The sequence below is a fragment of the Phyllostomus hastatus genome, unplaced genomic scaffold (assembly GCF_019186645.2).
Source record: "Phyllostomus hastatus isolate PE091 unplaced genomic scaffold, TTU_PhHast_1.1 phas_contig_38, whole genome shotgun sequence".
NCBI classification, from domain to species: Eukaryota; Metazoa; Chordata; class Mammalia; order Chiroptera; family Phyllostomidae; genus Phyllostomus; species Phyllostomus hastatus.
The window spans coordinates 24,662,586-24,947,703 of NW_025333869.1; the positions used below are offsets into that span (position 1 = coordinate 24,662,586).

General features: G+C 46.7%; 5 protein-coding genes and 5 pseudogenes across 21 annotated transcripts; 5 read left to right on the plus strand and 5 right to left on the minus strand.

The window, feature by feature from the left end:
* Positions 1–2,637: 2,637 nt before the first annotated feature.
* On the minus strand, positions 2,638–3,518 carry LOC123821165 (annotated as a pseudogene).
* A 1,084-nt stretch (positions 3,519–4,602) lies between these two features.
* LOC123821166 lies at positions 4,603–4,964 on the plus strand (annotated as a pseudogene).
* Positions 4,965–7,896: 2,932 nt separating this feature from the next.
* On the minus strand, positions 7,897–10,018 carry DDIT4 (DNA damage inducible transcript 4). The gene is made up of 3 exons (XM_045842086.1): positions 9,864–10,018; positions 9,478–9,739; positions 7,897–9,239 (listed from the first exon to the last, which is right to left on the minus strand). The coding sequence occupies exons 2-3, from the start codon at positions 9,677–9,679 to the stop codon at positions 8,746–8,748; spliced, it is 696 nt and encodes a 231-aa protein (XP_045698042.1). The 5' UTR covers positions 9,680–9,739; positions 9,864–10,018; the 3' UTR covers positions 7,897–8,745.
* A 24,011-nt stretch (positions 10,019–34,029) lies between these two features.
* On the minus strand, positions 34,030–48,956 carry ANAPC16 (anaphase promoting complex subunit 16). 3 transcript variants are annotated; one of them, XM_045842021.1, is made up of 5 exons: positions 48,822–48,956; positions 43,587–43,740; positions 35,926–36,000; positions 34,885–34,995; positions 34,030–34,456 (listed from the first exon to the last, which is right to left on the minus strand). In XM_045842021.1, exons 2-5 carry the CDS (start codon positions 43,711–43,713, stop codon positions 34,425–34,427), a joined length of 345 nt encoding a protein of 114 aa, XP_045697977.1. In that variant the 5' UTR covers positions 43,714–43,740; positions 48,822–48,956; the 3' UTR covers positions 34,030–34,424. The 3 variants fall into 3 exon arrangements, with proteins under 3 accessions (XP_045697977.1, XP_045697976.1, XP_045697978.1); XM_045842020.1 differs by having other exon boundaries at positions 43,572–43,740; positions 48,822–48,953; XM_045842022.1 differs by having other exon boundaries at positions 34,030–34,995; positions 43,572–43,740; positions 48,822–48,952.
* On the plus strand, positions 48,675–177,378 carry ASCC1 (activating signal cointegrator 1 complex subunit 1). 6 transcript variants are annotated; one of them, XR_006786039.1, is made up of 12 exons: positions 48,989–49,134; positions 50,503–50,646; positions 52,017–52,116; positions 66,935–67,032; positions 73,144–73,322; positions 101,780–101,916; positions 108,622–108,741; positions 132,089–132,213; positions 139,820–139,905; positions 168,392–168,550; positions 169,018–169,051; positions 170,384–170,788. XR_006786039.1 is itself a non-coding variant. In XM_045842017.1 (11 exons), the coding sequence occupies exons 2-10, from the start codon at positions 50,535–50,537 to the stop codon at positions 168,506–168,508; spliced, it is 1,074 nt and encodes a 357-aa protein (XP_045697973.1). In that variant the 5' UTR covers positions 48,675–48,753; positions 50,503–50,534; the 3' UTR covers positions 168,509–168,550; positions 170,384–170,788. The 6 variants fall into 6 exon arrangements, 4 of the variants coding, with proteins under 4 accessions (XP_045697973.1, XP_045697974.1, XP_045697972.1 ...); XR_006786040.1 differs by having other exon boundaries at positions 170,389–170,788; XM_045842017.1 differs by lacking the exons at positions 48,989–49,134; positions 169,018–169,051 and adding an exon at positions 48,675–48,753.
* On the plus strand, positions 121,612–121,924 carry LOC123820905 (annotated as a pseudogene).
* On the minus strand, positions 134,294–135,277 carry LOC123821104 (annotated as a pseudogene).
* SPOCK2 (SPARC (osteonectin), cwcv and kazal like domains proteoglycan 2) lies at positions 177,311–223,691 on the plus strand. 3 transcript variants are annotated; one of them, XM_045842013.1, is made up of 13 exons: positions 177,311–177,744; positions 191,092–191,100; positions 191,449–191,494; positions 191,731–191,845; positions 193,404–193,518; positions 195,179–195,293; positions 195,645–195,764; positions 196,196–196,414; positions 197,865–197,927; positions 199,386–199,523; positions 199,666–199,779; positions 212,971–213,066; positions 223,408–223,691. In XM_045842013.1, exons 1-13 carry the CDS (start codon positions 177,553–177,555, stop codon positions 223,560–223,562), a joined length of 1,497 nt encoding a protein of 498 aa, XP_045697969.1. In that variant the 5' UTR covers positions 177,311–177,552; the 3' UTR covers positions 223,563–223,691. The 3 variants fall into 3 exon arrangements, with proteins under 3 accessions (XP_045697969.1, XP_045697970.1, XP_045697971.1); XM_045842014.1 differs by having other exon boundaries at positions 177,314–177,744; positions 223,362–223,534; XM_045842015.1 differs by lacking the exon at positions 212,971–213,066 and having other exon boundaries at positions 177,317–177,744; positions 223,362–223,532.
* On the plus strand, positions 223,564–224,060 carry LOC123820906 (annotated as a pseudogene).
* A 21,877-nt stretch (positions 224,061–245,937) lies between these two features.
* On the minus strand, positions 245,938–282,214 carry CHST3 (carbohydrate sulfotransferase 3). 8 transcript variants are annotated; one of them, XR_006786047.1, is made up of 4 exons: positions 281,621–282,214; positions 252,721–252,945; positions 249,431–251,837; positions 245,938–248,750 (listed from the first exon to the last, which is right to left on the minus strand). XR_006786047.1 is itself a non-coding variant. In XM_045842215.1 (3 exons), the coding sequence occupies exons 2-3, from the start codon at positions 252,858–252,860 to the stop codon at positions 250,553–250,555; spliced, it is 1,425 nt and encodes a 474-aa protein (XP_045698171.1). In that variant the 5' UTR covers positions 252,861–252,945; positions 281,621–282,214; the 3' UTR covers positions 245,938–250,552. The 8 variants fall into 8 exon arrangements, 3 of the variants coding, with proteins under 3 accessions (XP_045698171.1, XP_045698173.1, XP_045698172.1); XR_006786045.1 differs by having other exon boundaries at positions 245,938–248,773; XR_006786048.1 differs by having other exon boundaries at positions 245,938–248,101; positions 248,672–251,837.
* Positions 282,215–285,118: the final 2,904 nt, after the last annotated feature.

Consider the following 285,118-nt stretch of genomic DNA (forward strand, 5'->3'; position numbering starts at 1 on the left):
AAAGCTTCCCCGAGGAGCAGGGGACATTTGAACTAAACCTGACCAGTGAGGAACAAACCCGGTGAGGCTCTGAGGGAGGGGTGTTCCCAGCAGAGGGAATAACTAATGCAGAGGCCAGAGCACAAGCCCCTGCCTCGGGTGCCTGTATTGCACAATCTGCTTCACCAAACTTTCCACTTCTTGCATGCAACTGTCTCCCGGCCTTTACACTGTCCCTGTGTCCCTGTGTGCTTTGCAAAGCTGGTCCACACTGTCCCCCTTCTCATCTGTCCTGCGTGCTCCTCTCGGCCTTCACAGACCTCCTCCTCCCTTGGCTCTCTGGCCAGGGTCTCCTGTTCTAGCAGGTTTCCCCTGATGGTTCTTGTCCCTGCTGGTTTCCCTCTGGCTTTCTTCTAGGCAGAGTACTTTGTCTATACCATCCTGCTTCCCTCCTACCCCCTTCATTTTTCTGGGGGCAGTGTGCCTTCCCAACATACTTGCCCCCTATCCTAGGGCAGGAACCAGGAACAGAACCAGAACCAGGTCTCACACTCTTCCCAGCACAGAGCGGAGTGCCGGAGTGCCGTTCAATAGCTCCTATGGATTGCCACATCCCTTCTCGGAGAGGCATGTCTGCCCCAGGCAGAGTGGAAAATCCCTGGCTGAAGGAAGGGCCATGGAAATTTCTTGTTAACGTTCCTTTTCCAAACTTGGACTTGCCCCAGAAATCAGTCAAGCATTTTGCCCAGTGACCTGTGAGTAGCTCTGTTCTTCCTCCTCCACTCCCACCCCGGCTGGAACCAGGGAGCAGAGATGGGTGGGCAGGGCTGGGGAAAGCCACAGTGGGCAGCAGATGACCTCTGAGATCTGCCTCAAAGAATCTCTCTTGATGTCCTCTAGCCCCACCCCCTCAGTTCAAAAATGAAGAAACACAGGTCAGTGGCAAAATCATACCAGGCTGCACGTCTCCCCACTCCCAGTCCAACCTCCTTCCGTTGCTCCTCGGGCCTGTTTCCTCACCTGTAAAATGGGAATAATAATAATAGCGCCTACTTCATAGGATTAGTGATTTGCTGAGTTAAAGATGTAAAGAATTCTATAAATGTGAGCTCTGTATCCTCTCCAGTCCTGAGATTGCCCTTCCTCGTGGCCCCACGGTGGAGTGTGCTGTTAGCATTCTGCAAGTGGCTGGCTGACTTCTGGGGGTGTGGGTGGGGGGTATGGTGGGGGGCGTAAGTGAGGGCTTGAAGTCATCACCAGAGACAAGCTGCCCCTGCCTTGCCTATGGACTGGCCCGTATTTGTCCTGCTGCTTTTTAAAAATGTACGCAGATGCAATTACAGTGAATAAAATACAAATTCACTTAATACTGTTACTGGAGTCCCAGGTTGTCATATGTTAGCTCAACCAAGATATCTAATGGAGGTTCAGAATGGGTCGGGGCCCTCTGGCACAAGTCCCCCAATTTTCAGCCCTTTTCCTCCGGGGGGCCTGGGCCCCTCTCCTGACCTCTGAGATGTGCCAGCCCAGATCAACTCTACCACTCTCCACAGCCCTCAGGCTACCCACCCCCAGACAGTCTCCAGCCTCCTCCTTCCACAGGACAGGGAATCCGAATGCCTTGGAGGAGGCCCCGGTGAGAAAACAAGGAAAGCTGTCCTCACATCTTCGGGACTGCGGTTTCACCCTTCCTCCTCTGGGAACCTGGCCTCATCCTGTCTGGCTGGTGTCCTTTTCTCCTCCAACTTCCTAGAAGATGCAGAAGACTGTAGATCCTGCCCTTCACCCCTTACCACCTGATAGTGCTGGGTGCGGTGGGATTTGACTGGGAGACACGTAATCTGGATCTAGATGGGCTGTGGCATGGCATAAAAGTGCTTGGAATCTGTGCACTGCTGGCAGGAATGTAAAATGGTGCAGCTGCTGTGGTTCAGTTATGGTGATTCCTCAAAAAGTTAAAAAGAGAATTATTATATGATCCAGCAATTCCACTTCTGGGAATATACGCAAAAGAGGCTAAAGCAAGTCTCAAAGAGTTGCTTGTACACCCGTGTTTATAGCAGTATTGTTCACAGTAGGTGAAAGGTAGAAGCAACTCAAGTATTTGTTGATGGGTGAATGGATAAACAAGATGTCGTATATACATGCAATGGACTATTATTCAGCCTTAAAAAGGAAGGAAATTCTGACATTTGCTACAACATGGATGAACTTTGAAGACATTGTACTAAGTAAAGTAAGGCAGGCACAATAAGGCAAATATTGTCTTATTATGATTCCACACCTATCTGGTACCTAGAGTAGTGAAATTCATAGAGTCACAAAGTAAAACGGTGGTTGCTGAGTGGGGGAGGGGGGAATGGGGAGGTGTTGTTTAATGAGCATAAAGTTTCAGTTTTGCAAGATGAAAAGTTCTAGAGAAAGGCTGCACAAAAATTAGAATATGCTTAACACCTACAATGATTAGGGTGATACAGTGTATGTTGTACACTTTACCACAATTTAAAAAATTAAAAAAAAATGCTTGGAAGTGGCCCTAATGGGCCTCCCCAGGAGATGGAGGATTTCAGATGTCATGGTTCTTTCCATTCTTCCTTCTCCCATACATGCTCATTAGCACTTAAAAAAAAAGATAATTAACAGTCAATTTTATTGCGCTCAGACCAGGAGTCCATGAGTCTTCAGGACCTCTGTATATCTGCTGGTTTTTTTCTCCACGTTCTTTTCCGCCTGTTCCAGCCGCCTCATGAGCTGCTTTTCCCTCCGGCAATGAATCTTGGCCTTCTCCTTCCTCTTTTCCTCACGAGTGACCGCGACTGCCCAGCACTTCCCGCCAACCTCACGAGCCAGGTGCCCTGGGGAGGCAAACTTCCATGTAGGCTTCAGACACACAACCTTCAAGGCCCCAGGAACAACCATTTGCTTTTTCTTGTCATAATGCGGGAGGATCCCCTCAAACACCTTGGGGTGGCCCAAGGCGTCCTGACCTTGCTTGGACTTGCGGGGCAGGGTGTCTCCTTGCACCCTCGGCCAAAAGATGCTGCTGGGGGCTCGGAGGTGGTAAGGACCCTGGAGGACCCCAGAGGACCCTGGAGGACCTTGGAGGACCACGGATTGAGTTGGTGTTCATCCGCTTTAGGAGGAAGGCCAGGTACTTCAACTTACTTCTGTAGAAAGTGCCACAAATGGCCCTGACTGGTGTGGCTCAGTGGCTTGAGTGTCATCCAGGAAATGGAAAGGTCAGCAAGGTCACCAGTTCGATTCCTGGTCAGGGCACATGCCTGGGTTGTGGGCCAGGTCCTGGGGCAAGAGGAAGCCAATCAAGGTCTCTCTTCCTCTACTTCTCCCTCCATCTCCTACTCTCTAAACAATCTTTTAAAAATATTGCCAGAAATATTGATGCCCACTCAGCACACAACCACCACCTTCCTGCCAAACGGTGCTTACTTGACCATGAGGACCACTAGGTGGCCCAGGAGATGACCTCCGCCATCCAGCACCAGACCTTGACCTGCCCTGCCCCTCTGCCCTCTCCCCATGAGCCATGTCAGTCAGGGCAATACAACTGTTTTTAAATTTTATAAAGTCCAACCTGCTGAGCTTCTCTTTCATTGCTTGTTCTTTGGTTGTCGTATCTAAGAAACCATTGCCTAATCCAAGATTGTGAAGATTTGCTCCCATACTTCCTTCTAAGAGTTTTATAGTTTAGCCCTTCCCTTGAAGTCTCTGATCCACTTTCAGTTCATTGTTGTGTATACATACCTTTTTCAAAACTTCATGTGTTGAGGTCTAATTTACATTCAATAAAATTTACCAATTTTAAGTATACAGTTTAGTTTTATTTTACATACTTTTAGTCATTCTATATTGTTGGTATTTTTTGCTGGGAAGTTAGGGACAGGGAAAGTTGAATATGTGCCCATTTTCTCTCCTTGTGCTCCACAATTTTGCTTATAAATGTGGGAGGGGGAAAGAGAGAAAGAGGAAGAGAAAGAGAGAGAGAATCTACTTCTTAAGGGTTCCCACTTACTTTGCCTTTCTTTTGCAGCTCCATGAACCCGCTTAATTATATACAAGTTGAGTGAATGAACGAATGAATGAATGCAGTCATCAAGTGACAGTCCATCAGTGTCTGCTTTCAGAGTCATCAGTACTGCATGGCCACACAGGTTGCCATGCAGCTGCCCATGGGTGGGACAGGGATGGACACTTCTCAGCCGAGCCCCTGCATGGACATGTCTGGGTTTAATGGCTTGTTTTCTAATTTGTGATTCCTTCATAAAGAGCCCCCCTTTCAGGATAATTACAGAGCCCTGTAATAATCTATTAATTGAGCTGGTTTCTGTGCCTCGTGTTTCCTCAGCCTTCTGCTGGGCTGCCCCAGCAGCACGTGGCCACCTTGGCCGGCAGAGGCAGGATGAGGCTGACTGGGACACCCTGAGTGGGGGAGCCAGGAGGGCTCAGGAGGTTGACTGGGAGGCCCAGGAGGTAGGAGGCCTCACTTCCCATCTTAGCCCTGCAGCCCCATTCACGTAGCCACTCCGGGCCTTTGCATTTCCTTCTGAACCATGAGGTAAAATTAAAGGAAACGTTTAGAAGGTGCTTAATGTATGCTAGACTTAGATGACTGCAGGTTATGGCGACTGTGGAGGGCGAGGCGACCCCGGCACCAACGACACCACGGGCTGTGAGTTCGGGAAACTGTCAAGGGTGCGATCGGCTGCAGCTTGTGGCCCTTCGAGCAGCAGGCCTTCCCGCACTGCTCCAGCAGGGGCATCCCTCTCCCTACCGCCCCCCCACCCCACCCCTACCCCTTCCTTGCACTGCTCCAGCAGAGGCATCTCCCGTGCTGCACCGCACTCCAGCGACCAGCCTTCGCGCCGCGCCGCCATTTGTCGCGTTTTATCTTGTCTACACGTGGGGGGACCCAGGAGTTCAAGAGATCCAAGAGGAAGAATCCAGCTGCCTATGAAAATGACGAATGAGCAGCTCGTCTGGAGGATGGTTCCCTGTCTCTGAAACACCCTTCTCTGGGAGAGGGGTCCACACTGTAGTGTCTTGAAGACACAATAAACTTCTAACGAGCTGCAAGAAAAAAAAAAAAAAAGAAGACAACTACAGCTTAGAAGTGAAGCTGTCTGAGCACATTACTACAATAATGATTTCCACAAGAAATCACTACAATTATATGTTGACAAGACTGTTATTATGAGGGTGGCCTCCGAAAAGATGTTACAGGAAAGCAGAACTAGAGGGGAAGGAAGTCAAAGATGGTCCCTGTTGCACAGGGTGCTTGCTCTGCAGCCAGCTCTGCCACAGTTCAGGCCCCCCCCTCTTACCCCCTGGTTTCCTCACTGTTAGCCCCATTTTACAGATGAGGAAATCGCAAATGACTTGCTCAAGGTCATTGGCTTAGAAATGTCTGAGCCTGGATTCAGACCCAGATTTCACTCTCTCTGCTGTATCGTGGCCTTAGCCACATGGACACTACCTGTCTTCCAGGACCTCAGCATTCACTACACCCTTATGCCAGGCGGCAGGCATAGTAAAACAACACAGTGTTCCTACCCTGCCCTGCTTTCTCCTTAGCCTGAGAGTCTGAGCTGGCAGGGGAATCTTGTGTCATATGAACCAAGGGAAAGGGGGTGTCCCACAGAACTGGACGGATACTAAAGAAGTGCACAAGATGAGTTCAGAAAACTGCCCAGTTATCAACACTGCAATCGTGAAGGGTGAGGCTGGGTGAGGCAGAGGGAGCCATAAAAGGGGACGGCAAGACAGGCAAGAAGGCTTTGCAGGCAAGACAGGACCCACAGAGCTGGAGGAAGGCAGTGGAATGAGCGGAGTCTGGGGCTAGAGCAGGGGGCAGGCCGCACTGCCCTGTACCAGAAGAAGCAGAGTGGTAGGGAGTATCCTGGATAGAGCAAATAAGGCCCAGTCCCAAAGGTCTTGAGAGGCAGACGGTAGAATATGATAATAGGGAACTGTTGCAGGTTTTAGAGTAGTATCCTGCCTGATAAGGTGGGAAATAGAAATACAAAGGGTGGTAATCCTATACAAAGGGTGGTAATCAGTACAAGTTTTGTAGGCCTAATAGAATGATTTCTGAGACCATTTTCTGAAGTTGGACTTCAGTCTTAGCAAAAAGGAGCCTGCCCCATCTTCCTTCCAAGAGTCTGGGGCAAAGCTTTCTGCTGCATCTTAGGGGGTGTATGAGCTCCCACCTAGGAGTCCTTCTGTCCTGCTTGTGGAGATTTTCAAGCCCTGTGAGGATGGAAAAAAGCCCATCTAGCTTCAGGAAGGAATGTCTCAGCTGAGCTTTCTTAGAAACCCAAGTTTTCCTCCGGCCTCAGCCTAACTGTCTAAGAAAAGCCAAGTGTGCTCTCCGCCTCGTAGTCCTGGAGCCAGGTTAGCACCTACCGTGCCACCCAGCTTCCATGTACCAAGACTCTGTTCTGGGGTGATACACAGTTGTTTTCCTTGCTTCTCTTTTGGGGCCAGAGAAGCCCAGCCATGAGCATTGGCATCGGTCTCCTCAATTCACGGGAAAGGAACCCTCGGACACCGCCCAAATGTTGAGACTGCTTCACTCCCAGCTCCCACTATGAGGGGCTGAGTGGACAGGTCAGCCATGGCCACAAGCAGATGACCATTCAAGGGCATGGTCTCTGCTTACTAACCTGTGAGTGTAAAACATGAAAAACCCCTGCAGGACCTGCATTTCACATGGCAGCTGTCAGGAGAACAGGCTCAGGAAATGAGCTCGAGGTGAGGGTTCTCCCAAAATTGCTCTAGGCACCTTCTCATTTCCTGTCACCATTTCCAAATCTAGTTCTAACCTGAGTTCATTCATTTTGGGGAACAAGCCGCCCAGTTCTACCAGAGATGCGGCTCTTCTAAACCATCCCAAAGTTTGGAGCCCTGTGTCAGAATCCCTGATGAAAATGCAGGTTCCTGGGCCTCTTCTCCAGACGCACTTTTGCCAGAATCTCCACCAGTGCCTGGGGAGCTTTCTTTTAACTGGGGGCCCAAGAGATTGACTACACACTCAAGTGGTAGAACTACTGTTTTACAGTTGGGCAGACAGGCCTATCTGGGACCAGAAAGAGAAACAGAGGTAACAACCCTCCGAAGGCCGGTATGGGAGGACTGCCTGACAAGCATGGAAAAGCCCTTGGCCTTTGTCTGGCCCAGCCCCAAATTCACTGATAAGGAAATTGGGGCCCAGAGAGTATAGTGAGTCCAGGCCACCCAGCCTATTCCTGAAGATGGGTCTGTAATCCCCTTGTTCTTGAAGCTCTCACCGCATCTCCCTTCTTCACCTCCAGGTATACGCTTTGTGTGTTCTGCACCTGCCTGGGCCACACCTCCCAGCCATCGATCACGTCCCTCTCTGAGCCTTAGCCCTACTTTCCTTGTCCAGTAAGAGGCGTGAAGGAAATAGTCTTTTCAAAATCCATTTATTGATGTTCCTGCCCTCTAGCCTTTTTATATCTAAAAATAAAGTTAGTAATTTTCATGACTGCAGCACAAATAGAATGGTCTTTTTTTCCACAGAAAGAAAAAAAGCCTCTTGCATGCAGTCCTTTCGGTACCTGTGAGGACCTTGGGCTTGGCTGCCCTTGTACCTGGGCCTCCTAACCCAGGGTACAGCCAGGTGAGCTCTGCCTACGGAGACTCTGGCTCTGTGGGAGGTCTGACTCACTTCTCATCTGCTAGCGCTTTCTCCTGGTAGCCTCAGCTAGCAAAGCCAGGGGATCCAGGGTTCTTGGCACAGATGGCACACAATCCACATACCTCTGTTACCAGGCTGGCAGGCAGCCCCGGAAAAGGACAGAGAAGCACACGGGTGTACCTGAATCTGATGAAACCCATCCCACTCCCTTTTATTTGTTAGCATGAATAAGAGCCTCAACCAACTTTTAACAAACACTTTTTTATTAGAAAAGTAAAAAATATTGCATAGGTCTTAATACTTGAACATCAAGTGTATTAATGAACAGCGAGTATCTTCATGTAAACAGTTCTAGATGGAAGACCCAGATGGCACTCCTCTGGGGAGGGGTTCCAGCCCCTACCCCAATCAGCCCCACCCCTCACAGATAAACTCTCCAGTACACAGTGGGGGATGGGCCACACACAGCTCTCAGGTGTACTTTTTCTTCAAGTGTCAAAGATCCCCCAAGCGATCCCAACACCCACCCCTTCCTACTCTTACATTCATGCGTCTGTAAGATAGCTGCCTAGAACAAGTCAGTAGTGAAGCTCCAATCAAAAAAGAAAAAACAAGATGCAAAAACAATGAACAAACACATTTGGCCCCTTCAGACCATGGATACAGAAAACACCTCCATGACCTCCCCCCCACCAGGGCCAGCTACCATGAGCATACATCGCCTATAGATGCCAGCGCAGCCCAGCTGCTCTCCTGGCTGTCACACCACTGTTGTCTTAACTGTCAGTAACAATAAAAATAAGGTACATGCTACATACACATCCAGCCAGAAGCCTGGTTGGCCCCTAAACCTTTGTTTCATGCTACAGTACTGAGGGGCAAGTATGTGCCCCCAATAAGAAGCCACCTACAAATACCTCAGTGACCTTCCCAGGAAACACTTTCTACCCCCCTCAACCTTTCTCCCCTCAAGTGGCTGTTGTCAGTTCTCTAAGGACAGGCATCAGTCCCTCAGCTCCCGCCTGCCAATGTCCATCCCAAAAGTTCAGTTGTCTGCTGTGGGGACAGTGTCAGCCCCCCAAGGCCCAAGTTCAACACTCCTCAATGAGCAGCTGTTCCGAGCTGTACAGCTTCTTCTTGATGACTCGGAAGCCGGTGCTCAGCGTCAGGGACTGGCTGAAGCCAGGGACAAAGGGAGAGTTGGCGGAGCTAAACAGCCCCTGGATCTTGGGCCAGAGGCGTGAGTCCAGACGCAGAACGAGAGTCAGCTGGAAGGTGGGCACCAGGCTGGGGTCGAGGGCCAGCTGGCCTACACTGTGGCAGCTCTTGCCCTGTTCTACACAGACATCCAGCAGCGCCCCCCGCAGGCCGCACGGCTCGCTGTAGGCCAGGCGCAGTAGTTCTTTGCCCACCTGGCTCACTAGCTGGCTGGGCATCAGTAGGCGCGCGGGGCGCCGAGAGCCCAGTCGTGCCTGGGCCAAGCTCTCCTGCAGCAGCTGCATCAGGTTGGCACACAGGTGCTCGTCCTCAGGGTCGCTGAGCAGCTCGAAGTCGGGCAGGGACACCCCATCCAGATATGCCGAGTCTGGAAGGAGACCACACAGGGAAGGGTGTTAAAAGCAAATCGTAAAGGGGGAGATGCTATTTCACTAATTAACCAGCACTCCTTGTGCTTCACACTCCAATCACCTTCCTCCACTCTTCCATCCCTCTGCAATCTGCGTTATGATGGGATAGGAAGTCAAGGTGGGTTTGACTCGTTCCTGCGCGGCTCTCCTCTCACCTCCCGGGCCCATGTCCCGTCGGCCCCCGCCCTGACTTACCATCCTCCGGCCCAAAGCCACTGTTGCTGCTGTCCAGAGACTCGCAGTCCGAGCTCTCCAGGCTCGCGCAGCGGCCGAGCCCCTCTTCTCGGGCCGCCGACCCCCAGGCTGAACGCGGCGGCTGATCTGGGGTGGGAGTTCGGGACAGCGACGATGACGAAGAGGGGGCGGACGACGAGAAGCGATCCCAAAGGCTAGGCATGATGAGGACCGGCACCAGGACGTCTGCAGATGAGCTCAGGGTGAGGGAGCGCAGAAGACGCTGTAAGACAAGAGGGGCACAAACCTGGCGTCAGTCTGAAGGCTGGACTAGACTGAAAACGCTAGGACCCTTACGGCTGAGGCCTCCCCCCGCAGAGATCAGTACATTGAGAAGGAACACTCACCAGGTAGCGCGGTCAGCGAGAACTGTTTGGACTAGTGCCGCTTGAATGGGTGCGCGAACTGCTGCCAAGCCCCGAGCTCAGCCCAGACTTGTCCCTTCCAACCACCCTCACCTCCCCCTTGGCCTGCCGCGGTCCCTAGCACCAGCACCGAGAGGCCTATAAGGACTAGCGCGGTGGGCCACGCCCCGTTAGCGCTGCAGCCCAATCCAGACTTGGGAGTGTGGCCCGCCTGAGCCAATGGGCTCCAGGCGCACGTTCGCAACGTTCTCTCCTGCCCAGTGACAGCGGTCTGGCCCCGCCCCCGCTGAGCACCAGCTCTCCCCTCCCCGAACCCAGAGCTGTGGCCACGCCCCCTCTCTAGAAGGGCTCCGCCGCGGCTGCAGCTGCCAAGGTCCCCGAGGGCGCTCGCGGCAGGGGAGGATCAAGGAAAGACTTGTTATAGGGTCGTGTTGCTGGGGGAGGGGGTAACACCCCGCGCGGAGAGAGGCAGGGGACCTTGAAGGGGCGGCGACAAGGAAAACAGTTGCTCTGAGAGTCTGGGAACCTGCGAGCTAAGGGTACAACTGGGGGTATGGGTGGCTGCCGGCGGGACAGGGAGCTGACTTTAACCTGGCCTGCCGTCGCGCACGTACCCCACGCTAATCCTGCCTTGGGAAGGATCCGGGAATGGGGATTGGGTTCAAAGACTGGGCAGCTCCGGACACGAAGCTTCCCGTTCCTCGCAACCCACTTGCCCACCTGACCACCCGCCTGTTACTCTACAGCCCCACGGTAATGGGTTAATGAGGGGTCCGTGTCCCCCATATGCGCCTGGCCCCCAAACTGTCCGTTCCCACTTAACAACTGCTCCCAAGGAGAGGGTTTGGTGAGGGTGGCTAAAAGAGTGTCGACGGGCTGAGGTTCATGGCGCATGATTCTGGAGCTGAGAACTGGGACCCATATCACAAGGACAAACCGACCCACCCGATGCACCTACAAAAGTCCGCGGTGCAAAAATGACTCCCTGGCCCGCGGCGGCCGAGAGCGCCCCGGGCGTCCGTCGGGTCCTAGCGCCCTTTCTTTCAAAGAGCTTTGTGTAAAAGACCTGAAGAGTTGCACCACGACCAAGGTTCTAGATCTCCGCAATAGCCCGAGAGTGCAATGGCCAGGCCACGTTTCATCATTCAGGCGGGGCCACAGGAAATTTGGCCTGACAGCGGTGTTCAAAAACAGATAGTGATTGCTGAGGGTGGGAATAGCTTTGGACGATCTAGACCTTTATTTGTTTAAAGATTTATCAATCTGAGATAAGGGGATCCTGATTAAAGAGGAAACCAAACTTACATCAGATGCTCCCTCCCTGGGGCGGCCGTGAGCCTAACCAGATCCGACAGGTGAGCCTTGCCTCCAGGCAGGATTGCATGTGACTGCTGACTCTAGCTGAAGAGGTAGCGCCAGTGCTGCCTTCACACTCACCCTCATTTAAAAAAAAAAAAAGGCTGACCGGTGGTCCATCTGTGCACATCAAGACTTAGAACTGGAAAGGACCGGAATTCAAACCCTGTACCACACCCCTATTTTCCAAATGGGAAACCACCTCTGGGAACAAATTTATAGATTAAAAAATAAGTTAGGGGACTCATATTAGGAGATATCTTAAATACTACAGCAGAATAGAATAATCTCTTAGCCTCTGGAACTTGCAAGCCCTGAACTGTGGTTCTTTCTCTCCTACCCTGCAAACTGCTCTCACTTACTGGGAACCTTAAAGACACCAGGTCAGGGTAGTTATGTGAAGTGCTTGGAGGGCTGGGGGTAGATGACATCCTCTTGAGATCACCCTGTACCAAAGTGTGAAGAAGACACTTGGAGGTTACCTGTATGGTTGAGTCTTTCTGTTGCCTGGGAGAGAAGATCAGGGAATTAATCCTCTCACCAGACTGACTGGGCTGGGGACATCTGAGACAGCAGAAGACAGACTTAGGGTATTTTTTTCTGTCTCTGGCAGAAAAAAAAAATCCCACAGAACTGTGGAACGCTAAGAAAAATTGAGATTTTTTTAAAAAGTGGATCTTTATAAGCAAAAGAATCCAGAGCTAGTTTGGTAAGGTAAGTTTACTAGGAATCATTTGTTCATTTAACACACTTTTGGAAGCAGTGTGCCAAGCTTTTTTATTTACTGTCTCCTGTTGTTAATAAAAAAGCTTTTCCCAGACAGGAAGGATTGTGTTAATGGGCACCAAGTAATTTTGTTTCTTTTCAAAAGAAATCCAGTAATGTTGTTGTCTCATTGTTTTTAAAAAGTGATGAAAAAACGGTGAGGCAGTCTTCACCCTGGAGCATTTTCCCAGAGCATCAGGGAGTGAGGTACAGGGTAAAAAACCACCTGCATGGAAGCCTGGCTGAGGCCCCGTGGGCGAAGGGAAGAGAGCTCTACATGGCTTCCCCACTGACACTCTTCACCCGTGTGTAGGAGAGGGCAAAGCTGTATACCATTGTCTGCCAGGAGAACCATTGGACCTGGAAGGAGAATTTCCTAATTGTAAGCCCCTCGGAGGAGTCATTGTGAAGGGTCTTGATTTGAAGGGTAGGATCCCTTCCACCTGAATGGAGATAAGACTTTGTTACTACCTCACACACATTTCCCTGCACTGAAGCAGATGGGATAAGAGGGAAACCCCAAAATGTGGCACTCCTGGAAGGAGACATCTCTATCCTCTGGCCTCTGAGCTAGGCCTCTTCAGAGCCTTCAAAATCCTAGAAACCCTGCATTTGGTGTGCTTCTCTCCCCCTCCTACTCCCTTTGGGCTGGCTGCAGTCAGGCTTGCCTTGGAGACCCAGATCAGGCAGCCTTTCCTCCAGGAAGCCTTACTCGGTGTCCCTACTCCAAACCTCCATCCCGTAGGTGCCCCTCCTCAGGTCATCCTTACACCGTGTGCATTTAATCTTCCCACTGGACTATGAGCTTGCCGAGGATGGCGGTCTACTCTTTTTATCTTCCAGTGGTTAATTAGCACATAGTAGAGACTCAGTGAATATTCCTTGGATAAATAAATGAGTGAATGGATGAATGGATGGCTAGAGTAAGATGGTGGATATTCCCAGAATTGCAGACCTACACCCAGTTTCCCAGCATCTAGGTGGGCCTTTGGGGTTGGCCCTTCAGAAGACCTCGATGCTACTACGTTTCTATCTCCTTTCTGACAAGTGTGGCCAAGAGACTTGGATGTATCTGAACATTTATTTCCCTTTCTCCTCAGCTCAGGTCTGGGAGTGGGGCTTCTAAGGTAACTTAGTTCTTCCAGTTGGAATACTGTCAGCAAATGCAGGAAGCTGGGGAGGGAAGTGACATTGTACATATGGCTGGCTTGTTGTGGAGAATCTTTTAAAGTAATTAGTACTATACCTTCAAGTGCCTCAAAATACTTAAAAGTTTTTTAATTGAGATGATATTTACCTATAAAGCTAACCATTTAATAGTGGACAATTCAGTGGCATTTAGTGTATTCACAATGTTGTGCAACCACCACTTCTAATTACAAAACATCATTATCATTCCAAAAGATACCCCGAAACCCATCAAGCAGTCACTTTCCTCAAAATACTTTTGGAGTTTATATTCCCTTGTAGAGCATAAGACTGCCCCTTTGCATAACTCCAGAGGGCACCATTCCCATCAGAGTCTGTGCATTTACATATGTCTTCTGGGAAGCTGTGCTCCAGGGAGCACTGTCACAGACACAATGCGCAACAAAAATCTGCACCAAGACGACCTTGCTGGGGAGACTGGGCTAGTGTCACATCCAGACTGACTCAGCCCGTGGAGTTGGTAACCAGGCTTCATGTCCCAGTCCCTGTGGCCAGAGCCCTGACCATGCAGATATTGTCTCTTCCTGGGCTCTGCTCCATTCCCGTGGGACCCGCTGCAGCCTGCAATTTAAAGTCAATGAGCACTCAAGCCTGGCCACCTGCCCCTCCCTGTTCAGGCAGTTTCTGTCCTGCGCTCGGGTTCCCAGGGCCTCACTCAGTCAGGCTTGTTGCCTCAGTCGGGTTTGGGGAGTTAAACCAGATCTTGGGGTGGGGGTGTGATTCTGAGAACCCCAGAATTCAGGATAGGAACCCCTGAAGGCCAGCCGGCTTGCCTGCACTCTTCTGGACCACAGCCCTTTGTAAACTTCTCAGCAAGGGAGTGGAGATGGCAGAAGGAGCCACTGGGTCAGGGACCTGGGTTGGGGGCAGGGAGGCCCAGTGGTGGTAGGAGGTGGGACAGTGAATTCAGCAAAAGTGTTCCTAGGACTTCTGTGGGCTTTTCACTTGAAAAACAACAAACAACTTAGTCAAAATAGCAAGATTATAAGTGCACCTGGTTCACTTGGAGGGCTGTGAAAGCCATTGACAGCACAGGCTTCACACAGGATTTTCACAGTGCTATTGGAGGGAGAATTAAAAACTCGGTGGGGAGTCTTTCAGCAAATGAATCGAAATACTAACAATGCATTGTATTATGCAGCCTTTCAAAGAAGCTTTTTTAAAAAATTATTTATTTATTTACTTATTTATTTATTTTTAGAAAGGGGAAGGGAGGGAGAGAGGGAAACATCAATGTGTGGTTGCCTCTCCTGCACCTCCTACTGGCGACCTGGCCTACAACCCAGGCATGTGCCCTGGACTGGGAATCGGAAAAGTGACACTTTGGTTTGCAAGCTGGCACTCAGTCCACTGAGTCACAGCAGCCAGGGCTCAAAGAAGCTTTTAAAATGTATTATCTACATATACCCTGAGGAATGAATACAGTGCCATTCTACAGATGAGGACATTGAGGCCCAGAGTGATCCTTCATTAACCAATGATTTCAAGCCTGATTGGTAATTAGAAACACCGAGGAACTTGTAAACCATAGATTTCTATGTCCCTAACCCTCATTCTGATTTGGTAGGTCTGGATGGGACTCTTTTGTACAAAAGCTCTCTAACGGGTCCTAATGCTCTTCTTTAGTTGGGATATCTGCTGACCCCCAGAAAGATAGGTCCTGGAAGGAACACTGGGTTGGCTCCCCACCCTATCAAAGAGCCTCCCTGTGGGTGGGGGATGGGTTAGGGGCTGGTGAGATGGCATGCAGCTGTGGTGGTGACTTCGCCTACATGTGATAATGATGAGCTCACAGCCAGTCTCCTGCTGGGCTTCTAGGTTTCACAATGAGGCAGGGTAGAATGAAATTAGGAGAATTTCCTGACAAGTGGAATGAGGGAAACTGAGACAAGATAATTAAACAAGGCTGAGCAATTAACGGTCTGCTAACAAATCGCAAGATCTTATCTTCTATAACCAAGGACTTGTAGAAGCAGGTGGTTTATACCTCCCCCACCAGAGAGTGAGTAGCTTAAATCACCTTGGTCAGGGAGAGAGACCCAGTTAGCGCCATTAGTGCCGCGCAAACCCAAGAACAGATGAAGTCAGGGGAATAAATAACAACAAAAACAAAACAAAACAAAACAAAACAAAACAAAAAAGCCTGCCCAATTCAGGCTTGTGTGGTTCAGTGGATAAAAGCAGTGAAGCTGACAGAGAATGATCCCAAACTCCATGTGCTCATTTTGATACATCAGCATCAAAGGATATTCATCAGCATATTAAAGGATACACCTGGAGAGCTATTGAATATTCTGTTGGGACCCTCCCCTGAGACCTCCACTAAAATTCCTGCCTTTAGAAAACAGATAAAACCCCTCAGGACAGTGGTCCCTGACGGTGGGCTGCCGCACACATTGGACTGGGGTTGGGTGCAGAGAGACCCTCGTGCCTGGGAAATGGGGCATGGTCAGAAAGGGGCCACCGCCTCACCTGCCATGCAATGCACACCTGCAGGGAACCTGGCACTAACCACTCATAGATGGCCTGCTTCTGGGTCGGGCTCCCTCACTGCAATCTATTGAAACTCAGCCCTTGATACAAGCATTTGTAAATAAATTTTAAAAAATCTTAAAAAACCTTCAAGGTAAAAGACCTGGTATGTGTTGTCTCTCAAGCATGCCCGGCCCCCACTTTCCTCAGTCGTGTCCTTTTGCTTTCTTTCTCCTAACCTCTAATGGTGCCCACAAGACTTGCAAACAGGGGAGCAGTGGGCAGCGGCAGCTCAGCTCAGGCTATATCCCAGACCCTGTCTCTAAGGACTCTCTTTTTGCTTCTGTAACTTTTTCCCTGAGTCTGCATAGTCCAGCATGGCTCAGAGCTCCCTTCTGTTATGTGACTTCCACTCCTGAGTCTAGGTGGCCCAGTCTAGGCTCGCTCTTCTATCTTAAGCCCTTCCTTTGTTTCACTGTCTCCAGCCAGCTTCCCATGATCCCTCTTTCATCCTGGCTTCTGAACTCTTTGGGGGAAAGAAAACAGAAGTGGAGGGAAGGTGAGGCAACATCCCTCTTCAGTTAGCACCTGAAGCCTAAGCAAAATGGCTCTGAAACAGGCCCAGGCCCCATTAGGGCCACGAGTCAGCCGATTTGAGTTCAGGCTATTTGGCCACCAAGGATGAATGGGGTTCTGGGCTCTGGCCTGAAACAGCCTGTAGGAAACTTAACATACCTTTGAAGTTCAGTCTTTTTATTACAGATACTGCAACTTTGCATTGTACTTTTACATTTTGTCTATGTCAATTTTAGTGGCAAACTTTAAAATTACTTACTAGTTAAATTACTTGGTTGAACTTGAGTAAAAGTTATTTGAAGTTAAATTTTTATTTTAAAAATTTAAATTTTTTAATAATAATTTTTTTAAAAAGATACACTGCAATCATCCTGTGGCTTCATGTAGTGTTGGAATTTTCAGACCCCAGTTTAACAAACCCAAAACTAGAGGATCTCAGAGGCCTCTTCAACCTCCATAAGGCTCATAACGAAGGAAAGAAAATTCACAAGTTTCATGGAGCTACTTTCCTAAAAATCCCAGGCCGGGCTTGTAAGGGGGCGGACCATCTGGAGGAGGCCTGCCAGAGAAGGCAGAAACAGACATTCCGGTTCCAGCAGCCCTTTCAGTGTTCTTGCCTTTTGAGGGTTTCCAAATTGCCATATATCAAAGGCAAAGGCAGGGTCAGGGTGAGCTCTGCTCCTCAAGCTGGAGGGAGGGAGAGGAGGGGGATGACAAGGATGGTCAGGAGCTGCTACAGTGAGGGCAGTCTAAATCCAGGGTCCTTGCCTGCCAAGACAGGAAAATGAGATCTTTTTTTTTGCAGAGCAGATAGTCCAGGAGGGCTGTCCAGCCTGTGGAGACCCCAGGGAACTGAGGTAGAATCCTCAGCAGAGACAGGAGTCAGTCCTCTCACTTGACAGGATTCTTCAGTCAATGGAATTAACCTAAAACTCTTTGAATGTTGGTGCCTGTGGGTCCTGGGAGAGCAACATGCCCATCCCCACCCCCTCTACTTTATGGACAGGAAACCGGCTGGAGGGTGGGAGCTTTAGGAGGCTCCTGTGATCTCTCACTCTCCTGGTAGTTAGGCCTCACTCTGCCCCCAGAAACTTTATTTCCCCAGGTGTATACCCATTTCTTGACCCTCTGCCAAGTCTCTGGCCTCTCTCAGAAGTTTGTATGTGTGTGTGTTTTAATCTTCAGTGCCCTTAGTAGCCAAAGGCTTGGGAAACTCAGGCTTATGCAAAAGGCAGCCACCCAGGGTCTAGGTCCTGTTCCTTTTTCTGGAATTCCTCGGCTGGTGGGTGACAGAAGCTGCCAGTTCCACCTGGCAACTCTGCCACCTCTCACAGAGATCTTTGACCTTTCTAGAGCTCTCTATGGTTTTAAAAACACTTCCATATCTTTTAATATTTTCATAACTCTGTCAATAAGAATAACAAGTAACATTTGTGTAGCGTAGGCAGGCCAGGCCTCATCGGTGTCATTTCACAGGTAAAAATACTGAGGCTCAGAAAGGCACAATGACTTGTCTAAGTTTCTACCACCAACCAGCAGGCTGGAGGAGCCATGCTCTGGATCTAGGCTAATTTCCTCAATTGCAAGCCAGGGACCCTCTTGGCTGTGAGCCTGTGTGGGGACCGAATGGCTGGGAAGGGGGCAGTATGTGTTGGGGAGTGAACATCTGGAGTTTTTGTCAAAACAACCACCACCACCACCACCACTACCAACAAGCCTTTCTCTCCTGGGTTGACTCTTGTTTTTCCTGATTAGTTTCTTCCTCCCCCTGCCCATCAAAGAGGGCCCAGTAGTGTTACTCAATGGCCAGACAGACAGACTGCCACCCAAGAGGTTTCCCTTTAGCTAGACATCCACCGGCCCAAAAGTGACAGTGACTCTGTCACCACATCCCTCCTCCAGGTATCTTTGGTGAGCTCTGGTCTCCTCTAGAAAGGCTCATTTGAAAAGCCCTGCGCCCAAAGAAAGACCTCCCGGCGTCCCCAAACGTCCAGTTTGAAACCCACAAAGGGCAGACTTTGGCATAGGAATCTAGGAGCCACCGCTCAATCATTCTGTGCTTAAAAAACAAATGCAGAGAGAAACACATTAAAGATTTCTAGATTCTGCTATGGAAAGAGGGGCACACAAAAAGAGCTGAACCGACTTCCTCGAGGTCTGTAGTAGGGCCCGCCTGGATGGGGGAAGGAAAGAACCCCGGGCTCCCCCCGCCTTTCCCAACCCCCGCCCCCTGCTGCGGTGCGCCCGTGGGGTAGCCTGGCCTCTGAGGTGACAGATGCTGAGCAGCTGACTTGGGGGGGTCTTTCTCTGAGGACCCCTACGGGGCTTGAGGGGAAGGAAAGAAGAGACGTGACTTTTACAACGTACATCTGGGGTTTGGGAAGAGGATGGAGGGAGAGCGGGACCGGGAGAAGGGCGGGCCTTCCCCGGCCCCGCCCACTCCTGAGAGCACGTAGACTCCTCCCAGTGCCCGCGAAGGAGGCTCTCTGCGCAGAGATGCTGAGCTCAGCGTTTTGGCCGCGGGGCTGCTGAGTGGGGGCAGGGCGAAGGGACCAGCGCCTTTCTGGTGAGGGTAGAAGAAGGAGGGAGAGGTGGAGGGAGGGAGAGGCTGAGGAAACCCTCACAACCCTGAGGCTGTAACTCTGCTGAGACCGGGTCTGCCAACAAAGCGGCCTCTGTTGGGGTTGGGCGGGCCTCTGGGTACACGAAGAAAAACGTTATGGGGGTGGGCGTAAGAGTGTCTGTGAGTCACCACCCTAAACCCCGACTTAGCCCCAAGAACCCACGTCAGAGGGGCCAAGACTCTGTGCTCTCTAACCCCAGGATTTGTTTGGTGGAGGGAGTGCTGGGAGTAGTGCCTGTCCGGTAGGGCTGGGTAGGGCTGCGTGCCAGAACTGCCCGGGCCACGTCCAGCTAGTTCAGGAAGGGACTTTTATTTAAGGCAACCTTGAAATAAACAGGGAAGATCAGCTGGGGAGGAGATGGAAAAAAACTCTTTGTACCCACCTGGCACAAATGGTTACCCAGTCCAAATCGGTGGGTGGCTATTTTTGAGTTGACCTACATACCTATTTGCCTCTTTATCTTTTTATTATCACACATGCTTATTATGGGAGCTTTTCTTTAGCACTTGGTGCAGCTGCTGCATTTGCTGAGGGCTGCACAACGAGGCGTGTTGCCTCACTCTCCCAGGAAGTTTTAAGAGTCTCTGGCCCTGGAAGGAAGGACATCAATAGGCCAGCAGAAGCTTCACCAAGCTCTTTCCCCAAAGAACAGGATCCTAACCCTGAGGCGCCAATTCCAGAGCTGGTGAGCCCTGGAGGCAAGGGAGGCAAGGAATGACATTCAGATTAGACAACAATGTCCTTGGTTTTTGCTGACACTGACCTGAAGCCCCCTCAGCCTCTGGGCCTCCCTACTTGACCAAGCTGACGTTGTGTTCTTGCTGCCCCATGCTGTGGCGGCTTTCCTTTACAGATGGAGAAAGTGAGGCAGCGGTGAGTTATGGACAGAACTGGTTTAGGATGTTCTGCTCTGGTGGTGGAGACAACTGTTTTCTTTCTTTCTTTTTTTTTAAAGACTTTATTTACCTTTTTAGAGAGAGGGGGAGAGAGGGAGGAAGAAAGGGAGAGAAACATCAGTGTGGGAAACATATGGTTGCCTCTCACTTGGCCCACAGCCCAGGCCTGCGCCCTGACTGGGAACTGAACCGATGACTTTTCGGTTCACAGACCAGTGTCAATCCACTGACCCACACCAGCCGGGCTGAAAACTGTGTCCTTAAGTAGAAATGAGGAGAGTCTGGAAATTTCTCTTTATTATACCTGGTGCAGCCTCACTAGGACTTCTTTCTACAAACCTTTTAATAGCCCCCCATTGTTTTAAGCACAGATCTGGCTCCTTACTTTGGCCCACCAAGCCTCTAGGGCAGACCCTTGCCAATCTCTAGAGTCATCTCCCTTCCCCAGCCTAGCAGGGGAAAATCACATATGGTTCTAATTACCTTTGAAACGCTCTTAAATTTTCCATAATGTACAGTATGCATAGTTTCGTGTATACAACCTTGCACAGTAATACGTATGTACATGTGCAAAATACACACAGCCATGTACAGTGGATCATAAAGAGGATGTCAACAAAGTATAAGCATATAATTTACCGTATTTTTAATCATGTTAAAGAGAAACACAGACCTGGAAATGAGACCGGCAGAGGTAACAGCAGATTTCTGTGTTCTCCCATCTGGAGTCCTCTCTGGGACACAAAATCCTTGGTCCAGGGGAAGAGAATGGTGGACACCTGTACTTCTTAAACTGCTCTTTTTGGCTTGGATGTTTTTTCAACAGTGGAGTAACTGCCTTTGTCCAGGTCCCCTGTGTCCTGTGGGATGCCTTTCCTCTGTGGGGTCAAGAGTCTTCTCTTCCCACTTGCCCCCATCTTCACAGTGATTACCTTTCCCAGATGCCCCTGTAGCTCTGACCCACATTCCAAGTTTGTCTGAAGCTTAGAGCCTTCCAGGACCCCTCTTTCAACACACCTTGGGAAGCTCCATGTTCCCTGGCCAGGTAGTGCAGGGCAGAGAGTCCAGCCCAGACCTGCTTGGCTTTGAAGCCCTTGCTCAGTTCAGGTAACCACAGATGAGGTGCTCTCTTCTCACTTGACATTGTATACTGAAGTGATCCTGTTCTGGGTCTGATGCCCCATCAGACTGTAAACTCCTTCTGAAATTACACATTTAAATCTTCAAGCACCCACCACTACCACCACCATAACTGCCCCCAACACCCACACATACTCACACACACACACCCTCTATATGTTGATACATATGGTATTGCTCAACAGATATTTGGCCCAGAATTGAATGGAACTAAAGCCCGCGTGTGAATCAAGGTCAGTGTGAAATCAGCAAGAAGTCTTTCCTGACCCGTCCCAGGCTGTGGGGAACTCTGCTTCCCCTGAACTCTCATAGCATTTATTATTGTCGAAGAAAGTTAAAGCTGAAAGGGGATTTCCCTCTTATCAGATGAGAAGACTAAAGGGGAAGTATCCAGAGCAGCCTGGAATGGGAACCAGCTCCCAGGGTCTGCTGGCGTGTACTGGCCTTCTCCGTTGCCCCTCATCGCCTCTTCAGGGAGGCCTTCCCGGCCGGCCACAGACCACCTTCTCTGTTTCCTTTCAAAGCGCTCACTCCACATGTGTTTACCTGTGTGGGGGTCCAATGCCCACTTTTCCCACTGACTGTAAGCTCTGTTTCATCCTGGAAGTCCAGTACCTTGCCCAAAGGCAGGCCCACAGAGTTCCCAATAAATACACGTGAAGACAAAGAACAAGTCTCTGTGTGGCCTGACAACCTCCTTACATTCCCCTAGAACAACACTGGGGTTGGCTCGAAAACTGCAGAGCTGACTGGCCTAGAGCGCCCCTTGCCAGGAGTCCTAGGCTCACACCCTGTCTTGAGGAGCTTAAGATCTGGGAGGGGAGATAAAACACCTAGTAAATAACCCTAACACAAGGTGGCTGGCTGAGCTGAGGTTAGCGCTGAGCGTGATGTGGAGGGCAGATTGGAGATTCGAGACCAGGGGCTGGAACCAAGTAGATTGGGATTGCATAAGCTGAAAACCACCTCGGTGTCTGTGCCAGGAGAACAGTGAAGTAAATGACAGTAGATCCAAATCCTGGAATATTATGTGGGTGTTAAAAAGAGTGAGGTAGATGTTTAAAAGATGCCCAAGATATATTGTCAGGTCAAAAGAACAAGTAGTAGAATAATTGATATACTATCATCTCATTCTTGGAGAAAAAACAGAGGATCCTTCCCTGCAGACACACCCTTCCATGTGCAGAGAAAACATCGAGGAGGATAGAGGAAAAACTGTTCACGGAGGTTATCTCTGGGGGATAGACGGGAGGGGAGCTTTTACTTTTTCATTTTACACTTTCTGCACTGTTGGGTTTTCACCCTGACCTCAGATTACTTTCACAAGAGTTTGAGTTTGTGTTTTTGTTACTGCAGGATTGGGGGATGGGTAAGGAGATGAGCTGGGGTGGGGAAGTAGAGACCCAGGGAGAAGTACTGTGGAGTGAGGGGCACTTCGGGGACCTGGAAAGGAGGAGGAAGGGTCTGAGGGGGCTCTGTGGTTCGGGATGTGGAAAAGTAGGGGATACCATGGAGACAGCGGCGTCAGGTGGAGAGAGAATAAGGGGAGTGTGGCGCAGTGTGGGGAGGCCCATTCAAGGTGACTGACCACAGTGCCAGTGACCATGGATGAGCAGGGACAAGAAACCCAAGACCAGGGACCCTGACTTTTGGGAACAAGGACTAAGAAAGGAGTGGGGTGGACCTTTAGGACCCTACGGATTCCTTGGCCATTTCACCATCCTTTGGGTACAAGCCGTTCTGGCTGCAGTTGGAAACAAACAGAGCAAGGAGGGGCTGAAGCCAAAGCCCGCAGAGGAGGTTCGCCTTCTTCTGGCTGAGGTGGTGCACCCGCCTGGGGCTCTGCACCCCTCCTGCTTGCTCTTCTGGGCTCTCATCCAGTCCTGGGTTGAAAGGTCAGGGTTTCTGCCTTCTTCCGGAGGCAAAGCCCCTTCTCAGGACCAGGAGCAAAGGAAGCCTGAACAATGCTGTTCAAGGAGAGATTGGGGGAGAGGGAGCTAAGCGGGGACAGAAGTTTCTTGGCTCAGATAAACCAGTGAAAGACTGGAGAAGGTCAAAGATGAGGAATGTTCTGTGATTTCTGAAACAGCAGCTCATTTATCTCATAAACACTTGTTCTGAGCCTAAGTTCAGCAGTACTACTGCCCCCATGCAAGCAGGATAAGGACCCTCTTTGAAGGGACTGTGCTTGGAGTCTTGTCTCCAGGTCTTTTCACAAAAGCCCGGATGAAAGGAAGGAGGGAAGCATGTGCCACAGGCACTTTCACAGGCATCTGTTTGGTCTGCACTATGACCTTCTAAAAAGAGGTATTCTTTTACAAAGCAGGAAACTGAGGCTGAGGAGGATGGGCAGGGGACCTGCCTGTGACCACATGGTTAGGAAGTGTTAGGAAAACTGGGCTTCGAACCTGGGTGTGCCTGTGTCCCACTTATGATTTAGTTGCTTGGAGCTCAGAACACATTTTCCCATCAAAATAATGCTGTAAGTGGTAGTTTGGTTGCCATAATGGCCTAGCTCACCCAGGGTATAGCCAGAATTAATTCTATGTTTCAGTGCGGTTGTGGATGAATCAGGCTTCTGCGGGCTAGTCTGGAAACCCACAGGAGAGGGAAAATGCATTTGAGGGTGTGCCCAAGCTGGGAACTCTTGCCCTTACTATAGTGCCTGATTCAGGGCAAGCAGGGAGTATGGCGGCCCACGGAGCACTTGTCCATTTCCAGCTCTGCTGAGTTCTGGATGTTCACAGGAGTGAGGCAGGGCATCGGCAGGGCATCGGCAGGGTTGGGGCTGATCAGGTGGGGAGTGCTGTGTGAGGATGCGCACTGATTTTCAGACTCTGCCGTCTTAGTCCTTTCTCATTCTTCCTTACTGGGTGATAATGACTGCACAGGGTAGGGGTGATGGAGGTCAGAACGTTTGTTTGTTCACTCACTTATTCCACAAACATTTGTTGTGGGCGTGCTGGGTACCCTGTTCCTTCCTTTATATTGCCTGCAGAATCCTGGGCAGGGCTGACTGTGGGTCTTCGACCCAGAATCTGAACGTCAGAAGGAACAGGTGGAGACTGCAGTCATTTGTTAGTTCAGGAAGGTCCGAGTGTCAGGCTAAATACTGAGAATATATGAAGCATGAAACTTGAAGTCCAGAGAGAGGAGGACAGTGATTTGCCCAGGATGTCAGTCCAGGGTCCCAGTGACTGGACCAGTACCTGCTCCTTCTGGCCACACCCATGGCCTTCCTCCTTCCTGCCTCAAGAAGGGTCCCAGTCAACTTTTAGGATTCCTCTGGTTTCCCCAGGAATGGAGCCTGGGCCTGGGGCCTGGGGGAAGGCCCCAGAGAAGCAGTAGGATTCTTTCTTACTGATAATAACAATGCCTAGGCTCTCCCCTGGAGAGAGAACTGGATTTCCTGTTGGTGGAGTTCAGGAAGACTTAAAAGACTTTTCTTAGTTCTGTCAATGAGCCTCCTGCCTGCTAAATTTCTGGTTGTCACAAGCACCATTACCTTTTCCTTTTCCCAAGCTCCTCCATCTGGCTAATTCCTACTGGGTCACAGTTGAAAGGTCTCTTCCTTAAGAACTTTGCTGGGCCTACATTAGGTCTCTGCCCTGCGCTCACCCATAGCACCCTGGACTTCCCCTAGGATGACCGTGGACCTTGGGATTGTTCTTGCTTACTGAATGCCTTTGTTTCTACTGGACCATGATCTCTAGAAGGGGCAGTCACCATGGGTGCTTTTGCTTTGTGTATTCGTTTTTAGCAATTGTGTGCCCATTATCCCAGGGAATGCTTAGTAGGTGCTCAGTATGCATTTGTTGAGTGGCCTGTGAACTACAGCTAAGGGCAAGGTCTTCCAGTGAGTGACTTTCATTCAGGTCACCCAGCAACTGTTTGTGAAGGACCAGCACACACACAGGGTATAAAGAGAACTTGGAAAGAGAGGCTCACAGTCTAGTAGAGGGATTTATAGTCCAGAATCCACTTCAAAAAACCACAAAAATCTCTTCTAATCAGAGAGCCTCCATATTCTCCTAAGTCCTCTCTCCCTCACGGCTGGCTCATTGACTCTTGGCTGCTTGAGCTGGGACCTCACATATATCTCTGAGTTGAGGGACCCTCATGGGCACAGGACAATCTGGGGCCTGGTGGGGTCCTGCAAGAAGGCTCCTGGTGACAGTTCCAGGGAGCTCATGCACAGGAGACATGGTCACGGGGCTTGCCATGGTCTGGACAGGCCAGTGATCAGGGCCATGGCTCCTCTGGACAGCTCAGCACCACAGGCCTGAGCTTTTAGCCATTTTGAGAATTCATTAAGAAAGCACCTTATTCTCAAATTCATCTGGAGAGAAACTTGGAAGGCAAGGGCTTACATTCATTTCAAGGATGTGAAGTGATATCTCAAATCAGTTATCCCTAAAGTGTCAGGACACCTGGCTCAAAAACCTGGATACTGACCTTGGTTGTTCCTCCCACTTTCCCAGAGCATGTTTTTTGTCATCTGAGGGTGTTTTGTCATGGGGACATGAGTTGCTACTGTGTGACAGTGCCAAGCGCACTGAGGATGCTTCAGAAATGCAGGATGAATCAGAAGGTAAGGGCTCACAGTCTGGTCACTGGGGGTCTCACTCAGTAGGGAGGACAAAATGGAAGTGGCCTCCTGGGGTCCTACAGTAGGCTTCATGCAGGTGCAGGCGAGCAAGGGGGAGGGTGGGTGAGACAGCACTAGGACCCAGGGGCGGCATCCGGAGGTGGCTCAGCCGGGTAAGTTCCCAGCCAGAACACAATGTTCTGAGTACCCACAGGAAACCCTACAGAGGAACACTGCACGTGGCCCTCTGCTGGGTGTGTTCTGGTCCCAGCCTTTTATTCTTTTTCCTAACCTCAGTCCCCACTTTCACATCCTGAACCTGCTGGGCTGGTCCCAGGCCCTGGGAGAGCAATCAATGCAGGAAGCCTGAGGCCTCCCTGGCCTACACCATTTTCAAATAAGACCATTTGCTTCTAACCTCGGCTTCCTGAATTGACCCTCTGTAATGGAAACTTTTCACATTCAGAAGGCAGACTCAGAGGACAAAGCTGAGTTGCTGGCTGAGGCCAGGGTCTTGGCTCAGACAAAGGGAAACAGCTGATGCCTCTGAAGCACCTCCTCCCTTCCTCCCTGAACGCCCGACCCCACCTGGGACAGGGCGAGGGCCGCCAGGGCTGCAGCGCAAACCAGACGGAGCAGGGAGCTGCCTGTGGACCCAGGGCCAAGCTTGGAGCAGAACATCCTATGATGTGGTTCTGAGTTTTTATTTCCATGAATGCTAGAATACATTGTCCCACCAAGCTATTTTTATTGAATGAATTTTTTTTTTTGAAAGCAAACCTCTGCAAAACCAACAGCCCTCTATTACAGGGAAGGACAAGGTGAACTTTTCACTTCCTTCCCCACAGCCTATCAACTCATCTGTGGTTTGGAGTCACCCACACTTCAGTGCTATATTCAATCTCAATTTTTGCCTCCTTGTTTCTTAAGCTGCTCTTAAACCCCTGTTGCTCTTACAAGTTGCATGAGGCTTTCAAAAGAAACTTCTTAGCGAGTTCTCAAAACAGATTGCAAAAGGGAGACCTACCAGCCTTCTGGCCAGGTATGGAGGCCAGATGCCAGCTTTTAGGCAGAGGCAGGTTGAGAGAGAGTGAACAGTCAGAGAGAGTATGTGAGAAGCCAACACCACCCAGCCATGTTCTGGCTGACTCATGGCTGGAGGGCTGCGAGTAAGGAGCAAAGTTCTGGGTGACACACACGACATATCTGCCTAATGAGAGGCCTGACCCTGAAACATAAAACTCAGTGCTTATATTAAGCTCCATTAGTAGGGCTCCCTCCACTCTGAAATTTTAGAGTATTTTGCTAAATATTGGTTTATAAGAGAGTTTTAAGGTGTCCTCACTCAGGTCGGTAAAGAGACTTGTCCAGGCTCAGGGATTCCCTTCTTGGAGAAGGGGCTTGCAAAAGCAGGCCATGGTACTGCTCCGGGGAAGTCTGCTCAGGGCTTGGGGCCCCAAAAGACCTGGGTTCTAGTCTTAGTTTTTTTTCATTTTGCTGTGTGACCCTGTGCACATCACCTTCTCACCCGAGGCTTTAATACCCTCACTTAATCAAAGGAGAAAGTCTGGTTAGACATCACTGTTACAGCTGGAGTTGTGTCCTTTCCCGAAGTTCACACGTTGAAGTACTAACTAACCCCAGTGCCTTAGAATGTGACCTTATTCAGAGATAGATATTGACAGAGGTAATCACATTAGAATGAGCTCAGTAGAGTGAGTCCTGATCCAATATGATGGCATCCTTATAAAAAGGGGAAATTTAGACACAGAGACACAGAGAAGAAATGATGTAAAAAGGCATCGGGAGAAGATGGTCATCTATAAGCCAAGGAAAAAGGCCTGGAGAAGGTCACTTTCCTTAGCATTCAGCAGGAACCAACACGTCAACATCTTGATCTTGGACCGCCAGCCTCCAGAACTGAGAGACAACGAAGTTTCTGTGGTTTAAGCCACTCAGGCTGTGGTGCGTTGTTAGGGCAGCTGCAGCAGGCTGTTAACGGCAGTCCTAGCCCACACCAATACGGCTGCTAAGGCCCCTTCAGCTCTTGGGCTATAGGATTCCTTCCTGCCGTCTCTTGGGGGCTTCCTCTGCCCTACATGGCCTTTCTCCTATCTTCTGTCATTGAGGAAAAGACATCATGTGTGAAAAGTGCCCCAGATATTGTAACTCCTCACTATATATTAACCATGATGAGTATTATTAGGGTTCTCAGTACCTGGATAGAACTTGTACCTATGCTGAGGCCCTCTATGCCAAAATGAGAGGTGTGGGTTCTGAGCCCAGACCCTCACGATCACTCAGGCCTACATTATAGAAGCCTTTCCCACCCCCTTTGCAGCTTTTAGATCTAAGAGTATTAAATTGTCATCTTCCAGGAGCCTCTTTTTGATGGAAAGCTTATTTGCCACAGAGCCAGTAGGACTCAAAAGAGGCTGCAAAGGTTCAGAATGGGGGATTCTGTCCTTGGACTTGATGATTCCCAGGGTCATGAGGACCTGCAGAACTCTCAGGTAGGCCTCCATTTTCCCATTTGTCTGGTGAGGACACTCCGCTTGGCTGGCAGCATCCTAGGTAAGGCTTAACTGCAGGTGGGGTCAGGGCTTGTGCTTGCAGACGGCAAGGCTCTGCCTTCCTCCTAGATCCTCCATCCCCCCTTCTGCTTCTAGCTCTGGGAATGGATACTCCTCTGTGCTGAGAGATGGCATGGGGACCAGGTCCTGCTTTCTTCCTGACTCCTGAGTCCACAGGTCTCAGCCATAGCACCTGGTACTCCAGCTCGACCTCAGGTTGGCCAGGAGAGTCTGATTTTCTTTTTCACGACCAGGAGTGCTAGTGACACAGCGAGGGCACACCTAAGAATGAGGCCAACAAGTCTTGGGCTTGTTGAAATGGGATCACAGAATGAGCCTCGAGTCTTCTGTGGGTGATGACACTGGTCCGGGACAGCAAAGTCCTAGGGTGTCCCCCAGGCAGTGTGTGTGTGTTTGAGAGTTCAGCCACCCTGGCTGCACAGGATATTCCAGATTGACTGTGTTTTGGACACTCTGCTGAAAGTTAAGTGGGTAGAGTCTGACTTTGACAGCCTCAAAACATGACCTTTGGGTTTGCTAAACAAATGAATGCCCGTGCTTGTGTGGTTTATCTTGTAACATACGCCTGAAGATTTCTGAGAATAAGGAGGGGCGAAAGGGCGTGGGAGTCTGCTTCAGGCTCTCAGGGCCAGGGAAGGGAGGGGAGGAACCATGTAGTGGGGAAAACTTCTCCCCACAATGTCCACACACTTTACATTTGATTACTTTAGGCTGCCTCTTATTCTGGCTTTTGACTCAGAGCCCAGAAGGGAGGTTCCTTCAGTAATTCTGAGCTCAGGACATCTGCCTTTCCCTCCAGTTAAGTAAAAAAATATGAATCTGTAAATACTTAGTTTCTAGTCAGAGCGAAAACACCGTTCACCACCTAGTGGCCTGCAGAGATGGAGTCTGCTGCCTGACGGCAGCCGATGGACCTCGCCTTTCCAGGCCCTGAGGAGCCTGCTTTCTAAGCTATTTGCTGTGAAAGTCAGGATTCTTGGCCTCTTTCTTAGGTGTACCCTTGGCTGTGTCAGAGAAAAGCTCCCTGGAAGGAAAGCGGAGCACAGTCAGCGAGGCTCAACACAATCTGGCTCCTGCTTCCTTCTCCTGAGAGGGCTCACCACTCCCCTGTTTACACCCTGTGCTCAGCTGTACCAAACCACTTGGAGTTCCACAAATGCAGCCCTGCCTTTGCACATGCTGTTCCCTGCACTTGGAAGGCTTATTTGGCGTCTTCCCATCTTTGCTTGGCTGATTCCCCGGGCCTACTCAGGCACAGGCTCACCTTCTCTAGGAAAATTTTTGTCTGTCGTCCTCTCTACATCCCCTCCTCCAAGCCCCCTTGGCTTCCACAGCAGCCTGTACGGACCAGAGTCATGGGGTTATGGCACTGTGTGTATTCCATATCTGTTTACTGGTCTTTTTCTATTGGACCAAGTGGTTTCCAAACCCGGCTACAGAAGAGTCATATGAGCCCTCCCACCGGAGACCTATCGAACCCCAGGAATGAGGCCAGGGAGTGTGCATTTTTAGTAAGCTTGATTCTGAGGCACAGCCAGTTTTGGAAACTATTGCCCTGTCTTCGTATTTCTGTTTCCCTGCATATTACTAGAGATTTAATAGGCCCTCAGTAAATGTTTGACTCCTGGTTTCTCTCATGACCTCTTGTTTTCACTTCCTTCCCTTGCTTGCTCTAGACTAGCGATTTGCTTACCCTCTTGCCTTTACCATGCAAAACTATAACCACCAACTGTTCATTTTTTCCATTCCTACTGCCAGGCTGCTAGGAGCTGCTGGTATATTTCCCCAAAGATGGTGCCATTGCAAATTCAGGGACTCTCACTGCAGCTGCCCCATAAATGTGCTTGGCCGGCTCTCTCCCATCCTTCACACTGTTCCCAGTGTCCACTGTTCCACCTCCCCGGCCCCTTACACAGGCAGTAGACCGACTTGCTTTCTCCTACACAGAGAAAACAGAGCCATCTGATGGGAACTCCTTCAACTTCCTGCCACCTCACCCACACACTCCCCCACATCAGCACTCCCCTTTTCGCCCTCCCTCCCCCTAGAGCAATCACTGCAGCTGAGCTCTGGGTCCCACCCCCTCCCACTTCCTTAGGTCCTTACACCCTCAATTATCCCCTTTGTCTTCGACCTCTGCCATCATAAAACACAAATGTCTTGACTGGTGTCCTCCTTTAACTGTCACCCTGTCTGTCTCTCATTTTTACCTCCCCTTCCTGTTGAAAGTGCTGCCTAGACTTGGCCCCAAGTTTTCACTTTCTACTCAGCCTCCACCCACACAGTCTGGCTTTGCCTCCACCACACCACTAAGGCTGCTTTTGAGACAAGGTTTCCCCACAATCTCCCCGGTAATCCAAAGACCTTCTCTCTCTCTTATCTCACAGAATTGCTTGGCTACACCAGATACTGCTCTTTGTAGCCTCCTTCTCAAAATGTCCTTTCCCCCTGGTTTCCCTGACGCCATACTCCTGGGTTTTCAGCTTTCTTCCCTGGGCTCCTCCTCCTCTGCCTGTCCCTTGCATGTTAGGGTCTCTCAGGGATCTGGTCCTTCCTTGGTCCAATTGTCTTCTCAGTCCATGGGCCCTCTTCCTGGGTAATTCTACCCCGGCCTATCTTTGATTTAATAAACATCTCTAGGCTGGTGAGTCCCAAACCTGTCACCTGCTTGTTGGACATCTCCTTGAGGCCATTCCTTTTTCTGTACCTCTGTCTCAGTCAATAGTTCCACCAGTCCCTCAGCTCTGACCCATGAAACCAGGGTTTCCTCCCTGAGGTCTCCAAATCTGACCCGTCATCCAGTCCTTTTCTTGAACAACTTTCAAATCAAACCCATCCTGTCTCCACATGTGTAACTAAAGTCGCAGTGATCTCTCACCTGGCTGCCCACAACAGCTTCCTAAAGGATCTGAATCGTACTGTCACTCATTTGTCACCACTCCCTCCAACTAAAATTTCTGAAGTGGAATCAGATGTTTCATTCCCTTACTTGAAAACCACTTAATGGTTCTCCACAGTTCTCTCATTGATGAGGTCCAATCCGGTCTTGCTCTTACATTCTAAGGCCCTGCCATGACAAAGTACCTGCAGCCCCACAAAAGCATGATGTTCTTTCTCACCCTTGGGTCTCTGCATATTTTATTCCTTCCACCTGAAAAGTCCTTCCTTCCCACCTTAGTTACTTGTTCAAGTCTCAGCCTAAACATCATCCTTTTACAGAAGCTTCTCTGGCTCAGCTGGATTAGCTGTCTCTGATTTTACAGCATTTCATGCTTTGTCCTTTCAGACAGTTTTTACACTTAAAATTACCCTTTTGTCTTTCTTAATATATTTATAAACTCAAGGTTGGTGGTTGTGTCTTGTTTGACAGCATATCCTCAACTAGCAGATGCTAGACGCTAGTAAGTGCTCAATAATTGTCTGTTGAATGAATAACAGACATTTGGAAAGGGTCATTCCCTATATTGTTGCTGGTAGTAAACTGTATGTTGTTTCATTACATGACCTAAAGAGCTTATATTATAAAAATGAAACAAGCTGATTCTGGAAAACAGCTCCTTTAGGGAAACTTGCCAGACTGGAGAAATTAATGTGTCTTGAGGTGAAGAGTCGTGGATGCAGACACATGGCATTGCCACTGGGTGTCTGTGCAGCAGCCCATGGGAAGGGCAAGGAGCCACCTGCGTCATCGGCCTTGGCTCCTCACATGGGTGGCACTGTGTGAGACATGACTGCTTTGGCACAGTTTCCAATTACTCCACAGCTTCCACCTGTCAGCGTAGCACTATGGAGAGCTCCGGGCTCAGACCTGGGTATTCTGGGCTCTGCTCACTACCCATCTCAGTTACCCAAGGCGTCACTCTACTGTGGGTGTTGCACTGGAGAGAGCTGGCACAGCTTCTAAAACAGAGTGAGCACACAACAAATTCATACATCCACTCAGCAAATACCTATCCCACACCTACCATGTGCCAGGCGGTATTCTAGGTGCTGAGTGTATGGCAGAGAATGAGACAGACAAGGTCTTGACGTCCTATCTATAAACTGGGGGATGAACTATGTGATCTCCAAGGTCTCTCCCAGATCCAAAATTCTGAGACTCTCTGACCAGTTGCAAACTGTGAAGTCAAAAAAGTAAAATTTTTGTTTGTGTAAAGGGTCTAACTTGTCCCACTACCATGTGACAAGTTATATATAATTACATATCAGATTGAGATGACTAATTCTTTATTAACAGCAAATATTACCTTCAAATTTTCTAGTATGTGATAAACTGGAAGGCACAGAGAAAAAGATCTGAAGGACCCAGCCCCCTTGCTTACCTCTCTACCTTACGTTCTCTGTGTTTGTTTCCTTAACTGCAAAATTATTACCTCATTTATCTTATAGGGTTGATGTGAGAGTCAACACACTGTGTGTGAAATGCTTTGGAAACCATGGAGGGCCTTGTGCACAGCGGTACTGTGGCCATCAGCTCTCGAGGATGGCTAGCTGCCACCTGCCTTCTCGCCTCCCTCCTCACTCACTCAGGTGTCCCTCAAGGCCCTAACTATTTTCACCATGCTGGATCTTAAAAGGTTATGTAGGCCCAAACACACAGCTAATTCCTATCCATATTTAAAGGAAGAGGCTGTTCCTTCATTGTGCTTGAGACCTCTTATCACCAAGTACTGGAACAAGACTTAGTTTCTGCAGGTAGTTGATTCATTCACAACAAAAGTTTTAGGCTTTTGTCTTCGTATAAGGCATTGGGATGGGCTCAGTGGGGTGCAGCTTCATGCATCTAAAATAATCTCATCTTTGGAGTCTGGCAGACTTTGAGTTCAAATCCAAATGGCCATTTACTTAGCTGTGCAGCCTTGGTAAGGAATGCTCACTCTGAGCTTCAAGTTTTAGTGTTACTGAAAGGAGTATAATTAATGCCTGTGAGTGACTGGCACATAATGAGTGCAGAGATGACAGATGAGCAACAAGGTCCATCTCTAGGCCCAAAACATGGTAATAGGAGTTGCAGATGATGAAACATAACCAGCCGAAACGTGCGGAGATGGAGGGGCAGTCTTAAAAAAAGGTGAGGGTCTTTTTCCTGGCAGCACTCAAGCAGCAGCTGAATGATCACTATGGAAGGCACTTCAGATAGCATTTCTGTTCAACCTTAGCGTCTCTTCAATTTATAAGGCTGCAAAAAGACATGTCCAATTGAAAGAGAAAAAAAAATCCTGTTAAGTTCAACTACCAAAAGGTAAAGATGAGCTGAAACAGTGTTGTACAGTTAAAGGAGCCAATGAGGGAAAATTAGTGATTGCTTCTAAGATGTCACTGAAATTGATTTGAAGGTTCATTGCAGTCTACATATTTCTATTTTTTTCCTTTGGTAATAATTCACATGGTTGATGCTAAAAAGTATGTTAGGAACCTCACTAGTTTTCAAACATGGAGCTTGTGTGGGTTAAGAAGTATTAATATAGAAACAGATGAGTTTGTGGGCCAGTCATTTTTGTGATCCGATGTGCTTTAGAGGCAAGAGCAGTGGGCTGGATTATCAACCAGCTGACCTATTCCAGGTTCCAAGATCCTCTTCTGCCTGGGCTACGTGACCCTGAGCAGGTCTGCACTGTCTCTATCCTCACTGATTCAGTGAGGTCGCCACCTCCCTGTCAGGTAGTGTGTATTAAACACTTTGAACCCATGAGATTAAGGCCAATTGCCGCTGGGATTATATTTATTCATAAAGAAGCAACTCTAAAAGCAGGTCAAGTAAAAGTTATTAATGAGGAGAAAGGCAAATGTTTCTAAGGTGAAATTTGCATAAAATCTAATCAATACAATTCTCTGTGCAGTGTGGACCCTGGGCCCCATGAGGGAGAACGAAGGGTATGTTAGCTTTTCGAGTTTTTCTCCATCACACAAAAACCTACTCAGATATTGATAAGATAAATTCATATGCTTTTATAAAGACAAATATCCCCGAGATAAAGCAAATCTACCATTTGTTTAGGAGAGTTTTCAGATTTTATTCTTATTAAAAATAATCTGACCTCTTCCCTCTATCCCAAAGCCCTGAGACTTTGCAAGGATAAAGAAACCAATCTGGGGCTTTCAGAGGATTTATTTGCTACAGAATTGCTTGAGCCCACCAACAAGAGGATTTCTGTGTTTAAAGAACTTTGCTCACTGCTTGATTCCTACATGCACTCTAACATTTAAGAAACAGTTCTTTTTGCCTGAACTGGCATATCTAGAAGGTTAGAAAAAGTTAGAATCTATAGAATTAGATGTCTAAAAATAGAAAAAAAACCCCCAATCATTTACAAATTCCGTATTTAGACAGGTCCTGAGTTGAAATCACGTTCACCTGCAAAAAGAATGTTTCAGGTCACAAATGCTGGATTTTACAATTCCAGATCCTGACCTAGACTTGACTGGTGAGGATCCCATGCACTGCATGAATGCCAGAAGCCGAGTTTAGCTGGCCAGTTCCAGCATGTAATCTACCCAGCTTGTGAAGTTTTATAAATCTCTTAAACCCGAGCCTCCTGGTTCTCCGATGCAGATTGTCTTAATGTAATTCTCAATGCTTTTTATAAACAAATAAACACAAATTTTCCCTGTGTGATCACACATTTAAATGTTTGTTGCTTGTGGACAGCTACAGAGAAACCAAGTATTGATGTGAATGAGCAGTCAGCGACGGGACTGTGAGTCTCTGGACAGCTACGCAAGCTGTGCAGAAAGCCCCTCACTGGCCCTGCACTTGCTGTGCACACCGGAGTCATGGTCAACCTGAAGAGGGTGTGAACCCCAGCAACTGCTCGATGGGTTTAAACCGCCACTCATCTGCCTCCAGCTCTTCTACCAAACCAGCCAGTTTTTCCATCCGAGCAACTTGCTGATCTGTAAAGAGTCAAGGTGGTACCACAGTGAATGTATTTCTTATGAGACAGCCACCAACCACCAACATAGTGACTGGTTTGAAAGAAATTTCTACAAGGAGTTTTTCCCCTCAATATTCTAGTAATGGGATCTTGTTCTATGTTGGTCAAAGACTTAATTTTTTTAAAAGATTTTATTTATTTTTAGAGAGGGGAAGGGAGGGAAAAAGAGAGGGAGAGATACATCAATGTGTGGTTGCCTCTTGAGTGCCTCCCTACTGGGGACCCAGCCTGCAACCCAGGCATATGCCCTGAGTGGGAATTGAATCAGTGACCCTTTGGTTCGCAAGTCCAGTACTCAATCTTCTGAGCCATACCAGCCAGGGCAGAATACTTAACTTTTTTAAAAGTAGTACTCATCCTCCATGCCACAGTGATGCATACTAAAATCCTAGGGTTACAGGCAATTGTAGCTCTTCTGACATTATGACTTCAATGGTGAAATGGTCTGGTGGGAGAACATAACTCCCTGATGAATAAACGGAGGCCTGGTAAGGCATGATGGAACAGAAAAGGTGCTCCCAGGATCTTAGAGTACAGGTAAATCATGAGGTATTACATACTTAAAGATGAAGTGATGGTGATAACCAGTGGAGGACAATGGTAAAAGAAGGTTTCAGAAAGGAAAGGAAAAAAACACAAGAGTAGGAAGCATTTCCCCTGGAAAACTAACCCTTTTGACTTCAACTTTAAGCCTTAATGAGGACATTATGCCTGGATTAAGGATTTGGAATGTTCTCGTCTGCAGGTAATCTAGCAAGTACACTTAAACAGCCTCACTGAATTTCAGAAGTCTGTCACAAAGCACACTGACCTTTCTGAATCTTCCTCTAGCTGCATGCCCCCCAAACATTTATTCTCACAGTTAAGTCCACAACACTCATGTACTTACCGTGTTTCACCTGTTTCAGTGTAGACGCCACTTGATAGCTGAAAACAGATTCACAGAGGAATCTCTCAGAGCCATCTGCACACAAAAGAGAACAAGTTTTCACCTGCTTGAAGAGTCCTGTGACGGCTATAAACTGAGAGAACATGCCCATTCTTTTCCCTGCTTTTACATTCAGGGTCTACTTTTCAGTGTTTACAAAGAGGGCTTATGTTTCATTTAGAACTAACTCTGGTCTGTAATAAAAGCTACTTCTTCTATACCTAGAATATTAAAATAGTTCCTCTACTTGTTTAAGAATTTAAAAATAGTGTTTTAAAAAAAACAAACAAAAAACCTCAGTCTCATGTCCTGGTCAACATTCACCCCTCCCCTCAAACCTGATAGTTCTTTAAAAATTTTTATTTATTGATTTCAGAGGAAGGGAGAGGGAGAGGGAGGGAGGGCGGCAGGGGGGAGAGAAATATTAATTTGTTGTTCCACTTACTTCACGCATTCATTGGTTGTTTCTTGTATGTACCTGACTAGGGATTGAACCCACAACCCTGGTGGTATTGGAATGATGCTCTAACCAACTGAGCTACCTGATCAGGGCTTTGATAACTTCTTAATATTCTTCTATTCTGCATGTCAGGCAAACACTGACAGCTGACACATTTGGCCATGTGACCGCTGTGCTATCAAAATACAAATGTATGCCAAAACTCTAAATCATTTTCATTCTAAAGAGTAAGCTGAGGGAAAAATAGCTGTTGTTGACTTTTTAGTATATCAAATTACATCACTATGACCATGACAAACACTGCTGGGAAATCTCATTCTGTCAACGCAAATTGTAACCTTGATTTTCCAACTGAACCAAAACACTGCAATTTGGATGCCGATAAGAGTATAGTGCAACTTCAGAACCTAGCATTGTACTGGTGCCAAGAACTGGCAACAAGGAGGTAGCTAACTCAGTCACCACGGCATTTGGAAGAAGATTGTGAAATATAAGCGAGTTCATGTTATTCCCCGTCAGCAAGGGCCAATGCAGCAAAACACACCCCAAAAGACAAAGAGTTCATGTAGGAAAATGTGACTTTTAGAAGGGTAGTCCAAACCATTTGGAGAAGGTATTTTACTGCAAAAATCTTAAAACAAATGGAGGGAGAGGACGCAGCTCTCTGATGGCAGTTCGTGCCAGCACTGCTAGGTGCCAAGCACTCACCCATCAGTCATGGGCTGGTGTGTCAGCCAGGTATTGAGTGACAAGGAGTTAGGGCTGACACATTCTGGCTCCAGGCCGAATTTCACACAAGGCAGACCTTATTTCAGAAGTCACGGTAAACAATAAGAAAAAACACAGATACCGTGTCCAGATGGCTTAAATATACAACCAGCAAAAGAGGGCTTCTTTTGTCCAGTATTATCATCAAAATTGATTCAAAAAGGCAAAATATAGTTATTTTCAAACATATTATGTATGACTTCAAAATATAATTTACTTCATAAAGTGATATGTATTTGAGGGGAAGTATTAAATTTATTAAATTCAACCTCTTTTTGGTCTCTCATCACCTCTGGAATGGGTCCTGTTCTCACCTCTGGGTGTGTGATTTAAAGTAAAAGAAGAACCAAGACCCAGACAATTCCATTCTTGTTTCCTCAACAAGTGGCATGCCTCTCACAAATGTGCAAACAGCACTGAAAACAAAGGAGACAGCAAGAAGTGAGAGAGAAATCTTCCCTTCTTGTGGGTAAATGACATTATCCACACAAACGAGTACCAAAGAGGAGGAAGAATTTCCAGATTTCAGGTCAAGATGGAGGCGTAGGTAGACATGTTACACCTCCTTGCACAACTATAGAAAGAATTACAACCAGCCCTGGCTGGTGTGGCTCAGTGGACTGAGGGCTGGAGAGAGAAGCAAAGGGTCACCAGTTCAATTCCCAGTCAGGGCACATGCATGGGTTGCGGCCCAGATCCCCAGTAGGTGGAGTGTGAGAAGCAACCACACATTGATGTTTCTCTTCATCTTTCTCTCTCTCCCTGTTCCTCTCTCTAAAAATAAATAAATAAAAATTTTAAAAAATTACAACCAGATCTCAAAAACAAATACACCTAGAACTGTCAGAAAATCGAGCTGTATGGAAGTCTGACAACCAAGGATTTAAAGAAGCCACATTCATCCAGACAGGTAGGAGGGGTGGAATTGCAGAGCTGGGGTGGAGATGATGCTGTAGAGTGTGGAGAGGAGGCAGTGGCAGTGAAAAGGGCAGTCCATGTGTGGTGCATAAATCAGGAAGGATACCCTAGGAGTGAGTGAGCCAGTCCCAGGCCACACTGCACAGCCCAGCATTCCAGCATCAGAAAGATAAACGCCTATTACTTTTGACTGTAAACACCAGTGGTGGCCGGGGTAGTGAAAGAAACTGCAGATTTTGGCCACTTAAAGGGCCTGCACAGGCTTAGATTGTATCTAAACCCCATGGCAGCTGGAATGGCTCCAACTGCATACAGGAGGTGGGCGAGGTGACTGAAGTGGGATGAGTGCCTGGCAGGCCTCCAGGAGCCAGGCAGCGGCAATGACCCCTCTCTGAGTTCCTCTCCCCCACAGAACCACAAAGCAGTGAAGTGGCTGCCCTGCCCTGGCAACTACCTAAGGCTCCACCCCACACAATTTACAGGTGCCTTTTCTACACAGGCTATGCTACTAAGACAGAGAGTAAAGCAGCTCTACCTAGTACAGAAACAAACACAGGGAGGCCACCCAATTGAGGAGGCAAAGACAATGGCCCAAATGAAAGAACAGAACAAAACCCTAGGAAAAGAACTAAACAAAAAAGAGATAAGCCAACCTATCAGATGCAGAGTTCAAAACACTGGTGATCAGGATGCTCACAGAATTCATTGAGTATGGCCACAACATAAAGGAAGAAATGAAGGATACACAAGTGAAGTGAAGAAAAATATACAGGGAATCAACAGTGAAAAAAAGGAAGTTGGGATTCAAATCAACGATTTGAAACAAAAGGAAGAAATAAACATTTAACCAGAACAGATAGAAGATATAAGAATTACAAACTGCCCCCCAAAAAACGAGGAGAGGCTTAGGAACATATGTGACAACTTTAAACATGCCAACATCTGTGTGCTAAAAGGAGAAGAGGAAGAGCAAGAAATTGAAAACTTATTTGGGAAAAAAAGAAAGAAAGAAAACTTCCCTAATTTGGTGAAGGAAACAGACATACAAGTCCAGGAAGCACAGAGAGTCCCAAATAAATTGGACCCAAAGAGGAACACACCAAGACACATCATAATTAAAATGCCAAAGGTTAAAGGTAAAGAGAGAAAAGCAGTTACTAAAAAGGAGTGCCCATAAGACTGTCAGCTGATTTCTCAAAAGAAACCTTGCAGGCAAGAAGGGACTGGCAAGAAGTATTCAAAATCATGAAAAGTAAGGACCTACATCCAAGATTACTCTATTCAGCAAAGTTTTCATTTAGAATGGAAGGGCAAATAAAATGCTTCCCAGACAAGGCAGAGCTAAAGTAGTTCATCATCACCAAGCCATTATTACATGAAATGTTAAAGGGACTTATTTAAGAAAAGGATCAAAACTATGAACATTAAAATGACAACAAATTCACACCTATTAACAACTGAATCTAAAAAACAAAAACAAAATAAGCAAACAACCAGAACAGAAACAAAATTACAGAGATGGAGATCATTTGGAGGGTTTTCAGCTATGAGGGGAAGGGGGAAAATGGGGTTGGGGAAAGATGCAGGGATTAAGAAGCATAATTGGTAGGTACAAAACAGACAGGGAGATGTTAAGAATAGTATCGACCCTTGTGTGCCTTAGTGGATTGAGTGTGGGCTTGCAAACCAAAGGGTCGCCAGTTTGATTCCCAGTCAGGGCACATGCTTTTCTCCCTCTCTTTCTTTAAAAAAATATTTTATTTATTTTTTAGAGAAAGAGAGGAAGAGAAACATCAATATGTGGTTGCCTCTCACGCGCCCTGATCTGGGGACCTGGCCTGCAACCCAGGCATGTACCCTGACTGGGAAATGAACCGGCAACCCTTTGGTTTGCAGGCCCGCGCTCAATCCACTGACCTACGCCAGCCAGAACTCTCCCTCTCTTTCTTCTTCCCTTCCCCTTTCTCTACAAGAATAAATAAATAAAATCTTTAAAAATATAAGAAAAGAATTCTTAAAAAAAAATAGTATGGGAAATGGAGAAGCCAAAGAACTTACTTGCACAACCCATGGACATGAAGGTGGGGGGATTGTTGGAGGGAAGGGGAGTACTGGTGGAGGGGGGAAAAGCGGGAAAAACTGGGACATCTGTAATACCATAATCAATAAAATATACTAAAAAATATTCAACCTCTTTTCTACATATTGTGCTATATGGGATATGATCCTATCTTCTCCTCTTACTCCTCTGGCTGAATGTTAAGTCATCTGTGAGTAGATCACCTATACTGAGCAAAAGATTATTTTCAACTAACTGAATATACTGACTGTCCAGTTTAAAGATCTAGGTAAGATGATGATATCACTGAGAGTTTTAGATAATTGGGCTGCAAGTAACAGTGAAGTCCAGTACAGGAAGAGGAACTATGTGAATATCTGACACCAATGATTCTGACTCTTCTATGTAGATATACCAGTGCTCATGAATCTATTCATATCCTTGCTTAAAGAGTCAAATTATAACAAGTTTTATTTTAAAAAGAGTAAAGCATACAGCTCACTTCTCAGCTGGTTTGATCCTGAAGTATGCTGAACTTTAGGATTTCAAACAAGGCAGTGGGGATTATGGGCCCTAAGAATCAGGCTGAGATGTATTTGGAAGCTCTTGGAAGTGGTACCTTCTAGTTATATTTAATCATTGGCACTATTAGGATAAAATACTTAAATTATAACACTTGCATATTTCTCTTGGAAATAAACTTCGAAGCAAAAGGATGTAAGCTAATCTTTCAAAACGGCACTTCATATGCCTTTCTATAAGCCTTTGCCACTATCACTTTGCCACTATATATACTTATGAAATACACTTTTGCTGATTTGCAGCTCTGCATTAACCACAAAGCCCACTGCTTCTTAGCCACATCCTATTAAATGTGATATCTGTACTCATCTAAAGCCTGGAATTTCTCCAGAGAGGAGTCAGCCTGGGGCAATCTGTCTTCCATTTAGAAATTGTAATCAAACCCTTTATAACACACCAAGTAGCAATACATCAGCTTTCCTCTTCAGGGACAAGCAAAGGTTATAAATAGTGAGAAGTCCAGTAAATTGTCCAAATCTAATGCCATTGCAACTCCAATAAATAAGATGCTAGTAAATTCATTTAAAAGAATAATTACTTCATAATAGGAAATTAGACAATGTCAGATAATTTATACTTCAGTGGCCTACAATGTCACTAAAATTCAGCCACCTCTGTCTTGGAAGGCAGTGTCTAATTTGCTTACTAATAATTGGGTGAGGACAATCTTAGCCAAGGGCAAGAGAATGCTGAAAATTGTTGTATACAGTGTATGCGAGGTGTCTGTTATCAGAGAGCAGGTAATGCACAAAAAAGTTAATTCACAAGGTTAACTGCAGGTTATTTGGGTTTATTATCCTAGATTTAGGAGGATACAAGATCAAGTTGAACCTGTTAAAATTATATACAACAGCCAACCTAGATTCCTGATTGTTTTTGTTCCTTTGAACGGGCAAGTCTTTCTACTTTACTTCCATATTCAATTAAACTATTGGCCCTGGCTGCTGTGGCTCAGTGGATTGAGCACTCAGTGGACTGAGCACACATTTAGGAGTACTCTTTTCAATTTAATGATCTTGATTTGACCAGGACAGTTTAGGGACTGCCCTAATTTTTCATTTCTGTCAAGTGTAAGCAACTTTAAAATATGGGCGAAACTTTAAACTTAAGAAAGAGAATCAAGACTGTATACTGTGATTTTAAATAATATAAATTCATCCTACACTTGAAAGTCAATGCATTCCTCCATAAAACATTGAGATGGCATAAAAATGGATAGAACTTCACTAGTTAGAACATCAACATTCAGACTAATCTCAGAAGTCTTTCCTCTCTTAATGTTTCTAAGTAATCTGATGTATATTGACAAGGAATGCTAATAGCTCTGAGACTATGGAGGTATCTCCAGTATTAAATTTCCTGCTGCAGCTAGAATTTAAATGACTTCAATCTTAAAGCCCACTGTTAAACACTGATTCCTTTTCTGCTGCTATAAAACTCATTAAGCAATGTATTTTTGTTGTTGTTGTTCATTAAACAATTTAAATGCCTCCAATTTTTTATTTGTTTTGTGGGAAACTTCCTTACTACCAGGTCTCTGCTATATATAATTGAAGTGATAATATACTTTTAGTGCCAAATATGGTCAGCAAGGCCCCAGTTATTACCTCTAGACACAGTGACACTAACTTGAATGTAACACAACTAAAGAAAACAGCAAAGACAGAAATACAGACACTTCAGATGTATTACCATGTTGCCCTGTCATCTACTTCACTAATCATGGTTTGAACTAATTCTAGAAAGCATTATGGTCTCAGTCTTTCCATATTTTCCTATCAAAATGATTCCTCTATTTGCCCTGGCTTAACCCCAAGCTCTGCTTTTCATTATACCTGATATAAATGAATAAAGATGACCTAGCTATCGCTTTGTACCTTTCTCAGAGAGAAAGATCAATGTATAAAAGATCAATGTATAATTAAGCACAAAAGTGCTATAATCAAACAGATTTTGAATTCTTAATAGGTTATTTGCTGACCTTTTTCAAAGTATGATAAGTAGTTTAATAGTTAAGGACCATTTTCATGAGACTCCCTGGGTATTAGTCAAAATGAAGATTTCTGTGTGGCATCCTAGATTAATCAGAATCTCTAAGATGGGCCAGAAATGTGGATTTTAATAAGCTCTTCAGGTGATTTTTATGCTCCCATTAAGAATTTATGGATGTAGCTCCTAAAGTGACATGAACCTGATGAATTCCAGGTACCAATGCTAGTCCACGGTTACAGCCTGTGCCCTGATCTTGCCCAGCCAGTGTGCAAACGTATGCTGAATAAGATGGTGGGCAGTACGATGCAAATTCCAGCTCTAGTGCTGGAACCACCACACAGCACTGTCCTGCAGTGGGCCAGCATTGCCATCTTCACCTGTAAAAGTAGGACATTAGTTTTTATTTCCTCTCACCACCTCTTTTATGGGGTTAATGTACCTGAAGACTAACTACATCAGACAAAATACATTAAACCTACTAATCACAGGGAGACAGGCTGGTGCCAGGATAAAGCGAACTGAAGCAGGAGGTCAAGAAAATTCCTGGTTCCAGTGCTGCATGTTTTTAACGAGGTCAAATCACTTTACCTTTTCTGGGTCTAAATAAACTCTAGATGGCCTTCTTAATTTCCAAAGATTTTTTCAGCTCCAAAGTTCTGATTCTGGAGATCTGTGTTTTAAAGATATTATTTTGAAATGGGGACAAAAGATGAAATGTGGAGCTGAAATCAGGGCAAATTCTTCTCTAATCCACTTAATAGCGTCTTTACAATTAACATTCATTGCAGGTTTCAATCCAATTATCAGCAAAAAGCAGCATGAGATCACCTTCTAACATCTCACCAGCTCCTTTGGGGTAGGTGAAAAGGGCTTTCCGAGGTGGGGCAAGGTCAGAGACGCTGAAACCAGATCCAGTGACAGAACTTCCACTGACCCCGCCAGCTGAGGAGGATGATGAAGAGGCAGCCATTTCCTTTCTAGTAGAATTCTCACTTCACTGCAGACAGAAAAACAGCAATTTGGCAAGTTTAGGGGAGTGAGATTGACTACACTTCACGCTAGCTGCCACAAAAGCTAGTGTACGTTTAGTGAAGAATTAGCTCCCCCTTCTTTTTGTAAAGATATTTTATTTATTTTTAGAGACAGGGGAAGACAGGGAGAAAGAGAGAGAGAGACATCAATGTGAGAGAGAAACATTGACCGTTTGCCTCCTGTATGTGCCCCAACTGGGGACGGAACTGGTAACCCAAGTATGTGCCCTGAACGGGAATCAAACCAGCAACTTTTTGCTTTGTGGAACAACGCCCAACCAACTTAGCCACACTGGTCAGGGCCCCTTTCTTCTACTCTCTCTACTCCTACAATCTTTTATTGATGTCCCAGGCCAAAATGTCACTTAGGATTTTAAATGAAGATATGTTTATGCTTAGTTTTTCTACTTAAAACACTACTTCCTACCATTAGTAAACTGTTTATGTCGCTTGGCACTGACTGTGGGTGATCTATGGGTTATGAAGGGGTGACAGGGCTGTGCCAAGGTGGCAATTTGACTGAGGAAATAAATTATATGAGGATAAGACAACCATGCCTCATAGGACAGTTTGTCTTGGATACATCCTAACCAAGCCACAGCAAAAATTCACTATAAAATTTTCCAAATAAAATCCCAGAATAACACTGTGTTCTGTTCCCAAGGAAAGGGAAGTGGTTAGGAAATATATTGGCCCTTTTATTTAAATTAAAAAGAAAAAAAACCTTTCTATCCAAATGTAATACACAAATTGATCACTTGGTGGTGTCCCAAGATTGTAACAAAGTAGTTCAGGGAATTATTTCAGAATTCATAACCGGTCAGGATTGGAGCAGCTGTAGAGCGTTTCATTTCTTGTCCTATCAAAAAGTCAAAAAGTCCAAATGTTGAAGAAAAAATTTATACTGAATACATGACTCCTTGGAAAAGTTCAAAACAAAAATACTACCTCTGCCACAGAAGCTTACGCTATACATTTACAAAAGGTTCTATAAAGTTTGTTCTTTAAAAAATGGTCCAGTACTGTGCTAACAGAACTTTCTGCGATTATAAATGTTCTAATGTTCTATTTCTGCCTGGCCACTAGCCCCATGTGGCTTATTAAACTAGTGTGACTGAAGAACTGTATTTTAAATTTTATTAAATTTTAATTGAAATTTAAGTACCCATGTGTGGCTATTGGTTACTATACTAAAAGTGCAGCTCTAGTATTCAGACTAAAAAATGACTTTAAACTGAATTATACTCTTGATTTTTATTTTATTTTTAGACAGAGGGGAAGGAAGGGAGAGAGAGAAACATCAATGTGCAGTTGCCTCTCGTGCACCCTCTACTGGAGCTGTGGCCTGCAACCAAGGCCTGTCCCTGACTGGAAATCCAACTGGGGACTCTTTGGTTCCCAGGCTGGTGCTCAATCCACTGAGCCACACCAGCCAGGGCTGAACTGTACACTTTAAAATGGCTAATGGTTAATTTATGTTGTGTAAATTTTAGTTTAATTTAAAAAAAGATAAAAATAACTTTAAATGGATTTTTTAAACGAATTCTCCCTTTTAATGGCCAGAGAGAATTTCAGCTGAACTTTTAATTTTGCTAGTTGCAAAATAAGTAAGTTTGTTATAAAATGTTTCAACTTATCTATTTATTTTTATTGAATTTTGTTGGGTGACACTGGTTAATAAAACCATACAGGTTTCTGGTATACACCTCCACAGCACATCATCTGCGTCTGAATCACACGCTCACCACCTGAAGTCAAGTCTCTTTCTGCCACCATTTATCCTGTTTGCCCACTTCCACCTCCCTGAAACTTATTTTTGAAAAAAATAGAAAAAATAAGGAAAAGCTATGCAGACATAAATCCTATGTGAGGTATATGCATGATCCAGTTTCCTAGCAAGGAAAATAACGTACTGTGCATTTCTGAAAATCTGGCCATTGTGTTTCCTTAATTTTGTGATGATGATTTAAGGCTGTGAGGGAAGCAGACCCTAGTTTCTGATTTCATTATACACCTTTAAGTAACTGATTAATACTGCAGTAGGGTATGGGAAGAGTCAGGCCACTGCTATAATTAGAATGTCAGCCTATTTTAAAATGCAAACTGATTAATAACATTTTCAATCTTTTAAAAAATTTTTAATCCTCACTGGGGGACATGCCCATTGATTTTAGAGAGAGGGGAAGGAAGGGAGAGAGAGGCAGAGAAACACAGATGTGAGAGAAACACAGCCAATCTAATTGGCTGCCTCTATTAAGTGCCCGGAGGGACCAAACCAGCAACCTAGGTATGTGCCCTGACTCAGGAAGAACCCTCGACCTTTCAGTTTATGGGATGATGCTCCAACCAAGCCACACCAGCCAGGGTGACATTTTCAATGTTGTATTAGATCACCTTTCTTTTTTTCCTCCGAGTTCTGTAACTTTCCAAATTGTATTCATATTCATAGAGGCAACACCTTTTGAAGTTAGATTCACATCCAATCCTTTGGACCATATTGGCTCAAAATATAGCTTGACAAGTTTTAAAATTTCTTTAAAAAGAACTTAAGAAGCTCTGGCTGGTGTGGCTCAGTGGACTGAGCGCTGGCCTGTGAACCAAAGGGTCACTGGTTCAATTCCCAGTCAGGGCACATGCCTGGGTTGCGAGCCAGGTTCCCAGTTGGGTTCTCTCTTTTTCTCTCCCTTCTCCTTTCTCTAAAAATAAATAAGTAAAATCTTTAAAAAAAAAAAAGAACTTAAGCAATAATAGACCAGGTCCAAATTTCTAAGTGGATTCCTGCTAGGATCTAAATAAAGTATATAGACAACATAGCTATCTTTTGGAACGCAACTCAGTCTTATTTCCCATCAGTTCAAAATAGAACCTACTGTGAACTGTTTATATACCTCACCTAAGACTTTAACTCTAATCTTTTTCCTACACCTTGATATATGCTTTATTCAGTTGCAAATGTTAAGTGATACTTTACATTTTGAGATCAAGTTTCTCTGCAGAGCACTCAAGCTGACTGCCAGAGAAAGGACAGCTTCAAAGGCTAGACACAATGTGACTTCTAAACTAAATATATTCAAAGAAATTCCCTATTAATTCTTTTTTTTTTCCAAATGCAGAACTACTATCATTCAATACACAAAAGAGCCAGGGTTGAAAACTGGCTCTTTGAGCAGAATGAGCACAAAGTTACTTTTAACATAAATAAGCAGGGTTTTTCTGAGGTGGAAGATATACCTACGTAATTTCAAACTTTATAGATTTAGGTTGAATTTTGAATGCTATTAGCAGGTGGTAACAGGAGCTAGGTAGGATAAAGCCTAGTTTGTAACTGCTCTATGAAGGCAGGCATTCTGTCATCAGAACCAAACAATCCCTGGCCTATTCTAAGGGGCTGTTGATTTAAATAAATGTTTACTACATGAACTAAACATTTCACAGGAATCATAAGATTCCCGAAAAGTCACCTAATCCAACTCCTTCATTTTATAGATGACAGCACGAAACTGAGACATAGAGACTTTAGCTTATTTGCTGTGACATTTTTCAAGCAATGGCTTTGTTGGATGTCATGTGCCATGTGAAAGATGAAATAGCAGTTGTTAAGAGCTCAGACTCTGAAACCTCTAGGCCTGTGTGCATGTCCCAGTTTTGCTGTATGACTCTCTGGACAAATCACTTAACCTCTCTGTTCCTCTGCTGCCTCATCTGTAACATGGGGACAATAATAATAGCACCTATCTCAAAGGTGTTATGAAAGTTAGTATAACTAAAGCATTTGGAACAGCTACAGGCACAGTAAATACTTAATAATATCAGGCATCCCAAATACTAATGGGTATTTACTCTTGAATCTTTTTTTCCTATTCAGATCTATTTTTCATACGTATTATGTTCTAATAACACTCCTGGGAAAAGTTCTAATTCTCTAATCCTCAATTTGACATTGGGTCAGCAAACTCCTAGTGGGGAAAGGGTCTGCTCAGGAAGAGGAAAAATGCCCTCCATCAATGCACTTCACACTTCCATTCTAAAGTTCATAATCTTAGGAAAAATCCTGTAATCTAGGAAAGCGGGAGGGAGTTGTCTTTCCACCTTCAAGCCATAGCAGAGTTCTGGTCAACATGGCCAAGCAGGAAATAACGCCTAGCACAGCACCTGGACCACAATGTTTCCTGCATGAATGATGAATAAACGACAGAACAAAGGGCTAGCAGCCCAGCAAAGGTTATGAAGGTGGTAGAGAAACTTGGTGCCATGAGGATTGGTCCGTTACTGTTCCCTTTTCTGTCTCATTCTGTGGATCTATTTACACAACCTTCTTCCACTAGCCTGCCACGCCCAAATAGGTGGCTCAGTAAGATTTTGTTGAATGAATATTGATGAAATAATCTGGATTTTGGTTTTATTAGGGAAGCTGGGACTATTGGCAAAAGAGATTCTCATAGGAGAGCAATGCTATTTTTGGGGAGACACAGAATGGCTGTGTTCACACTAAGATGATTAAACATTTACTTTATATACTACAGGGAGCACCTCGTATTCATAAACCACTTTCCTTCCCAGCAGATATATGCCTATTTTGTTTAAAAAGACTCCTTCCTTTTGAAAGTCTCAGTCTAAAGAGGTTGAAAGAGGTACCGTGGTACAACGCCAAATTATAACCGATCACTAAATCTCATCAACAAATCGTTTCACTGTGTCCCACATAAATAGCTGAACTACCATTAAAACAGATGCTGCAGCTAAAACCAGGTGGGATGGAATGGGAAGAGGTCAGAATTCCAGAGGTTCCCAAGCAAATTCCAAACGACACTCCCCCACCTCCAAACGGTTTCCCAAGGAGTCACTGCACATGCGCCTTACCAGGCGCGCATGCGCACCCAACCCCCCAAGCCATCGCGGCCTGAGGAAATTTCCTCTCACACGCCCTCTGTGGCAAGCTCCAGTTTCTCCTAGCCTCTCCATTTTTCTAGTGTCTGCAGGTAGGATCCCAAGAATGAACTCCCTTTCCACCAAGCTCCTGACAGTCCCTAAGCCTTCAGAAACTTACCTCAACGGTTTTAGCACTTTCCCCTACAGCCCCGCCCCCAGGGCCAGCCAGAGCGGCCGCGCAAACACCGACGTGGACCTTGGCGTGCTCGCGCCCGTGCAATGGTGGGCGTGGCCGGGGTGGAAAGGCACGGAGAACGCGCTTCCGGAGTGGACTTCCGGGTGTTTTACCTCCCTCCCTACCACCGTTTTCCTGCCGTAGCGGAGTCCTCTTCGGTTACATTGGAGTGCTTGTCTTTGTTGCTCGCTTTTGTGATTCAGGGCTTCTGCTTCCTTTTCCCTCCACTCGCCAACTCGTAGCAGCGTTAAATTGGGTATTCCCCTTTCCTTCTGAGCAGTTTCGTACCCAGGGTGGGCCGGATAGGGAGGGCAAGTGAAGAGTGTGCTGTTTCTGAGGCAACTCTTCCAGAACTCCTGGTCTGAGGGCCTATGACATTAAAATCTGTGCAGAACCTTTTTCTTTTTTAGAGGTCTTGGGGGAAAAAGTAGGATGGAGTATCATTAAACTATGCTAATTATGCGCGCTCTTCTCCATTCAGGTCGCTTTTCCTTGTATGTTATTTCTCATGACACATATCGGTCCTTGGCTCTGTAAGCAAACTACCAATTACAGTGACTTAGTTGCTGAGGGTTGGACTATTAGTGTATTTGTTAAGGATTGATCTGTTTTCTTTGGAACTCTGTATTTTGGGCTTAAAGACTATCCAACCTATGTGGTAGGAACATTGGCTGAACTTAAACATAGCCAGCCCATAAACAACCCTTGTTTCCTGGATTATTGATTCCTTGAGTTGTGACTAGAAGCTTGGCTTCTCAGCAGGTGGTGCAGTTTGCTGGGCAGTGGTCTCTGGAAATTGGATTCCTCCCCTCAGCAATGTATTGGTTTGAAGAACCATGTTGGTTTTGGTTAGGTTATATTTTAACTGTTTCCATAGGCAACAGGATCTAATTGTTGGGTGTATATTTCATGTACTTCTGAAAGTACTAGGGGCTTCCCCGCCCCCCAAGGATAAATAAGTGTATTAATATCCTTAATTCTCAATTTTCATGCCGCACAGACAGGATGAAACACTTTGCACGTGGTTAAACACAGAAGGTTGCACTTTATTCCTTTTAGGTTAAAGTAATAAACAGACGTCTACTCTTTGTTTCAAAACCATGGACAGGCTGTATATAAAGGGTTCAGAATCTTTTAATCTTTTTTTTTTTTTGGAGAGCTGAATAGATTACAAATTACTGTTTAGTGTGTGCCAGGAATGAAATACATAATGGAAAATGCACTGATCGACTTAAAACAGGTTATGAGGAAAGGAGGTTTAATGGAAATAGTGTTGCTTTTGCTTAGGATGTATTGTGAATGGATGCCCAATTATGTCCTTTTAGGCCTACATAATGATCCATATAATAGAGAGAAGGTTTTTCTTTCTTTAAAAAAAAAAGACTTTATTTATTTTTTAGAGATTGGGGAAGGTAGGGGGAAAGAGAAGGAGAGAAACATCAATTGGTTGCCTCTCACATGTCCCCAGCTGGAGACCTGGCCTGCCAACCAGGCATGTGCCCTGAGTGGGAGTCGAACTGGCGACCTTTCAGTTCTCAGGCCGATGCTAATTCTACTGAGTGACACCAGCCAGGGTGGGTTTTTCTCTCTGATCAAAAGGTGAAGTGATTACTTATTTTTTTAGGATTTCACTGGAATATTATTTGGGAACGTATCATGGAAGTTCTGCGCCCACAGCTTATAAGAATTGGGGGACGGATTTATAGGAAAAATCCCATTCAAGAACAGACTTACCAACATGAAGAAGAGGATGAGGACTTCTATCAAGGTAATCCTAGTTGCTCTTTGGTCTGATTAGAAGTAAAAGTTTTCTCTACTGTATTAGCAGTCCTTTGTTTTGTTTCAGTGTGTTTCTTTGTGCGTAGGGAAATTTGAAAGGATTGTTTTCATAGATTTGTGTTGGTATCAAGGGGACAGATGTGTTTGAGTTTGTTGAAGTGGTTTCAGTTGCAGTTCATAAGTCGCGTTACGTTTCACTTTGTACAAAGGCCTAAATGTAATAAGGAGTTATTTTAGTTAACCATTAATTTGACCATTAATATTCTGTGGCAAAAGTAACTTCCTTTATCTGTAAAGTTGTGAAGTAATATATATAAATTATTGAAATAAATGAACATAAGTATTTTATCCAGTGCCCAATAATATTAGCTATTCTTATTGTTATTTTTCTCTTCTTTGTAGTCATATACAGGCAGTTCCAAATTCACAACTTTATTATTATGTAGTGATAATTTTAAGAAATAAACTAAACAGGCCCTGGTTGGTGTGGCTCAGTGGACTGAGTGCCAGCCTTCGGATCAAAGGGTTGCTGGTTCCATTCCCAGTCAGGGCATATGCCTGGGTTGAGGGCCAGGTCCCCATCAGGGGGTGCATGACAGGCAACCACACATTGATGTTTTTCTTCCTCTCTTTCTCCTTTCCTTTCCCTCTCTCTGAAAATAAATAAATCTTCAAAATCACAACAATAACAACTAAACAGTCAAGATGGATTATAAATATTTTCAAGCTAATTAATTTGGGCTTTGGCTTAATACATAAATTGTCAGGGCCTTTCATGTTCTTTGCTTTCTTTTCCTTTTGCTTTATAAGCTTTTTCATTGGGCCGTAAGCCTTGTAGTTTAGTCATCTCCCTCATGTTCCCCATTGTTTCCCTATACCCTGGGGGCCTTTGCTCTCCTTTATTTCACTTTGTCTCTGCTATTATTAAGTTCTCCCAGTATTACTCATACTTTAGTCACTGGAGGAATTTTGTGTCTTAAAAACAGCAGAGTTGTACATTTTAAAAGGATAAATTTTATGTTATGTGAATTATATCTCCGTAAAAAAACAGTGAAACTTTTAAAATTATGTCTTAGCTTTCTGGGAGAAAACAGTTGGGAGAAACAGTGGTATGTACCAACTACTTTTCCAAGGTTCCAGGACAGGAAGATTTGAAATAGTCATGTGTTTTTTATTCTTTATTTTCCTTCTAAGAGCACGTCACAAGAAATGTTAGATCAGTGCTTTGCAATGTAAAATGTCTGGCTTTTCTTTGTATAAGTGTATTATTTTTTTTAAACCTTGAGAGTGGTGGACAGCTGAGGAGAAGGCTGTTGTTCACAGAGCAGCAGCTCTGAACATGTTGTGGTTTCTGTGCAGGCTTCGTGGAGTGTGCAGAAGAGCCCTGTGATGGCTACGAGGTGGTGCAGACTGAACAAGGTTTCCAGTGTACGGTGAAGGCCCCCAGCCTGCTCTACAAGTGAGTGAAGCCCTGGGCAGCTTCGTGAGGAGGCATTTCCAGGAAACTCAGCAGGAAGCTGACTCTCCTCTCTTCCACACTTAACTGAAATACTTGATTACTGATGAGAAAGTAGTTGTGTTTTATATCCTAGAATTTATTTTTAACCATTTTTAAAAGATTTTATTTATTTATTTTTAGAGAGAGGGGAAGGGAAGGAGAAGAGAGGGAGAGAAACATGATGTGTGGTTGCCTCTCATACACCTCTTATTGGGGACCTGGCCTGCAACCCAGGCATGTGTCCTGACTGGGAATCGAACTGGCAACCCTTTCGTTTGCAGGCTAGTGCTCAGTCCACTGAGTGACACCAGCCAGGGCTCATTTTTTAATTTTTTAATTATAGTTTACATATAATATTATGTTAGTTTTAGGTATATATACCAGTGATTCGATATTATACAACTTACTAAGTGACCATCCTCATAAACCTTGTACCCACATGACACAATACATAGTTATTAGAACATAATTGACTATATTCCCCATGCTGTACTTTATATCCATCTCCATGACTATTCTGTAAGTACCAATTTGTACTTCTTAATCCCTTCACATTTTTCACCCATCTCCCCAATCCCCCTCCCATTGGTAACCATCAAAATGTTCTCTGCATCTGTGAGTGTGTTTCTGCTTTGTTTATTTTGTTTTTTAGATTCATTTCTTGATAGGTATATATTTATTATTCATATTTTTTTCTATTGATGGTGATGATTTATTTTTTTAATTCAAACATTATTTTTACTTGTTTTCCATTACCACTTAGTCCCCTTAGGCCCTCCTTCTCCCCCATAATCACCACACTGTTGTCCATGTGCATGAGTCCTTTTTCCTTTTTGCTTAATCCCCCCACCCTCTAACCTCCCTAGCCTTAGCTGTCATCCTGCTCTCTATGGATGAGTCTGTCTTTACTTTGCTTATTAGTTCAGTTTGTTCATTGGATTCCACATATGTGTGGAGTCATATGGTATTTGTTTTTCTGTGACTGGCTTATATCACTTAGCATAATGTTCTCCAGGTCCATCCATACTGTTGCAACGGGTAAAACTTTCTTCTTTTTTATAGCCAAATAGTATTCCATTGTGTTAATGTCCCATAGTTGTTTTATCTACTCATCTACTGATGGACACTTGGACTGCTTCCATATCTTGGCTATTGTAAATAATGCTGCACTGAACATAGGGGTGCTTGTATTCTTTTGAATTAGTGTTCTGAGTTCTTTTGGATATATTCCCAGAAGTGGGATCACTGGGTCAAAAGGTAGATACATTTTTAATTTATTGAGGTATCTCCATACTGCTTTCCATAGTGGAAAAGCAGTTTGCATTCCCACCATCAGTGCAAAAGGGTTCCCTTTTCTCCACAGCACTTGCTGTTTGTTGATTTATTGATGATGTCATTCTGACTGGTATGAGGTGATATCTCATTGTGGTTTTAATTTGCATTTCTCTGATGATGAGTGATGTTCAGCATCTTTTCATATGTCTGTGGGCCATTTGTATATACTCTTTGGGAAAATGTCTATTCAGGTCCTTTGCCCATTTTTTAAAATATATTTTATTGATTATGCTATTACAGTTGTCTCATTTTCCCTCCTTCACTCCCCTCTACCCTGCACACTCTCTCCCACCCACATTCTTCTCCTTTACTTCATGTCCATGGTTCTTTGGCTTCTACTTTTCCCATATTATTCTTACCCTCCCCCTGTCTATTTTCTACCTACCATCTAAGCTACTTATTCTCTACCTTTTCCCCCTCTCCCCTTCTCCCACTCCCCTGTTGCTAACCCTCCATGTGATCTCTGTTTCTGTGGTTCTGTTCCTGTTCTAGTTGTTTGCTTTTGTTTTTGTTTTAGGTATGGTTGCTAATAATTGTGAGTTTGCTGTCATTTTACTGTACATATTTGTTATCTTTTTCTTAGATAAGTTCCTTTAACGTTTCATATAATAAGGGCTTGGTGATGATAAACTCCTTTAACTTGACCTTATCTGAGAAGCACTTGATCTGCCCTTCCATGCTAAATGAAAGCTTTGCTGGATAGAGCAATCTTGGATGTAGGTCCTTGCCTTTCATGACTTGGAATACTTCCTTCCAGCCCCTTGTAGCCTGTAAGGTCTCTTTTGAGAAATCAGCTGACAGTCTGATGGGAACTCCTTTGTAGGAAACTGCCTCCTTATCTCTTGCTGCTTCTAGGATTTTCTCTTGGCTTAATTTTAATCTTGGCTAATGTAATTATGATGTGTCTTGGTGTGTTCCTCCTTGGGTCCAACTTCTTTGGGACTCTCTGAGCTTCCTGGACTGCCTGGAAGTCTATTTCCTTTGCCAGATTGGGGAAGTTCTCCTTTATTATTTGTCCAGCTAACTTTTCCACTTGTTGCTCTTCCTCTTCCTTCTGGTACCCCTATAATTCAGACATTGGAACGTTTGCAGATGTCCTGGAGGTTCCTAAGCCTCTCCTCATTTTTCTGAATTCTTATTTCTTCATTCTTTTGTGATTGGATGTTTCTTTCTTCTTTCTGGTCTGCACCGTTGATTTGAACCCCAGTTTCTTTCGCATCACTATTGATTCCCTGTACATTTTCCTTTATTTCACTTATCATTGTCTTCATTTTTTCATCTAATTTGTGACCAAATTCAACCAGTTCTGTGAGCATCCTGATTACTGATTGTTTTGAACTGTGCATCTGAATGGTTGGCTACCTCTTTGTCACTTAGTTGTATTTTTTCTGGAACTTTGATCTGTTCTTTCGTTTGGACCATTTTTTTTGTCTTGACACTCCTGTTATGTGGTGAGGGGTGGAGACTTAGTTGGTCACCAGGGTGGGGCAACCCACATTGCTGCTTTATGGGCTGTATGAGGGGGAGGGGTCCAAGAGGGAACAATGGTGCCTGCTCAGCTCTCAGCCAGATTTCAGTCACTTCCCCCATACCCACAAGCAAATTGGGCCCTTCTGGTGCTGACTCCTGTGTGTGTGGGTTTGCATTTGTTCTAGGACCGTGTGCCTTTGCCCATTTTTTAATGGGTTGTGTTTTTGGTGTTGGGTTTTGAATGTTCTTTATAAATTGGGGATATTAACCCCTTTTCAGATGAATTGGTGAATATGTTCTTCAATTCGGTGGGTTGTCTTTTTGTTTTGTTGGTGATTTCCTTTGCTGTGCAAAAACTTTTTAGTTTGTTGTAGTCCCATTTGTTTATTTTTTCTTTTGTTTCCCTTGCCTAGGGAGATATATCCGATAAAATATTGCTATGAGCAATGTCTGAGACTTTTCCGCCCATCTTCTTCAATTATTTTGTCTTTTAGAATCAATTGTTGATAGATATATATTTATTGCCATTTTATTATTCATATTTTTAATCTTTTTTTCTTAGAAATGACCCTTTGACATTTCATGTAATACTGGTTGGTGGTGATGAACTCCTTTTACTTTTTTTTGTCTAGGAAGCTCTTTTATGTCTTTTGATTCAAATGATAGGTTTGCTGGGTAGAGTAATCTTGGTTGTAGGTCCTTGCTCTTCATTACTTTGAATATTTCTTGGTAATCTTTTTTGGCCTGCAGAGTTTCTGTTGAGAAATCAGTGGACAGTTCTTCTTTTTAAACTTTTATTTGTTTTCAGAGAGAAGAGAAGGGAGGGAGAAAGAGGGAGAGAAACATCAGTTGCTCTTGCATGCTCCCATCTGGGGATCTGGCCTGGAATCCAGCCATGTGCCCTGAAAGCGAATCAAATTGGTGACCTTTCAGCTCGTAGGTTTGTGTTCAACTCACTGAGTCACACCAGCCATGGCTCAGTGGATATTATGGGAGTTCCCTTGCAGGTTAATAACTGCTTTTCTCTTGCTGCTGCTAAAATTCTCTTTGTCTTTAACATTCTGCATTTTAAATATGATATGCCTTGCTGAGGGTGTCTTTGGGTTCATCTTGTTTGGTACCCTGTGCTTTCTAGACTTATATGTCTGTTTTCTCCACCAAGTTACAGAAGTTTTCTGTCATTACTTTTTCAAATAGGTTTTCAATTTCTTACCCTTTCACTTCTCTGGCACCCCCATGACATAGATGTTGCTTTTCTTGAAGTTGTTCTAGACGTTCCTTATACTATCCTTATTTTTTTGGACTCCTTTTTCTTTTCATTTAAAGGTTTCATTTATTTATTTTTAGGGAGGGGGAAGGGAGGGAGAAAGAGAAGAGAAACATCAATGTGGGGTTGCCTCTCGCATGCCCCCTACTGAGGACCTGGCACACCTGCAACCCAGGCATGTGCCCTGACTGGGAATCATATCGGTGACCCTTTGGTTCTCAGACAGTGCTCAATCCACTGAGCTACACCAGCTGGGGTGTGGATTCCTTTTTTTTTTTTTTTCCAGCTGTTCTGATTGGGTGTTTTTTTTGCTTCCTTGTGTTCCAAATCACCGATTTGATTCTTGGCTTCCTCTACTCTACTGTTGATTCCCTGTAAGTTATTCTTCATTTCAGTTAGTTTATCCTTTATTTCCAACTGGATTGTTTTGGTTTTTTATGGTTTCCATGTCCTTTTTTTATGCTGTTGAAGTTCTCTCTGAGTTCCTTCAACATCCTTATATCCAGTGTTTTGAACTCTATACCTAGTAAATCGGTTGTCTCCATTTTGTTTATTTTTTTTTTCTGGAGTTTTGTTCTGTTTTTTTTTTCATTTGGGACATATTTCTTTGTTCCCTCATTTTGGCTGCCACCCTGTGTTTGTTTCTATGAGCTGCTCAGTCTTCTGGTCTTGGTAGAATGTGGTAGGTGTTCTGTAGGGTCCAGTGGTACAGCTTCCCTGATCACCCAAGCTGGGCAGTCCAGGTTCCCTGCCTTGCCCACGGCAGTGTGAGCTGTCTATACCAGCTCCCCATTGAAGGTGAGCCTTGATGGGAGGGATTTACTCCCAGGCTGATGGGCTTTCGACCAGGTGGGTTGGCTTTGGGGCTCCGCAGGAGGTGCAGGCCAAGGTCAGTCACTGCCTATGCTCTGCCTGGGACCTCCTGGCATGAGCTGTTACAAAGCTATCTGCAGATGGCTGCTGCTTGTGTTGGGATTGGAGGTGCCCAGGCGAGGCCAAGCTGTGAACCAAGGCTGGCTGCTGCTAGTTTTTGGGCTGGGGCCACTTAGCAAGAGGTACTGGGCAGGCTGAAGCCAGATGAAGCCAGATGCTGTTTTTTTTTTTTTGTTTTGTTTTTTGTTTTTTGATTTTATTTATTTATTTTTAGAGAGGGGGAAGGGAAGGACAAAGAAAGGGATAGAAACATTGATGTGTAAGAGATAACATCAGTCAGCTGCCTCTTGCATACCCCCAACTGGGGACATGGCTTGCAACCCAGGCATATGCCCTAACTGGGCATCAAACTGGTGACCTTTTGGTTCGCAGGCCAACACTCAATCTACTGAGCCACACCAGTCAAGGAGTAGATGCTGCCTGTGTTATAGGTTTTAGGAAAGTGAAGCATGAGCCAGACAGGCCATTTATATAGAAAATCCACTGGAAACAGCTTGGGTAAGCTCAAAAGTTGGATGGGGCAGGGTCTCAGGGAATCACTAGGTGGGACAAATAGTGTTAGGCCAGGTTGATGGAGACTGATATATGGCACCCACCTGCCAGGTCTGTGTGGGGGGATGAGGGGGCATGTGTCAGCAAAGGAAAAACAGCTTCTGCTGGCACTTTTGTCTGGAAGAACGCTGCCCTTCCAGTTCTTGGCCTGGATGCTAGATAGTTCAGTTCCACTCAGTATGTTCCTGGTGTCTTTTGAGCTGTTACCCCCAGAGCTGGTGCTCAGAGTGAGTGAGTGTAAGTAAGTTCATGTGTGGGCCCTTTAGGAGGCACTGCCTGGGACTCCAGCGGGTCCTTTTTACTCAGTAACATTCTGTGCTGGTTTTTACAACCAGAAGTTATGGGGACTTCTCTTCCTGGCACTGGAGCCCTGGGCTGGGGAGCCTGGTGTGGGGTTGGGACCCCTCACTCCTCAGGGAGTACCTCTGTAACCGAGGTATTCCTCCCGATTTTTATCTGTCACACATGGCTGTGGGATCAGCCTGTTCTGCATCTCTGCCCCTTCTACCAGTTTCGATGTAGGACTTCCATTCAGCTAGATTTCAGGCAGTTCTGAATGACGGTGGTTCTGTAGTGTAGTTGTAATTTTGATGTGGTTATGGGAGGATGGGAGTACTACATTGACCTATGCCACCATCTTGATTGGCTAGGTGTGCCCTAGAATTTCTAAGGACTGATTACATTTCAGTTTCATCATTCCACACATATCACCAAGTCCCATTAATTCAGCTTCTTAAGTGTCTTTTGAATCCACCACTTATCTCTTTCTTGACACCCTGCTGCCTCTTTTCTGGATTACTTCAAATGGCCTACTTACTGATTGATTCTACACATTGATTCTTGCTCTTTCCAATTAGTGCTTCACATTGAGGGTGAAATGGTCTTCTGAAATGGCAAATCTGATTATTTTACTACCTCTGCTTAAAATCCATCAATATCCTTCCATTGAAGATGGGATTATGTTCCATTAGAATAATGGCCAAAACCTTGAACATGACTAATTAGAAGGCCCTGCGTTTTTTAGTCTCAATTCATACTACTTTTCCGGGCTTTGCATTTAAGCCCAATTGGTTTTCTTTCTTTCTTTTTGTTTTTTTTTTAAGTTTATTTTATTTATTTCTTTTTAGAGAGAGGGGAAGCGAGGGCCAGGGTAGGGCAATCCAATTCATTGCTTTTTTTGCTCTTATGTGGGGGAGAGGTCAAAGAGGGGATATTGTAGCTGCCTGGCTGCTAGAAACTTACTCAATACTCAGTTTGTTTCCAGACGGTTCACCCACTTCCTGCATGTGACTGGTGTCCCTCTAGCTGTTGCCCTGGTGGCGGTTCTTTTTATTTTTATTTTTTAATTAAAAGATTTTATTTATTTATTTATTTAAAAATATTTTATTTATTTATTTTTAGAGAGGGAAGGGAGGAAAATAGAGAGAGAAACATCAATGTGTGGTTGCTGGGGGTCATGGCCTGCAACCTAGACATGTACCCTGACTGGGAATCGAACCTATGACACTTTGGTTCGCAGCCCGCGCTCAATCCACTGAGCTACGCCAGCCAGGGCTATTTTTTTATTTTTAGAGAGAGGGGAAGGAGAAAGGGAGAAATATCAATGTGTGGTTGCCTCTCGTCCGCCCCGCACTGGGTCCTGGCCCGTAACCTAAGCATGTGCTCTGACTGGGAATCGAACCCACAACCCTCTGGTTTGCAGCCCACGCTCAATCCACTGAGCTATACCAGCCAGGGCCTGGTGGTGGTTCTTAAAGTGGGTTTGTTTGCATATGTTCTAGGGCCCTTTAAATGGACTCTCCTGATAGACCATGTGGGCCCTTTAAATGAACTTTCTTGGTAGACTGGCAGTTTTTTCTGTTGCCCCAGCTTCCATCCCCCACTGGTTTTTACAGCAAGAAGTTAGGAGGCTTTATTTCCTGGCTCTGGAACCCTGGGTTGTGCGGTTTGGCTTGGTGCTAGCATTGCTTGCTCCTCTGGTATCCTTCCCAATTTCTATCTACCACTTGTGAAAGTATGACCACCTGTTCGGTGGCTGGTGCTGCCACTGCTTTGCCACTGCTATCACACGGCATCCTCTCCTCCTCAGCTCCCTGTCTCCGCCCCTACTACTCATCTGGATGAATATGGCTTCTTTATATACTATGTTGTCAGACTTCCATACAATTAGATTTTCTGGCAGTTCTGGGTGTTTTTTGTTTTGAGGTTAGTTCTGATATTTCTTATGGTTGTGCAAGGAGACAAAGCATGCCTACATATGCCTCCATCTTGGCTAGAAGTCTGTCATCTTTATTTTTCAAATCATTGACTTGATTTTAGACTTCATTCACTCTACTGTTGTTTCCCTGTAAATTGTTCTTTATTTTAATTCATGAATCCTTCATTTCTGATAGATCTTTTTTTATGCTGTGGAGGTCCTCACTAAGTTCCTTGCTCATCCTTGTAACTAGTGTTTTGAACTCTGCATCTGATAGATTGCTTGTCTCCATTTTGTTTAGCTCTCTTTCTGGAGTTTTGACCTGTTCTTTCATTCGGGCCATGTTTCTTTGTCTCCTCGTTTCAGCAGCCTCCCTTTGTTTGTATGTATTAGGTAGAGCTGCTTTGACTCCATGTCTTGGTAGTGTGGCCTAATGTAGTAGGCATCTTCTAGGGTCCAGTGACACAGCCTCTCCTATCACCCCAGCTGGGTACTTGAGGTACACCCTTTGTGTGGGCTGAGTGCACCCTCCTCTTGTAGTTGAGACTCGGTTGCTGTTGGCAGATCAATGGGAGGGATTTACTCAGGCCAGTCAGCTGCAAGGATTGGCTTTGACCACTTACCATCAACCTCTGCCCTTCATGGAGGATCAGCTGTGCAAGGGCAGGGTGCTGGTGCTCCAGCATGGTCTGTGGTTGTCCACTGGGTACACAGGCTCTGGGGGTTCCCGAGTGGTGCAGGCCAGTGTCAGCCCCCACCTGTCTTTTGCCGAGGGCCACCCTGCCTGAGGTATAAAGCAATCTGAGATGGCTGATGCTTGTGTTGGGCTTGGAGATTCCCAGGTGAAGCCTAGCTGTGAATCTAAGCTGGCTGCTGCTATTGCTGGGCCTCTACTCACTGAAGCCAGCTGTTGCTTGCTTGTTAGGATTTAGGAAGTTATGAAGCATGAGCCAAGACCAGCCATACATATGGAAAAGCAACTTGAGTGGGCCTGTAAGTTGGGTGGGACAAAGTCTCTGAGATCTCCAAGGAGGGTCAAACAATGTTAGACAGGTTGATGGAGTCTTAGATAAGGGCACCAACTTGCCTGCTCTGTGGGGCAGAGGGTTCAGAAAAGGGATCAGGGGGACAATGGCCTCTGCTTGCCTTGACGCCAGACACTTCAGTCTCTTCCTGTGTACCACTGGTGCCTTTTAAGCTGCTGCAACTCTGGTGCTGGAGCTCAGAGGCTGTGAGTCTTAGTATGTGAATCCTTGTGTGGGTTCTTTAAGAGGAACTGCTTGGGGTTCCAGCAGTTTCTCCCACTGACTCAATTCCCACTGGTTTTTGTAGCTAGAAGTTGTGGGGACTTATCTTCCTGGTGCTGGAACCCTGGGATGGGCACTGATATGGGGCTAGGACTCTTTGCTCCTGACATACTGCTTTCAAATTTTTATCCACCATGCATGGTGAGGTATCAGCCAGTTCTGCATCTGCACCTCCCCTACTAGTCTGGATGGAAATGGTTTCTTTATTTCTGTAGTTGTCAGAGTTCCGATTTCTGATGGTTCCTATTGATGGTGGTTTTATATTTTAGTTGTAATTTTTATGTGGTTGCATGAAGAGGCAAGGCCTATGCTGCCAGGTCTGCTAGTATATGTTTTCATAACACCCTCTACTTTTTTTCCTTTGTAGCATTTCTTAGTCATGTATTTATATTTACCTCTGTGCTGTGCTTCCTTTTTTTTTTTTAAGATTTTATTTATATTTTTCAAAGATTTTTATTTACTTATTTTAGACAGAGGGGAAGGGAGTGAAATATCAATGTGTGGTTGCCTTTTGCATGCCCCGCCACTGGGGCCCTAACGTGGCCTGCAACCCAGGCATGTGCTCTGACGGGGAATTGACCTGGCAACCTTTTGGTTTACAGGCCCGCATTCAATCCACTGATCCATAACAACAAGGGCTGTTTAGAGAGTACAGAAGGGAGGGAGAGAGGGAGAGAAACATCAATGTGTGGTTGCCTCAGTTGTGCCCGCTAATGGGGACCTGGCCTGTAGCACAGGCATGTGCCTTGACTGGGGAACTCTGGACCCTTTGGTTCACAGGCCTCTACTCTATCCACTGAGTCACACCATCCAGGGCTAGATAGGAAGCTTCTTGAAGGCAGACATGTGTGTTTTGCATTAGTCCATAGCACTTATCAAACACTGATATGCTTTTTCAGGATTATGTTTATACATTGCTTGGAAACTTGGTTATCACTTCAATCTGTGCTTGCTAGATCACTTTCTGTCCCATATTAACCACTAATATGGTTAACTTATGTGCCTAACTGGTTTCTTTTGGGCTTACACCTCTGAAGATAGGCTGGTCTGGAAAGTCCATAAATTCTTTTTCTGTGTTGTATCACATGAATTAGATCTGTCCGGTCTCCTTTATGAGAGGAGATTTACAAATATGGAATCATATACCTTTAAGTTTCAAGAGGCAATAGTTTCATTTTCTACAGCCTTGAGAGTATCCTGAAATACCTATTAAGGATAAAATTCTTCTGGAATGTGGCCACATGGGAAAGCAAATGTTAACTGTGACAGCTCACTTCTCGGGTTTCAGTGACATTTTCTTCTAAGAAACATGATTGGAGAAATTTGTAGCTCTGTTCCTAATAAAATCAATGCAGTATGTCTTATTTAATGTGTATATCTGCTATTGCTCAAGTGTGTAAAAATTCCTCAGATTTATGATTTCAACTTGATCCTTTGAATTCTGTATTTTCTAATTACTACTGTATCAGATGACTTGCATGTTAGAATAGATATTGTTTCTGTTAAATCCAATTAAGAGACAATATTTACTATGAAGATTCCCTTCTTATGAATCATTTCTGTAGGATTATTGAGATCAAAAAAGAAATTACCTGGCTAATGAATTTATAATCATAGCCTAATGGTGGTTAATACCAGTCTGTGGATTAGATCTAATACTGTGGTTTTCACCCTCAGGTGCACATTAGAATCCCTTGAGGAGCTTCAAAAACTCTTGCTATCTGGCTGCACCTCAATGCAATTAAATCAGAATCTCTGGAACTGGACCCAGGTGTCATTAGTTTTTTTAAGAATTCCCGGTGATCTCAGTTTGTAGACAAGATTGAGAACCACTCAATCTGTTAGGAATTTCCATTCATATATTTAATAAAACAGCTCTTCTTCACCATGTATCTGCCTTATTGTAGTGACTGTCTTAGACTTTCCATGTAAACCTCTTTTGAGCCTGCCTATATTCTTTTTTTTTTTTAAGATTTTATTTATTTATTTTTAGAGTGGGAAGGGAGGGAGAAAGAGAGAGAGAAAAACATCAATGTGCGGTTGCTGGGGGCCATGGTCTGCAACCCAGGCATGTGCCCTGACTGGGAATCAAACCTGCGACACTTTGGTTCGCAGCCCACACTCAGTCCACTGAGCTATGCCAGCCAGGGCTTGAGCCTGCCTGTATTCTTAACTGGGCTGATGCCATTACATGCTTTATGAGGATGGCATGGACTGTACTAAGCTGTGTGCCAGTCACTGGGAAGCCCTTTTTATGTATGAATGCATTTATCCTTGCAACAACCTTAGGCTAAATAGGTATTATTCAGTCCATTTTTATAAGTGAGGAAATAGGCTTAGAGTGGGTAAATGACTTACCCAAGGTTTGTTTGAGTCTAAAACTTCTTTAACCCTTAAATACTTCCCTTTCTAAGGTAAGTAGACAATTAACATTTTGAGACAACTGCTTTTTGTGATAAGCTTGTCCACTAGCAACTGTGTCATATAGGGGTCTGGTTGAAGGCACCCCTTACTGATAAGGCCTGGAAAGGCAAAGTCCTGATAGAGTTGGTGCAATAGAGTCTCTAGCCCAACACAGAAAAACCCCATGTATATTGAGAAGTTCTAATCCTGTTTTTAAACATCTAAACATCTTGGGTTTTTTTAGATGTGCCTTACTGTAATAGATTTCAATGAAAATAATTGTGTGTGGTTAGCCCATCTAAAAACAAACTCGCACTCACGCCTGTCAGAATGGTTATCATCAATAAATCAACAAACAAGTGTTGGCGAGGATGTGGAGAAAAGGGAACCCTCCTGCACTGTTGGTGGGAATGCAGACTGGTGTAGCCACTGTGTAAAACAGGATGCAGGTGTCTCAAGAAATTAAAAATGGAACTGCCTTATTACCAAGCAGTTCCACCTCTGGGTATATATCTGAAGAAACTCAAAACACTAATTTGAGAAGATACATGCATCCCTGTGTTCATTGCAGCATTATTTACAATAGCCAAGATGTAGAAGTGTCCCAAGTGCCCATCAGTAGACGAGTGGATGAGATAGCTGTGGTACATATATACAATGGAATATTATTACTCAGCTATAAAAAAGAATGAAATCTTTGTGACAGTATTGTTGGACCTAAAGGATGTTATGCTGCGTGAAAAAAGTCAGAGAGAGGGAGACAAATGTGGTATGATTTCACTTACATGTGGAATATAAAGAACAAAAATGCATAAACAAAGCAGAAACAGACTCATAGATACAGAGAACAAACTGTATGGATGACAGAGAAGAGGTTTGGAGGGCTGGGTGAAAAAGTTGAAGGGATTAAGAAGTACAGATTGTCAGTTACAAAACAGTTATGGGGATGTAAAGTGCAGCATAGGGAATATAGTCAATAATATTGTAATAACTGTATGGTATCAGGTGGGTACCTGAAATATTGGGGGACCACTTTGTAAAGTATATGATTGCCTACCCACTATGCCGTAATCCTGAAACTAATATAAAATAATATTGAAAAAATTAAAGCAAATTCATGGTTGTAAATGTAGTCAGCCATACTATTGGGTTACTGTGTTGAAATCATAGAAGCCAAAACACTGTTGGCAATAGAGGATTTTTTTCTCTTAACTCTGTAGTTCAGTGATGGTCTCTTAGTGCTTTATAGCCTATGAAACTTCTTTCCTGGGATCCAGTAATCTCATTCACTGTAACACATCTAATTACTATGGGTTCCAGAAAATAACCTTGGATTGTTGGAATTATTTATACTAGGAGGGCTAGGCACGTAATGTAAATGTATCAGTTAACAGATGATCGAAGTGGAGTAGATGACTGACAGTAGGGCATGATGAGAACAGTGATGAGCTTCTGTTCCATTTTTAGGGCTGAGAATAGGTTCCAGTCTCTTGTTGCCATGAGTTGTCAGTTCTTCTAATTGATCTAAACCTGGAAATCTGAATTTTTAGTTGAAATTTATTAATTTTTAGGTGAAATCTCCCAAATAAAATATGTCTATGTGAATTCAGCCTCCTGAGGATTCCTGTTTTTTACTGTGCTTTTTAAAATAGTTTTTTAAAAAGATTTTATTTATTTTATTTTTAGAGAAGGGAAGGGAGGGAGAAAGAGGTAGAAAAACATTAATGGGTGGTTGTCTCTCATGTGCCCCCTACTGGGGACCTGGCCTGCAACCCAGGCACGTGCCCTTACTGGGAATTGAACCAGCGAACCTTTGGTTCACAGGCTGGAGCTGAATCCACTGAGCTACACCAGCCAGGGCTGTATTTTTTTTTAAACAAACACTTTTATTCCCTTTATTTTTTTGCATAAAATTATGTGGTGGCCACAGCTGGAGCCTGAGTCCTCTGCACAGAAACTCTGCCACGGGTCCTTATAAGATGGTCAGTGAATTCCTGATAGGGAGACTTGTTAGACACAGTCTCTTTCCAGAGGTCGGGGGTGAGATAGCTGTAGGTCTTAGGTATAACATCACAGGTGCCTTGGTGAAGTTGCCCAGAGTGGCAGTGCAGTCCCTGGCTGAGGTGTAGCAGTTTTGGATACTGGTCATCATCAGCACTTTCTTGGGCACAGTGACTGAGATGCTCCCCGTACCCCCAGGGGCAGGGATGAGGCACCCCAGCACAGAGCCACAGCAGCTGGTCACCTTGTAAGGGGTGGTGTGGGCCTTGCTGATCTTGTTCCCCTAGTAGCTTCACCACACAGGGACAGTAGAGAGCTTGGCTAGCTTGGTGGCTCCATGGAAGGCAGTGTCTTACTTCCTTTGAACACTTAACACCCAGACCTACATGTCCATTGCAGTTCCCAATGGTGACAAAAGCCTTGAACTGGGTCCTCTAGCTAGCACATGTCTGCTCTCGCATGGCCATAATCTTCAAAATGTCATCCTGAGGGATACCCCCATGAAAAAGTCAATGATCTGAGATTCCTTGATGGGATGGAGAAGAGATAGATTTCCTCCAGGAACTTGATCTTGATCACCTTGACCAGGCAGCCCAGCTTGGGGACAGGGATACACTCCTTGCCCTTGCCTCTGTGAGCTCTGTGGCTTCAGCCTCCAACCCTGACCATGACTCTGGCTGTGACCTCAGCCCCGGATGCCACTGCCAAACCCTCCGTGGAAACCACTGCAGCCTCTCATTCCAGGGCTCCTGAGACCTGGAGGCCCTCCTGCGGCACCTGCATCATTCACCATTTGGTGTTTCCTTGGAAAAGAAGCTACTCTCTGTGCTTTTGAATCTATCCTGAATGGTGAACCTTGCTCTTTGCCAAGGCCTTTATCTTTCTTTAATTAATCAAGGGTAACTCCCTTAGGATTATCTCAGAGTATAGTTAATTTGTTCTCCAAAAGGACAAGGTTCTCCCCTTCTCAAACTGTAGTCCTGTTGGTTGCTGAATTGCCTGAGATTATGCCAACTTTTCACTGAACTGCAGACCCAGATTTTGAGAAGTGAACAGGCATTGGGCACAGTTACTACCGGTATATCTTTACATTGAATTGGGCTGTAGGACATCATTTTGTCAGTGAGTGTAATGCTGCATGTTCTGTAAAGCTCTATGACTTGCAGGTGTCTCTCCAGATATTGAGCTTTTACTGAAGCCCTTCTCTGTAAGGGAGTATCTCTGGCTATATAAGATTTAAACATGATGCAATTCTTTATTTTGGTACATTTTTGCTTAATCTCCTCCAATAATTAATTTTTCTTTATATTATAGGCATATAGTTGGAAAGAGAGGGGACACAAGGAAGAAACTAGAAGTGGAGACCAAAACTTCTATTAGTATTCCTAAACTTGGACAAGAAGGAGAAATTGGTGAGACCCAGTATATATGTTATATGTGCAGTCATTTTTCATGTGTATGGAATAATGTAACCTAACTGAGGTGTTTAGTGACTGTATCCTTTATGAGGTTGTGTAGCTATTGGCCTTTTTATGATATATCAGTATTAGTCTCTGAATGAGGAAAGATGTGATTAAACAACCTTATTATGATTGAGTACCTGGGCCTTCATTTTATACTTTACCGTGTACTGAGGGGATAAAGCTTCGATTTTGTTGTGATTAGATTTCTTTTATGCTTTAGTAGCTTGAAATAGCGCTCGCAAATTGTTTCAAGTTAGAATTACAGAAAACCAATGAAACCTACAAATTTGAATGAAGTTCACCCCTTTCTATAAATGTTTCCTTGTTTTTACCTTGCTTTGTAGACTATGAGTAATGATTAAAATACCAAGCTGATTCAGGCCCTGGCCAAGTAGCTTAATTGGTTAGAGCATAGTCCCAATACACCACAGCTGTGGATTTCATCCCTGCTCAGGGCACATACAAGAAATAACCAGTGAATGCATAACTAACTGGAACAATAAATTGATGTCTCTTTCTTTCTCTCTCTCTACCTCCTTCCTCTCTGTCTCTCAAATCAATAAATTTAAAAAATAAAATAAAAACAATACCAAGCTGATTCAGCCCTGGCTGGTGTGGCTCAGTGGATTGATTGCTGGCCTGCACACCAAAGGGTCTGTGGTTCGATTCCCAGTCAGGGCACATGCCTGGGTTGCAGGCAGGGTCCCCAGTAAGAGGTATGCGAGAGGGAGCCACACAATCACGTTTTTCTCCCTCTCTCTCCCTTCCTTCCCCTTTCTAAAAATAAATAAATAAAATCTTTAAAATAAAAAAAATACCTGATTCAAGTAACTGCTGAGACTAGGAAAATAGTTTGGTAATATAAAACAAGTCAGAAAGTGTCAGAACCAAATGTCAGTGCGAACCAAGGACACATGCTTGTGTTTGTAAAACAGATTTGAGTGAGGGACTTTTTTTTTTTTTTTAAGAATGAGGGGAAAGTAGGGAGAAAGAGAAACATTGATGTGTGAGACAAACATTGACTGGTTGTCTCTTGCACGCCCCCAACTGTGGACCAGGCCCACAACCCAGGCATGTTTCCTAACTGAGAAGCAAACCAGTGACCCTTTGCTTTGCGGGATGATGCCCAACCAACTGAGCCACACCGGTCAGGGTGGGACAAATTTTTTAAAAACTTATCCTAAGACTAGGGCTTCTAAAAAATTAATTAAGTTCAATAGTGTCCAGTAATCTTATTTTCCATAAACACCCATAGATTTTATTGTTTTAGGAGAAAAAAATCAGTAGTACTCATCTTATTTTGTGATATATGAGAACAATCACTGTGACAGATAAGTAACAGTTGACTTGAGCACAGTGCTGTCCTAAAGAACTTTCTGTGATGATGGATGGTTATGTTCTATGTCTATGCTGTCTAGCACAGGAGCCATTAGCCACAGTAACCATGAGTACTTGAAATGTGGCTAGTGTGACTGAAGAACTGAATTTTTAATTCTATTTAATTCTAATTCATTTAATTTTAGTTTAACTAGGTGCTTGTGGGTTCCTGTATTGGACAGCACAGTACTAGACGTTTCCCCAGCCTCTTGCTAACTTCAGTAACCTCAAGCATAAGAACTTTAATGACATAAAGGATTTTATTAAAATAAACATTCAGTTCATTAGAATTATGAATTTTAAAAAACTTGGGTTTTTCCTTAAGCTTTAAGTTGAAATTACAAATATTGAAGTATTTTATAATGTCATTTAAGCGTATTTAACTAGTCTTGGCCTAGTGGCGCAGTTGGTTGGAGCGTCATCCTGTATACCAAGAGGTTGCAGGTTTGATTCCTGGTCAGAGTGCATACTTATGTTGTAGGTTTAATCCCTGGTTGCGGTGTGCACAGGAGGCAATGTGTCTCTCTCACATTGATGTTTCTCCCTCTCTCTTTCTCCCTTTGTCTCTCTCTAAAATCAATGAACATGTCATCGAGTGAGGTTTTAAAAAATTAAGCTTATTTAACTGTTTTTCTAATTTTAAAATTATTATATGCTTTAAAAATGGAAGGTTGCAGAGATTATATATAATAGGTATAAAGGGAATTTTTTGTAATAGGAACCCCTATTTTTGCTATCCATATAGTAACATAATAATTTTTGAAAATATATTTTATTGGTTATGCTATTAGAACTATCCCAATTTTTTCCCCTTTGCCCCCCCCAACTGGTACCCCCATTCCTTCCAGCAGTCCCCCCCTTAGTTCATGTCCATGGGTCATGCATATAAGTTCTTCGGCTACTCCATTGCCTATACTATTCTTAACCTCCCTGTCTATTTTGTGCCTACCATTTATGCTTCTTATTCCCTGTACCTTTTCCCCCATTCTCCCTGTCCCCCTCCCCACTGATAACCCTCCATGTGATCTCCGTATCTATGATTCTGTTCCTGTTCTGGTTGTTTGTTTAGTTTGTTATTTGGATTCAATTATTGATAGTTGGGAATTTATTGCCTTTTTAATGTTAATTGTTTTGATTTTCTTCTTTTTCTTATATAATGCCTGTTAGCATTTCATATAATAATGGCTTGGTGATGATGAATTCCTTTAGTTTTACCTTGTCTGGGAAGCACTTTATCTGCCCTTCCATTCTAAATGATAGCTTTGCTGGATAGAGTTCCAGGTTGTAGGTCCTTGCTTTTCATGACTTGGAATACTTCTTGCCAGTCCCTTCTTGCCTGCAAGGTTTCTTTTGAGAAATCAGCTGCTAGTCTTAATGGGAACTCCTTTATAGGTATTCCTTATGGGAACTATCTGCTTTTCTCTAAAAGATAAAGATTATCTGTCTTTATCCTTTGGCATTTTAATTATGATGTGCAATGGTGTGTTCCTCTTTGGGTCCAACTTATTTGAGACTCTCTGTGCTTCCTGGACTTGTATGTCTGTTTTCTTCACCAAATTAGGGAAGTTTTCTTTCATTATTTTTTCAAGTAAGTTTTCAATTACTTGCTCTTCCTTTTCTCTGTCTGGCATCCTCTATTATTCAGATATTGGTATGTTTAAAGTTGTCCCATAGGTTCCTAAGCCTCTCCTTGTTATTTTGAATTCTTTTTTCTTCCTGCTGTTCTGATTGAATGCTTTTTCCTTCCTTGTGTTTCAAATTGTTGATTTGATTCTTGGCTTCATCCCCTTCACTGTTTTCCCTGTAGATTTTTCTTCATTTCACTTAATCCATCCTTCATTTCTGTCTGGGTCTTTTTTATAGCATTGAATTACCCAATGAGTTCCTCGAGTATCTTGATAACCAGTGTTTTGAACTGTGCATCTAACAGTTTGCTTATCTCTATTCCATTTAGTTCTTTTTCTGGAGTTCTGTTCTTTCACTTGGGTCATATTTCTTTGCTTTTCATCTTGGCAGCTTCCCCGGGTTTGTTTCTGTGTATCAGGTAGAGCTGCTTTGACTCCCTGTCTTAGTGCACCTGTTAAGTTGGGTGGGGCAGAGCCTTAGGTAATCCCCAGTGCAGGGCCCCCTGTGTTTCTGCTCTGTTGCTCTGTGTTGGGGGAGGGCTTATAGAAGAGACTATACCTCTGCCTGTCTCTGGAGTATTGCCTGGGAGGAAGCTGTCTCCCCACTCACACTTCACTTTCTCCCTATTCACTTTCTTCACTTTCTGCCACTAGTGCCCTTTCAGCTGTTGCCCTGGTGCTGAGTCCCAGAGAGGGGTGTGTCCTTGTGAGTCCTCAGTCTGTTGTGGACCCTTTAAGAGGATGCAGTTTCTTCTACTGCCCTAACCCCCACTGATTTTTACAGCCATAAGTTATGGGGACTTATCTTCCTGGTGCTGGAACCCAGGGCTGTGTGGTCTGGACTGAGGCTGGGATCCCTTGCTCCCAAGATATCCCTCCTGTTTTTTATCCACTACATGTGGTCGTGGGACTGCCTGTTCCTGTCTCTGCACCTCTCTGTGCCACTCTGCATCTCTGTGCCTCTCTGCATCTACACCCCTCTTACCTGTCTGGATGAATGTGACTTCTTTAAATCCTTCGTTGTTGGACTTCCACACAACTCAGTTTTCTGACAATTCTGGGTAGTATGTGTTTTGTAGCATAGCTTAGTATTTGTTATAGTGGTGCGCAGAGGCAAGGCCTGTTTACCTGCACCTCCATCCTGACTGGAAGTTTCATAACAATTTTTATAACATGTTATAAATGTGGAGACCTTAGCCATTGTAAGATAATGAATCATTCCAAAATTTATCCAGAAAAGGGTAAGTAGTGTAAAGATTAGATTTTGATTTAGAAAGCACAGATATTTCAGTGTGTAAAACAAGCGTGTCTAATCGTTAAAAGTAAGAATTTGGTGGAACTAATTTAATTGAAAAACGAGGATAAACTGGCTTAATGGGCTTTTAGGGAAGTAATGTATATGGAAAAATGAAATTTATGGGTTAGATTAAATTAAGTTGTGGAACCAAGAATGCTGTTGCATTGGTGTGGTATTTGCTGCCATTTACTCATTTTCTTTTGCCTCTCCTTAGAGAACCTAGAGAAGAAGATGATCTAGTAGTAGGTTTTTTTAATTTGTCCTCTAGACATAAAATTTACCATTTTGACTACAATAAGTATTGAATTCAGGAGCATTTAGTACATAATACAATATTGTGCAGCCATCACCACTGTCTGGTTTATAATACTTTTTATCACCCCAAAAGGAAAAGCCATATCCATTAAGCCAGGTGTGTCTAACCTGTGGCCCATGGGCTGCATGCAGCCCAGGATGGCTGTGAATGTGGCTCAACAGAAATTCGTAAATTTACTTAAAACATTACGAGATTTTTTGTGATTATGTGTCACAATGTGTTTAACGTGTGGCCCAAGACAACTGTTCTTCCAGTGTGGCCCAGAGACGCCAAAAGATTGGACACCTCTGTGAGTAGTTATTTCCCATACGTTCCTCCCCTGTCTTTGAGTACCACTAATCTGCTTTTTGTCTCTGAATTTGCCTGTTCTGGGTTTTTCCTATAAATGGAAACATACACACAGTATATGGCTTCTTTGGTCTCTCTTTTACTTAGCATCATGTTTTCAGATTCATCAATATTTTCGAATGCATCAGTTCTACATTCCCTTATTTTTGGCTGAATAATAATAGTATGGAGATAGAACATTTTATTTATCGGTTGATAGACATTTGTATTTTTTTCACCTTTTGGTTCTGTGAATGTTTGTGTGCAAGTTTTTTGAACACCTGTTTTTACTTCTTTGAGTTTCTATGTAGGTGTGAAATTTCTGGGTCATGTGATAATTCCTTTTTAACTTTTTCAGGAACTACCAAACTTTTTCACAGCAGCTGCGGAATTCCTGTCAGCATAGCATGAAGGGTTTACTTTGTATCTTTTGAACTCATTTTTCTAGTTCATTAGCTGGTCTTTAAGGATATTCTGTTTTTAGCTCTGGCCAGGCAGCTCAGTTGGTTGGAGAGTCATCCCGATATGCCAAGGTTGTGGGTTCAATCCTCTATCAGGACACATACTGTAATCAATGAAGATGTGAATAAGTGCCACAATAAATCAATGTTTCTCTCTCTCTCTGTTTCTCACTCTCTCTTCCTCTCTAAAATTAATAAAAAAAAAAAACCCATTAGGTCCTGACCAGTGTGGCTCAGTTGGTTGGGTGTGGGCGTTGTCCTTCCTGCAAAAGCAAAAGGTCACTAGTTTGATCCCTGGTGAGGGCACATGCCTGGGTTGTGGTTTCAGTCCCCGGTCTGGGCACATGCAAGAGGCAACTAATCAATACTCTCATGTCGATGTTTCTTCTCTTTCTTCTTCTCTTCCCCCCTCCCGTCTAACAATAAATAGATAAAATCTTTAAGAAAACCCATTAAGTTAAAAAAAAGGATATTCTGTTTTTAGATCTTATTCTGCTTAGATTGAATTCATTTTGTTCCTTACACTTGGTATTGTCCTCTGTTCAGAATTATATATATATTCAGGACAGCTCCCCACAGATGACAATATCTGGAGGTCACCTGTCTTACTAGCATTTGATGATCCTTGAGTGTGTTAACCCCTTTTTTTGTTTTCAGTAATCACCGGCCAGCATCGAAGTGGTGTAATTTCAGCCCGAACTCGGATTGATGTTCTTTTGCTCACTTTCAGAAGAAAGCAGCCTTTTACACATTTCCTTGCCTTTTTCCTCAATGAAGCTGAGGTTCAGGAAAGATTCCTGAAGTTCCAGGAGGAAGTACTGGAGAGGTGCTCCATGGTAAGCAGCAAAACAAAACAAAGCAAAAAGTTTAAGAGATCGTAAAATGATGGTACAAAACAAAAATGTTTCCTAATTCAAACAGTATATACAAATCTCTTACCAAAAAAGGTAACCATTTCTGATGTTTCCTTTTAATTTGAGCTGAAAGAAAATATATATAGACATAGCAGCACATAAGTGTCTATATATTACTGAAATATTCTTTTTAAAAAGTTTTTATTTATTTTTAGAGAGGGGAATGGAGGGAGAAAGAGAGGGAGAGAAACATCAATGTGTGGTCACCTCTCATGCTCCCCCTACTGGGGACCTGGCCTGCAACCCAAGCAGGTGCCCTGTCTGGGAATCAAACCAGTGACCATTTGGTTCGCAGGCTGGTGCTCAATCCACTGAGCCACACCAGCCAGAGCTTATTGAAATATTCTTTAAAAATTTTAAGAGATGGAAAGATCATCTTAATATACACGGTATCCTGAACCTTGTGGATGGCAATGTTAATGAAATGCCACCTCAGAACAGTCAGGGCTTATTTGGGGTTAGTAACAAAAAACAAAATTGCATATGAAATTTTTATACTTATGTAACAGTGAAATGCTAGTTTATTATCCTATGACCAAAATAATAGCAGATAATTTAGATTAGAATAAGTTTTAAAATTCTTTTGGATCTACTTTTAGGTAATTTAAAGAAATACTTATTTTTTAAAAAATTATGGAAGTAATATATACTTATAGAAAATTTAGAAAATACAGAAAGGATTAATAAAAAGTCACCCATAATCTCACCACTGACAGATAATATTGTAGTATGTTTGTGTGTGTGTACACACATACATTAAAAAAAATGTGTCTTACATATGGTTTTATATCCTATTTTCTTTGAAATTTAACATTATACCATGATTACTTCATCATTGAATAAAAACCTAAATAGTTTACCTTTGCTTTGGAGACTGGGAAGGAAATTACAGTAGAGATTACTAAAATGACATGATCTGATTTCAGTAACTGTTCAGATGACTTGATTTTTAATGGCTACATACTATTCTGATACAGGAATGTATAATAATTTATTTAATCTTTATTCTATTTTTTTATTATTATAAATAATGATGTTAGGAGTATTCTTCTGCACTAGTCTAATTAGCTTACTTAGTAAATTCCTGGAAGTGGGAAAAGTATGTATGTGTTTGAGGTTTTTGATATTATATCCAAATTACCTTCAGGAGGCACTATAGCATTTTATACTTCACACTATAGCTTTCTGTAGGTTTCTTTTCCGACCCTTGCCAGTACTGGGTTTTACTGTTCTTTTATATATACTTTTTGTAATCCAGTGGACAAAAATATTAGCTCATTGTTTTTTTTTCCAATTTTATTTTAATCATTGTTCAAGTACAGTTTTCTTGTCCTTTATTCCCATCCTAGCCCACCCACCCCTCCCTCCCCACCTCCCTCTCATTTCCACCCCGCCCCCCCCCCCCCAGTTTTTGTCCATGTGTCCTTTATATTTGTTCCTGTAAACCCTTCCCATTCTCCCCTGAAACTCCCCTGAACTTCCCTCCCCTCTCCCCTCTGGTCTGTCAGCCTGTTCTCTATTTCAGTGTCTTTGGCTATATTTTGCTTATTTGTTTGTTTTGTTGTTTAGGTTCCTGTTAAAGGTGAGATCATATGGTATTTGTCTTTCACTGCCTGGCTTATTTTGCTTAGCACAATGCTTTCCAGCTCCATCAATGCTGTTGCAAAGGGTAGGAGCTCCTTCTTTCTGCTGCATAGAATTCCATTGTGTAAATGTACCATAGTTCTTTGATCCATTAATTTACTGATGGGTACCTAGATTGCTTCCAGCACTTGGCTATTGTAAATTGTGCTGCTATGAACATTGGGGTGCATAGGTTCTTTTGGATTGGTGCTTCAGGGTTCTTAGGATATAACCCCAGCAGTGGAATTGCTGGGTCAAAAGGCAGGTCCATTTTAAGTTTTCTGAGGAAATTCCATACTGTTTTCCACAGTGGATGTACCAGTCTGCAGTCCCACCAACAGTGCACTAGGGTCCCCTTTTCTCCACAACCTCTCCAACACTTGTTATTTGTTGATTTGTTTATGATGGCCATTCTGACTGGTGTGAAGTGGTATCTCATTGTGGTTTTAATTTGCATCTCTCTGATAGCTAGCGATATTGAGCATCTTTTCATGTGTCTCTGGATCCTCTGTATGTTCTCCTTGGAGAAGTGTCTATTCAAGTCTTTTGCCCACTTTTTAATTGGATTCCTTGTCTTCTTAGAGTGGAGTCGTGTAAGTTCTTTATATATTTTGGAGATTAAACCCTTGTCTGAGGTATCATTGGCAAATATGTTTTCCCATACAGTTGGTTTTCTTTTTATTTTAATACTGTTTTCTTTAGCCATGCAGAAGCTTTTTATTTTGATGAGGTCCCATTTGTTTATTCTTTCCTTTATGTCCCTTGCTCTAGGGGATATGTCAGTAAAAATGTTTCTGCGTGAAATATCTGAGATTTTCCTGCCTGTGTTCTCCTCTAGGACTTTAATGGTGTCATGGTTTATATTTAAATCTTTTATCCACCTTGAATTTATTTTTGTGTATGGTGTAAGTTGGTGCTTGAGTTTCATTTTTTTTTGCACATAGCTGTCCAGTTCTCCCAACACCATTTGTTGAAGAGGCTGTTTTTACTCTATTTTATGTTTGTGCCCCTTTTGTCAGATATTAATTGACCCTAGAGACTTGGATTTATTTCTGGGCTCTCTGTTCTGTTCCATTGGTCTGTGTCCCTGTTTTGATTACAGTGGCCTTGTAATACAGTTTAGTATCAGGTATTGCGATCCCTCCTACTTTACTCTTCTTTCTTAAAATTGGAGAAGCTATTCAGGGTTGTTTATGGTTCCATATAAATTTTTGAAGTATTTGTTCTATGTCTGTGAAATATGCCATTGGTACTTTAATAGGGTTTGCATTGAATGTATAAATTGCTTTGGGTAGTATGGACATTTTAATGATGTTAATTCTTCCGATCCATGAACATGGTATATTTTTCCATTTGTTTGTGTCTTCCTTGATTTCTTTCTTCAGTGTTATGTAGTTTTCTGAATACAGGTCTTTTACCTCTTTGGTTAGGTTTATTCCTAGGTATTTTAATTTTCTTTTTGCAATATTGAATGGGACTTTTTCCTTGATTTCTGCTTCTGCTGTTTCATTGTTGGTGTACAGAAATGCCTTTGATTTCTGGATATTGACTTTGTATCCCGCTGTTTTTCCAAATTCATTTATTAGGTCAAGCAGTTTTTTGGCTCAGTCTATAGGATTTTCTATGTGTACTATCATGTCATCTGCAAACAGTGACAGTTTTGTTTCCTCCTTTCCAATTTGGATGCCTTTTATTTCCTTTTCTTGTCTGATTGCTGTGGCTAAAACTTCCAATACTATATTGAATAGAAGTGGTGAGAGCGGTTAGCCTTGTCTTGTTCCTGATCTTAGTGGAAAAGATTTTAGTTTTTGCCCATTGAGTATGATGTTTTCTATAGGTCTCTCATATATGACCTTTATTATGTTGAGGAATGCTCCCACTTTGCAGAGTGTTTTTAGCATAAATGGGTGCTGTACTTTATCAGATGCTTTTTTCTGCATCTATTGATATGATCATGTGATATTTGTCTTTGATTTTGTTTATGTGATGTATTACATTTACTGATTTGCAAATATTGTACCATCCTTGCATCCCTGGAATGAATCCCACTTGGTCATGGTGTATGATCTTTTTAATGTATTAGTGGATGCAGTTTGCCAATATTTTGTTGAGGATTTTAGCGTCTATGTTCATCAGCAATATTGGCTTGAAGTTTTCTTTCTTTGTTGTGTCTTTGTCTGGTTTTGGGATTAGGATGATCCTGGCTTCATAAAAAAGAGTTTGGGAGTCTTCCATCATCGTGGCTTTTTGGAATAGTCTCTGAAGTATAGGGGTTAGCTCTTTCTTAAATGCTTTGTAGAATTCTCCTGTGAAACCATCTGGTCCAGGCCTTTTGTGTGTTGGGAGTTTTTTGATTACTGCTTCAGTTTCATCTGCTGTTATTGGTCTGTTCAGGCTTTCTGCTTCTTCTTTATTGAGTTTTGGAAGATTATATTTTTCTAGAAATTTGTCCATTTCTCCTAGGTTTTCAAATTTCTTGGCATACAGTTCTTTGTAGTAATTTCTTACAATCCTTTGTATTTCTGTGGTATCTATTGTAATCTCCCCTCTTTCATTTCTGATTGTGTTTATTTGGGTCTTCTCTCTTTTTTTCTTGATGAGTCTGCTTAAAGGCTTGTCGATTTTGTTTATCTTTTCAAAAAACCAGCTCCTGGATTCATTGATCCTTAGAATTGTGCTTTTAGTCTCTATGTCATTTAATTCTGCTCTGATCTTGGTTATTTCCTTTTTTCCACTTGCTCTGGGCTTTGTTGTTGTTCCTTGAGTTCTTGTAGGCATATGGTTAGGTTGTTTGTTTGAAATGTTTCTGTCTTTTTTAGGTAGGCCTGTATGGCTATGAATTTCCCTCTCAGGACTGCCTTCTCTGTGTCCCATAAGTTTTGGGTTGTTGTGGGTTCATTTTCATTTGTTTTCAGAAACTTTTTGATTTCTTCCCTAATTTCATTCTTGACCCATTCATTGTTTAATAGCATGCTATTTAATCTCCATGATTTTGAGTGTTTTGGGTTTTTTCCTTGGGGTTGGTTTTTAGTTTCAGTCCCTTGTGATCCAAGAAAATGCTTGATATGATTTCAATTTTCTTGAATTTGTTGAGGCTTGTTTTGTGTCCTATCATGTGGTCTGTCTTTGTAAATGTTCCATGTACATTTGAAAAGAATGTGTATTTAAGCTTCTTTGGGATGGAGGGCTCTGTATATATCAGTTAAGTCCATTTCATCTAGAGCATTTTTCAATACTACAATATCTTTGTTGATGTTTTGTTTGGAAGATCAGTCCATTTTTGACAGTGGGGTGTTAAATTCCCTTACTATAATTGTGTTGCTGTCCATATCTTTCTTGAAGTCCTCTAAGAGTTTCTTTATGTATTTGGGTGCTCCTATGTTGGGTGCATACATATTTATAATGTTTATGTCTTCTTGGTGGATTCTTCCCTTGAGTCTTATGAAGTGACCTTCTGGGTCTCTCTTTATGGCTTTTTTCTGGAAGTCTATTTTGTCTGATATGAGTATTGCTACCCTGGCTTTTTTTCCTTGTCCATTTGCTTCGAAAATTTGTTTCCAGCCCTTCACTTTCAGCTTGTGAAGGTCTTTCATGCTGAAGTGGGTCTCTTGTAGGCAGCATATGTGTGGGTCATGCTTTCTTATCCATTCAGCTATTGTATGTCTTTTGATTGGAGCATTTAATCCATTTACGTTTAAGGTTATTATTGATAGGTACTTATTCATTGCCATTTATGTACCTGTGTTCCCCCCTCTCTCTTTTCCTTCCTTTCCTTAAAGCAGTCCCTTTAGCATGTCTTGCAGAGCTGGTTTGGTGGAGGTGTATTCTTTTAGACTTCTTTTGTCTGGGAAGCTTCTTATTTGGCCTTCTGTCTTGATTGAAAGCCTTGCTGGGTAAAGTAGTCTTGGTTGCAGACCTCTGGTTCTCATTACTTGGAATATTTCTTGCCATTCTCTTCTGGCTTAGAGTGTTTCCATTGAGAAGTCAGCTGTTAGCCTTATTGGGGCTCCCTTGTATGTTACTTCCTGTTTCTCCCTTGCTGCCTTTAAGATCCTCTCTTTGTCTTGAAATTTTGTCATTTTAATTATGATGTGTCTTCAAGTGGGTCTCTTTGGGTTCCTCTTGATTGGGACTCTCTGTGTTTCCTGGATTTGTGTGACTTTTTCTCTCATCAAATTAGGCAAGTTTTCTATCATTACTTTTTCAAATAGGTTTTCTATCCCTTGCTGCTCTTCTTCTCCTTCTGGTATCCCTATTATACAGATATTATTACGTTTCATATTGTCCTGCATTTCACTTAATCCCTCTTCATTCTTTCTGAGCCTCTTTTCCTTTGCTTGCTCTTTCTGTGTGTTTTTTTCTACTTTGTCCTCCAGTTCGCTGATCTGATCTTCTGCTTCTTCGATCCTGCTTTTGATTCTTTCTACTGTGTTCTTCAGTTCAGAAATTCTATTCTTCATTTCCTCTTGGCCCTTGTTGACAGTTTCTGTTTCCTTTTTCATGTTGATATAGTTTGCAGTGAGTTCGTTGTAGCTTCCCTGTAGTTTCTGGTAGCTCATTGTGAGCTCATTGAGTTTCCTGCTAATCATTGTTTTGAACTCAATATCTGATAGTTGGGTTGCCTCTATTTCATTTAGCATTCTTTCTGAGGCTTCCTCCTTTCTCTTCATATGGGGATTGTTTCTTTTTCTTCTCATTGTTCGTGAGACTCTTCTTGTTAGCCCCTGTTTCTTAAATTGATCTGTTCTTGTTCCCTGGGTTATGTTGTGAACTTCTGTCATAGAATACCTGTGATATTCAGTGGTGCAGTCTCCTTCAGGTATCGTGGTGTTCACAGCTTCCCCCTATTCTTTTTTGTGATCATTTGGAGGGGTAAGGCAAAATGGTTTAAGACAGCAATGGAGTATTCTATGATAATTACAGTAGCAGCCAGTAGAGAAGAGATAGGAGATCCTTTGGCTACATATAGTGTTAATTGTGATCTTCCTCTCCACTAGCCCCTTTTTATAAAGGATGGAAAGAAGATAAGGTTGTTATTGGGGAGGAAAGGATTGTGAGTTGGATCTAGGAAGCAGTGAGGGTGTGGGAGGTCAGATTCTGAGGTAGGGTGATAGTAAAGAATAGTAAATAGGTTGTAGTGTGTGAGAGAGTAGAGTTAACCACTACAGTAATCGAGTTCGGGAAACAGCGAAGTGGGCTAAGATCTGGGAGGGGTGTTGTGTAGTATTTACAATTGTATGGAATAGCTATTATTTACAGTAGTATTAGAGCAACAATCATAACACAATCCATGAGCTCTAGATAACAGTAGTATTAGAGCAACAATCATGACACAATCCATGAGCTCTAGATAACAAGAATAGGGAGTATAGAACCTTGGGTAGTATACTAATGGAACACAAATGAAGGACAGTAAATTAGCAATACACTATGAATGAGATAACAAGGGAAACCTGTCAAACGATACAATATAACCAGCCAAGCAAAGAAGTCTATGCAGAGAGAAGAGGAATATCAAAATACTATTAAAATAAAAAAATGTAAGAATAAGGAAAAATGATAATACAAATATGCAATAACTTGCTGGTTCAAAAAAAGGAAAAAAAGGAAGAAAAGCAGAAGATGGAAGGAAGAAGAGATAAATTTGGAAAGAAAGGAAGAAGGAATAACACTAGAAAGAAAGAGAAGCATAAGGAATTGAGAGGTATAAAAATAATAGGAATTAAAAAATAAAAAGTTACTTAAAAAAAGAAAATAACAAAAAAAACCTCTTGTTGGTTTCCAAATGGCGAAGCCGTTTTTTCTGGTCTTCCTGGCTTCAGCAAGCTGAGGGGCGGTTGATATCTCTTTTCTCCCTTCCCATTCAGCACTCAGTTAGCCTCTCCCGTACTGTCCCCAGGGCTATCTGCATGTTCTCCCCAGAGCCAGTCTGGTGCCTCTCCGCAGGGCCCTGGGTGTGGGATCTGGGTCCTCTTAAGGACGCTCTTCGGAGCTCACAGCCGTTGGCTCCCTGGATCCTGCGGAGTGCGGAATGCGCTGGCCTTCCTCGTGTTCATGGTGTGAGCTCCGGGGATCCTGAGGGGCGCGCTCTTCCCCCGAGGTCACAGCTGGGGGCACCAGGGATCCTGCAGAGCGCCCGCACCTTTTCTTTGTTCACGGTTGTTGGCTCTGGGTCTTCCACAGAACCATACTTTCTCCGGGTTGCGGGTGCTGGCACGGCGCGCAGCCAGGCCGCCCTGTGTCACAGGCTCCGGCGCACACTCTTCCTAGGGCTATGTGTGGGTGCTCACAACCCCTGCGTGATTGCCACTCAGTCCTCACTCCCCTCTCTGTGCCTTCAAGCAACCAGGCCTCCCCCCGCGTGCTGCTCAATCCTTGTTTGGCCGGGAAGGGAGAGGTTGACCCAGTGCCGGAAGCGCTGGGCCTGGGGCTGCAACCTGGTCCTGGTGCTGATCCCTGGGCCCTTATTATGCCGAAGCACTCTCCTTACCGTCTGGTTTTTCAGTGTCTGCTATAATTTTTGATCTCCAATTTTCATGTATGTTGTGATATTGTTGACTGTTTGTTCCTTTGCTGATCGGCTAGGTTTTTCTCCCATGTGTAGGGAAAGTGGAATCTGTTCCCTCCTACCACGCTGCCATCTTAAAACAACCCAGCTCATTGTTTTATTGTTCATTTATTTGATTATTGGTAAATTAAGACTTTTTCATTTGTTTAGCTGTTCTTCATGTTTTGGTCAATTTTTCTCTGAGAGTGTTCATTTTTTATTTGTAAGAACTTCATATGTAATAAGATCAGTATTATTTCATAACTTACATTTAACTATTTAATTCATTTGGAATGTATTTTGGTGTTTAGTAAGAGGTAACACCTGTTTAGGTAAACTGCTTATCCCCAGAAGAATTTAAAATTTTTTTAGTTTACCTTAAAAATTATCATATAGTAAAATGGACTTTTTTGGGTGTACATTTCTATGAATTTGAACACATGTATAGATTTGTACAGTCACCTACCACAATCAGGATACAGAATAGTTGTTGCACATCAACAAACTCCCTCGTGTTATCCCTTCATAGGCACCTCTTCCCTATCCCAAATCCTGGCAGTCCCTGATCTCTTCTCAGTTAATGTGGTTTTGTCTTTCTGATAATGCCATAGAAATGGAATCATACAATGTGTAACCTTTTGAGCCTGTTTTTTTTCACTCAGCATCATGCCTTTGAAATTCATTCAAGTTGTGTATATGTAGGTTTTTTCCTTTTTATTGCTGAGTAGTATTCCACTGTATGGATGCATCTCAGTTTGTTTATCCATCCACCTGTTGAAGGACATTAGGGTTGTTTCCAGTTTTGGGCAGTTATGAATAGAACTGCTATATAAATGTTTATGTATATCCTGGCTGGTGTGGCTCAGGGGATTGAGTGCTGGCCTGTGAACCAAAAGTTTGCCTGTTCAATTCCCAGTCAGGGCTTATGCCCGGGTTGTGGGTCAGGTCCCCAGTTGGGGCCATGTGAGAGGTAACCAATCGATGTGTTTCTCACACATATGTATTTCTCTCCCTCTCTTTACTTTATTTCTTTAAAGTGAATAGCCAGGAGTGAGATTGCTGGGATATATGGTAGGTATATGTTTAACTTTATGAGAAACTGACAGACTTTTTCAGAGTGCTTGTACCATTTTGCATTCCCACCAGCAACATGAGGGAATTCCAGTTGTTTGGTGTCCTTGTTGGCATTTGGTGTTGTTGGCTTTTATTTTAGCCATTGTACTAGTGGTATTGTGACATATTATTGTGGTTTTAATTTGTATTTCTCTAATGGCTAATGATGTTGACCATCTTTTTATGTCTTTTTTTTGCCATTCTATATCATCTTTTGTGAGGTGTACATCTTTTGCCCATTTAAAAATTGTTTTCTTACTGTTAAATTTGAGTGTTCTTTCATACCTACCCTAGATACAAGTCCTTTTAAAGATGGGTGATTTCCAAATAATCTCTCAGGATGTAGCTTGTCTTTCATTCTCTTCTTAGTGTCTTTTGCAGAGAAAAGTTTTAAATTTTGATAAAGTCCAACTTATTAGTTTACTTTTATAGATCATACTTTTGATGTTGTATCCGAGAATTCTGCCTAACCCTAAGCCACAAGTTTCTGAGAATTTTTATAGTTTCCCCTTTTTTTTTGGTTCGTAGGCTGGTGCTCAATTCAGCAAGCCACACCATCCAGGGTGTAGTTTTCCTTTTTTTTTTTTTAATGTTTAGACCATGATCCAGTTAATTTTTGTATTAGGTGTGAAGTTTTGGTCAGGGTTATTTTTGTGCATGTGGATTTCCATGCTATGTTTTTTCAGTCTTGTGGTAATGAGAGGAATAAAACCATGTGGAATAAAAGAGAATAGTGGTTAATATCTTTGACTGTGGAAAGGATGGACCTTGGCCAGATTCTGAGTTCCTTGATTGGTACAGACTTATGCAGGTGAACCTCTTCAGATCTTTACATCTTGCTTTGGAGAGTTACAGGAAAGATTAAGTGAGGTAACATAAAGTATTTGGCAAGGCACTTAATACATAATAAACATTTAATAAATGGTAGTGGCTACTTCTGCTAGTTTTATGGCTGGTTAGGTTAAAGTTATTAGTATTACTTGGAGTATTAAGCATAGAGTTCTGGCTGGTGTGGCTCAGTGGATTGAGGACCAGACTGTGAACCGAAAGATCGCAGGTTTGGCAGTTAGGGTGCATGCCTGGGTTACCAAAGGCCAGGTCCCCAGGTAGGGGCCTCAATTGATGTTTCTCTGGCACATTGATGTTTCTCTCCCTCCCCTTCTTCCTCCCTTCCCCTCTCTCTAAAAATAAATAAAACCTTAGAAGAAAAAGAGTAGATGAGGGCTATCTTTGATAATTCTGGGCAAGGTCAGTGAAAATGTTTTGGGTGAAAATTTTACGAGATCTTTTCCTTCTCTTCTCTTTTCCCTTTTTCTCTTCCCCTTCCTTTCTCCTTCCTGTCCTGTTCATATTGCTCAAGGTGGGTATTAGATGTTAAAATATAGTGAGATATAGATATTCAGATATAGAAGGAATAAAATCCAAGTATTTTTGTGGTGCAAGGAGTAAGAATTGATGAAATTGATTTTTAAGAAGCAGGCTATGAAGGTTAAGTAGGTTCAGACTGGGCAACTATGAGTAGAAGTACGGAATTTTGTGACCCGTTTCGTAATGGCATTCATGTGCTTGAATAAGGGCACATCTATTAAGTCAGGTGCTTAAATACTGTATGTAAAGTTAATAAACATCGGAGTATTTACTAATTATTATTAATAAAACATCAGGGTACTTTTTCCCCTTACATTTCACAGCAAGATGATTTTATTCTTAGTGGGAGTAGAAGGTGGGTATAGTAGATCAGAAATACTGAAGTTTCAGTATGGGCTCGTAAATTTAGGCGGTGCTGATAAGTTTTTAAATTATTTTAGCTTGTAAATACCAATTTATTGAAGCCAGTAATTATTTATTTTTTGGAATGTTACAAATATCTGGTATGTGACAAGCAGATTGTAATAAATTAGCCTTTTTTTCTGTGTGTGTGGTGTGTGTGTACACTTTCTTACTTTTCTTTTGGCTCCCGACATGAGCTGTCAGGGAACAAATATTTGAATAATTACTTTCACTTGGCCAGAATGAGATTGGCCACTATGAATGTCATGCTGGCCTTAATCAGTACAAAGTACTTTCTTCCTGCTTTCAGGGAGACTCCATAGTGAAATGCCTCCTTCTTGCTTTTAAATCAGTTCTTGATAATAGCAGGGAAATAAGCACAGCATAAAAGACTAAATAAGTAAGGGACCATTCTGTATTACCTATTATATGGAGGAAATTTTTAGTGAATTTCATTCTGATGTAAGAATGACAGGCAGATGGCTGTAAAAGCCTGTAGGCATTTTCTATTAGTATTTGGCATTTATTACCCCAGCTTAGGCGAGTTCCATTGTAGTAGCTTTGAAGAACACACATCTTGTTCATTGAGATAACAGTTGTTTCCTGAATGACTGACATTTAGTCTTATTTTGGTTCTTCAGAAACTCATTTGACATTTCTGATAGGGTTTCTTCATCTCTAAGATAGGAATGGTCTCTGCATTCTGTTACTTGTAGGAAAAAGATGACTGACACTTCTTGATATAAAGTTGGCTCATAAATTTTTTAAACTTGTATATGTATTTGTTATATATAATATCAAAATAAAATTATGTTTTATATTTTTTGATTTAACGTGTTTCATATCAATACATATAAATTGAATCACTATTTTTAATTGCTGTGAAGAATTCTATGAATGTGCCCTAACTTTTCATTAATTCTGTTATTCATTATAATGTGTAATGTTTTATTCATTATAATGTGTAATGAACATTTTTATACTTGCATCTTTCTGTCCTTGGCTGATGTTTTTTGGGGGATAAATTTCTTAGGGGTAAATTCTTAGAAGTAGAATACATAAGTTATGGAAATGTAAACTTTAAGTTTTTGATAATTTCTTCTATTTTAAAAATCAACTTTATCGAGTTATAACTTACATACACTACAAGGCACCTGTTTTAAGAGTACACTTGGATGAGTTCTGACAAACATATATAGCAGTGTAACAGCCATCAGAAACAAGATATAGAACATTTCCATTACCCAAAAGTTCCCTGGTACCTCTTTGTAGTCTCACTCTCTGCCATCTACCAGTGATTCCAGGCAACCACTTAATCTGCTGTCTGTTACTATTAGATTTCCGCTTATTGTCCTATAAATACAGTATATAGCCTTTTGTGTGGCTTTTTTTGTTCAGCATAATATTTTTGAGAGTCATTCTTGTTAGTGTGTGTTATATTAGTTAATTTCTTTTTATTGCTGAGGAGTATTCCTTTGCATGAATATACCAAAATTTGTTTATCCATTCAACTGTTGATGGATGTTTGGGTGATTTCTAATCTTTGGCTATTATAAATAAAGCTACTACAGCCTTGGCTAGTGTGGCTCAGTGAATTGAGTGCTGGCCTGCGAACCTAAAGGTTTCTTGTTTGATTCCCAGTCAGGGCACATGCCTGGGTTGCAGGCCAGGTCCCCAGTAGGGGGCACATGAGAGGCAGCCGCACATTGATGTTTCTCTCCCTCTCTTTCTCCCTCCCTTCCCCTCTCTCTAAGAATAAATAAAAATTTTTTAAGATTTTTAATTTATTATTATTATTTTTTTTTTTTTTAGAGAGGGAAGGGAGGGAGAAAGAGAGAGAGAGAGAAACATCAATGTGCGGTTGCTGGGGGCTGTGGCCTGCAACCCAGGCATGTGCCCTGACTGGGAATCGAACCTGTGGTGCTTTGGTTTGCAGCCCACGCTCAATCCACTGAGCTACGCCAGCCAGGGCAGAATAAATACAATTTAAAAAATAGACCTACTATATATAATCATTTGTGTGGAAATCTTTGTGTTAAGTATATGTTTTTATTCCCCTTGGTCAAATACTTAGGAGTATAATTGTTTGATCAAATGCAGAGATATGTTTAGTTTATGGAAAACTGTAAGGTCTTTTACCAGTGAGATGAGCCTCCCTCTTCTACCACAAATGAATTATGAGAGTTTAGGCTGCACCACATTCTTGCCAACTTTTGGTGGTATCTGTCTTATTTTGACTTTTGCTACTCCAGCAGGTATGCTCTGGTATCTTGTTTTAACTTCAGGGGATATATTCAGACAACTGTCTCACTTCGCCTCCCCTGTATTCCTGAAACTGCAGATAGTACTGAACCCTGTGTATACTGTTTTTCTCCTATACGTATGTACTATAATAAAGTTTATAGCTTCTCTTTGGCATATCCAAATTGCCAGCATCACTACTCTTGCACTTTGGGGCCTTTTAAGTAAAATAAGAGTATTTGAATGCAAGCACTGTAATACTATGACAGATGATCCTGGTAACCAACATGGTTACGAAGTGACTAATGGGTGGGCAACGTGTACAGCGTGGGTAACGTACAGCATGGGTAACATATACAGCGTGGATAAGCTGGACAAAGGGATTGTTACAGGGTGCAACCAAGAGGGGGGACCCCAAATGGGCATTTGAAATGGGGTCCAGAACTTAAGGTGTCCAGGAGATTTTAAGATGTCTCCAAACCCCCCCACCCAGGGTGTGGGTTGGGGGAAGGGACAAATGGAGCAGGACCATTGAGAGCTGTTTTCCATGGCAACAGCCTTGCAGCTAAGCTCTGGCGTGGTCATTTAACATATCTACAGCCTTTGGCTGGTTGCTTAGATATGTTAAATAGCTGTGATCATCTCTGAGCCAGGGGAATAGAAGTAACTTCCCCACCAAGACGTGACTGGGGGCAGATCCCCCAAGCTACAGTGCCTGCGCGCCTGCGCTGGAGCTCAGAGAAGATTGGCTCCAGGACATGGGGCCACACCTGCCCAGACTGATGATGGCAGCCCAGTAAACCTGGAAGGATACGAGTTCTGGCGTGTGAAGCCGAGTGTGGGAGGAGTCGGAAATGAGGCTGCAGAGGAAGATTGGCCGCGGGGATTTAAAACCCAGACTTGGCGGCCTTTGGAGGAAGAACCATGTGCAGCCCTGAGAAGGAGAGCCATGCACATCCCTGAGGAAGAGAACCGTGCTGCTTTTAGGAGGAAGAGCCATGCACAGCCCTGAGAGAGAGAGAACCACGCGGCTTTGGCAGAGTGAGGACTCTCCCTTCCCGCAGCCATAGGAGAGAGAACCACGCGGCTTTGGCAGAGTGGGGACTCTCCCCTTCCCGCAGCCCTGAGAGGGAGAACCACAAGGCCTGGACAGAGTGGGGACCCCCACAGCTTTAGAAGGGGAACCACCACCTGGTTTTAGCAGAGACCCTGGCGACTCAGCCGAGGGTGCCGGGAACCCAGGGAGGTCTCCCAGTCGAGATGGAGGACTAACTAAGAACCAGAGGACTGTCTGAGCCATGGACTTCATTTTCCTTTCCTGAGATATGGTACTCTGGACTGGGCAAAGGGGGAAGGAAGGAAGGACTGTGACTGTGTTTGTGGGTGTTTTAAGGGACTTTGGGATTATTGATGAAGACATTAGGTCACTACTTGAAGTCTGTATAGCATTAAATAAACATTTCCTTTCCTTTTCACAAATCTCTGGCATTGAGAGACGTCTTTCCTAGGGCGGCGGACATAACGGACCCGGGGCCTTCTTTCAATAATAGTATATTGTCCCAGGCCCCCCTTGTCTGTTCTGTAACAGGATGATTCACATCCCAGCTGGACGGAGCTAGAAGGGATGAGATTTCATTGCAATACTCAGTGTGGAGAGAAAACTTGGTATTTCCTACCATTTTGAGTGCTGCTTGTTCTTGGTTAAGCATTTGCTAGGTTGTTGCAGCTTCTTAACTGGTTTCTAGGGTTCTCTCAGAGCTACTTTGGTGTGCATGTTTATTGTTTATTTGGTGTTTCTGAGGGAATGAGGGCCTTGTTCTTATTTTGCTATCATGCTGATGTTACTCTAAGTTTGGATAATTTCCAGCCATTATTTCCTTAGATATCTTTTCTCTTTTTTTTTTTCCTCTTCACCTTCTGTAACTTTAATTACGCATACAAGGGACACCCCCCCCAACAGAATTGTCTTATGGAGGGTGGGCCGGCCCCTTGTAGTACAAGCTTCACCTGCTAGGTGAGTGTTCTAGGAACCCATCTGTGTCAGTGTACCAGCTTGTGTTGTGAGAAGTTGTGATCCTCCTCAGTGAGTTGTTTTTGAAGACTCTTTCAGTGCATTTGCTCATTTCATGATAAGTGATTTACCAGCACACCTGCCCGTACCTAGATGAGGTTCAGCAGTTTTTGACCAAAAAACATCATGACTCCCACTCCCTATTTACCAGATCCCACCCCCAGAGACTTTTTATTGTTTCCCTTGGTGGAAAAAGTCCCCAAAGGGAAACGTTTTGCTGATGTGGAAGAGGTGAAATAAAAAATGGCAGAAGCACTAAAAGACATCAAAAGTGACTAGTTAAAAAAGTGTTCTGAGCAGTGGAAAAAAATCTCCATAGGTGTATTGCATTAAATGGTGAGTACTTTGAAGGTGATTGAAATTTAAACATGCAATAATAAATACACAAATTTTTATAAATTCCAGGTTTTTTTGCGCCTCTCCACCCAGGTATATTAGACTGCTGCACAGGTTACTGAAGCTGTTCATTTGTTTTATAGACTTCATTTTACTCTTCCTGGTTCCTTTGGATAGTTTAGTAGCTATATGTCTTTTAAGTTCACTGATTTTTTTTTTTTAAGTTTGTAATGTGTTGTTAATTCCATCCAATAGAATTTTCATTTTTGCTCTTGTTTTTTTCTCTTTTGAAGTTCTACCTGTTTCTTTTTTTTTCATATCTTTTCCTTTCCTCAGAATCTTTGTTTTCCTTAAAATAGTTTCCCTTTTTATAATAGCTATTTTAGAGTCATTGTTCATTCCATAGCGTAGTAACATTCTAGGTACATTACTATTGACTGATTTTTATTTTTTACCTGCTTATGGGTCACATTTTTATGCTTCTTGCAAGCCTGGTAATTTTTTATTGGATGTCAAACATTGTGAATTTACTTTGTTATAAGCAAATTTTGTTTTTTCTCTTTAAAGAGTTTTAAATTTTGTTTTGGAAAATAATTACTTATGGATTAGCATAGTCATTCCAAAGTTTGCCTCTTAAGGGCAGATCTAGAATATTCTTTACTCTAGGACTAATTTAGCCTCACTATTAAAGTGTGTTCCTTCTGTAATTTATTTAGTGCTCTTTGTACTCAAGAGTGGTCTCTGCAGTCTGGTTCTTGGGAACTTGAGTGTTTACCTGCTGCTTGAGTTTTGGGTGTTACTTGGTTTAATGCTCCCCAGTAGTTGTTCTTTACCTGGTTTTGTGCTTTTACCCTATTCATGTGCAGATTGTTTTTCAGCCAAAATTTCAAAGAGAAATAATGCAGATTTCTAGAGCCCTTGTGTATGTGTGTTTTCTTTTTCATGTTGCAAAAGTTTACTTAAATAAAAGGACTAAATGGTTTTTTATTTTGCCTGAATAGCAACATCTCCAAGTTCTTTCCAATCAATATACAATCGATTAATCTGAAATTTTTTGGCATTTCTCTGCTCTAGAGGGTTTCATATTTTTTTCATAATACTCATTCAGGTAGGGAAATCTTCTCCAATTCAGAGTGCTGGTCTAATTGTTATGGGAGAAACTCCCAGAAATTTGGTCCTTCTCACCAGTGCAGTAAAGAATTACAGATCAGCGAGTCTATTAGCATGCAAATAGGGTTTATTGGTGATCCATTCTCATGGAAGAGAACAGGCCTAGTAAGGTGGGGTGGGGGGGATTCAGGGCAAAGCAGGATAAGGGTGGTAAAAGTAAGGGCAGCCAAAGGCTGGGGTGGCAAGTGGATGTGTGGCCAGAGGCTGGGTGGCCTGAGGCTAGGAGGCCAGAGAGCCAAGAGTGCCAATCTCCAAAGTCCTTTGTTCTGAGGACTTACATAGTTGGCAAGATGTGGGGTGAGTGGGTTACATATTGATTGGTAGGTAAAGGTGATGCCAGCTTTGGAGGGGGTGTGAACACCCAAAGGTGTTAATGGGCTTCTTCCTTTGGGCACTATGGGACCTTTCTGGCCTTTCAGGCCTTGGGATGAAAGCACAGTTTCAAAGGCTTTCTTTCCCAGATAGTGGGGGAGATTCACAGAATTTCAAGGACGGCCTTCCTCCCATGTTAGCATGGTGTGTGCGCATGTGTGTTTTTTAAGATTTTCTTTATTAAGTATTTTTATTTACTTTTAGAGAAAGGGGAAAGGGAGGGAGAAAAAGGGAGAGAAAAACATCAATGTGTGATTGCCTCTCTTGCACCCCCTACTGGGGACCTGGCCTACAACCCAGGCATGTGCCCTGCCTGGGAATCAAATCAGCCATCCTTGGGTTCTCAGGCTGGCACTCAGTTCACTGAGCCACACCAGCCTGGGCAGTGTGGTGTTTTCTGTGATGTTGGGACACATGGCAAGATTATTGACCAGGCTCAGGTCGATATCAACCTGATATCGACCCACTGAGTTAGTGGGTGAGGTGTGTCTCCCTCCTCCTCCTCCTGCCTTGGTTTGCTGTATGTCCTGCCTAACATAATAACAATATGTGACCTTTCCTGGAGCCCTTAAATTTTGCCTTGGCATTCCTAAATTTGTTTTTTGTCATCTCAACTCATAGAACTCTGGTCTGGACTCTTTTTGTGTTCCCCACTCTGTGCCACTGTCTAGAAATTGTCACTATTAACAAAGCTAAGATGGGGCTTGGTTTGTTTTTTCTTTCTTAGAGATCACAGTCCAGCATAGTCCAATGTCTGAAAACATTTGTTTGATATATTTTACAAGTTTTCTAGTTATTGATAGCAGGATGGTAAGTCCTATAGGAATTAATTCTTCATGGGCAAAAGGAAGACATTCTCATACATTTTAAAATTGGTATGTAATTTGTATATCATAAAATTCCCATGCTTAAAGCACATAGTTCAGTGGTTTTCAGTATATTCACTGCTTTGTGCAGCCATTGCCACTAATTCCAGGATAATGCTACAGCCCCCAAAAGAACACCATATGCATTTAAGCTGTCACTCCCCATTTCCCCTTCCCCCTGCCCTGACAACCACCAACTTAATGTTTATCTCTATGGGTTTGCCTGTTCTGAATATTTCATATACATGGAATCATAGCAAATGTGTTTGTACCTGGCATCTTTAACTTATAATGGGCTCTAGGTTTATCCATGTTTGTCATAGCACACTGCTTCATTTTTTTAATTGCCCAGTAATATTCCATTATGTTGATATATAACATTTAATTCCATTGTGTGGAATATACAATGTTTTTTTTTTCACTTGATGAACATTTGGGTTGTTTCTACTTTTGGGCACTTATGAATAATGCTCCTACTCACAAAGTTTTTCTTCTAATAATTGGTAATATTATAAATGTGACTTAGTTTATCACTGTTTTTATTTACTTAGTCAACATTGAGAAATATATAAAATAGCAAATAATTATTGAGCAGTTGCATTGTGGTAGCAAGTGTTCTGAGTGCTTCCTGTGTTTATTTTGTTTAATCTTCAGTCTGTCCCTATGAGATAGATGTTGACATTCCATTTTACTGAAGGAGAAATTGAAGCCCAAGATACTGTAGCTTCCTTCTTTTTTATTATTTCTTTCTGTGAGTTTATCTTTCTTATGTTGAATATATCAAGTCCTTTTGGGATCTTCGTGGTGAAAGATGAAAAGAAGAGTGCATTAGTTTACCTTTGTACCCTACCCTATTGTATTAGTTTTCTATTGCTGCATAGTAATTTACCTCAATTTTAGCAGCTTTAACAACACCCACTTATTATCTCACTGTTCTGTAGTATTTGTAGATCAAAAGACCTGGTGGGCTTAACAGGGTGCTCTGCATAGAGTCTCATGAGGACAAAATCAAGGTGTTGGTGAGACTGATCTCTTATCTGCGTGCCTTGGGGAAAAATCCACTTCATTCAGATTGTTGGCAGAATGCAGTTCCTGTGGCTGTAGGTCTGAGGTCCCAGTTTCCTTTATAGGTTGCCCCTCTGACTTTGATTGAAACTTTCTTGTGCTTAGAATCTCTGACTTCTGTCACCAGCCAGAGAAAACTCTGCTTTTTAAAGAGATCATGTGTATAATCAGGCTTACCATGATAATCTATCTCCATATCTTAAGGTTGACTGTACCGTATAACACAGTATAATCACAGAGGCAATGTCTCATCATCTTCACAGTTTCCACCCACAATCAAAGGAGGAGATTATACAAAAGTGAGGGTCATTCTTAGAATTCTGTCTGCTACAGCTATTAATTTTTGTTTTAAAACATTGTTGTGAAGGTTACATTTTTAATATAACAGACAAGTGTCCTACTCCCAGGTCTCATCCTGAACTTCCTTCACTTTTTTTTAAGTTTAATTTTAATTTTGATTTTTAGAGAGAGGGGAAGGGAAGGAGAAAGACAGGGAAACATTGATATGAGAGAGAAACATGGATTGGTTGCCTTCTGTGCTGTCCCCTACTAGGGACTGAACCTGCAACCCAGGCAAATGCCCTGACCAGGAATCAAATCTTTTGGTTTGTGAGGTGATGCCCAACCAACTGAGCCACACTGGCTGGGGCACCCTCACTCTTTCTGAACGTGTCTTTTCATCCTTTAAAATAGTTAACCTTTTGCCCTGGCTGGGTAGCTAAGTTGGTTAGAGCATCTTCCTCATTTGCTGAGGTTGTGGGCTCCATCTCTGGTCAGGGCACATAGAAGCAACTAATGAATGCATAAATATGTGGAACAACAAAATTGATGTGTCTGTGTGTCTCCCCGCCCCCCCCCCCCAAATATAATTGGTCTCTTTTCTCTGTATTTCTTTCTCTATTTGGTAGCATGCTTGTCTTTGAACTCACCCTTGACTGCCCAAGGAAATGTGAATTTATGTTTTAGAATAGCGTTTCCTGAAATCACCTTCCTTTGTGCTAATCAATTATATAAGAAATGTTTGACTGCAGACATTATCACCATCATCCCTGTGTGTAGGATTTAGCTGCTCACAGGCATCAGCAAGGTATCTCTCATCTATGTGATCTGCACATAAACTGTACCTTATTTTTTCACTCTTTCCTCTCTTGCATTAAGATTCAAAGATGTCTTACTGTCTGCTAGTTCAAGAAGTATGTTAAAACCCTGAATATCTCTCAATCATTCTATAGCTAGTAATGCTGCTATAATTCCATTTTACCTCACAGCAGGGTCCAGTAAAAAGCACATCAGTAATGAAAGACTAATTCAAAGCTGTGTTTGGTAGAGCATTCTGAAGGCTTATATATCTGTCTAAAGCAATGGGATTTTTCAGTTTGCCTGGAGAACCGAATAGGTTATAGCTTGAGAAATGATGTAATTCTGTTCATATTCTATGTGAAGGCTAACAGTGGGAAGAAATGGCTAATGGATTTGGGGTCTCCCCTAAGTTTGTTTTTCTTCATTTAGTATTATTCACTGAAGAAGAAAATTTATTTACAAAAAAGTTTTAGTGTGTAATTTAGGATTCTTTTTAAAAAAGTTTTATTTATTTTTAGAGAGGGGGAGGGAGAAAGAGAGGGAGAGAAACATCAATGCGTGGTTGCCTCTCATGTGGCCCCCACTGGGGACCTGGCCTGTAACCTAAGCATGTGCCTTGACTGGGAATTGAGCTGGCGACCCTTTGGTTTGCAGCCTACATTCAATCCACTGAGCTATGCCAGCCAGGGCTAATTTAGGATTCTTAGTGTATAAGAAGAGTAACGGGATTTATAGTTACAAATTTTCCCAAGTGGCCTGCACCACCCGGGAAACTCAGAGCCTGTGCACCCGCACCCAGTGGACAGCTACAGGCCACATTGGAGCACCACCACCCTGCCCCTGCACAGCTGATCCTCCACGCAGGGCAGAGGTTGGTGGTAAGTGTTCACAGCCAATCCTTGCAGCTGACTGGACTGGGTAAATCCCTTCCATTGACCTGCCAACAGCAATCAAGGCTCAACTACTACATGAAGGGTGCACCTCAAATACCCAGGTTGGGTATCAGAGGTGGCTTTGCCACCAGACCCTAGAGGACACCTACTACATTAGGCCACACTATCAAGACATGGAATCATAGCAGCTCTACCTAATACATGGAAACAAACACAGGACAGCTGCCAAAATGAGGAGACAAAGAAACAAGTCCCAAATGAAAGAACAGGTCAAAACTCAAGAAAAAGAACTAAACAAATGGACATTAACAATCTATCAGATGCAGAGTTCAAAACATTGGTTTATATAACAATGTGCAAGGAACTTAGTGAGGACTTCAACAGCATAAAAATGATCCAATCAGAAATGAAGGGTACACTAATTGAAATAAAGAACACTTTACAGGGTAACAGCAGCAGAGGTGATGAAGCTGAGAATCAGTCAGAGATTTGGAACATAAGGAAGCAAAAAACAACCAATCAGAATAAGAAGAAGAAAAAAGAATCAAAAGAAAATGAGGGTAGTATAAGCAGCCTCTGGGACAACTTTAAAAGGTCCAACATTCACATCATAGGGGTGCCAGAAGGAGAAGAGGAAGATCAAGAGGAAGATCAAATTGGAAATCTATTTGAAAAAAGTAATGAAAGAAAACTTCCTCAATTTGGTGAAGGAAACAGATATGCAAGTCCAGGGAGCAGAGAGAGTCCCAATTATGATGAATGCAAAGAGGCCCACTCCAAAGCACATCATAATTAAAATACCAAAGGTTAAAGATAAAGAGAGAATCTTAAAAGCAGCAAGAGAAAAGCATTTAGTACCTACAGAGGAATTCTCAAGACTTTGAGCTGATTTCTCAAAAGAAACTTTTCAGGCTAGAAGGGGTTGGCAAGAAATATTCAAAGTCATGAAAAGCAGGGACCTACAGCCAAGATTGCTCTATCCAGCAAAGCTATTATTTAGAATCAAAGGGCAGAGAAAGAGCTTCCCAGACAAGCAAAACTAGAATTCATCATCACCAAACCATTATTATATGAAATAGGTATGGAATCATGAATATGGAGAGCATTTTGATAGTTGAGAGGATTGTGGGGGAATGGGTGAAGAGGTGAGGGGATTAAGAAGTACAAATAGGTAGGTACAGAATAGTTGTGGGGATGTAAGTTACAGTATAGGAAATGGAGTAGTCAAAAAACTTATATGCATAACTCATGGACTTGAAAATGGCGTGGGGATTGTCCAAGGGAGTGGAGGGTGCTGGTGGAGGGGGGCTAAGGGGGAAAATTTGGAGAACTGCAATAGCATAATCAATAAAATATAATTTTATAGAAAGTGCAATCAGTTGAAGGGCCAAGTGATAATGTGGTGATTGTTAGTGGTAAATCATGAAGCTGTAGTTTGAATGAGAGGTTTAAGGTTTTGCACCTGGGACTACTGAGCTAGGATGTGACTTGGAACTCTGAACTGTGGCTTTGACCTACACATATGCTTTCTGTGGAGGTAGCTTTTGTGCATGCATTTTTTCCTTGGATGAGACCTTATTTAACAAAGAAACGGAGGCTAACTGATGTGACTTAGAAACACTTTTTTTCCACATCTAGACAAAACTGCCTCAGGGAATTTCTGTTATAATACTCTGCTTTTCCTTGCTGGGTGGAAGGTCACCGCCATTAGAATTTTCAGGCGCCAGCCTGGTTAGCCAACCTAATGGAGTAAAATAGTTCTAGCTCTGAGTAATGGTGAACTTGGAGCAGTGCCCATTGTAATTAAACTCCTGGAGTAGAAAGTTTGATGTTCGTCTTGATTCATTTCAAAGAAGTAGTTTGTGGAAGGGAGTGTGCTGTATTCCAAGAAAAATGGTGTCTCTAGAGATTCATGTCATTGCCATGAAGATTATTTGGTTCTACATTAATTTTAGATAATTCAGTAAGAGAAAAGTTTTTCTTAGTAGACAGCATTGCTAGGCAGGGTAGAATTTAGGGTGTTTCCCATTTATTAAAAGACTATCCAGGGTTACATATAGATTATATAATCTCCAGCACACTTAAAAGACTTTATGAACTCTTATGACTCAGATTCCCCCAAAATACTACAGATTATGTGGCCTGTGGGATACCATCTGTTCCTTTTCCTGCTCTTTTGTGTCCTGCTTTGTTTTCCAGTATTCATTGTTTTCTTAGCAAGCGAACTCAAGTTGGCTGAAGTGGCAGGCTCCCCAAGAGTGAGGTAAGGAAAGAAAAGTTCTAGAGCTTCCTTTTTCTAGATAGTAAGGTAATACATTTGAGTAGTTTTAAAACCACTGAGTTTCTGGTAATTAGTGCTAGCAGCAACAGGATACTAATAATTTTAAACTCACAGAAAAATTATAAAACTATAGAAAATATCCTTTACTCATATTTACCTATTAATATTTTATTCTATTTGTTTTAGCATTTTTTCTCTTTTCTTTCTGAACTACTTTAGAGTATATTGTGTATGTTATGGCCATTTACCCTAAATACTTTGATATATATTTCCTATGAAATCATTATTTCTAAAAACATAATAGCCACATAATTATCAGCTTTAATAAATGTAACATTGATACTTTTATCTGTATTTTGCCATCCATACCCTAATTTTGTCAACACAGCATTTCCTCCCTCTAATACAGGACCCAGCCTGGGATTAGGTATTGAATTTAGTTGTCATGTCTCTTCGGTCTCCCTGGATCTGGACCATTTCCACAGCCTTTCTTTGTCTTTCTTGATATTGACTTTATTTTTTTTAAATAGAATGCTTCTTTAATAAATAATAACTTTAAAAAAATAGAATGCTCATTTGGGGTCTGTCCGATGTTTCTTCATAAGTAGACTGAGGTTATGCATTTCTGGCTAGAACATTGCATAAATGATGATGTAGCTTTCTCAACACACCTCTTCTAGACATGATGTCCGTTGTTAGTAATGCTAATTTTTACACCACCCAGTCCAGGTGCAATTGATTTCTTCTGTGTGTAGTTGCTATTATTTTTCCATACAACCAGTAGACAATCTGTTGAGAGACATTTAAGACTATGCAAAGATTCAATTTCTCAACAAAATTTCACCTTAGATTTAACATCCTTTGGTGATTCTTTCTTGAACCAATCCTTGCTTCGATGGTTACAAACTTATGATTTTCTAACTTTTATATCTTTGCTATATTTACCAGTTACAATTCAGTGTTGTACTATAAGAAACAATGCTCTCTTCTTCTCATCTATTATTGGTAAAGGATTGTGCATCCCTATTTTTCCAGTAGTTTATAAATTACTACTCTCCTTAATTATTTTAGTGTTCAAATTTTTCCTTGTTTAACCAGTAGGGGGCCCTTCAAGCTGGTTTCTGTGTTGGTGACATGCCTTCCTTCCATACCCTACCACCATTGCTCCGGTACTTTCTGGCATAGTAAGATGTTTCAGTCTTATCTTGTACTTCCCTGACCCAACCCTGGAGTTAGCCATTCCTCTAAGAACCCAGGTTCCATTTTGTGGGAAATGGTTTTAGAGACCAAAACGGTGCCAAGTGTGCTCAAAATATCTTTACTGCTAGGTCCTTTGCTGTGGACAGAGCTGGAAAATATGTGTGTGTGTGTGTATTTGTGCATATACATTTGTCCCTCAATATCTACCAGGGGATTGGTTCCACTACCCCCTGCAGATACCAGAATGCAAGAATGCTTAAGTCCCTTATATAAAATGGCATCGAATTTGCATATAGTCTATATGCATACAGGCGACAGCAGGGTAGGTCTACACATTACTTCATTTATGTGGAGTCAGCCTAGTGCTTGGTGTGTGACAAATTCAAGTTTTGCTTTTTGGAACTTTCTGAAATTTTTCTCCCAGCATTTCCTCCCTCCAAATTTTTCTTCCAAATGTTTTTGATATGCAGTTGGTGGTTGAATCCACAGATATGACACCCACAGATACCGAGTGCCAACTGTATATACTTTAGAAATCAAGAGTTCACAAAGATATCTTCAATTGTACTCCATCCCAGAGCATTCTTTCTTCCTCTCCTGCATTCCATAATTTTTAAAATAGATTTTACTTATTTATTTTTACAGAGAGGGGAAAGGAGGGAGAAAGAGAAGGAGAGAAACATCGACGTGAGGAAGAAATATTGATGGGTTGCCTCTCATATGTGCCCTGATCTGGGACAGGACCTGCAACCCAGGCATGTGCCCTTTCTGAATGGGAATCCAGCCAATGACATTTTGCTTTGTGGAACGACGCCAAAGAAACTGAGCCATGCTAGTCAGGGTGCCCACTCCATATTTTTATGTTCCTCCTTACACATTGGCTCAGTCCTATAATACATCTACAAAAACCCCAACTGAGATATATGTTCAGATTTTGTATTTTTAAGTTACATTGATTAGTTCTTTTTTAAACCCCCTCTAGTATGGATTTGGTATTTATTTGAAATGCAAGTTGGTTAATTTTTAGTTTGCTCCCAACATTTAGTTTTTTTCCTCCTTCCCATCCTTATTAATAATTTTATCTTGAATATGTAGAGTATCAATATGCTTCCAAAAATCAAAACTGTACAAAGGGCATATTCAGAAGAAGTGGAGCATGTTCCTGAGTCCCTTGTCCCCTTTTCTCCTCATCCCTTGTTGGGAACCAACTTCATTGCTTTTTGGTTTATATGTTCTGTGTTCCTTTTTGTAAAGATAAGTAGGTATGTGTATATTTCCTTATTTTCCCTTCTTTTTTACACAGATGGTAGCAAACTATATGCTCTTGTGCACTGTCGTTTTTTCACTTGCCATTATGTCCTGAAAAATCTCTTTATGTCAGTTTACACATGTGTTTATATGTGGTTTTCAACCAATCTTCTGTACTTGGACATTCAGATATTTTCCAGTAATGCTCCAGTCACTAACCTTGTGCACAGGTAATTTATATTGTTGAAAATATATCCTCAGGATAAATTCCCAGAAGTAGGTTTGCTCGGTATATTAGAGACACTTGGGCTGCTATAACAAAATGCCACAGACTGAGTGGCTTAAACAACAGAGATCTATTTTCTCATAGTTCTGGAGGCTTGAAGTCCAAGATCAAGATGCTGGCAGGGTTTTTTCCTGATGAGACCTTTTCTTCCTGGCTTGCGGACATCTGCCTTTTTGCCGTGTCCTTATGTGGTCTTTTCTCTGTGTGCTTATGCTCCTCTTTTTGTAAGGACACTAGTCCTAGGCGTGTGCCTTGACCAGGAATCTAACCAGTGACCTTTCACATTGCGGAATGACACCCAGCCAATTGAGCCACACTAGCCAGGGTGGATTTCTGATCTTAGCTGGAAAGCCTTTGTCTATATTCAAGTTAAAGAGGAATTCATCCATGTTTTCTTTTTGTACTTGTATAGTTTCATTTTTTATGTTTTAGTCCTTGATTTGGAGTTTATTCTTGTGTGTGGTGCAAAGAATAGATATAATTGTATTCTTTTTCCAAGGATCCGTCCAATTGCCCCAACATAATTTCTTAACAAAAACCGTATTTGCCTCGGTGATTTCAGATACCAACTTAATCATCTACAAGGATCTCTATGTGTACATGATGGTTTTAACATAGGTTGAGAGACCTTTGGCAAAGTCATCAAAAGGAAAGATAGAGTAAGAGATGATCACTCTTTTTTTTTCCCCAGTATCAGTATCCAAATATCCAATTTATTTCAGTAGATTTGGTTTCACTGTATTATTATTATTATTATTATTGTTAGTTTTTTCAATTAGAGTGTACATTCAGTATTATTTTGTATTAGTTTTGGGTAAACAGCATAGTGGTTAGACAGTTATATACTTTATAAAGTGTTCTCCCTCCCCAATATTTCAGGTACCCACCTGGTACCATGTGTAGTTATTACAATATTATTGACTACATTCCCTATGTTGTACTTTACATCCATATCACTATTTTGTGACTACGAGCTTGTACTTCTTAATCCCTCCACCTTTTTCACCCAGCCCCTTGACATCCCATCCCCCCTTCTGGCAACCTTCAGTCTGTTCCCTGTATCTATGAATCTGTTTTTATTTTGTTTGTTCATTCATTTTACTTTTTAGATTCCATATATAAAGGAAGTCATATGGTATTTGAAGAGATGAACACTCTTAAATTATTCTGCGAATAACTCTCAGCAGGTTGAATTATAGGTAAAAACTTGCTTCAGGATTTCTTGGATACCCTTTCAAAAAAGAAGGCATGCATACACATTTTTATGTTTAACAGCTTTGTTGGGGTATAGTTTACATACCAAAAAAAGTACCCTGGCTGGGTAGTTCAGTTGGTTGAAGCATTGTCCTGATACACCAAGGTTGTGGGTTTGATCCCTGGCATGTACTCTCTCTCTTCCCCTTCCTCTCTCTCTCACTAAAAAAAAAATCAATAAATATTTAAAAAATATACCTATCTTTTTTTTAAAGATTATTTATTTATTTATTTTTAGAGAGGGAAGGGAGGGGAAAACAGAGAGAGAGAGAAACATCAATGTGTGGTTGCTCGGGGCTGTGGCCTGCAACCTAGGCATGTGCCCTGACTGGGAATCGAACCTGCGATGCTTTGGTTTGCAGCTCGCGCTCAATCCACTGAGCTACGCCAGCTAGGGCAAAAATATACCTATCTTAAGTGTGCAATTCAATTGTTTCCAGTAAATTTACAGAGTTGTGCAGCCTTTGCCACAATCCAGTTTTAGAACATCTCCATTAATCCAAAAAGATCCATCCTGCCTGTTTGCAGTCCTCTCCTAGACCCCAAGCAACCATTAATCTTTCAGTCTCTATAGATTTGCCTTTTTTTATCCATTTCACATAAATGAAATTATATAATGCATCATTTTTTGCATCTGGCTTTTTTTGCTTAGCTAACGTTTTTGAGGTTTATCTGTATTGATACATGTATTAGTAGTTCATGACTCCATTTTGATTTAATGCCTGTATATAGTATGAAGTAGGGATCCAACTTCATTCTTTTGCATGGACATTCAGTCCCAGCATTTGTCCCAGCATCATTTGTTGAAGAGACTCTTCTTTCTTCATTAAATTGTCTTGGTATCTTGGTTGAAAATCAGTTGCTTATATATAAATGTATGGATTCATTTCTGAGCTCTAAATTTTATTCCTACCATTTATTTTTGTATGGGCTGAGTTTCTTATTTTTCTCTTTTGATAACAGGATCGTGGAGTTGATAGTAGTATTTTCCAGAATCCGAAAAAACTACACTTAACGATTGGGATGTTGGTACTTTTGAGTGAGCAAGAGATCCAGCAGACATGTGAGATGCTAAAGCAGTGTAAAGAGGACTTCATTGAGTGAGTAATCCACAGGAGTGGGGAAGGGTGGTTGCCTGTACTGGCCTAGAGAGCTGGGTGACATGGGAACAAGGTTGTTGACTCACCTGTTTGTAACAGTTGACACTAGACCATTGTCTGAAAGATTTAAAGTGGATTTAAAGCATATATTTATACACTTTTATAGAAAGCCTCTACCTTAACTTATACTAGTTTAGTAGGCAAATTTTGCTTTTAATAGGACATTCCATTATTTCTCCAAAAGGAAATTCTCTTTATTATCTATCAAAGAGTAGGCTACTGTATTAGTTTTCTGTGTGTCTGTAACACATTATTACAAGGTTAATGGCTTAAAATAATATAAATTTCATAGTTCTGTGGGGCAGAAGTCTGATAGGGTTTTACTGTACTAAAATTGGGTTGCGGCAGGTTGTGTTCCTTTTTGGAGACTCTCGGAAAGAGAATCTGTTTCCTTGCTTTTCGAGTCCAGCTTCTAGGGGCCACACACATTCCTTGGTTAAGTTTCCTTCCTCTCTATCAACAGTTGCAACATCGCATCTCTCTGACCTTTTTCCTGTTGTCACATCTCTCTCTGGCCACAGCAGGGAGGTTCTCTGCTTTTAAGGACTCCCGTGATTTGATTGAGTCCACCCAGATAATCCAGGATAATCTCTCCATTTCAAACTCATAACCTAAATCAAATTTGCAAAAGTCTCTTTGCCATGCCAGGTAGTCTATTTACAGATTCCAGACAGTGGTATGTGGGCATCTTTGGAGAGCCATTATTCTGCTTATTGCAGTAACTCAACACTGTAACATGCTCCTCTAGGAAGGTCTTCAGGTATATCAGAAATGCAGGCTTTCACTTTCTTTTTTTATTATTACAAGTAATTTCGTGTGAGTCATAGTGAGGATACCAAAAAACTACCCAAGTAAATGTTTTGACTCAGAGAAAGCGTTGTTGTTCTAGGTCCTGAGTTGTCATTCTTTTTACTGTAAAATTTTAATTTACACATACATCTGACTTAACAGAAATTCTTTAAAATATTTATTTATTTATTTTTAGAGAAGGGAAGGGAGGGAGATAGAGAGATGGAGAGAAACCTCATTGTATAGTTGCTTCTCATGTGCCCCCTACTGGGGACTTGGCTCACAATGGAGGCATGTGCCCTGATGAGGAATCTAACCAGCAACCCTTTGGTTCGCAGACGAGCACTCAAACCACTGAGCCATACTAGCCAGGGCACTAACAGATTTATTTCAAAGAAGCATCTCTGCCTTCCTCTCACTTTACTCCTTTTACTTAGGATTGATGAAGAATAAGAAAATTTGAAGACTGACTCACTTGAATAGTTTTGTTTTTAAAAAAATCTATTAATACCATTCAAGTCCCATACTATTGTTTCATTGCCTTGTAGAAATGGGTTATCTGGTTCATTGGGTAAAACAACATAAAGGAATAAAAATTTTTCTCTAGTTATGTTGTATATGAAACTGTGTAATACAATGACTCACTTGTGGGCCACTTCTTTCCATTAATTGTTTTGAAGACAAAATATTTTTCTTGAGCAAAATCATAAGCTGATTGGGTTTGCAGTCTGCCTGTTCTTCCTAAACCTGAAACAGCAAAGAATACTTCTTTGTCTCATTTGTTCAGTAATGAATATAACTGTTCTCTCGTGATCTTACCTGAAACTCAAAATAATTTGGTGTTTTTAGTTAGATATTTATAATTTTCCATGCATAAAAGAAAACTTTATGCTTTACCTTACAAAGCAGAGTAATTTAGAATGAGTTCTGACATTTTAAATTATACCTAGGCCAGTTTTTGCTAAACGAAAGTGAAAGCAGCTACATTTTCTTGACTGCCATTGGGATAATCCTGCTAAAAATTTTTTTAGGGTAGATAAAATATTTGTTCAGAGAAATATTTGTTTTTTTTTACTTTGTGAAAAAGCACTTCACCATGTGAGGACACAGTGAGAATGTAGCCATCTGCTATTCACAAAGAGAGTTCTCACCAGAAATCAAATCAGCAGAACCTTTATCTTGACTTCCCAGCCTCCATATCTGTGAGAATAAATGTCTGTTGTTTCAGCCTCCCAGTGTATGGTGTTTTGATGACCGGCCGAGCAGATTAAGATGCTGCAGCAGCAGTGTTTTCCTAACTGAACCAATTTTTTGCTTTTTGCCTATTGTTTCTGATTGTGTAGCCCTGAATCTGATTTTTTCAGAATCCTGGAGATTCCATAAGAATCTCATTAAACATACTGTTATAAAATAAATTTTCTCCTTAAATAAAAAAAATCAGGTTATAGGTTTTTAGTCATTGAGGGTTTATCCTGGGCTATGTGAGGATTTAGCTGAGTTCCTCTCTTTTATGTCTCTTGGTGCCTTTTGTGTCTAAATGCCAATCTGAGTCCTTTAAGCGTGTTGGGGTTGCTGTGCATAGGTAATGAAGAGCAGCCTTAATGGTTCCTAAGAATTTTTGACATGACAGGATGAAAACAGTTATTGTAGTTTTTAAAGTTCAGCAAAGCTTTTGAAATAGGACAAAGTTACTCTGCCAAAAATCTGCAATGCAGGCAAAAAATCTATTGAATATGTTCTTTTCAAGAAGCTGGAAAGATTTGAAACCAGCAAATAAAACAAACCTCTCCACTCCTCTTCTACCTTCCTCTCTGCCACACATACTTGTTTAAAAAGTATACAATGCAGAATTAATTTATTCCTCAGGAGGACAAGAATCAGAATTGGTTGGTTGATTAGAAATACTTTGTTCTACTAAAAGGAAGAAATCTCTCCTTAAAAAAAAAAAGATACTTATATTTCAGCTCTGGTGAGTAAAATGCATCATCTAACTTTTTTTCTTTACCCTTGCTCTTTGATATCAGCCTTTATACTTCAATAAACAATGGTATTTCTAACCTGAACTTTTTATGATGTAAATACCTTAAGTTAAAATATAAAAAAATTAAAACATTGAAAATTAATAGACCTTTGTATAATGTACTATAGTTTACTTTGATGGCTTTTAAAATTTAAATATTAAATTTGGCTTTATTGGAATTTAATTAAAAATGTGGTGCTACATAGGTATTTTAAAGAAATGGATGGTTGAATATTTGTTTTAAATTGGGAGGTAGTTTTTTAGTGTGAGGATGTTGCCTGATGAGAAACAGAACTTTGATTTCAATTCTTAGGCTAAAGACTAGTAGTGTAGCTGTAAAGAAATATTCACAGTGAATTTTTCATGTGTTCTATAAATGCTGATGCCCTAAATGTGTCCCTGGTGACCTTTCTTTGTGAGATGTGGACCATGAGCAGTGTGATGCCTCTGAGTGTCAAGTCCGACAAATAGGCAGCACTTTTGTAGCTCCAGTATCACTCTGCTTGTGCCTGAGTGTTCCCAGTAGGCCTGAGGTTAAACTGAATAAGTTAAAAGGGGACAAGAAGGAGGAGAGGAGAGGAGGAAAAATACTCATGGACAACTGTTAGTTCTTAATTATTGCTTCAGATGTCAGTGAATTGAAAAATACACTTATTGGTGTTCCAGGTGCAATAAATAGTTTGGTCACCAAGTCAGGGCATCTGTCAGGCAAACCATTGGATTTCTCTCCTGTTCTTTAATCTCCCTCTTGATAAATCCTAGGGATAGGTTGAAAAGGTTTCTGTTTCTACTCATAAGGCAGGCTGTGGATCCTGTTTCATTATTTCATTTTTTTTTGTTGGTACCCCATCTAATTCCAAGGATTTGAGGTAGTTTATTATAGTGAGGATGTATGTACAAAAGCAGTGTTAAAGTTAGAGAGCTCAGAAACAATAAAGGTGGAATGGGGAAAAGTTCTACCTGAAAACCAAGGTAAGATAATTGTACTTGTGCATTAAAATTTAGTAGTTTTGAGGACCATTATACTTGAACTAAATTCCAGAAAGAAACACATCAATTATTATAGTCGTTACCCGATAAAAATGAACATAACTTTTTAGGAGATAATCTTTTTCTGGTTCTTAATTCAAGAAAAATTGCTTATGTAAATCTTAACATAAATAAACCAGAATGATCATAAGCAGCATCTTCAGTTGTTTTGCAGAAGATACAAAAACATTGTTCACGTTGCTTTTTCTTATATTAATCCCTAGAAGTTAAGGATATAACATTAAATATTAACCCAGTAAAAACATTTTAGTGGGAAGAGAAACTAATAGTATGGTGCTTTCTGGTGCTTAACTGTGCAGTGTTAAAGCTGAAAAAATGTAGAGGAGTGTATGGTTAGTATTAAGCTGTTCTTTAAAAAAATGTTTTATTGACTACACTTTGATGGGATTGAATGGCAGTCTTTCATATTGAATTCTTTGGCTATTATTTGGAGTGGAGATACACTGTATTGTTGATTGAAGCTAAAGGCCTCAGATTAATAGTTCAGAGCTTGGCTTGTGTTTTTGGAATAACCACTCATTAGAGGTAGTTACAGGATACTTATCATCAAGGCTGTAATTTTCCTTTTTCAAATATTTGTCTAAAGTAATTCAGTTATTTAGTTTCTTACTGAGAAAAAATCTGATCTTGTGCAATCATATGGTCTTGAAGTTTTAAAGGAATCTTTAGCATTAGAATTCCTAGGCTATAAAGAGTCTTTTATGGCTTTAGTTCAATATCAAGAGAACTTTTTTGTTTTGCCTTTTTGGAATTGTCTTTTGGTGGATCCTAGCATCTTTTTGTCTTTGAGCCAGTCCCATATTTTATTCAATAATGATATAACGTATGTCCACATTCTTCTCAAAATTGTTCAGAACAGCTTCTCCCTTTATAGTAGAACATCCAATCAGTGTTTACCAGAGACTTGAGGAGTACCAATTTTATATAAGGCACTGTGCCAGGTGCTTGGATGTAGAAGTGGACAAAATGGATAGAGTCCCTGGCTTGGAGTCGTGGGGCTTGGAGAAGGCTGTGTGTGGGGAGCTGATTTTTAGCTGGATTTCAGCCTGGCACAGCAAAGCCTTTTCTGGTTGAAGTTGGTATAATCCTATTGATGGGGTCTGTGAAGAAAACAAGATGGTGGGTTTTACTTAACATGAAAGTAATACATGTTAGTTGTAAAAAAGCCAAAAATTTCAGATAAACAAAAGTGTCACTTGTAGCCTTACCAACTAAAGATAATTACCATAAATGCTTTGGAGCATATATTCCCATACTTTCTTTATATGCATATATGTATTTTTTTCTTTGTGGTATAAGTTACATAGAGTAAAATGCACTGATATTAAGTATAGTTGGTGAGTTAAGACAAATGTATACAACCATGTAACCACACCCAGGTGAAGATGTAGAACATTGCTAACACCTTATGAAGTTCTTTTATGTTAATTCTTTTCCAGTAAATTCACTCATTCGAGGAGTAACTACCATTCTGATTTCTAGTACCATAGATTAATCTTGCTGTTCTTTAATGTCATATATATCAAATCGTTTGGCATATATACTTTTTGTGTTTGGCTTCTTTTTCATATTTTTAAAATTACAACTTTTTAATAGGTAATACATTTACATGGTTCATAATTTCAAAGGCACAGAGGATATGCATTGAAGAGTTTTCTTCCCACTGCTATCCCACCAGGCACCCTGCTGTCTTCTAAAGGCAACAGATGTAGTATCTTTGTATCCTTCCAGAGATTTTATGTATATACAAGCAAATGTATACATATATATTTATTCCCCCCATTTTTGCATAAATAGTAGTATAGCATGCACATTGTTGTGTACTTTTTTTAAACTTAAAAAGATAATCATTACTTATTAGTACCTGAAAAGCACTCTTAGTCATGAATGGCTTATTTACTGCCCATACTATTTTGATTTTTTAATCAGTCCTATGTTATTGGACATTTAGTCTGTTCCAGTCTTTTGCTACTCCAAACAATGCGTCAGTCAAAACCCTATTGCATCATATCAGGAGACACATGTTTGGTTGTTTCTTTTTTGTGTGTGTGGTAAGCTTGTTCAGTGAATTTGGGAGTGGTGCCTGATCCACTGTTTATAGAGCTCTCTTTTAGAAGGATCTCTTTATATTTTCTCCAACCTTTTGTCTAAGTTTTAGCAGCCATTGATGATTTTGCTAAGATCCATTATTTTATCAGGAGTTGCAAAATGGTGATATGGTAATATTCTAATTCTGTCATTACTTCTGCATTTATCAGTAGGAATTCTTCTGTAAAGAACTGTCCTTTATCAGCTATCATTGCATATGTAGCTGAATTTGTAATTATTTCCTTAGGGTTGACTCATAAATTGAATTGTCTGCACACAGGGTTTTTCTTCTTGAAGGCATTTTATAAATATTGCCAAATTACTCTTAAAGAGGTGATATTAGCTTACAGCTCCATCATTGTTATATGAGTGAAATACTGTTTGCAACTTGTAGAAATGATGACACTAACTTTAGTTGAATTCTGATAATCTACTAACATCAGATCAGCCTGAAAGAATGGTGTAAAACTTCAGAGGTGGGCAACAAAGTAAATGTCTTTGTCAATCAGAACTGTTATTGCTTGACTTTTTCTTAGAGAACGCTAGTGTGACTTCGGAAATACTAGTGTTTCTAGTTTGTGTATAGTAAACATGTATGAATTTTGAATCTCCTTCTATATTGATCATGATTCAGAATATATTATTATAGCCCCTTTAGCTTAAATAATTATAAAAATGGAATGATTTTTCCTTTGCAGCGATATTTCTGGGGGCAAACCCCTGGAAGTAGAGATGGAAGGGATAGAATACATGAATGATGATCCAGGCATGGTGGATGTTCTTTATGCCAAAGTTCATATGAAAGACGGCTCCAACAGGTATGTTTCTGGAATGCTTCTTTGTTTCAATCAAGAGGACCTGGACTGTTTGGCGTGTGCCTGAAGGGTGGGCATACCAGTGGCCCTGGGAGACCATGTCCTAGGGCATTTCACAAATTTCTACCTAAAAGCATCCCTGGAAATTCAGTTAGTTTTGATTCCTTTTCTTTCAGATCTTATTATTGCAAAGAGTGTGTCAGTTCTTTCTTTTAAATAGTAAGCTGATATTTTAAAGAAGGAATTTGTTGTAGAAAAAGTATTTTAGTCTGATAATTAAGTTACTTGAATGATTAATGTTGATAGTAGCAGTCTAGTTTTATGGAACTCAGTGTTTCCTTCATGTTTTCCAGGATAATAGGAGGCAGGAAGGATGGCATTTTAGGGTGTCAGTTATAGTTACAAAAGTGAAATAATGCAGATCTAGTGACTTCCTGGACAAAATGGTGATAACCATATCAATATCATAAGATTATTAGGATTGAATTAATATATATAAATGCTTTAGAACAGTGCTTAACACTTACTAACTCGTCAAAACATACATCCAAACAATGTTCACTCTTGTTTATTACCACACCTAGATTCCTTTTAGGGATCTCAGTCTGCAGTCCACGCTGTTTCTGAGGCTATCCTAGGCATTCAGAGCCACTTCCGATGTTAATGCCATTTTCAATGTTATGACCTTTGTTGAGCAGAGGAACCCAACTTGAATTAGAAGTTTTTTTGTGTGTGTGATCTTTTCATTAGGGCAGGATAGAACAGAGCTCACTCTGAACCAGAAACTGTCTAGAGAAAACCTTTGTCTCCAGGCAGGGCCCCAAATTGATTTGCTTTCCTATAGGATTGCTTATAATATTTCTCTTATCACATTTTGAATTGACAATCTCAATTATCTCATGTCTCAGTTCAGTTGGGAGTGAATTTTGAAGGGAAGGGAAGAAAAATGGTATAGAATCACTTTTTGTGTGTGTGTCCTGGACTGTTTGGCATGTGCTTGAAGGGCGGGCATACCAGTGGCCCTGGGACACCATGTCCTAGGGCATTTCACAAATTTCTACCAGGTTCAAATTTGATACCCCTATGGATTATTTCCTTTATGTTTGAAGTCATAGCTTTCCGAATACCTTTACTATGTTGTGAAACTACTGTGCGTGGGATATATTACTTTTGAACTTTGTGAGCAGAAACAAGGGATAAGACAGCAGTTCTCAGACTTTTTGGTTTCATAAATCTCTTTAGTTTCTTAAGAATTATTGAATGGCCCAAAGAACTTTGCTTTATATAGGTTATATAAATATTTACTTTATTAAAAATTAAAACTGAGAAATTTAAGATTTGGTAATTCATTAACATAATAGTACTAATATAATTTCTTTTTAGATATAAATAACATTTTTCATAAAAATTACTTGATTTGCCAAACCAAAAATTTTAGTGAGAAGATAGGCATTGTTTTATATTTTTATATATTTCTTCAGTAGAAGATAGCTGAGTTTTATCTGCTTCTCTGTTCAGTCTATCACGATATGCTCTTTTGATTAGATCGTATAAGAAATGTAGTTGGAAAATTGAGGAATACTTTAATGGCTTTTCAGACAATTGTGGATATTTGATAGTTCAGCAAAACTTGAAAGTCATAGTTTTTAAAGGGTCAGTTGTAGTGTGAAATCTGAATATGTTAATGTATATTTCATTATATTAAAATCCATTGATCTATTTTGTACTTTATTTGGATTTTTAACTCATGAATTATTTTGTAACATTGGTCATTTAGAAAATATTGTTTTGCTGAATTATGCAGATTTTCCAAGTGTTGATATATTACATTATGTGATATTAAAAATAGATGCTAATATCACTATTAATTTCATCAAAATCTTTAAGTATTGGGGAGCTGTTGAGCTCCTAGTGGCAGATACATGTTTTCTAGAAATTGAATTTTCATTTGAATGCTTGAATTTCATTATTGGTAGAAAATACTGGTAACTTTTTTTCTTAAAGTTCTTTTTTGGAAAAAAAAAAAAAAGGTAAATAGCCAAGTCCAAATAACTAATTTGTCTGTTAGTTGTTCTTTCTAGTGAAAATTGTGTCACATGGATAAAGAGGCTAGTTTAGCTCACAACTCAACCCCACAAGTGCTTTTCCTCCAGAGAGCGGTTTGTTTCAGTATACAGCTCAGTGCTCTGTACATACTGCCTGTTTCATCACACAGAAGACTAAATAGAGGCATGTACTCAAGGGCTGAGATTTAACAACATTTTTACTGCTTCATTAAGGATAAATGAAACTCACTTCTTTTTTTTTAATTTTTAAAACTGTGACTGTATAGTGAAGAATATACTACTAGAAATACAATTTGGTGCTACTGCCTTAATTTTTGTTAAGGTACCAGCAGTTTTATCATGACTTTTTCAATGCAAATGTCATTGCAGTGAAAACGGCAAATAATGTCATATAACTATTATAAAGATAGTTCTGACCTCCCAGACCCCCTAAAAGAGTCAGCTCGTGACCAGCCTTTGATTTTGTTACTGGAAGGGGGACCGGGCTCAGAGAGGGTCTGCCAATGGCCGGCCAGTAGCGTGTGGGTGTTGCGCGTGGGTCACCGGCTAGCAATGACCACGGAACGCTGTGGATGGCTCGACAATAAACACGCGAGAAATAACAACATGCACAGAGACAAACTAGTTTCTGTGGGGAAGTAGGGACAGAATGGCCACCCCCCTAGTGGGGGAGCGCGCCGATCCACCGTCCATACCTGCTTTTATTAGGCTCATCCTGCATAATAATTCAGGTAAAGTACAGCACTCACCAGGGGAAGTAAGGAACTATAGAAAACAAAGAACTCTGCCCGTCTATTGAGTTGGGGGTCAAAGAGCTGTAAGGCTGAGGAACAAACTAGCTTCCTCCTAAGACCCTTCTCATTCAACTGAGAGCATTCTTGAACAAAGGTTTCACAGTAATTTACATGTTCTTTCTTAGGCCTGATCACCCCGGGAAATCCGCACTTCCCAGTACCGAGCTGTACTACCCCGTCATTGTTTCAAGCTTAGGTGGAGCGCGGGAACTAAGGCCACCGAGAGATAAGGAGATTTTCTTCCGGATGCTGAGAACTCAGACTTTGTCAAAGCCGAGGAGTGAGGGTCCATCACCCCCTTTTGCTGCAGCCCCCCAAGTCCTTCTTTTGGGGGGGCCTCCCAAAGTGATCGTGCCTGGCTTGGGTTGTTCCCCCCGTGGGGAATCCTACCCGTCTTTGGCTAACCGACCAAGCTTTTTGGGGTTCAGCAGCAGAAGCAGCATTCCTGCCAGGGAGATAAGCTTTTGTCTCCTTGCCGGCTCACGGTTCCAAGGGCGTTCCCTTAGCCTTAGCTAGGCGGGGGTTTCAGCTTCTGATACCAGTCAGGGCGGTTCCCAACATGTGGGTTCTTGACTTCATTCAGGAAAGATTTTACAATATGAGTCCAGGTGATTTGGAGAGTACATTTATTAAAGCTGGGGACAGTGAAACAAGGACCAGCTTAAGATAGAAGAAGCAATGAGAGAGACTAGGAGGGGCTGCTATTTTGGCGCTCTAGAAACAAGGAAAGGAGTGAGCCCAACTGCTGTCAGTTCACTGGAGAGTCAGAGAAAAGGGAACCTTGGGGACAGGCTCAGGGAGCTAGTCTGGGATGAGCTGCCGCTGCCCATTGTTCCCCTGGTTGTAAGTCTCCTGGGGACCCTTAATGTCTTAATGTTTAAGAGAAAGAAAATCCACTGGAAAAGGAGATTTGAGTGGGTGTTCCCCAAAGAGGGCCCTTGCTGGATTCTTTGTCTTGAGGGGGTTTTGTCTGCTTTCCAAAGGTGGGGATTTTAGGGGAGGCCTCAGGGGAGATCTCAGTAGAATATTAATCAGCTTTTCCAGGTGTGCCCCTTCAGCATTGTGGACTGCACTGATTGCTCAGTGCCAGGGCAGGGGGTCTAAACCATGTGACCAGTGATGTGCCTGGGGAGGAAAGGCCACCCTGGGGGTACAGACCATCACCAGTTTTGCCCATTACTGGGCATCAGGGGGCTCTCTGCCCTGGTGACCTGTATCTGGTTATAAATTGCTCCACCAGTTTGTTCAGCTGTCTCAGTTTCCCCATTCCACTTGCCAAGGAATTTTCCTAGCTTTTTATTAGCCTGCCTCAACCTAAGTAAGATTTTTATTGCTAACATTTAAGATTGCACTGTTTCCAGAGAAAATTATAGCTAACTTTTGTTCAGCAACTACCTTTTTCTGGCATTGTACTTAGGTTGTATCATCTCCATTTTACCTTCACAACATTTGTATAAGGTAGATACTATTATTAGGCCTATTTTATTGACCAAGAAGGTTCAGAGAGCTTAAGGAATTTGACTGAGGGACACACAGATAGCTCTGAGCTCCTATGCCATAATAAAGGTGTCCAGTGTGTGTGTGCTATAGCGGTTGAGTAGGATAGACTCTGTTCTAATTTTTATTTCCAGAGTAAAATGGAAAATGGTAACCCACATTTTTTTTAAAGTGGTAAAATTCTTTTTATTGATTGATTGATTGGTTGACTTATTTTGAAAGAGAGCGAAAGAAACATCAATTTGTTGTTCCACTTATCTGTTCATTCACTGGTTGATTCTTGCATGTGTCTTGACTGGGGAATGAACCCATAACCTTGGTGTATCAGGACAACGCTCTAACCAACTGAGCTACCTGGCCATAGCGGTGGTAAAATTCACATAATATAAAATTCACCATTTTAACCATTTTAAAGTGTACAATTCAGTGTGTTGATGTAAGAACACCCAAATCTATAGAGAATTTTTGTAAGTTTGTTTAATCCAATCTGGTGATATGTGCCAGGGAGCAAGATCTCGAAGGGTCCAGAGAGAGTACTGTTTTGCATCTTGTTTTATGCATTTGAAATTAAGAAGGGAGGGATGTTAGGAAGATTGGAGAAGGCAAGGGGGATATTGGATTATAGCACAGTTAACAAGATTATGTGCTCTCTTGAGAATTAATATCACTTTGGAGGAGTGTTCTGGTGTTTCAAAGGTGTATTAACCTAGATGGGCAAGAACATGGACAAGGCTGGCTTCAAACCTTTCACTAAAGAAGTACGGGCCTGGGGCATGACTGTGTGCCATGACCTGCCTGGTTAGGAATTTACAATCAGATCAGCCTGTGGGGTTACTTCCCATAAACTCCTCTGTTCCCTCCCCCGTCCACACTGGCAACCCCTAATCTACTGATTGTATAGATTTGCCTATTCTGGATACTTCCTAAGAATGGAACCATACAGTATATGGCATTTTCTGTCTGGCTTCTTTCATTCCGCATAACGTTTTCAAGATTATCCACAGTGTAGCATGTATCAGTGTTTCTTTCTCTTTTTTTATGGCTGAGTAATATTTCATTGTATGGAAATACTACATTTTGCTTATCTATTCATAGTTGATGGACATTTGGGTTGTTTCTACCTTTTGGCCATTGTGAATAGAACTGTTTTCAATTCTTTTGGGCTGACTCACTTTTTAAATAATTAAAATTGGGGTTTTAATTTCTTTGATTAACCTTGTAACTTTATAGGGCATCATAGCCACTCAGCCTGAACTCTCTTAATTTGTTTCCTTTTCCTCTTATTGGATTTACTTAGTTTTTGTCAGTACTAGTGTAAACTTTACTATTGTAAGACTAATATCTATGATAGTCTTAGCATGAAGCTATGTGAAAAGTTTACAGAGGGTTACAGTGTTTCATGAGATAAAATGGTGAATATTTACTAATTTAGAGCTTCAAATCTGTTTTAAAATACATGTCATAGACTCTACAGCTCTGATTTACTGTATTCTTTGTGGCCCCCAGAGGGAAAAAGTGGTCACCGAGAAAACAGGATAAAATCGTTGCCTTGAGTGTTTTCAGCTGGATATGTTTACCAGAACCTTAGTTCTATAGAAGGTCTTCAAGTATAGAGAATTAATAGGTTTTTGAAGTTTGTTAACCTAAAAATAAATATGAGAAGCCAGAATGAGAGACAACAAGTATTCTTTGTTTGAGATCCAAAAGAAGAGCTATTTGTGAAGCACTGATTCAGGCAGAAACCCAAATAGTGTTCCTAATAAGGATGCCAAGGGAAAGGATAACAATTACATCAATTACGTCAGAGAAGGAGGACATTTGTATAGGTGCAGATAATTTAACATAGAGATGCTAATTCTAAAGAATGTTCTGAATTTTCAGTGCAGTAGTCATCATTTTCTTGTTATCTTTGCAAACAGTTATTTGGGGTACAGTATTGTTTTAGGCTTAGTTCAAAGGTTAGTTTGCACAGTTGAAACATTTCAAAGCTTTGAGGAGTGAGACATGCAAGGCAGGGGCTTCTGGGATGATGACAGCTCTGACTCCATTTTTTCTTTTAAGATTTTTTTTAAAGATTTTATTTATTTATTTTTAGAGAGGGAAGGGGGGGAGGGAGGGGGGGGAGAGAGAGAGAGAGAGAGAGAGAGAGAAACATCAATGTGCGGTTGCTGGGGTCATGGCCTGCAACCCAGGCATGTACCCTGACTGGGAATCGAACCTGCGACACTTTGGTTCACAGCCCGCGCTCAATCCACTGAGCTATGCCAGCCAGGGCTTCTTTTAAGATTTTATTTATTTTTAGAGAGAGGGGAAGGGAGAGAGAAGAGAGGTAGAAAAATATCCAGGTGAGAGAGAAACATTGATTAGTTGCCTCTTGTATCCTCCCCGACCAGGGACCAGACCTGCAACCTAGGCATGTGACCCGACTGGAAATTGAACCAACAACCTTTTGCTTTGTGGGATGACACCCAACCAATGAGCCATACCGGTCAGGACAGTTCAGTTTAAAGTGGCTCCGTTTATAATATTTTTTTATAAATTGGAAGAAAAATAAAAGCTATAGAAGCTAGGTGTCTTTTGAAGACAATGCTCAGACATAATTTGTACCCACATTAATGAAAGGGTAAGGGCTCAGAAGGTTGAAAACAGCCTTTATGTTGGGACAGATCCAGCCCTTACAGGTTCTGTACACTTCCTGTTGTAAAGGCCGTGTAAGTTGGAAAGTCTCGTGGAATGTCCAGTGGATCCACTAGTGTGATCAACAAAGAACAGTTTTGAGTAATTCCCACCTCTTTTACTGCTGTATTTTCCTTTTTAAAGAGTTTATTTACTTACTTTAGAGAAGGGGGAAGGGAGGGAAAAAGACAGGGAGAGAAACATCAGTGTGTAGTTGCCTCTCACGCGCCCCCTACCTGGGACCTGGCCTGCAACCCAGGCATGTGCCCTGACTGGGAATTGAACTGGCAACCCTTTGGTTCTCAGGCCAGCACTCAATCCACTGAGCTACACAAGCCAGGACTATTTTTTCTATTTATTGCTCATTCCTCCTTCACAAGAGACACATTTGTGTTACTTCAAACAGATTTATAAATTCTTCTCCCCAAATCTGTAGTATCTGAGGGACTTGTACACCTCTCAATTTAATTCAGTATTAAAACTATTTGAATGCCCTCTTTGCGCAAATTATTTGGCAAGGCCATGTAAATTGATGCAGAATTTAGTAAGACATAGCCCTGTTTTTAAGGAACATTTAATCTTTTTTTAAAAAAGGTTTTATTTATATATTTTTAGACAGAGGGGAAAGGATCAAGAAAGAGAGGGAGAGAAACATCAATGTGTGGTTGCCTCTCATACAGCCCCCACCGAGGACCTGGTCTGCAACCCAGGCATGTGCCCTTGTTACAGGGTGCAGCCAAGAGGGGGGACCCCAAATAGGCATTTGAAATGGGGTCCAGAACTCAAGGTGTCCAGTAGATTTTAAGGTGTCTTCACCCCTTCCCCCACAGGTGTGAGTTGGGGGAAGGGGCACACAGAGCAAGAACATGCAGGGCAGCTTTGCAGCTAATCCATGGCATGGTCATTTAGCATACCTATAGCCTTTGGCTGGTCACTTAGATATGCTAAATAGCTATGGCCATGCTCAAGGCCAGGGGGATGGAAAGGGATCTCCCCCCTCAAGATGGGACCTGGGAGGCAGGTCCCCTGAGTTATAGCGCCTGCGTGGGAGCTGGGAGAAGATTGGCTCCAGGACATGGAGTGACACCTGCCCAGACCCACGATGGCCACCAGAAAAGCTGGAGAAGACAGCAGATTGAGGGCACGTGTGCCCAAGTGGAGGAGGAGTCAGAAATGGGGCTGCAGAAGAAGATTGGCGCGGGGGATTTAAACCCAGACACGGCAGCCATTGAGGGGGAACCACGTGGCTTTGGACAGAGTGGGGACTCTCCCTTCCCACAGCCCTGAGGAGGGAGAACCACGCGGCTTTGGCAGAGTGGAGACTCCTGCATCCCAGAGGAGGAGAAGCACGCGGCCTTGACAGAGTGGAGACTCCTGTGGCCCTGGGAGAGAGGACCACGTGCCTGTGCCAGAGTGGGGATCCCCACAGCTTTAGAAGGGTGAACTACCACCTGGTTTTAGCAGAGATCCCGGCGACTCAGTGGAGGGTGCCGGGAACCCAGGGAGGTCTCCCAGTCGAGATGGAGGACTAACTAAGAACCAGAGGACTGCCTGAGCTATGGACTTCTATTTCCTTTCCTGAGATACGGTACTCTGGACTGGGCAAAGGGGGAAGGAAGGAAAGACTGTGTGTTTGTGGGTGTTTTTAGGGACTTTAGGATTTTTGATAAAGACATTAGGTCACTACTTTAAGTTAGTATAGCATTAAATAAACATTTCCTTTCCTTTTCATGAATCTCTGGCATTGAGAGACGTCTTTCCTAGGGCGGCGGACATAATGGACCCGGGGCCTTCTTTCAATAATAGTATATCATCCCAGGCCCCCGCCCCCCCCCCCTTGTCTGTTCTGTAACACCCTGACTGGAAATCAAACCAGTGACCCTTTGGTTTGAAGGCTGGCACTCAATCCACTGAGCCACACTTGCCAGGGTAGAACATTTAACCTTTTACATTTCTTTATATGAAGAGACATAGTTCAATATGAGGCATGAGGGAGAGACCATGTTGTAATAAAAATACACTCAACTTTCTTTGTGTGATTTCATATATTTTAAATCAAAGATATTCTTAAAATGATTGAGTGTGTGACTGTGAAGTGCTTGACCTTTAAAAGGATGGAGCCACTCAGATCAGGTTTTTTCCTCTGGATGCAGCGGACAGTGTAACTACACTTATTGATGCTTCCTTGGGTTTGATAAAGCATGACTGGATAAGGAATTTGTGTTCAAGCTTTCACTCATTATTTAGTAGTTAGCTATTGCTAAGGAGTTCAGGGTTGAACACAGTGGCTATTCTGTTCTGTCACTCTCTCAGGACTCTACTCTTGCCCCTCTCACATGGCTTTCTCACATTTTACTGAGCACACGAAGCCAGTTCATCACCCTCCTTACTTTTTCCTTCACATATTACCTGTTTTCATTGTACCCACCCCACTCAATTTCACTTCCTTTCTGAACTCTGGTGATGCTAATCCCTTTACTTATTCTGTGAACCAATACCTTCTTATCCCTTCAAACACCTATCACCATCAGTTATTTCACCCTTGAGGGCATTTCCAGCCTCCTTTTCAAACTTCAGGTGTCTTTCAAATGGCCTATATGTGAGGTGCAGTAGGACCTAGGGCTCTGTCTTGAGAAGGCAGATGTCAGTAATTAAGGTACACTGGGGTGAGGGCCATGGTTGAGGATCTAGGGGTTCAGAGGTGAACAGCAAGACTATGTCCTTCTGTGTGCAAATTTTGTAAAGGGGGGGCTTCAGAGAGGAGGTTTCTTGGCTGAATAAGGAGTTTGCAGGCTGAGGGAGTAGCATTTTAGGAAAAGGGAATAATAGCAAGTGCAGCTCTAGAAGCACTGTTTTATGCCATGCAAACAGCTGGATTTTCATTTGGTCATTTTTTTATTTAACAAAAAGTTATTGAATGCCCACTTTGTGCCAGGCACTGTGCCATGCTGTGAATATAGGATGGTTAAAAAAGCCAGACACAGTCATTGTGTCCAGACTAATGGAGAAAATGGAGTTAACAAATAACACATAAAAATGTAATTGCAAAGTGTGATAAAGATGAAGCAGGGTGGGGGTGGGGTGGAATGGTACCCTACTACAGAGAGAAAATACCATGACTGAGGGTGGGCAGGGTCAAGTAAAGCTTCTCTAAGGAACTGATATTGAATTGAGATATAAAGGAGTTACTGGCAGAGGAGGTAGGGAGGCTCTTCTCCCTTTTTGTTCTAGGCAAAAGAAAATGCAGAGCAAAAGCCCCGGGGCAAGAAAAAGCCTAGCAAGTTCCAGGTATAGAGGAGGCATGATGAGGGAAGGTAGAAAGACAAGAATGTAAAGAATTTAGAGGGCTTGGGTTGAGGCAGTAGCAATAGATAAGAGAAAAAAGATTAAATATAAGTAGAACACATAAAAAGAAATCCATATCAGGATAAATCATAATGGAACTGCAGAACACTAAAGGCAAAGGAAAAAATCTTAAGTCACATATAAAGGATTGATAGTTATAACAACATGTTGTCAGTATCAACAACAGAAGCCAAAAGATCGCAGAACATTTTCTAGAGAAAATAATGGTCAACCTGTGTATTTAAGAAAATACACAATTGTGTATTTAAGAAAAATAATTTTAAAAAACAAAGGTAGAATAAAGACTTTACAGACAAACAAAAACTCACAATTTATCACCATGAGATAGCTGTGGTAAAGGAACTTCTAAAGGATGTATTTCAAGAAAAGGAAAATGAATCAAAGTTTGAGATGCAGAAAGGAATGGTGAATACTTAAAATGGCAAGCATTGTTGATGTAATTGGTAGAATTTTAAAAAATGATAGAATTGACATAGCTCAGCTAACATAAATGTCAGCTAACAGCATGCAGGTCAGGACTAATGGGAATTCTGGAACTGAAGTATTTTAGAGATTTTTTATTATTTGGGAGGGGGTTGTTAAGATATTATTTAACTTTGTTAAGTAAAGTGTACATAGTAATGTCACAGGTGTGCACAGGTAACCAGGTTCTTAGTGATCGAGGACAAAGAATTGAACCGAACACACAAAGTTTTTAGCATAAAGAAAGAGGGAAGATTTATTAAGTGATATTACACTCCACAGGACATGGGAGTGGACCAACTCTGAGCAGAGAAGGGACACGTGGGCTGGGGGATTCTATTCTTATAGGGGCAGAAGCTCACTAGCTAGTCTTTGGCAGGCTTTTCCTGCGCAGGTACAAGGAGTTAGATTTCAAAGCTACTGCGCATGTGTGGTTTCCCATGATTTTCTTGATTGGCTACTGGAGAAGGGAGTCCCACAATGTTATTTCATTATAATGATATTATAATGAATCAGGGGTAGCGTGCAGGTGCATTCCATGATTCAGAGTTATCCCAGAAAACAGGAAGAACCCGTCTTAGGGGGTCTTTGTCATGTATGGATGTTTTCTACCTCAGCCCTGCGGGGCCTTGGGAGCTTCCTTCCTGACTATCTCCTGCCTCAGTAAGATTTCACACATAAGTCTGAACATGGAATAAATCCCAAAGAAATAGAAAAAGGAAAAGGAACAAATACAAATTCAACCCCAGTAAGGGTAAGAAGTGTGGACAAGAAGTGGAATGAGTAGAAATAAAAAGTAAGATAGTATGAAGAAGTCCAGACATATAATACTTATATGTTAATGAAATAAACTCACCACTTAAGAAAGGTATTATAAGATTAGACATAAAGAAAATTTAGCTATATGTTCTTTACAAGAAATATATCCACAGCATGAAGTTGTAAAGGTGTTCAGAACAGGCCTCCCCAAAATGTGCTACTTGGTATGTGAATTATTTTGAGCTGAAGGCAGTTGGGATCCTGCAGGCTCATGAGAAACTTTTACCTCTTCCTTAAAGAATTTAAATTAGGGGCTTTGCCCATAACAAGAGTTATTACCAGAGATAACTTTTTATAGCCTATCTATATTGCAAGGCAAACTTCCGGTTACTGCACATCTGCCCCTCTTACTGTCCTGCTAATGACGTTCCTCCCCTCTGGAGCTCCCGAGGAACCTTACCTCATAATGTGAATGTCATATAATACCTCGCTTTCTGTCTTTGTATCTGTCATGTATGTGGGGTTCCCATATGTATGTATGTAATTAAATTTGATTATTTTCTCTTATTAACAAGTCTCATTTAGATTTAATTATAAGATCAGCCAAAAGAACCTTAAAGGGTAGAGAAAAGTTTTCTTCTGCCCCCACAGTTGAAGTAATAGAAAGGAAAAAGATAATGGCAGGCAAAAGAAAGCAAAAGAAAGTAAAAGAAAAGAAAGCAAAAGAAAGTTATTATAACAGAATGAATATCAAACATGATTGGCTTAAAGAAAAACTGCATTATTAGCATTCAAGAAGACTATTACATAATGATCAAAGGTTCAACTTACCAGAAGAATGTAATCTAAACTTATATGAAGCAAGCAGAACAACCTTGAAGCAGATTCAGCCAAATTTATATAATTAATATTATTGGGGGGAAGAAATGGAGAAACCCAACATTATAGGAAGATATTGTAACATGTATTCCAGTTATTGGTTAGAAATTTCAACGAATAACAAAGTCAATGCAGTAGTCATCTCTAGAACTCTATACTCATCATTAAAGGATGCATGTTCTTTTCAGGCTCATGAATCAGTTGAAGCAGATTGATTACATAGTAGATCATAAAATGAGGCTTAATAAATCTCAGTGAGTTCGTATCTTACCAATTACATTTTCTGGCCAGAAATAAAACAATGTTATCTGCAATTACCAAGTTATTAGAAATAATAAGCCTTCTGCTGTGGCTGCCATTGAGGAACAGCAGTCATGGCTCTCTACTACCTCACGGCCATGGGCCTCAACAAGGGCCACAAAATGACAACGTGCAGGAGCTGAGGCACAGCCACTGCCATGAGCGCCTCACCCAGCATAGCAAGATTGTGTGGGACATGATCTGAGAGATGTGTGGCTTTGCCCTCTGTGAACAGTATGGTATGGAGCTACTCAGGGTCTCTAAGGTCAAGAAGGCCCTGAAATTCATCATAAAAGGGTGGGGACACACATCCATGCCAAGAGGAAGAGAAAGGAGCCAAGTAATGTTCTTGCAGCCATGAGGAAGGCAGCTGCCAAGAAAGACTGAGCCCCATGCCCTCTGTGTAATAAAACCTGTTCAGAAAAATAAAAGAAGAAATAATAAGAGAGTTTGGCAAACTGATTGGCTATGAAATCAGTTGCTTTTCTATACACCAGTAGCAAACACAAAATATTGTTTAAAAAAGACATCATCCACTTACAGAAGTAACAAAGGCCATAAGGTACTTAAGAATAAATACAACAAAGTATGTGCAAGACCTTTTTACAGGAAATTATAAATAAATTGAGACACACCCATGTTCAGTGGTAGCCTTAGTTTCATAAAGATGTCAGTTCTCCCTTCATGGTTTTATATACATTTTAATACAATTATTTACTACATATGTAATTGAAATAAAGGTTCAGGAACAGGATGGGGAAATATTTAAAAGCCATTTCAGTAATTCAGGTAAGAAGCTGAGACCTGAACTAGAAGAGTAACAATGAGAATTGACACATGAATGCAAGAATAATAATATCTGCTTAATCTGTCAATTTTCTGAAAGTGGAGTCTAGGAATCAGATGAATATGATGCATTATGACTAAGTTGATATGTCTCAGGAATGCAAAGATGAATTAAGACCAAAATATCTATTGGTAATAATATCCTACTTAATAAACATAGAAATAATATCTAAATACATGCTGGAAAGCTTTTGATGAAATTCAACCTATTTTTTTTCATTAAAATCTTTCAGAAGATAGAAAGATACTGCCTAATATGATAAATATCATTTAAAGCAGAAAATTAACAATCATATTGAATGGTAATATTTACTGTGTTAATTCCCCTTATAATCAGAAATACAGCATGGCTCCCCACAATAACCGTTACTCTTAAACACATTGTTTTGAAACTTGAGCCTAATAATACCTAAACAATAAAACAGAGTCAATTGAAAAGAAGACAAAAACTGTCATTATTTGCAAGTAACGTAACCGTCTACTAAGAAAAGCTCTAAAATTGACAAGAGTGCTGTAAAAGTGCTAACAGGTGGTTGGACAAAAGATAAAAATCCTAAAATAAATACTTTAGCACTAACAACAATCCAGGCACTCTTTTAGTCACTACAAGGGTCCCACAAATGGGTAATGTGACCTGACCAGCCATTGGAAGATATGTTGCAATCTCTTCCTATAATGTTGGGTTTCTCAATTTCTCCCCAATAAAATCTTAATTAAACAAATTTGGCTTAGCCCTGGCTGGTGTAGCTCAGTGGATTGAGCTCTGGCCTGTGAACCAAAGGGCTGCCATTTCAATTCCCAGTCAGGGCACATGCCTGGGTTGCGGGCCAGGTCCCCATTTGGGAGTACATGAGAGATAACCACATGTTGATGTTTCTCTCCCTGTCTTTCTCCTTCCCCTCCCCTCTCTCTGAAAATAAGTAAATAAAATAAAAAATAAATTGGCTTAATCTATTGATACTTCCTGGTAAACTGAACCTCTTAACATTATGTACTGAATAATAGTCCTCTCCATTGGTAACACATTTTTTCTTTAAGCCTATCGTGTTTGGGGACCTTACATTTATTTATTAATTAAGCTATTAAAACACAAATTTTATTTAAAAATATTTTTAGGTTTTATTTATTTATTTTTAGAGAAAGAGGAAGGGGAGAAAAGAGAAACATCAGTTCGGTGTGTCTTGCATGCCCCTGACCTGGAGTCGAATGTGTAAACCTCTGCTTTGTGGGACGATGCCCAACCAACTGAGCCATACCAGTCAGAGCAAGAAAACATAAATTTTAAAAGTAGGAGGGTACTAAATAGGTGTTTGATAAGTGACATGAGAAGGTCACTTCTGGTAGAATATAAATAAAAATAAAGTAAATTAGCACTTTTATTTCAAGGGTTTCACTTAATACTTCTTTGACTCGCTAATTCTCCCTGTAGAAATTTTTTCAAAGGAACTAATCAAGGTACTTGGACAGATATCTGTATGTGGAGATATTTGTTACAGCATTGTGTATAGCAGCAAATACCGGAAATAATCTAAATATTCATCAAAATCATATTGGTGGGGGAAAAACTAGAGCATTTTTAGAATAGAGAATAGTAGGGATTGACTAAAAAGTGTCTTGGAAAAGTGGAAAGTATTCATCATGGAGTATTTATGTGATAACAGATTACAAAACAATTTGTAAATAAACTTACTTTTTCCCCCCCTCCAAAATGGGAAGAAAGAGCAGGAGAGAAATAAATCTGTTAATTTGAATACGTAAAAATTTTACCAGTGGTTATATCTGGATAGTACATTTTTTTAGCTTCTCTGATTTTTTAAAAATATTATAACAGGCCCTGGCTGGTGTACCTCAGTGGACTGAGCACGGGCTGTGAACCAAAGGGTCACTGGTTTGATTCCCAGTCAGGGCATATGCCTGGGTGGTGGGCCAGGTTCCCAGTGGGGGCCATGTGAGAGGCATTGTAGTACATTGATGTTTCTCTCCCTTTCATTCCCCTTCCCTTCCCCTCTCTCTAAAAATAAAGAAATAAAATATTTAAAAAATATTATTATAACAGGCAAGTGTTATACTTGTTCAGGTATACTTGGTATACTTGGTCAGGTCAAGGTCAGTAGTAATGAGTGTGTGTTTGTAAGTGGCAGAATTACAGTTTGACCTAGCTCTGTTTCACTGTAAAACCTGTGCTTATTAAGGGGCAGACAAAGAAGATTAAAAGTAGCTAGAGACAGACTACTTTTTGTTGAAAAGAAGTTTGGTGAAGAGAAAAGGAGTGTGTGTATGTATGTGTGTAATTAGAGTTAACTTCTACAACTGTGCAGCCCAGCATCACTGAACTGTCTGTCTGTTCGCCATCTTCCTTTCACAGCTAAGCTTCTTCTTTTTACATGTTTTCTCTGTAAAAATAAACTCTTACACATGAGTAAAGTGGAAATGAAGTGATTCTCTTCCCCTTTCCTTGACTATCCCAGTTTTCTTCCTGAACAGGTTATAAGCAGAGCAAACACTGTTGAGGGCCCATACACAAATGGGATCACATTATGCATGTGGTTCTATAGTTCACTTTTAGGAAACATTACCCAGACATTACTTTATGCCATTGTGTACAGACCCTGTGCAATACTGCTACATTAGTCCTCCTAAGCTATAGCCTATACACCATGGGACTTGCCTGCTTAAAAATCTCCCATTATTTTACATCATCTTTTGAATGAATGCATATTCCTCAGTCTAGTATTCAAGAACTTCCGGTATGAACCAAGTTAATATTTCAACTTGATCTTCCACAATCTTATACTTGTCCCAAGCCCCAACCAGCTTCACTACTCATTGATGATCCTGTCTGTCTTTGTTCATAATGTTTCTTGTGACTAAAATTTCTCTCATGTTACTCATCTTTTTGTGTCCAAATGTATCTTTCCTTCTTGCTATGTTTTCTGCTTTTTCTGCAGAAATACTCATACAGTTTGGGGGGGCTGAGAGTATGTCTTATTCAGCATTGTATATTCAAAGCTTTTTATTATTCATAGTTTATAGTAAATGTTCAGTGAATGTTTGTTGTTTGCTTGTTATTTACTCATTCAGCTGAGAGACGAAGATGATTTGAGTCGAGTTAACTTCCTGTCCTCTAAGCCCATCCTCATAGCAGTCTATTCTGGTCCCAGCCAGGCTATATTCTCTTCAACATTTAAATTACTCGAAGTACCTTGACTTGGCTTGTGTTGTTACCCAAGTTGTCTTTATAGTTATCTTAATAGATTGTATGCTCCTTAAGAACCAGGGCTATGTTTGCTTAATTTCTTGTTCTTGTAGTGACTAGCATAATGCCTGTGTATGCCTGTATACTGTAAGCACTCAGGAAATGTTAATTAAATAGAACTGAATTAATTGGAAAGAAAAAAGCCCAATAAAATCCTGAAATTGGCATTTTCTAGGAAGTCGGTGATCATTCTGCAGTGTAAGTCCATATCTGTAAAGATGGCTCTGGAATGATTGAGCCAAGGGCTCAGATTTAAGGCGTTAATAAATGGCTGCTGTTTTCAGACCCAAACCACTATTTAAGTGATAAAGCTGCATAAGAATAATTTATTATTTTTCTCATAGCAACTCTGTATCATTTTTAATTCACTCATGAAGAAGCAAAGGATAGAGAAAGTTTGTGACTCAATCATAGTTAAACAGGAAAACATCAGTGATATAAGAACTGAAAGACTGTACTGTTAAAAATATACTGACATAATTATCAAATGTAGTATTGATAACGTCAACCTGAAATTTAGTGATTGTACCCAAGAACCCTTTAGTTCTTTTAATAGAAATCTAAAAATATTTGTCATCTGTGAATCCAAGCTTTATGGAGTACACAGTGAATTGATAACAGAGCAAAGAGGCTGCCAGGAGACTTGAATTCTGGCCCCAGTGTTTCTGACTTTGAGCAGTTCAGCCTGTCTGTGCTTTGTTTTCTCTTGTGTCAAATGAGCAGGTCAGACGAGGACTTTAATTTTTTTTTTTTATCTTCACCCAAGTACTTTTTTTTTATTGCCTTTAGAGAGAGGAAGGAAGAGAAAAAGAGAAAGAAACATCGATTGGTTGCCTTCTTATACACACCCTGATGGAGGGAGGGTGTTGAACCCTCAAACTCGATTGTGCCCTGACTAGGATTCAAACTCACCACATTTGGCTTACAGGATGGCTCTCTAACCAACTGAGCCATACCAGCCAGGGTTAGGCAAGAACTTTTTAGAGGACTTGAGTCACTTCAGAGTTCTGAGTCTATAAATTAGATAGAACTTTTAATTTTCCAGAAAGACAAAGTTGGAAACTGGTTTCTTTCATTTAGTGTATTTAATTTCCTTCTTTTAGTATTTCTTGCTCCCTGTTTTCTGTATTGCTGAACTCGCTTTCCACTTCTTTTCCTTTAATAGAGGAGAGAGAAAAGTGTGGTGTCATTCTGTTGTGATTTGTAATTGAAGTTGATTTCACAGTGCTTGCTTAGGTTCAGACTTAAATTATGTTGTAATATTAAGAAATATTTCAAGGCTTTATGGTTTTGTGATGGTGTTAGTTAATAAGAAACTTTAGATCCAATATATTATATAGGTCTTTGCTTGGAGATCCACAGACACAGTTAATTAAATCCATTAACTACAAAATTGGAGTTATGTGAAATGTGAATATATTTTATTTTACTCTTAAGAATGTAGGAACAAAGTCATTTTCATGAATCAGTCCTTTCTCCATTCTTATCAATATTTTATTGGTTAGTCCTTCTAATTGCTGGTTTAAACTCCTTTAAAACGTATCTAAAATGACCCTGGCCAGGTGGCTCAGTTGGTTGGAGCATCATCCTGTACACCAAGAGAATGCAGGTTCGATCCCTGGTTGAGGCGCATATGAGGGGTAACCAATCATTGTTTCCCTTTCTCTCTCTCTCCTTCCCACCCCTCCCCCATCTCGCTCTGAAATCAATAAACATGTCCTTGGGTGAGGATTTTTAAAGAAAAGATCTAAAATGATATTTTAGAAAAATATTTTATGACATGGAAAAATATTAAGTGGAATAAGCAGGTTATAGAAAAATGTTTTGCCTTTTAAAAATTGATATGTACCTACAGAAAAGGACTTTAATTATATAACAAAAAGTTAAGTGTTTATCCGTGGATGGTGAGATTTTATTTTTCTTTTTGTTTTCCTGCATTTTCCTTTTTTCCCCCTATAATGAACATGTATTATTTTGGTAATCAAAAAAAAGATAATTATGTAGGGAAGCACAACATCTCCCTTCATGGGCTTCCATGCCTTTACTTTTTCCCTTTGTATCTTGCTTCCTGCAAACGCTCCGTGGTTCTGTGCAGCCCACCAAGTAAGATTCCCACCCTGCCTGGCCCACAGGAGCCTTCACAACATGGCTTCAGCCTCCCTTTCCATTTCATCACTGCTCTTCCCTCTCTACACAGTTTCTCACAAATCCTTGTATATGTTGTATAGTTTATATTAAGTCTTTCAGTTCCTGAAGACAAAATTCTTTTAGAATCACCTTTAAGTCTTCACTCTAGTATCTCAGGAAAGCTACCACTTCTCACCACCTCCACTGCTGCCACCCGGCCCTCTGGATTATTGTGACCAGCCCTAACTGCTTTCCTGTTTCTGTCCTGACCTCCACATGGCAGCCAGAGATTTCCCTTTAAAATGTCAGTTAGACCTTGTCATTCTTCTGCTGAAAATCCTCCTCATCTCACTCAGAGTAAAACCCAAAGTCCTTTCTTACAAGGGCCCAAGAGCCCTATGCAAGCCCCATGTTCCTTTTCTTACTTTACTTTTCTATATAATTGTACTATACTGATTTTTCCTTTTTTCTTTTTGTCATTCTCCTTTCAGCCTTTCTGAAGTCTTCCTTTTCTTGTTCCTTATCCTTATCAATTGTCTTTGCTGGTTCCTTCCCTGCCTCTTACATAGGAGTATCCCATAGGGCCTTGTCCTTAGCTCTCTTCTTGGCTTGCTCTGAATCCCCTCCCCCCCATGACTGCATCTGTCCCATGCTTTTAACTACTGTTTTTGCACTGTTAACTCTCAAATCTGTACCTTTTGCCCAGCTTTTTTCTTGAGCTTCAGATTTGATTTCCATCTCTCTCTCAGACGTGTCCTACTTGATACCCTGTGACACATATTCAAAAGCAGACAAAGTATTAACAACCCTCCCCCCCCCCCGCCCCAACAACACAACATAACAATAACAATTGCTTCTGCACAACTCCTTGCCTTGGTCAGTGTCCCACCTTGTTATTTAAGGCAGCCTCTTGACGAGTCATTCTCAACTGCTCCCTCTGCTTTAGCACTGCCATGTCTGAGGACACTTCTCTCTCACATTGCTCTTTTGAATCCATTCCCTTTTATCAGTTTTCATTGCTCCTGCCATAGTTTAGATCTTCATTCTGCCTCCACCTTTTTAAAAAAAGATTTTATTTATTTATTTTTAGAGAGAGGGGAAAGGAGGAGAAAGAGAGGGAGAGAAACATGATATGTGAGAGAAATAGCGATTGGTTGCCTCTCACGCCCCCAACTGGGGACCTGGCCCACAACCCAGGCATGTGCCCTCACTAGGAATCAAACTGGCATCCTTTTGGTCCACAGATCAGCGCTCAGTCCACTGAACCACACCAGCCAAGGCAATAGCACTTCCTTAAAGCATGTACTCTGAGCCAGAGTGAATGAGTTCTAATTTTGGATCTCCTACTAGTCATGTGACTTTAGTCAAGTTTCAAAACTTCTCTGTGTCTCAATTTCCTCACAGGTAAAATAGAGATAAGTTTTAGGAGGTTTAAATGATTTAACATACATAAGGTGCTTAGAATATTGCCTGACACATTGTTTGTTATTTGTACTGTTATAGTACTGCCTAGCTGACTTCTGTACCTCTGGTCTCTTCCCCTCCTACAACATTTACTACCCTGCCAGAGTCGGCTTTCAAAAATGGACATCTGATCACATGCCCCCTTTTAAAAAATTTCTGTGGCTTTTCCAAACTGCTTATATTCAGCTCATCTCCATTGACCCTTTTCTCTCACTCTGTTACAGCTATTTTAAATAATTGGCAGTTTTCCAAATAAACTGTGATCTTGAATGCCATGCCATCCTTGCACATGTTATTTCTATTGCTTGAAGTCAAGTCCTTCCTTTCCTGTTATTATCTACAAATCTGTAATGATCCTTCAAGACCATGTTTATTTTATATCATTATTTTTATTTTGCTTTACTTTTTTTGCATTCAGTTCTCACTTTTTGATAATCAAATTCATCAGTTAACCAATCATAGTCAACTGTCATTGCAAGCCAAGTATAATTATGCTTTGGAAGATATGAGACAAGTATAACTTGCTCTTAAGGAACATATAATCTAGTAGGAGAACAAGACAAACTTGAAATATTAAGGGACCATTTCTGAGAATCCTAAGTAGAGAACACCTAAGTAAGCAGGGGCAGCATTTCAGAGAAGAACAAAATCACTGCTCACGGATAGGGGAGAGTAGAGCTGTTAGGGTAGTTATAGAGGCTTAATGGGAAAGTAGGATTTAAATTTGGGCTTGGAAGGATGGTACAATTTGCATAGGTGGGGGGAGGGAGGGGATGGCCATTGTGGCCCAGGGAACAGAAAGTGCAGAGGTGGTTGTTGTCAAGTTGCTAAGTGGGGAGGGCCTGATGAGAAAATGTGCGTATTGAAGAGTGCTGGGGTCATGAGGCTGCCCCAGTAGATGCTAGGACAGACAGCAGGTTGCCACTGGGATCTCCAGGGCAGAGAGCATCCCGAGGAACTGGTTTATTGTAATGTTCTATCCCATGCCAAGCTGTGCTGCAGTCCAAGGCAAAGAAGCTTATATTTCTGATCCCATCTTCATTCAGAATTTTGATATTGTGTTCAATGTGGATTTTTTTGCATTAATTTTGATTTTTTTTAATATCACATTAAGCCATGATTTATCTTGGTTGCTGTATTTTTAGACACCCCTTTTGTGCCTTAATTCCAATCCTGTGTTCTATTTCTAAAGTTTGGTGGAGGGGACATGGGTATTTATTTAATTATTATTAATTATGGTTTACTCATTTATAAATATTCTTTGGTTAGCAGACAGCAGTTGATAAAAATAATTAAGATAAATTAACATTTTAAGATTAACTTGGAACTTCGGAACCTGAAAACCATGAAGGGGAAAAGAATAGTTCTGGACTCCTGAGTCAATCCAGGGAAGAATGACTCCCTCCCGCTGTAGCAGATACAGTGCAAACAGAAAAGAGTGATTTTGCCCACATCTAAGGGAGTGAGCGATAACCGGGGACAGGGGTCCCAGAGGCTGTTGTTCACTTGGAGAGAGGCCTTGAGCAACTCAGCTGCTGTAGCAAGAGCAACTGCTGGAGGCAAGCTCCCGCCAGTGGGCTACACAAGGTGGATGGGCCCACATCTCACATAAACAAACCCACCCAGCCCTGCTTAAGAAGAAGCCACTCACTGCTTGCCACAGGGCCGTGGTCTAGGAAGCAATGGGAGATTTTGTGAACTCTATAGATGTCTCAGTGCTACTGGAATCCAAGAAAAGTGGTGGTGTTTGACACCGAGGGTGTTTACTAATACATCTAAAAATGTAAAACCTAGACACTGTGAAATCTACTGTTTGTTAACACATTAGTGACTTACTAAAAGATGATTTTGAGCCAGGGAAATCAATTAGCATGCAGCACAAATCTCAAAAAAGGCCAAGGGAAAGGTTGAAAGGTGCAGGTTACTCCCTTTGCTTGTCCCCATGTACACTGGTCTGTCATTTGATGTGACCTTCCGGTCAGTGCCAACATTCAGTGAGAGCTGTTTGAGGCTCAGGGTGGACATTTTGGCACAATATGTAAAAGCCACAGGCTAAATTTTATCATCAAATGAGTGGGTGGTCACAGAAGATGGCTGCTTACTGAGGCCTAGGACCAACATCTGCTCCGCCACAGACTTGCTGGGATAGTGACTCCTACTGTTGGCACTACTGGCAAAGCAGTTCTTCAGAGTTGAAGAATAGAAGAGAGTTTTCCAGACCAAAAAAAAAAAAAAACAGCTGAAGAAATTCATTATCGCTAGACTGGCCTTACAAGAAATATAAAAGGAATTCTCCAAGCTGTTAAGCAAACACCCGAACAGAGTGCAAACTTCTGGTGCAAGAATCGCTTGTGGTGGAGATACCGAATGAGGGGCCATCATTGAGATAGAGCTCATCCACTGCAGAACCTGTAGTGCTTACCGCCACCTGAAGTGAGTCCATAAGGGGAATCAGTCATGAAGTTTTGGATTCTGGACTGGATGAACTAATAAAGCACTTCCTTTTAGGCAACTCTGTTGAGCCTGGCTTATTGAGCTCTCTTTTAAAAATTATAAACTTCCATGTTTCTTCAAGACCACATTTAAACCTCCTGTGGAAACCTCTCCCTCTCCCTGTTCAGCTGACACTCCCTTAACGTTCACTGTCATGTTTCGCAGTTATTTGTGTCCATGTTGGTCTTCTTCACAAGGCTGCAGTCTGTGTGATGGAAGGGACTGTAGCCTTTTATTCCTCCTCTTCTTATGCAGGGCCTTGTACAGTGATTGGCCCAGAGCAGATGCTTCATAAATGTTGAATTAGTAATCAGGGGTTCAGGAGTTTACTAAGATTTCTATATTCCTTTCTTAAATGTTTCCAGGCTACAGGAATTAGTTGATCGAGTGCTGGAACGTTTTCAGGCATCCGGATTAATAGTAAAAGAGTGGAATAGTGTGAAACTCCATGCTACCGTCATGAATACTCTATTCAGGAAAGACCCCAATGGTAAGTCCTCCATACAGATATAGCACAGTCTGCGATTAGTAAGGCTGAATGATCTCATCCCGGGAGTTTTGAATAGAATGGGCTATCAAAGACTTTCTGCTATATCATCTTTTTTTCTTTTTATCTGTTAGCTTGTTTTAATGAGCACAGTGGAAGTGTGCAGGGACATATCTAGTATGAGAAGGGCATACCAAATCTTATTGCTGTCACATATGCAGTTGACAGATTTAGCAAATAAAAATACAGGGTGCCCAGGTAAATTTGGGATAATAATTAATGATTTTAATATAAGTATGTCCTATGTAATAGTTGTTGGCTTAGTTTAAAAAGTAAAAAGAAGGAAGATTAGTTAGTAAAAGAAAATGTTAGACCAGTGGTTCTTAACTAGGGGCAATTTCACCCCCCAGAAGATATTTAGGATTTTCTGGGGGCATTTTTGGTTGTCCCAGGGGCTAGAGATGGGTTTCTAGTGGGCAGAGGCCAGGGGCGCTGCTTAGCCCTCTATAACACACAGTGTTAAACCCCTACAGCAAAAAATTATTCAGTCCAAAAGGTCAATAGCACCAAGGTCAAGAAACCTTGTGTTAAAGTAATAATTTTCTTCCCTTATGGAATCTGAGCCTTCATATAAAAATGCCTTATTTTAGAGGCATGGATACATGGAGCAGACTGACAGCTGTCAGAGGGGAGTGGGGGCCTGGATGAAAGAAGGTCAAGGGGTTAGCTGAAGAACGTGTATGCTTAACCCGCAGACACTGAGAACAGTGTGGTGAGGGCCAGAGGGAAGGGGTGGGGGCTGGTGGAGGTGGGCAAAGCAGGGTGAGGGTGGAATGGGGACATCTGTTATTGTGTCAACAATAAAAAGTTAAAAAAAAATTTAAATACCTACATTTCAAAAAGGATAATGATCTACATTTCAAAAAGGATCTTCTTTTTGTTCTATCCCCACTCCCCAAGTGAAAGCTTTTCTACACATTCAGCATCTGTTTTTTTGATCAAGAGCCACAAATTCAAGTTATATGCAGCTTCTCTTTCAAAGACCTATTGTTTAAAATTTACCAGCACCAACATCCCATATTTAGTTTGGGTTTTTTTGCCTCAATAACTTCTTTATTTTGATTTTCAATTAATCACTTGTGGACAACTTTGGAAGTGGTAAGAAATGACTTACAGATATACTTAAAAATACTGAGTTGACAGCTGAAGTGAATGATATGTTTCTTAGGACAGTTCTCATTTTGTCATTTGCTACATTTAAACTCAAGGTCCTTATTTATACCTCATCTCTTTCCTGAGCTGTAGAAGCAGTAACTGGGGAATTGAGAAATGAGTAACAGTTAATCTCCATTTCCACTTCTCTGCAAGCTTCATTTGGAGAAATGAGCCCCAGAAAATAGAAAGTGAACAGAATTGAATCAATATAAAGGGACCCCAAAATAGACAGATGGAACCGACTTTTTAGGTTAGAAAACACTCCCAAAGACCTGTTTCTAATCAGAATTGCCATCTGCAGAAACGCAGTGAGTAGGTAGTTATGAAGACAAAACAATGAACCATGGTCGGACTGGGTTCTGGGTCCAGCTTCCCAAATAACCAAAATTATAATTCAGAAACATCAAATAAGTGCTTATGTGTAGGGAAAAAATGTAGCAGTAGACAAAATACCTATATGTATTATATATTTTTATGTATATTTAAATTTTAAAATAGTTATGGTAGTAATAAAATAAAAATGTTTAGAACCAGAAGAAATCATATAGAGATCTAATTAGTCTAATTGCCCCAGAGCAGCAGTTCTCAACCTTGTTCATCTCATGGCACACATAGATAAACTAGTTACTAAAATTCTGTGGCACACCAAAAAATATATTTTTACCAATCTGACAAAAAATAAGTATAATTTTGATTCATTCACACTGGACAGCTCTTGTTGTGTTGGCTGTTGTCATTTTTTTCTTTGACAGTTTAAGAGAAGAGAGGTCAGTGCCCTGACTACATAGTCAGGTATTGCATGTGCTAAAACTTCTTGCAGCACACTGGTTGAAAATCACTGGCCCCAGAATATAAATAAGAAAATTTGTCAATAACCATTGCCATTGTGCATTGGTATTAAAGGAATCTTGGTATTAATTTGGAGAAGTGTTTCTGGGATTTTTTTTTTTGAGGAGCTGTTTGTCTATATATACTCTTACATGTCTGCTTCACTATTATTTTTCTCACATTCCTCAGTTTTCCAAGACTCATGGTATAAAACTGGTAGCAGATATATTACATAATCTTAATTCTGTCTCTTTAAAGGGCACCTGTTTTGATGGTAACAACATCTGTGGTGTTGCAGTATCACTCCCCTACAAATTTAATAAGTTTCTTTGCATGATCATCTAAATTCAAACTGGAAAGTTTAACCCTTAAGGTTACTAATGTGCTTTGAAATTTCAAATTACAACTGATGATGTTTCTGATGAAACATCATCAGTTGTGTAAATTTCAATTGGAAAATGCTTCTGGCATTTCTTATTACTGTCTAGTTCTGCTGGCCACTCAAGTGCAGAAATCTTTAAGAGCTTCACAGTGCATTTTGATTGTTATAGGAGCCAAATGCAGAAAATTGGGGCTCTTTAAAAGTTCTAGATTTCTCTCCTTTGCTATGGGCACCCCCCTTTCTGTGGGATAACCCCTTTGAACAGGAAGAGGTATTGCAGAGGGTTTTTAAAAAAGATTTGATTTTAGAGAGAGGAGAAGGGAGGGAGAAAGAGGAGAAAGAGTGCTTCTCTCACACACCCCAGTAGGGGATCGGCCTGTAACCCAGACATGTGCCCCAATCAATTTGGAACCGGCAACTTTGCTCTTTGCAAGGTGATAACCAACCAACTGATCCATGCTGGTCAGGATAGTATTGCAGAGAGTTGAAATGCTGCTACAACAGGGTAAACACTAGGCCAGTCCTAGGAGGCAATGCCTTTCTTCTGGGTGGCTTTTCAGATCTGGATGTTCTCTCTGTTGTACACGGGCTTGGTTTTGGGGCTTCAGGGCCAGCCAGGTTGGGGGGGCAGGTGGCTGCCATGGCTGGGAAGATGGCAAGCCAGGGAGAACAAGCCCCATATTTATGTTTTATTTCCTTTGTTGGGACCCTGACCTTGGTTTTAGAAAGTAAGGGTTTAGAGAGGATTCCATCAGGACTCAAACCCATAAACTATTTGTAGATTTATAGTTTAGGACAGTTTTTATGTTCTTTTTGTCAAAGTACATTCTTTTATTTCTCTCAGATACACACCAAAGATCCCAACTGAAAATCATTTAAAATTGACCCCATTTGTTTAAAGCCATTGTAAGACTAAGAGATGTGCAGCTATCCAATTTTTAGTTCTGTTAACATTTTCAGATACTAGATTATATATTTTTTAAGACTTTTCTAAATAAATTACTATTTTACCTTTGGGAGCAGAGATCAAAAAGGTTCACATGGCTCAAGTTAAAAACCTGTAGACTTTTGTTTGGGTAGTTTATAGAATCTAAAGCTCTATTCTTGTTATTGTTCTGATAGATTACATTTCTTTCATTTGGATAGTAGTATTCCAGAAGAATATTTGGAATTACAGAAAAAATTTCTGGAATATTTAATATTTATTTATGATAATATAGTCTGCTTGTTGGGACCATTTAAAGGAATTTATGGTATTTGTTCTGGAAAGTCAATTTTAATTTTAGAAAATAGATCCCTGAGATACACATTTTTAAAAAAGATTTGTATTTATTTGCCCTGGCTAGTGTAGCTCAGTGGACTGAGTGCAGGCTGCGAATCAAAGCATCGCAGGTTCGATTCCCAGTCAGGGCACATGCATGGGTTGCAGGCCATGGCCCCCAGCAACAGCACATTGATATATCTCTCCCTTTCTCTCCCTCTCTCTCTCTCTCTCTCTCTCTCTCTCTCTCTCTCTCTCTCTCCCTCTCTTCCCTCTCTGAAAGTAAATAAATAAAATCTTAAAAAAAAGATTTATATTTATTTTTAGAGAGGGGAAGGGAGGGGGAAAGAGAGGGAAAGAAACATCAGTGTGTGGTTGCCTCTCACGCATTCCCAACTGGGGACCTGACCCACAACCCAGGCATGTGTCCTGACAGAGTTGAACCGGTGATGCTTTGGTTCACAGGCTGGCACTTGACCCACTGAGCCACACCATCCAGGGCTGGTGTACATTTTAACATTGTTATGTGAAGGCGGCCAAGTTTTAGAACTCTAGAATACACTCCAAATTTATTAGTTTAGAAGGTATATTTTATATAGTATCATCCAATAGAACTTTCTGTGATGGTAGAAATATTTTGTATCTATTATGTCCCATATGATAACCACTATCCACATATGGTTATTTAGCACTTGAAGGTGGCTAGTGAGACTGAGAAAGTGAACTTTTTAAAAAAATCCTCACCTGACGATATGTTTATTAATTTTAGAGAGAAAGGAAGTGGGGGTAGGGGGAGAGACAGATTGATCGGGTGCCTCCCTACATGCCTCAACCCAGGGATTGAACCCACAACCCTAGTATGTACCCTGGTTGAAGATAAAACCTGCAGCCTTTTGGTGTATGGGTGATGCCCAACCAACCGAGCCACCCTGCCAGGGCAGAAAGTGAACTTTTAATTTTATTTTATTTAAGCTTATAAAGGCAGACTGGTTCAAGAATGATTACATTTCAGCAGACTCAGGATGTATTTTTCAGACACTTTGTTGTTCCAGCTGAAGATGCAAGTTGCTTTTGAGATTTGGACCTTTAATATGATGTATGCTGATGGTTATTTTCTCTTTCTAGAATGGACTTCAGTGCAGCAGGGAATTAAACTGAAATCGTTAAATTCTTTCACTTAACACTTTAGAGAACATTGCTATCCAGCCTGTCTAAAGTTAGTGAATACTATGATAGTAAATTGTTAATACTGAAATAAATAAGTTTAAATAATCGCTCATGGCTGTGAACAGTATTTTGGACAGTGCAGGTACAGACAGTATTTTATTAGACATTTAATACTACCGACAGCATGTTCCACATCTGTCCTGGTCCTTACATCTTAGTTCAGAGCTCAACGACTGTACCACCCCCCCGCTAAAAAACACTTTTTAAAGATTTTATTTATTTTTAAAGAGTGGGGAAGGGAGGGAGAAGAGAGGGAGAGAAACATCAATCGGTTGCCTCTCTCACACCCCTAACTGGACACCTGGTCTGCAACCCAAGAATGTACCCAGACTGGGAATTGAACTGAGAACCTTTTGGTTTGCAGGCTGGTACTCAATCCACTGAGCTACACCAGCCAGGGCATCCCATTCCCCATTTTAACTAATCTCTTGACATAAAAGAGTTGAATTATAAAGGAATCTGTGTCTTCTAAATTGTGTGGATCCAGATTTATATTCAGTTAGTACTAGAGCTTCATATAAGAAAAAGGTTCTGTGTTCACTGTTCAGTGATCACTACCTACTTATGGATATTTTAAATACAACAGCTTTGAGATAGAATTTACATACTATATAATTTGCCCACCTAAAGAATATAATTCAGTGATTTTTTATGTACTCAGAGTTATGCAACCATTACCGCAATCAATATTAGAACATTTTCATCACCCCAGAAAGAAACCCCATACCTTTTGGCAGTGACTCCCATTCCCCCCATCCCTCCAGTCCTAGGCTCCCCCAGTCTACTTTCTGTTATATGAATTTGCTTTTTCTGGATATTTCATATAAATACAGTCATGTAATATGTGATCTTTCACTTAGCATAATGTTTGAAAGGTTCATTTATGTTATAACATGTATCATACTTTATTCTTTTTTTGTTGCTGAATAATATTCCATTGTGTGGCTACACTGATTGTACTTATCCAGCCATCAGTTGATGAACATTTATGTTGTTTCCCATTTTGGCTGTTGAGAATGATGCTGCTTGGAACATTTACACACAAGGTTTTGGGTGGGCGTGTGTTTCCATTTCTTTTGGGTCTGTACTTAAGAGTGAAATTGTTGGGTCAGGTGATAACTCTACGTTTAACTTTTTAAAGAACCTGCTAGACTGTTTTCCAAAGTGGCTTCACCTTTTTACCTTCCCACCAGCAGTGTATGAGGATTTTAATTTCTCTACATCTTTGCCAATACTTGCTATTATTTGTCTTTTTTGAGTATTGCCATTCTGTGGTGTGAAGTGGTATCTCATTGTAGTTTTAGTTATCATTTCCCTAAATACTAATGCCACTTACAGATTTTGAAACTGTCATTAAACATTTCAATCTTCAGATCAAAATTACTGCCTTTTTATTGATATTTATTTGATATGATTTACTTTAAAATTCCACATTTCCTATTAACAGGGTACCTTTTGTAAGTTGTAAGCTATCAGTGGAATTGGGATCTTTGATTAAGAGAATACTTCTCATTAGGAAAATGGAGTTAGCATTCTGAATATATTTTTTCAGTTCTGAGTTGGTAGTCTCCACACCTATATACAGTAAAAGACCATACTCAAAAGTGGAAATACAAATATTTTTGAGAGTGTTGGTGGGCAAGAAAGGGTTGATATTTTGGAAAATATGCTGTTAAAATTATTGAGGAGGCTTTGAATTTTCTATACCCTGTATACTTCTCTGTGTTGAATTTTTACATGAAAGGAACATACAATAAGTTTGTTTGTCTTCTTGCCTGTGATCCCTTTCCTTTGATATTCTTTAATTGCTATATTTTAAGGACATCTTTAGGGATAAGCAAGCTAAATTAACTCAAGGAGTTACGAGTGCAGCTTTGATGAGGCAAAGGTCATACACAGACTTGCTACATTTCTGTGTAGAATGTCTGTTAGGATGCCTTTGATTACAACTAAAGGGGCCTTCTCATTTAGGGAGAGTCCTTGAAACAACCCAAAGCATGGTTGCCAGCATTTTTCCACAAGTTGATGTGTGAACTTTTGTGTATTTTTACATATTTCAAAATACATGCAGCTCTATAAAATCTTGGGTTTTTAGACTGCAAGAAACCTTTGGAAATCACCTAGTCTTAACCTGTAACTTGTTTTTTTAATCTGTAACTTTGTAACTGAGGTGCATAGCAGAGACATAATATGGCTAAAAATACAGCTAAGTTACATAGTCAATGTACAATGAGTACTTGAACAATATTGAATGAATAAATATATATTGAATGAGTTGATGACAGAGCTGAGACTAGACACTGGGTCTCTTGACTCATACCCTGATGTTTTTTCCCTTCCTATTATGTCACTTTGCAGATAGTACTTGGAGATTTTTCTAGTTGTACCTATAGATATTCAAGAGAGCCTTGGCTAGTATGGCTCAGTGGGTTGAGCACCGGCCTGCAAACCAAAGGGTCACCGGCTCAATTCCCAGTCACAGCACATGCTTGGGTTGCAGGCCAGGTCCCCAGTAGAGGGTGCATGAGAGGCAACCACACACTGATGTTTCTCTTCCTCTCTTTCTCCTTCCCTTTACCTCTCTCTAAAAATAAATAAATAAAATCTGTAAAAAAAGAAAAAAAGCAATCCAAGAGAAAACAAGTAGATAAATAGTCCAAGCCTCTCTTCTGACATTTTCTTTGCAATATTTACAGCTGAAGGAAGGTACAATCTCTACACAGCGGATGGCAAATATATCTTCAAGGAAAGAGAATCATTTGATGGCAGAAACATTTTAAAGGTCAGTATGAAACAGAGTGAATTGGAAAGCCATTGGCACGTGTCCTAAGTAAGTGAGGAAAACAAGTCGTTCTCCTTTTAACAGTAAAGTATATTTTTCTTATCCTTCCCATGAGGCTCATAGACCGAAAGGGCCATTTAAAAAATTTTTAATGTCCTAAAAGAAAAAGGAAATTTTTTTGAGTCTGCTAAGGCTGTGGTACCTCTAAAGTATTTGAAATTGATGATGATTTAAGAAACAAGAATCCAACTATTTGGATCTATAGGAAAAGTTGATTTTTAACCTGGCGCATTTTACTCTGTATTTTATCTTTGGAGGTCTGAGTTTGCTTTTTTTTTTTTTTTTTTAGTGAAAAAGGAATTGTTTGTCTTGTTCTATTAGGTTTTCTCTTTCACAAAATGCTGTTCCAAAGTTGCTTCATAATCTATTTTTACTCAGGAGTAGCTTATGTCCTAAAAAGTAGACAATCCAGTTCTGACTGTTGAGGCTTTGCTTTCTCTGTGTTAAATTAATCCATGAAACTTAAATAAAAGGGGTTCTTCGGGATTGCATTTATCTTTCTCCCACAGACCACATTCTGTAATATCCACAATTTATGCCCTCTCTATCAGGTTAACATGCCCTTGTGTTTATGGGCAAAGAGAAACATAAGTTGATACCAATGGAGAAGTGTGATTCTGCATTTTACTTGTTCTGTAATGGCTTTAGGTCACACATTTGCAAGGCCATGGGTGTTTTTTTGGAGCTGGGAGAGGTAATGGGAGAGGGAGAGGAAGGGAGAGACAGAGAGAATGTGAATGCATATAATAACTTCAAAATTAGCTTTAGCTTTGGAAGTGCTTTTCTTCTTCCTTCCCTACCCCATCCTCTGTTCCCTTATCTTGTCCCTTAATAGTCTTGTTCAATGCCTGATGTGACCCTATTGCCTCTACTTAATGACATCACTCTTTAGCAGCTGCAAAGCCCAACAGGGCAGTGACAGCATTCACTTAGGCAGACACTGCAGCTCCCACATTAAGGCTATACTGAGTCCTTCTTTTCCTTTTATCTCTCTTCTTTTTGAATGTATGTGATATGAATGTGTTTCTTCCTCTGTCTCATTTCCTTGGGGCTTTTTCAATAGTATAATTAATTACTTTGCTTTTTTTGTTGCTGTTACTTGATTAAGAAGGAAAATAGACTGGGGAAAGAAATCTGTAGGAATGATTCAAATCATCTTGATTCTTTTGGAATTAGAAATAAAACCCAGGAGATGTGTTGATGGGAGGTGCTTTGGTATCTGTAAGAGGGAGGTGCCATCAGAGAACCTGTGTGTGAGGTGGCTGTGTGAATATTATGGATCTCTCACTTCATATTTAATTTCTCTCATTTTGTTATGTCATTTTTCCATTTAAAGATGCTTTGCCTTGAAATCTCCCTAACCACCCCTGTGATGGCATGAGTGTAGCTCCCTCTAGTGTTGACAAGGTCCTGCTATACCTGCATTTACAGCAGTATTACCCTTATTGGTCCACACCCAATCAGACTGTTAGAGTTGGGCCCTGCTTGGGTACTTGGAGATCATTTATTTATTCCAGTTCCACACTTCAATCTCTAAGGACACAAGATCCAACATGGTTAAAGTGATTTGTCAGAGTTTATCACTAGTTAGTAGTAGAGTCTGAATCACAACAAAAATTTAAAACTCACAAATTGAAATTGTTTCTTCTGCCTCCCTTAAAGATACTCAGTGTTTAGGTTGAGATTATTAGGTATTTGAAATTGGTCATATCTGCTTGAACTGTGATAATGTGTGATGAAAACTTGTTCTTTAAATGTTGGGGTACGTGGTGTGCCAGTTTGTCTAAGATTGTGGCTAATTAAGAATTGGACTTTTGAACTGATTTTAATGCTAACACCAACAGAAACACTTACTGTGTACCACCTGCCAAACCATGTGCCCTGCAGATAAAATAGTCATTATGATATAATCCCCATCTTCCAGGAGCTTCCTGTCTTTGAAGGAGTGTAGAAGGTTACTAGGCAGTTACAGGATGAGTATGGAGGAATACCTTGGAATACAGATCATCATAACAAAGCATCTTTTGGTATAGTTTCCAGTATTTTACTCTAGAAAATATAAAGATAACCTTTCAGTTGTGTTTAGTCAAAGGAATTAATTTTTCTTTGAAATAAAGGTGATATATGGCCTCCAGTAATTACCTGCGCCAAATGCACAAGAGGTAATTACTATATTTGTAAAGTAGTTATAGCAGCCCACCTTTTGGAATTATCATGAATGGACATGTCTTTGTCGAATAGAACATGAGAACTCATGGCTTCTTAAACTCTTAGGGAAAAAAGTTCTGAAAACCAGAAAAAATATACCTATATTTTTTGTACCAGATATTGCTATTATATTTAGAAAGGGGAAAAACTCAATTTCACTGACTTGGAATAAATAGAAAGGTTAACTGCATTGGTTGTTGAGGTTGAATTCAGTTGCAGTTAACTACTGTAGTTCATATGTGTGCAGCATATTAACAGCTACATAGGTCAAGGGCAGGGATGCTGGTGATGGGAAGCAGCCTTGGAAAAGAGTCAACTTCATTGCCATTCAAAGAGAAACAAAACAAGAAAGCAAGTCATTGCTCATTGCTGTAAGAATTTAATGAGTAACAACGAATTGAAATTCTCCTCCATGAAGAGAATTGGTCCTTTTGGCTCAATATAATATTATGTGTCTGGGTGCCTCAGTAAGAAAAAATTCTAAAAAGCTCTAGTGACTTAGAAGTGGAAGCCTCATTTTTCTTTTGTACAGCTCTTGTGAGAGTTGTTGCAGGTGTAATAAACTAGTATTTGGTTATTTCTAGTTAAAATAAGACTTTTCTTACCCTGAAAGGACTTCAAAAGAACTGAACACTAAAGAATCATTCTCTTGTGTTTTTCAAACCAGAAAAGGAAGAAACATATTTAGTTAGGGTGTTTTTTTCTTAATAGAAGACTAACAGATAACTCTGAAAGGAGGATGTTTGAGTATAAAAGACCTAAGCCAAAAAAATAAGGATAGTGTCTCCTCAGAGCATCTCTATTTCTAATCTAAGATATACAAACTAAAATACTATTTGTTTATCCATAGCCAGTGATAAAATTATGCTGACCTAAAGACACACTGCCAGGAAATAACCGCTCCCTTGCTAGCTAGAAGGACAATGGTCATTAACTGTCAGCTTCTGGGGAGAGAAATGGCCTTAATGGCAGTCTGTTTGGGGGACTTAGGAAATGGTCCTAAGTAGTAGAATCAGTATTCTGGGAGTGTGCTCGCAGCAGATTGAACAGGGTACAGTATTAACTGTTCAAAAGCATGGTTCTAACTTCAAAATGGAGAAGAGACATCAGAGCCCAATGTCCTACTCACCAGAGGGGGTGGTTTGGTACAAATAAAGGCATAGTACTATATTTGGGAAGGAACAGGAAATGCTACAGGTCCAAAATCAAAGCACACTGTGCAAGTGCTGTTTCTTTAGACAATTAAAAGTCCTGGGAAACATAAGCCAAATAAAAAGGAAATGAATTTGTGCCTTTTCCACTTAATGTGTAATAATCTTTAAATTTAGAAAGAGGAAATTTGCAGTATTTGATTATATTAATTTCAATGCTTTACTAGGAAATATGTTTTAAGTCTATCTAGCCACATTGAAACTTTTCTTGAAAGATGTAAATAAGAGAAAGGCAAATTTTTTTGTTTTGTTTTTGCTTTTGTTCCATCTTTGCTCCTTAAGGTCTTTAAAAGGACAGCTGGAATGAATAAATTTAAAGTAGTTCTTTAGTTTGCTTTACTTAAAGAAGTTTCTGTAAAAGAAGCTGTTTAAAAATGCATACTATTTATTCTTTTTTTCTGGTGCTATATAAAAGTACATAAAACATGTATGTACTGCTAAACAAATAATGAGTACAGGGAGCAGTGTAACTACTACCAAGGTCATGTCCCTCCTTGGCCTACTCTTTAGTCTGTTTGTTCAAAGGTAACAAAGGCACGATTAAGTTCTTAAACAACCTCAGTGAAGAGGCTTGATTTGAATAATTCCTTTGTTTTGAAGTGTTAGAATAGTATTGAAAAGACTTTTATTTTTTGTTTTTATGGAATAGAGGTGAGATTGAGAACTGTGGAGTAATTTTTTAAGAAAAGATATTAATGTCTACAAAGGAAGACTATTGTTATAGAAAGTACTGTATAATATTTCTAAGGAAGAAAACAAAACATTGTGTTTTTTTACTGCCCAGTTCAATAGTCAGTCATATACTCTTCCTGAAAATTAACTTCTTAGTTGCATGGCTCTCCTTTAGAATTTTTTTTCCAAAGCTTAACTTTTTCAGAAAGCCTTTCCTTGAGGGTCTATCACCAAATGTTCCACTGCACTGTTATATCAGCGTAAATAACAGCATTGAATGTACACTAAAGCTCCTATCTCTCATCCACCATAGCTGTGGTGTCATTCTTACTACCTGGTGTAACCATAACTTTACATTTTAATTTTATGTAAGTAAAATCACTAAGCAGGTGTCACTTTCTTTCTAGGCTGTTTATGCTTATACATGGTTGACACTTACTAAATTCAGGTTACTTGGCCATGCTAATATTTTGTAACAGCGTTTATCTATAGTATTGAAAACAGTCATATTATTATTGACAACCATGTGATGTACACAACTTGTTAGAGGAGCAAATGTACAACTTTCTGAAGAATTTCACGTGGAAAATAAAAATAAGATGTTCTGAAAAAGGTCAGTTAGAGAATAAGAGAGCCCGTGGAAATTATATGGTATATACACTGACAAATATATTCAATTAAGGAAGATAAAGTTAAGGAAATCTCTAGCGAAGGTAAAGAGTAGAAAATATGAGGGAAAATATGACAAAGATGATCCTCAGGCATTGCAAAAGTTCACTGTTAATTAGGGTTCTAAAAGTAGAAAATAGACCTGAGGTCTTAAACTTGAATGAAGCAATCTCTGGACTGGCTGTAAGGTACTGGGTGGTAGCAAAGAAAACTACTCTTCCATAGAAAGTTTCTTCACCCTTTGCCTAGAAATATTCCTCCAAGGAACCCCCCTCAAATGGCCAGTACACAGTCAGAGACACAGGCACAGGCATAGGTGGAAACCACTCCCCAGGAGCAGAGAAACATCAAAAACTCATAAAGACAGAGTTATCAGAGTTAGGCTAAAAATAGCTATGCCCACTGTGTTCAAAGAAATAAAAGCCAAGCTTAAAATTTTTATCAGGTAATTGGGAACTATTAGAAAAGAAAAGTGATGTAGCAGTTTTGGAGAAAACCCAACGAGTAATTTTAAAACTGTAAAATGCTGTGAATGAAATTAAGAGCTCACTGGATGGATTTGATAACAAATTAGACATTAGCTGAAGAGGGAATAGTGAACTGGAAGTTGGGTCGGATGAAGTTACTCAGACTGTGGCATGCACAGAGGGAATAAAAATTACACACGAGAGAATAGAGACATAAAGGATAGAGTGAGAAGATCTAAAATACATTCAGTTCAAGTTCCAAGAGAGAATACAGGGAATGGGGCAGACTGAAGAAAGATACCAATCTGTAGATTAAAGAAGCCAAATGAATTTCAAACAGGAGTTCTCTTAAGAGGTTTTATGTTATCCTTTTCTTTCCTACAACTTGCAACTGAATTATGGACATTAACCAAATATATTTGTTGGCAGAATGCATATTACGAAGAACAAAACCAAGGAAATTAAGCTGAAGAATGCTTTTCTTAAAGTTGGATATTAAAAAAAAAAGGATAAAAGATATTCAGGAATTCTTTTGACTATTCTTGTAACTTTTCTGTAAATTTGAAACTATGTCAATATAACAAAAATTAGAAAGAAGGAAAGACAGATAGACATGTACTTAGGAGGGAAATAGGATACTAGACATTGGTTCTGTGTGTATATTTTTTAACAATCACTTTACAGAGAAGTTTGTGTAAAGTCTTAGCTGTGTTTTGTTCCAGTGTTTAGAATAGGTGCAAGTTTTAACTGCTGATCTTACCACAAAAATTGGGCCATATGATTTCAAAGGATAAAAATGTGCGCGCGTGTGTGTGTGTGTGTGTGTGTGTGTGTGTGTGTAACAATTTCCTGATGGGAATTTCTAATATTAGAGCAAGCTACTAAGAAAATAGGTGCATCTTTCATTAGAGTATTTTTTTCTTTTGTTTAAAGAAATGAGAGTCCATTTCTCTGTAAAGCCATTCTTTTAACCATCATCCCTCTCAAACTATTCTACATTAAATTCCCTGAAACCACCCTGGCCATGTAGCTCAGTTGGTTCGAGTGTTGTCCCGATACACAAGGTTGTGGGTTTGAACTCTGGTCAGGGCACATACAGGAAGCAACCAATGAATGCACAAATAAGGAGAACAACAAATCAATGGTTCTCTCTCTCTCTGTAAAAAAATTCAATTAAATTCCCTAAAACCTGTCTCTTACCTCTATTGTTGTACTTAAACAGCACTGTAAAAAGTCACTGGTAGCCTCTATTTGTTCAGTATTTTGACCTACTTTTACGTTTTCCTAGTAACCACATTGAGAGTATGAAGCTCTTTTCTCCATCAAATGCTGTCTTCTCTTGGCTTCAGTGGCAGTTGTCTCTCCTGGAGTATTTCCTGCCTCTGAATCTACTTTTAAAACATTCACTGCCTTATGTGGCCACTTCCTAGAGTTTAGTTTTTATCTGTGTTTTTCTTTTATTGTGATCCTGTTGTTTCCAAATGCTACTCATTCTTTAAAGCCCAATATAGATTATTACCCCTCTTAACTTTGGTTTTACATCGACCTGCTACGTGCCCTCAGTGCTTAGCAATATGTCTTGCGTGGGCAAGCACTGAGGAAGTTTTTTGGATGACTAAAACTGTTTTCCATAAAAATCAGATTTTGGAAGAGAAGAAGGATTTTCTGTTTGTCAAAGGGGATATTTTTTGTACTGTGCGTGAGGTAAACTCTTGTGGAGGTGTCCAATGTTTTGGCGTCTCTCGGCCACACAAGGAGAGTTGTCTTGGGCCACATACTAAATACAAAAACCCTAATGAAAACTAAGGAGCAAAAAAAGGTACAATTTTGTGTTGGGCTGCATGCAGCCCACAGGCCACAGGTTGGACACCCCTGTTAGCTCATGGGCTGGCAAACTATGGTCTGAGGAGGAAATGCCACCTGTTTTGTGTGTGGCCCTCAAATTGTGAATGGTTTATGTATATTATAAAGATTTTATTCATTTTTAGAGACAGGAGAAGCGGGGGAGAAAGAGGGACAGAAACATCCATGTGCGAGAGAAACATCCATTGGTTGCCTCTCGCACTCCCTCAAGTGGGGTTCTGTGCCCTGACCGGGAATAGAACTGGCGACTTTTCATTTTCCAACCCACTGAGCCACACTAGTTTTTATATTTTTTAAAGGTTGAAAAAAATTAAGAGGTGAATAATATTTCGTGACATGTAAAAATCATATGAAACTTAAATGTCAGGGTCAGTAAATGAAATTTTGTCGGAACACAGCCATCCTCGTTTGCTCACACACGCCTGACTGCTTCTGCACGGCAGCGCTGGAGTGGGGTGGTTTTGATGCAGATCACACGGCCACTTCTCCCTTGTGGAAGAGTTTCCTGACCATGCCTTGAGGGTTAGTTTAGTTTAGTTTAGTTTTCTTCCTGCATTATGATTAGATATGTTGCTCATATTTAATAGAGCCTGAAGATATACTAATTATGTCATATATATTTAATTAACAACACTCAATCCTACTGAATTTCTCTTTATTTGAATCTTTTCTAGAAAATGTTTTTTTAATAATGTTTTATTGATTATCCTATTATAATTGTCCCAATTTTTTTCCCCTTTGCACCCCACCACTCAGCACATACCCCCAACTCCCTCAGGTAATCCTCACACTATTGTTAATGTCCATTGTAATGTCTGCTTTGACTCTGTGTCTTCGTAGTGTGGTCTAAGGTAATAGGTATCCTATAGTATCCAGTGGCATAGCCTCCCCTATCACCCAAGCTGGGTACTCAAGGTGTGCCCTTTGTGTGAGCTAGGTACACCCTCCTCTTGTAGTTGAGACTCGGTTGCTGTTGGCAGATCAATGGGAGGGATTTACTCAGGCCAGTCAGCTGAAAGGATTGGCTTTGACCACTTATCATCAACCTCTGCCCTCCATGGTGGATGAGCTGTGCAAGGGCAGGGTGCTGGTGCTCCAGCATGGTCTGTGGTTGTCCACTGGGTGCGCTGGCCCTGGGGTTTCCTGGGTGGTGCAGGCCAAGATCAGCCCCCACCTGTGTTTTGCCTAGGGTCACCCTGCCTGAGGTATAAAGCAGTCTGAGATGGCTGCTGCTTGTGCTGGGCTTGGAGATTCCCCGATGAAGGCAAGCTGTGAATCTACACTTAGCTGCTGCTAATGCTGGGTCTGGAGCTCACTGAGGCCATTGGCTGCTTGTTTGAGATGATTTAGAGCCTTGTGAAGCAGGAACCACAACCAGCCATTCATATGGAAAAGCAGCTTGGGTGGACCCCTAAGTTGGTTGGGGTGGAGTCTCTGGGGATCTTCAGGGCCGGACAAACAGTGTTAACCAGGTTGATGAAGTCTCAAATATGGCAGTTGCCTGCATGCTCTGTGGCTCTGTTGGGGGAGGATTCAAGAAAAGGGACAGTGGCTTCTGCCTGCCTTTCTATCTGGGAGAAAGCTGTCCCCCAGCTCTTGTGTTGATGCCAGACACATCCTTTCTTCCTGTATGCTATTGGTGCCTTTCAAGCTATTACCCCTTGCTGGAGCTCAGAGGTTGAGTAAGTCTGTGTGTGGGTGCTTTAAGAGGAACTTCTTGGGAGTCCAGAAGCTTCTTCCACCAACTCAGTCCCTGCTGGTTTTTGCAGCCAGAAGTTGTGGGGACTTATCTTCCTGGCACTGAAACCCTGGGCAGCGGGGCCTGCTGTGGGGCTGGCACTCCTCACTTTCCAGATGTCCCTCCCAAATTTTTATCCACCACATGTGAATGTGGGACCAGCCTGTTCCATGCCCTGCACCTCCTAACAGTCTGAATGGAGGTGGTTTCTTTAATTCCATAGTTGTCAGACTTCCATTCAACTCGATTTCTGATGGTTCTGAGTGATGGTTGTTCTATATTTCTGTTTTAATTTTGATATGGTTGTGCAAAGAGGCAATCATGTTTGCCATTTTGACCTGAAGTTCAGTCTGTTTCTTTATTAAAATGAGTTTACTAAATCCAGGAAAAAAATCCAAATATACTTCTAGCTCACATTCACAATCCCCCATTAATAAATGAAGTTGATTTTTCAATTAGATTTGATTGCAACTTTATTATTCTACATAGCAAATTCAGCTGATACGGATAATGAGCTTGAATTTTAGTTTCACATTCTTTTATTTTAAAATAGTTCCAAAACTAATATGTGCTTCTCTGTGGAATGCACTAACTGGAAACATGACAACAATTTCTTTTGCAGTTTTGTTTATGCCTTATTATAGAATATATTAATAATTTTTTTTTAGGTTTTATTTATTTTTAGAGAGAGGGGAAAGGAGGGCAAAAAAGAGGGAGAGAAATATCGATAATTGCCTCTCAACCAGGGACCTGTCCTGCAACCCTGGCATGTGCCCTGACCGGCAGTTGAACTGGCGACCTTTCAGTCTGTGCGATGACATACAAGCCAGTATAGCCACACCAATGATGGCTAATAAAAATTATTGAATGAAAAATAAGGAATGGTGAACTTTAAAAAAATATATTTTATTTATTTTGAGAGAGAAGGGAAAGAAAGGAGAAAGAGGGAGAGAAATATCCATGTGTGGTTGCCTCTCGAGCGCCCCCCACTGGGGACCTGGCCCACAATCCAGACATGTTCTCTGACTGGGAATCGAACTGATGACCCTTTGCTTTGCAGTCTGGCACTCAATCCACTGAGCCACACCAGCCAGGGCAGGAATACTGAACTTTTTTTTAAAATATATTTTATTGGTTATGCTATTACAGTTGTCCGATTTCCCCCCTTCATTCCCCTCCACCCTGCACACCCTCTCCCACCCACATTCCCCTCTTTAGTTCATGTCCATGTGTCATAACTTCTTTAGCTTCTACATTTCCCAAACTATTCTTGCCCTCCCCCTATTTTCTACCTACCATTTATGCTACTTATTCTCTGTACCTTTTCCCCCTCTCTCCTCCTCTCACACCCCTGTTGCTCTCCCTCCATATGATTTCCATTTCTGTGGTTCTGTTTCTGCTCTAGTTGTTTGCTTAGTTTGTTTTTGTTTTTGTTTTAGGTGTGGTTGTTAATTGTGAGTTTGCTGTCATTTTGCTATACATGTTTTTTACCTTCTTTTTCTTAGATAAGTCCCTTTAACATTTCATAAATAAGGGCTTGGTGATGATGAACTCCTTTAGCTTTACTTTTTGTCTGGGAAGCACTTCATCTGCCCTTCCATTCTAAATGAAATCTTTGCTGGATAGATCAATCTTGTAGGTCCTTGTTTTTCATGACTTGGAATACTTCTTTCCAGCCCCTTCTTGCCTGCAAGATCTCTTTTGAGAAACAGAGACAGTCTGATGCAAACTCCTTTGTAGGTTACTGTCCCCTTATCTCTTGCTGCTTCTAGGATTCTCTCCTTCATTTTAATCTTGGGTAATGTAATTATGATGTGCTTTGGTGTGTTCCTCCTTGCGTCCAACTTCTTTGGGACTCTGTGAACTTCCTGGAAGTCTATTTCCTTTGCCAGATTGGGGAAGTTCTCCTTTATTATTTGTCCAGATAACTTTTCCACTTGTTGCTCTTCCTGTTCCCCTTCAGGCACCCCTATAACTCAGATGTTGGAATGTTTAAAGATGTCCTGGAGGTTCCTAAGCCTCTCCTCATTTTTTTGAATTCTTGTTTCTTCCTTCTTTTCTGTTTGTTTGTTTCTTTCTTCCTTCTGGTCCACTCCATTGATTTGAGTTCCAGTTTTCTTCCCATCACTGCTGGTTCCCTGTGCATTTTCTTTCATTTCACTTAGCATGGCCTTCATTTTTTCATCTAGTTTGCAATCAAATTCAACCAATTCTGTGAGCATCCTGATCACCAGTGCTTTGAACTGTGCATTTGATAGTTTGGCTATCTCTTTGTGGCTTAGTTGTATTTGCTATGGAGCTTTGATCTGTTCTCCCATTTGGGCCATTTTTTTTTTTTTTTGTCTTGTCGTGGCTGTTACATGGAGAGGGGCAGAGCCTTAGGTATTCACCAGGGCGGGGCAACCCAGTAGCTGGGTTGTGAAGCTGTATGTGGGGCGGGCTCAGAGAGGGAACAATGGCGCTTACTCTGCCCTCTCTTGGATTTCAGTCTCCTCTGCTGCTTCCCACAAGCAAATTGGGCCCTTCTGGTGCTGGTTCCTGGGCGGGTAGGCTTGTGTATGTTCTAAGGCTCTGTGGGTCTCTCCCTGCACCTCAACCCCCATAGGTGTTTTCAATCAGTGCCCTGAGGCTCTATTTCCCAGCTCTGGGACCCTGGGGTGCGCGGTCTGTCTTGCTCCCCAGTTTTGCCTGGTTTGTCTGCATGTGAATATGGGGCCTCCTGGTCAGCCAGCTGCCTTGCACGCAGTGCCTTGCTTCACAATCGCCGCCTTGCTGGGTCTGCCCATTGCCACCCCATGCCCGGGGTCTGCCAGCCGCTGCCTGCGTGCCCAGGGTCCACTTGCTGCTGTCCTGTGCACCCAAGGTGTCTTGTGCGCCCGGTGCTACTGCTTTTTGTGCGACCCCTCTCTGGCTGCCGGATTCTGCCCCGCCTATCTGTCTGGATGAACGTGTCTATTTTAACTCCTTGGTTGTCCGACTTCCATACAGTTCAATTTTCTGTTGGTTCTGGTTGTTATTTTGTTTCTAAATTGTTGTTGTCCTTATTTTGGTTGTGTGAGGAGGCACAGTGTGTCTACCTACGCCTCCATCTTGGCCAGAAGTCAGGAATACTGAACTTTTAAGTAAATTGTGCTAATTTCATAATTAGCATGGATATTAGAAAAAAGTGGAGTTCAGAAAGGAACCTGTGATAAGACATATTGCCAAAATATGGCCAGTGTTACTTTGCCATATTAGTGATAAAATATGGCTCCACCTATATTCTTGATCATTAAAAAAACAAAATTCATAAAAATATTATTAGCACATTATTAGGGGCTTTTCATATTATGCTAATAATGGAAAAAACATACTATATATTAAAAGATCTGAAAGACTTCTTACAGGTTTCTTAGTACATCAGAAATATTTTTTAAAAGTGCAGTTTGAAATGCTTCAGTTTGGTTTTGTGCATTCATATTTTAGGCAATTAGGTTAGAATAGGGGTATGAGGAAGGTTAAAATCGAAGTAGTACCATATTTTGGACCATAAGACACACCTAGAGGAAAATAGGTTTTAGAGGAGGAAAATAGGGAAAAATTTTTTGAAGCAAAAAATGTGGTAAAATATTTAATAACATAAATAACATAATATTTCACCAGTGTAAATGTAAACAGAACTCAACAGCAGCATTAACAATCATTATTCCTCCCAAATGGGGGTAGGGGATGCATCTTATAGTTTGAAAAATATAGTATATCACCAAAACTTTTCCTCAGGCCTGGCAGGTGTGGGTTGGTCAGTTGGTTGGAACATCTTCCTGTAAACCGGAAGGTTTGATTCCAGGGTAGGGCACAGACCTGTGTGTGGGTTCCATCCCTGGTTGGGGCACATACGAGAGGCAGCCTAACTGATGTTTCCATCCTTCCTTTCCACTCTCTAAAAATCAGCACACATGTTCTGAGGTGAGGAAAAATATAAACAAAAACAAAAAAACTGTTCCTCAGAATTTGTTTATGTGTCACTGCCTGGAAAGTGAAGTCTTAAAAACATTAATGAGGGCAATCAAAGATATGTCTATCAGTAAAGTAGAAACCACTGTTAAAATTAAATAGGAAAGTGAGCATTGGCTGATTTTTGACAAAAGTCAACATCTGTTCTAAAAGATGCACCTCTCCTGGTATGTTGCTATCTGTTCGGACACAATGTGTTTTTCTCCCTTCACTGTCTTTTGAATTTGTGGATATTGGTTATTCATCTTTGCAGTCATCCTGGACTTCTAAGTGCTGTGTTGGCTCAGGCAGGAAAGGATGGACTTTGAAGGGTCTAACCTACACGGTAACAATAAATAGACCATGGTTTGGCAAAGAAAATGAGAGTAGAAAAAAATTAAGAGATTAAATTACTTTTCTTAAAATTATTTGTTTCTTATCAGGATGAAAAATAAATAATTTACCGAATACCTAGTAAATACCAAGCTAGAGTCTTGGTGTATTTAGGAAAGGGAGACAATATTTTTTTGTCTTTGTCTCTTTTATATCACTCCTGTGCACTCTTTGAAGAGGGTGTCTGTTCTTATTGTGGGAAATATTCATCTCTTTTAGGAACTAATTTCTGGGGGTTCAGTCATATCATTTTGGGTGTAGTTTACAAATGAAGTGAGTTGGGTTATGGTTCACTTTGCATTTATTGTGGTTTTTTAAAGTTGTAAAATAACATAAGATTTATCATTTTAAACATGTTAAATGTACAGTTCAGTGGTATTGAGTGCATTCATAGTGTGCAACCATCACCACTAGCCATCTCCAGGACTTTTGCATTGTTCCACATTGAAATTCTATACCCTTTAAACAATAATGTTTCAATAATGAGAAAATGCCTCATTTTCTCTCCTCTGCTCAGTCCTTGGCAGCCACTATTCTATTTTCTGTCTCTAAGGATTTGAGTACTCTAGGTACCTCAGGTGAGTGGAATAATACAATATATGTTCTTTTGTCTCTGGCTTATTTCAGTTACATGTTTGCAGGGTTATCTATGTTGTAGCATGTAGCATGTGTCAAGGATTTCCTTCCTTTTAAAGACTGAATAATATTCCAGTGTATGTATATACTCCATTGTGTGTTTTTAGCTACAGTGTAAACAAACCAGCAGCAGAATATAAATATGTACCCAGAGCTTGTGACAGGGCACTGTCATCTTTGAAGCAGCTTGTTGTGTAAAGACCAGACCAAATGAAATCGTGTTAGTTGGGCGGCTTGGTGCCTACAATGTCTGCATGTTGTTCTGAGTGTTAGAGGGCATTGGTGGAAAGAGATAAGAGAAAACGAGTTTTGTGTACATGTCACAAAACTGTGATGACTTCTTAAGAAATGATGTTCTTTTCTCCATGTCCCAGTCAAGAATCAATTTTAGAATTAATGCTCAAATGTCAATATATTTATTACAAGTTAAAAGTGAAAAAACAGGATGTAAGTCAACCAGAACTTGAATTCAAAGTTTATTCTCTCAGTTGTAGGTTAAAATACTGATACCAGTTCCTTAAATTGTAGAGGCTCGTAGCTCCTGCTGTATGTGTGAGGATAGCCCTCTCTCTCTTCCAAGGCCTTCTGCTTAATTGACTTACCCCTCACTTTTGCAGAGGGGAAGGAATCCTCCTGAACTGAATTGAAGACAAGTAGTGTATATTATGATATATAATGCTCCAGTGGTGCTATTGAAGGCAGGTTCCATGGTCCTGACAGAGGATAAAGTATTTCATGTCTTGTTTAATAACATGACTTAGTTGAAAATCCAAGGTAACATGTGGCGGCCTCTCCTGTTTCCTAAGGAACCAGTACACACCCAGGTACTATTTGGACAGTTGTTTATGTGTTGAGATAGTCTTGCTGTTGTCTGCCATGGCTGAGGGGCACCTGATGTGCTCTGTAGTGTCTGGATGCTGTTCTCCTGTTGGTGAAGTTCGAGTAGAGGTGGGCTGAACCTGATGACCTTGTTTTCTCCCCTCTTTGTTCTTTTTCTGAATTTGTTGCTTGGCACAATAGTCAGCCACTTTGTGCCCAGTATTTCTAAAGCCACTTGCCTAGTGACCTCTAGGCCAAGGAGAAATCATCTCTGCTGCTGTCCCAGTGGTCCCCTTCAGGGCTTCCTTTCTGCTGACTTGCAGTTCTTTCCTAATCCACAATACACAAATCAAACACTTGCCTTCTGGTTACAGTTGTTCATTGAGGAACAGTTGTGAATAATACCTGAGGGAAGATGACCCAGCCAAAAATAGGAATGGTAACATACTTGAATAGACATTAAGAGGTGTTCTTCTGAAGGAAAGAATTGATCCGCAGAAACATTATCTGGATTAGTTCCAAAAGGACACCTACCTTTAGGGCTGGTGGGTCACAGGCTTAGGGCATTGAAGAGTCTTTGCTAGCTAGCAGCCACCGGGGGCAGTTTTGTCCTGGTAAAGCAGTAATCTTGCTGGCCTGAGAGGCAAAGCTTTCTCAGGAAGAAATTTTGCAGCAAACTGAACTCCCAGCAGCCCATTTCTGCTACTAATTGTATGTGCTGTTGTGGTAACGGGCAGAGTGTGCTTGTGTGCACTGAGATTAGGTCTAGGCTCTTCGGCTGTGTCAGCATCACCTCATCTCTCCTCCTTCCTCCTACCTCCACCACACATTTTTTTTTCTTGCTAGTTTTTAAAACTGAAAGGCTCTGCAGGGAGGGGGAATCCCTTGGTATTTTGAGTATTGAAGTGCTCAGCAGAACTGCCTGGCATCCTGTTTGTATATGGCGGTTTTAATTCACTCTCTAATAGGTCATTTGGCCTTACCAGCGGAGTCTTAAACTTGATAATCCTTACATCAGCAGTGTGGCTCAGGCCAAAAGTGCAATCCTGAGTGATTATCTGAAGGAAGTTTTAAAGCCTTCACCCCCTGGCTCTGTTTGTCTGGCTTCTGCCTGGCTCCACCTTACGTCAGGCCAGGTCCTTAACACTCCCCATGCTCACTGCAGCCGAGACAGGCAGCATTTGGGAGAGCAGAATGAATCAAGGAAGTTCAAGTTCACATGCCCATCCTGTGCAGGGAGCTTGGTTACTTTCACATGCCATTTCAGTCAGGAGAGGTGGGACTGGTTCTCTGGTGCTGCAGGTTTTTTGGTACTACCTGGAGATGTGCAAAGACGGTGATGGATTGAAAAACCACAGTTCTTCCACCGATTTACAGCTTCCTGGTTTTTTTCCTTGTAGAGGCAACTGATGATGTTAAGAACTACTCCTCCCACAGACTGACCTTTAACCTTGCTTCTTGGATCTGAGATGTCTCAGGCCTTCTGGAAGAACATTATATCCTCTTTTGATTGGCTCTGAACATTATACCCTCTTTTGATTGGCTCTGTCACCACTGATTATGGCAGTTTGAGGTTTCAGATTAAAAGTGGCACCTTGGGCAAAGTTGGGCCTGTTGGGATAGTAAGTACCTGCCAACCCATTGTTTTTTATTCCGAAGTAGATGTTTTTAACCCTAGTCTTCATATGTCCTGAAGTAGATGTTCCTGTTCCGGTCTTTACTGATCTGAAGTGCATGTTCCTATCCCATTCTTCAAAAATGTGATAGCTCTGGGAAACCAGATCGTGGCTGCAGAGACCCATAATCTGTTGGAGTCCCACTAACCTTTTTTTTTTCCAAGGAAACCCTGGTTCTTGGTTCCTGTAATGATGCATTGATGGTTACAGTCAGTGGGTGACAGTAATAATCAGAACTCAAAATGACATCTTATAATTTATCTTTCTGTAACTACAGAACATCCTTATAAATTGCGGTCCCTGATTAAAAACAGGGAAATTAGAGGAAAGAGTAGCCATGTGATCATCAATAGGAAAGCTTTAAAGCCTAGTTTGCCCTACCATTTTGACCTCTTTCTTCGATAGAAAAGAAGTCTCTACCTTTTGTTTGAAGTTGTGTGTGTTGTGTGTGTGTGTAGAGGAACATGGCTTACCTTAGTGGATGCTTAGTGAGTGGGCTCAATTGTATTCTTTGTAATGATAGTTAGAAAGAATTCATAGGAGTGCAGCCTAGGTGAATATTTTAAAAGGAGATGGAAGGATTCTTTGACCCTTGAGTGTATTGGAGCTCCATTTTCCTTCCTGTCTCTTCACATCTTGGCCACAAAACCAAGTGAATGCTCCCTTCACTGTCTGATTGCGTACAGGGTGGAACTGCTCCCCCACTTGACATTCTTTAGGACAGATTTGTTACTTGAATTGTGAGGCATGTACACGGTGCCTTGTGGACACAACCTTCTCCTGGCCTGTCCCCTGGCCTTGCTGCTAGGAACTCTTAAACTTATATTACAATGTTAATGGTGCTAGCCTGTCTCTGTTTCTTATCTTTTAAATGGGGATAATAATGCTCAGCTGTTTACATCATAGCAATTTTTCGAAGGGTTAATGAGCTGAGCTTTCTGAGATGCTTTTAGATCCTTAGGTGAAAGGTGGCATTTAACCACAGCAAGGCTTCGTGCTGGGAGTGCCTTCCCAAGGAGCTCAAACTGCTTGTCAGACGATCTTCCATTTATCCTCATACCATCCCTGGTAGGGCAGTAGGTGGGTGAGCTTATCATTAAGTGCAAAATAGTGTTATTACTGTTACTTTTATCTGTAAGCAGGGGGTAATTGTGAGAATTAGAAGCTGATAAAACAGATTATGGGAGAAAAACACTGGCAAAACTTCAGAGTATAATGAATTTGTTATTCCTGTTTACTTTGGGTTTCAAAAGTCTAATTTCCATGCATGAAGAAAATAGAAAACATTTTTTCCTGGGGAGAAATGGGACCCAGTATATCCTTCAAAGTACTTACATTAACAGCACTAGCACTTATTTTCAGTTGTACCAGATTTATGTTCTAAGGGTTAAACTCATGTATAAGGGGGACTTCCAAAAAAATGGCATTTATTTATAAAAAGTTATGTATTCTTACATGTTTAAACTTCAGTCACTTTCAAAGTACTCTCCATTTGATGCAATACACTCGTGGAGATGTTTTTTAAAAAAATTTTGTTTGTTTATTTATTTATTTTTAGAGAGAGAGAAAGAGAGGGGGAAAAGAGAGAAACATCAGTGTGAGAGAGGAACATGAAAGAGTTGCCTCTCTCATGCCCCCAAATCCAGAAATGGGCCCTGACCAGGAATCGAACCAGCAACATTTTGGTTTGCAGGCCGGCACTCAATCCACTGAGTCACACCAGCCAGGGCCATCAAGACTTTTTTCCCACTGCTCAAAACAGTTTTTGAACTTGTCAGATTTTTAAAAATACATATTTTATTGATTATGCTATTAAAGTTGTCCCAATATTTCCCTCTTTGCCCCCTCCACCTGGTGCCCCAGCTCCCTGCAGCAATCACCCCTTTAGTTAATCTCCATGGGTCATGCATATAAGTTCTTTGGCTTCTCCATTTCCTATACTGTTCTTGGCATCCCTCTGTCTATTTTGTACCTACCAATCATGCTTCTTAATCTATGTATCTTCCCCCCATTAACCCCCTCCCAGCTGATAATCCTCCAAATGATCTCTATACCTGATTCTGTTTCTGTTTGGGCTGTTTGCTTAGTTTGTTTTTTTAGTTTCAGTTATTGATAGTTGTGAATTTGTAGCCATTTTAGTGTTCATAGTTTTGATCTTATTCTTAAATAAGTCCCTTTAACATTTTATGTAATAATGGCTTGGTGATGATGAACGACTTTAGCTTTACCTTTTGTCTGGGAAGCACTTTATCTGCCCTTCCATTCTAAATGAGGGTTTTGCTGGATGGAGTAATCTACGTTGTAGGTCCTTGCTTTTCATGACTTTGAATACTTCTTGACAGTCCCGTCTTTCCTGCAGAATTTCTTTTGAGAAATCAGCTGATAGTCTTATGGGAACTCCTTTGTAGGTAACTTGCTGCTTTTCTCTTACTGCTTTTAATATTCTCTCTTTATCTTTAACCTTTGGCATTTTAATTATGATGTGTTTTAGTGTGATCCTCTTTGGGTCCAAGTTGTTTGGGACTCTCTGTGCTTCCTGCACTTACATGTCTATATCCTTTGCCAAATTAGGGAAGATTTCTTTCATTATTTCTTCAAATAAGTTTTCAGTTTCTTGCTCTTCTGCTTTTGGCATTCCTATAATTTTGATGTTGGTACTTTTGGTGATATCACAGAGGCTTCTAACAATATCCTTGTTTTATTGAATTTTCTTTTATTGCTGTTCTGGTTGAATACTTATTTCTTCCTTATGTTCCTAATCGTTGATTTGAATACTGGCTTCATCCCCTTCACTCTTGGTTCCCTATAGATTTTTCTTTATTTCACTTAGTATAACTTTCATTCCTTCCTGTGTCTTTTTTATGTTGTTGCCATACTCAGTGAGTTCTTTAAGCATCCTGATTACCAGTGTTTTGAACTCTGCATATTATAGGTTGATTATCTCTGTTTTGGTTTAGTTCTCTTTCTAGGGTCTTACTCTCTTCTTTCATTTGGGCCATATTTCTTTGTCTTCTGTATTTGGCAGCCTCCCTGTGTTTGTTTCTGTGTGTTAGGTACACCTGCTTTGACCCCTTGTCTTATTAATGCGGCCTATTGTAGGAAAGCCACCTGTCTGGATGAATGTGACTTCTACAAACCCTTGGTCATCGGACTTCCATACAGCTCAATTTTCTGACAGTTTTGGATGTTATTTGTTTTGAGGGCTAGTTGTAATTCTTTGGTTGATGAGGAGGTGCAGTGTGTTTACCTACTCCTCCATCTTGACCCTGAATTTGTTGATTTTGGTGACTTAGTGCTTCTACCATTTTTTATTTCACCATTTGTACATAGGCAAAATGTTTCCCTTTGAGGATTATTTTTTCATCGGGGAAACAACAAAAAAGTCACTCAGGGCAAGATTGGATGAATAGGGAGTGTGGAGCATGGGGGTCATGCTGTTTGGGGTTGAAAACTGCGGAATACTCAGTAGGGTGTGGGCAGGTGCCTTTGTAAATCACCCATTGTGAAATGGGCAACTACATTGAAAGAGTCTTCAGAAAATTTCACTGAAGCCAAATGCAGCCTCTTACAATGCCAGCTGGTACACTGATACAGATGTGTTCCTAGAACGTTCACGTAGCAGGGGAAGCCTGTACTACAAGAAGCCTGCCCTCCAGAAGATACATCCAGGGGTTTTTGGGCATCCCCCCTGTACACCAGGAATGACTACTATAAATTTCTCAGGACTTATATATTGTCAGTCTTCATTTTTTACTTCAAAACTTCATTTCCTCCCTGGGCGGGTGGATCATTTGGTTGGAGGATTGTCCCATACACCAAAAGGTTGCTAGTTCTATTCTCGGTCAGGGAACATATCTATGTTGTGGGGTCAATCCCTGGTTGGAGTGCTTTGGGAGGTAACCAGCTGATGTTTCTTTCTCCCTCCATCCCCCTTCTCCCCCTTTCCAATCACCCTATCCCTCCCTTCTTCCCCCTCTCCCTCCCTTTCTCTTTCAAAAATTAATAAACATATCCTTGGGTGAAGATAAAACAAAAAACAATGGCATTTCCTATATTGAAATCGTAGTGGATAGCAAATAATAGTTCACTAGTCTTGTGCTGAGACCACTCAGCACAAGAAGTAGATTTCCTTAAAGGAGAGATCTTGGAAGACACTGACTTCTACTTTGTCTAAGACTGAAGAAAGAGAATGAGCCACATACGGAAAGCCAAGTGGGCAGGTTTCCCCATAACGCTTGTCATCATGCTGTTGAAAATTGGCCATTTATTCATTTTTATGGCTTGCAGTCACAGATATGAGAAGGTTCTCATATCTGTAGATTAGAGAATCTACCTCTCTTTGAGCTTTCCGGCCTCATTTGTGTGGACTAGTCATGTGTAGAGTTATTTCTTGTCTTTGGTGGTTGTCACAGGGCCCAGGAGGAAGGAGCAGGAGGAGGAGAAGGTCTGAAATGAACGCAAGGAAAAATGACCTTTCGGTCTGGCTGTCTGTTTTCCTTCAGTTATTCCACTGCGTTCCTGGAAATCAGTAATTCCCTCTGCGTCCTCCCTCGGAAACAGATACGTGCACACTAAACATGGTGGGCTTCGCAGATCACATGAGCAAGGGACAGCAGGATGGTTGGATTTTGTCTTGCAATTTTCTGTCAGGAAAGCCTTGGTTTTGACCAAAAACCTTTTATTTTGATGGTCCACATTTTTCTCTTTATTTGCTTGTTTAATTTTCTGAGGATGCTAGGAGTCTTCAATAAAGGAGAGCATCTGTGTATATAACAGTTTTCAAATATCATACTTCCTTAGGTTTTAAATTTTCTTCTTAAATTGTGCAAATCAGTACTTATTACTGTTAAAGGACAAAAATTTAGTCTTGTGAATTTGAAGTTCTAATTGGCTTTACTGAGCCATTCATGAACTGGCGGGCAGCATTCCATATAGGAAGCAAAGAAGGACTCTGAGACACTGTAGGACATGGAGGGTTTTTATAGGCAGGAGGACGGTGGGGCAAGAAAGTTATTAGCAAAGAAAAGGAGTGTTTCGGGCCAGGACATCTTTTGGGGCCTGAACGGAACGGTAAAGGTCTCACTTTGCAGATTACCTCACCAGTGCTAATCAGAAAATTTCAGATTCACTTTTTAACAGTACATTCTTGGGGAAGATTGAAACTGTGGTTAAGTCTTAGTTTACTAGCTCTGGCTGGGTAGCTCAGTTGGTTAGAGCATTGTCCCTATACGCCAACCAAGGTTGCGGATTTGATCCCAGGACAGGACACACGAGTACAGGAACCCACCAATGAATGCATAAATCAGTGAAACAACAAATCGATGTTTCTTTCTCTCTCTCTCTCCCTGCCCCCTCTCTTTCAAATCAAATTTTAAAAGTCTTAGTTTACCTTGTGGGGGCAAATGACTACATTTGGGGCCTGTTGTTTCTTTTTTAACATTACTTACAAAAGATATCACAAATATTGGCAGTCTTAAATTCTATTTTCACTTTCTTATCAAATATTTGTAGTTTTGTGTAGCTGTTCATTGTTATGTGCCTTTACAGTGGGATTTAAAAAATGCTGGCTTCCACTACAACAGGGCTTTATGCAATATGTGCCACAGAGAAATGTTTTCAGAAAGAAAATGGTTTAGGTTTCAAAATCCCCAAGGGAATTGTTGTAAAACAACAGTGAGAAGAAAAGACTCAATTTGATTTAAAAACCATGACGTGATTCTTTTTAAATTTAAATTTTTTCAGGTCGGGCTTTTATTTTCAAAATAATAGAGCACTTTCTCTTCATGATTTACTCTAGGCTAGAAAGAGCAACAAAGTTTCTTTTTTTTCTGTTTTTAAACTTGTAGTTGAAGCTTTTTCCTCTTTCCCCATTCAGGTGCTTAATTAAATGGAGCCATTTAGTTGATTTGTGTTTATTTTCATCGAGAATTCAATTAAGTTTCTTCCAGCTGAACTAGAGCCATTTGAATGTTAAACCAGGTCCAGGTGATCATGGAAGTAGGAATAACAAATGGAAGAATATGTTTATTTCAGTTTTTGGGAGATGTGTGGGTCAAGCTTCCTCACTGTGAGTTGAACACGTCCATGTGTTCAGGGACATTACCCACAGAAAAAGGCTGGAGGTGCAGGAGTTAGAGTTAGGCTGCATGGGTTTGAATCTCAAATTTTATTATTTTTTTCCCTAGCATTACGAATTTCAATTTTTCACCCTTTACTTGCTTGTATATATACCCTTGGACAAGTTATGTAAACCTTTTAAACCTCAGGTTCAACTGTATGATGGTGATTAATAATAGTATTTGTTTCCTGGGTTTGTGAGGATGCAGTGGAAGAATCACATAGCATCCATAGCATCATGCCTGGCACTTGTGTGTACTCAGTAAATGTTGGCTGTGATGATCTTTACTATGTCAGTGTTATAGTCAATACTTATGTATATATTGTTTACCTTAATCCCTTAATCTATAACAATATTGGCATTAGGTAACTCTGACTTAAATATCTCCTGTGATTGTGGTGGGCAGTGAGACAGACATGAGTAGAGCAAGGACCATAAGCCAGGCAGGTGCAGAAAGTCACCGGGGCAGGTTGCCTGGTAATGGGCAAAACTGGGAAAACAAGGACCCTGCCACCAGGGTAACCTTTCCTTCCCTAGCAAATCGCTGGTTGTGCAGTTTAGACCACCTGACCTTTCATATCACTGGTCACGAGGTTCAGACCCTCCCCTGACCTTTCTTCTCCTGGAATGTTGCTACTCATGTGGGCTAGACTCCCTCAGAGGGGGAAGGAACGAGGAGGCCAGGGAATAGCCCCTAAGCATTAAGCCCTCAGTACAATGAAGTTCTGACCTGCATCAAATACATCTAGGCCTCAGTTGTAATTCAGCTCCAGACCTAGAAAAGCTGCAAAACCAAGTAAGTGATGCCATGGCTGACATCAGAACCAGCTGCACTGACTGATAACCCCTTCTCTGGTAGTGAATCAGTAGAGACCAAGACCCTGAATGGACACACCTGGAAAGCCTCAGAAAAATAACAAGACCCAAGGACCCACTGTGGCTGTCTCTAGGAATCCCCCCTTGCCTTTTCCAACCCCTCCTCCCAGGCATGTTTTCCTTGCCCCTCTCTTTCTCCTGAGGTCCAAGGGCCCTTCTTTTGCCTCTGTAACTTGTTTTCTGAGCCCATTTCTTCTGTGGATCACTTCTTCTACTTTTGTGATTTTCTGAGTAAACTTTCTCTTATAGTTTAAGTCTTGGGTGTGAATTCTTTCTCAGGCATAGCTCCAGTACTGAGGTTGTTGATCTGGGGTCTGGTCTGACTCCACAGTCTAACACCTGGTGCCGTTTCACCACCACGATACATTTGAGTTCATAAAATTTTAAGTTGACATGGTAAAAACCACTGTAAGCAAAGTCAAAAGACAAATGACATACTGGGGGAAATATATTTGCAATTATAACACAGACAAAGGGTTCATTTTTCCTAATATATAAAGAACTGCTCAAAAAAATGGGTATCTGTAAAGCTCTTAAAAAAAAGATTTTATTTATTTATTTTTAGAGAGAGGGGAAGGGAGAGAGAAGAGGGAGAGAAACATCGATTGCCTCTTGCACACCCCCACCCAGTAACCTAGCCTGCAACCCAGGCATGTATACTGACTGGGAATTGAACCCGAAACCTCTCGGTTTGTGGGACAACACTCAACCCAGTGAGCCACACCAGTCAGGGCCTGTGAAGCTTGTTATGCTAATAGACTTCCATTTAACTGTGCCACAGATTTCATGTCTTTAACATATATTCTCAATGTACCAGGAAAACCCTTGGTTGGAGAAGGTCTTGGGACCCATACACCTGAAGATACAGCCATGAGCGTATAAACATACCTGAATTTGTTTCCTCTTTCCCCATAAAACAGGGTCCTCTCAGAAGTGGTTCGACTGCTGTTAATGATACCCTCACATACCCCATTTAACATGTTGTGGACGAAAGAGGGGCCACGTCCTAAACCTGAGAAGCTCAGGGGAGGCCTGCGTGGCAGCCTTACAGACTCAGAGACCTAAAATAACCACATAAGATGGCATGAAGTTAAAACTTCCTAACTAAAAGCAAGTCATGGTGGGTGGTTGAGTCCTAGGCCAGCATCTTCCCTGATAAAGGCCAGTCTTTCCGTTAACTGAGCCTGTCTGTTGTCTTTTTACATCTAGGGAAACCTACCTCTGGAACATCAGGGCAATTTCCTAATTCCAGACACCTCAGTGCAAAGTCTCCCACTAAAACAGAAGACTGCAGGGCTCCTCATTGTTATTGTTCCGGAGTTAATTGTTAACTATCCTACATTCACTAGGAAAAGATGTATGTGTCCATTTGTTTTACTTTTTATCCAGCCCTAGAGATTTCCCCATCTTTGCTTTCTCCCCACTCACTAATATGTCACTAGTGAGTTTCATGTAACCCCCTTACATCTTCTTCTTTGATTCTAATGTATACAATAAGGTGCAAAACTACCATTCCTCAAAGCATTTTCTTAATCCATTGTGACTTTGCTTCCTAGCAATTGGTATCAGTTTGGCTTAAATAAACTCATAAAAATTCTTACAGGTTTGGATGTTTATTATATCCACGATGTCATTTATGATTTTTCTCATCTCCTTTTCTTACCTCCTTCCTCTCATCTAGAAAGTCACCAAATCCTTTCTATGTTTCCTTCATACTGTTTCACACCTGCGCCAATCTTTCCAGGCCCATTACTAGTGCTTTAGTCAACAGACAGTATCTCTCTCATGACCAAACTGCTACTCTGGTCTCCTTTTCTTTTTTTTTTCTCTTGTTCCTCCCACACACGGATTAATTTCCTAAAACAGGGTTTTCATTTTAGGCCACCAATCTACTCAGAAGCCTTCTTTGGTTCCTCCCTGTCTAGAATGAAGTCTAACTTCTGAACTTGACCTTCAGTCCCCCTTAATCAGATTTATTCTCCTACATCTCTAGCCTTAGTCTTTCTCACTGCTCTTTTTTAGGGACCCTTTCATTGTCTAACCTGGTTTACTTGGCTTGGCCTGTCAAGCCCATTTCTACCTTTCACACCTGTGGCCCCTCCTTCCTCCTCTTTGCTGAGTCTTGTACTGTGCTTACAAGATAAAGTCAGAGGTAGGTGACTTTCCAGCTCTAGCTATGGTGTCTCCATCACTTGGAAATAGGACTGCTAATCTTTAAAAAGTAATTCATTGAAAGTATTAGGAGTTCCTTTTAGTATTGTTTTGTTTCATCTTTTATTGCTTCTTTGGTCACATCTGCTTTGTATCTATAAGGCTTTGGTTTGCAAAGTTGTAAATCTGTCTGTCTCACCGATATGGCTTTCACTTCAAATTAACATTCAGCAAAGTGATTAACAGATAACCTTTTTGGGCTGCATTTCTTTATACAAAGGGTGGATATGGTTCGAACAGGCTACCAAAGCCAGGAAGCAGAGTTAATTGTATAAATCAATGCAGGCAAGAGCTGATCACCTTTCTGAAAGGCAAGACAATGCAGTACACACAGCCTTTAAATAGATCTGTGGGGTCAAGTTGATGTCATGTTGAAGAATCAATATTTACGGGGCTTTTATAAAGTTAGCCTTTAATGAACCCCAGGCATTTTCCTAGGCCATTAATTGCAAGAAGAGGAAACGTGACAGTGTCTGAAGTTCATGGTTGTGGAGGTTGTATATAGTTAAGAGAAGGCACAGTCACTTGCTAATGTGCAGAGGTCCTACCCTGAGGTTCTACTCAAACGTTGTTGGGTGTGCGATCGAGAGGCTTTCTTGGGATCTTGTTGACATTTTGAGAAAGAGCAACTCTTGCATCCTTACGAAGAGGGTAAGCCCTTTCTTCTTGGATACTCCTTATCTAATCTCAATTAGATAAGCAACGTGGCTTAATTTTCCTGGGATGAATTCTGATGTCATTTTGGATTCTGCCTTATAAATGTGCTCATCACAAGAGCAGGTCTCTTTCAGAGTTTGACTTGTCTCCCCCTCTGACACACTTGAAAGTTATATATCTATTTATTACAATTGTATTATCATTTTTTAATTTATTGATTTGAGAAACATTGATTTGTTATTCCACTTATTTTTACATTCATTGCTTGATTCTTGTATGTGTCACGTAACCAATCAAATGGGCCTGTTCATGTGGTGTCTTGGTGTATGACCCAACAATTAGTATTGGAAGAAACAGGTTTTTGTTTTTATCATTTCAACCTTGGGGGGACTGGAAGCACTTCAGCTCGGAGCCGTATTCTCCCATGAGAGCCAGCACTTCCCTTGCTCCCCAAAATGCTATAAGCCAAAAGCCCCAAAAGTTCCCCAACTGTTTATCTGTGCTCAAGCCGGCTGCGTAAACAGTCTCGCAGCAGCTCTCTCCTTCAGGATCTGGGGTGCCTTGTCCTCAGCCTTCGTATTCTAGTCCAGGAAAATATGTGCCATGTTACACTGGATCTTGCCGTCCAGGAACGGCACAAGTCCTGATGGAGTGGCCTCTCTGTCCCGAGTTCCAAGAGTCCAGATAGAGTCCGGATCTGAAAGCAGCAGGTCAGTGTCTTGTAAGACAGGTCCTTGGTGGCTTCGGAATCAGCTAGAATGGGCACAATCAGAGCACCAGTGTGCTGTCCTTTCTTACTAGCCCAGGCCGCATGGCTGAATCTGGACTGCAGACCGCATAGCTGCTTGCCCATGGCTCCCTCTCACATGACTGCTGCATCATTCCTCCTATGGTGAGACAGCGCCTACAGCTCACGTGGTTCCTGTTTCCACTGCAGCATGGCTGAATCTCCCCAGAATGGCTGCTGCATCATGGCCCTCCTCCTTCTCTACACTCACTCCACCTGCATGGCTCCTATCTCTCTACCAGCAGCATGACTGAATCTCCCTCTCTGTCTTCTTAGCAGAACAACCTCTCTCTCTCTCTGCATGATTACTACATCGTAGCTCTCCCATAGTGGAGCATCCTTCTCTTTGCCTACCCTTAGTTTCAGTCCTGACCCAGAGCTTCCTATGTGACCTCCTCTCCGACTCCTCCCACAAAGAGCTACATTTGTCAGTTTCCCCACATTGTTCTGCCCTCTCTCAGCTGCCATCCTTAGTCAGGGCAAGCGTAACTCTGTGAAGCAGGGGCTTCTGCCTCCCTGCCTCTTGCGCAGGCACTGTAAAGCTCTCCCAGCTAGTCAGGAGTCACCATACGCTCTGGAAGTCATGTATACACTGTTCACTCTGGGGCAGTAACACAGTTCTTAGCCAACCATCAACTTGCCATAGATATATGCAAAATATCTTAACTGTGGGGACTTTGGGGACCCTCCCTGGCACCCTATTTCACCCTGACCAGGGGATCAAACCTGCAACCTTGGCATATTGAGACAACACTCCAACCAACTGAGCTACCCGGCCAGAGCAACACCATAAAGCTTTTAAGTGAAGAATTATAGTAAAAAGCATCTGCTTTAGGATTCTGGCTTAAATTTAAATCTAATGAAGGGTTTTTGATAAATATAATTTATACTTATTATATCATCCAATCAAAGTGTGGCTCTGGTTGTTTTGTGTGCATAAGTGTTCTGTGTTCTTCACTGGGTTGTCAGAATATTTTCTAGGTCAGGAATCTTATCTTGTGTTTATTGTAGTCAGTGTTTCTAATAAATGTTGTTGACTAGATAGAGGAATGTATCATATCAAATTTTGTTCTGACTGTAACAAAACTAGGATCCTGCAAAACTGAAAGTCATAGGAGCAGCTTTGTTAGGCCCTGTGATTTAGGGGATGTTTGTAACAAGTTCTAGTTCATATCTACTCAGTAGATATTTTGGAATTAACTTGTGAGACCTCTTTCTCTAGTGCATTTTGTTGGAAGAAGCTTTAAGATTAATCAGAGAGAAGAGCTGCTGTTCTTTTTTCACTCCTACTTTCACCCTTCCTCACTGGGATCATTTTTGAGAAAAATACTGAAAAGAAAAAGCACAAGAGGTTTATTGAGATTGTTCTGGTGTTTTTATAAGAAAATGTGTAATATTTCCACCTATACTTTCCTTTAGATATTTATTCTGGGGTTTTGTTCTTTCTTTTCAGCTGTTTGAGAACTACTACTTTGGTACCCTGAAGCTCAATTCAGTCCATATCTCTCAGAGGTTCACAGTGGACAGCTTTGGGAACTATGCCTCCTGTGGGCAAATTGACTTCTCCTGAAGTGGACCTTGGGAAGCAGTAGAAATTGAACATCTTCATAAGGTGATAAAGATAAATATCTTCATTTTAATTGCCAAGGACGGGTGTGGAAATTTGGATGGTGACTTTCTTAGGTGGTCCCCCATGGACTCTGTGGTGTCTCTGATGACCGTCCACTGTCATCAGACTGTTGGCCAGGATGGTTGTGGGCCCAAGGAGAACTGTGCAGGTAACCCTCGGCTTCTTCATCTTTTGCAGGACCTAATTTTTTTTCTGAAACTCTTCTCTGGAAATGTACCTCTGAAGCCCATTGGAGCTCAGATTCACATTCTTTCCTTCCTTCTTCTTTTTAAAGATTTTATTTATTTTTAGAGAGGGAGGAAGGGAGGTAGAAAGAGAGGGAGAGAAACATCGATGTGTGAGAGAAACATTTACTGGTTGCCTCTTGCATTCGCCCAGACTGGGGACCAGTGCACAATCCAGGTGGATGCCCTGACTGGGAATTAAACTGGCGACCTTTTGTTTTGCAGGATGATGCTGAAGCAACTAAGCCATACCAGTCAGGTCTGCATTATTTCTTATATACCTACTCATTTTGCCCGAGCCATCAAAGTCATTTGTATTAATTCTTTAAACGAATTAAAGGTGTGGTTTTATTGATCTCTCCATCTAGATAAAAACACCTATAATTTTTAGAAGGTTTGATTTTTTTCCCCCTTACCCTTATACCCTAAATTTTTTGTTTGTGATAAAAACAAGCACTTTTTGAACCCCTGCTATAGGCCAGGCATTGTGTTAAGGGTATACATATTATTATTATACTTAATAATATTATTAAATTATTATACTTAATAATTCTATTTAAAATATTGTTACTATTATTATCACTGGCAACACTGTGAGGGAGGTACTGATACAATCCCCATTTTACATATAAGGAAACTGAGGTTAGGCAATTAGCTGAAGCCCACATCACCAGGCAGCGGATAGTGCCGGGATCTGAACTCAGCCAGTCTGGGCTCTCCAGAACTATGCTAAACTGCTTGGCCCTTAGGAGGGCCAGAGGGAGAACAGGAAGCCACACAGGCTTTGGCTGTTCCACTCTCCCAGGCCCAAGCAGGAGGCATGTGCTTGGGACACAGGGCTCACACAAAGCTTTGTGAACCTGGATTCCTTAGGTGTGCTCGCCTGTACCCTAAATTTTAACCACCACCCAGAATTTCTTTTTTATTGTGACAAAAAAAAATGCATAACATAAAACTTAGCATCTTAACCATCTTTAAGTGTACATTTCAGTAGTGCTAAATGAGCATATGCATGTTGTTGTGAAACAGCTCCCGAACTTTCTCACCCTGCATATCTGAAACAGTGTCTATTAAATAACTCCCCATTTAACCTCCCTTTCCTTTGTGTTTCTATGACTGACTGTGGTAGATACCGCAAAGTGGAATCACATAGTATTTGTCTTTTTGTGACTGAGTTATTTCAGTTACCATAATGTCCTTAAAGGTTCATCCATTTGTAGCACTGTCAGAATTCCTTTTTCAGACTGACTTACAGTCCCTAGTATGTGTAGACCACATTTGTTTGTTCACTCATCCGTCAGTGGGCACTTGGGTTCCTCTACCGCTTGACTTCTGTGGATGGTGCTCTATGAACATGGGTGTGCAAATCTCTTCCAGACCCTGCTTTCAGTTTCTGACTACTCAGAATTTTATCTTTGCCAAAGTAACTGTTAAGATTTTTACTTTTTAGTTTGATCTGTTCTTTTTCTTCTGAAGTTGGTATCTTTTTATGTTTATTAGATTCCTGTTCCTTTACCCTACCCCTCTCCTCACCTTCCCACGCCATTGGTGCAGTGGCAGCATTATAGCCCTTTTATGTTTTACTTCTCAGGGCAGCAGCAAGAGAAACGATGATGGTATCAGCAGGACTGTGCAGAGTTCCCTGGGAAGATGTCAGCTGCAGAAGGCGCTCCATCCTTGCCGCAGACACGGGCAGTGGGAGGGAGCTCTCAGCACAGCTCTGCCTGCCACTGCACTCAGTGATCCCCAGGGAGCCCCAGCCTGGCTCTTACCTTGTCACTGCTGCCTCCTCCTCCTCACATCCTCTCTTCCTCCACGTCCTCCCCTGTTTCTTCTTTCCTTGTTCTTAGCTTGCTTTTTACTTTCTGTTTAAGAAGTTGGGCTCTGAACCCAGTGTCTCAAGGTCACTACATGGTGAGGGTTGTGTATAACACTCAGATTTGTTTAGCACTGTGACTGCACAGATAAGTTGTGAATAAACGAATTTCCAAAGTAACTGTGTTTTTTAATATTTTCATAGTTTTATAGTTTGACCCCCTTAGTGTTTCGGATTCAGTGTTGCCATCACCTGTTCACTGTCAGAGCTGTATCATTAGTCCAGAACGTGCTCACTGGTGCCTGTAGGATTGGTTTTCCCCAAAAAGCTTTGTACTAGTGATACTCATTTTTCAGTTGAAGTTGATACTTCGCCTTGCTTACCTCCGATGGTCAGAGGGCGTGTGGAAATGAGTGCTCCGGGATGGCACCGAGGGTGGGCAGGCCGACGGGGGGTCAGTGCCCTCGAGTCATCCTGCTTCTGCTTTCTCACTGACAGCTGGCACTGGCAGCTGGCACTGGCAGCCTGGGCCAGGAGGTAAAGATGTCTTTTTTGGATGTCAGAGATTTATGACTTACACTTTTAATACATTTTTAAAGAAGTTTTGTGTTTGGCCTTGGCTGGTGTGGCTCAGTGGACTGAGTGCTAGCCTGTGAACCAAAGGGTTGCCTGTTTGATTCCTAGTTGGGGCACATGTCTGGGTTGTGGGCGGGGTCCCCAGTGGGGGGCTCTCAAGAGGCAACCACACACTGATGTTTCCCTCCCTCTCTTTCCCTTCCCTCTCTCTAAAAATAAATTTAAAAAATCTTTCTTCTTAAAAAAGTTGTTTTGTGTTTGGAAAATGTAACTTTATCAAATACTAAATTGTTAAAATTGGAAATTCTGTTTTTTTTTAATTTAGAGGTGACTATGCATTTAAAGACATATTGTATTGTTAAGTAATTTTCACAGGTAATTTGCCCTTTTCACTCTCATCCTCTCACCACTACTGTACAGGAGATTTTTCCAGAGGCTACATGACATAGTGACAGTCTCTGATGGTTAATGGAGTGTGCGTTTATGTATTTTTCTGTTTTCTAGACTTTTGTAAGTTGGTAGGTATTGGTAGAATTGGAAATTTTTTTTTGAAAGATTTTTTAATTTATTTTTTAGAGAGGGAAGGGAGGGAGGGAGAGAGAGAGAGATCAATATGCGGTTGCTGGGGGTCATGGCCTGCAACCCAGGCATGTGCCCTGACTGGGAATAGAACCTGTGACACTTTGGTTCACAGCCCGTGCTCAATCCACTGAGCTACGCCAGCCAGGGCGAATTGGAAAATTTTTAAATTCATTTTTAAAATGTTCTTTCTAGAAGTCTGTGGACAAATTGCTGAGACACTGTGGCTCTAAAAAAAGTGCAATTATAACTGCTCTGGCGGAAGAGGGAGTAACAGGTCGTTCTAATGTAGAACTTTGCGAAAGCACAGCAGTGGTGGAAAGCAAATAATTTGTGATGGAGCTAGAAGAACTTCTCAAGGTTCAGGGTCCCCCTCACCAAATCATAATGGCAGGAATGTTGGGGGGTTGGCTGCTGTGTTTGTAATTGGATCTCATTGCACCTCACCATGCCGCTGCTGGTTTTTGAGGCACCAACTTTACCCTCAAGTCTTGGAAGAGGAAGAGGGAAAATGAATTTCTCACCCCAATCATTACACAAAATTAGTATTGTTATATTGTGAACTTTGATATGGAGAATAATTTTGATTTTTTTTTTGGAGGGGGCATAATGGGTTATCACCAAATGAACTCTATACCCATCATAAAGACATGATAAATGTTACTTAACAACATTTATTTTTAAAGATTTTTTAATATTGTTTATTCTTAGAGAGCGGGGAAGGGAGGGAGAAAGAAAGGGAGACAAACATCGATGTGAGAGAGAAACATCAATCAGTGCTTCTCGTACACACTGTGATCATGGACTGACCCTACAACCCATGCATATTCCCTGACTGGGAATCGAACTGGTGACCCTTTGCTCTGCAGGCTGATGCCCAATCAACAGTCGCACCAGCCAGGACTTAACAGACAAAAATTTATTTATTTATTTGTTTATTTAAGATTTTTAGAGAAGGAAGGGAGGGAGAAAGAGAGAGAGAGAGAAACATCAATGTGCGGTTGCTGGGGGACATGGCCTGCAACCCAGGCATGTACCCTGACTGGGAATCGAACCTGCGACACTTTGGTTCTCAGCCCGCGCTCAGTCCAACAACATTTATTTTTAAATGAGCTCCAAAGCTGTGACACTGATGAGAATCTGGCCTCACAATGACACACAGCTTTGTTCAGGTTTGCTCTCGCACTGTGCCCTTTCCCTGCTGGGGAAGGAAGCCCATGGCACTGAGGCACGTTGACTTGAGAGATACCTCTCATGCTCTGCCTGATGCCTTGGGGTGTGGATGTCCGAGCCCAGGGATGCTACAGGTGAGAGAAGGGTTGCTGCTGTGATTGTTTTTATTAATTGCTTTTTTGGTTGTTTTGAACAAAATGTCATTGTAAACAAAATAAGTTCATTTTGTATAAAATCAAGCTATATACACGCTATGCTTTTTTCAATGTATGTTATACTCTAAGTATTTGTTAAAAAATAAATTCATCATTCAGAGGCTACTATTCCCTGTGCACATACATTGTTAAGAAATTTTTCACAAATAATAACAGCTAATACTGGCTGAATGCTCTCATTTATCATTTCTTCATGTATGAAATGATACACGAAGTAGCCCATTTCACTGGGTGTTATCATTATCCTCATTTTACAAACTGAGGCTTAACAAAGTTAAGAAATTTGTCAGGGGTCATACAGCTTGTACCAGAGGTTCTTAAAATATGGTCTGTGGATGCTTGGGAGGCCCTTGGAACACTTCAGGGATTTGTTCAAAGTCTACATTATTTTCATAGAACTAGTAAGGTATCATTTGCCTTTTTCACACTCAGTCTCGCCTGGCGTACAGTGGAGTTTTCCAGAGGCTACATGGCATGGTGACGTCATCACCCTGGTTAATGCCATATGTGCTTGTATATGTTTGTGTTTTCTACAATTTTGTAAGGTGGAGAGTTTCAGGTATAAATATACCCAAATTAGGATTAATTCAGTGCAATCTCAGTGCTTCTGCTGGGTTCTTACTAGCTATTTCGGTTTTGGCTGCTATTATGGGCTGGACATGTCCCCTGAGAATTCACATGTTGACGCCCTCACCCCCAGTTGCCTCATAATGCAACTGTGTTTGGAGACAAGGCCTTTAAAGAGGTAATTAAGTCAGGATGAGGCTGAGGCTGTTACAGTGGATGGACCCTAGGCCAGCCTGACTGGTGTCCTGAGCAGAAGGGGAAATTTGGATACACAGACAGCAGCTGTATGTGTGGACAGAAGAAAGACGGGTGTGACTCAGTGAGAAGGTGACCATCTGCAAACCAGGGAGAGAGTCCTCAGTAAAAAACAAACCCACCAACACCTTAATCTTGGGCTTCTAGCCTCCAGAACCTTAAGCAAATAAATCTCTGTGGTGTAAGCCACCTAGACTGTGGTATTTTATGCCAGCCCTAGCAGTAATACACTTGCTATAATGCAGAAGCTAATTTACCTGTGGTCTTTTGGTGCCACAGGACATTAAAGAGATTTGCAAAAATGTAAAACAATGCCACTCTTCTCACTTAGTTTTTCAGGGGAATATATAGTTTTTATTAAAATACATTATTTTGTTCATATGTAGTAGGTTCGTTATTTTAAATGTTTTTAAAATTACTAGTTTTTTTAAAAAGATTTAATTTTTTTTAGAGTGGTTTTAGGTTCACAGCAAAATTGAGAGGCAAGCTCTGACTGGTGTGGCTCAGTGGATTGAGTACTGGCCTGCAAACCAAAGGGTTGCTGGTTTGGTTCCCAGTCAGGGCACATGCCTGGGTTGTGGGCCAGGTCCCCAGTGGAGGAGAGGCAACCACACAATGATGTTTCTCTCCCTCTCTTTCTCCCTTCCCCTCTCTAAAAATAAGATATTTAAAATTGAGAGGAAAGCTTAGTTTTATTTTCAAGTATAGTAAATTAGAGCCAAAGCTGTATGAAGCGGGGGGACCCAAAAAACCCCAGAATCATATTCTGGAGGGTGGGCCCCTTGTAGTACAGGCTTCCTCTGCTAGGTGAGCTAGGAACCCACCTGTATCAGTGTACCAGCTGGCGTTGTTGTGAGAGGCTGTGATTGGTTTCAGTGAATTTTTCTGAAGACTCTCTGAACAGGTTTGCTCACTTCATGATGGGTGATTTACAAGCGTATCTGCCCACACCACACAGTGTTGAGCAGTTTTTGACCAAAAACAGCATCACCATGTGCCCTACCCTTCCTATTCACCTGATTTCACTTCCTACAACTTTTTTTTTGTTTCCCTGAATGAGGAAAGTTCTCAAAGGGAGATGCTTTGCTGATGTGAAAGAGGTGAAACAAAAACTGCAGAAGCACTAAAAGACAATATTAAGTCAGTGAGTTCAAAAACTGTTGACCAGTGGAAAAAAAACATCTCAATAGGTGTATTGCACCAAGTGGAAAGTATTTTGAAGGTGACTAAAGTTTAAGAATTTAAGAATAAATACACAACTTCTCTATAAATCTAGGGTTTGGGGGCTGCCCCCTCATATCTCACATAAAAGTTCTTTAGGGTCCTCAATAATTGTTGAGTGTATAGGACCCCTGAGACCATAAAGTTTGAAAACATTCTATTCCTTCCAAGAGATGATATTAAACACGATCTTCTGTGATGAGTTTTTCTCACCCAGCAATGTGCAGGGAGTCACACTAGTGGTCATTAGATGACATGCCCACATCATTTCGAATGTCTGCACAACAGTGTATTGTGTGTGTGTGTTACAACTTAACTAGGTGATCTCTGCCTGATGGACAGTGAGAGCCGGCTTCCAGGTTTGTCCATTTAAACGTTTCTGGATTGGACATTGTTTTAAATTTTTCATTCATTCATTCATTCATTCATTCACTCATTTTTAGGGAGAGGGGGTGGGAAGGAGAAAGGAAGGGAGAAAAACAACAATGTGAGAGAGAAACCGATCAGATACCTCATGCACGCCCCAACGGGGAACCGAGCCTGCAACCTAGGCAGGTGTCCCAACTGGGAAATGCTCTTCAGGCTATGCCCAACCAACTGAGCCACGCTGGTCAGAGCAAGAACTAACATTTTTCAAATTCCCACTACGCCCAGGCATAGTATGGAATTTGGATGAATTTCACAGCAAGCTTCTAACACAGGTGGTATTATCATTAATTTATAGACAGAAAATAGGTTTGGTGATCGGCCTAGAACCCAGATAGTACGTGGGGCTCCACCCCAGCTCACGTGACAACAAACACTGTTCCTCTGCACAGTGCTGCTGCACAACCCCCAAAGCTGCTTCGTTTACCGTGAGATGAAGACGTCAGTGGCCATGTCCCCATTACGGCACCACCTCCAAGTCCAACTGAAAGGACAAAGAAAACAGGGAAAGGGAGCTTTTGTTTTGTTTTCCCAAGGGAACCCCAGCCCAAGCCGTCAGTGCACTCAGAATTCCCAGGCCAGACTCAGGGTGACTGTGAACCTTATAAACTCTGTTTTTTCCTACTGATTAAGATCATGTTTTTCATTGCCTTTGATTTTTTTTTAAAGACCACAGCAGCCAAGTTCTTATTTTTTGTTTTATTATTATTTTTTTAATAAAAACACAATCTAGGGCTCGGGTCCCAAAAGTTCAGTGTTTTGTTCTCTCAGATTATGTTTCCTCTTCAATTTATCTCTAATGTAAACTTCACCTCATTTCTGCTCTGATACCGGGACCGTGCCCAGTTTTCCCAGCTGGTATGTCAACACATTTCTGCAGGCGTGATAAGGGCCACAATTTTAACAAAAACCGTAGCACTTCAGACAAAACTAGTCCCTTTCGCTGGCCCCCCTTCCCCAGTGGCTTATTAAAATCAACTTGAAGTCAAAACTAGTAGCAAATGTGCCTCTTTCAAATTTGCATCTCAAGGCAGGTGAATGGTCCGCCACTGCCTTTTAGGGCTGCCCCAGGAAGAGCTAACAAAAGGGGTGCCGGCCCTTAAACAGCTGCCTGGGGAGGAGGGCATCTGCCTCTAACCGCCATTCGGTGCCCAGGCCTCTCCTCCAACAGAGCATGTGGGGCTGCGGAGCAATAGTTCCAAGGCAGAACTATTTCCCAGCCAGCTGTTATATGGCTTTTGTCCTCAGGACGCCACCCATTACCGTAGAGCCACAGCTCGCAGAGAGCCAGCTGTCAGGGCTGTGGCACAGGCCCCCTGGGTGGGAAGCAAGGGGACAGAAAGAATGTCTGTGGCCAAATTCTCTTTTAGACACCTGAGCCTGGCTGGCTATGTAACCGGAGAGTTTCGTGTCTTCTCCCTCGTCCATCTTCCCTGGGGAGACACCCGGAGCCCCTCTTCTTGTTTTCCACCCTTGGAAAGACAGCAGAGACGCCTCCTGTTTGGATTCCCAGATTTGCAACTCCCTGAGTTCTGGGTTGGGCTGGGCTCTGCTGCGGCTGGCTGGCGTTGGCCGCTCTCATCTAGCGCCTCCCTTTGAAATCTACCCCCTCCGTTTTGTTTTTTTTTTTTTAAACCAGGTATGATGATGTCAAACGTGATGCTGATGCTACAGTTACAGACACGGCCCCTGTTGGCGCAGCCTCTCTGATTCTCTCTTCCTCTCGCGTCCAGCGCTGGGCTTTTTCAGACGAGTGCATCTCCTAACCAGGTCACATCTCAGCCGCGACCCACTATCCGACTGTCACCAGAGTCACCACGCAGAAGAAGGGCTGAGGAAGACGACAGCGTTTGCTTCGACTACCGCAGGGTGGGAGAAAAGGCATTAAAATACTGCAGAAGTCAAGACCCCCCAGGTCGAACCCAGACCAAGATGCGTGCCCCGGGCTGCGGGCGCCTGGCGCTGCCGCTGCTGCTCCTCCTCGTGGCGGCGGCCTTGGCTGAAAGCGACGCCAAAGGGATCAAGGAGGGCGAGACCCCCGGCAATTTCATGGAGGACGAGCAATGGCTGTCGTCCATCTCTCAGTACAGCGGCAAGATCAAGGACTGGAATCGCTTCCGAGACGTGAGTTTGCAGGGCCACTGGAGCCGAGGGCTAGGGCCATGGGTTTGGGGAGGCTGCTTTGGAGCCGAGACCCCCGTGAGGGGCGGGGCGGGGATACTTCGCAGCCAGAGGCCCCCCGCAGCACAGCCAGCTAACTGCACCGCGAGTAAACAATGTGCACCCACCGGACAGTCGTCGCCCTCACTGACCAGCGTCCCCTCCCCGGTCCCCCGGCGCGCATGGGGTCTCCCCACCCCCTGAGGCGGGGTGCTGAGAGGAATGCAGGATGCCGGGGTTGGGGGGTGCGGGACTGAGGGGTGGAGGTCCTGGCTGCGGCTGGACTTTGGACCTGCTTCCCCTGCCCCCTTCTTTGGTGAATCGCCCCCAGGCGTGCACCTAGCTGAGTAGATGCTGCAGACTCCAATTACAGGGCACTGCAGAAGGGGCAGGTCTGGGTGGGGCTGGTGGGGACGACAGCATCGTCTTGCGAGAGTGCCCTCTGCTCAGGCGCACAGAAGGGGACTGGGCCCACTGCCAGGGCTTTGAGTTTGGGGGGCGAGGAGGGTCCTAGCAATCCTAAGGCAAGACGGTGAAAGGCGTGTTCATGGTGGGGGAGGGGGACGGGCGATGGCGATGAAAACACCCGAGGCCACCCCGGGTGGTCTCCAGAGCTGGTCTGGGGTGCCCATGCAGAGCAGCGTGAGCACAAATGGAGGCTGGTTTTCCTGGACCAACCTTTCATGGGGGAGCCCAACCCTGAGCTGGGGGAGCGTTTCCGATCCAGAGAAAAGACTCCGTAGACCCGTGTGCTCGAAAAGCAGAGCGTAAAGCCCAGACGCTGGGCCTGGGGGCCCTTTTCGGACCGCTGCCCGAACCCAGCTTAACCTTGGGAGGAACTTTGCGGGGTGGGGGTTGGGGAGGTGGCTGCGGAAGAGGTGGCGGCGTCGCTGCAGCACTTTGTTTACAGGCACCTGTAGATCAGAGGGGAAACCGGAGGCTGAGTTCCCAGCCCGGGAAGTGAGAGTGAGGAGTGGAGGGCAGAGGGCGTGGCTGGGACCCAGAGAAGGGAGTGTGGGGGGAGGGTGAAGCGGAGGGTGAGGTGGAGGATGGGCCCCTGCACCGCCAGAGGAGACAGTTGCTGGTCCCAGCGACGTAGTGCTCTCTGATGCGGGTTCCCAGAAACCCTCTTCACGATCCCAGTTCTTGCTCCTCATTTGCCAAAAGCCCCCATCGCACCCCTTAGTACAAGGCCCATGGCGACCTTTCTCATCTCTTTAAATTGCCTGCATCCAGAAGTTCATACAAATGTGTTTAAAACACACACACTTCATATGATATCCAGCCCCGTGATGGGAAGAGGCAGAGAGATACAGATCTTTTCATCTGAGAGAAGTGACTGTTTCTCTCCCAAGTCTTACTGGTAGGCTGTAATTCATCAGGACTCACATGCTGCCAGGGCCTCAGGAGGGTGGCCTGGGCCCCTGAGTGGGAGATTTGCCCCACCCACGGCTCATCTGGTCGAGGCAGAGTGGAGCTCCAGCCAGGCCTTTTTCCAGGCCCCAGCGGGCCCAGCACAGATTAGCTGCAGTCTCCTGTGGCTGCCTGGGAAGCAGACTGGCCACAGCAGCAAGGAGGAGGCAGCAGACTGGCCCATCCAGAATCCATGTGTCACTGGTCCAGGCCTCCCTCAGACACACTGGCTGTTGGATGGTCTGAACGGGACTGGTGAAGGTCAGAGGGAAAAGAAATACTTAATCAGAACAATAAAGGTTTAAAAATAAAAGATGCCTCCCCACCTCCCTTCCTCCATCTGCTTCCAATGGCCAACTCTGCGGGTGAGGATAAATGATTGGCTGCTTGACCCCTGGCACAGGGCTGCCCACCTGTCCTCCTGTATCGGTGCCAACAACTTCTCCCTTCCTCCCAAGCTCATCAGAAGAAAGGCAGGACCTGTCCCCACAGGATTCATGGAAAGCTGCAGGGCATGTATTGGTTTGGGTGGCCTCGGGCTTTCATATAGGGCAGATTTCCTCTAAAACCCCGTTTAAGGCTGCAGGAGGACAGGGTCCAGGAAGGCTGTGCAGAAGGGTCTGGCTCTGGGGATCTGTCGGCAGCTTTTGCAGAAAGGCAGGAAGCTGCTAGCTCAGAGCCGCTGCATTGCATAACTTTAGGGATGCCACAGTGTGAACGGCGCCCCCTGGAATTGTGCACAGTCCGTACACGGGCTCAGCCAACGCTACAGATGCTTCTCGTCCCTCCTGTGTCAGCAGAGGCCCCACTTCCCACTCTAAGGGCTGGAGGCCCCCTGGCTGGGCACGGCAGCACCAGGCTTTATGTGCACTTTGTCGGGCTAGCCTTCTTGAAAATAAGCTCACTGGCTCCTCAAAGGGGAGATAGGAGTTTCTTCATTTGAACCTTTAAGGTGTTGTCAAGTTGGGCCAGAACCTTATTCATAATCAATCACAAAATGGCCTGGGATTTGGAAGGTAGGCAAGCAAGAGAGTGGAATATTCTTAGGGAACAGGATAGAGGAGTCGATGTATAGGGAAGAGACAGTTCTCATCAAATGGTGTTGGCTGAATTGAGGGGGCGATTGAGGGAGTCAGGTTGAAGGGGTCAGGAGAACGAGGAAGAGGAGGACAGCGTGGGCAGCTGTTTCGATATGGGATTGGCCTGAGCTGGTCAGCGGGGAGTTCAGTTTAGCATTCTTTCTCTGAGCAGTAGGATTATAGTGGAGGCTGGGATACCAGGGGAGTAATCCTCCCCTGCAGAGGGCACAGGGCTTTCATATCCTGTGCCTGGGCAGCTCTCTCCCAATGCCCGGGAGGAGGGAATTTCATGTCAGGGGAGAAAGGGAGGTTGTGATCCAGCTGAACCCTGCCCTGGGCAGGCTTGGGCTTCACAGAGCCCTGCTCGCCTACAGAACCCGCTGGGATTTTACTGCAGGTTTTGGGACAAAGCATCTGGAGCCTCAGAGTTAGGGATGGACAGTGGAGAGGAGACAGGCCTATTACACAGCATTCTTCCGGCAGCTCCAAGAGCCTGGCTAAGCAGCGCTGACTGTTCTTTTTCTCCCCGGCTCTCCTCTACCTTGTACACTACTTTCATTACATTTACATGATATTTATAAGTGTCTAGCACTGTGCCTGGTGCCCGGGAGGCATACAGCGAATACCTGTCGAACCACTGAGTGCAGTGAGCACTTGTATCTGTGGTTCCCTGCAGCCAGCACTTGACATGTGTTGCCCCTGGTTATGATTACTTTATAGCCCACCCATGTTGTGGTTGAAGAAATGGAGGCACAGAGAAGTTAAATACCCACGGGACACATAGCTAGTAAGTGGCGTAGCTGGAATATGAACCCAGGGTGTCTAATTCAACTCTGCTTTTCAGGGAACTCTAGGCCTAACCTTCAGTGAAAATGGGAAGGAAGAGTTCAGCCTGGCTTGTGTCCTGTGAGTCTCAAGGATGTCCTGGGCAGGAGCAGCGCCTCCTAGGAAGGGGGGCCAGAGCCCTCCCTGTCTGCGGCAGCCTGCCACCAGCCTGCTCCCCAGCCTGTGGCCTAGCGACACTCCTAAGGCAGCTGTCCTCCCAGGCGAGGCAGGAGTGCAGGGAGCCTGGAGAGCGCTGATCCCGCAGCCGGAAGGCCTGGGTTCAGGTTCTGTCTCCGCGCCTAGCTGGAGATGTGATGCGGGGTACATCACATAACCTCCCCGAGCTTCAGGTTCAGTCGAGGAGACTGAGATGAGTGCATGAACATGGCGGCATCTTGTTGGAGGCCTGAGGGCACCCGTTCCAGGCAACACTCTCCAGGCCCGCCAAAACCACCAGGTGGCTCACCGTTTCCGGGGCTGGCCCACACCGTGCCTCAGTCTCCATGAGAAAGATGTGGACCTGTGTCCAGCAACTCACTCATTCACCGAGGATCTAAGCACCTCCTAGATGCCAGGGCCACATCATGGGCCCGCGCCCTGGCCCAGGGAAATACTGCCCGCTGGCTACTCAGGGTCCTCATGTTTGTATGATCACCTACTAGGTCAGTTGCAAGATTTAGCCACAAAGGTGCTTCCTTACAGGCACCCCTGCCCCACCCACCTAAACCAATGCAAGTGTGGGGATGAACCAACCGCACAGCTGTTTGTGGGTAAGTGTGGCTCTGCGAGAACCCCAAACTGGGTCAGAATGGATTCCTAACTGGGGTCCTCCCCTAACCTCCTCCTCCACCCTGGTTTTGAATCTTCTCTCACATTGAAGCAGGGTGGCATCTCCCGGAATGGTGTCACCGCAGTGAGGGACTCACTCTTGAACACCCGACAGGGTTCCCAGTCTTGGGAAGAGAGGGGGAGAAGAGCACTCTGTCTAGAGAGGGTGCCGTGTGCTCCTCTCATCTTCCAGCTGGACTGAAGCAGAGAGAAAGCCAACACCACCCCCTCCCGTGCTCCAGAAGGTCAGGCGGATGGCTGGAGGAGTGGAGGAACTCTATCCTACCCAAGGGCGCAGGGAGCTCACGCAGCCTGTCTTCTTGTGAGAGGACAGAGCCAACTGTGTGGCCTCGGGGGAGCCACTTCTCTTGTCCGGCCCTTGATTTTCCAGTTGGTTTAACGAGCAGGCTAAACAGAGTCATCTACCGAGCCCTGGCTGGCCCGTGACTCCGGGAAATGCGCTGGAGCCCACTAACAGCCCCTGCACCCGCGGGTGTTCCCGCCCACCCCCTCCACCCCTGCCACTCGGGGCAGCAAGTCTTTGGGTTTAAAGCAGGGATTTTCCTTTTGCTCCTGAGGAAGCATCTATGACCGTATCAGGGTAGAACACGGATCAGCTAGAGACTGGGAAACCTAAGAAATGGGGCTTAGTGGCATCTTGAGGCAAATGCCAGGCTGGGGATGGGCACACCGCTCCGGTACCTGTTCATTGCAAGTGTGACATGTGTCTTCCTGGGGTTGGAAACAAGGAGAATGTGTGTCCAGGCAAGGGCCTGGGTGCAGAGTTTAGACACCACTGAGTCCAACTTGTGGGCAGACCTGCGCCTGCTGCGGGCTTTGGGATGATGTGGTTCTTGATGTGGGACAGCCTCTGACCCCCTGAGGCTCGGCCAGAATTCAGTTGGAGGTGTGGCTCCTTCCTCAGGGCCCCTGCAGTATTTATTGGCCATAAAGTCACTGGGCACATGAGTTTGGTGCTGCCTCATGGCCTCACACTGTGGGCTTGTATCTCAAAAGTCCTGTTGGTATTTTTAATGCGTGTTTGGCACACACACCCCAGGGTGAGTCCTGAGGGCAGGGTCTGGTAACAGACTGCTCGGTGCACCCTACCACCCTGTCCTCAGAGCACTGCCCAGGGCGTTCGTGTGCTCAGCGGGGACTCACTGCACGTGCACGCCCTGTGGAACCCTGTGGAATGCGAGAGCCAGGAAGGATCTCACCTAATCCTCATCCCAGCCCCTCCCTCGAGGTAACAGCACTGCGGGTTCAGGCAGCAGAGGGCCAAGGCGGAGCTGGGGCTCTGAACTGAGCCATGCTGGTTATTCAGGGATAGTCCTTCCTCTTTCTGGACCCCAAAAGGTTGGGACAGTCAAACTAGACCCCCAACACCCTGATTTGCAAAAGATTTACTTGTAGTATAAGTGAGTGAATGACCCCATAAAGGAATTTTGTCCCCCTTGTCTTCCTGTCCTTCAGCCTTTGTGTCTGTGGGTCTGGGCTGGACTGCAGCTAGCTTCCCCCTTTCTTCTGAGGAGTGGGGGGCTCGGAGCCCGCCAGCCCCATCCTCAGTGCACCCACAGCAGGCCAGCCACACCTCAGACCTGTGCTCCTTCTGGGGAACAGGTCCCCCAAATAGGGCACCCTGCGCTTCCTGCCCTCTTCCCAGACACCTGAGAAAAGAGGTCAAGGCTACAGGAAGGACAAGCCAGGCCTGGCCGGTGTCTTACCTCTGCCTGGAAGCGGCCTTCTGGCTCCTTCCCTGATCCCTTGTTCCCTTGCACAGATTGACACGTAAGGGTCTGAACTCATTCATACTCCTTCCCCCTCTCCTCAGAGTTCTCATTTCAGAGGGGGTAGGGGACCAGAACCATGGAGCCTCGGCAGCAGTAAGCACGAAGCACTAAGCCCCCACGTTGTATAGGTAGAGAAATAAACCCAGAGAGGGCAAGGACCTGAGAACTCATTCTCCCCCGCGCCACAACTCGAGATCCCTGGGATTGAAATCCTGCCCCACCACTCATGCTCCAGAAGGGAAACGAAGGTCTGAGGCAGCTCCCATGTTCTCAGCCTGGGGGGCCTCTGCCTGGGGCAGAACCCAAGGACTGGGGGAGTAGCCCCGGATGCCCCTGGAGTCACAGGAGAGGTCAGGCCCAGGGAGCCTGGGGAGGGCGCTGGTGCAGGCATGCCTGAGGCCAGGGAGAGATCCTGGCATGCAGGGAGTGACTTGAACATTTTTGCCCTCCAAGGGAATTCCTCTGGGGGGAGAGGAAGCAAGAGGCAGGGGGCCTGCCAGGTACCTGTCTCCTTCTATTTGTCCAGGCCTAACAGCCTCTGCTGCGCCCTCTGAGAGAGGAGCAAATATTTAATGACTGCCCTGTTCCCACCCTCCTCCACACGGAGGGCACTGCCTCCTCAAATGCCTTCTGCCCGGCCTGTGGTGGGGGTGTCAGTCCTCAGCTGAGAAGGAACCCAGGCGGCCCCCTCTCAGGCCACTCCTCATTCCTTCCTGGGTCCCTCACTCTGTGCTCCCCTGGCTGTTTGCAGGGAGGAGCAGGAGGGGTCCCCGGCAGCAAGTCACCCTGGGCCTTCCCTGGGTGCTGGGCTCCTGGAAGGCTTCCTGCTGAGGAAGGAGGCAGGAATAAAGCCATGCACAGGGCCTATCAGAGGTTGAGAGCGGCTTGGCCTGTTTCCCGTGTTAGAGGTTCTTGATGAATTAAAAAATTAAGAAATGCCATAAGAAGGTTATAAAAGTTGTGGTTTATTTAAAGACTCATGATGAACCTCTTTCAGCCCTGTCCGTGCACCTCTGGTTGTAGGTCCTCATTTAGAGACCGGGTCAGAGGCTCTGTTTGAAGGGGGTGGGGGAGGCGGGAGAGGGTGGAGGGAGGTAAATGGTGATGGAAAGAGACTTCACTTGCGGTGGGGAACACACAACACGATATACACAGATGGTGTATTATAGAACTGTACACCTGATCCCTGTATAATTTTTATTAACCGATGTCACCCCAGTAAATTCAGTAATTTTTTTTTAAGAAACTACTTGAGGCCCACTGCGCCCATGCGACCCCAGAGCACATCTTGCCCTCCCCTCCCCTCCCCCCAGGCCTCCACCTTGTGCTCCAGAGAAGCGGCTTCAGTGGCCTTTGGTGGCTTTTGAAAGTACAGACCTTCCCGTGTACAGGGCATTACTGTCCCCGGGCCCTGTGAAGCCCAGGGAGGACGCAGGGCGACCTCTCACGCACAGACCAGGAAGTGGGGGCGGGACGCGGCAGCCGAGGTCGCGCTGTTAGGCGGAGGCGGGGCGCGGCCGCAGCCCCGTGTTCTGACTCCACGGTGGGGGTCAGTCTCCCCACCACATTGTGCAGCAAAGAGGCGGGCAGAGATTTGCCCAGTGAGTGGGTTTTAATCCAATAAGTCCGGGCCTTGAGGGGCTGCTCTCCCTTTGCTCCATTTACTGCTGTATCTCCTCCTCTCCACGAGATGGGGAGGCTGGGAGAGACTGGGTTAATTCAAGCTGTGAAGTGAGCGGGTGATTTGGGTGCTAATTAAAATGACAGGAAGTAAACAGTGCTTGGAAACACCCAGCATGTGCCCCTAAGCCGGCTAGGCCTGCGCACTCACCACCACCACCACCACCACCGGCTCTCCCCCAGCTTGGCACGGTGGGCCCTGTTTCCATGGCAACTGGACTGAGCCACAAAGATCAAAGCAGGAGATGGGTTGGCTCCAAACTAGCAGAACCAGGGGCGTGTGAAGGGATTTCTGGAAAGTGCCTGCAGAAGGGGGGCCCCTGGGTGTCTTCTCCCACCACTGTCAATCCCTCCTCTCTAGCCACAGGGCTCCTTCCCCGGGGGGGTCGAAACAGCTGGTGTCCTCTGAGAAACCCCAGGGGCTGGGGACCTCCTTGACCTGCCAAAGCGTATGGAGTAGTGCTGAGTCCTGGTTACAGGCACAGATTCGGGAACCACACTTCCAGGACTACCAGCACTCTTCTGCTGTGCAATTGATGTGGGATCCTGAATAAGTCCCTTAACCTCTCCAAACCTCGATTTTATCACCTGAGAAATGGGAATAATAATAATAGTGATTTTTCTCTTAGGTTGTCGTGAAGAGTAAATGAGGTGAATGCAAAGTGCTTAGGACAGTGCCTGGCACATGGTAATTGCTGGAAAGGTGTTACCTGTTATGAGTAGTGTTTTTTCTGTATGCTAGGGGCTAGGCACAGACAGATGACTTTCATGTGGTCTCTGCCCTCAAGACACTGACCATTTAAACAGTGCAGGAGTGCCAACATTACTCGTGTCAGCGGAAGAATAATAAACTTCTACCAGGAGCCTTTGGCCTGAAGGAAAACTGGATATGGGGCAGGTTAGGGAAGCTGGCGACTGAGTGGGTTTTAAATGATGAAGGGAAGGAGGTCTTGGGCTGGATGCAGACGCACATTCCACACAGGGAGGAAGGCTGTGCCCAGGCCCGCCTCGCCGAAGCAGCCACTGGAGGGACATGGCCTGGGAAGGTGGACTTTCTTCTGTAGGTGGCAGGGAACCAGTGAGGGTTTCCAAATAGATTTATGGTGGTTTTTCCCTTCGTTAAAAAAGTAAAACATAGCGCTGACTGATGTGGCTCAGTGGATTGAATGCTGACCTATGAACCAAAGTGTCGCTGGTTTAATTCCCAGTCAGGGCACATGCCTGGGTTGCAGTCCAGGCCCCCAGTAGGGGACGTGTGAGAGGCAACCACACATTGATGTTTTTCTCCCTTTCTCCCTTCCCCTCTACATAAATAAATAAATAAATAAATAAATATATTTTTTAAGTAAAACATATTCATGTTGTAGAAAATTTGGAAACTTGGAAAAAGGCAGAAAGATGCTAAAATTCTCTGTATTCCTCCCCCCACAGAGGAAATGACTTAACAATTTGGTATAAATACTTTTTACCTACTCCCCTGTTTAAACATTTTTTGTTTTTGTTTTTTCAGAATGAGAACATAGTGTATGTTCAGTGAAGAGTTTTTTAAGGCGGGAGCGACGTGGCCAGAATTGTGTTCTAGAAAGACCCCTGTGGCTGCAGCAGTGTGGAGGATGGAAGGGTGCAGGGAGACCCCTGAGGAGATGCTGCGCTGGCTGAGGCTGGGGCTGGGGAGGCGGGAGCGAAGGGTGTGGTGAAGGGAGGGCAGGCTAGAGTGGGAAGATGAAGACGGGGCAGACTCTTTGACTCGATGCCCAAGGACTGGAGAGGGTGGTGTGACGTGCGCTCCGAAGGGAAAGGCCTGGACTGGGCCATCAGGAGACCGGGGTCCAGTGAGTCAGCCTGTCCCTCGGGCACTGAGCATCTGCGCTGTGTGAGAGGCGCCCTCAGAGGGAGAGAATCGCTGGTCTTTTTCACCCGTGAGGCCCCGCGTGAGAGGTGAAGACGCCAGAGAAGATAAGAAGAGCGTTAGACAGAAGATGCGGAGCTCGAAGGCCCTCAGACCCGCTGCAGTGGGCGCACTCAGCGACCCGCTCCGCCCCAGCGGGAGCTCCCCGGAGCCATCCCCAGAGACTGCAGAGGGCTCAGCTGGCGCTGGGCAGTGGATGGTTGAAGAAGCTCTTCGGGTGATTCTCCTGTGTGGCCATAGCTGAGAGGCTCCCACGTGGCACAGAGGGCTCTTAACCTGGGATGGGGAGTGACCTGCTGAGGCCACACAACGAGCCAGGTTTAGAGCGTATTTTAGGTCCAACGTCCTGCGTACCTCCCTGCCCCCTTTTCAGTGCAAGACTGTTCCTGTCTCAATGAGAGACCTCCCTACCTGTAAGGTGGGGTGTGGGGCCGGCCGTCGGGCCCAGTCGGAGAGTCTCGGCTCACTGTCTCATCTGTCTTGGGAACCCTGGCCGGCTGCTCTGCCTCTCTGAGCCTCAGTGTTCTTACTTCTTTATGGGGCTGATTCTAATGGGTCCTGCCTGCTTAACAGAGCTGTGAGGGTAAAGGAAGACAGGCACATACTGTAAAAACATTTGGAGAGGACTTAATTTAAAAGCACCGCACTTTTCCCACGGGCCTGCCCCGTGCTGTGCACAGGGGTGGTGGAGGCCTGCCGGACTGACCAGGTGAGCCAACTAGGGAAATAGACAGACTCGTCCTTTGCCCAGAACTTTGGCCTTTGGCCTGTGACCCATCTCCCTCCCGTCCTGACCCTAGCCCTAGAGTCAATCCTCTCTTGGGGGAAAACACCCTTTACCCGTCAGTAGCAGAACCAGGACAGAACTGGACCTCCTTCTCCTGGGAAGAAATCAGACCATTTCTCACAACGGCTACTGAGCCCACTGGGTGCCACGAGTAGACACTGCCGCCTGAAAGGCACAGTTCCACTTGCCAGCAAACGCCTCTTTTTCAGTGTATAGATGGGCCGGCCCACATCCGACCTCAGGGGCTCCCCACCCCCGGAGTGTGTCCCTGGGCTCTGCCCCTGTGCTGCCTGCAGGACTTCCACGTGCCCCTTCCCTGCAGACCCCTTGGGGAGACTCTCCTCACATCCCGCTGGTCTCTGCTCCCCTGGGGTGGCCTCTCTCTTCTCCACGTCAGGGGCTCCTGTTGTGGCCCCTTCCTGCCTGCTTCCTCACTCTCCACCGTTTCCTCTCCCCGAAGCTCATGGTCTCTTCTGTGACAGCTGTTGTTTGTTGAGTGCTTTTTGGACAAAAATCACTTCACAGACGCCATCCTCTTTAATCACTAAGTAGTCCCAGAAGATGGGTGCTAAGCTCCTAGAGGTCAGGGTGTGTGCCCAGCATGAGCTGGCAAGGGCAGCGCTGGGACTCTGTGTGACTCTGGGGCCCCGTCCTCATCCCTCTCTGGTCCACCATTCCCATCCTCCTGGGAGTGAGGGTCCTGCGGTCCAGGACCACTCGGGCCTCCCTCCGCCTGCCCCCAGAGTGGGTAGAGAGCTCAGCTGGAATGGAGGACAGGTCTTGTATCCAGAAGGGCCTCAGTCCCTGCAGGATGAATTGGGGAGGGGTTGGGGGTGGGTGGCAATGGCTCCCTATCGGGGCTCTAACAGAGGAGCTTAATGGTGAAATCTTTCTCAAAACTCCCCCTTCCCCCACCCTACTTTCCCTTGAGTTTCTGATCAGAAATTCTTGATCTTGACCTTCAAGAACCCACTTTGTACTGAGTCCCAAAGGTTCCTGCTTGCAGGTTGGTTGGAGGTTGAGGCGGGAGGGTAAGGTGAGAGTGTGGGGTGAGCAGGCATGGAGGCCCTTGGCCGACACACAGGCCCCTGCCCCACTCCGGTTCAGGTGCAGGGTCGGTGGGCCGGGCATACAGACCTTGCTGGCTGGAGGCAGGTGACTCACACCAGCCACTTCGCCTGTCCTCTCCGTGCCCACCCCCTCCCAGGGAATGATGGAGCCGCCAGGAAGACCCCAACTTGGCGGAGGCCAGTCCTTACACTTGCCTCAGCCACTTGAACACTCGGCCTCCGTTTCCTGCCTGGGGTGGAGTGGACACCAGGAGAAGACCCCCCTATCCTAAGGAGTTTCTGGAGAGGAAGGGCCAGGGGAAATTGTGCCTCAGTTCTGTGTCCTGTGGTCTCCTTAGAAGCTTCCTCAGGGGCTGAGAAGGGCCCAGGCCACGCCCTGTGGAACTGGGTAGGCACCAGGGCCAGTCTCTCCGGTGCCCAGGGAGCCACCCAGGCCAGGTTCCCCGGAGGCTGCTTCTGAGACTTTCCTCCTGCCTGCTCCTGGGCTCAAGGACTGTGGGACTTTGGCTGCTTGGACATCCCAACGGCCTGCTCGGCCCTGGCCACTTTCTGGCCTTTGCCTGCAAGGCCATGGTGATGCGGCCCCTGCCTCTGCCTGTTCCCCTGCTGCTAGTCAACCTCAGGGGAGGCTTGAGAGCCCCGGGGCTGTCAAAGCAGTTGTGGACGCCCTCTGTTGTGCCCACTGCAGACCCCGTGTTGCAGCCCTGGGATGCTGGAACCCTGGGCCTGACAGTCATCTGGCTCTTCCCCCCACCCCACCGCACCCCTGCATTGCTCTGAGTGCTGGGTGGGCGGGACTTGGAATGAAGGGGGCCAGTTATGTGTGGCTCCTCATGCCCCTCTACCTCTGTCCAGAGGAGGCCGGCAGCCAGCTTCTTGGCACTGCCGGCCGCCAGTCCTGAGAAGCCCTTCTTCTGCCCGCCTGGCAGAACTTCCAGCAGGAGGACCCTGGGAGCTGTTTGCCGGTTTTCAGCAGTGCCACCACTCCAGAGAGGAAAGTAGGAAAACCAGACATGTTTGTGGTTTCATGCCAGCAAGCCGGGCTGGGTGCGGGCTGCTCTGCCTCCAGCCACTCGTGGGCAGTAGTCTCCCTTGTGCTTGTGTCCCGGAGACTGTGTTGTAGCCCGAAGAGGGGTCTATGCTGGGAGCCAGGAGACCTGGGCTCTGCGGTGGTAGGACCTGCGGCAGGTCATTCCCTGTCTCTGGGCTTTCCGTCCTCTGCCATATGCAGAGGGGGCTTGGCCAGATGGCCTCAGAGGGCCGGTGTAGGATCCTCTGCATCTCAGTATTTGCAGGTGGACTATGTATGGTAACCATCAACATTTGGAGGGACTGCGGCCCCCTTTCTCTCAGTGACTAGGTGGACTCTGCAGGAGTCAGACCTTGAGTGCAAATAGCGCAGCCTAGAGGGGAGGTCGCCTTTCCGCCTCACTCACTGGTGGGCGTGTGTCAAGGGAGGGGATGGCCAAGGGGGGGCCCCCTAGCAAAGGGAGAGAGCAGTGTTTCTGGGATGTTCAGAGAACAGGCGTGAGAATCACTTTTCCCAGGAAGCGTGGGCCCCTCAGACATTTGTCCTCATGGTGGGGACAGGGCTGGGCCACTGGGAACATTTTCAGGGCCTAGAGGAGGAGGATGGGCCTCACCCTCTCAATGCTGTGGGTTTCACCCCTGCGGCCTCTCAGGCCAGCCCTCAGTGGGCCCTGGTCTTCAGCTATCTGCGGTGAGGACAGAGGAATGCTGTCCTCCAGTTGGAAGCTCTGGGGGTCAGAGACCACAGCACTCCAAGGCCATTATGCAGCACCCCCAGCGGCGCCATGAGGCTGAGGGAGCCCTGGGGTCACGTGGTCGGAGGGTGGGCCTCACTGAAATCCCCATCTCTCCCTCTCTCCTCCCGCTTCATTTCCGGGCGTTGCTTCCTGATCCCCAGGAGGTGGAGGTGAGTACTGCCTGGGGCCCCACTCTCCCCTCCTCTCTCGTTGTGCCCCCACCCTACTTCTGCCTGCAGCATCCACTGTGGGATTGGGGGCAGTGGGGTGGGAGGGAAGATAACGAGCTTATGGGAAAAGCTGGAAGGGATTCTGGACATGGGTTTTCGGGACAGAGGTCTGGGGGAGGCAGCTGGCAGGCCCTGGGTGGACGGGGGTCATCTGGGCAGCCACCAAGATGGTGGCAATTTCTATGTGCAAGCCTGGCCCGCTACCCTTCCTGGCCCTGGAGTTGGACCCACTCTGAGACCTAAATCTTGACCCTTCCCTCTCCCCTGCCCCTCACTGTCCTTCCCCAGGATGACTACATCAAGAGTTGGGAGGACAATCAGCAAGGAGATGAAGGTAACATGCCCCTCCCAGGTCAGGGAACGTGACTGACACCTATCAAGACTTGAGGCCAGAGGACAAGTCCTCACCCTGGCCTTGGGGGCTCCTTGGGCAGCCAAGGAGCTGAGGAGCTCTGGTCATTAAGAGCTGCTGGAGAGAGGGGCTTCCGAGCCCCAAAGTGGGACTGGGAGTCCTGGGATCTCTAGCACTGACTCCCAGCTGACCGGAGCTCTGATCGTGTGTCCCTGCAGCCCTGGACACCACCAAGGACCCCTGCCAGAAGGTGAAGTGCAGCCGTCACAAAGTGTGCATCGCCCAGGGTTTCCAGCGGGCCATGTGTATCAGCCGCAAGAAGCTGGAGCACAGGTGAGGGGCTGGGGCAGGTGGCAGCCCTGGAGAGGCTCTGCTCACAGAGCAAGGGCTCAGCTGACCCTCTCCCACGTGCCAGTCAGCTCTTGCTGTGAAACAGACTACCTCAAACTGCGTGTCTTAAAATGGCAAACGTGCACTGTCTCACGTTTTCCGAGGGTCAGGAATCCAGACGGTTCTGTCAGATGGTTCTGGCTCAGGGTGTGACATCCTGGGGGTGGGGTGGTGGTGCTGCATCATCCGAAGGCTGGACTGGGACTGGAGGGGTCCCTCCCAAGCTCTGACGCAGCTGCGGGCTGGTGGCCTGTGTTTCTGGTCACGTGGACCTCTCCTCGGGGATGCTTGCAGGTCCTCACAACATGGCAGCTGGCTCACCCTGAGCTGAGTCATTTGCAGGAGGGGGAGAGCAAGGAGGAAGCCACACGTCATTTGTGACCCAGTCTCGGAAATTGCGCATTGTTACTCTGGCCACTTGCACTTGTTAGGGGCGAGTCATAAGTGCCACCACCGTCTAGAGGGGGGTACTGCAGCTCCATCTTTGGAAGGGAGGGGTTTCAGGGAATGTGTGGACTAATTTAAAGCCACCACACTGAGAGATCTGTCCCCAGACGTATGGGATCCTGGGAAAGTCACAGCGCCTCTCCGGGCCTTCGTGTCCATATCTGCGAGACAAATAGGTTGGCCCAGATAGCTTGAGGCTCCTTCCAGCTCCGACACACAGTGACTTCATAAAATATTTAAGGTTGAAGCTTCTGAGGCTCTCAGAGGAGGGGAGGGAGGAGGAGCATTTGAGGCCTTAACTCTAGTCCAAGGACAAGCACCTGCCTGGTGCCGAGACCCCTAGAAAAGGTCCAGTTCCCTCCCCTCTTCCTGAATCATAGAACAGAGCCCAGAGACTTCGGTTACAGTTTCAGGTGCCTGCGGGGGCCTGGCAGGTAATGTAAGTTTTGGAGAGAGGTCAGTGACGGGCCACGCTGGCGAGCCCCGGCCCTGTGGAAAGGGGCACTGGCTGACGAGGGCCATGGGGGAGTACGGGCCCGGACGCCACTTCTTCCATGTCACTGAGAAAGGCCAGGGATCCAGGTTTCTACGTGAGCTCTTCCATTGTGTCTATGTTGGCAAACAGCTCAACTAAAACCAAAAAACCTTGGTGGCCAAGTACAATGAGCCTGCACGCCAGACACGGCCTGTGGGCCCTCAGTGCGCAGGCTCGGATTTGGTCCGACCGCTTCAGCCACAAGTGGCCCCCTTTCACATCTCGCGGTGGGACCCGGAGCTGCTGCCGGAGGGCCCTGCCAACTTGGCAGCCCGGAAGGGAGGCTGGGAGTCTGGGAGTCTAGACCCTGCTCCCTACTCCCGTGGTCCCGCCCTTGTGAGCTGGGGAGGGTCTGGCTGGAGGTGGGGGGAGGGTGGCCAGGTTAGGGGGACAGCTGCATCTACTATAGGTTGCTAGGACCAGCTTCTTCTTGGATCTGTTTTCCTGAACCTTCTATTTCCCTGACCTTCCCTCATTTCACCTCTGCCCTTGTGCCTTCCCCACCCTCTTCTCCTGTAGGATCAAGCAACCTGCCCTGAAACTCCATGCAAACAGAGATCCCGCCTGCAAGCCCTGTCACATGGCCCAGCTGGCCTCCGTCTGTGGCTCTGATGGCCACACGTACAGCTCGGTGGTGAGGGACCCTGGCCGAGGGGGTGGGGTGGGGGTGCGGTGTACTTGAGGCCGCAGGCACAGAGAGGACTAAACTGAACAGCCAGCCAGAGGCTCCTGAGGGACTCCCAGTGCAGAGGTGGGGCCGGAAGGGCTGCGTCAGTGCCTGCAATGTGGCCCATTGGAGTAGAGACGCCTGAGCCTTGGGCTGGGGCTACCTGAGAGTGAACCAGACCTTGCCCTTGACCTCAGGCAGGTGCAGATAGGGGGTGGGGCCTGGAGGAGGCAGGGGGACAGGTCACTGCCAATTAGACAAAAGGAGGCAAGGGTCTCCCGAGAGTACCAAGGGCTGTAGAAGGAAGGAAGGAGATCTGTGATTTGGTGGCTGGGGGTGAAGGATGGAGCTTCCCACAGGCAGATCCCACACGGAGGGGCTGGTGCTCAGCAGCAAGTCCGGGCATTCTGGGGCAGGAGGAAGTACCATCCCCGCGGTGACAACGTGGGAAGGAAGAATAGGTTGGGGGAAGGAACTCCTACCTTATGGGATTTTTGTGAGGAGTAAATGATACAATATTTGTGAAAGGATTTAATAAACTTTAAAATGCCACAGAAGTGCAGGTGCTAATTGTGAATGCTTCCAACGGCAGTGAAGAGTAGGGAGTTTGGGGGCACTGGTTGCTAGCTTGGGTTGGACTCTAGATCTTAAGAATGCTTTGGGGGTGACATGCAGATTTAAGGACAAGCCCCCCCCCCCCCGCCCCGCTCCGCAGTGGGTGATAAAGTCACCCGTTTACGGGAGGGAGTGGGGAGAGAGAATAAAGCAAGAGGCTGAGACCAGGAGCTGCACGTGGCAGCAGGTGGGGTAGGGAGGACTGAGGGGTCCAGACAGAGGTCGTGGGAGTAGCAGGAGTGGGAGCAGGGTGCTGTGTCATGCTCCCGAGGGCAGGAAGCTGTGTTCTGAGGGGTCATGGTGCTGTCCTGTGGGAAGGTAGAGGGAGGACATCGGGAGGTCCGGTTTCCATCACTGCCCTGTGGCCTCCGGCCAGTCCTTGGGCCTCTCTGAGCTCCCACATTCTCTGCTGAGCATAAGAAACACAATCCCTCCCTCCCAGAGCTAAAGGGGAGCAGGCGGGATGATGCTATAACCGTGCTATGACCTGCCTCTCATTAGTGGCCACCCCACGGGGAGAAAACAGATGCCACCAGGGGAAAAGGTGTTAAAGGCAAGGACGGGATGAGCCTCTCTCAGCAGCTGGCTTTATCAGTAAAGGCCCAGGAGTTAGCAGATGTTTAATAGCTGGTAGCTGTTTGTTATCAAGGGGGATGAGCAAAGCCCAGGGAGATAACTGTGGAAAGGCCATTGAGAGAGGGGCCTTGAGGACACGGAGCGGGTGAGCAATAGTTAAAAGGGGCAGGTGGGTGGCTGGAGGTGAGGGGATGAGGAGGAGGACATCCTGGGAAAGATAAATGTGCAGAGTGGGGTTCATGGGTGCATTAGATTGTTAGAACTCCCTTCTTGGGTGTACTGCCCCTTGCACTTTGCACCCGTGGCCACCAGAGGGACCAGGTGGGCTGTGCATGGGACTGTCCTCCTGTCACGTCGGTGTCCCTAGCTGCAGGGCCCCCTGGGGTGAGTCCCCGTCACCGACGGACCTGACGACCTGATGTTTCACCTTGTGCAGTGTAAGCTGGAACAGCAGGCCTGCCTGAGCAACAAGCAGCTGACAGTGAGGTGTGAGGGCCCCTGCCCTTGCCCCACGGAGCAGGCCACCACCTCCACCACCGATGACAAACCGGGTAAAACGGAGCTCTGGGCCACAGCTGGGATGGGGTGGGGTGGGCCTCCCTGCCAGGGCTCCAGGTTGGCAAGGGAGGTTTGCGGAGCGGCGCAGGAGAAGTGGCAAAAACAGGGACTGGCTTGGGGTCCCCACCCCATCACAGACCAGGAGGGCTTGGGCCTCAGCCACAGGGAGCCGTGCTGCGGGTCTTTAGTGCTAGGGAGTGAGGGGGAGGAAGAAGACGGGAGAAGGAGCCTCTAACTTCTGACTTCCCTTCCTGTGGCATCCCGGCCTGTAGGGCATCATCCCAAGCTAAGATCATGCTTGCTGCTTCACTCACCCTCACCTTCCACCCCCTGCTGTTCTGCAGAGATCTGCACAGGTCAGGACCTGGCCGACCTGGGGGACCGGTTACGGGACTGGTTCCAGCTCCTGCACGAGAACTCCAAGCAGAACGGCTCCGCCAGCAGCGGGGCCAGCCCGGCCAGCGGTACTGGAGCTGGTTGCTCAGCCTGGGGTTTGGGGGGAGGGAGATGGGGAGACAGGTGTGCCCTGGGACAAACCCACCTTGTCCTTCCTCCTGCCAGACTCCGAGCCTCTAAAAGAGCCTAAACCCGAGGACCAGGGACAGTAGGCTTCAACCAGATGGAAGGGATTCGGGTTAGCTGATAGGAAGAACTTCTTAAAATAGGTGGGGGGAGCAAAGGCCCTGAAATGTAGCCAAGGGAAGGTAAGGAATTACCTTCTCTGAAGGGCTTTCAAGCAGAGTTTTGAATGGTTTAGGTGCAGTCCTAGGTAGAGGCAGGGAGATGGAGCTGACCCTGAACAGAGGGCTGGGGCTGGCGGAAAGGTGAAGGGCGGATGGACAGATGGATGGGGCTCTTTACCTTGGGCATGTCAGAACCTTGGTCATCTCCCCAGGCCTGGACAAGAGCCTGGGGGCCAGCTGCAAGGACTCCATTGGCTGGATGTTCTCCAAGCTGGACACCAGTGCTGACCTCTTCCTGGACCAGATGGAGCTGGCCGCCATCAACCTGGACAAGTACGAGGTCTGCATCCGCCCTTTCTTCAACTCCTGTGACACCTACAAGGATGGCCGTGTCTCCACCGCCGAGTGGTGTTTTTGCTTCTGGAGGGAAAGTGAGTGTAGCCCCTGGCCCTCCGGGGCTCTGCCCCTTGCTCTGGGGTCTCTTTAGGAGTCGGGGTGGTTCCATATTGGTCAGCTATCTTGTCCGAAAACTTGCCCAGCTCACCCACTTCCTGCACTCGCTCAGTGAAGCCAACTCTTAAACTCCCTTCCTTGGCAGGCTGCGAGGTGGACCCGGATGGTGTGGGTCCTGAAGCTTATGTACAGTTGGAGGCCTTCCTAAAGATAAAGTATGAAACACTACAAATGTAACATTTCTAGGGGCCTTTGGAGGGTCTTGGAAGGGGCTGGCAGGTCCTGAAGCTAAAGCTGTTTTGGCTTTTTCCATGATTCCACTTTTGGGCTCATCTCCCATCATTTGCCCCAAATACATGACTATGTAGGTGATCGTTAGCCTTCGAGATATTGCATCATTTGCTGGCTTTATATACACTGAACCTCAGCTGGACATGTGCTTAGAGATCATGGCCAAGTGGCAACTGTCATTGGTGAGGAAACTGAGGCCCCAGGGGTCAGTTGCCCGGTGCAGCCCCTGGGTTGGGCCCTGCTGCGCCTCCTGGCCCCAGAGGTGGTTGCGGGGTAAGAGTAGTATCGCATCCATGGCCCAAGGCTCAGGCTCCTGCTGGAGCTCCACCACATGCTGGTTTGGGACCCTGGGCAGGTACCTGAACCTTTCTGAGTTCGGTTCCTCATCTGAATTGAAAGGTAACAGGGCCTACCTCAGAGACGGTTGTGAGGATGGACTGAGAAAGTCTGGGTGCGAGCACTGTGTAAATGACAAACCCCTCTGCCAAACAAGGTCTTCTGATCAGTCTTCTCGCCCCTAACTGCCCGGCCTGCCAGCTCTCTGCTTCGCTCCCTCACCTTTACTCTCCAGGCCCCTGGAGCCCACTCTGTTGATTCTGTGCTCCAGCCTTTGTGAGCAGGAGCCTGGGGACAGACCGCATCATACCAGCAGCCAGGCCTCCAGCTGGGAAGGGCGAGGGGACTTTTCAAGGTCACAGACGAGTTAGATTCAGCTGCCAGTTATTTTCAGGCTTCCAGCCAACATCCTCTCTTGTCTTATGGTCCCTGTGGGGCCTCTGCCCCTGGGCAGTGTGTGTGTTCACCCCTGTTTTGAATTCTTTTTACTCACCCCTTGGGTCACCCACACCCTCAGAGAGCCCTGGGCTTTTTGAGAAACTCAGCCTGACCCCACAGCCATGGCCTGGCCTCCCCGAGTTGGAGCCTGAGTGCTTTGTCTCATGGTGTCCCTGCGTCAGTTTTGGGGACATTAAAGGGATCAGTGCACCTCCCCACCACCGTGGGGCAGCTCCAGATCTGAGCCCAGCTATTGCATCTTGCAGAGCCCCCTGTCTGGGTCTGTAAGCGCGAGGAAGGGGGCAGAGTGAATCCCACCACCCCACGGGACAGTCCCACCACAGGCTGCTTCTCTCCCTGCAGAGCCCCCCTGCCTGGTGGAGCTGGAGCGCATCCAGATCCAGGAGGCCGCCAAGAAGAAGCCAGGTGAGGGTCTGGCTGGGCTCCGAGGAAGAGGCGGGATGGGTGCCCCAGGGTCCCCCTGAGACCCAGAGGGCCCAGCCCCTGGGTATTAGGGGGGATGCTGAGCCCAGAGGAGACCTGGCCCAAGAAGACTCCCTTGTGGTGGGGCAGGGCCGCCCACCCAGCCCTCAGTGAGTGTGTCTCAGCGCTCATTTGTCCCGGCAGTATCGGAGCTAGAGGCCGGGATACCAGAGGTTCTCAGAACCCTGCACTTTATTCAGTCCCGCAGCAGCAAGTGCAGAGCTTGGGTGAGGCCCCCCAGAGCAGACACTCACCACTCAGCCCCGAGAAACAACAACAAACCAGAGCAGGTCAGAGCGGACGGCCAGCACAGACGGGGGCCCTGGCCTCGCAGAGTGCCCAGATGCCCTGGGGAGCCCCGCACACCAGAGAGGGCAGCACCGCCTGCGGGGGCGAGCATATGTGTGGTGCTGAGGGAGCGCTCAGGTAGACACGAGTTAACCTGGGGCTCAGCAAAGGCCTCTCTGGGGCGCTGGCTTCCAAGGGGAGCCCAGAGGGAGGAGAGCGAGCCAGCCAAGCGCAGAGCTGAGCGCAGGAAAGCACTCGGAGTCTTTGGGGGGCAGAAAGAAAGGCCCCGTGTGGCTGGAATGTGGTTGTTGTGGGGACAGAGGTCTGAGAGGCAGGTCACGTGGGGCCTCATGGCTTCTTGAGAGCACCTGGGCATGCACCTGGGCGTGTACCTGGGAGTGCACCTGGGCTGATGAGTCTGGCGCATGGAACCAAGCTGCAAACCCACGTGGACTGAGAGCCCAGTGGCCTTCAGGGGTGGACTTGAGCGCCACTTTTGCCAGGAAGCCATCGTGACCCTCTCTCCTCCGTACTCCCAAGCACGCTTGCCGAGCCTTCACGCGCCCATCCTTGGGGCCTGGTGTTATCATTTCTGTGTGTGTCCCAGCCCCCTAAGTGGGCAGAGTCTATCTCTGGGCCCCCAGAGTGGTTGTCACAGAAGATGCCTGTTGAGTGGACAGAGAGGCAGCGGTTCGGAGCCTGAGGGAAAGTGGGTGGGCCCCGAGGGCAGGTCAGAGTCAGAGGGGCCGAGAGGAGAAGCCTGGGCACTGCCAGCCGGGGACAGCCAGGGTGGGGTGCCGCCGTGGGCGGAGGGCATTGAGTGCGAGGAGATCAGATTGGCCGACCGACAAGACGAGAGCCACCGAGCCCAGGACGCGGTGGAGGCCAAAGGGAGCCGGCACGGGGCCTGAGCGGGTCATTCAGGGAGGTGGGTTTCCTCGCCCCCAGTCAGTGCAGCCGGAAGAGACACCGGCGTCCAGGCTTGTTGGTTGGCTGGGGCCTGGGCTGGTGGGGTCTGGCCCCTGCCCGTGTCCAAGGCTCCAGGGCTACCTCCCCAAAGAGCCGGTACCTGTAGGCCCCTGCTCTGACCCCGCCGGGTCCTCCCCCACCCAGGAGTCTTCATCCCGAGCTGCGATGAGGACGGCTACTACCGGAAGACACAGTGCGACCAGAGCAGCGGCGACTGCTGGTGTGTGGACCAGCTGGGCCTGGAGCTGACCGGCACCCGCACCAGCGGGAGCCCCGACTGCGGTAAGGGCTGGGCGGCAGCGCGGGGCTCTGACCCGCTGGGAGGACCTGCGTGGGGCCCCGCGTGGTGGGCGGATCCCCGGCTAGCCATGGGGAGAGGCGGCCAGCAGGGTCCTAGCCTGACCCTGGCTCGTTCACCTCACAGACGACATCGTGGGCTTCTCGGGGGACTTTGGGAGTGGTGTCGGCTGGGAGGACGAGGAGGAGAAGGAGACCGAGGAAGCGGAGGAAGCGGGTGAAGAGGCCGAGGAGGAGGAGGGTGAGGCGGGCGAGGCCGACGATGGAGGCTACATCTGGTAGACGGTGCCCCGAGGGCAGGGCAGGGGGACCGGCCAGCGGAGACCTGGAGAGCAGCAGGCAGCTCATGGGGGGTTGCGGGTGATACAACTGGGAGGGCCCTGGCTTCAGCAGGAGGAGTGAGGGTGGGAGTGTGCCCGGCACGCCTGTGGGATGTAGGAATGCCTGTTTGTGCTTGTGTGCGTGTGTGTGCGCGTGCGTGTGTGTAGCGTGCACTGACAAACGTGTCCTTGGTCCACACTGCTCCTGGCAGAGTGAGTCACCCAAAGACCTTTGGCCTCCTTGTAGTTATTTTCTTTCCATTTGTTGTTTTCAAATACGCACCTTCTCACATACGTACGCCCACTGAAAGGTCAACGTCGATGAAACGAGACGCCCCTCCACCATGTCCCCTGGCTGCATCCAGGCCTGCCCTGACACCCGTGTCCTGATTGGCCACCCTCAGCTCAGCCAGCCCCGACTCCTCCCGCCCTGGCCTGCCCTGCTTCCTCCCGCTCTGGGGCCAAGCTCTGGTCTGCTGGCCTGTCCCCACTGCAGAGGGGAGGGAGGCCAAGGAGCTCTCTGCTGGCTGGGGGTCTTCCCAAAGCTCGGCCAGTTGGGCTGTGACTGCCCCTCCAGCCTCAGATGAGACGGGCCAGGATGCCCACCCCAGCAAGCCCTTTCCCTTTGCGGGGCTCCGTGACACTAGAGAAACGTTTCTCGCCCAAGCCAGTGTGACCGAGGTGGCCAGGAAGGAGCTGGGGACACAAGCTGAGACACAGGGGGAGGGAGGCCTTGCTGTGCTGCCTGGTGTGGGGCAGGGCTGACGGGCAGGAGAGGCTGCCCCACACACCCAGACGGGGCAGCCCTGGATGAAAGAACAGTCCAGCCTCTTTCTGTGGGTCTTCGGTGGGGGCCATTTCCTTGGGGGCAGTGGGTAGCTGTTACATAAGTGAGCTGTGCCTGGCCACATTAGGTGCCGTGTCTGCCCTGCCCCCCTTGCTGGGGTGCCCTGGTCCGCTCTGGGAGCCTGAGGGTCAGGCAGTGGTGGGTGAAGAGCCTGGGTCTTTGCCGGGGCCTACGTGTGCCCCCACCTCCAACTCCTCCCTGACCCCTTAATAAATGCCCCCTCCCGCGCAGGCCATAGAAAGGGTTCTCCCTGAGACTCTGTGAAGGAAGAGCAGAGGAAACCTGCAGCAGAGACCTTGACCTTTCTCCATCTCGCCTCTTCAGGGGGGAGGTGCTTCTGGGCCATGAACGTTTCCAGCCTCACTCCTCAGTTCCCAGCATTTGCTTTGTCCCCTCTGGGGGTCCCCTGAGGCTGCTGTAGTGGAGGGGCTTCTCCGAGCTCTGAAGGGAGTGTTCTGGGGTTGTGCAAAGTCAGAGGGGAGGGACTGGGACAGCCAGGCCCTGAGGCCGCACCTCACTGTTCCCCCAAATCTCTACCAGGAGGGAGCTAGGCTGGATGAGAAGGTGCCCATCCCTCCCAACCTGTCTAGTCCTCCCTCTGGAAGCAAATCCCTAGCCCCACGGGTGAAGAATCTCTTACCCAGGCTTGGGCCTCTGATGCCCTTCAGTGCATGGTGCGGGCAGTGTGAGTATGCGAGAGAGAGAGAGAGAGAGAGTGTGTGTGTGTGTGTGTGTGTGCTTGTATGCGTGCACATGTGCACACTTTGTGTGACACTAGGGACCATCCCTTGAAGCCTGGAATGTGAGGAGGGGCACCCGACGTGCTGGATGGGTGGCAAGTTGTGGGGTCCCCACCTGGTGAGGTTCCCCGCACTAGGCCCTGGCCCAGGTCTCCCCAGCTTCTGCAGCACCCGCCGCATCTGTTGGACTTGATGGAAGAACCTCCCCCAGTCTGCCCCTTGCTGCCACCCTGGAATTCACATCTTCCAAGTCTTCTCTTGGGGAAAGTAATGACACTCCAGTTAGCCCCATAAAAACCACTTCTCGCTCTGCAGCACAGGTTCTGATCATTAAGGTGTCACGCTGTTCCAGATCCCCCATGTCCCGTGTCCCCACTCCCCTTCCCTGTCCTCCCACATCCTCCCGCTGGTCCCCAGCTCAGCTCAGGTCAGGGAAATGTCCTTCCGGCCAGCCCTCTGCTCTCTGAGCAGCCCCTTCTCTCACTTGGAGCTACTTGAAACTTCCTGCCCTCGCCAGGATTGAAGTCTGTCTGTCTCTTCTTCTGCCCCAGCTCAGGCTTCTGGAATGTCCTCCTGGGGCCAGCTGTTGAGGACGCCGAGGTGTTCTGGGGGGGCAGGGCCGGGAGAGGAAGGGGCGCCCTTCCCCCTCACTGTTACCCTCCTCTCCAGTGGGCGGGGGATACTCTCTGTGTCTCTGGGTCTTCTGGTTGTGCACGTTGTTATGACCTTGTAAATATGTCATAGAAAGAAAGCAAAAGGCGCTGAACTGGACCCTGGTGGACTCAGGAGTCCAGCCTTGCCCTGTGTCTGGAGCCTCCACACTGCTATTCACCATACTCTTGAGACTGAGCCCCCCAAAGCCAGACAAAGCAGCTCATTCCCAGTGGGCTGCAGGCCTCCCAGGGACCTCTCCTCGGCAAGCTGCGGGTTCCCCGTGAGCAGGGGTGGGGGGGCCTCCCTCAGCTCCTTGGATTCATGCCGTTGACCGAGCTGCCCACCACCTGGCCCCTCCCGCGCCCCTCTACTTGGATGTCCTCTGTCCATCCTGTCCCCATCCCCCCGGGTTATGCAGGCAGTGGAATTAGGGCTGCCTTGAAAAGAGCTCAACCAGAATTTTAAGAGTTTCTTGTGGCCCTGAAGCTGCCTAAGACGTCCTATCCGGTGGGTGCTGGGAGAGATGGGCGTTGTCTAAGAGGGGTAGGCTGGAGCTGGAGAGAACAAATGTGCCTTGAGAGACACTCAAAGGGGGTCCCAGGGGGATTGGGGAGGCGGCACAGCGTGGATCGGGGCTCGGGAAGCAGGAGGGGGAGGAGACGTTGATAAGAGTGTGATGGGCTATCACGATGGCCCCTATGGTCCCACTGGGGCTGTGACCTTATGGGGTCAGCGGTCACCCTTCTTCCCTCCTGCCAGCCTGTCTAGTTTTAGTGGGCAGGCCGCTCACTCAGCCTCTCATGAGCCGCATCTGCTTCCCACTCACCTCTGAGTGGGCGGGTCCATTGGGGTCAACGTGGGAACCTCCATTTCACCGCAGCCTCACCCTCAGCCCTCGGGGAGAAGGAACGGCTAGTCTGCGGACACCTGGCACGGGCACGAGGCTGTGGGCTGGCAGGGGTGACAGGGAGGGGCCCCTCGACGTGCGAAGGGGACTCAAGGAAGTCCCAAGCAGAGCAAGCTGCTTTATAGCCTGAAGCTACTTAAATTAAACTGTGTCATGTGCAATAACTGAGCTTAGAGTTAAGAATCGTGTTCAAGTGCTTGGATTTCCGTCTGTATATTTAAGTGCTGAAACTGTATCTCTCAGTAATTTTAGATGTCTTTTTAAAAACTGAAAAACAAAGTGTTAGACCGTGTGTGTGCACTGGTGGGCACCTGAGCGTCCCGTGGATCATCCCCCCCCCCCGCTCCCCGAGGCCCCCGCCCGCACACCGAGCCCCGACCCCCACGTGGGGTCCCTGCCTCGTGCTGTCCTTACCTGCCTATCACTCTGCCTAAGGAAATAAGTACACTCCGCACATGCATAATGGAAATCAAATGTTATTTTTAAGAAAATGGAAAATAAATACTTTATAAACACCACCTACTGGCAACATTCTGATTCTTCTGCTGCTCACTGTCATGTCCCACTGAAACGGCACTCACAGGTGGGGTCCCGGCTGGGGTCCCAGGGTCCCGGGGTGCAGCCGCCTTCCGGTCAGCCTGTGCCTCTCTGTCCCCTCCACACAGGACACCTGGGAGCAGCGGGGCTGAGGGGGGGGCGTTATCTGTCTATATGTTTGCCAGTAAACCCATCTCTATCACAAAGTAGAGATCAGACTCTGTGTCCTGCTTTTTATTTTTTTAAAGATTTTATTTATTTATTTTTAGAGAGGGACGGGAGGGAGAAAGAGAGAGAGAGAAATATCAATGTGCGGTTGCTGGGGGCCATGGCCTGCAACCCAGGCTTATGCCCTGACTGGGAATTGAACCTGCAACACTTTGGTTCGCAGCCCACACTCAATCCACTGAGCTACGCCAGCCAGGGCTTCTGCTTTTTACATTTAACCTGTTACGAACCTTTCCCCATGCTATTAAAATTGTTAGAAGACACGACTTGAATATGTGCATAGTATTCCCAATTTGATGTAATCTAATGAATCGAACCATTTCTCTATTTTTAAACCTTTCTGTGGTTTCCAATTTCTTGGTACTCTCAACTCTAGCCCTAGAACTTGCTAACCATGACCTTGGGCAAGTCATTGGGCAGACGGGGAGAAGAGCCTGTTCCGCCAGGACCGCAGACCTGCTGCAGCGCTTCCTGAACAGGAGAGCCTGCCCGCGCGTCTGCTCCCGCCCCGCGCCGCCCGAGTCAGCTGGGGCAGGCTCTGCTCGGGCCCCCAGAGTGGGTCCCAAGGAAGGAGCTCCTGGGAGGGGTGAGGGGGCCATGCAAGATGGTTTTTTGCCCTTTGTTTTTCTCACGGCCACCTGCAAGGTCAGACTCGGGGGCTCAGGAGTCTTCCCGGAAGGAAGTGTGAGGAGTGACGTGTCTTGACGAGGAGCTGCTCCCAGCACACAGGAGGAAGGAGAAAGTGGGTGGAGACAGGGGGCAGAAACCTGGGGAACTGGTTCACTCTCTGGGCTTATGGGGACGTGTGGTTTTGGAAACAGAGGAACCGTGGGGCAGGGGTGGGCTTGGGGTTGGTAGGGGTCAGTGGAATCATCTCAGCGTACGAGGCAGGCATTATTATTAGTGCCCATTTTGCTGATGAGGAAACTGAGTCTCAGGTTTGGTAGCTTGCCCAAGGATATATAGCTAGCAAGGGGCAAAGCCCGGATTCTGCTTCCTACCTACCACCTGACAGAAAGCAGGCTGCCACCGGTGCCCAGTGACTGCTCCTTATATGGCCTCAGGTGCTCAGAGGAGGGTCACCCACATGAGATAAATTCGGGAAGGCTTCCTGGAAGAATGGGACTTTAGCTAGGTCCCCTAGATGGGTAGGAATGATCTAGCGGCTCGCCCTGGCTGTGCATTAGAATCATGTGGGGAGTCCAGGCTCCCCAGGCCACACCCCCAGAGAGTCTGATTTCGTTGTTCTGGGTGGGGCCCGGCATCAGTGTGTTTGTTCTCAGGTGATGCTGACGGGCGGCCACGTGTGCGTTATCCGGCTAAGCAGACAGAAGTGAGTGTGTCCCGGTAAGGACCGGGTGTGAGAAGCCAGCGCTGGACTAAGCCTGGGAGGAGCCACGACTGGGCCTTCACCTCTGGGTGGGGGTGGAGCGAGGCCTGCAGGCCAGTTCAAGGGCAGGAGCAGGACCTCCGGCAGTTTCCTGGCAGGAGGGCTCCTGTGTGACTGTTTTGTCCAGCATCCTGTCAATCTCCAAGCCAGGCCAGGGTACCAGTCACCGAGGAGCCCGCGGCTAGGAACGCTCTGAGTGAGCATCCTCAAGCGGCGGGAAATGCTGGCATTTGCACCTGACCAACATTGGTCCAGGTGACTGGGAGACGCAGGCCTGGCAGAGCCCTGGCTCCTGGAACAGTCCATCTGTGTTGTTGCCACCATATCTGGCCCGGGTTCCCAGGGCCAGCCACAAAAAGCACTGCTGGGGGCAGACCCAAGGGCCAGTCGCAGCTCAGGGAGCACCAGCCGGCCGCCGCTCCTACAGTCCCTCAGCCTCGCCTCCCACCCTGCCCCACCCTGGGGGTGGCCTCAGCTCGTGCAGTTGTGCACGGTGGGCCCCATGTCACCAGGCCTGCTGCCTCCATTGTCAGCCCCCACCCTCTGCTGCCATGCCTGGGGTCACCCTCAGGAGAGAAGGTCGCACAGTAAACACCACAGACGGCCTGCGCCTCCGCAAACGAGTTGCGCGCGAAGATGGATGGGAGCAGGAGTGCCGGGGACGAGCTTGGGGAGGAAGGGCATTGCGGTGTGTCCAGCCCTTTCTCTGAACTGTGTCCGAGCCGCTCCGTGAGCCTCAGTTTCCCTCCCTGTAGGACGAGCAGGCTGGAATAGATTGCCCAGCTTTGTGCTTCCGTGGAAGAGAGCGAAGGCATGAATCCAGAAATCGGTTCCGGGACTCTCTCTGACATTCCACATTCACTCTAACTAACCCCCGAGGGCTCTCACAGTTCCAAAGAAAATCAACTGCTGTAAAGAGAACAGTGGGGATGGAATGTGAGCCATAGCAGCCACCTTTCTGAGGGCTCAAAGGGCCCAGGGCTTCTGTTTGGGACATTTATTGGTGCAGGATGTGCAGGCAGGGGGTGCTTAGAATTTTCGGAGGCCGTGGCCAGACTCTGGAGCATGGTGCTCCCTACAATTAGAGGGAAAGACTGGAAGAGGCCGGCACCGTCTCCATGCGATGGCCAGAGAGGCCAAGGCTGGGGGGTCATGTTGTGGATACTCGTGGCTGGTGCGGATGCTGACCTCAGGCTGGGCCGTGCCAGAGCTGCCCACAGGTGATCTCGTCAGAGCTCCGCCCCCATCGGAGCAGCCCCCACCATCCTACGGATGAGGAAACCAGTCACACAGTCCTCTTTGGCAAGTCCTCTTCCTGCTTCCCCTTCACAGGTGGTGAGGCAGAGGGCTTGGGCGGCGAGGAACACGGGCTGAGCAAGTAGCTGAGCTGGAACCCAAATCCAGGCTGCCTGGCACCAGGGGCCATGCTCTGAGCAGCCACCTGATGTAACACTTTTTAAAAAACTTATTTGCAGCCTTGGCTGGGGTGACTCAGTGGACTGAGTGCTGGCCTGCAAACCAAAGGGTTGCTGGTTCCATTCCCAGTCAGGGCACATGCCTGGGTTGTGGGCCAGGTGCCTGGTGGGGGGCATGTGAAAGGCAACCACACAATGATGTTTCTCTCCCTTTCTCCTTCTCTTCCCCTCTCTCTAAAAGAAAATAAACAAAATCTTTTTTAAAAAGCCTTTTATTTACATTTATTTTATGCTGAATTTATTCCCAGGCCATAAGCTTTTTTTTTTTTTAAGATTTTATTTATTTATTTTTAGAGAGGGAAAGGCGGGAGAAAAAGAGAGAGAAACATCAATGTGTGGTTGCTGGGGGCCGTGGCCTGCAACCCAGGCATGTGCCCTGTCTGGGAATCGAACCTGCGATGCTTTGGTTCAAAGCCCACACTCAATCCACTGAGCTACGCCAGCCAGGGCAGCTTTTTTGTTTTTAATCAAATTTATTGAGGTTACCTTAATTAAAAAAATTATATAGGTTTCAGGTGTGCAATTCTATAATTCATCATCTGCTTATTGTGTTGTGTGTTCACCACCCAAGTCAAGTCTCTGCCCATCACTGCTCACCCCCGCTTTCCCCTCTCCTGACCCCTTGCCCCCTCCCCCACCGTTTCCTCTGGTCATGACCCTACTGTCATCTGTCTGTGAGTTTTTTGGTTTGTTTTTTGCTTAATCCCTTCACCTCAGGCCTTTGTTTCTTCAGTATCTTTTCCATCTGTACAACCCCCCTCCTGGTTCAGGAACAGCCTGCTCTTCTTCAGGCAGGAGCGTCTGGGTGTGGCGGGGAGAGCTCACGGATGGGCTCCTCGGCCGCGGGCTCCGTAAGGTCTGGGCTGCATCATCGCAGCTTCGCTCACCTGGATGTGCTCCGTGACCAGGGAGTCCACGTCTAAACCCTCAAGTTCAGCGTTACTCTCTGCGTTTTTAAGCACATGCAGCACAAACTCAGCACTCTTTTTGGGCCACCCACCCTGTGTCCAGCCCCCCTGTTGGCCCGGGCACGCTGTAATGACAGAGCGGCACACATCGAAAGTGGCGTCCTTCAGCGGCTTGGTGCTTTCGGACATGCATACCCTCGACGGCCAGGGCCGTTTCACGAGTGTTCAAGTGAACACGAAGATCTGCACCTCTTGATTTGCATGATTTTGTGGTGTTTTCTGGGTCAAGTGAATAGCAAATTGTTTTCAGAAATTACCTCAGGCTACTTATGAGAAGATTTTATTTAGTTTTGAAGAAAGGGGAAGGGAGGGAGAAAGAGAAGGAGAGAAACAGTGATATGAAAAACGTTGATCGGCTGCCTCTCGTACATGCCCCAATCAGGGGACCACACCCCGAAACCCAGCATGTGGCCCAACTGGGAACTGAACCTGCAACCTTTCCCCTTGCAGGATGATGCCCAGCCAGCTGAGCCATGCCAGCCACCACGCAGTGAGGGGGTGGGTGGTTTCACTTGAGTATTTGCTTCCTTGGGCTCTAGAGGAAGAAGAGGCCCCTGCCCGCACTGCGCCCTCTCAATCCCATCTATGGGCAGAGGCAGACACCACTGGCGACTGCCCGCCGCCGAGCAGGGCGGCCTCCCCTCCACCCCACCCCAGCTTCCTTCCCAAACCCTCTCCGGGCAGCTGGTCCCAGCTGGCTCCCCCAACACTTGCCTTGCCTGGGGCACCAGCCCAGGCCCTGGCAGCAACTCAGTGCTCAGCATGAACTGTACCTGCCCAGGGACACTCAGAACCAGCCAGGAGGGGCCCCTGTCTGCTGCAGTGAGGCCCCTGGGCCAGGGCCAAGGCCCCCGTTCACCTGCAGCCCAGCCACACCCTGCAGGCTCTGGGTTCCACCTACCTCGGCCTCTTCAGTGTGGCTCCCTATCCATTCCTTCTGCCCACACACTGGGCTCCAGGGCCTGCCTTGCTCAGGACTCAGGTGGCTACATTGAATCTGATATTGGTGGACCCAAAATCCTGGAATCATCAAACCCTAGAGATGTCAGAGCTCATTTGGGCTGCTCCTTCCCCAGAGCTGTTACTGTCCTTGACCCATGGAGATCAGAAGTTCCACACGGCTGAGTTTATTGAGCCCCAGTTGAATGCAAGTCTCCCTGCTTATCAGGGCATGGAGAGGGTGAGCAGGGTGGTGGGAAAGGGGAAGCACCGAGCCCTGGCTGGTGCAGCTCAGTATATTGAGCTCAGGCCTGTGAACCAAAGGGTCACTGGTTTGATTCCCACTCAGGGCACATGCCTGGGTTGTGGGCCAGGTCCTCAGTAGGGGGCGTGTGAGAGACAACCACACAGTGATGCTTCTCTCCCTTTCTCCTTCCCTTCACCTCTCTCTAAAAACAAATAAATTAAAAAGAAAAAAATGATGAAGCAGAGATCTGGCCTATGTTAGGAAGCCCCAGAGTCCAGAAAGGTGATGGGGCCCCTGTGAGGATTTTGTCCTTTTGATATTGCTCCAGATTTTCAAGGCCCAGGTCCAGTGGCCCCTCTCTGGGACTGGGCAGAACGGAGTGAGCACAGCAGGTCTGAGACAGCCGCCCTCCAAACAGCCCGCTGGCAACCCTGGCCCGTGGCTGGAGCCCGGGAACTTGGATTTCAGGAGGGTTTCCACGATTCCCTGAGGACAGGGGCTCACTGTGCCTGCGTCGTCTGTGTGAACAACACGGCTTACTCTGAACACCTGCTTTCCTTGGAGGAGCCTGGAGGTTTGATATGTGCAAGGCAGGGGGTGCCGAGGGAACAGCCCCCAATAAACACCCTGGTGCTGGGTCTCTAACGAGTTTCCCTAGTAGAAAACCTTTCACGTGCCATCACAGCTGGGAGGAATGAAGCGTGTCCTGTGTGACTCCGCTGGGAAAGGACCCTTGGGCGCCTGCCCTGTGTCCTCCAGGCGTCCGGGTGCCAGTTTTGCTCAGTAGGCGTTTACTGTAATAGGCATTGGCTGTGAGTATGGCTCTGCATGGGTTCTTGAGAGTTCTCCTGGCAAATCACGGAACCTGGGATCTCAGGGACCACCGACACAGGAACCTCCTAGTCAGTAAGCGACATATTCAATCTCTTCTTTCTTAGGACCCTGCAGAAGAGAGAGGTCCCTTGGATGTGAGGTGAAGAGTACATGCAAATTATTGGGTGCTGGGGGCTCCTAGCCTGGCCTCCTGGGGAACGTGACAATTAGCTCCGCTAAGCAAGGACACAGCTGGCCTCCCTCCCTGAGGGCTTGCTCCGCACCACGCCCGTGCTGCAGGCTGCACATGCCTGGGTCATCTCGTTCACTCCTCCCAGAGCCCGAAGAGCCCAGGGAGCGATGAGAACCACAGGGGTCCAGAGAGAAGGCACACGGTGTGGAGGGGGGCTTCCCTGCCCTGGGGACGAAGGCCTGGCCCAGGCAACTGATCCCAAAGCCCATGGTTCTTAGCAGCACCTCCAACACAGGCTGGAGCAGAGGCCGCTAGAGGACCCCAGGTCTACTCTCCCCTCCTAAGGGGAACAGAACTCCCTGTTTCTAGCTGGGCCGCCGGCTGCCTAGACAAAGGCTGTACTTGCAGCTCCCATGCAGCTCCACATGGCCGGCGGCTCCCTGGTGAGCGGCAGGATGCTAGGATGCAAGCCGAAGTGATGGACACCACTCCCTGGCTGGGGCCACCCTCTCCTCTGCCTCTTCCCACTGGCGGGAACACGGACATGGTGGCTCCATCTTGTCCGTGCAGCAACCGGGGGAAGGAGCCTGGGCCTCGCACACCCTGGGGTCTCCACCCAGCTGGGGCTGGCCAGGCCCGAGACTGTTTTGGAGAGAGGCACAGATGTTTATTTGGTGTAAGCCACTGTTGTTGTTGTTGTTGTTGTTATTATTATTATTATTATCTCTGATACAAGAGCCAAATCTATCCCTTAAATCTGAGGGTCTCAAGCTTTCTTCCATGACCACAGAAAGAAGTAGATTTTACTTTGCGATGTGTGTGATTAGGACAAAGGCTTCATGAAACTGTGCAATCTGATTCCAACATTTTAATTTTATTTAGTTTCTTAAGAAATGCTGCTTGTGTGCTCATTAAGTCACCTGAAGTCAGAAGAATACCATCTTGACAATTGCCCAGGCCGACCCTGTTCCCCTCAGACCACCAGCTTTTCCACTTCTCTGCTATGCCTTCCCCTCCCTCTTTGTCCTCTTTTCGACAGTCATTCACTCAACAAACATAACGGAATGTCCACTCTGGGCCAGAAGCCACTCCAGCTGTCATCCTGGTAACAGTGGCAAGGAGCTGAGAGAATACAAATCTGACTGCCAGTGATCAGGGGAGGCTTCCTGGTGGAGGTGGCATTTGCAACAGGTCTTGAAGGACAGAGATCAATGTGGTAGGGCAACGTCCTGTCCTGCAGTCCTGGCCCCAGCTCCTCCGCAGCCTGTTTCAATCTCTCCCAACCTCATAGTCTTGAGGTGCTAACCACACTGGTCTTCCTTCTGTGCCTGAATAAAGCCTAAATCCTTCCCACTCCAGGACCCCCACATTCTGTTCCGTCTGCCTGGAACACTCTCCCTCTGCCTCACTGCTGGTCACTGTCCACCCGCTGCTGACTTGCCTGGGTGAGTGCCTGCCTCTAGTCGGGTGATGATCAGTGCCCGTCTGTTGAATGAATGAATTCCAGCTCAGTCCTGTTCACCCTTCGCTTGGACGGCTGTGGCAGCCTCTGCCCTGGCCTTCCAGCCCCCTCCTTTCTAGCACTCCCACTCCATCTTTGTCACAACTGCCCTGGAGAGAGGGCGATTTCCTTCCTCTACATTAAACCTTACTCAGTGGCTCCCTATTACCCACAGGGTAGAAGTCGAGCTCCCTTCGACTGACTCTTTGGAAGACTGGCCCCCACACTCCTCACCAGCATCTTCTCTTTCCTCGTCACATCCTGTGGCTCAGAGACTCAGCTTAGGTTGTACGCCCACCTGTAAATGTTCTCCATCCTCCTTCTTCAACTGGCAGACTCCTACCCCTCCTCAGAGACCCAGCGCAAACACTGCATCCCCTTCCACCGCCTCAGGCCGAGGGTGCCCAGCTCCTTCGGTCCCTCGCTGGCCGGTGTCCCAGGAAGGGCTCTTCCCTGCTGTACCTCCCTGAGGACACAGACCACGTCTTCTCACATCTGCGTCCCTGAATCCTGGAATCTTGCCCCAAGTAAGCCCTGATGTCATCGCCCTTGTCTAAAGTATTTATCACCACTCCTGGCGCCGTTTATCACCCTTAGAGATTCACTTCTCTTCAGCTGCTTGAACAATGCTGCTCTTTCTTGTGGAAACTTTCTGCAAGTTGCTTCCAAGCCAACGTAGCCCACATGTTTCTTGTTGGAAACCAGAATGCCAACATTGTATATGAATTGATGAAAACTTTATATTTAGTTAAAAGAAACAAGCTTTTGGTAATTTTGTTTACTTTGTAAATTGGTACATCATTTAAGGCATATTGATTATTTTGTGTGTGTGTGGCAAATTGACCTACTTTCTGCCTCCCGAACTGCTCTCCCAGCTTATATTTATATTTCAAAAGGAACTTTAACCCTCCCTGGCCAGGCGGCTCAGTCAGTTGGAGCATCGTCCCATGGATCAAAAAGTTGTGGGTTCGATCCTGGCCACATACCGAGGTTGAGGGTTCAATCCCTGGTTGGGGCGTGTACAGGTGGCAGCTGATTGGTGATGTTTCCCTCTCTCTCAAATCAATAAAAATGGCTTCAGGTGAGGATTAAAAAAAAATGAAAAGGAAACTTAACCCAAAGGAATGACTGTCAGGGTGGAAATGTGAGTCTTTGGGGGCAGAAACACAGCAGAGAGGCTCCCATTGGTTATCTGCTCTGCCCTCCGCGGTATTTCCCTTGGACCCCCACCCCTGTGCTCGTTCAGCTCCACTGAACTGCTTGAGTGCTCGCTTCTCACCAGGAAGTGCACAGGGGTGGCCTTCTGACCCGGGGGCGGGCTGCTGGCCTGGATGTGCACCAGCCTCCTCTGCTGTCATTGGCTGCTTAGACAGCATGGGGAGGATTTTGGAAACAGGACCCTGTCATCCAGGACCCTTAGGTTGCAAGTGACAGAAACCCGACTCAGCCTGACCTAGAGAGAGAAGGAATTACTGGCCTTTACAAAGGGGGAAGATAGTGAAACAGCCCTTGGATGTGAAGGAAGAAGTCTAGGACCAGGGCCTCAGAGACGGCAGCTATGAGGTAAATGCCCCCAGGAGTCTACTCATGCTCATCTCCGCTTTACTCTGTTCCTGTTTACCTGTTGGCCTCATTCTCTCCGACTCCTGATGGGCCTTCTGCATGTGACACAGAACAGCTGCTCCAGTGGAAAGAGAGAGCGGCTGGCTCCCGGAGTGCATACATCAGTCTCAGGGGAGGACTCCGACTGGACCCAGGACTGCTGCCAGGTGGGTGGAGTGCCGTGATTGGCCAGCTGGGATCACATGGCCATTCTTGCAGCCCTCACGTGGGTCTGTTACCAGAGGAAGGGACAGAAGGAAGCTTCCTGGAAAGATACAAAACCAACAGTCCTCCATACAAGAGGGGAGTGGAGTAGTTTAGCTTGGAGAAAAAACAGGGATGTGGATAAATGTCACGTACTCTACTTAGTACGCTTGAGAGCCCAGGAGTTTTAAAGATTTTAACTCTTTGTTGATAGTTCCAACCTACTGATCCCACTAATAGTTCCAACCCACTAATCCCAGCAATATAGACCCTCACCAGCCACACATCTCCATTCCGGCTCAGCTCACTACTTTCTGCTCAGTGAGCAAATATCCAGAGAGGGGAGGAGTGTGTTTCTCCACATGGCCCACACTTTACTGCTTCTGGGACTTGCACTGCCCTGTCACCTGGAACGTGCCTACCACCACCACGCCTGTTTCTCCTTGTTTTGATCATATCCATCCTTTAAGGCCCAGTTCAAGTGTCACTTCTTCTAGGAAGTCTTCCCTGATCCCACAGCCGGCAGGGTTCCCTCTCTCTTTATAGACCTTCACCTGACTTTCTGTCATTTGTATTATGCGTTGGTTTAGCAGAAAGAGCTTCCTAACAGTCCATCCACCACGCAGATGGCAGGTAGTGAGCTCCCCATCCCTGGAGCTGTGAAGCAGAGGCCTGTTTGCAGGGTGTTGTAGAAAGGAGAGGACTTCCGTGGGGCTGTACATGAGTCTCCTAGGGCTACTGTGAGAAATCGCCACACACTGGATAGCTTAAGACAACAGAAGTTTCTTCTGCCACAGTTCCGAAGACCAAAAGTTCAAAATTAAAATGTCAGCGGGTCCGTCACTTCCCGGGCTCTGCGGGAGGACCCGTCCTAGACCTCTCTCCTGGCTCCCGGTGGCCACCAGCAGTTCCCGGCGATTCCTTGGCTTGCAGACAGCCCTCTCCGACTGGTCTGTTTTCACACGGTGTTCTCCTCTGTGTGTCTCTGTGTCTGCTCATCTTCTCACAATGGCACCAGTCGTGGGGTTTAGGGCCCACCCTCAACCCAGGATGGTTTTATCTCAAGATCCTTAACTTATCACATCCACCAAAACCCTGTTTCCAAAGGCGGCCACACTCTGAGTTTCAGGGAGGACCTGCGTATTTGGGAGACGCTGCCCAGCACACCGCCGGGACCCTGTGTAGGACAAACGGGAGAGAGACAAGAGCGGCCACAGTACAGGCAGAGCTCAGCCCCTGTCATCAGATCTGGTTCTCAAAAGAAGCCAGAGGTGTGGATTTTTATGTAAAACATCCAGGTGTTTAAATGCTGGCAACATTTTCGAAACGCCTTTAAACATCGTGGTCCATCCATCCGTCTGTGCATAGACAGCACACTTACAAGCCAGACTGGGCCTGTGGAGTGGGAGTTGGTGCCCTCTAGTGGAAGCTCCAACTTCCGTGAGCTCAGAAAAGAACAAGGCCTGTGCACTTACTTCCACCAGACGCCACCAGATGGCGCGCCAGTCATTGCGTTCGTCAGGCCTCTTCCATCCGCGCCCAGGAGGTGTCCAGGAATTGAAATCCCATAAAAGGGGGTTTTTCAAGTCAGAGGTGGTGAGGGTAAACGGAGTGTGTGTGCTGGCTGGGGTGGGTGCGGCAGGGAGGGGGGTGGTAGTAAGCTAAAGGCCAGAGTTCATTGCATTGAAACTTCTTCTTTTATTATCTCAATTTTTGATGCCTGCTACCTCTTGTTTGCTAGTAGTAACTGCTGCGTTGGCTGACAAAACTAGTCCGAAGGCGGCAAGATAGGCTACAGAAAAAAGAGAGGAATGGCCAGTGGTGTTTGTTTAACAGCTTTACTTTATTCTAAACAAATGGATTAACTTAAAAAATGGACACCTGCAATGGCAAACAAATTTAGACCATGGGGAAGACTCCTGCTCCCACCACCAGCCCTGCCCTCTCTGTGAGCACACCCTCACTGCCTCACGTGCTCTGAACGCAGGGGTTGGGATTGTGTTTGGATGACGCACATACAGAATACACTTTCCTGCAAGGAAAATTCTGCATTGTTCGCACAAGGGAATTATGAGTGTCAATAGTGATGGTTACTGACATCTGTATAAATACAGCCCTGATAATCCTTATAAAAATTATAAAAATCACAGGATGTGTGATAGTTATGGGGAGGGGCATTTCCAGGAATTTATCATACCTAATCACAGTTTGTCTTTTCTAGGCAAAGGTTAACAATGTATTTTTGATATTTGATATATTTTTTACTTTTGATTATGGGAAGGTTCAAACACTCACAAACATGGAGGGAACAGTAAAATGAACCTCTCTGCTTGGACAACTAGCTTCTCAGGACCAACCTTGCCCCTCCCCCCCGATGCATACTTCCTGTTTGTCAGCTGGATATTTCAAAACCTATGTCAGACCCGGTGGCACATCCAGAGATACTTTTGTAGTACACGTTCTCTTACTTTTTGTTCCTTTGTTGTTGTTCTTCTTCACAAGAGAGCTCATGGCCAGCTGGCCGAGACCAGTCGCCACCCAGCCCAGGCCAGTGAGAGCCCCTCTCGACGGCACTGCAGCCTCCACTGTCTTTGGCGCGGGCGTCCGCATCTTTTCACCATTCCCACCAACAGGTTCATTTTTCTGTTTCCCACTAAATTTTTATTTTTCCCCACTAATATTTAAAAAATCAGATAAAATGGCCAATACTCAATAGTGGGTCAAAGAATTGCCCACAACTCAGCCAAAGATGGCCACTGCCAAGCCCCCATTGGCCGACACTCAGAGCCCCTGTGTCCCCATGGTGTCTGTGGGCCCGCTGGACCTTGAAATGGCTGCATTTATGCAGATGAAAGAGAGTCTGTGGGTGTCAATGTCAAATGTGCAAGGAAGGGCTGAAGGTCGTAGGGCTTCCATGTCCCTCGGTTTGCCTTGCCTGCCCTGGGCATGCCTGATGACTCCGTGTGGAAGAGGATGTCTTTCAAAGATGGGGGCAACAGCATTTCCCAGCGCACGTGCCTTTGGGTGACCTCAACACTGCTCCCAGCGAGAGACGAGGGCCTGTGCCCTCTCTCCTCGAATCTGATGGGCCTGTGGCTGGCGCAGGACCACTCGAGTGCAGCAGAGGTGACACCGAGGACTTCTGACATGGGCCCACTAACACACCGTGTGGCTTCTGCCTGGTGAGCTCGAGCATGCGGGCCTGAAGCCTGAGCTGCTGGGTGAGCGAGCAGGCTGGCTGCCCTGAAGCCGCCGTGCTGTTAGGAAGCCCAAACCCTCCCATGGGGAGAGGTCATGTGCAGAGAGATGCTGACCATCCTTCAGCTGTGCCAGTCTCTTATGTTCCAATACCAGTCGCCATCTGACCATGGCCTCACGGGACCCTCAGCCAGACCCCCCCCTGGAGCCTGTACTTCGTTTCCTGGCCATGGGAGGCAGGAGAGAGAACGCTGATTGTTGTTGCTTTAAGCCAGTAAGTTTGGGGCGATCTGTTACTCAGCAATAGATAACCATGTTGTTGGTTTTGTGACAACTGTCCTAGCATGTGATTTGTGTTACTGTTGTGTTGGTGCTTATTATTATTGACTCCCGTAATTTCAGTTTGGCTGTACCGGAGAGTCTCGGTGGGAGCTGGCAGCCTGCTGTGCTGGGAACCTCTTAGTGCCTGTCAGGAACTCCGCTGTTTAAATATTTGTTTATTGTCGATAACTGGAGCCTCTTGTGTGCTGGTGACACCCACTCCCTTGGCAGGGCCCCCCCCGACGCTGCTCCCCTGGGGTGGGGAGGAAGGAGCTTCCAGCCTGGGGTGCAGTAAATGGCTCTGTGTGCGTCCTGGCGCCGTAACCCCGAGCATTCTGTGCCGGAGAGCCCACTGTGAGTGAGTGGCTGCTCTTTGGGGTGCGTCCCCGCCTCTCCTTGTGGGAGGTGGGCAGGGTTTCTGACCCCATCTCACCCCGCCCCCTGGTGGGAACTGAGCCAGCTTCTTTGCTGAATGGGGCCAGCAGAGGGGGGCTGCGGGGCATTCCCTGGACAGACCATGTGACATTCGCAGACCCCTCGGCCCGGCGTGAAAACTGACCGGCACCCTGTGCTCACAGAGCCGGAGGGGACCCGTCCACCACACACTCTCCATCAAACCACCTGCCTCCCGGTGCCACCCGCCTCTTCAGAGAACTCCACCCTCTCTAACCCCGAAACTGGTCCCTTAACTGGTCCCTCTGGGCGCTGCGGATTAATACCCGACCACGTTTCCGTCTTTCCTTTGGCCGCTAGAAAACGCACAGCCGCAGTCGTGGCTCAGCGCGCTCAGGGTGTAGATCCCGCTGGGAGAAGAGCAGAAAAACGTCAGTTACAGTTGCATTGCTCAGAGACGAGGAGATGGGTCTTGGGCCTGGCCTCCCAGTCTGTGCACAGAAACGTAAAAGCGGGACTTTGTAGCATAGAGTGTGTGTGCAGCGTGAGCGCTCTGTCGCGCCTTACATGCCTTTCTGAGGGCGGTGGCTCAGTTTCCTGGGAGCCACAGTTATTAGTTATTCTAAGAATCTCATAACACTTCTTCCTAGAAAAATACCCTCAGTCATACATACAAATGTGGCATTAGGTTCTAGAAATAAACTGTTTATAAATAAACTGGATTCTATGGCTGTAACTCCCGTTTTTGTGGCTGCATAGTGTCGGTTGTGTGACTGTGTTGTAATCTACTTACCAGCCTCCTGGAGTTGGGCATTGGGTGGCTTCTAGTGTTTCACTGTTTTAAACAATGCTAACCCTTTCTGCAGCAAAATCATTATGAGCATCTTGTTCTCGTCTGAATCTCTGCTGGTTGGATTGTGTGAGTCCCTGTAGCTGGAACACAGCAGAGCAATGTTTTAAGAAAGAGAAATAGAATTGCTCCCGCTGTGGCCTTGGGGTGCAGCCCAGGGGCTCCTGGCTCAGTCCCACCCAGGGCTCGGTGCCGACCGGTGGAGGGGAGGTGCTGGGTGCATTTCCAGGCCTCAGGGTGTCCAGGCCACCTGTGGTGCGGGCCGTGAGGGCCCTGGCTGCGCTGCCCAGCCCAAGCAGCAGTGATTTATGCCACGGCCTGGGAAGAACAGGGGCTGTGTGTTCCCTCCTGGAGCCAGGCTGAGCACAACCAGGGGGCTGGGGCTGGGGGTGGGGGGTAGGGGGAGGAGTGGGGAGGGGATGTAGCCAGAGGGTGGGTGGAAACAGCCGCTTCCAAGGGCCCGGTGCCCGGCCGACAAATCTTCACGTCCATAAAGCAAGGCTTCAGCAGCGGGCAGGAGTCTGCTCTGGGGCTGCCATGGAGGTGCACGGAGACCAACACAAACAGCGGCAGAGAAAGGGGCCTTTGTGGCGAGCGGAGGGACGGCTGCTGGGCTGCAGGGAGAGTGCCAGCACCGTGCGGCCAGGGCTGCAGCTGGCAGGTGTTGCTCCCAGGTCCCCCCAGATTGCTGCCCTGAGGGTTGGGGGGCTGTGTGGAATGCTGGGGGTTGGGGGCTGTGGTCTCCAGAGCCAGTGTTTCCTCCCTTCCTTCCTCCCTCCCCCTCTTCCTTCCTTCCTTCTTCTTTTTCTTTTTCTTGCTCTTTCATCATTTTTCTTTTAAAAGTTTTTTTTTGGTTATTAATTTTGGTAATTACAAAAGTGGCACATGCTCCTTTCCCTGGCAGATTCATACCAAGAGGGAGGCAGGGCACAGAGTTTCCCCGCCCGATCCCTGTGCTTGGGCTCTCCCGTGCCTGCCGGTGTCCCAGGTGCGGACACCTTGCACAGCTGGGCCTTTCTACTATTTGTTTCAGAAAATAAATACATAAATAGATAAAACACCAGGCCTCGCCGTCTCAGTGGTTCTCAGTCAGAATATTTGGAAATGTGTTAAAGCTTTTCTGCTATTTTTGTGACAGTGACCGGAGGATGGGGGGTGGGGGAGGACTGGTGGTGAAACTCGATTGCCATGAAGGGACAAGGGGCGCTCAGCGTCCTTCAGTGGTGGGACAGTTTCCACGTCGCCTGTGCAGCGCGCTCTCCCAGTCTGGCTCCGTGTGCCCGTCCTACAGCGTTTCTCAGACGGAGAGGTGGCTATTCACAGGCCTAGGGATTGTTTTTTTCACTATTTCAAACCATATCACAAAACGGCTCCTTTGTATTACATCCCCTTGGGGGTGTTTTTCATTCCCGGTGATCACCTGTGAAAGTGGGGGCCGCTGGACCACACCAGAGGGTGTTTCCTGCGTCAGAAGGAAAGTCAGATTCTTTTCCGAAGGGCGCGGCGCGGTTCCCACAACAGCACCCCCCACACCGCAGCGAACTTCGGTGTTTCAAGTTCTCGCTTGCGTGGGGCTGAAAAATGGTATCTCACTGTTGCTTCAGTTTGCATTTTCCTAAACTCCGATGAGGCTGAGCATCTTCCAAATTTTGTATTGGCCGCTGGCTTTCCTCTTCGCCATTCCTGCTTGATGGGCCCTCCCCGTGCGGAGGGGGACAGTGCGGTAAAGTGCCCTCGTCACATCACGTTGAGGGTGTGTGACATCAGCATGAATTATCACCATCGATGTCACCCTCGCTAAATAATCCTCGGACACGCCCCGCGTGTGCGTGCCGCACGGGACCCTGGCTGAGACCCAAGTGCCCTTCAGGGGCCACGGGCGGGGCCCTGGCTGCAGCGGCCAGCTCCTCCGCGCTGCAGCACCTCAGACCGAGGGCGCTCAGGTCATGCTCTCCTGAGAACTCTGCCTGTGCCTTTGAGTCACCGGATGGCAGCTCCGCCTCCTCGCAGGAAGCCCCAGTCCCCACACACAACTCCAGGCCCTTCCAAAGTAGCAACCCACGCTTGGCTGAGGGCGGCGGCCGCCACGTTCCCGTCACCTCAGGGCGAGTGGAAATAGCAGGCATCGCCCCCACTCTTTTCCCTCAAGGCACTAGGCCTCCATGCTGTGCCTGTGATTGACGAGGGTGGGAGCTGCAGGGCTGGGCTCAGTCAGGCCCCCTGGTGGGCTCTGGGGGCAGGTTTCTGGCCCCAACTGGGCACTCTTCAAACCTAGGCCTACCGCCCTTTGGAGGCCCCTGTGTTGGGACCACGGACGAGTCCCTCTCATTCTCCTGTTATGCTGTTGAGTGAGCATGTGGAACCCGATGCCAGTTCTGGGCCTGGTTCAGAGGGACCCAGCGGCCACTGCACTCACTGCCTGTGCTGGCAGCTGGGGGCAGAAGTGACATCAAGCCAGGCGCGGCCTGGACTCTGTGGGCCTCACAGGTTGGTGGTCTGAAATGGAGCAGAAACCAACAGTGTCCAGGCATAACGAGCCCCCAGTGGAGGGGGCTGGTGAGGGGGCTCCTCTGCACAGCCAGGCCTTCCTGAGAGGCTGACCCGGAGTGAGACCCGCAGGGTGCGAGGGGGCCGGAGGAGTCCAGCTCGGCGTCTTGCCTTGGGGTGCAGGGCATCTCTAGGGTCACCCCACCCCAGCCCCAACACTGCTAGCCAGCCTCCGCTCAGGTAGGATTTTCCCCATGGGAGCCCAGCCCTGCCTGTAGCCCCCAGGCCCAGCACGCTGAGACTGGCTGTCTCCCCAGCTGCCGGCGCTCGGGCGGGAGAGTGTGGGCGGCAGGCCTGCTTCTTCCCGCGCTTCCGTCCTCCTGCCCTGCCCCAGCTCCCCCACCACCCCACCCTGTAATTTCCCTGTCTGCCGTGGGAGCTTATTTGGGATTTACCCAGGGCTGAGCTCACTCAGAAGGAGGACACAGTGCTCCGCCCACCTACCGTGTCACCTTCCTGCAGAGGCTGTGCCCCCAGGTGTGGGAGGCAGAGCTCATCCTGGCCCTGCTGTGGCTCACTGTGTGGCTGGCGCATCACCGGTTCTTTCTGAACCTTTCCTAACTAACAGCACAGAGTTCAGCTGGAGAGAACTAAGACCCCGAGCACCTCAGATGGCGAGGAGCCCAGTGTTGCCCTGGGCTGCATGGAGAGCAAGGCCATGGAGCATGTGCCGGTGCCAGGGCATTATGGCACGGAGACCAGAAGCCAGGCCTCGCAAGCGGGACTGTGCTCCAGCCCCATCCCTGACCCCAGCAGCCAGGGGGCTGGGCATGCAAGACTCAGTTTCCTCATCTGTAAAATGGAGAAAAGCTCTCTTTCTCTCAGGGCTGCCATGCGGTGGAAGTGAGAGCAGTGACTCAGATAGAGCCGCTCCTGGGGACGGGGGCTTGCAGTCTGTCAGACGAGACCCCGGCTGCAGCCCTGTGGAAGCCTCCGGCTTTGTAACCTCGTGCAGCCTCAGACCGAACCCGAAGGAGTGGGAAAGACGTATCCTCCTTGGCGGCCAGACGGCGTTGGGGGTGGGGGGCATGTGGCCGGAGGCAGACATTCTTCAACCGTGTCTATGAGACAGTGGCTGATTTTGCCAATGTTCCCGAACCCCAGGTTCCCTTCCCGTAAATAAGAATCCTAGTACCTCATCGATGCACACACTTGCAACTCACCAAGTTCAAAGCCCGAGTTATTATTGCTACTGTTTGTCAATGAGGGAGATGAGAGGCAGGCCTACATGTTCCCATTTTAAGACAAGGAGCGTACACATAGAGGAACCCCAATGACAAGCTTGTCCCCTCTCTGCCCATTCATTCTCCAGGCAGTCGGAGGAGGCTGCGGGGACTGGCAGGTGGACCAGGCGAGGCCTGAGCTACAGTGGGCGGGACCCAGCCCTCACCCCTGAAATATCAGACCAGGCAGGTGGCCAGGGCACAGGGTGCTCAGGAGACAAAAACATGTCCAGCTCGTTTCCCAGTTGGGCTCTGCAAGCCAACACCAACCCTTTTTGCGCCATAAATAAATTTCACCTTTAAGTAAATATGGATTGACTTGACATATGTTTCCTTCTGCAAAAGAAAAAGGGCATTTATCCTGACTTCAGAAGCTGGTTCCTTATTTTCAGCTCCTCTCTGACACCACCCAGGGGACATGGGAGAAATTCTCTCTTCCCTTCCCCGGGGGTGATGTCAGGTCAGGCACGGATGGGCAGTGCTTGGTCCCCAAGCCACAGACAGACTCTGTCCCCACAGTCCTTCTCTAGATCTTTCTTGGGAACTCAGAGTGGATTTTCCCTCTGAAGCAATATTGCCTGTGGTTCTCTGACTGCCAGGCTGGACCAGCAGCCCGTTTCAGAGGCAGGGAGGAAAAAACAAGGCTTCGGAGGCAGATGGCCTGGTGTAACCCCGGGTCTGCCATGTCTAGCTTGCCACCCTGGGAAAGTGTCTCGGCGTCTCAGTGCCTCCCTTCCCCAGTCTGTCCATGCTGGAGACCACCAGCATTGTTTGACAATTCCCCTAGGGCCTCGGGCATTTCTGCAAGTCTTGTGACAGCTTTTGTTCTGGACTATTTTTTCAAGGATGTGTGTTTAGCAAACATTCTGGGAACATAGAAGTAGTCTTTCCCTCCTCTAGAACAGAAGGCAAATTTGTTTCTTTTCCAGGGTAATACAAACAACATCTCTCTCCAGCGCAAAGGTTGGGCAGGTTTGCTGGCAGCCCCCCAGGGAGATTGGGGCTTCCTAATCTCAGGGTTCCTCAGCTGTGACGCAGACCCGCTGTAGGCAGAGTGTCTACCTGGGAATGCCTCCCAGACGGCTTGTGAGACTAGGGGGCAAGGGGACCAGTTTGAACATGTAGCTCAGGTCGTCTGTTTTGCCTGGAGAAACAAGTCCTTTGTTTTTGTCCCAGAAGTCTCGTGTCTTCTGCCAGCATTCATGAACCTGGCAAGCTGACTGCTAGCTTGCAAGTAAAGTCTCAGACCCCCCACGGTTCTTGGCAGCCCACTTCCTGGCTGGAACACCCGCCCCGTTGCTGGAGGAGGGGGTGCCAGGTCGGGCCTGGCCCTTGGTGAGGGCTAAGAAGTAGTGGTTGGAACAGCTTTACTCTTGGTGGATGGGAAGCTGGTTATTCACAAGCACTCAGAATTCCCACCCAGGACGCCAGCAGTGCAGTGCGTCCCTGGCCCTGGGGTTAAGAATTCCATCCTGGCTGGGGGGTCTGGGAGCTGCTGCGACAGGCTTGCAGGGCCTGGGGCAAGGGCTCCAGAAGGGTGCAGTTCAAGTCGTCCTTGACCTCCTGTTTAATGCCCTCCCCTCCTCAGAGGCAGTCTCTAGGGTTAATTTTAAATCGTTCCAGAACTTCCCCCATGCTTGAATATGTTTAGAGAATATATAGTATATTTTTACATAAATGATTTACACTGTATGTATTATTTTTGCAATGTTCATTTTTACCTAAGGATACGTCTCAGAAATATTTCTGTGTCAACCCACTTGGCTTTTAAGAACTGCCAAGTGAGGTCCAGGAGGCTGGACCCGAGAGCTGTGTGCGTCTGCCAACCACCACCCCCATCCTGGTCCCCAGCACTCACCCTGTGCGCCGGCTCAGCTGTGACCTAGGTGGTCCTCGTCTTCAACAACCCCAGGAAGGCTCGCAGTGAAGAGGCACCACAGCAAATCATCAGGGAGACATTTCATGTGGCATCTGAGAGATGAAAATGTTTGTAATTTCCTAGAAGGAGAATTATTAATTGGAGGATCTGACAATAAACTGATTTATGGACATTATGACAGGTGATATTTTGTCTTCTGTAACGATTCTCCAGAAAGTGAACTTACTTGGCATTTGAGATCTGATTCAGGTGTTTGCGGAGACATTAGACAAGGGCTTTGGAAATGTCTGTGAACTGGATTTAACCAGACGAGGTTCCCAATATCCTTGCAGACGTGGTGACGGGGATGGTGCTGGAGACCAGCGTGAGTGAGACTGGTACCCAGACCGGTGCACAAAGGGAGCTGCAGAAACCCGAGGCTGACTCAGTGGCAGCCCCAGCCCGTGCCGCACCAGCTGCAGAGAACATGAATCTTCCCCAGATCCCAAGAAATGTTCACATTGGTGACATCAATATAAAGTGCCCAACCTGCTTTCTTTCAAATAAAAAAATTAAAAGGCCACTCCTAGGTAAAATCCAAGGGGGAGCCATCCACGTGTACTAAGCAGTGGTTTACCAGAAATGGAGGGGAGTTTGAACACTTGCTCTGGGATTTCAGTCAGGGTACTGTGTAGAAGTTGTGTGAAGTCAGCATGGCGGTTCCGTGTCCTTTTTCTTCCTCAGAGGTTTTGAAGAACTTGAGTAGTTCCAGTGTGATTTTTTCCTTTCTTTTTTAAACTGCATTCTTATGCACACCTAAGGGCATGCCTCTATGTATCGGCTACAACAGTATTTCAAAAAGTGTTTGAAACATTGCTTTAAATTATGTAAAACCTAAAATGTTGGTGTTTTGTATGGATCACAAGTACAGCATTTCTTAATTCTTTCTGTGACTTGCCACAATTGTTATTTAAAGAACCAAGTATGTATTGCATGAAAACATTATGACCTTTTCCTCTTAGTTTAAATAAACTCCAAGGTAACTGGATTTCTAAAGTTCCTTTCTATTTGCCTGATATCTACTTTAGCAATAATTTATTTTACAACCTCCTACTCAACAAAGTAAGTGAAAGTATATTTTATCACTGTTAAAAAAAGAGAGACAGACTTCCAGTCAAGATGGAAGCATAGGTAGATATGCTTCACCTCCTCATACAACCACAGAGAGAATGACAACTGTTTCTCAAAACAAATAACAACCAGAACCATCAGAAAATTGAGTTGTATGGGAGTCCAACAACCAAGGATTTAAAGCAGCCACACTCATCCAGATGGGTGAGAGGGGCGGGGTTGCAGAGACAGGTTGCAGCGCTGAGGCAGCAGCTGCAGTTGAACAGGCAGCCCCACAGTCTCGTGTGGTGGATTAAATCAGGAGAGACACCTTGGGAGCGAGTGATCTCAGCCCCAAGCCAGACCATACAGCCCAGGGTTCCAGCATCAGGAAGATAAATTTCCATAACTTCTAGCTGTAAAAACCAGTGGGTGTTGGGGTGGCAAAAGAAACTGCTGGATTTTCAGGGGAGTTTGTTTAAAGGGCTCCCATGGACTTAGAACATACCCAAACCCACCAACTCTGCGATTTACCACCAGGGCAACAGCTGGAAGAGTGTAAGTTGCATATGGGAAGTGGGAGAAGTGACTGGAAATGGGGAGAGTATTGGGCAAACCTCCAGAAACTAGGCAGTGGCATTGACCCCTTTCCAAGTTCTCCCCCCACACAGAGCTACAAAGTAGTGAAGTGGGTTGCCTCATCCTGGCGATTACTTAAGGCTCTGCCCCACACAATTTGCAGGTGACTTTTCTAAGACAGGGAGTCAAAGCAGCTCTACCTAATACACAGAGTTAAACACAGGGAGGATGCCAAATTGAGGAGACAAAGAAATGTGGCCCCAGTGAAAGAACAGAAGAAACCCCAGAAAAAGAACTAAATGAACTGGAGATAACCAACCTATCAGATGTAGAGTTCAAAACACTGGTGATCAGGATGCTCAAAGAACCCATTGAATATGGCAAAAACATAAGGGAAGAAATGAAGGTTATATTAAGAGAAGTAAAGAAAAATCTACAGGGAACCAACAGTGAAAGGGATGAAGCCAAGAATCAAACCAACTATTTGGAACACAAGGAAGGAAAAAGCATTCAATCAGAGCAGCAGGAAGAAAAAAGAATTTTAAAAAATGAGGAGGGGCTTAGGAACCTCTGGGACAACTTTAAACGTACCAACATCTGAAGCATAGGGGTGCCAGAAGGAGAAGAGGAGGAAGAGCAAGAAATTGAAAACTTATCTGAAAAAATAATGAAAGAAAACTCCCTAATTTAGTGAAGGAAATAGACATACAAGTCTGGGAAGCACAGAGAGTCTAAACAAGTTGGATCCAAAGAGGAACACAATAAGACACATCATAATTAAAATGCCAAAGGTTAAAGATAAAGAAAGAATCTTAAAAGTAGCAAGAGAAAAGCAGAGAGTCACCTACAAAGGAGTTTCCATAAGACTGTAAGATGATTTCTCAAAAGAAACTTTGCAGGTAAGAAGGGGCTGGAAAGAAGTATTGAAAATCAAGGACATACATCCAAGATTGCTCTATCCAGCAAAGCTTTCATTTCAAATGGAAGGGCAGATAAAGTTCTTCACAGACAAGGTCAAGTTAAAGGAGTTCATTATCACCAAGCCATTATTATTACATGAAATGTTAAAGGGGCTTATCTAAGAAAAAGAAGAAGATGAAAACTATGAACATTAAAAGGGGAACAAATTCACAACTATTAACAACTGAATCTACAAAAATAGACTAAGCAAACAACCAGAACAGGAACAGAATCATAGATACGGAGTTCATTTGGAGGGTCATCAGCTGGGAGAAGGAAGGGGAAGAATGAGAGAAAGGTACACAAGTTAAGAAGCATAACTGATATGTACAAAATAGACAGGGAGATGTTAAGAATAGCACAGGAAATGAAGAAGCCAAAGAACTAAGCATATAAGTGCATGAACTAAGAAGGGGATTACTGAAGGGAAGCAGGGTACTGGGTGGAAGGGGTTTAAAGTGGGGAAAACTGGGACAGCTGTAATAGCATAATCAATAAAATATATTTTAAAAAAGAAGAAGAACTGCTGGGTGACATTCACAATATGAGTAAACACCATCTAGCAACCACTCCCCTCTGGATGGACACTTGGTTGCTTCCGCTCTTCGTCAGGACGGAGAAGATGCACATTGTGCACACACCCTCCCAGGTGTATAGGTGAGGGCTTCTCCAGGTGAAAGTGAAGATGCTCCGCCCTCGTATTACAAATATGGAAATGGAGACCCAGGCCTGCAGATGTCCCTAAGATCGCACTGAGTCTCAGCCTGCTGTGTCCCCCTCCTCCCTCCACTAGGAATCACCACCACGAGAGAGGTGAGGGGGTGTCGGACTCCAAGCTCAGGGATAGGAGGGTAGGGGCAATTGGGTCACTGAGGCCCTTCTCCCAGAAATACTGACAGGTCCTGTGGAGACAACTCGTGAGGAAGCACAGAGGCCCCTGGGGAACCACGATGTGGGTGCCAGAGGGGAACTATGGGCCACCAAGGGCCCCAGGTTTCCCGAGAACCCTCTCCTAGGTGCCCCACTTTGGAAAGAAGCTCTGCCAGAGGGGACCCTGTGTTCAAAAGCTATGAAGTCTTCTTGGGGGAGGGGCAGCCTCCTCAAGTTCAACCTAGAATCTGTCCACTAGCATTCAGGTCTCCTAGGTCGCTGCTACCTGTCACATTATGCTCATAGCCCAGGCATTACAGACCCAACCAGTCATGCCAGCCAACAGGGCAAGACCTAGCAGTTCGACCAGCCAAGACACCAGGTCTTTGACGGAAATGCCAGCTCATGTCCCTGAGAGCCCCCGCCAGGCTCTGTACTGGGCTTACTGGGCTTGCTGGGGACATCCGTGGGAGACACAGCTTGCTGAGGCCAGGCTGGCAGCAGGATGTGATATCAAATATAACAAGTGAATCAGAATTAACTAACAGTTAATTAACTCTCCTCTTACTGGGAGCTCACGTGCCAGGTTCTGTGCCAAGCCCTTCACTCCACCTCTCCCACCCTTACAATACCCCGCGGGTAGGCACCACTGCCACCACCATCGCACAGGAAAGGGCACAGGCTCTGAGAGGCGGGGAGCTCGCCCGGCTCCCACAGCCAGTCAGTGATGACTCCGGGACTCAAACCCAGGCCCGCGTCTCTGGCCTTGTGCCACCAAATAGTTCTTTACCTTTAAAGAGGGTTGGGGCCCTTTGAGATTCCAGCAAAAGCCCTGAGGCTTCTCATCAGAAAAATCTCTGCAGCATAAACACTCAACCCACCTGTGTGCTCCAGGCCCACTTCCCGGTGTTCAGCAGGCCGTCCACACAGGGCCTGTGCTCGGAAGGGAACTGCTTGGCTCCTGTGCCTTTGTCGCCCTCAGGAAAACACTAATCCTTTTAGAACAATGGGTCCACATTTTCAAGTTGCACTGGGCCCTGCGATTTGCGTCTTGTCTGGGCCGACACTTCGAGCACACAAGCACACACGGACGCACACCACAATTTCGCAAGTGACACTCAATGTGCAGGAATCCCAGGAGTCCATTCAAAGACTCAAGAAAGACGCTTTTTGCTTTCCCTTGCTTCCTGGAATGCGGTGTTTGTATGCACATGTGTGTGTTTGCAGGTGTGTGTGGGAGTGTGGGTGTGGCAAGTCGTCAGATGGAGCCGTGTGCCCAGGCAGGGCGCTGGGCCCGTGAGCCGAGGACGAGGTGCCAAGGATGGCACTGACCTTCACAGTCTGTGACAGCAGCTACTTCACCTCTGAGAGGGGAAACCCACCCCTGGCTGTTTATGAACCGCCTTGGCAGTGAAGCCATGTCCTTAAAAACCCGCCTCCTTGGGGACGGGACAGGGAGCCCCTGTCTGTCACGGTGGCCTAGGTAAACATGGGAAGGCGCCCAGCAGCGGATGCTCAGGCCCACTGTCTGCCACAGGGCTGTTGGAGTCGGGCTTGGCATTCAGCTCAGAACATTGCCTCCTGTGGTCGGCTGGGGGCTTTCTGCGCCTAGGCAAGTGGGGGACACTGAGATGGCCACACGTTCCCCGCATCCCCGAGGACGACGGGGGCACAGGGAGCCTCAACAGCCAGGAAGCAGCAGCCGAGGGGGCTTTTATACAAGCCTCACCCTGATCTGTGTCACCTTGGGCAGGTGACCACATGAAACTTCTCTGTGATACAGCTCCCCTATCTGTGAAAGGAGAATGGTAGTAATTCCTATCCCCAACATTACTGTGAGCATTGAACTGAGTTGATGTCCTTCCAGCAAAGCAAGCTAAATGATAGCTACTATCGTTGTTGTTATTATTATTATTTAAAACTGTATCAGAGGGCAGGGTTTCAAGCATAACACCAGTAGCTTTAGCTCTGGATTTTCATTTTCCAGGTAAAGCCCCACGTGAGATATTGAAGGGGAGTGTCCTGTCGCCAACAAGGGGCTGGGGAACTAGTGTTGGGGTGGCAGTGCCCTGAGGGGCGGTGTGGGGCAGAGGGGAGGGTCATCCCTCAGAATACAGATCCTGAGGGCCTGACAGGGGCCTGGGCCAGTGCAGCGGCTGGGGCTGGGGCTGTCTGCAGGGGGTGGGTTTGCACAAGGAGAATTTCTTTCCTTTTCAGTAACAATAGCAAAGGGCTGTTAGAGTCTTTAAGAGTGACAGATTCCTGGTTCCTGGCCTTGCCCCCAGGCTTCCTCTGGGCCAAGTCACATGGAGGCCACCCAGAGTGCACCTGTGAGCAGCCTTCTGCCTCAGCAGGGTGGGGTGTGGCGGGGGAGGGTCCCACCCTGGGGCCCCCAGGGTCTGAGAGACTCTGCTTTCCCTGGAGCTCTGGCTTGGGACTCTGAAAGACCTAGGGGTGGAGGGCGTCACCAGTGCCCACCCCCAACCAACCCTGGTCTCCCAGAAGAGATGTGATTTTAATGTTTGTTGTTGCCACAAGGGTAAACTAACAGTTTTGAAGCTTTCTGCATGCCCAGCTCTCTTCTCAGCGCTTTGCCTGCACTAAATCTCACAGCAGTCACGCAACCCCAAGAATTACTGTAGACAAAGAAACCGAGGCTATGAAAGGGAGTGTAATAAGCCTTTGCTTGGACACATTTATGTAGGTCTGTTTCTGGGTTCTCTGTTCAGTTCCACTGATCTGTGAATCTCTCCCTTTGACAATATTGCATAATACTTATTACCATAGCTTTATAAGAAGGTCTAATATTGGGAAGAGTGATTCTTGCCACTTTATTTTTCTTTGTCAAGATTGTTTTAACCCTGGCTGGTGTGACTCAGTTGGTTGGAGCGTTGTCCATAAACCAAAACGTCACAGGTTTGATTCTTGGTTCAGGGCACATGCCTAGGTTGTGGCTTCGACCCCCCGATCAGGGTGAATCCAAGAGGCAACCCGTTGCTGTTTCTCCCTCTCTTTCTCCCTGCCTCCCCCCTCTCCAAAATCAATAAGCATGCCCTTGAGTGAGGATAAAAAAGAAAAGAAAAGATTGTTTTAGCTATTCTAGAACATTCCAGGATCTGTGTCTTTGCATGTAAATTTTGGAATAAGTTTGGCTATGTCTACAAAAATCTCATTTGGGATTTTGATAGGAACTGCAAACCTATCGGCCAGTTTGGGGACAACTGGCATCTTTACTAAGTTGAGTCTCCAATCCAAGAACACGATATGTTTCTCTGTTTATTTAGGGTTTTTTTTTTATTTCTTTCATCAGGATATTGTAATTTTTCAACATGTAGTCAGTTAAGTGAGTATGTGAGTATTTGATTTTTTGAAATTATTGGAAATGCTATTAAGTGTTTAATTTCAGTTTCTTCATGTTCATTGTTAGTGTATAGAAGTACAGTTGATTTTTGTGGGTTGGTCTTGGGCCCTGCAAACCTGCTGAACTCATGTATGATGGACTATCAGGCAGCTATTGAAATGACCTTACATTATTATCTATCTCTCTGCTTTATTCAGGGTGAATTCCCTTGGGTTAGACAGCTGTGTGCCATTGGAAGTTTATCTGTTCTGTTAAAGTTCAATGATATATTTTTCACTTTAAAGATATAAAAAAAATTCACATTTTTCACTGTTCTTGTTTTATTTCTTTTTACTTGGGCCTCATAAATGTTTATGCTTTTCCTTTTCATTATTTTTATTTTTAATTATAGCTGACATTCAATATTATTTTATATTAGTTTCAAAATGTTTATTCTTTTTAAAAAATGGATTCCTGCACTGATCTCTGAGGAGCCTAAACATACTTCTTTAAAGGATTGTTTTCAGATTTATCTGCAGTGAATTCACTTCTGATGGTTGAGTTTGTCCGTTTTCTTAGCATTGAATTTCTTCATTTGATTTGGAATGTTAGTTTCTAGGCCAGTTGCAAGTAGGAGGTCGATTTATGTTTTGTTTTCTTCTTCCTTCCCTCCTGCTCACCGTGTCTGTCTTCGGCTTTGCCATCTGAGGCTGCACTCGGTTCACCTGTGGCATCTCAGGCTCCTGCTCAGTGCTCAGACCGGGCTGGCAGACTCCAAGAGGAGGCTGCCCTGCGTCCTGGCACTTCTCGTCCCCGACTACAGTGTCTCCCCAGGGGTGGGGCTAGTGACCTGAGCCAGGGTTCAGCCCCTCTCACAGCTTAGGTTTGCATTCTTGTCTTCACCCAGAAATGCTTTTCATGTTTTTTATTGTGACCTTGTCTTTTGGGGGAAGGGAGGGAGGAGCTTTTAACTAAAAAAAAAAAGTTTGTCCATTATTACTATGTTTTTGGAATCACAAGGCCCTTAAAGTAGGGCCTTGAAGCTGGACCAGAAGCCCTGCCTGCTCATCACCTGCATTTTATTTGTGTTGAAACTGAGGTTCCCCAATGCCAAGGGGCTTCCCCAGGGGCTTCCCCAGGGGACTCTAAGGGCCCAGTTATAAAATGACACCTGGACTCTAAGTTTCAGATTCTTTTTCTTCTATCTGGGCTATGGGGAGACCAGGAGACCCCCCTGGGGGAGGCTCCAGGCAAAGATGGAAATTTAAGAGAAGTGAGATGTATTCTGTGTGCGGTGGGGCTGAGAGGACTAAGGGGTGGGACCATGGAGCGGGGGGGGGCGGAAGGGCACATGAGTACAGTCCTCTGCCGTTCACAGCTCCACATCAGACACAAGGAGGCAGAGCAGGTCAGCTGTCAAGCAGTCCAGATCAAGGTGGGCTGCAATGCCCAGCCACCGCTCTTGGGGCCGGATTGCCATCTCCACTGAAGGTGGGAGAGGCAGCAACACTGTCCTGTAGGACTGGACCTGTGGATGGGACCATGAGGGCTGAGACCCCCACAGCGGTCTGCTCCATGGAGAACACCGCAGCCCATCTGGGTAGAGGAAGTAGGGAAGGAAGCAATTTTTACTTTTGCAGAAGTTTTCAACATTCTGGTTGAAGGTTCACATGGACTTTCGTGTATATTGAGTAAGGACAAGGGTGAGGGAGTTTTATGAGGCATGATTCCTGCTTTGGCGAGCTGATGATGAACACACTCATTCTCATCGTCAAGGTGGCTCCAAGAAGTGTGTGGGCCTTCCCTGTCAGAGGAAGGAATAGTCACCTCAGATCGATAGTTAAAATGAGGCAGAGAGAGGTTCATGCCATTTTGCTTATTGTCTATGTTGGCGATGTGTGACCTTGAGCACCTATTACAGGTTGAATTGCATCCTCCCAAATTCACATGCCACTTTATTTGGAAATAGGGCTGTTGCATATGAAATGCATTAAGGTGAAGTCATACTGGAGTAGGGTGGGCCCCTAACCCAATGTGACTGGTGCCCTCACACACAGGGGAAGCTTGGCCACAGACGTGTATTTGGGGAGAAGACCATGTGAGGGGGAAGGCAGAGTTGGGGGTGATGCTGCTACCGGCCGAGGAACAGCAGGATGGCGGGAAACCGCCAGAACCTGAGAGATGGGCCCGGAATAGATCGTCCGCAGCAGCCCGCAGAGGGAGCCAACCCTACTGACAGCTTCACCCCAGACCACCAGCCCCGAGAACTCCGAGACAGTATGTTTCTGTGGTTTGAGCCACACAGCCGTGGCCCTCTGCTGTGGCGGTCCTAGCAAGCTAAAATGGCAAGTTACCTCGCCTCTTGCTCTCAGTTCTCTTGTCTGTAGAATGGGGGTGATAACAGTACCCGCCTGCGGAGAGACAGTGTGGTCACCCGACATTCTACTTGTTGTCCTACGTTTTCCGAGCCCTGCAACGTGGTGGGGGCCATGTGACTAGCTGGTCAGGGGCCTGTGGACTGAAGGAACGCGAGTCACTTCTCCGGCAAAGCACGAGGAGCCAGCACAGCGCCCTCCAGCGGTCTTTCCCTCCGCCTCAGCGCGTCCTCCCATTCAGCCGGCCGGGGCAGAAGATCAGGGCGGCCTGGCCTGCGGGGTCACCGCGCGGAGGACAGTCGCCCTGGAGAGTCTCACGGGCCTCCAGCGGGCTTCGCGTGAGTGGAAAACAACCCTTTGTCGCGTTAGGGCCTGGCCCTGTGGGGACCGTTCGTTACCGGCTTGTGCTGACTGACGCGTCACCGCCAGGGCTGCTGTGGGGGTCCGACGGGTCGACCTGCGCAGGGCGACCACCGCCGAGCGGCCAGGACTTGGCTCGTCAGTCCCTCAGCGAGTGAGGACGCGCGGTGAGTCGGCCCGCGAGCCAGTCCTGCGACTGAAGGCAGGCGCTTCGCCTCTCGGAGCCTCCGTTTCCTCATTCTCAAAAAGGGTCCGCGACAGCACCTACTGTGGAGCTGCTGGAGGGATTAAATAAGAAAACGCCCGCCTGGCTCGGCCCGGGGAGGCCGAGCGTGTTTCTTCTCCCCGCTCCTCCCCGCTCCGCTCCTCCGCGCTGCAGGTCAGCGCACTGGCCCGCCGCCCACCCGCCCTTCTCTGGGGCTCCTCTGAGCAGGGCCTGGCCGGCTTCCGCTGACCCTTCCCCTCCGAATGGGACTGTGTTGGGCCCCCTTCTGCGCTGAAGTCATTGTTTCGAAGCATCTGCTCTTTGTTTTGTAAACCTTCCCACGGTGCTGGGGTGGGGGGAGATGAGGGGACTGGAGGCTGAGGCCCAGCGGCCCCCTGTGCCAGGTTTCTAAGCAGACTTCCCTGCCCGGAGCTGCCCGCCCACACAGAGGACGTGGGCGCACAAGCAGCTCGTCCACGCTGCTTTTGCGTGGATCAAGGCGAGTCAGCTTTCCTTGAGCTTGGTCATAAAAAAGCCAAGACACAGAGGGTCTCTGCCCCGCGTGCAAGGGGCAGGATGTGTCTCTCAAAACAAAGACAAGAGGGAGAGCACGGAGACACCCATGAACTGCTAACAGGGCTGAGAGCCGTAACCAAGTGCTGACGTCGCAGACCGAACCAGCAGCAAAGCAGGGACAGGCAGAAATGGCCTCGGCGAAGCCATAGTCAGAGCCAGTTGTCAAGATTTCTCTTTGAAGTAAAAAAGGAGTAGGAGTTAGATAAGGCCATGATTGAGAACAGCTGCATTTGAGTAAGTACTTAACTGATGTTTGTACTTATTTTTTCCAAGTGCTCTTGTAGTAGAGCTCACCTTAATGGGCCCTGGAAGTGTTAGTGGTGGTCCTCTCGGGCTCCCCTGGCACTTTAAAATAACGATGTCCAGACCCTGCTGCAGATCAGTTGAATCAGACTCTGAGTTCGGCAAAAGGGCAGCGGCTCTCGGAGTGTGCGCCCGGGACCAGCAGTGCCGGCAGCACCGGGGCACTCACTGAAATGCCGATCCTCAGGCCCCACCTGTGACTGCTGAGTCAGAAGCTCTGAGCTGGGCTCAGAGGTCTGTTCTAACAAGTGCTCCGGCGCTGGTGCAGTCTGACAACCAGTGGGCGACTGTAACGTGTGTCGGGAGTGGAAAACCCATGGGTCAGTTTGAGAGGTTCTTTAGTTTTTATTTTAGGATGAGCCGGAAAAGGGATAGCGTTGAGTTTAGTGGCTTCTTCGGTAGTGGCTCATCTCTTCCCTGGTGACGTCCAGAGCTCAGGGTGGGGGCAGCTGGCTCCTCTCCTGTAGGGCAAAGGGGACCGTGACCGTCCCACTCTTCGAACATCTTCTACATCCATAAGTGAGGACAAGACAAAATTATTGTCACGGTCAATATTCCTGACTACTCTGCTCTATCACCAGCACCAGTGACAGCAGAGGCCGGCCCAAAGCCTGCCAGGGCGTCCTGTGTTGTGAGACTCTGCTGGAACGCAGAGAAGTCGAGCCCAGGCTCCCTTAGCTGTGTCCTAGCGAGTTCCATCTAAGCCAAGTTCACGCCCGACAAACATACAGCCTTTTTACTGGGTTTTGGCATGTTCTTCACAACCCTACTCCTGCAGGAATGGATTTCTTATTTAGGGGTAATAGAATAATTGTGGGAAGTGGATGGAGCCGGGATTTCTAGGAGTCCCAGCGTTTTTCCCCTTGCACGTCTTTCTCTCATTTTTGATCTAATGTTCCCAGCTGCCCTTCCTGATGCGCTATCCAGCAACAGTTACTCTGTTTCGTTTAGAGTCTTCGTAATTGAACACCTGTGTTGGTTTTTTCAAGCAGAGGAGACTGCAGAATCCTTCGGGGTTAAACCAGTCAGGGATGCAGTCTGGCTGGAACTCCACAGCCCTCTGCTTCCCCACCTGGAAGAGGGTGTGCGGGGCGGGGGGGGGGCGGGGGCGGCATTTGCGGATCTGCCTGTGTCCTTGAGTCTGTGTCTGTGCAGGGGAGGTGTGGTGCTGGAGGGGAGCTCTGCGGACACCCAGGATGGCCAAAGTGGGTCTGAGAGCGAATGAAGTCTGAAACGTCACTGGAGGCAAAAATGACAAAGCTGAAGCTGTCCTACTCTGAGCACATCATGAGAAGGGAGGTTCTTTGAAAGAAACAATACTGCTCAGAAAACCCCAAGGCGGAAGGGAAGACAGACTGATCTGAGACGGACTGACTCCATGAAAGAACTGCAGGCGTGAGCAGACCAGAGCTGGGCAGGCTATGAGGGCAGGGCAGGGTGGACGTCACTCATCCGCAGGATCTCCAGGAGTCGGAGCTGACTCAGCAGCATCTAGCAACTGTGTGGGGGAAGCAGCTACAGCATGGCCTTCAAACCCATTCTTCTCCCACATCTGGAGAAGTCTGTGACTCGGATGAGCCAGCTCCTGCCTAGTGAGGGCCCCAGGTGAGGACAGAAACCCAGGTCAGGTGGATGCCTGCCGCTGGCCATAGTGGGCATGTTCGCCTCTGGCCCATGGTTTCTGAACTTGCCAGTCACGTGTACAAGCCTGCCCCACAGACGCGTCCTGGTTCTCTCGAGGTCATCAACCGCCCTCCTCTTTCCCATCCATCTCCGCTTCTCAGGGCTCCCACCCGCAACACCACGGGGTTTCTCCTTGACTCCTTCCAAATCCCCAGCACTGAGGGAAATGTCTTGAATTTATTCAAATCAGTCCTATCCTGGGGCCAGATGCTGCACAGCCAACGAGGCGGTCAGGGTGAAGAAGAGAAACAAACAGGCAACACAAGGAGGCCCAGACGTGAAGGACCGTCTCCCCGGCCTCACTGAAAAGTCTCCCTTCTTGGTGCGAGTTCTCTTCTGTCTCTCCTCCCAAATCAAACATTTGCTTATGCATTTTTGTAAACTTCCTCGTCTCGCTCTGGGGCCAGCAGACCGGTGTTTGTGGGGCTGTTTGTTCCAAGTCCTCTGTGAATAGAGGCGAGGAAGACGAACACCGGAGCCTTGGTGAGTGGGTGCCGAGACTTGCAGGAAGTTGCTGTGCGAGCTCCAGCCGCTGGGAGCGCTGTCAGGGACAGCTCTCCCACTTGGTCGGCAGAGGAAGGAGGCAAACACTCAGGATTTTCTCCTTCCTAATTGCAAGGCTATACCACTGATCATCACAATGATTAGTTATAGTACCATAGTAACAATGGTAATGATAAAGCAGTGCAGGCCTGGTGCTAGGAACTTCGCACAAATCATCTTGCTTGGAGCCTCCCAACACCCCTGAGCAGGGGAGGGGCTTTGGTGTTATTACCCTCGTTTGTCCTTGGAGACTGACCTTGAAAGGGGTTTCTGTGAACAAAGGAGGGAACTAGAATTGCAACTCAGAAGCCAACCCCAGACATTACACTCTCAAGTGCCGTGTGATGAATGCAGGCAATGTGTTTGTTAAAGTTGTGGTTAAAAATCCAGATTTACTGTCAACGGTTTGGCTTATGTCTTTCCAATCACTTCCCTGTGAAAATGTACTCTCGTTATTGAGAATACTTTATTTCATATAAATGGAGTCAAGTGGTATTTACAGTTTTATAGATTACTTTTGTCATCTAATATATCTTAAACACTGTTAGCTGCTATAAGTCTTCTGTGTGCTCACTTCAATGGCTGCAGAAAGTCTTATCATGTGTGGAAATATAATTTACTCGACCAATCTCTGATTATTCAAGTGGTTTCCTGTTTTTTTGCTGCTATAAACAAATTTTAATGTCCAAGAACATTAAATCTTAGCATCCCACCACAGTTATTTCCTTAGGATGAGTTCCCGTACTGGATATATTGGATGGGAAGGGTTTGATACATACTACCAAGATGTTTAGGCATTTGATACATATTACCACACTTTCCTTCAAAAGCCTCTCATCAGATGAATAGATGTTTCTCCACACCTTCACCAGCAGTGGGTTTTATTGTTAACAAACAGACAGACAGACAGACAAACTGTACGCCAGCTTAGGAGGTCATTGTTTTGGTTTGCATTTCTTGGCTCTCTGCTGAGTCTGTGCTTCCTCCCCGTGTGTTATGGGCTGGTGTCAGGAGGGCGGCAAGGGGCCTTTCCTCTAGGGGCCCCTGCACTGAACGCCCCCCTTCCTCCACCTTAAATGGCCCAGACAACGAGGCTGACGAGTAAGGGCCTTTTAATTGTCCTGTCACCATGGAGAGGGACGAGGGTGCCAAAGACCCCGGGCACGTGGACGTCCCCACAGTGGTGTGACACAGCAGTGCTGAGGGCAAGCGCTGGAGGCAGAAAGACCTGGTTCACAGCTCGGATCCGCCCTCGCTGCACCTCTCCAAGCCCTGGCTTCCTCATCGGTGACATGGGTGACAATCGAGTGCCCATTTCCCAGGGTTGGGAGGAGAATCCACAGAGATAATGCATGGAAAGCACAGGGCACAGTGCCTACAGACAGTATGTGCTCAATAAACCATCATTATCATGATTGTCAATCAAGTGTATCTGGAGAGTTTTGAATGAGAAACATTACAGATACACACATGCTTAAAATGTTCCTGGGTACACAAACAATCTTATCAGTTCTGAAGAGCAAAGCCATTACAGCTCCATTTTTCTCTCTTTATTCCCACCTCTGACCAGGCTCTTAACAAAACAGTTAATATTTATAAGCTCTTACTAGGTGCCAAGCCCCTTACACAACTTTGTTTACTCAGTCCTTACAATAACCCCGTTTGTGTCCTCCCTTCCCAGATGAGGAAGATGAGGAAATTGTGGCACAGACAGGGTGAGTGCTTTGTCCAAGGTCACATAGCAAGGAAGTGGGCGGAGTCAGGATCTGAGAAAACGTGGGCTGGCTCCAGACTCCACACTCTTACCCTTCATGATACACAGGTTCTGACTTTCCAAAGATGGCAGCATCCCTGTGTACATAAGAAAAGAAGGCCCATCTCACTTAGATTCCAAGAGCTTGCACGTGGCACTGCCAGGGCACTGCCAGGGGGCGGGGCACTGCACCCCCTGCAGCCTCTGACACAGAGGCACCCTGTGCACACTGTGCCTCTGCGTCAGATCGTGCCTGGGGTGGGGGGGTGGTGGGGGAGGAGGTTGGTTAATGACTAGAGGTTTCTACAGTGCCCTACAGTGAGAGAAGTATTTTGAGTGAGAAACAATATTACAAATACACACTTGCTTCAGATGAGATGGCCCGTATAGTGGGCCATCACCTGTGTCTGTCCTCAGGACCCTGCCCCCATGGCCACAGGAGTCCAGGGCTCTCCTGAGTCAGTGGCGAGATATCAGTGATCCAGCTGCAGGACAGAGGTCCCATCACCTTACTTCTCTGTCTCAGATTAACTGCCTGCAGTGGAGGTGCTGTACCTCTTCAGGAGGCTAACAGAGCCCCTCTGGGAGCTGCTGCTGCGGATATGGACTGAGCGACTTTGCACTGTCAAGGGCAGAAAGGGGCTGCTGAGTCACCCGGAACTGGTGAGGCCCAAACCACTTCAGACTGGATGATCCCATCAGTCACATGCTTGGAGGGACTGACCCAGACACGGGGTGTGGTGGTGGGTTTTATTTTTCCCTGACTGGGCACTTATTAGTGCAATGGTTACAAATCAAGCCATCTTATATAATCATTAATCAGTTTATTTTATCGGTAAGTATAAGAGTAAGCAATGTGCTGAGAGTCTGACATGGGGTCTGTTACTGTGTAGAGGGGGCTGCACTCCCCGCTCTGTACCCTGCAGGGACAGGGCCTGGCATCCCACACACGGCCATTTGTTGGGCTGAATGGTTTCTGCTACTGTTTTTTTTTTTTAATTAATTAATTTTTTTAGAGAGGGCGACAGGAGGGAGAAAGAGAGGGAGAGAAACATCACTGTGTGGTTGCCTCTCTCACGCCCCCTACCGGGGACCTGGCCTGCACCCCAGGCGTGTGCCCCGACTGGGAATCTAACAGAGGGTCGAGGGCCAGTGCTGTTTCCACTAAGTCACACCAGCCAGGGCTACTTTTTTTTTTAAATCCTCCCCCAAGGACATTTTTATTGCTTTTAGAGAGAGAGGAAGGGAGAGAAATGTTGATATGAGAGAGAAGTATCAATTAGTTGCCTTCTGTATGTGCCCAAATCTGCAACCCAGGCATGTGCTCCACCAGGAATCAAACCTGCAATCTTTCAGTGACGGGATGACGCTCCCAACTGACTGAGCCACACTGGTCAGGGCTGGCGCTCAATCCACTGAGCCACACCTGCTGTGGCTGTTTTTGCTGCTTTTTATCTCAGCGAGTTCCTTAAACCTTGCTAAGCCTCAATTTCCTTATTTGTGAAATGGGGAAGTAATTTCCAGCCAGTTGAGAACAGCTTTGAAGTTTCATTAAAAGATAATGAGCAGGAGTCCAGTGTAGTTCCAGGGTCACAGTAGGTTCTCAAGAAGTTTGTTAAAGGAAAGTGCAGCCAAAAGATAGAAATGACCTGTGTTTGTCATCTGATGAGTGAATGGCAAACAAAATGTGGTGTATCCCTGAATGGAACATTATTCAGACTTAAAAAGGAATGAAATTCGGATACATCCTGTAACAGGGGCAGACCTTGAAAACATTATGCTGAGTGAAAGAAGCCAAGCACGAAGGAACAGGTCAGTATACGATTCCGTGTACGGGAAGGGTGTGCAACAGGTACACCACGGAGACACAAAGTGGATTAGATTGCCCGGAAACATGGAGCTTTCCTTTTGGGATTATGAACCTTTTCTGGACCTAAATACTGATGATGTGGTTGCAAGTTATGAATGTACTAAATGTCACTATTAGTAAATTTTATGTCATGTTTCATCACAATAAAAAATGACAGTTCTTACTCCAAGTGCTTCTTAAAATTAGTCATGCATTCATTTGTTCAGCCTGACACACTGCACTGTGCCAGGCCCCGTGAGGGACCCCGGGAACACCGGGGGCTTCCGCTGAGACCCGGTCACCTGCAGAAGAGAAAGGGAAAGGTGCGGCGTCTAGAAGCGAGAGTCAGAGCGTTTCCCCGTAATGGGCTCCTTGGATCCTCCTTCCATGGTCAAGTCTTGACACATGTTTTCTCGACTGTTTCTCAGCTCCCCAGCCAAGTGAGACATGAGTCAGGAAGGGTGGGCTCCCGGCCAGGCGTGAGCAGCCTCTCTGTTAGGCCTGCCCACCCTGGGGCCAGGAGGGGGCGGTGTGGGAGGAGCGCTGCCCACCCGGCAACGCTTTGAATGAACTGATTTAAACCCAGTCTTCTTGGTTCTCAAGTGTCAGTCTCTCCATTTGTACAGACAGAAGTCAGAGGGCATTTTTTCCTGGAAGGGAAACTGCTTAAAGAAATCAACATCCAGTCAGAGGAAAGAATATTAAAACACAGAAGTGGAATTAATGAAAACTTCCCAAAGGAAACTGAAGATTATTAGCCCCCACTCAGCCACCCGCACTCTAGGGGCGTCATGGGGCTGTGCCTGGAAGCTCAGCTCCAGTTTTCAGTATTCGTCCTGCAGGGGGCGGCCTGAGGGCCTGGGGCAAATGCTAAAGGCCTCATTCTCCTAGGGTCCGGGTTCTGTTATAAGCTCTACTTGGGCCTTTGTTCAAACCCTCAAAACACTTGTTGACTGACTGAGAACTGAGAGGCTCCCGGGAAGGCAGACATGGGGCGAAGGCCTCCGACTGCCCACAAGCCAGAGCAGCCACTGTTTATTCAGGTCTCACCAGGGCTCAGGAAGCAGCACGCTGTGCACATGCCTGTCCTCCATTTCATATTGTCCCCTATTTACACAAGCACAACCTAAGGCTCAGAGAGGGCAATTCACTGGTCCAAGGTCACACAACTAGGACACGCTGCTATTCGAGCCTGGGCTGACTTCGAAAAGCTGGCACTTGGGGGAGGCGGGGGTCGTATATGAACCCAAAGGGAAGCCATTGGTTCTGGGCTTGCACCTCCATGACATTTACACGGCCCGTGGGGTCCCAACACATCAAAGTTGGAGTCTTGAGGCATAAAATAGGACAGAAGGGTCTGTAAGGATGAAGGATGTGGCTCCACATCCCAACACTGCTGGTCATGCCAGCTCTCTGCGCTCAGCTGAAAAATGGGACACGATTGACCAGACCAGGCTATGCTGCTTCACTCCGCCTTCCTGTGGTTCTCCGGGGCTCTTAGGATCCAGTCCAGTCTCTCTTTGTGGGGCGTAGAGGCTCCTGCACATTCAAGCCCCAGCTCTCCTCTCCAGACCCTTGTCTCATCACCATCTCAGCCGGAGCCAATCTCTTCTCGGTCCCCAGACTCTCCAAGGTCCCTTCATCCCCCAGGCCTTTGCTCACGACGTCTCCTCGGTCACTCTCTTGAGCTTTCCCGGGTGGGTGAGAACAGGGTAGCATCTGGACTCAGCACTGGGGGTTGCCACACTGATCAAGCACCTGCCCAAGGGGCCTGTGGTGCCCCACACGTGAGCACCCCCATGTGAGCACCCCCCACCATGTGCAGCAGAGCAGAAAGAAGTTGGCAACTCCAAGGAGGGCAGCTCTGGCATGGACTGAATGCAGATCTGCTGCCCACCCTCCTGGTGGACAAGACCACCTCTCCTCTCCCCCGATGTTGCTCTGGGGGAGGGGTGGGCAGGAGAGATCCACACGGGTGCAGCGAGAGATAGGGATGGGGTGGTTGAGTTCCATGGGGTTCTGACCAGGCCACCTAGGTTTCCAGACTAACGTTATTCCTGGTCTAAGTGTTAAGGAGCCTGGGCTGGGAAAGCCAACCAAGGCCCCGGCATGCCACCAGAACTTTAAGTTGGGGGCGGGGGAGTCGGGGTGAGGGGTGGGGGCTTGAAAACTCAACCGCTTATACAAGGACAGACCCCCCAAAACCAGAATTATCTTCTGAAGGATGGGCTCCTTGTAGTACAGGCTTCCCCCGCTAGGTGAGTGTTCTAGGAACCCATCTGTGTCGGTGTACCAGCTGGTGTTGTTGTGAGAGGCATTGCCCAGCTTTAGTGAATTTTTTTTGAAGACTCTTGCAACGTATTTGCCCATTTCATGATGGCTGAGTTACGAGCACATCTGCCCACACCATGCTGAGTGTTCAGCAGTTTTTGACCAAAAACAGCACGATCCCCATGCCCCACACTCTCCATTCACCTGATCTCACCTCCACCAACTTTTTTCTTGTTTCCCTGGAAGAAAAGTGTCCTGAGAGAAAACCATTCTGCTGATGTGGAGGAGGTGAGACAAACAATAACGGCGGAATCACTAAAAGGCATCAAAATTGTCAAGTTCAAAAACGGCTTGGAGCAGTGGAAAAACGTCCTGACAGGTGCAGTGCATCAAGTGGGGAGTACTTGGAAGGTGACTGAAGTTTAAACATGTAAGAATGAATACACATCTTTAAATAAATAAATTCCATTCTGGGGGGGTTCCCCCTCGTAGAACCTGGGGCGATATTGTGATGAATGGAGACGCAGCAGCGCCCTCTTGGCCTGATGTTTTCTCACTTCGGGCAGATGTGGGTTCACAGAGAAGAGTCCCGTGGAGGTAGCTGTCAGTCCTAGCGCTGAGAGTGCCGCCTCCCGACTGGAGAGACCAGAGGGAGTGCAGAGGCTGCCCTTCTGCCAGTGCTGCCCCCGTACCTGTGGGCATGACAGTCCCCTGTGACCTGCCACCTCTGGTTTCCAGGGATGGTCGGATCCCTACCAGTCCCTCACACTTTACTCTGGAAACTTGCACTGTGCTCTGGAAATGCCCAACCGCCTGTGTGTTTATTTTGGGGCCTACACTTGTTCCAGAATTCTGGAATGGGGTTCCTCCAGTGGGATGGTGCTGAGGAATTAATATTCCCCCAGAGCCACCTTCAGCCAAAGACTGACAAGAATGGTGTAGACCCACTTCAGGCTCCGTTGCCTCAGCCCTCAGTAATTCGAAGGCCAGGGCCTCGGGCTTTTACGGAGGGATTCTGTTCCACTTGCCCGGGTGGCAGCTGGCTTCTGGCTGTCTTCCTCCCTCCTCCCCCGGCGGGTGGTCTGAAGCTCTCAAGTAAACCATTTGCTCTCAAACCCTGTCTTAGCTTCAGCTTCTGGTGTAACTCAAACCAAGACACCCGATTTTCAAGAGGAAGCAGAAATCTGGTTTTTATATAAAACCCCTTAATTTTTAAGTGTTGGCCTCTAATGCCAATTGTTAAAAACAGAACCAGACACTGCATGGGCCACACAGCCACAGGGTGGATCCGGTCCAGGGTGGCAGGGCCGCGTGTGCCCTGCACCCGGCCTTGCCCGGCGTGTCCCCTGAGTTACTGGACAGCGTGGCTGGGGCTGTCGGGCAATTTCAGCCAAGTGGCCATTGTTCCCCCTCCATCTTTTGGGCGTGTCCCCTCCTTGTCACTTTCCCTGCCTCCCTTCCTCACTGCCTTCCTTCCTTCCTCCTCTCACTCTGGATTTCTTGGGCAAGGCTTTTCTGCTGAGCCCTTTCTAGTTGCTTGTTCTTCCAATAAAGCGCACAGTAGCATTTAGCAAGGGGTCTCCTGGCTACTAGAGGATTATATCTCCCGAGGACCTGTTCACTGTCGGTGACCTCTGTCCAGCCATTTCAGAAATAGCTCCGTTAGGTGCCCCAAGCTCCAGTTTCTCAGATCAATAGTGTCCTGTGGTGTTTACGTCTGGCCTGGGCTCCCCGGGGTCTTCACTCTGGAGGGCACTGTCACCTGCAGGTGCGGGCTAGTTGAGAAAGCCCAGGACCAAGGACTTCAGGCCTCCAGCAGGTTTTATGACGGCGGCACCGATGCCTTGGGGCCTCAGACTCTGACCCACCACCGTCTCCACAGGCCAGCTCTTGCTCCCGGCCTGCAGCTCAGTGAGATGGGCGGGAAGGTGGGGTGGGGCCCTGAAACTTGACCCTGGACTTTTCCTCTCCTGCCTCTTCTTGTCTGCTTACCCTGGCTTTTAGTGCTATATGCTTATACTTGCAGGTTTCTGACTGCTGGACTGTTTTATAGAATGCCAGAGTCTTGAAAAATGTTGTTTGGTCAAAAAAAAAAACGTCTTTATGATAAAAGAACCCACCCATAAAAATGGTTCTGAGTAAATCCTGGCAAGCTGGGTCAAAGGAAAGCCAGACGTCTCAGAGCCTTGACTGGGGCACACTGTGGCCCCCTAAGAGCAGCCGGGCGACCACGGTTCCTCCAAACACACTTGGGGCTCTGCTGCAGACTCCCGCGCTGGGTGTGCCTGGCAGGGCTCCTGGGCCAAATGCACGTCAAACTGCTTCCGTCTGGGTCCAGCTGACCATCACTGCAGGAGACCCTGTGGGGTATTCAGCTCCTTCCCAGCGGTGTAGTGGGGGACGCATCCGAAGCCCAAAGAGGTCTGGGAGTGAGGGGGACGACGGCTTCTGGTCTCGGCTGGGGGCCGAGGGGTGAGTGGGTGGGAAGGTGCTGCAGTATCTCTGCTGTACCGGTAGGGCAATTTATTTCTCCAGTAGGAAACACGCTCCAGAGATGGAACTAAATATACCTGGTGCCCGGAAGAGTGGAGACAACAGCGGCACCTGGCTGGGGCGGTGCGGTGACCGTCACACTCAGGTTGGGGGGTCACTGTGTGGAGGCCTCTGTCCTAGGGTTGGGAGGGAACCGGTTTGCGCTCCCGAGGCCTGGTCTGGGTGAACCTACACAGGCACAGGTTTGCGTTTTGGGGAAGGAGTCCCAGTCCCTTATATCAGGTCTTAGCCTGTCACTCCAGGTGCCACTACTGTCCCCAGGGCTCAGCTCTTTTCTGTCTCTCCACGGTTCCTGCTTCCCCATGCCCCCTAAACCCACAAAGGCCCACCAGCTCTGCCCTCCCATGTCCCAAAATGAGCCTTCTCCCCGGGGAAATGCCCGTTTCCCTCTAGGTGGCTGTGAGGAGACAAAAGGGTGGAAATCTAATTCACACTAAAATTGTTATGACTGACAGAGCAATGTAGTTGCAATTTGAAAGGGTTCCATTACAATTTTTAGTGGAAAACATCCTTAGAAGCCTCCTCATGGGCCTTTGGAGATTCTGTCGAAGGCCAAGTGAAATCTCGGGCACCGTTTCAACACGTGACGCCAATCAGTGCAGCTATTCTGGGTGACAGGGCTGACTTTTCAATCTCTAAAGGGCTTTTTGGAACAAAGGCTGTAAACCATATAGTATGCTCCTCATTGTAAAGAAAATTGGGGCTCAGGTATGGGAAGTTACTTGTCCAATGTCACAGGTCCAGATGGTGGCAAAGTTGGGACTTGTCCCCAAGTGCCCTGACCTCTAGCCAGTGCTCCTGGTCCTGCCCCATGATGCCTGGGTATTTATCCCTCAGACCTCATTCCTGTAGCCAGCCGCAAGCAGCCACTACCAGCTCCCGGCTCCACTGTCCTGGTGACCTGCAGCACACTCGCTGCGGGCCCCCCTCCCGCTCAGCCACACTTCTCTTGTGCCTTTCGCTCCTCGGGAGGAGCCAGGGTTTCCTCTGCTCTGCTTCATGCTACAGAAGCCACCCCATTCCTCCAGCTGCTGATTCTCTCCTGCTAATTTTTCTGATTGCTGTTGAGAATAAGTGCAAAAGGAAGGCAGACACACTTTACATTTTGCTCATTGCATGTTTCATTTTTAATTAAATAATCAAGTAAGCCATCAAGTGATGGGTTCACATTCTGTTCCACAAAGCAGACCCTGACCGGTGGTGGCTGCCCGCTCTCTGAAAGACAGCTCCCGCGTTCCCAGGAGACGGCAGATTGGAGCCAGGGTAAGGACATCCGGGACATCGATGGCATGGGCCTGGGAGCAACGAGGCCAAGCAGAATGAACTGCATACTACACATACACACATGCGGACACATATGTACACATCATGGCCACACATGGCCATGCAAGGAGTGTCCTGTACCATGTGGCCATGAAACATGACATGGGGTGAGGTCTTGGCAAAAAGACAGCTTGCAGGGTCCAGGAGGGAGCAGGGGAGCCTCGCAGACTTGGCCCAGAGCACACAGATGAGACGGGGACGTCAGGGGTGCCCAGGTCAGGCCCAGTGTTAGAGGAAGCAGGGACATGGGGCATCTCATTTTCCAAACAGCATGTCTGATTCCAATATGAGCTAGGCTCAGATGGATGGTGCCATGACTGTATCCTTGGAAATACATAAGTGATTGGTCCCCGGGCACAGTCATGGAATGACAAAGGACATGAGACCAAGGATCTTGAAGCTCTTAAGACATCCGAAGTTGCCAGTTCTGCTTTTCCTTTTGAGGTAAAGCGTAGCTCCAACTATTCCTGACACCGTGGCAGTGGAGAGGCGGCATGGCTGCATTCAGGAAACCCTGGGCCTCCTCCCTCCAGTCCAGCCAGACCACGTCCTGGGACTCTTCACAAGTGAACTCAGGAAGCCGAGGCCCCTGGATTTCAGCGGATGCTCCTTTCAGTTTGTACGGACTGACAAGACCCATTTGGCCTCTGCAGGCATCCGCTCCCCCACCCCCCTCTCCCCATAGCTCTTCCTGACTCAGGACCCGCCCTCCCGAGACCTGCCACTGCGCTCAGCCCTATGGGACTGGAGGGGGAGGGGTCTGCCGGGGACGTAGCCGCCAGGTCTTCTGCTCTTGTCCTTCACAATGCTGGGCTATGGAGGGACAGGCCCCACAGCTAACGAAAACAGACCCTAGAGTAGGAGGGTCCCCCAGGGCTGGAAGAGACCTGCATCTGACACACCCCTGCCTGGGCCAAGCATCGCCTTCTGGGTCAGGGACCCCTGACCTCCTGCTGGAACTTGTCCCATTGTCGGACGGATGGCAGAGGCGGCAGGGAGAGATGCCACTGTCATGGCTGGAGTGGGTGTTTTCTCTTCTTGGGGGTTTGGTCAGCAGCTGCCCCATTAGACCGGCCTCTGGCTGCCAGTGCTGGCAGGTAGGGAGTAAACTTCATTTTGAACATTTTTTCTGTTCATTTAGTTATTTGTTTTCAAGTGTGTGCATCACATAAAGGGACAAAGCCTAGAATTCCTCATGCCTCTCAACCTTAGCAATAAATCAGTGACAGCCTGTGGGGGCACGAGACAGAGCTGCCCCTCTGACCCCCCCCCTGCCCCCACCGTGCCCTCATCCACGCCAAGGTGCACAAACAAGGCACAGAAGAGAAGCCAGAAATGGGCAGTGGTGGCGATGGCTAGAGGGTGTCAGACACTGCCCTGTCTCACCACGGTCTGGAATGTTCTGAGCTATTTATACAGGCTAGGCTAAAGGGATCTTCTTCAAGAAGAAAAAAAAAATGAGTAAGCATGCATTGCTGAATGGGCCTCTTGTTTTGGGGAAGCTGGTAGCTGTGAGGCGAGGTCTCAACTGCTCCCTCTGTCTCCGGGCAGGTGGGTGCCTTGGAGCAGAAGGCTCCTGGTGGATCCACAGGAGCAGAGAATGCTGGAAAAGGAGGTGCTAGCCCCCACTGGACCACATTCCCCAGCGAAGTTCCATGCCAAAAGCCCTATGGCAGGGCTCCTAGCAGGCCCCGGTGGGTGGACAGGCAGCAGTCCCCCCACCCTGTCCTTCCCCAAACCCCCAGGCTTCCCAGGGCCCCGAGGCAATGCTCACTCAGGTTGGGTCCTGTTCCAGGTGCCTGGGTGAAGGTCCTACGGCAGAAAGGGCCTTTTTGTTGCATCTTCAAATCAACAACAGCAAACCAAGGACTCTCTTCAAACAAAAGCCTGGGACACCGTGACTCGAGCAGTCTTGGTTTAGTCCCCTCTTGTATTCTGAATTGTCCCGGAGTGTCCTTGTGTGGGGTGGGTGCATGGTTTCTATTATTATTAGTTTGTCTTTCTTGATTTGGGTACAGCTCTAAGTCCCTGCAAATAATAATGTATTTCTGTCTCTTCTTTTTCACAAAATAAATAAATAAAGTCAACTGGCAGTGTACACACTGTCAATGTCCTGAGAAGTCCCGAAGGTCTCCAGAGCTCAGGGTGGAGGCCTTGGCCCCAGACATGGAAAGAAAGGAGGAAGTCTGCTGTCCGCACTGGGAGGACCCAGGAAGAACCCTGGACAGGGGAGCACGTCCCCACCAACCCCGGGGGAGGGGGCAGCACAGGGAGCAGGGCGGGGGCTGGGGAAGAACTTCTGGGCCTGCCAGAAAAATCCTGGCCCCTCTCTGTCCCAAGGTCAAGTTTTTAGGGCTGGAGTCCCTTTGGCCCCCAAATTAGAGCCAGCTCCCTGCACAACTTATTCTTGGGCTGGAAAACCTAGAGTGGAGACCTCCTTGAATGGCTGAAGTCCATGGTGATGCAGACCCAGCAGCTCAAATACAGTGATTATAATGGACATCGTAGATGGCTACCATCCTCACCTTTTCAAAAGGCAGTTTCCAGCCGGATACGCCCCTTCCTTCCCTCTCGTGCACATTCCTGAAGCCGAAACGCAGCCCCCTGGGTTTAACAGTGGGACAGCTCTGAAGGAGAGGTCGTCCAGGAAATCAGAAACAGCCCTCAGTGAACTGTGACAGCTTCCTGCAAGTTCTGAGATGGGGCTGAGCTTTGCTCCTCGGCTTGGGCTGGGAGTGGGAAAAACCTTCCACTTTGGGGACATTGCTGCTTGGTCATGGGCCCTGACCCCTGGGATGTGGCCTGGGGCCACAAGTGTGATGGAGCCTGGGAGAGAGATTTAAATCTGGCCTCTTCTCGGGGCAGGGGTGAGGGCTGCTCATTTGTGCTGCTCCTGGACATGTGGCAAAGAATGCTGGTGGTTTCTGAGACTTGTCTCACATGGCGTTGAGACAGAAAAGCCTGGGTGGGCTGTCATGTGGCTATCTAGGCTCTGATCCTTCTGGGAGGAGGCTCTTCCTCCTCCTCCTCTGCCTCCGGCAAGAGCCAGAGTACTTTCCTGGCCCTCCCAGAGCCCCTTCAGCCCCCTCAGCCCCTCGAGCACAGTTTGCTTCCAGGAGGCACTTCGGCAGAAACAAAAATGAAAACACAGCCACAAAACAAAACACCAAGCCATAAATACCCTAATCCCCCCCCCCAAAAAAAACAGAAAACAAATACCCAGCCCATCCCAAGTTAAGCAATACTCTTCCCAGAGCCCTAAAGGAGGAATTCCAGACACTAACCATGTAACTATGGCTACCAACCAGGGGGCTGACCTCTGTCCCTGTCTTCTCAGGGGAGGGGCTATCCCGATGTGACCTCTCCCCCAAGAGCACTCTGGACTGCCATCGGACCCTGCCCCACAGAGGCCTGGTGGGAAGCCGCAGGACCCGTGAGGTGCCTTTTGCTTCCAGGGACCACAGCTGCTTCTGCCAGTCAGGCCTGAGGTGGCCTTCAAATATGGACACGCACTAGGACACCAGCCAAGCTGGGATGGGGACTTTGGACTGTAGTCACGTGAGAGTCAACAGCACCATTTCAAAATATCCGGCCTGCCAGCAGGGAGGACGTGAACGGGCCAGCGGAGGCAGCCCTGAGACTCCAAGCGGGCAGAGGGCGGGGACCTGGCAGCTCTGTGTCCACTGTTCACCCCGACCCAGTGAGAGAGCGGGGCGGCAGCCCAGGACCGCATTTCTTTCCCCTGCTCCCAAACCATTAAAAGCTCCACTTTAGGTGTGTGATACAGACAAACCCTATAAACCTGTGGGCCTAAAGCGGTGGGAAAGCTTGTGTTTCCACATATGCGTGTATGTGGGATTGTGTTTTTATGATGTTCCCCACGGGCGTGGTGTGCACGTAGTGCTTGTCTCTATGCACGTGCGTGCGTCTGGTAGCCCTTTACAAAGGGACCCGCCCAGAATCCAGGGCGCGTTGTGTAGAAACCCGGAGACTGTGCTGAGTGCCCACAGCCCCTTCTCACTGTTGGATATTTGCACTGTGGCCCATGAGGTCTACAGGCATTTATGCTTCATGTGTGCTTCATGTGTGTTTGCATGTGTGTGTGCACGTGTGTGAGAGAGAGAGATACCGTCAATAGGCTGGGCCTGCTTGAGCCTGCCCTTTGGGTCTTGGTTTGATGGCCCTCAAGGGGGCAGGGCACAGTCCTGTTCTCAGCAAAAAACCCCAGCCCACGGAGGCGGTGGGGGAGCTAGCTGCCTGGGGGCTACTTCTACAGCAGAGGGGCGGCCTGCTCCCTGCGCGGCTGCCCGCCTTCCTCTGCGACTGTCACCAGCTCACAGCTGGCCTGGGTGTGAGGAAGGCGGGGTGGCACTTCCATGAGGAGGGTTGCGTGCGGCCCCAGGCCCCTACGTGACCCAGAAGGTGCCTCGCTCCTCCAGCAGGCTGACGGAGCGGTTGGTGAGGGAGGCGGCGTCCTGCGCCAATCTGTAGCCAAAGAGGCGCATGGCGGGACCACAGGCCGCCTGCACCACCTGCGCCAGCTTGAAGGGCATGCTGAAGCGCCACTTCTCAAACTGCTCCGAGGAGTTCTTCTGCGTGGAGTAGATGCCGCTGCTGTCCCGGGAGGCCTGGGTGTTCTTCTGGATCCAGTCCTCCACCTGCGGGGTCAGCGGGATGCCTGCAAAGCGGTACATCTCCCGGGCCTTCTCCAGGGGCTTGCGGGCCACGTCCTCGTAGCGCACCAGCATGTAGCGGCCCCGCAGCCAGGCGGGCTGCCTCAGGCCCAGCTCTGCCGACAGGCGGATGCTCTCACAGTTGCCCCTCAGCCGCTGCACCTCCTCCTCTCTCAGCCGGTCCTGTCCCTCGGCCAGCCACTTCTTCCAGGTCTCGTACTTGCCAGCGAAGGCCACCATGCGGGAGGCCAGCACGGCCCGGGGATCGCGCACCAGCTGGATGACACGTAGGTCCAGCCGAGGGTCCTCCGCCAGGGGCTGCAGGAACTCCAGCTGCCGGATGCGGACGGCCTTGAGCGCCATGTGCTCCTTGCGGCGGCAGGCCTCGGCGGCCAGCGTCACGTTGAGCGGGCCGCAGCGGCGGTTCTTGCAGTGGTACTTCTCGAAGACCTTCTTGACGAAGGGCGTGCACACGGGGTCCTCGCAGAGTGAGCGGCTGGAGCCACGGCGGAACATGAACTGGGTCAGGTGGTCCTCGGGCAGGGGGCTGATGAAATGCTCCAGCACGTACAGGTCGCACAGGAAGAGCTGCTGGAGCACGTCGCGGTAGACCAGAGCCGAGCCTGCTGCGCTGGCTCCTCCCGGCTCGAAGGACACCGTGCGCTCGATGTGCCACAGGGGCTCGAAGAGGTAGAAGATGTTGCCCTGCTGGTTGAAGAACTCACCCACGAAAGAGGAGCCAGTGCGGGTGGTGGCCATGAGGAGCACGTGGCGCCGGGCTCCCGGCTCCGCGGGGCTGGCAGGTTCCTCCTCCTCCCCCACCTGCCCCTCGGTCTCCGGGGCGGGCTGCAAGCCCAGCTGCAGACTGAAGTTTCGCAGGCGGCTCTGCAGCTGCGTGAAGGCCGAGTCCAGCTCACTCAGGGACAGGAGGGATGCGTTCTCGGACAAGACCAGGGCTGGGTCAGTGCTGTTGGCATCTACCAGGGACTGGGGGATCTGTTTCAGCTTGTCCGAGACCCTGTGAGGACAGAGGGAGACCAGGATCAGTAACTGGCTGGGGACTCCATCCCCTGTGTAGCCTCCCAGGATGATTACCCAAAGCCTGTCTTAGTTGGGTTTCCCTGGAAGCCGACTTGGGGCAAGAATTTGAGGGTAAGAGGTAGTCGGTTCGGGACATGGTCACAGGAGAAACTGGTAGAGAAGCAGGGAGGTGAGGTGAGGGGAAAAAGCCCATTAAGGATGAGCAGGCAGCTCCTGTGGGCAAATCACTGACCAGGATGGGGCGGGCCCCCGAGAGACAGCGTGGAACAACCCCAGGATTCTCTCTCCCAAGGGGTGAGGCTTCCTGCTGGCTTTGGCATTTATTCCCCAGTAGTACCTGTGCCTCACCAGCACAGGTGGAGGGATGCGCTCAGGTGAGAGTGGCAGGGGCTTGCAGTAGGCTCCTGCAGGCATGGACTGGAACAGTCCACGCTAAGGACACAGGCAGGGCATGGACTCATCCCAAGTCCTATCTGTCTTGGTTGATGCTTTCTTGCAAGTACTAGACATCAACTATGTGTTAGGCCCTGGGCTAAATGCTTTTACACTTTCTCATTTAATCTTTACAATTAGGCAGGTCTCCCCATTAAGCCATGTTTCAGAGAAGAACTTAAGACAGAAAGTGACATAACGTGTCTAAGCTGTCACCACTAGAAAGGGCCAAAATCAGGATTCCAACCCAGGTGGCCTGTGCCCAGAGCCCAAACCTCACCACTGGGGACTTGTGCACGCCCCGCGGAGTGGGCGCAGGAGGGCCTGACGGGCACCGGTTGCAGGGTTGCATCTGCAGGCCCAGGGTGGCCGACGGCCTCCTCTGCCCCGCCCCCTCGATAAGGAAGACTTGTGATTGCACCCCTCACCTCGATATAATTTTATTTTCTTTTTCGATAAAGACAAAAACCACCACCACAAAAGCCAGGAAAAGGGCATATTTGCTCCTCATCCTCAGACTGTGCAGAAAGTCTCGGCAGTCCTGGGGCAAAGCAAGTCCTTTCTCCATGGGGAAGGGTGGGGCCGTGGGCACTCAGCTCCGGGGCATCACTCAGGACCTGGCTGGTCGTCTTCAGGTGGGGGACACCCTCATCCTGTGGAGAGATGGGCTGTCAGGACACCCTTGTCTGCAGATAAGAGCGAAGAAGAGCTTTTCCACCAGACTTCTGAGGATCCTGGTCCTGCTTGGCAGCCAGACCCCAGAAGCAGTCTTGTCATGGACTCTACCCCAAACAGACTTGAAATCAGTTCACTTAAGCTGCTACTGAACCTTCTGATGCATCCATGCCACCTCCATCAATTTATTCTTTGACCTCACACGTGACTCAAGGGCAAGTATATGGAAAAGAACGCTCCCTATAGTACAAATGTTTGCAATAGCAAAAGACTGCAAATACCCAAATAAAAAGTGGTGGAGGAAGACCTACACAGGCTGATGTGAATAATCTCTCTATGTATTGTAATTTTATGTACATATAGCAAGCTGCAGACACAATATGTTCATATAGAACAGAGTTTCTTAACCTCAGCACTATTGGTATTTTGGACCAGATAATTCTCTGTTGTGGGAGTTTTCTGGTGTATTGTAGGATATTTAATAACATCCTTGACCTCTACTCATTAGAAGATGCTAGTAGCATCCTCTCTGCTCAGAGGCAACAATCAAAAATGTCTCCAGAAACTGTCAGATGTCCCCTAGGCAGGGTTGAGAAGCAAAATCATCCCAGGTTGGGGGCCTCTGATGTAGTGTAACCCCATTTGAAAATATAGGATCTTTTTTCAGTGAGAGAAAAATATGGATACTGAATGAGAACAGACTGTGACTACGGGGGTACACGAGGCCTCCTAACAAGGACTTGGGGGTCCGGAAGGATGGGGTGGGTCTTACGTTTGCTGTAGAATACTGTGCACTGTTAGGAATTTTACAATGTGTTATTTTTTAAGAATTAACTAAAGGAAAAAAAAAACCACCATAGCACACGAATTCTAAGGAAATCCTGCGCCTGGCCTTGGCCTTCAGGTCGCCCGGGAAGCCTTGCATGGGGCAGGTTAGGCTCCCCAGCCCCATCCTGCAAAGACTCCCAGTAGTACCTGAGACTTTGTCATAAAACAGCCCCCCTTCTAATGCCTGTTCAGTGTTGACCATCCCTTCATGGAGGGCAGGAAGTTTGTCTTCCACTTTCCATTAGCATCTGGAACTCCTGGAACCCAGGAGACTCTCACGCACAGTTACTAAGTGACAGAAAGGATAAAGGAACAAGCCAAATGGAGGTCCCCAGCTGTGCAGGGCAGAGTGGTGGGGCGGCAGGCAGCAATCTCTGACAGGTGCCGGGTGTGCTTCCTGGTGTGGGTGAGTGCAGGGGGGCCAGGAGGGAGGAGGGAGGCAAGGACAGCTGCAGGGCAACTGGAACAATCCCAACTCTTCCAAATTCTTCTGGGCCTTTTCCCACGCACTCATTAAACAAATATTTCCTGAGTACCTACTGTATGCAGCCTCTGGTCTAGGCACTGGACACACAGCAGTGGACAGGCAGACCCGGTGCACGCCCTCAGGGAGCTTACACTCGGGCTGGAAGGGCTAACTGCAATCTATGGGTAGCTGAAGTTTATCGAATGCTTACTGCTCTATGCCAGGTGTCATGCTAAGCACTTGATTTGCATCTCCCATTCAAATCCTCACAAAAGTCATATTATAGACGAGCAAATGCAGAGAGAAGTTAGGTAACTTGCCCAAGGTTCCTCCAGCAGTGCCCTGATTGCCCCTGCCAGATCCAGGTCACTGGGCCCTTACTGCTCCCCAGGGACCCCCACCGTAGCACATACGGTAGGGCTTTCTAGCTGATGGTCTGACTGTCTCTTTCCCAGGCTGCAAGCTTCCTGAGGTCGGGACTAGCATCTAGAATGCCACCGGGCACAAACCAGCTGCCCAACAAACCGGTGACGAGCGAACCCATCCAAGCGGGTGCCTGCCCCGGGGCCTGGCAGGCTGCCGGCCGGAGTCTGCAGAATGACTGGCAGGATGTGTTTCCCATGCACCCTGCCCGCTTAGCCCGAGGAGGGTATGAGGCTGCCCCTCCTGCTGAGAGGCCAAGACCCCACATGAGTCTGCAGGGCACAAGCATTGCAATCCTGACTCTGCACTTGGCTTGAGAGTTGTCTGGGTCTGATGGTGTGAGGGAAGCAGAAGGAACCAAAACCTGAAGTCCTGGGTTCCGGTCCTTCCTGCAAGTCTACCATGCTGTGTGACCTTGTATAAGTGACTCATCCTCTCTGGGTGTCTGTTTCTTAGCCTATAGCATGGAAGGCAGTACCTACTGCACAAGGTGGCTGCGAGGAACAGTATTTGGGGCATGGTAAGCGTTCAGTAAATACTAGAGAGGGAAGAAAAGGCAGGGGTGGGACAGGGGGAGTTGCCTTCTCTGTCTTCTCCCGTCTGAGTCTACACCTTTGATAAGATTCAGTTTGGTCGTCTAGATGATAAAGCTCCTGAGCTTTCTCCTCCCCTCCCTTCCTGGCACTGTTTCTGAGTTGCCACCCAAGTCTCACCCCCCTGAAAAGTACAGGGCTCCTAAGGGCTCTCCCTGCATTGCCCTAAAAGGAAGAAGCAAGGGTGACAACACTTAGATGTGAAACACAGGGTGGGCTGTTGGCTCCTTTGGCCTGCCCAAAAGGCGGGTGAGCGGGGGTGGGTGGGCAGCAGATGAGGGAGGTGCAGAGGTCCCTGCGAGAATGTGGGGGTTCCCAGACTCAGGGTGCAAAGAAGGTCACTGGTGCCAGGAGGTCACCGAGTTGTGAACGAGGAGGACGAGGCCAGGACGGGGTCACCTGGCAAAGCTCCAGGCACAAGCGGCCCTGTAGGAAGCCCTCTGCAAGAAGTGGGTCTGTGACATCCGTGACAAGGACAAACCTCCTGCTCCTTCCCTCCCCAACCAGCATGCACAGGCCAGACCTGCCCCCTTGCTTCGCTCATGGAAGAATGAAAAAGTTCTTCCTTCTCTTGGTGAATGTCACTCCCCAGGGGAGTACTCGATGACACCTTTCCAACCCACAGGACCCAGCAAGGACGTGACAGCCAAAGGACAAGTGGCACCCCCTGCCGTGATGCCAGCAGAGGTCATGTTTCCAGGGCATCTGGATCAATGGTGAAGGTCAGGGGTAAGTCCAGCCCAGTTCCGCCTGGACACAGAGTGGCAGTGGGACGGCTGCCCTCAGCCCACTTGTACCCCGTGCTGGACTCCAATGCCCCTCCTCGGGAATTCTTCCTCGACCCCCAACCCACCTCCCCTCCCCCATCCCTTTCCCTCTCAGCCACCTTCTTTATTTCTTCTTGACAGAAATGTACTTGTTTGCTGCCTCTTTTGCACACCTGAATGCCAGCTCCAGCAGACGACAGCGTCACCTGTCCGCTCTGCCTGTGGGGCCCACGCCCAGAACCCCAGCGCCCTACTCCTCGCGTTGGGCACCGGGCCAGCGTGCTGTAGCACCTGTGGGCGAGTGGAAGGATGTCTTTCTCAAAGCATTCAGCCCAGTGTGAGAGGCTTGATCATTCTTAATTCATGGGAAATATGAAGGAAAAGCAGTTGTTCCCTATAGGGAACCATGTGTGTTGTGTGTGTGCCTGAGTGTGTACTGTGTGTGCAGTAGGAGTGTGCCATAAGCGTGTGCACTGAGTGTGTCTGTGTGTACTACTGGAAGCATGTGCTCAGTGAGTGCTGTGGGCACAGACCATGGGTGTGTACTATGGCTTCACACACACCCATCTCCTGCACGGTTGTATCGACCTGGGATACCATTTTGAGGATGAAGAAACTAAGTTTTGGGGCTTTCAGTTCAAGCCTTGCAGCTGTGTGGTAATGATGGGGAGCAGAGAAAACAGCCAAAGGCACCCCGGACAAATCTCAGTGAGGGAACCCTGGAAAGGAAGGGGCTGTGGGCAGAGGTCCTAAACTCTAAGCGTAGGCCTCCCTCGTGGCCTGGCATGGGGTCCTCACTAGACAATAGTTTTCTACTCCGATGGCTCCCAGCCAGGCCCCCCAGTTCCCCGGGCCTTCCCCTGGCCTTCCCCCAGGCTCCCAGTGGACTGCAGCCCACGCCTGGCTCCTCCCAGGGAAGGCGGGGTCCCAGAGTCTGCTGTGCCTGGAGCTCTGATAAGGGACAGGCTGCAAACCTCCACTCCCCTTTCGTGCTCAGGAAAAAGGGCAGGGTAGGGACCGAGCCCCAGCTGTTGCAGGCCCTGCTCACAGGCCTTTCCCGGGTGGGAGGAGGGGCCACCCAGAGAAGAGGGCCTGAGGGAGGGCCAGAGATGAGAGAGGGAGGCTCCGCAGACCCACAGACACGGGTAGCAGCAGTGAAGGCCATGGTGGGGAAACTCAGAGTCAACCGCTGAGCTGCAGTGCTGGGAGGCGGGGAGGCGGAGAGGCCAGGAGGCTGCCCCAACCATGCCATGTTGCCAAAGGGGGGAGCTTAGGAGAGCTGGTGAGTTGTCTCCAAATCTACTGGAGAGTGGAAACAGAGGCAGGACAGGCAGAGGGAGCTCAAATGCCGGGCCTGCCTCTGTTGTAGACGATCTTTGCTTTGGGAATACAGGAGTCTGTCCAGCAGCCTGGCAGGCTAGGTTCTGTTTTGCGTAACGACACCCAGAGATGGCTTGGGAAGGACCAAAGCCCCACTATTTCGAGCTTAGCATCTGACAAGTGAGTAAATGCCCAGAGGCTGTCGGATGAACCAGTGAGTGAAGGAAGAATGAGGAAGCAAATGAATGCGTGGGGGATGCCTCAGTGCAGCTTGGGGCTGTGGTTACTCTCACACCCGAGTACCCTCACACCCGGGGACTCCAGCTTCCTCTACCAGAACAAACGCATCTATGACCTTCTATGGGCACCTGTCCAACCTCAGCCAAGACAGAATAGAAACAGGCAAAGGTGAAGGTATGTGTCACCTGAGTGGCAGAGGACATCCAAGAACTTGTGAGAAGCTTTGGGCCAGAGCCCCGAGGTGGACCACGTGGCTGAGAGCCAGCCTGGCGGGGTAGGGCCGCCACAGGCTCAGGGAGCCAGCCCTGGCTGGGAAGGAGCCCGGCTGCCCCTCAGCCCTGCTTTGCTGTGCAGGGGCATGGGGGAGCACACCCCACATCCATTTGACACAGTCACTTCATCGGGGCCAGCTCAGCTGTGTGAGCGACATATCCTGTGCAAACCCGAAGCCAACAGCTGCACGAAATACAGGGCCCGAGAGAACAGTCCCAAGCCTCCCAGTCAGCAAAGGTACTTCCCATGCCTCTGATGCTGAACCCTGGGCCCTAGGCCAGTTTGGAACTGACCCACTGCTCTGGGCTTGGCTGCATTTGGATGATCAGGAGCTGCAGCGGAGGCTGGCGTCCAGGACGCCCATAACCGTGCAGCCAGCAGCCTGGTGAACAGTCTGCTGGCTCGTTTGGAACTCATCTGGATTCGGGCCAAGATTCATGGCCAAGGATGTGCACCCAGCCCTGGAAATCCAACATGTCACCAGCAACATGAGTGTCCCACCGGATGGGACATGGGCAGTGCATGGGCACAATGAATGCAAGCCACACGGGGGCTAAAAACGCTGCACAACTACAGAGACGCAACATTAACCGATGATTCTTTGCATTTTATGCCCTTCCGTACTGTGCGAATTTTTGATGACCATGCACATGTATCACTTTAAGAAGATTTAAAATCTAATCTGAAACTTGAAAAATGTAATATCACTTTGCAAGTGGTGTGGAAAATGCATTGGGCGAGGGTGGACTTGAGGCTGGGAGACCAGTTAGCTCTTCCTGTGACGGCCCAGGAGAGAGGGGACACCCCGAGAAGCGGTGGCAGAGGGCGGAGAGGGAGGACAGACACGTGTGGCATTAAGGAAGCCAGTGCTGTCACTGTGACAGGAACGGCATGCATGAGCCGTGAGGACCGCACCCTGCATGAAAGAAGCACGGCACAAACGGGCAAATAATGTCTGGTTCCGCTTACCCGAGGCGCCTAAAAGAGTCAAACTCACCAAGACATGAAGTGGAGGGTGGCTGCCTGGGACTGGGGTGAGGGATGGGGGATGAGAGACTAATGGGGGCAGAGTCTGGGAAGGTGAGAAAGTTCTGGAGATGACAGTGGTGATGGGTGCAAGACAGTGTGAATGTATTTAATGCCATTGAACTGCATATTTAAAAATGGTTGAATCAGTCAATTTTGTGGTCTATGTATTTTCCAGAGTAAAAAATACATAAGTAAATAAACAGTGATGCCTGCGGGCAACGGGAAGTAGGGAAACAGAGGGCTCTCGGAGGATCCCTGGCTCTGCCCTCGGACAGTGGTCTGATTCTTCGCCGCGCCCACAAGCACCTGGCACTGCGCCTGGTACATGGCAGGCTCAACAATATTTTGAAGTGAATGAACAAATTCATGCACTGTTTTGAAGAGTTAGCTGTGGTCTCCTGTAGGTTGGTCTTCTCTTCCCCAGTGCTAGTGCTGCACTGGACATACAGAAGGCACCATTGATGAGAGGATGTCGGCATGAAGTTAATTTATTGCACAGAAAAATGTTCATCATGATGCTGCCCTGAAAGAGGACACACCAGCACCCACAGGAGGATTCCATTTTGTAAACACTGTGTGTGTGTACACACACAAAATCTGTTGATGTATAGACAGACAATCTGGAAAAGTGTGAACAAGTTCACGGTGATTCTCATGGCAGCTGTGGCTACACTTGACTTCCTTGCTTTTACTTACTGTCTTTGAAGCCCCGTGATCTTCGGAAAGGAAGTGAAACCTGAGTGGCTTCCTCATCTGCAAACGGGGACATTTACAGTATCTACTGTAAACTCAGTGGTCACGAGGAATTCAATGAGAAGATGCTAGTGAAGTAGTTAACCTACGCTGAAGATGCGGTAAGTGGAACCACTCACAGTTGCAGCAGATTTTGTGGCTTGCGCACTGTGGCAAGGGTTGGAAAGGGGCGGGGGGTCTTGTCCCCTAAAAATATCAAAATGAAGGAAACAGGGAGAACCTGACCTGACCACCAGCTGGAACTGTTCCTCAGGCCACCACCCACTCATTTGTGGATGGCATTTGGCTCCGGCTATCTCCTCCTGGGCTCCTGGCCTCCTCTGGAGTTAAACTCAGTGACCTTCCCTATCCCAGGCACTGCAGCCACCAGTAGCCCCCAGGATGCAGCCAGAGAGAGACCCAGAAACACCATGGGCCGAACCCTCAAGGATGCTCTCTTCTCAGCTTCCCTGGAGGCCAGAGCTGCTCACAATTCCACAAGGCCCTGCGTGGCCAGGAAGGGCTGAATGCGCTGCCACAAGAGTGGTCACAGGAATGACAGGAGTGGTGGGTCAGGGGTGGGACCAAGGACCTTGGTAGTGCAGGCTTCTCTACTCTGACTGCTGTGTCTCCAGGCCTCAGCGCTGTCAGGCTGAGGACAAGCTGAATGCCCATGGATTTTGCCACAGGACAGAATCATGTCCTCAGCAGCGGTCAGGCCAGTAGCCTTACACAACGCAGCTGGCCTTTCCAGCTTCAGTTGTCCTTGGACAAAATTTTCTTATCCACCCTTCTTCATTGTTTATCTGCAGAACTTGAGTCTCAGAGAGGGGCAGTGCTTGGCCACAGCATACAACTGGACGGTGACCAAACTCAAACAACTACTATGTAGGTCTCCTGTCTCCCAGGGTAGTGATGGCCCTGCCCAACTCCATCACCCTGACTCTCACACCTTAACCCACTTAAGAGCCTTCCACACAGGGATGGCAAATATATGGCACACATTCCACACTTGGCAGTCCTGGGCCTGGAGCAGACATCACTAATCAATCATCATTCTCTCCAGCTGAGACTAGATGTCCTCATAAACCTTCTCAATGCCTTGCCAATCTATCAGAGTTGGCCTCTGAGATAAAACCGATTTGCCCTCTGAAATTTACAGGATCCTTTGTGGCTACCAAATAAAATCCCTCAGCACCCCTTAATTCGGCATTCTGCCCTCTGGCATCGCCCAGCAGCACCAGCCCAGATCCCAAGTCCCCTCTCACACAGACTCTCCATTCAAGCACGTATGTCTTGCACATCCATCCTCTAAGCCTTTCATTTAGCTGATAAAGCCCATACTGAACAACATACCAGACGACAATTAATGGTGAGGTTACTACAGTTAACGCATCAAAATTTGCCAAAGACACGTTGCTTTGCAGCTCAGTTGGTAAGAGCATCATCTTGATACATTGCCCCAAGGTTGTAGGTTCTATCCCCGGTCATGGCACATATAAGAATCAGCCAATTAATGCATCAATAAGTGGAACAACAAACTTCTCTCTCCCTCCCCCTTCTCAAAATCCATTTAAAAAATAGCTATAGTGGATGCAAGGTGCGCATAACTCCATCTTCCCCTCCACTTGGCTTGCGCTTTCCCGGAGAGGGGAGGCGGAGTTGCAGAGAGCCTAGGAAATTGCACAGGGCCGCTGCCAGTCTGCTCTGCACCACAGCTGGCACGGGTCTTTACATGGCTAATTTTATATTATTACTCACATGCCTTTATATGTTTTTATGAATAAGAGCCAAAATTAAAAAGTCTCTAGGCTTCCCCACAAAATGTTTTTTGGGGTTTTTGGAAAATGTGGGCAAGTCCACTGGAGTGTGTCTTGAGTGTGAACACAGTCTAGCGTGGGGATTAAAACAGAAAACGGCCGAGGCCCGATGCCTGAAGAAAGCATCCAAGGACAAACGGGAATAATGCGTGGCGCCATTTTCCACACGTTAGACTGAAAAACAAACTGTTCTACAATACCCCGTGTGGGTGGGGTTTGCAGAACCAACTCAGTGCGCATCAGGTGCCCATGCCCTCCACCTTCCCCAGCCCCCCTTACAGTCAGGCTGAGGCCATAGGACCAGGTTCTGGTGGGCGGGATGTAGGTGAAAGTGGCGTACACCACTCCAAGTCCTGGACCTTGAAATGCCCCCACACATTCCTCCGGCCCTCCCTTTTCTTGCTGTCGCAACACTGGAGGCCACATGTGCTGGCTGCTTTAGTACAAGCTGGAAGCAGCCCAGGTCCTGAGCTGCTGCTTGGAGAGCCACCCCACCTGCCTTAGATGTGAGGCAAGTGAAAAGCAAGACTTCGCTGTGTTGAGCCACTGAGATACAGGGGTGTAGTTGTTACTGCAGCACAGCCTAACGCATAGGATTCTCTCATAATGTTGATAGGAGAGTCTGTTCTGAAGGACAATTTGGCAAAACCATCAGAATTTTAAATACGCACACTCTTCGACCCTGTGCAGACCCTAGAGCTCCACCTTTAGGAGTTGGTCTTGTGGATACTCTTGCACAGTTATAAGGACGCATACAACAGCAAACTGTTTATAACTGCAAAAGCCTGGAAATGACCTTCATGTCTGTGAACAGGCAGGGAAAAAAACATGAAGTAGGTAAATGATGGTGCCTTTATCGGTGCAATACTCTGCGATGACTACAGAGAAAGAGGCCACTCTGAGAGGAAATGCTGTTCAAGATGTAAGTGACACAAGTGAGGGGCAAGAGGTATGTGGCGTACCGCCAGCTGTAAAAATCGGGGCGGAGACACCCGAGTCCTGGGACATGCTTAGAATATCTCGGGAGAGGGGAACAAGAATTGGCAAGAATGGTCAAGGGGACTGGGAAATAGGGGCGGGAGCGGGGACCCACTTTCCACCTCTACCCTTCTGCAGTATTTGAATTTGTTACCATTTTTATTTACTACCTATTCCAAATAAAAGGAAGTGGCTAGAAGAGAAGCTGGTATAGAGAGTGTGTGGAACAGTGCTCTAGCCCAAGGCCTGGCACAGCAGGCCCCTGAGCCATGGTGCTCTGTTCCACGGCGCTCTGTTCCACGTCACTCCGTTAGAATGTCGAGGAAAAACAAGCTGGTTCCTGGCCAGGGCCACTGTCTGTGTGGTGCTTTCATGCCCCCCCATGTCTGTGTGGGGTCCTCCGGTTTCCCCCGACACCCCAAACCTGTGCACGTGGGGTGATCGGCCTCTCTCTGTGTGACCGGGTCCCGCTGCGGAAGGGCGTCCCGTCCGCGGGGGGTGGGGGGGGTGGCTGGCCTCACGCCCTGAGCTGCCGGGACAGGCTCTGCCATCTGAGACCCTGACTGGAATAAGCGGGTTGAAAAAATCATGCTCATTTGTTTTTATGGATCTTAAGTGTTTCTTATTTCAAAGTTTAATATTAGAAGTGCCTTGGATCTTTATTTAGAAGTTTGGTGGTGTTTTTGTGATCAGAAATACGTTGTGGAAGTTTAACTCTTGTTTATGCATCCGTCAGCCTGTGGTGAAACTGGCTTCATTGTATGTCGTTTCACTTAAAGTCGCAGCTTCCAAAAACCTATTGACGACATGAAATGAGGGCTTACTGTTTACTTTAGTGGCAAGTTGTCCAAGAAACTTTGTGACAAACTTCACCCAGTGCAAGCCGGAGGAGGCTGGACAAGGACAGTGACTGGAACGGGTTTGAGCACCGTGAGCCCGAGCGCTGCTGAGCTGGGGACAGCAAACGTTGCTAGCCCCAAGAGCCCGAGCCAGCAGACGGTCCTGGCTGCCTGGAGCACACGATGAGAATAACTCTGAGGTCAAGCTTTGTCCTGGGTCTTCCCAGCTGGGAGGGCAAAGCACCTTCCACACCCAGGCCAAGGCTGATCAGAGGAAGTGTCTGCCTGGAGTGCTGCATTTGAAAAGGTGGGCGGTATCGGGAGGAGAGGGGGGGGGGATGCCTGGTGCTGTCTGCGTGGCTAGAGGGCCAGCACGGCTGTGGCGCACTTGCCGAGCCTGCGTGAGCACCGCTTCTGAACCTGAGCGCACGGGGAGTTGCCTGAGGAGTTTCCGGTCACTGAGGCCCAGGTCCCACCCCAAGAGGTCACGACTGGACTCCTCTCGGTTTGGTTTGGGCACAATCAATCGTTTGAAGCTCCCCAGCTGATTCTAACCAACCTAGAATTCAAAGATAGCCACACTATGGGGCGCCCAGCTCGCCTGGGCTGTGTCCGCTCAGCAGCCAGGCCATACGTGGGGGGCGGGGGGGGGGCTGCCACCTCTGCTGACCAGGGACAGTGAGCTGCTGGATGGACAGGCCTGTTCCTTGTTTTACTGGGGAGGTCAGTGCGCAGGGGAGTTTCCAGGCCGTGTGTGTTCGGTCGGTTTAAAAGCCGCTCCCCTACACCGTGTTGTAAATGAAAAAACTCAGGTGTTTTTCCTTCCTGTGTAGGGAAAGCCTAGTTCTTCCCACTGTGGGTTTCTCCCGTGTGTCTCCTTTACTTTTACACAGGACACTGCTTCTGGTCACCAAACGTAGGGTTTCCCCCACAACAACGAGTGAGTCTCCGACAAACCGTGGGCTGTGCTGCCATTCGACTCAGCTCTGACACGAGCTGGGGGGACCCCGTGTCAGATCTCACAGGCCAAGGGCTCTGTCTCCTGAAGCGGCCGCTCCTCACCCCAGCCACAGCCGCCTCGGCGGGACGAGCGGTGCTGCTAACGCCCTCGGGAAACCACAGGGTTTCAGGGGCTCCCTACCAGGAACTGGGGCCTCACATATGGGGGTACCACTCAGCAGTCAAAGGGCACAGACTGTTGGTACGCACAGCAACTTGGATGAATTTCAAGGGTATTAAGTTGAGTGAAAAAAGCCAATCTCAAAAGGTTACTGGGTAATTCCATTCTTATAACATTCTTGAAGTGACAGCATTCTAAAAGAAGAACACATTAGTGTAGCCAGGAGTTAAGGGGGGTGGGGCGGAGGACAGCGGGCGAGCCTAGGACAGGGCACCGTGCGGGACCCATGTGGTGGCCGGTGTGGTCTGCCTCTCAGCTACGTCAGCGCCAACACCCGGGGTGTGATACCCCACTGCCGTCTTGTTCGCTGCTTCCGTGGGGGAGGCTGGGTCGTGGGCTCATGGGATCTCTCTGTATTACTTCTTAAAACTGCATGTGTATCTACAATTATCTCACGACTTAAAACAATGAATTAAAAAGAAAACTAGCTCCCACAACAGTCGGCAGGGTTTAAAGAGATCTTTTTGGGAAACGGAGCTAGAGGTGGGTGACAAGACTGAGCAGAAGGGCCTTCTTGGGGCAACAGAGTGAGCTGGTTGAATCCGATCTGGAACCCCAAGTGCGAGTGCGGCATTTCCTAGAATTACCAACTGGTGACTCTCCTGGGCTCTATTCACATGCAAGGACAGGCTTGGGGGCTTTCAGAGGGGGAGGCTGATGAGGAGGCAGGACTTGAGGAAGTTCCATCCTGACAGCAGGGAAAGAAAAAGAGGGGGTGGAGCTCTGGAGGGAACCCACCATGTCTGACCCCACTCTCACTGGTGGGAAGACTGAGCAAGAGCTCCAGTCTGAGAGGAGCTGGGAGCAGGCTCACAGTCCCTGTGACACCACACAAGGCTCGGTACCCAAGCAGTGTGCCCAGAGATCCCTCGGGGACCTCCACAGGCAGCCAGGCACAGCCTTGGGGGAGGTGATCAGACAGCCAGGCAGACTGGGCAACACTGGCACTCACGGGTTGGTGAGACCTGGGGACATCTGGGTCACCTTTGAACTTCGCATGGGAGTTAGCAAGGGGCAAAGCAAGCTTCCGGCTGTTTACAGCCAGAACTCTGCAGCTCCCAGGCAAGGAGGAGGAGAAGGGTTTGAAGAACTAAGGTGGAACTTTTAAAAAGTAAAAACATTTGAAGAAGTATCTAGTGAACCTATGGATGACAAAAGCTCAAGTTCAACGAGCAAATTCATTTGCCAAGTCCTTGTTCTGGGCCGAGGATGGGAGGAGGCACTGGGGACTGAGCGAGGGAAAGACACAGCCTCTCTCCTAGGAGAGCTGAAGAATAATAGAAGTTCGCACTGAAAATGAACCAGGCACTGTTCTAAACACTTAGCACACATGGATGCAGCCCTCAGGGCAACCCTATTAGGGAGGTACAGCAGGACCTCCCTGATAATAATGCATAATGACCACCACCTCCATCCAAGGCAATCAGAGGCCAGACAACTTGTCCTCAGTCACAGGGCAGAGTTGGGATTAGAACGCAGGCAGCCTGGCTCCAGAGCCCGTGAATCAACCACTGTGCTGCATCACCGAGCAAGCAGCTGAAAGTGGGAGCCGCACAGCAGCGGGCAGCCCTGCGTCCCAGCCAGAAACTGCTCTGCCAGGACCTGTCGCGCCAACTTGCTGTGCGAGTTTGGACAACTCTCTAGACCCCCGTGTGTCTCACACTCCTCCATACAAGGTCTTGGACAGTCTTGAAAGGAACATGCTTCGGAGGCACAAGGCCGCATCTCACCTCCCAGGCAATGGGAGCCCCTGGCCCTCCCTGATAAGCAGCCGCTGCTGGCGGCGGAACAACGGGTAGAACACTGCTGCTGCTGGCCCCAAACCTGCGGTTCTCTGTGGCAGCTGCATGCAGGCCAGATCCCAGAGAGAGAGCAGGCCTGAGACAGCACCGTGAAATGCAGCTTCCTGCGGGCTCCATTCCTCCAGAATCAAGTTCAAACTCTTCCATGTGGCGCTTCACCTGGAAGCAACCTGGCCCACTCTACCTTTCCAATTGATCTCCACGGCCCCTTTTCCTCCGCCCCACAGCCTCTCTCTGACTAGATGGGCCCCACTATTAGCTAGGGACACAAGGACAGAAGGTGGCAGGGTTGGGATTTGAACCCATGTCTGTCTGTTTGTCTGCAAAGAGGGGTGTGTGGTGAGGGGCAGAGAATGCTTAAGAAGTGGTCAGACACCCCTGAGTTCTTCTTGTTCCAACTCTACTGCTCACCAGCTGTGTGATCCTGGCAACTGCCCCATCTGTAAAACAGTTACTAGTAGCCCTGTACACATTACCACAGACTCAGTGGCTTAAATCAACACGTATTTATTACCTTGCAGTTCTGAATGTCAGAAGTCCAGGTCCAAGATCAGTATCTCTGACCTAAAATCAAGCTGTCAATAGGCCTGTGTTCCTTCTAGAGGTTCTAGGCTTCCTTGCCTTTTCCAGCTTCTAGGGGTGTCAAACTCAGTTTCACTGGGGACCACATCAGCTTTGCGGTTGCCTTCAAAAGGCCGAATGCAATTTTAAGACTATGTAAATATAACTACTCCTTAACTAGGGGCAAGGAGCTTGGTGCTGCCGCTGGGTAGAAACCAGGTGCCAGGCCGATAAAACAAGGTAGAGGGCGGGATTCGGCCCACGGGCCTTGTGTTTGCCACCTGTGACTGGCTGCCTGCCTCCCATGGCTCATGGCCCCTTCCTCCATCGTGAAGCCAGCAGTGGCTGATTGAGTCTTTGTCCTGATGGATTACTCTGACCTCTTCTGCAGTAAATCTCCTTCTTGTAAGGACCCTTATAATTATACTGGGCCCACTGGAAAATCCTGGGTCGTCTTCCTAGCTCAAAATCCTTAATCAAACTGCCAAGTCCCCTCTGTTGGCACCATGTAAAGGGCAGAGTACTCATATAGGGACAGCTACAGGTACAGGGGATTCCTTTACGGATATTTTTAGGGTGGCGTTGTTCAGCCCCTCACAGGCACCCACCTCCTGCAGTGGGATACTACAAGGGGAATGCTCGGCGCTGTCTAACCGACAGGAGGCCCGTGACGCTTCGCTGCCGCTGAGCATGAGAGTCACTGGGAGCTTTGACACTGTCAGTGCCTGGGGTTCGCTCCTGAAGATTCGGTGGGGAGAGGGGTCTGTGCGTTGGAATTTTTATAAGCTCCCTGGTGACTCTGTTGGGCAGTCAGGGGTGGGGTTCACTATAAGCACGGAATTCATGTTAGCAGTTATTCTTATTCCCCACAGCTCCTTCGCACTAACCTCAGTGACCAGCAGCTATTCAATAGATGATTGTTGGATCGGACTGAACTGAATCACTCCTGGGGCCCCAAACTGCCCCTGGGGCGGGGCGGGAGGGGTGTGAGGGTTTCTCACTGCTGCACCAGGGCCTGAAGAATGAAGTTCTGTGGGCAAGACAGAGGATAAGGCCTCTGAATCAACCTCACACCCAGAAATGGCTGCCTGGGGGGCTGCAGTCCTTCCTCCTCCCCCAAAGTCCAGTCAAGGGGGCCGCCTGGGCAGAATCCAGCCATCAACGGGCCATTGTTAACAGAACAGAGGGGCTCTGTACCTATTTAACACTTCCCTCCCTCACAAGGCTGCTCCCAGCCGAGGCCTGGCTTCTGGAGGACGGCAAGGCTGGGGAGGGGGCCATGAGGCCCCCCAGGCTGTGAAGGGGGAGGACAGGCGTGGGGGCTGGTTGGAAGAGCAGAGGCAGCTCAGAGCACAGGCCAGTCTCAGAAGTTAGAAGGCTGGAAAGTCGGGGTGCTGATGTGTGTGCTCAGCTACAACGCCAGAAGGAGGTTCCAGTTAAAGCTGGGAACCCAGAAGCTGTCAGGGAAGCCCAGCAGACTCCAATCAGAGCCAAGGGGCCAGCTTTCCCCAAGGGCCAGTCATGCCTGGCCCACTTTCCTCCCTTTCAAAAAGACAGAAAGATGAAATCCACATGACAAATGACACCTTTCACTGTCTATAGAAGAACAGTGTTTTCAAAAGGGCTGGGGGCAGTTTGGTTTTGTGGGCTTGGGACACGGAGAGGCAGGTAATTCAGCCAGGGCTGGGCATAAATGTCCCTTTGCTAAGCAAAACTTTTCTACCTTCAGCACTTGCTATTAATAGTGGGAGCTGGACTGCAGGAGGGTGGGGTTTAGATCCCAAGACAGTGCCTGACCAGTATCCTCAAAGACGTCTGAGCCCCACTTCTGTGCCAGCCATTAGCAATTCTCATCTGTTGAATAGGGCAAACCTCTGGTAGTCTCTGCCACAGGAGGGTGGGGTCTCAAGGGGGGGTCCTGGGCCAGCAGCAGCACCTGGTAGGAATGCCCCTCCCCAGACCTCCTCAGTCAGTCTCTGGGGGTGAGCACAGCAAGCCCTTTCCACAAGCTTGGCAGGTGAGTTCGACGCACGCTCACGTCTAAGAATCACTCTTCTACAGCGACGTTTTTCAAACTTCAGCCTGTGCGATCAATTGGGTGGGTCAGACAAACTTTTGTTGTTTAAGAGCATAGAAACGACCCCAGGACAGAAAGTATCAGAGTGCATTACGTGTGACAAGGACATGTGGGTTTCATAAGACTTTGTTTCAATTGCGTGCATGTGTCTCTGCCTGAGGTTTTGATTGAACAAAAGAAGATTGAAAGCCACGTTCTTGAGCTGGGACGTACTAATTCCAACCAGCTCCCCTTCTGAATTTGTCTGAGCGGACCACCCCACACAGTGCACTCACATGGGGGAGGGCTGACGACCGGGGCTGCTGTCGGGGCAGACGGCCTCTTTGCCGCACTGGCCCGAACTTAAATTGAAATGTGCTTCCCCTCCATTTATAAAACTCTCTGTCTCTCTACTGCTCCCTCTTCTTTGTATATATATACAGCCCCAGAAGTGTGTGGACCCAGTAGTTAACCCATTACCTCTCGGTGGTGAGACGGAGGGGAGATTTGTTGCTTTCTTCACTGAATTTGTCCGTTTTACTTGAACTTTACATACTAAGCACCTATCATTATAATAAAAACAATAAAGTCACTACTTAAGAAATTACAAAACCGACGGCCCATCTTTGTATGGAAATACCGAAAAGGGAAGGCAGTCCCGGGGTCGCTCTTCCCTCATCCGCGCCTGGCCACAGCCTACCCCAGGCTGAGGGCAAACCCCTGCCGCGCCCAGAGCCCTCCGAGATCCCTGAAGCCATAACCAATCCCAGAGAGGAACACCGCTCCCCCCACCCCCTACACATCTGTCACCCTTTCCTCCTCAGAAAGCATTTCGCCCCTCTCAGCTCTCACACCAGCCCTGGGCACAGCCTAGATCCTTCCCACCTACGGACTGACCTTCCCAGGCCCTCCCTCTCGGTCACCCTCCAGACGAGAAAGGGAGGTTCTGAAAAGCTAAGCCACCTGCCCGAAGTCGCCCAGGTAGAGGTGCAAGGCAGGAACGTGAAGGGCAAGGTTGGCTGATGTAAATCTTGGCCCACCGCTCTCCTGGTCCGGCACTATTTTCTCTGCCTCCTCAGTTCTTATCACTTTCCACGAGAATTAACGTTTGCCGCAAGGCATCAAATAACTAAGAAAGTAAGGAGGGAAGGATGCAGAAAGGATGCTAGATGAGTTGGTGAGGGGAGGAGGATGGGAGGGGAGAAAAGGGAAGGGAGGAAAAGGGAGAGGGGAGCAAGGGAGGCTTCAGGTCACACTCAGCGAAGGAAGGGAAGGGCGGACCCTACCTACGTGAGCCCCCGCCCAGAGGGGACCTTGAACACGAAGTCTGTTCAAATGACCACGGCCAGGCCCCAGCTGCAGGCCCCTGCCCAGCCAGACAAGACGGGAAAATGAAGAAGGAGCAACTGGGAACACGGAGTTAACTAGGAGCCTGGCAAATGCCCCCACAACCCCCACCTCCAGGGTGATGGGCCTGCTGGGATTGCAGGGGGAAGAGGCAGGACAGGGCCTTGGCCGCGTCCGCGGTGTCGTGTGGGCGGAGTCAAAGGTGACTGCGGAGGCTGGGGCTGGGATGAGGGCGGAGCCTGGGAGGGACAAAGGCTCCGCCCCGACCGGGACAGTGCTTGCACCACACTCCGGGGCGGAGCCGGACTCTGATGCTGCGTCCCGGACTGTGCCTCAGTTTGACTAGCAGTGGAACAGGAGGTCCGATGAGCTTGACTTTGTTTTAAAACCGTAAAACAAAACCCTGACAATGTAAAAGCAGCTCACACACGAGAAACTGACAAAGCTGGTGTGCTCCGTGGAGAGAGCCGGGCGTCCGGGGAAGGCGTGGGAGAGACTCTGCCGTGCGTCCCTTTGTACCTTTCCACTCATGGACCACCGGCATGTGTTATGTCATAAAATGTAACCAAACTAAAAACATAAAATAAAAGCAAGTACCAGTTTTCTACTGTAGTAGAGGCAAAGTCTTTCTGAGGTGAGACTCTTATTTTGGAAAAGTCATTTTAGTAGGCTTCTGAATGTCAGCAGCCGCAGAGTCGGAGCGGAAAACCTGGGGGCAGTGAGAAGCAAAACTGCCCCACCTCCTGACAGGCTACTGTCTCTGCGAGAAGAGTGACAAGTCTCCGGAAACTGTTCCTGTGGTGACTGGGCCTGCGACTGGGGAGGAGGGAGTGACTGGTTCGGTCCCCTCCCTCCTGCAGAGGCTTGAGGGGACCCGGGGGCTGAGGGGACAGTGCCAGGAAAAACCGCTCTGCGGATGGCAGTATCCTGGAGAATTCCCGGATGGCTTTGGGGAGGGCGACTGAAATTGCCATAACCTTGTGGGACTTGGGCAGTAAGGGGATGAGGGACCCACCCCTGAAGGCTGCAGGCCCTCAGAGCTCTGGGAGTCCGCACCTGCCTGCTGACAGCAGGCAGCCCGTCCCATGCTGGGCAATCACGGAGGCCAGGCTCCTCACGGAGGCCCTCAGTTTCTCGTCCTTCCAGTTACAGGCACTGCCAGGACCGGGGTGGGTTGGCCCTCGGTGGGGCTCAGAGAACAAACGTGCCCCCACAATCCCCAACCAAAACCTGGGGAGGGCCCTAATGGCTTCAAAAGTGCTTCTGGAAAAGTGGTGACTGGTGCCCAATTGAAATCAGGGCTTTTCTTCCACCCCAGAGGGTCCCTGCCACAAAGCCTGGGGAACTGCAGGCCCAAGAACAGATCCAGCCCACCCGGCTCAAGGTCAGAGGGCAGGCTGACTCCTCCCTCCTCTTCGTCTCTCTGAAGAAAAGACTCCAGTCTCAGTTCCTCCCCTTGCAGCCCAGGGAGTTCAGGAGAGCCAGAAAACCTCTCTAAGCCTTAGTGTCCTTACCTGGAAAATGGGGGTTACCAAGCCTCTCTCTTGACTCAGTGCAGGGCTGGTCGCCAGCCCCTCCACGGGCTGCTGCAGGCAGGTGGCATGGGAGGGAGGGGTCGCAGCAGCAGCAGCTGTGGCAGCCCGACATGCTGTGCCAACAGACTGGGCTGAGGAAGCTGGCACTCAGCCCTTGCTTGACTCACCCGTTTTCCAGGTCTGGCCCAGAGAAAACAAGACAGGCGCCCCCAGGCCCCTCCCAGAGGGGAAAGTCTCACCCGAAAAGGCCATGTTGGCAGGGTGTGCACGGCCAAGTTGCTGAGCACTCTCTGCCACCTCCTAAATGCACCCACAGTCTCCAAGGAGCTCTGGTACGTGACCCTCGCTCTGCAATGAAAAATCCCTGGCACTTCCTGTGGGCACCGCGCCATTTGGCAGGCACAGGTTCGGCCCACTCCACCTTCTGTGATCCTCTGGTGGCTTCACTGTGAAGTGGCTAAGAGCACAGGCACTGATGGAGTTGAACAGCCAAGGGTTTGAATTTTGGCTGTGTGACCTTGAACAAGTCACCTCACCTCTCTGGGCCTCAGTGCTGGCATCTGAGTGGGGCTGTCCCATGCAATCAGGCTGATACATACATAAATCAGCCTGGGGAAGCTAAGGATATAGAGGGCTCTCAGACACTCGACAGCATTCCCAGAAAGGCAGAGGACTGGGACCTGACGTGTGCTGTGCCCACAGTCCAACCAGGCTTTCCGTTCTCGAAGGAAAAGCAACTCTAAAAGCTCGGCTGCAGCCTCCTGAGCTGTGCCCTCCCCACCTAGAGTTCCAATCAGAGGCCTGTCATGGAGGCCCCATTGGAAGCTCTTCATGCCCATATGACTTCCAGAAGCTCTTGCCTCAGCTGGGTTTATGAGGGGGTGGCACGGGGACCCCAGGTAGGAGGGAAGGGGTGGGAATGGGGGAGACAGTGGTCAGGGAGCAGAACCCAGGACAGGAAACTGGGGAGTGAGGGTCCCTTGCAGGACTTTGGGCACTGGGTCACCAGGAGGACGACAGAAGGCAGATTGGCAGGGAGGCAGCAGACCGCGAGACTCAGTGAGCCACGTTTTCCCTAAGTGACTCAGTGGCTTGCCCCAGGCTCTGAATGGTGCGCTGTGTGCTGGGCCTCAGGGCCTCCCTCTCCTTGCCCTCCAGACTTGCCCTCCATTCCTCCCCCTGTCACCTCCTGCCTGCCCTCCCCAGGCACCAGCATCCACACTCTGCCGCTGGCCGCAATCCCAGCCCAGGCACGTGCCTGCCCCGCCTCTGTCATGTCCAATCTTCATGCTGAGGGAAGACCAGACAGACCTGGTCTCACTACTGCCTCTGACTCCTCCTGGCTGAGTGACCTTGGGTGGTTACTCTGCCTCTCCGAGCCCCGGTTTCCTCATCTGTAAAACAGAGACATCACTTACAACTTTGCTCGGTTATGTGGGGCTTCGTGAGAATGTCTGCGAAGTGTCTGGCACAGAGCAGATGTTTAGTGAGTGGCAAGTATGACATTCAGAGGCCTCTACAAGCTGACCTCGATTTCCTTTTCTAGCTGCATTTTTTTAGAAGAAAGAAAAAAGGAGATCCCTGACGGGTCACTCCGCTGGCTGGAGCGCTGTCCCGCACACCGAAAGGCTCCAGGGTCCACCCTGGTCAGGCCTGCAGGGGAGGGAACCGGCTTGTGTTTCTCTTTCACAGCAGCGTTCTCTCTCCCCCACTCCTCTGATATTTATAAATATATACTTCGGTGAGGATTTGTTTTTAAAAGGTTAATATCTCTTCTTGACATTCACTGTGTGCCAGGCATCGTTCTAAATACTCACATGGAAACACAGTTCATTCTCCTATCACCCCCATGCAGCGGATACTGTTAGTATTTCCCTTTTACAGATGAAAGACTGAGGCACACAGAGGTTAAGCGACTTGGTCATGGTCCCACGGCCAGTGAGTGGGGAGCCGTGTTTTCGGGCAGGTGGCCTGGCTCCTGAACCTGCTTATTACAGGACCACCACTCCATCCTACATTATCGCGCTCTCTCCTTTGTGCATCCTGCAAACCACAGTCCAGCTGGGTTCCTCACTGTCCTGAATTCCCATCCCAGCTTTCCCATCCTGTGCTTTTGCCCAGGTGCCCTTCTTGCTCTGGTACACCCAGCTCCCCATGGAGCCTTCCCCAAGTCCTCCTTCATGTCCCCCTTTGTGGGCTCATCAGAGTTGGACTCGGAAGTGGTTATTTGAGTCTGTCCCCACTTCTCGTCTAGCCTGGAGGTGCCCTCTGCCACCCCCAGCCCACCTCGCCTGGCGTCAGACATGGGCAGGCACGCAGTACCCGGCGAGGCGATGCCTGGCCAGAGCACCGCTCGTGTGCTCCCTGGGGGATGTGGAGGAGGGTGCAGCACTCAGGGCCCCGCCACTTCTGCGAGGACAGCCTGAGGGCTGCACCTAGAACCACCCCCAGGAAGGCAGCCTGCTCAGGGGCTAGGACTTAGCCACCCGAGGCCTCCGTTGCCTGGGGATAAGGGCTGAACCCTGGAGAGGCTGAACAGGTATCCATCCACAAAGGGAAGAAGAGTAAGAAGCACTTGCTGGTGGGGTTGAGTAGTTGGACCCAGACATACCGCAGCCACCCACCAGTCCACCCAGTTCACAGGGGCCTCTCGGAGGATTTCGGGCCCACCCTCAGGCTCTCAGCCCAGCGCCCGCAGGGCAACCACTGTGAGAAGCTATCTGCTCTGGGTCCCACTCTCCCATTCCCTTCCAGTCCCACACGGGGTCTCTGGTCCATGTCAGCTGCCCCCTCCCACTCACCATGACTGCCACCACCTCTGCCCAGACATAGGTCATTCCCAACAGGAGCGCCCTGTCCCGGGAGGGTGGGCACTGTCCCATCCGCCCAGCCAGAAGCTCCTGGAGGGGCAGGTCCACACTTCCTTCACCTCTAGGCCCCACGGCACACCCATCACCGTGGCTCCAGGATCCAGTGTGCACACTCACTACACGCCTGGGGCTGTGCTGAGCTTGGGGCCGCAAGGGTGAATGGGGCAGACACTGTCCAGCCTCGCAGAGCTCATGCCCAGGGGACAGCAGAGACCATGGAACCAGCACTGGCAACACAGAAGGGTAAAGGGCGACAAGGGGGGCCATGCAGGCAGCCATAAGGAGGGCTGCTGAGCTGGGTAGGCTTCCAGGAGACACCCAGACTGAGGCCTGAGGAGGGATGGCAGCTGGCCACAAGAAAAGACGGGAGGAGAGTGTTCTAGCTGGGAGAGGAAGACAGTTTGAAACTTGGAATACCGAGTCAAGGCTAATGTCCCTGGACTATCACAGGGCCCCTGGAAGCAGTCAGGCGTCCCGAGGGTGATCACCCCAGGGTGGGATTTCTGTGTTGTTGGATCTGCCCGTTCTTCCTTATTAATTTAAATTCCTTCTGCTGTCATCTACGCCACTTCCTGAGGCCAGGCCATTGCCACGGGGGGGCAGTGATCAGCAGAGAGCTGGCTTCGGAGAAGAGGCTGCTGTACCTACCACCAGAATGCCCTACCTAGGTCAGCCTGCGGAAGGTGCGGCTCAGACGTCCACTCGTGGTGCCCACAGAGCTGTGGCTACCCCAGAAGCCAGCGTCCACAGAGCTTGTGGCCCGAACCAGGGGCACGCCCTGGCCACAGTCACAAAATAAAATATAAAAAAGTTTTTGTTGCCATTCGACCTCTTAGCTGCAGCCACAGCAGGACACACACGCACAGGTGGCACCGTGGCAGGTCAGGGTGCTGCCCCGAGCCAAGCTGCAGAGCTCAGACCTGGCTCTGCACTCACTCGCCGAGAGAAGCTGCAGCTCGTTCTGCCCGTTCGTACAATGGGGACAACTGCGGTATCGGTACCAACTTCAGGAGCCCCCTGGGAGAAGAACCCAGCGGACACAGGCCCCAGAGGTGCTGGGTGCGATGCTGCTCATGCTCGCTGTTACCCCCAATATTTCCTGTGTACCCTGCCTCTAGGCCCCTCTAACAGATGCGAGAGGGTGAGGAAAATGAAAAAAAAAAAATAAGATCTCTCAGAATAAGAACAAGACGGGGTGCCTGACCTTTGCGGTCAGGGGTGTCTGGGTTCTTTCCCTTCACAACTTCCCCTTCACAACTGACGCAGGTTCTAGCCTCCAGTCCCGGGCCTCTCCAGGCCAGTCCGTCCTTCACCCTGCAGCAAGAGGGCCTCCTCCAGGGGACAGCCAGGCACCCCTCCCCACTCTCCCTCCACAGCCCAAGCTGCCCATGTGGTTGGAGTTGTGAAATTCTTTGCTGAAAATCAGTGCAGTCTCAGCCAGGGGGTGGCCCAGTTTGTTTTCAAAATATTTCCTCAGGTAGCACTGCTTTGGCTCAGACACTTTAACACTTTCCAGAATCCTGCAGATGGCGAGGCAGCTGGAAAGGACAGGAGAAGAGGGGAGCAGGGAAGAGAGCAGGAGAGGCCAGGGCCAAATCTCAGGGAGCTGTGTGAGCTTGCAGGCCCAGGCGTGCGCACGGCGAGTGCGAACGGGCATGCCCGCACACACGGGGCGATGGGACGTGGCTCGCCCTGGAAAGGGGAGCTTCCAACCGGCTAACCTGTGGAGCCTCCTTAGAAAACAGCTTTCGTGGGAGGCCTGACTCTCACTGCATAGAGGCACACTTCTAAACTCCTCATGGATGTGAATTCACTCACAGCCTTGTCACATTTTGACCTGTTACCCTCCCCCCTTTCACCAATTAGGAAACTCAGGCCCAGAGAGGTTAAGTAACTTGCCCACGGTTACACAGCACTTCAGGCATTCTGGCTGTAGCATATGTGCTCTTAATCGTTACATAATTTGCATTTTGGAAAGAGTATATCCCTGTGTTTCTTTCTCTCTGTGTGTGCATGTATACTTGGCACCTACAAAAGTTGTTTCGGGGTGTAATGTGCCTGGCTGTTAACAGAAGTATTTGTGTGTGGTGGGCGGTATGTCTGAATGTGTGTATGTGTGTGTTTCGGCCCGTGACAATGCGTGTCATAGGCTGTGAGTATGTGGATGTGCCGCCTCCTTCCCACCAGGGCTGCCAGCCACGCGGCTCACCCCTGCAGTCGCCTCTCAGCAGCCTAGCAGCAGCAGGACGAAGGGACTCGGCTCCAGAGGCAGCACCCGGAGCCTTCAGGCAGTGCCCGCTGCCCAGACCCCAAGCTTGGCTCGGCTGCGTACAATGGGAAGGCCCCTCAGCTGCTCCCTGGGTCCGAGGGTGACCGCAGCTGCCGCTCCTGCCGGGGAACAGCCCCCACCCCAGACCCCTGGTTCACTGGGTGCGGGGTTCTAGAGTGGGTCAACTGAATTAATTAAGTTATTAAGTTATTACAAATTTGCTCCCTACCCCACAGACAGAGTAACTTACAACAGGGCTCAAGCTCCTTGAAACCATTAGTGTGAACTCACACCACCAGCACCCCAGCTGACAGGGCCCAAGCTGATGTGACTTGGGTCAACAGCAAAGAACCTTAACACTCCAGTTAGTCCGGGACACCTGACCGTGGAAACGTATGGTACTCCAGTGTTTCTTCACATGTAAGTCCCACCTTGAAGGGACGTGACAAGCCAGATCAGCTTTGGTCCATTTACTCTAAACACATGTTTAAAATGCAAAGCTTCCTCAGATGTCACAAAACATGAAAAAGCCCCCACTGTCCTCGGTCACCAAAGTCAAACTCCCCAATCTAGAGACCACCCTCTCTCTGCCTCGCTGAGCGGGCGAGGCTGGGAGACTTACTCAGATGAGGCCGGGCTGAGCCGAGACCCCCGGCGGTCTTTTCTCGCTCATGCTCCTCCTGCCCCAGCCGGCCGGCCACCCGTGTGCCAGCAGCCTGTGCCCAGCACAAGGACAGGCCAATGGTGGGTGTGCTGCCCGAGTTTTAAAGCTCCCAAAGTCAAGTAGGAGGGGCTAGACTAGGAGGGGCGGGAAGGAGGGAGCGAGCTGGAGCAGGCAGCCAGTGAGCCAGGTGTATGTGACCCGGGGAGGGGGCCAGAACACAGCTTCCAGGCTGGCTTCTCACAGGGTTGTTTACTTGCGGCATCTGAGAAAGGCTGAGCTGGGAACTGGCTTATTTATTTTCCACACTTTTCTTCCAAATCCTTTTCTGAGAGTCCTCTGGAACCCCAGTGATAAATTTCCCGGGGCCCAGAAAAACCCACAGGCCCCCAGCACATAGCCATCTTTGTGAGGAGAAGGACGGGGAGGGGGAGGCTTGGGGGTGTGGAGACATGAGGTTACTGGTGGTTAGGGGCTCTGGTGGCCTGCTTGCACCACCCCCCACCCCCCAACCACACACACTGGGATTAGAGGCAATGGACGAGAAGGCTGAGTGGGTCCGCCTCCAAGCCCAAAACACACAGTCCGGGCGACCAGGGAGCCTCCCTCTGGCCCCCAGGCCCAGCAGTGGAATCCACATGGGTAGAGTAGGGCAGGACCAGCAGCATTTTGCCATTTGTTATCAGAGGAGAGAAAAGAGCAAGTATTTCTATTGAAGGAATGAAAAGGAAGGCTGTTTCCCTCTCCTCCTGTGTGACCCCACGAAGGGCAGAGACCTCTCTGAGTGCTTCCTCGTGACTAGGATTCCCCTGGGTGCCCTGCTGCGTGACTTCGCAGTGGAGGGACTCAGCCTGTCTCTGGCCTTCACTTGCTATCTGTCAACACGCCCCAGCACTTTCATGTGTCAGATACCAGGACGGAGCCAGAGGCACAAAGACAAACAGTCCTTGTTCCTTGGGTGGGGCCGCCTGCCCCTACACCCAGTCTTCCCTCCTGGATAGCACGTTCACGCCGTAGCAGTTGGGAGAGGGGCTTGGGCGCTGGTCTCAGAACGCACCCAGGTGGGCTTCCTGGGGCCACTGGGCAGGGCCCCTTGCTTAAGGTTGCCAGCTCTTCCCATACTATGGAAACCTGCACTAGAGGCTTTGAGGGCAGAGGTGGGGGTGGGTGGAGCAGTGAGGACCCTCGCAGGGGTGAGCCCTCTCAGCCCTCTGGGGGTACAGAATACCAACCAGACTAGAAGGCACAGCCGTCCCTAAGTGCCTGCCGGGGCCTGAGAGGCAGTGTGGCTGGCAGTTCCCTAGCCTTGGGTTGTGGGCACCCACTGCTCTCTGGGCCTCGTTTCCTTGCCTGCTAAGCAGAGACAGTAACCACTGTCCCTCGGTGGGGCCTGTGTGAGAAAGCACAAGTGGGGGACCAGGTGCGGTGTGTGGTCAGCACCCCAACACCCACCCCTGCTGTGCGGGCTCTCCTGAGGCTCCAACACTGCAGAGGAGTCCAGCTCTCCAGGGCACCTGGTGCGGGCATGAGAAGGACAGCTGTGACACATCCCTTTAGATTACCACTCAAGTGACAGCAGGAGGTGGCTGGTGGGGGATGCTTTCACTGTGTAAAAGATTTCTATCCCGGCGAAGGCCACAAGAGAAAGGAATGTAGTGATCCATCTGAGCGTGTTTTATCTGGCAATTTCTCCTGAACCCAAACTTGTGACTGGTGGCAGCTTTGGCCCCACTTCTTAGACAAGTAGTGGACCATCTCTCAGGGAATTGCTGCAACATCCCCCCGAAATCACTCCCAAGCCCCAGTGTTTCCTGACTCCAGATCCACATGGAAAGCTCTAGCAGCCTGGTGCCACCCCGCCACCCCCTTTGACTCCCGTGGCCCATGGTGTGACCCGGGCTGGGCAGTGTGTGGAAAACAAGGACCATGGTCAGAGGCCTCAGGGAGATGTTAGAGAGTGCATCAGCGTGGCTCCGTGTTGCCGTGGAGAACCAGCAGGACTCAGAAACAGCCTGGTGTGGCAGAGAGAGCATGGGGCCAGAGTCAGGCCGCCTTGGTTCAAAGGCTGGCCTTGTCCTTCACCAGGTGTGTGACCTTGAAAAAGTTACAGTAATTACCTTCTCTGAGCCTCAGCGTCCTACTCTATAAAGCAGTGATAAAATGCAACCTCACAGATATGTCAGGGCTTACTCAAGGAGGAAACGTATGTAGAGCGCTTGATTCACAGACATAATTAAGGTGGAAAGATGTCACTGGGAAGGGACTGGCTGCAGCGTCCCACCTGAAACTGGGGGTGGCCAAGCCCAGACGACTCCCTCTCTCCTCTGGGGCCACAGTCCTGGGTGCTGTCCACGTACTTTGCTAATTTCAGCATGAAGACTATTTAGAAGCTTGAATTGCACACTGAACCTAGTCACGAACGGGCAGGCCTAGGGAATGACACACTTCTCTGCAATTACACGTCTCCTCGTGTCCTTGCACACTCAGTCGGGTGCCACAGGGAATTATTCCCAAGACTGCCTACGATCACAGTTCCAGGAGCAGGAGATGTTGCTGCTGCCCTGGGAAGGTCGGGCCAGCTGGCGCAGAGGCATGCACTCCATGCTCGGTACAGGGCCTGAGAGGGCCCCTCCACCTGCTGCCACCACGGAGCCAGGCCCCTGCTGCAGGGCACAGCTCCCAGAGCCTTCACGAGACCCATCTCCAACCTGGCCAGCAGAGGTGAGGAGGAAACACCCCAAACCAGCCCCAGCTTGGCCAGCTGCAGCAATGAAGACTTTCCCGCTGCCCCTCTAAGGGCGGCAGATGCTAGTGATGAAACCTGACGCCAGTGCACAGGGCACAATGGAATAAGCTGCTTGGGCCCCTTCCCCAAACAGGTTGGGCAGGGCTCCCTGGAACCCCTCAGTACCCCCTCCTCTGCAGGAAGACCAATTCCAACCCAGCTGAGGCCACCCGGCTCCGCTCGTAGTGAGTCTTGAATGGATATTAATTAGTGGTGTCATTATGTGTCAAACAACTATTTACTGAGTACCCACTATGTACCAGGCACTGTGCTAGGTCCAGGACAATCCTTGAGACATCCTGGGGCCTGAGAACACCAGGACATCTGAAAACACACACAACTTCGGATGCAATGAAAATAAACCAGGCTTTGGGACCACCGCGTTTCCGGGGACCTTGGAATCTTAAACACACCCCACCCCGTTTCAAACGTCTGTCCCAAGGCCTGAAATCCCTCCATCAGACCCCAGAGGAAAGTCCCTCTGAGGAAGCACATCTGCTGGGGGAAGAAGGGTCTGTGCTTCCCTCGAAGGCCGCGTCACCACCGCCACCCAGCTGTCCAGCTCAGCACCGGCCTGCCAGCCTTTTCCACTCTGCTCACAGACCCCACAAGGCCAGGTCTGCGTTTATGAATCACCCCCTCCTTTCTCCCGGCCTCACCTCCCACCTCCGGAAGGGCTGCGCACACCCACACACATCATCAACCAGACACGGTTTCCACACCCAGTTCGCTTCTGATAAACCCCGAAAACAGACGGCAACGTCTGCTTTCCCCTCCCCACTTCTCGGCCTCGGGGTCCTGGTCAAGACTTCTCAAGGGCAAGACAATCCCTCCTACTCCCGTCGCTTCTGGGGGGCTTGAAAGTGGGACGCTGCAGGGGCAGCAGACAAAGACGGTGGGTTTATTTAAGGGCAGGAGGACACGCTAGGTCTGAAGGTCCGAGACGCGGCGCTCCCGGACTGTAAATTTCGGTCTGCCGCGTGTGCCTGGTCTGGTCCGTGTGGCGCCTGCTCAGAGCGCGCGCGCCGTGTCGGTGGGCTGAGTGATGATGAGCTGTGAGTACCTGGCAGTAGTGAGTCTGGGTGCAGCTGGTGTGGAGACTGTGGGTGCCTGCGTGGAGTTTTTCCCCGAGCTGGGAGTTCCCTCTCCCCGCTTGCGTGTAGGCGCCTCTCCCTCCAAAGTTTGGCGCGCGCGCCCGGACTGGCGAGGGAGGGGGCGCACGGCTGGGCAGCCTCCCGGGGGCCCGGAGGCGGTTCCGGGACTCTAGTTCTCTACTTACCCCAGCCCCCGAGCCTCCTCCGGCGGGGGCGGGTCCGACTCTCCGCGGCTGGGATCCGGCGCCGGCAGCATCCGCTCGCAACTTTGCCCTCGGCCCGGCGGAACCAGCTCCCTCGGGGCCCCGGCTCCGCGCCCTCCCCGGGGAAGGCAAGAGGGAGGCGCAGCGCGGCCCTGCCCGGCCGGTTCGCACGCCCGGCGAGAAGAGGCGCCAGGCGGGCGCCGCCCCGGCCAGCGAGTGAGCGAGCGATCGGTGCTGCCTGGCGCCCTCCCCGCTCGGCCCGAGCGGCGAGCAGCGGCGGCGGATTCCTGAACCGCGTCCAAAGCGCCCGGGGAGCCCTCCTCCTCTCCGTCCTCACCCCACCCAGCTCCTACCCCTACGTGCCGACAACTTGGGAACCGTTGGCGAACTTGGCGCAACTAGGCTGCGGGCGGCGTGCCGGCCGGGCCTCCGGGTGGAAAAAGGGGAGGAGAGGGAGGAGCTGAGTGGGGAGGGGGCCGCCCCCGCCCCCGGGGGATCGAGCTGGCCCGGACCCCTCTGTGGGCCTTTGTTCCGGGCGCTGCGGGTCCGCCCGCCCCTCCCCGGGGACTCGCTCGGGCCGCCCGGGTCCCCACCCGCTCCCAGAGAGGCTGGGAGGGGCTCTGGGCCCCTGGGTGGGGAGGGTGGGGAGGTCTTCCTGGCTTCCCTTGGCCAGATTCCCCCGGGCCGCTACCAGCCTCCGGTCCTGTGCCTCCCCGGAGAGACCCCTCTGGCTGCTCGGGTTCTCCGCCATCTCTGCGGGGAGGTGGGGGACGGGGCAGGACGGCCAAAAGACGGTCCCCCAGGCTTCCGCAGACCACCCCCCCCCCCCTCTCTGACACCTGGGAAGTGAGAAGGAGGTAGGGTCTGAGCGGCCGGCTGGAGCTGCTTAGCGACGTCCTCAGACCCTCTTGGGAAGCTGGCGCCTCGGCTGGGGGCCGCGGCGCGAGCGAAGACGGGGTCGCCAGGAGCGCGGTGCAGAGCTCGGAAGTGGAACACAAACCGAGCCTCCCTCTTACCTGTCTGGATCCAGGTGATGCCTCCCAGGCTTTGATTCCGCTGCTGAGGCTTTTCTCCTGTCTTACCGACAGGTAGGGCATGAGCCAATAATTCAGGCCTTTCTAAGACCAGTGGCCCTGGCATTTAATAGGATTTAGACACAATAAATAATTTCCTGCAAAGGAGAAATGGGAAAATCCGAAAAAGCAAAAACCTCAACATCTGCACTTAGCCTCCCTCTGTCATTCTGAACATTTGTTGATGGGAAACCCAAATAGAACTGAGCATGACCCCAGCCTTCCTGGGAGCGGGTCCTCACAGACGGCCAAGCCCGAGGTCTCTCTTCATTGTCTGGGTCCAGACCAACCTAAGCTCCCGTGAGGCTGTGGGCTGGAGGGCGCGTTGCTCCAGACTGTGAAGTGAAACCTTGGTGTCTCTTTTAGCAGAAAAACGTTGCTGTGTACTTCGATTTTATCGTTAACAGTTCTGTGACCTGCTGTGGAGAGCAGGGCCTGCAGCCGTGCTTAGAGCATGCGCGGGAGAGCAGTAACTCGGGGCGGGGCGGGGCAGGGCGGGGTGGGGGGAGTGATGCAGCCCCCGCACGTGCGAGTGGTGGACAACCCGCTCCTCGAACAGCAACACCGTGCTCTCAGAGCCACGTACCAGCGGAGGCTGCACAGAACACCTGCCTGTCGGAGCTGGTGTGTGCAACGTGTGCCCATTGGGACTGAGGAAAAAACACGTGCTTATCCAAATTAAGAAAATCATGTTAGCCCTGGCTGGTATGGCTAAGTGGATTGAGGGGCCGGACTGTGAACCAAAGGGTCACAGGTTCGATTCCCAGTCAGGGCACATGCCTGGGTTGCCTCCAGGTCCCCAGCATGGGGTATGTGAGAGGCAACCACACATTGCTATTTCTCTCCCTGTCTTTCTCCTGCCCTTCCCCTCTCTGTAAAAATAAATAAATAAAATATTTTTTTTAAAGAAAATCATGTTTAGGAGAAATTGTGCCAAATTAACGTGACTTTGCCACAGAAAGAAGTGTAAAAGCAGAGGATTTAAGACCATGATGGCAAACCCAGAGAGTGGATCACTTTGACACGTCCTGCCTGCTCCTCCAGAGCGAAAGCACCATGTGCTTCAGGCTCGCGGACTTTCGGGACTCAGGCTCTTAGCCCCAGTCCCTTGTGTGCGGTCGTTGTTGACTGTTTCTGAGCGGTTGTCAGCGTTACTAGGTCAGCAAGGATTGCGGCTGAATCTGCGCACTCCCCCGTGTTGGCTCACCGTTATTTCTTAGTGCTGGTGTCACCAGTAGGGCTGATGGTCTTGTAGGCAGCCCTGTACTTTCCGTCCCTGAAGCCCCTGACCAAAGGTCAACTTACAGGAAAGACTACTCATGTATCACAAAACATAGGGAACAAAGATTTGGTGAGAATTCAGACCTCAGGGCACCTCTTGGCTAAGCTCCCTGGTCCCTCTCTCCACATCTCCTGGCTGCCCTCAGGTCATACCAAAGAGTGTCCAGCTCTGCCCTGGAACCCGCCTGCATGCTTTCCAACTGGTTTTCAGAACAGGTGCCTTGACACATGGATTTCTGCAGCCTCTGTCACCTCTTCTGAGAAGGGAAGTTCTCCATTTCAGCCTCACAAATCTGTCATGAAGGTACATTTAACTGCACCTGCTGGCCTTATAAGAGGCCTGCCTGTGGAACATATGGAGTCTTGGATTTTATTGCCAGAACTTGGAAATGCACCTCAGGGGTTACAAAAGCTGAAACCTGGAACTGAGTTACCACCAGACTGTAGGAAGATGGGACTCTGTGCTACTGAAGTTGGAGTGAGGAGGGGGAGCACCAGGGGTCCCTGGGAAACTCCTGTGTTTGCCTAATGCCTACTGAGCACATACTGAATACTGGGGCCCACAGAGGTAAACAAGCCTTAGTCCCATCTTCTGTCAAGAAAAGATAAACCTATGTCTAAATAAACTCTAGAGATCAGCCCTGGCTGGTATGGCTCAGTGGAATGAGTGTCAGCCTGTGAACCAAAGGGTCACCAGATCGATTCCCAGTCAGGGCACATGCCTGGGTTGTGAGCCAGGTCCCTAGTAGGGGATGCATAAGAGGCAACCACACATTGATGTTTCTCTTCCTCTCTCTCTCCCTCTCCCTCTCCCTCCCTTCTACTCTCTAAAAATGAATTTTTAAAAAATTTTTAAAAATTCCAGTGATCAGTGTGCTGTGTGAGGTGAGGCTGGAGCTGGGGTTGGAGGGTTTCTCCAGAGCAAGACACAGGCCCACCCAGCGTCAGGGGGCACCAGGCACATGGAATGCAGCGTGGCCCCTGGAATTGTGCAGTGCTGCAGCCCTGTCCTGGAGCTGTGGACCCCAGGCCTGAGCGGAAGAGATGAACTGAGTTCCGCAGGTGGAAAGGCCAAAAAGGTCGGGGTGGGACAGGGCTTTCTAGGTGAAGGGGTGAGTAACTGAAA

Bases quoted from the DNA above. Each gene is read 5' to 3' on its own strand.
- DDIT4 (XM_045842086.1), bottom strand. From the start codon at position 9,679: ATGCCTAGCCTTTGGGATCGCTTCTCGTCGTCCGCCCCCTCTTCGTCA. The intron at 9,240-9,477 runs GTAAGTCAGGGC...GTCTCCTTCCAG, and splicing joins TGGCTTTGGGCCGGAGGATG to ACTCGGCATATCTGGATGGG.
- ANAPC16 (XM_045842020.1), bottom strand. From the start codon at position 43,713: ATGGCTGCCTCTTCATCATCCTCCTCAGCTGGCGGGGTCAGTGGAAGT. The intron at 34,996-35,925 runs GTAAGTACATGA...GACTCTTTACAG, and splicing joins ACTGAAACAGGTGAAACACG to ATCAGCAAGTTGCTCGGATG. The intron at 34,457-34,884 runs GTTGACCATGAC...TTCTTTTTGCAG, and splicing joins GGGGTTCACACCCTCTTCAG to GTGAACGTGATTTCAACTCA.
- ASCC1 (XM_045842017.1), top strand. From the start codon at position 50,535: ATGGAAGTTCTGCGCCCACAGCTTATAAGAATTGGGGGACGGATTTAT. The intron at 73,323-101,779 runs GTAAGCAGCAAA...TTTTGATAACAG, and splicing joins TACTGGAGAGGTGCTCCATG to GATCGTGGAGTTGATAGTAG. The intron at 101,917-108,621 runs GTGAGTAATCCA...TTTCCTTTGCAG, and splicing joins TGTAAAGAGGACTTCATTGA to CGATATTTCTGGGGGCAAAC.
- SPOCK2 (XM_045842013.1), top strand. From the start codon at position 177,553: ATGCGTGCCCCGGGCTGCGGGCGCCTGGCGCTGCCGCTGCTGCTCCTC. The intron at 197,928-199,385 runs GTGAGGGTCTGG...TCCCCCACCCAG, and splicing joins GGCCGCCAAGAAGAAGCCAG to GAGTCTTCATCCCGAGCTGC. The intron at 199,524-199,665 runs GTAAGGGCTGGG...TTCACCTCACAG, and splicing joins CAGCGGGAGCCCCGACTGCG to ACGACATCGTGGGCTTCTCG.
- CHST3 (XM_045842215.1), bottom strand. From the start codon at position 252,860: ATGGAGAAAGGACTTGCTTTGCCCCAGGACTGCCGAGACTTTCTGCAC. The intron at 251,838-252,720 runs GTGAGGGGTGCA...CTGTCCTCACAG, and splicing joins GAAAATAAAATTATATCGAG to GGTCTCGGACAAGCTGAAAC.